At 46.9% G+C, this 288,358-nt stretch overlaps 1 protein-coding gene across 1 annotated transcript; it reads left to right on the forward strand.

The window, feature by feature from the left end:
- The first annotated feature begins 26,757 nt into the window (after positions 1 to 26,757).
- Positions 26,758 to 157,887, forward strand: GARS1 (glycyl-tRNA synthetase 1). The gene is made up of 17 exons (XM_063924322.1): positions 26,758 to 26,999; positions 38,313 to 38,414; positions 51,838 to 51,940; positions 55,067 to 55,208; positions 56,764 to 56,852; positions 58,421 to 58,497; positions 60,683 to 60,828; positions 60,910 to 61,059; positions 91,798 to 91,960; positions 92,458 to 92,622; positions 109,752 to 109,864; positions 111,326 to 111,466; positions 142,556 to 142,641; positions 146,375 to 146,484; positions 152,959 to 153,052; positions 155,625 to 155,815; positions 157,604 to 157,887. The coding sequence occupies exons 1-17, from the start codon at positions 26,814 to 26,816 to the stop codon at positions 157,727 to 157,729; spliced, it is 2,184 nt and encodes a 727-aa protein (XP_063780392.1). The 5' UTR covers positions 26,758 to 26,813; the 3' UTR covers positions 157,730 to 157,887.
- Positions 157,888 to 288,358: the final 130,471 nt, after the last annotated feature.

The raw sequence follows: 288,358 nt of genomic DNA on the forward strand, positions 1-288,358 counted from the left end.
GAGCCCGATGCTGGTGTAAAAAATATGGGGGACCCCTACTCTTTTTGTCCCCCGTATTTTTTGCACCAGCACCAGGCGCAGAGCCTGGTGCTGGTTTTAAAAATACGGGGGATCCCCTGTCCATTTTCCCCCCGGATTTTTAGAACCAGGACCGGCTCGAAGAGCCCGAGGCTGGTTATGCTTTGGAGGGGGGACCCCACGCCATTTTTTCCGGGATTTTAACATTCCATCTAAAAAAATAAAAAAAATATATATATTTTTAAAAATATATAAATAATACTTGTGCCTCCCAAAAAGACAAACCAAGTACCTAATCCCTTCTAATATAAATAGATATGCTATTACCAATAAAAAAAACACCAAAAAAAGCATGTTTTAATTTTTTTTAATTAGATTCACCCACCAAAGTGTGGCGGATTGAAAATGACGAATTTACTGTCTAAAAGCACTGTTGTCGAATTTCCAAACTTCAATTGAATACACTTTTGTCGAATTGCCGCATTTGTACCATTGCAGAAAAGTCGAATTTGACAAATGTCGAATTTCAAAAAGTCGAATTTTGAAAGTCCGTTTTTTTGACGTAAAGTACTGAATTGCATTGTCAATTTTTTTTGGGGGGGCGAAAAAGTCCAGTTTTTCGACAATTTTGGGAATTCGACCTCAATTGCATATACCCCATAGTCTCTTCCACAATCAGGTCCTCCTGAAAATCAGCCTCTTCCAGCAACAAATCTTGGGCATCTGGTGGGAGCATGCTGCTCACCTCCTCATCTTCTCCCAGCAGTTTAAACTGGGCCTTGTGATGCGAGGTCTCAGGAGCAGGCTCCACAACGATGTTAACAGGAAGGGGTACCTTTTCCTCGTGAGGCACCCCTGCAGGCTGGACCTTTGTTTCCAAAGCTGGTAACGGAAGCTGTTGTAGGCGATGCCTTTCAGCATCTACCCGGCGGCACTGATCTTTCCAAAATGGGGTAGCGAGCTTTCCCCAATCATAGGCCTCTTGCTGCGCTAATTGAAAACAGTCCGCCAGTTCTCTTAGCAATATCCCAGGACTTGCATTGGCTCCCCAGCTGCGAAACGCTGCACGATACTGGCTGAAGGCGTTGCTTTCATCGTCCTGTGCATAGGTGAGCTGCGTGATCATCTCCCTGCGGGAATTGTTGCAGCAGGAGAAACCTTGCAGCTGACATTCATTGGTTAGTTCCTCTGTACTCATCCTGGCAACCAGGTCATCTTCATCTGGGTCATTCTCCCATTGCTCTTCTGACACTGTCTCGGATGGGTGCCCGGCAGCCTCCCTGGCTGCCGCACTTTCTGCCGTCTCCCTGGAACTGGCAGAGGTGTCAGACCTCTGTCGGGCATCCGTTGTAAAGTCCAGGGTCAGCTGGTTCTGTGAAACACAGCTGGAATTCAGAAAGGGTGATAAGGGAACGCTGGTGAGTATTAACTATACCTGCAAAGTAAAAACAAATTATTTAAAAAACAATTGCTTAGCATTGAAAAATGCTGCTGCTGTATTGCAGAACGTTTACACTCTTTTTTGAATGTTTGGTTGGGATACCGGCTGGCCGGTATGGAGGTTGCTTGTATCAGAGTTTCCGTGTCTTTTGCGGGCGGGGAGGTGGATTCCCTGTCTATCTATCCCTATCCTACCTTCCTTCCCTGCGATGCTGGTTACTCGTCTTGGCAGTCGTCCTCCATTCCTGGCGTGTTTCACAAAACCGGAAGTGATCGCTACGTGACTTCCGGTTTGGCATATGTCCGGTTTCCCAGCATCCAACGCGTTTCGTGACTGGGCACTTCGTCAAGGATGATCAGCTGGAATTCACTTGGCCTCCGTCTGCTTCCAGCACGGGGATTGGTCACAACGCGATCGATGTAGGTTTGCGTTTCTGGCCAAAGGCTTCCAGTTGAGTTCAGCTAACTCCAACTGGAACTTGCGTTCAGACGCCTTTTCTGCAGCAGCAGCCGCCTCTCTTTCCAGAGCAGCTTCGCGTTCCGCAGTCGCCATATCCAAAGCAGCTTTCTCTCTCTCCATAGTAGCTTTCTCCCGTGCGTTAAACAGCTTTATCAGCTGCAGCACCAACGCAGTGTCCGGTACCTTCACATACTTAAGAACTGTTTGTGGATACAGATCCAAGGCAGAGCTGTCACTGGAAGCGTTGGAGGCGTCTGATCCGCGACGTGCTGTCCTCACAACCTTCGGTGTCTGCTGCTCCTTTTCCTCTGCTCTGGAACCCAATTGATTCCCAACCTCAGACCTGGAATCCAATTGATTCCCCCCAGCAATTTGCTTCTGGTCCGCATCTCTGAGCGTTTGATCATCTGTTCCTTGGTAAGCTCTATACGACTGATACCAGAGTCCACATCACGATCCAACTTTACACTATTAATTTCCGCAGAAAGTAAAAGTCCAGTACGAAATCCACCTCCTGCTACCTCAGTAGCCACAGCCGATGAATTCTCACGTACAAGTCCGCCATCATGATGCTTTGTATCATCCTGCACTGAGTCGCAGATCAATCTCCTCTCAATCCGTGCCTCTTTGTGCTGTTCTTCATAAGTAGCTGCCATTCCTCTACAGTTACTTCTCCAAAATAAAGCAACAGGGATGGGGAACAGAAATTGCTTTTACTGTGTGACTTTTACTACTATAAGCTTTGAGTTCTGGTATCTGGTGAATTGCATTCACTTCAGTGTTCCAAATAAAAACAAAAATCACTTTTTGAAATATCCCACCGCTGGCCACCAGTTTGTCACGATCCTAGGCACGGCAATTCCCTAGATACACCAATCTGCAAATCCCTGCCACGTGACACCTTTACTGGATACCTGAGCGCGTGTCAATTTCACACAAAATCACTGCCACCAGCCAAAGTACAAACATTTAGGGTATGACCCAAGGCAAACTTATGGCTTTTGCCTGCACCTAGAATTATTAATGTTTTGGTAACGCCTCTTTCAGAGAGTTGGGTTGGATACACAACAGAAGCCAGATCTAAAATTAGATTATTTAATTCAAGTAAAACACTTCAAAGCTTATGTTACAGAAAAAAGAAAGTTACAAGAATATAATGATAAAAAGTCAAAGTCACAACAGAAAGACAACTTCAAGAAAATAAAAATAGGAAGATAAACCCATCGATACTAGCACGCATGCACAGTAGAACGATGAGATGAAGTGAAGCCGCTTCGGATATATCGGAACATTACAGAGCCAGAATGTTCTCCTGACTCGCTTCTTTGATAATGGACAACTTACACTCTGAGGGTCTCCTATTTAAAAAACATGCTGCCCCTTCAACCCCCCACCCTCTGGAGTGTTACTGTTAACCCTTCCATAAGCCAGAGAATGTATTGAGTGTCAGCTCATACTGGGCTTCCCGGCTACTATCTCAGGGGCAAATGGCCTTATCTTCTTCTCCTTTGAAGCTCTGGCCATGGCTCTTGTGTAAACAAATGGCTAGTTCTGAGAGGACACAGAGCAGGAAGGGCTTAACACCTCTCTGGCCCTAGCTATGGTTCTGGGGTAATTAACCTAAACTAGATTTCACACCTAAGCAGTCAGTGTGTCTCTGTGATCTGTGGCTACAATGAAATGCCAGCAGATCAATCAAGCTTCAACCATTTAACATGCAAAGACAGTTATCACATACTGGTACCTTGATACATCAATTGGAATAATACAAATTTCAATCATGCCCATTTCGATGTAACCCAGATGCGTTGGCATCACATCCATTGATATGACACTCGGATATCCTGGTATCATCTATATTGATATCACACTACTTATTAACAGGCCTATTCCTACTTGAAATAGCCTGGATCATGACACCTCCCCCTTTAAGATCAGCATTGGAGCAGTGACACGTCAGGCCGAAGTCTCCTATGACCTTTTCACACAGGGTTTATACATAACCACACATAGGGCATTTGCAGACATTGATCAATACAATATTATTTGCAGTTATGCACGTTCTGGCATTATAATGGAGTCCAATCATGACAGTAGTGTCTCTCCACACTCCTGGTTCAGCACAAAACAAAATGGTTCTCAATATAAAAGGGCCCAGCCCTTTCTTCTCTATAAATGCCACAAACAAACATTCTGAGCATATGTCTTCTGTTGACATGTGTATATGCTTTTAACTATTTATTCATACAGGTGATGTATTAAACCTTATTCCCCTGAAACAGTTTGTCAAATTCTTAACAGTGTCAGTAAAACCTTGTTTATCAATTCAGTGTTTGGTGTTTGCTTCAAATCTCCCTCATTAGTAAACACTTACCTTCCTCTAGGAAGTTTGTCCCTTACACAAATTGTGCCTATTTTTCCTTCCCTAGTACTGACAGGGGCTTACTGTGCGGTCCCTTCGCTTGATTGATCAATTCACTTTGCAAAATCCTTCCTTGCACCTTTATTTGTACTGCACAGTATCAAAACAACAAGTCAGTATATACCTCAGCTTAAAAGATTTACCCTTTAAAGCATCACACTCATAGTAATAAGTGTTTTCTAGGGAACTCTCAGTTTAGAAAATTTAGAATTCTAAACATCACACTTACTTGAATTAAGGTGGTCATTCCGAGTTGATCGCTCGTTATTTTTTTTCTGCAACAGAGCGATTAGTCGCTAATGCGCATGCGCAATGTCCGCAGTGCGACTGCGCCAAGTAAATTTGCTATTAAGTTAGGTATTTTACTCATGGCATTACAAGGTTTTTTCTTCGTTCTGGTGATCGTAGTGTGATTGACAGGAAGTGGGTGTTTCTGGGCGGAAACTGGCCGTTTTATGGGTGTGTTTGAAAAAACGCTGCCGTTTCTGGGAAAAACGCGGGAGTGTCTGAAGAAACGGGGGAGTGTCTGGGCGAACGCTAGGTGTGTTTGTGACGTCAAACCAGGAACGAAACTGACTGAACTGATCGCAGTGGCAGAGTAAGTCTCGAGCTACTCAGAAACTGCTAAGAACTGTCTATTCGCAAATCTGCTAATCTTTCGTACGCAAATCTACTAGGCTAAGATTTACTCCCAGTAGGCGGCTGCTTAGCGTGTGCAAAGCTGCTAAAAGCAGCTTGCGAGCGAACAACTCGGAATGAGGGCCTAAGTGTTTTCTTATGAAAATACCTCAGTTTAAGAGACTTGCCTCTCTCAAACATCACACTTCTTATTTAAGTGTTTTCTATATTCATCAGCAATGCGGGACCAAAATGAAGCAAACCACTTGGATCTTTAATCCTCTGACACAACAAACCCAAAATTCTGTCATTACTGACTTGACTTTATCTAGTTTACAAAGACTTCTTAAATCACTGAGTCATATGCATAAGTTACCTTTGTCGATAATGGCTTTAACATCTACTTCTAATAATGTTAAACTCCTTGAATTAGCCAGGAATACATTTTAAGTGACAAAAAGACTAAGTATGCTTTATTATGAAAAACTGATACCACTATTACCACATCTTGTATGTTAAATCTTGACGGCAGATTCCTTACATTAAAAGAGACACACAGTCCCTGGCTATACTAGATTTAAAAGGCTGAGTATGCGAGTGTTCAGTGTCTTAACCGTACTGGTTAAACGTTATTTACAATCAGTAGAATTTTCTTCACTAACTATAACTGTGGAACCAAGGAGTATATAATTAACAGGTCAGTTATCAAGACAATACAGAAATTTATCACCAATACATTTTCATACCTCCCAACTTTTGTCCTCTGTGAAGAGGGACATATGCGCGGCGAAGCAGCGCGCGTTCCCGAAAAGGGGCGTGGCCTCCAAAAAGGGGGCGTGGCTCGCGTCACTGAAGGGGCATGCCCAGCGCTCTGTGAGCCGCTGGCATGCCCCCTCTCCCTCTGTCTCCAATGAATAGACGCTGTGCGCATGCGCACAGCGTCTATTCACCGCTGCTCTGCTAAGCAGGGCAGCGAGAGACAGAGACTCCCAACTGCCCCCCCCCCCCCCACCGCGAGACACTGCGGCCCGCGGGTGGGACAGCGGGACAGTCCCCAAAAAATGGGACTGTCCCGCGAAAATCGGGACAGTTGGGAGGTATGCATTTTTCTATCACCCCCTTATCAACATGACACCCCACAACTGTTGCAAAACCTGTCTTAGGTTCCTTACAAAACTGAAATCACTGTTTTGCAAATATACCTTTAAATTCACAATATTCTGATTCTGATTCAGGATTACACTACAAAAGTAATGAGCATTTGCAGGTCTGACGCATCATTTAAAAATAAAACCACAATTATTTTCCCTTGCAGAAGTGAAACTGAAACTGAAACTTAGAACTTTAAAATAAAACCACATTTTTTCCCTTGCAACAGTGAAGCTAAAACTTCCAATCTTTATCAGCGCACACAGACAAATACTAAGAATTTACTTACCGATAATTCTATTTCTCGTAGTCCGTAGTGGATGCTGGGGACTCCGTCAGGACCATGGGGAATAGCGGCTCCGCAGGAGACAGGGCACAAAATTAAAAGTTTGACCACTAGGTGGTGTGCACTGGCTCCTCCCCCTATGACCCTCCTCCAAGCCTCAGTTAGGATACTGTGCCCGGACGAGCGTACACAATAAGGAAGGATTTTGAATCCCGGGTAAGACTCATACCAGCCACACCAATCACACTGTACAACTTGAGATCTGAACCCAGTTAACAGCATGATAACAGAGGAGCCTCTGAAAAGATGGCTTCCAACAATAATAACCCGATTTTTGTAACAATAACTATGTACAAGTATTGCAGACAAATTCGCACTTGGGATGGGCGCCCAGCATCCACTACGGACTACGAGAAATAGAATTATCGGTAAGTAAATTCTTATTTTCTCTGACGTCCTAAGTGGATGCTGGGGACTCCGTCAGGACCATGGGGATTATACCAAAGCTCCCAAACGGGCGGGAGAGTGCGGATGACTCTGCAGCACCGAATGAGAGAACTCCAGGTCCTCCTTAGCCAGGGTATCAAATTTGTAGAATTTTACAAACGTGTTCTCCCCTGACCACTTAGCTGCTCGGCAGCGTTGTAATGCCGAGACCCCTCGGGCAGCCGCCCAAGGTGAGCCCACCTTCCTTGTGGAGTGGGCATTTACAGATTTTGGCTGTGGCAGGCCTGCCACAGAATGCGCAAGTTGAATTGTGCTACAAATCCAACGAGCAATCGTCTGCTTAGACGCAGGAACACCCAGCTTGTTGGGTGCATACAGTATAAACAGCGAGTCAGCCTTTCTGACTCCAGCCGTCCTTTATATATATATATATATATATATATTTTTAAGGCTCTGACAACGTCGAACAACTTGGAGTCCTCCAAGTCGCTAGAAGCCGCAGGCACCACAATAGGTTGGTTCAGGTGAAACGCTGATACCACCTTAGGGAGAAACTGAGGACGCGTCCGCAGTTCTGCCCTGTCCCAATGGAAAATCAGATATGGGCTTTTGTACGATAAAGCCGCCAATTCTTACACTCTCCTGGCCGAAGCCAGGGCCAGTAGCATGGTCACTTTCCATGTAAGATATTTCAAATCCACCGATTTGAGTGGCTCAAACCAATGGGATTTGAGAAATCCCAAAACTACATTGAGATCCCACGGTGCCACTGGAGGCTCAACCGGGCTGTATATGTAGTACTCCTTTGACAAAAGCTTGGACTTCAGGAACTGAAGCCAATTCTTTCTGGAAGAAAATCGACAGGGCCGAAATTTGAACCTTAATGGACCCCAATTTGAGGCCCATAGACAATCCTGTTTGCAGGAAATGTAGGAATCGACCCAGTTGAAATTCCTCCGTCGGAGCCCTCTCCTTCAGGATCCGGCGTTCGACCGCCATGCCGTCAAACGCAGCCGCGGTAAGTCTAGAGGTAGAGTGCACGGATCCTCCGTGCGCATCTCTTGAAGTTCCGGGTACCAAGTCCTTCTTGGCCAATCCGGAGCCACGAGTATCGTTCTTACTCCCCTTCGCCTTATAATTCTCAGTACTTTGGGTATGAGAGGCAGAGGGGGGAACACATACATTGACTGGTACACCCATGGTGTTACCAATGCGTCCCCAGCTATTGCCTGAGGGTCTCTTGACCCGGCGCAATACCTGTCCAGTTTTTTGTTGAGGCGGAACGCCATCATGTCCACCTTTGGTTTTTCCCAACGGTTCACAATCATGTGGAAGACTTCTGGGTGAAGTCCCCACTCTCCCGGGTGGTGATCGTGTCTGCTGAGGAAGTCTGCTTCCCAGTTGTCCACTCCCGGAATGAACACTGCTGACAGTGCTATCACATGATTTTCTGCCCAGTGAAAAATCCTTGCAGCTTCTGCCATTGCCCTCCTGCTTCTTGTGTCGCCCTGTCTGTTTACGTGGGCGACTGCCGTGGTGTTGTCCTACTGGATCAACACCGGCTGACCCTGAAGCAGAGGTCTTGCCAGGCTTAGAGCATTGTAAATTGCCCTTAGCTCCAGTATATTTATGTGAAGTGAAGTCTCCAGGCTTGACCACACTCCCTGGAAATTTCTTCCCTGTGTGACTGCTCCCCAGCCTCTCAGGCTGGCATTCGTGGTCACCAGCACCCAGTCCTGAATGCCGAATCTGCGGCCCTCCAAAAAGGTGAGCACTCTGCAACCACCACAGAAGAGACCCCCTTGTCCTTGGAGACGGGGCTATCCGCTGATGCATCTGAAGATGCGATCCGGACCATTTGTCCAGCAGATCCCACTGAAAGGTTCTTGCGTGGAATCTGCCGAATGGAATCGCTTCGTAAGAAGCCATCATTTACCCAGGACTCTTGTGCATTGATGCACTGACACTTTTCTTGGTTTTAGGAGGTTCCTGACTAGCTCGGATAACTCCCTGGCTTTCTCCTCCGGGAGAAAAACCTTTTTCTGAACTGTGTCCAGAATCATCCCTAGGAACAGTAGACGTGTTGTCGGGATCAGCTGGGATTTTGGAATATTTAGAATCCACCCGTGCTGTTGTAGCACTACTTGGTATAGTGCTACTGCGACCTCTAACTGTTCTCTGGATCTTGCCCTTATCATGAGAACGTTCAAGTAAGGGATAATTAATACGCCTTTTCTTTGAAGTAGAATCATCATTTCAGCCTTTACCTTGGTAAAGACCCGGGGTGCCGTGGACAATCCAAACGGCAACGTCTGAAACTGATAGTGACAGTTTTGTACCACGAACCTGAGGTACCCTTGGTGTGAAGGGCAAATTGGGACATGGAGGTAAGCATCCTTGATGTCCCAGGACCCCATAAAGTCCCCTTCTTCCAGATTCGCTATCACTGCTCTGAGTGATTTCATCTTGAACTTGAACCTTTGTATGTAAGTGTTCAAAAGATTTCAGACTTAGAATAGGTCTCACCGAGCCGTCCGGCTTCGGTACCACAAACAGCGTGGAATAATACCCCTTTCCTTGTTGTAGTAGGGGTACCTTGACTATTACTTGCTGGGAATACAGCTTGTGAATAGCTTCCAACACCGTCTCCCTGTCGGAGGGAGATGTTGGTAAAGCAGACTTCAGGAATCTGCGAGGAAGAGACGTCTCGAATTCCAATCTGTACCCCTGTGATACTACCTGCAGGATCCAGGGGTCGACTTGCGAGTGAGCCCACTGCGCGCTGAAATTCTTGAGACGACCCCCCCACCGGACCTGAGTCCGCTTGTAGGGCCCCAGCGACATGCTGAGGACTTTTCAGAAGCGGGGGAAGGCTTCTGCTCCTGGGAAGGAGCTGCTTGCTGCAGTCTCTTACCCTTTCCTTTGCCTCGGGCAGATATGAATGGCCTTTTGCCCGCTTGTTCTTATGAGAACGAAAGGACTGAGGCTGAAAAGACGGTGACCTGAGGTAGGAGGTGGGAGGTGACCTGAGGTAAAAAAGGTGGATTTTCCGGCTGTTGCCATGGCCACCAAGTCCGATAGACCGACCCCAAATAATTCCTCCCCTTTATACGGCAAACTTCCATATGCCGCTTGGAATCCGCATCACCTGACCACTGTCGCGTCCATAAACTTCTTCTGGCAGAAATGGACAGCGCACTTACCCTTGATGCCAGAGTGCCAATATCCCTCTGTGCATCTCGCATATAAAGAAAATGCATCCTTTAAATGCTCTATAGTCAATAAAATATTGTCGCTATTCAGGGTATCAATATTTCCAGTCAGAGATTCCGACCAAACCCCCCCAGCACTGCACATCCATGCTGGGGCGATTGCTGGTCGCAGTATAACATCAGTATGTGTGTATATACTTTTTAGAGTATTTTCCAGCCTCCTATCAGCTGGATCTTTGAGGGCGGCCGTATCAGGAGACGGTAACGCCACTTGTTTTGATAAGCGTGTGAGCGCCTTATCTACCCTAGGGGGTGTTTCCCAGCGCGCCCTAACCTCTGGCGGGAAAGGGTATAATGCCAATAACTTCTTTGAAATTAGCAACTTCCTATCGGGGGTAACCCACGCTTCATCACACACTTCAATCAATTTATCTGATTCAGGAAAAACTACAGGTAGTTTTTTTTTTTCCACACCCCACATAATACCCATTTTTGTGGTACTTGCAGTATCAGAAATATGTAACGCCTCCTTCATTGCCGTGATTATGTAACGTGTGGCCCTACTGGAAAATACGTTTGTTTCTTCACCGTCGACACTGGAGTCAGTGTCCGTGTCTGTGTCTATGTCGACCGACTGAGGTAATGGGCGTTTTAAAGCCCCTGACGGTGTTTGAGACGCCTGGACAGGTACTAATTGGTTTGCCGGCCGTCTCATATCGTCAACCGACCTTGTAGCGTGTTGACACTATCACGTAATTCCATAAATAAAGCCATCCATTCCGGTGTCGACTCCCTAGGGGGTGACATCCCATTACAGGCAATTGCTCCGCCTCCACTAACATCGTCCTCATACCTGTCGACACACACGTACCGACACACAGCACACACACAGGGAATGCTCTGATAGAGGACAGGACCCCACTAGCCCTTTGGGGAGACAGAGGGAGAGTTTGCCAGCACACACCAAGGCACTATAATTATACAGGGACAACCTTATAGTAAGTGTTTTCCCTTATAGCAGCTTAATATATATTAATATCGCCAAAATATGCCCCCCCTCTCTGTTTTAACCCTGTTTCTGTAGTGCAGTGCAGGGGAGAGCCTGGGAGCCTTCCCACCAGCGGATCTGTGTGGGAAAAATGGCGCTGTGTGCTGAGGAGATAGGCCCCGCCCCCTTCACGGCGGGCTCTTCTCCCGTTTTTTTCTGTAATCCTGGCAGGGGTTAAATACATCCATATAGCCCAGGGGCTATATGTGATGTATTTTTAGCCAGTAAAGGTAATTACATTGCTGCCCAGGGCGCCCCCCCCCCAGCGCCCTGCATCCTCAGTGACCGCGGTGTGAAGTGTGCTGAGAGCAATGGCGCACAGCTGCAGTGCTGTGCGCTACCTTAAGAAGACTGGGACGTCTTCAGCCGCCGATTTCTGGACCTCTTCTCTCTTCAGCATCTGTAAGGGGGCCGGCGGCGCGGCTCCGGTGACCCATCCAGGCTGTACCTGTGATCGTCCCTCTGGAGCTAGTGTCCAGTAGCCTAAGAAGCCAAGCCATCCTGCACGCAGGTGAGTTCGCTTCTTCTCCCCTTAGTCCCGCGTTGCAGTGAGCCTGTTGCCAGCAGGACTCACTGAAAATAAAAAACCTAACAAACTTTTATTCTGAGCAGCTCTTTAGGAGAGCCACCTAGATTGCACCCTTCTCGGCCGGGCACAAAAACCTAACTGAGGCTTGGAGGAGGGTCATAGGGGGAAGAGCCAGTGCACACCACCTAGTGGTCAAACTTTTAATTTTGTGCCCTGTCTCCTGCGGAGCCGCTATTCCCCATGGTCCTGACGGAGTCCCCAGCATCCACTTAGGACGTCAGAGAAAATAAATGTTTATCAAACAGACAATTGGGTCCAAATAATCGAGTATTGCTTACCTAATCAGATGAACAGACCAGATGAATGTATATACAAGTACTGACAAAGTAATCCGGTTGATATATAATGATCAAGCTTCAGACTACTTACCCGGGTATGTCAGCAGTTGCACACACATCCAGCAGTCGCGTCGTCATCTGATATTGATAAGCTCATCAGTATTAGTTAGCAGTGGGAGAAGCCTACAGAACAATGCACTGTATAGTAAGATGTATTAGTAACAGGAAGAAAGGGGCGTAACGATGTGAACAGAGATGTGTGCTGAGCGATATATCACAGAACGCTCAGCACACATCTCTGTCCCTCTCAGCACACAGCGTGATGTGTGCTGAGCGTGGGGGGGGGAAGGGGCTCACTTCACCCAGCGGTGAAGTGAGTATTCTAACTAGATTGTGCCTGCATGCATGCTAATCTAGAACTGCCAATAGCGACGTGCTGGTTCGCGCATCTCTATCGCCTATGGAGCATACACACGGAGAGATGTGTGTTTCTTTTCTAAGCAATCTAGTCAGATTGCTTAGAATTTAAGCACACATCGCTACGTGTGTACCCCCCTGAAGAGGAAGGTTATATGGTCACTTTATAGGTCACTGGTAAGGCCTCACTTCGGCTATGGTGCTAAGTACTGGATCTCTTACTGTATTTCCATAAATATATTAATAAAATAAAAAATCTGCTATAGTAGTGTATGGCAGTGATGCATGCAGGAAGGGTTTCCGAGTACCTGGAAACTCCACAGCTGCCGATGTATTGCCGCAGCAGCACCGCTGTTTTTTTTTTCTGTAAGCCACTGCTGGATCTCCGACCATGCAGTCAGTAAAGGGAATCTGGAGCTGCTCAGCTGGCATGCCTGTGACTGTGTGGGGCCGGAGCAGGAGGTTCAGCAGCCAATATCGTCACAGGGTTGGGACAGCAATGGACGCTGTTTGCAGGGAACTGGAAATCACTTCCACACCGCATGGGTGCTGATGAGAAGGGGTGAGGCACCTGTATGCTGTGTCCAGCAGGAGACCAAGCGGTGGGACACCTCTACTCACCACAGACACTGTAGGGGCCGCAGCTGCTGGATCAGGTAAGCAAAGCAGATTTAGCGGCTTTTAACAGGCCACGGGGAATCCAGGAGGGAGGGGGTGAGAGAAGACAGGTGGGGCTGTGCCTTATACAGTAACAGGGACAGGTCACGTGATTGGGGGGGGAGATTGTGACACTGTGACTGGAAAAGAACATTGGAGGGGAGGGTTGTGAAACGGTGACTGGAAAAGAACATTGGGGGAGGGTTGTGACACTGTGACTGGGAAAGAACATTGGGGGGAGGATTCTGACACTGTGACTGGAAAAGAACATTGGGGGAGGGTTGTGACACTGTGACTGGGAAAGAACATTGGGGGGAGGATTCTGACACTGTGACTGGAAAAGAACATTGGGGGAGGGTTGTGACACTGTGACTGGGAAAGAACATTGGGGGGAGGATTCTGACACTGTGACTGGAAAAGAACATTGGGGGAGGGTTGTGACACTGTGACTGGGAAAGAACATTGGGGGGAGGATTCTGACACTGTGACTGGAAAAGAACTTGGGGGTGGGGTTGTGACACTGTGACTGGGAAAGAACATTGGAGAGGGGAGGGTTGCGATACTGCGGCAGGGAAAGAACATGGGGGGCTGTGACACAGTGGCCGGCACACAAACAGTGGGCGGGGGGAGTGTACCATAGTGGCTGGGTCAGAAAACAGATGGGCAGGGGGGTGTAGCTTGGACAGGACATAGTTGGGGCTATGTGTGACACAGTGGCTGGGAGAGAACAGGGGCGGGGGTGCAGGATAACACAGTGGCTAGGAGAGAACACTGGGGGGTGCTGGCCTGGAGAGAACAGGGGGGTGACACGGGGACTGGGAGAGTAGACAGGGGTGAGTGACAGAGGCAGGGAAGGGGTGGGGGGCAGGGCTTTCAAGAAAAATCCTGGGCCCCCGGTACAACAACTTCCTGGGCCCCCCACCCTTCCTGGAGGGGTTGTGACCACATGAGAAGCACCCACTCACAGGAGCATGGCATGTCTCCAAGCCAGGGCAGTAGAGAGCCTGGCTGGCCCAGGTACTTTCAGGGTGCACGGCCTAATCACAGGAGGCATGGACCTAGGCCCCTCCATCAGACCTGGGTCCAGGTAATTTGCACCCTCTCCCCTCCTCTCTTGACACCACCATACCCTCCAACATTTGACCCATAAAGATCGGTACAAATTCGAAAAGGGGCGTGGTCACGGGTAAAGGGGGTGTGATCATGCCTCTTTTCCTGTACTTTCAATGGAAGTTTGGAGAGCCAAAAATCAGTACAGACCATAAAAAAAAGCTACTGTACTTGCCAAACAGGTACAGTTGGAGGGTATGCACCACTGGTGGGAGGGGGCGTGGGCGCAGATCACCAGACAAGTGATTTAACACTCTACCACAACGAAACCAGCTACATTCATTCCTGCTGCCATTATATGGACTGCTTTACAGCGATCCAGAGATGAAGCGGGTCCATGCAAATAATGGCCGGAGCATGTATCTCTTAATACATCCTCCTCCAAGTGTTTGAGACGTGTCCAACAGGAGGGTAAGAGAGTCACTGACTACCCTCCTGCTGCATACATTGGTGACTGTAAGTTGTAAGTTGTCCTGCGCTCCCCCCTATACACGGGTCCTGGGCATATTGCACACCTATGGCTATACAGACACATTGGGGTATATTTACTAAGGTGGGAGGTTTTTTTAGAACTGGTGATGTTGGTCATACCATCCAATCAGATTCTACTTAACATTCATCTAGTTGCTTCTTAGAAGATGATAGAATCTGATTGGTTGCTATGGGCAACAGCACCAGTTCTAAAAAACCCAAAACTCCACCTTAGTAAATTTACCCCTTTCATTGTCGGCAATTACTCCTTTGGAGCACCAGTCATTATTACTAAACTTTATTACCACTCAAGTGGATATCAGTCATCGCCTTATTAAACACAGTGTCGGAACAGAGCGACCCGTTGGATGAACTTTTTTATATATACCAAGAAAAAGTTTGGTATTCAGTATTGGTTTTTATTGTCAATTTATTGTATGTATGAGCACAATAATAGGATTTTAATTACCTACCGGTAAATCCTTTTCCCGTAGTCCGTAGAGGATGCTGCGATCCACATTAAAACCATGGGGTATAGATGGGTACATTGGGAGCCATGGGCACTTTAAGAGTTTATTAGTGTGGGCTGGCTCCTCCCTCTATGCCCCTCCTACCAGACTCAGTCTAGAAACTGTGCCCGAGAAGACGGACATACTTCGAGAGAAGGAAATACACAGATGGTGGTGAGATTCACACCAGCTCACACATAACAACAGAAAACCAAGCTAACCAGCTTAAAACAATTCAGCAACGGCTGAACAACAGTACTTAACCAAGTAACAATGCAGTACTTAACCAAGTAACAACACAGTACTTAACTAAGTAACAAATGCAGGAAAACGAAGCGCTTGGCGGGCGCCCAGCATCCTATACGGACTACGTGAAAAGGATTTACCGATAGGTAATTCAAATCCTATTTTCTCTTACGTCCTAGAGGATGCTGGGGTCCACATTAGTACCATGGGGATGTACCAAAGCTCCCAGTACGGGAGGGAGAGCACGGAGGCTCCTGCAGTACCGATTGACCAAACTTTAGGTCCTCAGAGGACAAAGTATCGAACTTGTAGAACTTAGCAAACGTGTTCGATCCTGACCAAGTAGCCGCTCTGCAAAACTGTAAAGCCGAGACACCCCGGGCAGCCACCCAGGAAGAACCCACTTTACAAGTAGAGTGGGCCTTAACAGATTTTGGGCACGGCAATCCTGCCCAAGAATAAGCATGCTGGATAGTACACCTGATCCAGCGAGAAATCGTCTGCTTAAAAGCAGGCCACCCAACCTTGTTGGGATTATAAAGGACAAACAGAGCGTCCGACTTTTTGTGACGAGAAGCTCTCTTCACATAAATCTTCAAAGCCCTTACAACATCCAAGAATTTTGAAGTAATTAAGGTGTCAGTAGCCACTGGCATCACAATAGGTTGGTTGATATGAAAAGCCGACACAACCTTCGGAAAATAGATTGCTGACACGTCCTGAGCTCAGCTCTATCTTCATGGAAAATCAAGTAGGGGCTCTTGCAGGACAATGCCCCCAATTCCGACACACGTCTAGCAGATGCTATTGCCAATAGTGTGACTGTCTTCCAAGTAAGGAACTTGACATCAACCTCCTGTAAAGGTTCGAACCAATCCGACTGCAGGAACTGCAGCACCACATTATTTCCCAAGGTGCCGTAGGAGGCACAAAGGGAGGCTGGATGTGCAGAACCCATTTCAAGAAAGTCTGAACCTCAGGGAGGGCAGCCAATTGTTTCTGGAAGAAAATGGACAAGGCCGAAATCTGGACTTTTATGGAGCCCAACCTCAGGCCCACATCCACACCTGCTTGCAAAAAGAGGAGAAACCGCCCTAGTAGAAACTCCACCGTAGGAACTTCTTGGATTCACACCAAGACACGTACTTTTTCCAAATTCAATGGTAATGTTTAGACGTTACTCCTTTCCTAGCCTGTATCAGGATAGGAATAACCTTGTTCGGAATGCCCTTCCGAGATAAGATCTGGCGTTCAACCTCCATGCCGTCAAAAGTAGCCGTGGTAAGTCTTGATAAGCAAATGGCCCCTGTTGCAGAAGGTCCTCTCGAAGAGGCCTCGGATCTTCCTGCAGTAACTCCAGAAGATCAGCGTACAAAGCCCTTCTTTGCCAGTCCGGAGCAATAAGGATTGCTTGAACTCTTGTTCTTTTTATTAGTTTGAGAATCCTTGGGATGAGTGGAGGTGGAGGGAACACATACACTGACTTGAACACCCACGGAGTTACCAGGGTGTCCACCGTCACTGCCTGTGGGTCCCTCAACCTGGAACAGTACCTCCGAAGCTTCTTGTTGAGGCGAAAGGCCATCATGTCTATTTGAGGTACGCCACAAAGACTTGTCACCTCTGCGAACACCTCTGGGTGGAGGCTCCACTCTCCTGGATGAAGATTGTGTCTGCTGAGGAAGTCCACTTCCCAGTTGTCCACTCCCAGAATGAAGATTGCTGACAGTGCCACCGCGTGCTTTTCTGCCCAGAGGATGATTCTGGTTACCTCTGACATTGCAGCTCTGCTCTTCGTTCCGCCTTGTTGGTTTATGTAGGCCACTGTCGTTACATTGTCCGACTGAACCTGAATGGCCTGATCTTTCAGAAGATGTGCTGCTTGCAGAAGACCGTTGTACACGGCCCTTATTTCCAGAATGTTTATCGGAAGGATGGATTCCAGACTTGACCACCTTCCTTGGAAGTTTTCCCCTTGGGTGACTGCTCCCCAACCTCTGAGACTTGCATCCGTGGTTAGGAGGATCCAATTCTGAATCCCGAACCTGCGGCCCTCTAGTAGGTGAAAAGTTTGCAGCCACCAGAGGAGCGATATTCTGGCTTTCGGTGACAGACGTATCCTCTGGTGCATGTGAAGATGAGATCCCGACCATTTGTCCAGGAGATCCAGTTGGAAAGACCGTGCAAGAAATCTTCCGTACTGTAGAGCCTCATAGGAGGCAACCATCTTTCCCAGAAGGCGAATGCACTGATGAACCAATACCCGGGCAGGCTTCAGGACATCCCGGACAATTGCTTGTATCACCAATGCTTTCTCCTCCGGCAGAAACACCCTCTGTACTTCCGTGATGATGATCATCCCCAGGAAGGACAGTCTCCTTGTCGGCTCCAAATATGACTTTGGAAGATTCAGGATCCATCCATGATCCTGGAGAAGTTGTGTTGACAGAGCATTGCTCTGTAACAGCATCGCCCTGGAAGACACTTTTATCAGCAGATCGTCCAGATATGGAATTATGTTCACATCCTGCTTGTGGAGGAGTAGCATCATCTCTGCCATGACCTTGGTGAACACCCTCGGTGCCGTGGAGAGGCCAAACGGCAGTGCCTGGAACTGATAGTGACAGTCCAGCAGCGCAAATCTGAGATAAGCCTGGTGAGGCGGCCAAATCGGAATGTGAAGGTACGCATCCTTGATATCCAGGGATACTAGAAATTCCCCCTCCTCCAGACCTGAGTTCACCGCTCTCAGAGACTCCATCTTGAATTTGAATACCCTCAAATAAGGGTTCAACGACTTTAGATTCAATATTGGCCTGACTGAACCAACCGGTTTCGGTACTACAAACAGGTTTGAGTAATAACCCTTGTTTATTAAGTGAGGTGGAACTGGAACAATAACATTTGACTTTAGCAATTTCTGAAGGGCTTCCTGTAGGACAGCACTTCCTGTCAGCAAAGCTGGTAAGACTGATTTGAAGAACCTGTGAGGTAGGCGTTCTTGAAACTCCAGTCTGTACCCCTGGGTAACAATATCTTGTATCCAGGGGTCTAGGCCTGATGACGCCCAGACATGACTGAAATTTCTTAATCTTGCTCCCACCTGCCCAATATCCAGGCTGGGAGATTTTGAGGAAGCAGAACCAGGTTTCTGTTCCTGTGAACCTGTTGGTGCTGGTTTTCTGGATTTCCCCCGACCGTATCTAAAGAAAGTGGAAGGGGGTTTGGACTTTTTAACTTTCGTGGTCCGAAAGGACTGCATTGTAGTCTCATTTTGAGCTATCCGAGATGAAATCTGGGATATCATTCCCCTAATAGAATCCACCCATGGGGGTTCGGATTCAGAAGGCTGAGACAGTATATTACAGTCCTGAGTACATGGAATAGACTCTTATGGAGAAGATACACACTCTTCAGCACAGGATACAGAGTTCTTAGACATGTTTATGTGAGCTGTACAAACACACACACACACACAGTGGCGTAAGTTTATCCCAGTTGCCCGGAGTCAAGAAAAATATTGGTGGACCCCCCCCTCCCTATATATCATCTGTGAGCCAATAAGATGCCGTTTTGAGATCCGAGTAACACCGAGTAAAACCGAACCCGCTCATCTCTAATTCTAAGTCTAACTATATGAAGCTACAACAAAACCGTTGCAACTAGGCAGATCTATGTAGGGGTCCAGCCACACACTACATAGATCTGCTCAGTCACTCACAATGCTGATTATTTCTCTGACAATTAATTTGCAAGTGTCATATCCAGGATTAGAACCCACAACCTATTACACTGGAAGCATGCACCTTACTGATGGAGATATTTGCTGTTGCATAGGAAGTATGAGAATTCTAACTATTTGAAGTTACGTGTAATTGTCAGAGAAATAATTTCATATAGTCAGAATTCTCATGCTTCCTTTATAGGAGCAAATAGCTTCATCAGTAAGGTGTCTGCTTCCAGTGTATCTATAATAAAGAGTGTGTGATTTGTAAGGTGAAGTGACTAGTGGGGAAGTCGGCTACGGAAGAGATACCGGCTGCTGTCAATTAACTTAATTGATTAATGTCGCTGAACACACGGAACAGGAGGAGAGGTGCCCCCCTTCAAAGCAGGAGCCCGGCGGCAGCTGACTCTGTTGCCTCCCAGAGTTCTGCCTCTGCAGACACACACACACACACACACACACACACACACACACACACACACACACACACACACAAATGCAGACACAGTTTCCCCCAGAGTACCTTCAGAGAGACAGAGTATAAGGAGCCAGCCACACAGCGTCCCATTAGGCAGTTTATACATTAAACAGCCAGCACTTCCTGAATAACCTTAATAGATTAAACAGTTAATATCTCACTCTCCCCCCCCGTCTATAACACCCTGGTACCGCAGAGGTATGCTGGAGTTATGTGGAGGGCAGCGCTCCCTGTCAGCGTCTCTTCAGTGTGATCTGCAGGGAGAAAATGGCACTGGTGAGTGCTGGATCCGCTCTGAGGAAGAAGCCACGCCCCTGTAATGGCGCTTTCAGTGTTTATACTGGCCTGAGGTGATTTGGCTGCTAACAGTGGGATTAGCCCCTGTTAGCATCTGTGACCAGCGTAGGGTATATGCGCTGGCCCAGGGCGCCCCTCACAGCGCCGCACTACAAGTACAGCTGAGCCCTCCGGAGTGCAGCCTGTCAGAGCTGCGCTCCTACCCTTGTGCCGCCATTTCCTGCCGATGTCCTGCTTACCGGGGCACCGGCGTCATACTCACCACTCCATCATCTGGCTCTGTTAGGGGGTGGCGGCCGTGCTGCGGGAGTGAGCGGTTGCCTCGTGGGCTTGCGATCAGCACCCTCAGGAGCTCAGTGTCCTGTCAGCGGAGATAGAGAACCATTAACCTCTAGGGTTGGTTCCTACTCCCCCTTTAAGTCCCACGAAGCGGGAGCAGTCTCCCTGTACCTAACTCTTTTAAAAAAACAATAAAACTAGAAAAACTCCTAGGATCTCCCCTAGCTGTGACCGGCTCCACCGGGCACATCTTCTAAACTGAGTCTGATAGGAGGGGCATAGAGGTAGGAGCCAGCCCACACTATTAAACTCTTAAAGTGCCCATGGCTCCCAAGGGACCCACCTATGGTTGGTTCTAAATCCGAGTGGGAGAAGGGACCTTCTGACGTCACTAGGGGAGGAGACATGTCACCAGGGGGAGGAGCTACGGCCGAACAGGGTACCCGAAAAGTACCATTGCGGGCTCGCTTAGCTCGCCACGCTTCGGGCTCAGTGGCTCGCTCACCACCGGGTTACTAAAGGTAATAGAGCTCCTCCCCCTAACGTAAAAGGTCCCTTAGGCCAATTGGATCTAGCATCTACCACCCATCTATACCCCATGGTACTAATGTGGACCCCAGCATCCTCTAGGATGTAAGAGAAAAAATAAGATTTTACTCACCGGTAAATCTATTTCTCGTAGTCCGTAGTGGATGCTGGGAACTCCGTAAGGACCATGGGGAATAGACGGGCTCCGCAGGAGACTGGGCACTCTAAAAGAAAGATTAGGTACTATCTGGTGTGCACTGGCTCCTCCCTCTATGCCCCTCCTCCAGACCTCAGTTAGGATACTGTGCCCGGAAGAGCTGACACAATAAGGAAGGATTTTGAATCCCGGGTAAGACTCATACCAGCCACACCAATCACACCGTATAACTCGTGATACTATACCCAGTTAACAGTATGAAATATAACTGAGCCTCTCAACAGATGGCTCAACAATAACCCTTTAGTTAGGCAATAACTATATACAAGTATTGCAGACAATCCGCACTTGGGATGGGCGCCCAGCATCCACTACGGACTACGAGAAATAGATTTACCGGTGAGTAAAATCTTATTTTCTCTGACGTCCTAGTGGATGCTGGGAACTCCGTAAGGACCATGGGGATTATACCAAAGCTCCCAAACGGGCGGGAGAGTGCGGATGACTCTGCAGCACCGAATGAGAGAACTCAAGGTCCTCCTCAGCCAGGGTATCAAATTTGTAGAATTTAGCAAACGTGTTTGCCCCTGACCAAGTTGCAGCTCGGCAAAGTTGTAAAGCCGAGACCCCTCGGGCAGCCGCCCAAGATGAGCCCACTTTCCTCGTGGAATGGGCTGTTACTGATTTAGGATGCGGCAATCCAGCCGCAGAATGCTCCAGCTGAATTGTGCTACAAATTCAGCGAGCAATAGTCTGCTTAGAAGCAGGAGCACCTATTTTGTTGGGTGCCTACAGGATAAAAAACGAGTCAGTTTTCCTGACTCCAGCCGTCCTGGAAATATAAATTTTTAAGGCCCTGACTACGTCCAGTAACTTGGAATCTTCCAAGTCCCTAGTAGCCGCAGGCACTACAATAGGTTGGTTCAAGTGAAAAGCTGATACCACCTTAGGGAGAAACTGGGGACGAGTCCTCAATTCTGCCCTATCCATATGGAAAATCAGATAAGGGCTTTTACATGACAAAGCCGCCAATTCTGACACACGCCTGGCCGAAGCCAAGGCCAATAACATGACCACTTTCCACGTGAGATATTTCAAATCCACAGTTTTAAGTGGCTCAAACCAATGTGATTTTAAGAAACTCAACACCACGTTGAGATCCCAAGGTGCCACAGAAGGCACAAAAAAGGGGCTGAATATGTAGCACTCCCTTTACAAATGTCTGAACTCCAGGCAGTGAAGCCAGTTCTTTCTGGAAGAAAATCGACAGAGCCGAAATCTGGACCTTAATGGAACCCAATTTTAGGCCCATAGTCACTCCTGACTGTAGGAAGTGCAGAAAACGACCCAGCTGAAATTCCTCTGTTGGGGCCTTCCTGGCCTCACACCACGCAACATATTTTCGCCAAATACGGTGATAATGGTTTGCGGTTACTTATTTCCTGGCTTTTATCAGCGTAGGAATGACTTCCTCCGGAATGCCCTTTTGCTTTAGGATCCGGAATTCAACCGCCATGCCGTCCAACGCAGCCGCGGTAAGTCTTGGAACAGACAGGGCCCCTGCTGTAGCAGATCCTGTCTGAGCGGTAGAGGCCATGGGTCCTCTGATATTATTTCTTGAAGTTCTGGGTACCAAGCTCTTCTTGGCCCATCCGGAACCACGAGTATCGTTCTTACTCCTCGTATTCTTATTATTCTCAGTACCTTTGGTATGAGAGGCAGAGGAGGGAATACATAAACCGACTGGTACACCCACAGTGTCACTAGAGCGTCCACAGCTATTGCCTGAGGGTCCCTTGACCTGGCGCAATATCTAGTTTTTTGTTTAGGCGGGACGCCATCATGTCCACCTGTGGCCTTTCCCAACGGTTTACCAACAGTTGGAAGACTTCTGGATGAAGTCCCCACTCTCCCGGGTGTCGGTCGTGTCTGCTGAGGAAGTCTGCTTCCCAGTTGTCCACTCCCGGAATGAACACTGCTGACAGTGCTAAGACGTGATTTTCCGCCCATCGGAGAATCCTTGTGGCTTCTGCCATCGCCATCCTGCTTCTTGTGCCGCCCTGTCGGTTTACATGGGCGACTGCCGTGATGTTGTCTGATTGGATCAGTACCGGCTGGTTTTGAAGCAGAGGCCTTGCCAGACTTAGGGCATTGTAAATGGCCCTCAGTTCCAGAATATTTATGTGTAGGGACGACTCCTGACTTGACCAAAGTCCTCGGAAATTTCTTCCCTGTGTGACTGCCCCCCAGCCTCGCAGGCTGGCATCCGTGGTTACCAGGACCCAGTCCTGTATGCCGAATCTGCGGCCCTCTTGAAGATGAGCACTCTGCAGCCACCACAGTACAGATACCCTGGTCCTTGGAGACAGGGTTATCAGCCGATGCATCTGAAGATGCGATTCCGACCACTTGTCCAAGAGGTCCCACTGAAAGGTTCTTGCATGGAACCTGCCGAATGGAATTTTGCTTCGTAAGAAGCTACCATTTTTCCCAGGACTCGTGTGCAGTGATGCACCGATACCTGTTTTGGTTTCAGGAGGTCTCTGACTAGAGATGACAGCTCCTTGGCTTTCTCCTGCGGGAGAAACACTTTTTTTTTCTGTTCTGTGTCCAGAACCATCCCCAGGAACAGCAGGCGTGTGGTAGGAACCAGCTGTGACTTTGGAATGTATAGAATCCATCCGTGCTGTTGTAGCACTTCCCGAGATAGTGCTACTCCGACCAACAACTGCTCCATGGACCTCGCCTTTATAAGGAGATCGTCCAAGTACGGGATAATTAAAAACTCCCTTTTTTCGAAGGAGTATCATCATTTCTGCCATTACCTTGGTAAAGACCCTCGGTGCCGTGGACAGTCCAAACGGCAGTGTTTGGAATTGGTAATGGCAATCCTGTACCACAAATCTGAGGTACTCCTGGTGAGGATGGTAAATTTGGACATGTAGGTAAGCATCCTTGATGTCCAGGGATACCATGTAATCCCCCTCCTCCAGGCTTGCAATAACCGCCCTGAGCGATTCCATCTTGAACTTGAATTTTTTTATGTATGTGTTCAAGGACTTCAAATTTAAAATGGGTCTCACCGAACCGTCCGGTTTCGGTACCACAAACAGTGTGGAATAGTAACCCCGTCCTTGTTGAAGTAGGGGCACCTTGACTATCACCTGCTGGGAATACAGCTTGTGAATTGCCTCTAGCACAGCCTCCCTGCCTGAGGGAGTTGTCGGCAAGGCAGATTTGAGGAAACGGCGGGGGGGAGACGACTCGAATTCCAGCCTGTACCCCTGAGATACTACTTGAAGGATCCAGGGATCCACCTGTGAGCAAGCCCACTGATCGCTGAAATTTTTGCGGCGGCCCCCCACCGTACCTGGCTACGCCTGTGGAGCCCCCGCGTCATGCGGTGGACTCAGAGGAAGCGGGGGAAGAATTTTGATTCTGGGAACTGGCTGACTGGTGCAGCTTTTTCCCTCTTCCCTCGTCTCTGTGCAGAAAGGAAGCGCCTTTGACCCGCTTGCTTTTCTGAAGCCGAAAGGACTGTACCTGATAATACAGTGCTTTCTTAGGCTGTGAGGAAACCTGAGGTAAAATTTTTTCTTCCCAGCTGTTGCTGTGGATATGAGGTCCCAGAGACCATCCCCAAACAATTCCTCACCCTTATAAGGCTCTATGTGCCTTTTAAAGTCAGCATCACCTGTCCAGTGTCGGGTCTCTAATACCCTCCAGACAGAATGGCCATTGCATTAATTCTGGATGCCAGCCGGCAAAATATCCCTCTGTGCATCCCTCATATATAAGACGACGACTTATGTTCGCAAAATAGTATCCCTGTTTGACAGGGTTACAGACCACGCTGCAGCAGCACTATCTGCAGGTCTCAGTCTAGTACCTGAGTGTGTAAATACAAACTTCAGGATAGCCTCCTGCTTTTTATCAGCAGGTACCTTCAAAGTGGCCGTATCCTAAGACGGCAGTGCCACCTTTTATGACAAACGTGTGAGCGCCTTATCCACCCTAGGGGATATCTCCCAGCGTAACTTATCCTCTGGCGGGAAAAGGTACGCCATCAGTAACTTTTTAGAAATTACCAGTTTCTTATCGGAGGAACCCACGCTTTTTCACACTTCATTCACTCATTTGATGGGGGAACAAAACACTGCCTGCTTTTTCTCCCCAAACATAAAACCCTTTTTTAGTGGTACTTGGGTTAATGTCAGAAATGTGTAACACATTTTTTATTGCCGGGATCATGTAACGGATGTTCCTAGTGGATTGTGTATATGTCTCAACCTCGTCGACACTGGAGTCAGACTCCGTGTCGACATCTGTGTCTGCCATCTGAGGGAGCGGGCGTTTTTGAGCCCCTGATGGCCTTTGAGACGCCTGGGCAGGCGCGGGCTGAGAAGCCGGCTGTCCCATAGCTGTTACGTCATCCAGCCTTTTATGTAAGGAGTTGACACTGTCGGTTAATACCTTCCACCTATCCATCCACTCTGGTGTCGGCCCCCAGGGGGGGACATCCCATTTATCGGCATCTGCTCCGCCTCCACATAAGCCTCCTCATCAAACATGTCGACACAGCCGTACCGACACACCGAACACACACAGGGAATGCTCTGACTGAGGACAGGACCCCACACAGCCCTTTGGGGAGACAGAGAGAGAGTATGCCAGCACACACCAGAGCGCTATATAATGTAGGGATAAACACTATCACTGAGTGAATTTTCCCCAATAGCTGCTTGTATAAACAATATTGCGCCTAAATTTAGTGCCCCCCCTCTCTTTTTAACCCTTTGAGCCTGAAAACTACAGGGGAGAGCCTGGGGAGCTGTCTTCCAGCTACACTGTGAAGAGAAAATGGCGCCAGTGTGCCGAGGGAGATAGCTCCGCCCCTTTTTCGCTGACTTTTCTCCCGCTTTTTTATGGATTCTGGCAGGGGTAATTATCACATATATAGCCTCTGGGGCTATATATTGTGATTATTTTGCCAGCCAAGGTGTTTTTATTGCTGCTCAGGGCGCCCCCCCCCAGCGCCCTGCACCCTCAGTGACCGGAGTGTGAAGTGTGTATGAGGAGCAATGGCGCACAGCTGCAGTGCTGTGCGCTACCTTGGTGAAGACTGAAGTCTTCTGCCGCCGATTTTCCAGACCATCTTCATGCTTCTGGCTCTGTAAGGGGGACGGCGGCGCGGCTCCGGGAACGAACACCAAGGACGGGTCCTGCGGTCGATCCCTTTGGAGCTAATGGTGTCCAGTAGCCTAAGAAGCCCAAGCTAGCTGCAAGCAGGTAGGTTCGCTTCTTCACCCCTTAGTCCCTCGTTGCAGTGAGCCTGTTGCCAGCAGGTCTCACTGTAAAATAAAAAACCTAACATATACTTTCTTTCTAGGAGCTCAGGAGAGCCCCTAGTGTGCATCCAGCTCGGCCGGGCACAGAAATCTAACTGAGGTCTGGAGGAGGGGCATAGAGGGAGGAGCCAGTGCACACCAGATAGTACCTAATCTTTCTTTTAGAGTGCCCAGTCTCCTGCGGAGCCCGTCTATTCCCCATGGTCCTTACGGAGTTCCCAGCATCCACTAGGACGTCAGAGAAATACATTTTGAGATTTATCTATGTCGTAGGTAACTGATTTTCGTGCCCCCTTGGTGATAGCTAGTCACCTTTGTAATTATTCTATAAACTCTGCCCATAGGCTTCAGCTCCTCTACACTGGTTGTGACTGCTGCTGGATGGAGCCCCAGCATGGGGCACAGCACTAGAGGTCACACCCCTGAATCCGCCACTTGCAGGACTGGCTGGCATATGATATGATTTTTATAAGGGAAATTAGGCAATATTAGCCGGAGGACTGCCATTGCCCACAGCAAAGATGGCGGCATCGGAGTTTCCCAGCCGTAAAGCGTTGTCCTGTATGTCGCGTTCCGGCAGCCGGTGCGGCAGAGATTTCATCATGCAGGGAAGGGGGGTGTGATGCTCGTGCTCAGGTCCCTCCCCGCCCGGCTGCTACCGCTGCGACATCTGCCCGGCTCTCTCACCCGGCACACCCGAGCCGCAGCACGGACGCCCGCAGCCCCACACCCGGCACCCGTGATACAGGCTGCCACACGCAGCATGGAGGAGCAGCTGGCGCCCCTGAGGCTGGCGGTCAGAGAACAGGTGAGGGCTGATGGCACATGTTACCTGAGGTGGTGCCGCCTGGGTCATCTGAGGGCGCAGCTGGTACTGGTGGCGGCTGATCCCGGGATAGGGGTATATGTGGGGTGCCCCTCATGCTGGGGTAGGGGTATATGTGGGGTGCCCCTCATGCTGGGGTAGGGTTATATGTGGGGTGCCCCTCATGCTGGGGTAGGGTTATATGTGGGGGGCCTTTATACTGGGGCTGGCACCTGGGTTATAGGTAGGGGGCCCTTTATATTGGTGCTGGCACCTGGGTTATCCATGGGGTACCCCTTATATTGGGGCTGGCACCTGGCTTTGTCAAACATTGTTTGTTAATCTGATGAGCAATACATGCTGATATTTGTAGTCTGTTCCTCTTGTCCTGTATTATAATCTGTATTTTGTATCAAATGATAATACAGTGCGTCGTGTTTATTGTATACATAGGCATAATATGTGATGAAGCATTGCAGTATCTGCATAGCTGATTAGTTATCCTTTATAGGCCTGTGATATTGTATTTCTGGGGGAAGGAGCAGGGTTTCGGGGAGACTGGGAATAAGGGGTATTAAGAATAGTGACTCGGATCAGTACCGGCTTCTGAAATGAGTCGCGTTTCCCTGAAATAGTGTGATCCGAGTCATAATCTGCCAAACTAATAATCCACCTGTTACTCTTCTTTGCAAACAGAAAACTTACTTATAGTTCTGACGCTTAAGACGTGACATACAGGAAGGCTCCATGATGTCACCACAGGCCAGCAAGTGACCTCATGTGTATGATAACATTCAGCAATAGATGCCCCTAATTTGGCTGATATTTGCCATATGAGGTACTGTAAAGTGCACTGAGAAGGGGAACCAAATTAAAACATTTACAATATATAATATGCACAGATGTATATTGCAGAAGATCGGTGGAGAACCTGCTGTTTGCTTTGTACCATTAAATAAATGTATTTAAAATTCTTTACTTTGTTCAGACAGATCATTGTGTTGCCGGAAGCTCTCTGACCTGAGCAAGTTTTAATGTGTCAGTCGCCTACACACAGCGGAGGAACCTAATTGTCTGCTAAATAACTATTTATCTTGTCAGTACAGTAGGACAAATTGGGTCTGTGCCTCATGCCTTAGTTTTAGCGGTACTTCCTAGCGATTGAGGAGTATTGGCTGCACAATGTGTATGAGCCGGATCCACGGGTGTAGTATGGCTGACTGACGCCGGGATCCCGGCAGCATACCGACGCCGGGATCCCTGCGGGGAGGGGCGAGTGCAGCTAGCCCCTTGCGGGCTCGCTGCACTCGCCACGCTGCGGGCTCGGTGGCGACCTGCGGTCGCCACAGGTTCTATTTCCACTCTATGGGTGTCGTGGATACCCACGAGTGGAAATAGTCCCTGTTGGTCGGCATGCCGACCATCGGGATACTGAGCCGGCGTGATGGTGGAGGAGGTCATGTGACTGTCGGTCAGCAGGCCGCCGGTCACATGAATACCACCCGGATCCACTATAGGTAATCTTTGTGTTGAGGGGTTAATACACTGAATGCTCGGCTCCCCTAAACCTAGAGGTAATATGTCCTATAGTTGGGTTCCTGCTGCTAAATCGTGGCTGCGTGGCACTTTGCGGAGAAGCAGCAGATCACGTGATGTAGGGGGTCATTTTGAGTTGCTTGCTAGCAACGTTTTTGCAGCTGTGCAAACGCATAGTCGGTGGCCACGGGGGAGTGTATTTTCGCTTTGCAAGTGCGCGAACGCCTGTGCAGCCGAGCGGGACAAACAAGTTTTTTGCAGTTTCTGAGTAGCTCTGGACTTACTCAGCCCTTGCGATCACTTCAGCCTGTCCGGTCCCGGAATTGACATCTGACACCTGCCCTGCAAACGCTTGGACACGCCTGTATTTTTCCAACCACTCCCAGACAACGGTCAGTTGCCACCCTCAAACGCCTTCTTCCTATCAATCTCCTTGCGATCGGCTATATCATGGGTCTTCAACCTGCGACCCTCCAGCTGCTGTGGAACTACACATCCCAGCATGCCCTGCCTCAGTTTTAGCATACCTTAATAGCAAAATTGTGGCAGGGCATGCTGGAATGTGTAGTTTCACAGCAGCTGGAGGGCCACAGGTTGAAGACCCATGGGCTATGTGAATGGATTCTTCGTTAAATTCATCGCCTAGCAACGATCTGCTTTGTACCCCTACGACGTGCCTGTGTTTTGCGGTGCATGCGCTGTAGTAACCTGTTCGCTGCGCTGCAAAAAACGTCAGCGAGCGATCAACTCGGAATGACCCCCGTAATTATTGTAGCAGTATTAGGTTTATCACGCAGCCTGATGAAAGGGTTATCTTATGGGTAGCTGGTCAAGTTGGTGGCAAGACCTCACCATCCAATCATACGCTATTATTATAGGTGGTAACAGGTACGCTTGTTACAAATTGCCCAGAAATCTGCCGTTTATGTGGGCGTTATCTTGGTGCCCGATTGGAATCCATGATCATCAGGATTGGCATTAAATAATTTGCAACATGGTCTGTGATCTGACATTGGGGTAAATGTACTAAATTGGGAGTTTTCTTTTTAAACTGGTGATGTTGCCCATAGCAACCAATTAAATTCTATCTATTATCTTCTAGAAGCAGCTAGATAAATGTTAAGTAGAATCTGATTGGTTGCTTTGAGCAACATCACCAGTTTACTGCGGTTGCTGCACGGCCGTATGTTCTGGCTGAGTTCATCTGTCTAGTGGGGTCGATCACTTGCGGCAGAAACGCCACATGGAATTGTACCAGTTATTCATCAGATATTTATGAGGCCGCAGTAACGTACGTCATTTAATTGGGGAGAGTTCTATTATTATGCTTGTAAATGACTAGGGTGTATCTCCCACACTACAAGTGATGAATTATACCACCTTTAACAGGATATTATTGTCATGGATGGACAATTTTATGAATTAAAATGTTTTCTCCAGTGCAGACAAAACAAATCAGCAATAATATACAATTTCCCAATAAATAGTAAATAATTTAAAAATAGTATCGCAGAATAAACATAGGAAAATAATTGACAAACCTAAAAATAAAGCATAGAACAAAAAATGAAAAGTCACTGAAGTCGTCTGGCGCGTTTCACAGCACCTGGCCGCTTCTTCAGGCAGCAGAGGCGCGTTTCATAGCACCTGGCCGCTTCTTCAGGCAGCAGAGAGTGAATTATGGTGCATATTCTACAGTAGTTCCAGTTTAGTTGTTCACAAATTGCCCGTTGTTTGTACATCAGAGTTTCCCAAAACCCTGCCCTCCACGCACCGCATATCCGTGCTTGTGCACAGATGATCAAACTGACTGGTGCATATGCAACTAAAATGGTGCATGGCCTACATCACAAAACTTACCCAGAAAGACTAAGAAATCTCAATACATATAGTTTGGAGCAGAGAAGGGAAAGGGGGGACATGATAGAAACTTTCAAATATATCAAGGGTCTTAACAGAGTCCAGGAGGGAAACCTTCTTCAAATGAAGAGAAGTATTAGAACAGGAGGACATGCGCTGAGACTGGAGAGGGGGGGGGGGGGTGAGTTCCAGGGGAAATCGGAGGAAAAATTACTTCACAGGAAGGGTAGTGGACAAGTGGAATAGCCTCCCATCAGAGGTGGTAGAGGCTAAGACAGTAGAGCAATTTAAACATGCATAGGATAGACATAAGGATATCCTTACACAGAAATAAGGATCAAATAAGGTTTAAGATAAAAATATGGTAAAAAAAAGAGGGGCAGACTAGATGGGCCAAGTGGTTCTTATGTGCCGTCATATATTCTATGTTTCTATGACTGAGACCAATTAAATCGCCTGTATTGTGTTATTTTATCATTAGGTCTTTACAGTAGTATACATACACAGATGTAAGCAGAAGTTGTCCAGAGTAGCTTCTATTACATTTGAGAAGATCCTGTTTACACAATCCCTGGTTGTCAGATATAAATCCAGAGTAAATTGCATTTCTTGGCCAGGAGAAGGGGATGCAATGAACAGAAGCCGCCTACCATTCTGGTACATTGACTTAGTATCTTGCTGCCTAATAGGATGGTGTTGTAGAACGCAAGTAACAATATACATAGCAAAGAGTTCGGTATGTATTACCGGTGGACGGGATGCCGGCTGTCCATATCCCGACAGCAGCAACCCGCCCGCCAGAACGCCAGCAGCGGGACGAGCGCTGAGAGCCTCTTGCAGGCTCTGTGGCTTACTGCGCTTGCCACAGGATCTATTCCCACTCTGTGTGTCGAATAGCCCTGGTGCGCCGGGATTCTGGCTGTCGGCATTTCGGCGTCTGTATCCTCAATGCCGGGATCCCGAGAGCTTGCAAACTGACTCCATCCCATAGCAAATAATGAAACCCTTTCAATGAGCTTTCTCAGACTACAGATTTTTGGTGGATAGTTCTGTAAAGTCACCAGGGTTACTTGCGTCTCCCTGGGTGTAAGATAGGTCAGACGGAGAAGGCTGGCAGAAGAATCCAGTCATTGTGTCTCTCTAGCGCATTATTCACCAATGACATGCTCGTTAGGTAATTTAATGAATCTCTAAGTTGATTTTCTCTCTTCCATCTGTATTTTTTTTTTTCCCCTCTGCGCAAATTATATTGGATCTTTTTTTTTCTTTTAAAACTCTTTTCTAAGCAATAGTTGCATCCTTGTGTATAGATGTATCTTTTTCTATTTATACAGCACATACAGTTTTAAGTTTTCAGTTCCCCGGGGGAACGGGATCCGGACTGAAAGTCGACAGTAACTAGATCGACAATGTATTGGTCGACAGTAACTAGGTCGGCAGGGTTTCTAGGTCGACAGGGTCTTTAGGTCGACATGTTCTAGGTCGACAGGTCAAAAGGTCGACATGAGTTTTACACAATTTTTTTCTTTTTTTGAACCTTTTCATACTTAACGATCCACGTGGACTACGATTGGAACGGTAATCTGTGCCGAGCGAAGCTGTAGCGGAGCGAAGGCACCATGCCCGAAGCATGTCGAGCGAAGGGGTGCACTAATTGGGTTTCCCGGTCACTCTACGAAGAAAACGACACCAAAATAACATTAAAAACTCATGTTGACCTGTCGACCTAGACCCTGTCGACCTAAAGACCCTGTCGACCTAGACACCCTGTCAACCTAGTTACTGTCGACCAACAGTGGTCGACCTAGACATTGTCGACCTAGTTACTGTCGACTTTCAATACCACACCCGGGGGAACTGGGTTAGTCGTTTTTCAGCTATAGGCACGTGTCGGCGTACAGTTATCGTTAATGTTCTCAGGGGTAATTAATTAAAGATGAGCAGGCCAGTTTTGTATGAAATACATAAATTGCCGCTATATAGACGTAACCCCTGTTCTTACTACCTTTTGCAGACACCACACTTGTCCCTATTGCAAGCCTACAGTATAACGTACATCCTAAGCGAATGTTTTCTACGGTGTGCGTTGCGAGCTCCTGAAAGTTATTGCGCTATAAATATGGTCTCCTATCACAGGGACACAAAAGGGCCGTTAAAATAAACAAGAACAAACTTTTGGTTTACAACAAAAAAGTTAATAATGAGACCTTACAAATGTGTCAGTGCCTGGAAATCATTGTTAAATAGTAAAATAAAATTGGATATAAAGTTTCGTCCTCTGATAAGGGCAAGTTGTATAAACATTCAATTGCTTTCCTCCTAAAATAGTTGAATGGGAACATAAAGACCTGCTCCTTGTGTACAGCAGTACTCTGTCCCCCTGTGGAGAATTTGGGATGATGTCTCCTCCCTCTGCCACGTTCTCCTAAACTTTCTCTGTAGAGCCGAGGAGAGATCACATTATAGAGAAAGGAGCCCGTGGTGTCTCAGACTGCTCCCTATACACTGCTACGTCTGCAGTGACTGATCTGTAACTGGAGCAAGCTGACTTATACAGCGCATATAGAATGACCGCACTCTCCGATACAAATCTGCACATATTTGTTATGTAAATCCAGATAAATTAGGTCAGACATTTAATATGACCCTTCAAGCAACAAGATGCATGTGGGACAAATAGACATTTTTTAAGGGAAAAACTGACTCTACAAGCCCTCCAATTCCCTAGTGGCAGACATGTGCACACCCTGGCATAATGAGTATTATATATATATATATATATATATATATATATATATATATATATATATATATATATATATATATATATATATATATATATATATATAATAAAGTTAGGATTTATAAAGTGCCTTTATCTCCCTCAGCATTGTGCAGTGCACATAGGCCCTCATTCCGAGTTGTTAGCTCGCTAGCTGCTTTTAGCAGCAGTGCACACGCTAGGCCGCCGCCCTCTGGGAGTGTATCTTAGCTTAGCAGAAGTGCGAACGAAAGGTTAGCAGAACTGCTCGTAAATCTTTTCATGCAGTTTCTGAGCAGCTCCAGACCTACTCCTATCTTGCGATCACCTCAGTCAGTTTAGTTCCTGCTTTTACGTCACAAACACGCCCTGGGTTCTGCCAGCCACTCCCCCGTTTCTCCAGGCACGCCTGCGTTTTTACCTCACACGCCTGCGTTTTTTTAGCACACTCCCGGAAAACGCTGTTACCCCTTTCCTGTCAATTACTCCCCGATCACTCGTGTGACAGAAAAGCGCAGCTAGACCTTGTGTAAAATAGCATAGTTTTTTGTGAAAGTACTTCGCGCATGCGTTCTGCGTCCCGTACGCATGCGCAGAAATGCAGTTTTTTACCTAATCGCCACGCTGCGACCGAAAGCAGCTAGCGAACAACTCTGAATGAGGGCCATAGTCTGCATCTTATAGGGCTTTATAGCAACAACAATTTCAGTGTTTGCACAACACTGTGACACAGTATGTTCCGAAGAGCTTACAGTCTAAAGAACCGGACAGTATAAGTTCGCATTCTATTATATTAATGGTTCACAAAACCGGTCCTCATGGAAGCCTAACAGTGCATGTTTCCCAGGTTATCCAGCTGGAGCACAGTTATGTTACGTGACAAATTTAATAGATCTACATTTATTCCTGAGGATATCTTGAAAACATGCACTGTTGGAGTTCCATGAGGACAGAGTTTAGAAAACACTATACTACACTAGCAGTTTGGACCTGTTATTCGCTGGTACTTGGTAGAGAAGTCTCTCTTGCCCCTCCCCCACACTTATCTTGTTTGCTGACTATGGCTAGTTAACCCCCAAGTTCCTGTAACTCCATTACAATATGGCCGTCAACTCCGCTGCGGCTCTCTCCATGGTTACGCCAATACCAGGCACCCAACCTCTCTGCTTCTTCTGCGATTATCTGTCTATCACAAATTGTACTTGAATTTAGCGCTGGCGTCAGAATCTTTTTGTGTTTGTCACCTATATACTTTGCAGGCAGCACATTAATCCACTTGGTGCCTCATGCCTCAGTGATGTCACCGATTCCATACTGCATCGATAGGCTGCATTCTCAGGAATATTACCTCAGCTGCACCAACATGGCTGCTTCTGTATATGATTTACACTGTAAAATGTTGTGTTCCAGCCAAACACCCCTCGCTGTGGAGAGCATCTTATAAACTGATATTAGTACATTCTATGGCAGCAATGCCGTATTATAATATGTCCTTTTCTCCTGGTGGGAGCCTTACCCTTAGAAACTGAATGTCCCAGCAGGAAACCGTTCTGCAGCTTTGCGCTCTTGTATGAACTCTAGGTAAAGTTTAGTTATCGCAGCTTTCAGAAAGTATGGCAACGCTACAACTACTGCTTCAGGTAGCGCTTCCGCCCTGCAGACCTGTCTGGCAGGATGCACCAGCTCGCCCTCTGATCTTGGGGTGGATCAGCCTTTTTATTGACATGTTTATTTTAACCCAGTTATTACAGTTGATCTGACTCGGAATCATCCAAAGCGTGAGGTCTCTGGCAAGAGAGCTATCTGTGTAATAACAAGCGATTAGGAAGTGAAAGTGTGGGATTTAGCCATTAGCTGCCGCACCAGCAGACCTACAGGGCTGAGTAACTCGGCTTCTCGGAAACGGACCTGTAACTGAAGCCTTTGCATGACACATTAACCACACTGCCTGGCACGACAGGATACTAAACCATGGTTATTTTGTATTTACTAAACTTCTCACTTATATCCCATTCACACTGCACAAATAACCCGGTATTTTGCCGGGTCGACACGGGTCGCTGTGCAGTGTGAACGGGTCACTGCCAAATTCCGGTTCACAGCATAGGGAGAGGCGGCGTGGAGGTGATCTCTTCTCCAGCGCTGCCTCCGCATCCGCCTCCTACGCTGGCTCCGTCCCGGCCCCTGATGACAACCCGAGGCCAGTCTGAAAGGGTCCAATGCCGGGTCGCACCTGGGAATTACCCGTTTCCAATTCCTGGGTGCGACCTGGCATTTGCAATCTGAACGGGGTAATATACTAACTACCTGGGCAGCTCTCCTGATGGGAGGAAGGAACAGGAGCTTATGCTGTGCAATAATGCGCTTGAAGTGGTTCTTGTCTGATCTGTAATATATCTCTATAGCAAAAACTATATATTTGTTTAAGACTTGCTGAATACAGTGAAAGTTCACATGAGTTAGTGACCTACAGATGTGTCCTCTACCATCCTTGCTGCAGTCATGCTTAACAGCCCTAGCAGTCGCGCCGTGCCATGACGGGACTCTAGCACCGAGCGCCTTTTAAAAAAATAAATGTTACTTTTCCTCGACATTGCGTCTTAGACACAAAGAAATATAACCGGACGCACAAGCAGCTTCTGCTGATTAAAATTACTGTATATGTGGCATGCCTATATTCTGTTTGTAATTGCGGCTGTATCTGCATCCGAGGGTTACGGTCGAAAGGTCGACGTGTACTAGGTCGACATGTACTAGGTCGACGGGTCAAAAGGTCGACATATGTTCATAATTATTTTTTTGTGTGATTTTTTTCATACTTGGGGGGATATTCAATTTGGCCCGAAGGGACATCGGGAGTAAAAACCCCCGATGTTTCTTCGGGTGCTGCGGTCGGGCTATTTAATTTGCTCGGCCGGTAACAAGTCCTCTTACAACCGAAAACACACAGGTTCAGTGAAACCTGTGCGTTTTCTGGTGAAACAGCCCCGTTTTCGGTTGAAAACGGGGCTGTTATAAAACCCCCGATAAGCCGCGGCACGCGCCGGCTTATCGGGGCCAATTAAATAGCCCCCGCCGGCCGATACTTATCACCTGGCACCCCGGCCCAAATTGAATATCCCTATAATTGATCTACGTGGACTACAATTGGAACGGTAATCTGTGCCGAGCGAAGCGAGACACCTTGGCCGAAGCATGGCGAGCGAACACGGTGCACTAATTTGGGTTCCCAGTCACTTTATGGAGAAAACGACACCAAAAACAGTCAAAACCTCATGTCGACCTTTTGACCTGTCGACCCAGTACATGTCGACCTTTTGACCTGTCGACCCAGTACATGTCGACCTTTTGACCTGTCGACCCAGTACATGTCGACCTTTTGCCATGTCGACCCAGTACATGTCGACCTTTTGACCTGTCGACCCAGCACATGTCGACCTTTTGACCTGTCGACCCAGTACATGTCGACCTTTTGAACTGTCGACCCAGTACATGTCGACCTTTTGACCTGTCGACCCAGTACATGTCGACCTTTTGACCTGTCGACCCAGTACATGTCGACCTTTTGACCTGTCGACCCAGTACATGTCGACCTTTTGACATGTCGACCCAGTACATGTCGACCTTTTGACCTGTCGACCCAGTACATGTCGACCTAGCACATGTCGACCTTTTGACCGGCCGACCTAGCGCATGTCGACCTTTTGACCGGTCGACCTAGCGCATGTCGACCTTTTGACCGGTTGACCTAGCGCATGTCGACCTTTTGACCTGTCGACCTAATGCATGTCGACCTTTTGACCTGTCGACCCAGTACATGTCGACCTTTTGACATGTCGACACAGTACATGTCGACCTTTTGACCTGTCGACCCAGTACATGTCGACCTAGCACATGTCGACCTTTTGACCGGCCGACCTAGCGCATGTCGACCTTTTGACCGGTCGACCTAGCGCATGTCGACCTTTTGACCGGTTGACCTAATGCATGTCGACCTTTTGACCTGTCGACCTAATGCATGTCGACCTTTTGACCTGTCGACCTAATGCATGTCGACCTTTTGACCGGTCGACCTAGTGCATGTCGACCTTTTGACCGGTCGACCTAGTGCATGTCGAACTATTGTCCCTGTCGACCTAATGCATGTTGACCTAAGTTGTGTCTATCCAACGACCCATACTTGCATCCGAAATGCCACGTTAGTGTTTGCACAGCATTTTGTATGCAGATACAGCCGCAGTCACACACAGAATATAGGCATGCTGCATATCATTTAATCAGCAGAAGCTGCTTGTGCGTCCTATTACTTTACTATGCGTCTAAGACTCATTTTCCCTGAAAAAAATCACATAAGACGCTTGGCACTACAGAGTAACGCGGCACTCACACTTTGTGTCACACGACTTGTAGCTTACAGAGCAAAGATGTAACGGGACACTCCTGTATTTATTATTGGTCTTGGTTTTCGCCGATGAAAAAATAACTTTTTATAGCCTCATTTAGCTCCCATTGCAGCTATTTAAGCTTGCTTGCAGGGACAGCACTTCCCAAAAGAGGGTTCCCCAGCAAAGCACAACCCCCCCTCCCATTGCGAGACCTTTAAGCAAAAGGCGTTGGCTAACCGGACCACACTCAGGAAAGGTAAGCCTTTTGGGGCTTGATAAAGTTTCCATTGGAAAACTAGTAGACTGCAGTCTGCAGCGTCATTCTGCCTATTACAAGACAGTTTTCTGATTTGTCATGTGTTCCGGCTTTGTTCCACAGGCAAGCTGCCCTAAATGACGCCGAGCTAAGGTTTCCGTGTCATATACGGGGGCAGGGAGGTTAATAAATCCACCTCATAGTATGTTTCAGAAAGCTTTTACATCCATGACCTCTAGAAGTTCAACTAAAGTCAGTGTAACCTCTGATTTATAGAGGGTGTCGTCTCTATATAATAACGTTACACTGCAGCTCTGGAATCCTGAGACGTAGGAACTGCTCTGAACAAGGGTTACTGAGATAGATAGTAGTGGATGGTGTCTTGCGGGAAGCGTGCAAGAAGTTTCACTTTTGGTTCTCAAATGTGTGATCACAAATTGTATGATCCGTTTTCTCAACTGTTTGTTTCCTTTATTTGCTGCTGGAAACTAAAGTGTTCTCCTTCTCTCCAATCTCAGGGTGACCTCATCCGCAAGTTAAAAGAAGAGAGAGCCCCGCAGGTGGTTGTGGACCGGGCAGTGGCTGAGCTGAAGGCCAGAAAACGAATTTTGGAAGCAAAGGTAATGATAGGATAATGTTACGTAGACTTTCCCAGAACCGTCTGCTGCTCTCAGCGACAACAAAACTGTCTAGCAGATCAGTCTGTTCATTATCAAATTACTAACAGGAAACGTGCTGGAGCGTCTTCTGTGTCGGGAAGAACTTATTTTCTCTAACATCCTAGTGGATACTGGGAAGTACTATAGTACCATGGGGTATAGATCAGGTCCATTGGAGCCAGGCACTTTAAGAAATAATTAGTGTGTGCTGGCTCCTCCCCTCTATGCCCCTCCTGCAAACTCTGTTTAGAAAAATATGCCCAGGGAGCTGGGTGCATTCTCTGGAGCTCCAGAGAGTTTTCTTCTGACTTTTTATGGTAATTTTTTCTCTTCAGACAGCACTGGTTGGCAACCAGTCTGCCTGCATCGTGAGACTAAGGGGGGGACCGAACCAACTTAATAAAGAGTTAATAGTTCGTATTCCCGCTGACAGGACATTGAGCTCCTGAGGCGCTGTTTCTCATGCCTCCATGGTGTGAGCCCATGCCGGCAGCATGCTGCCACCCCTAACAGATGCTGAAGCAGACGCGGTGCGGTGAGTAATATACCAGGGTCCCGGTTAGCGGGTCCCCGGTAACAATGGCGGAAAAGGGCACTGCGGTCACGGGCCTCGAGCTGCGGTGCCCACCGCGGACCCCACACTGGCACACTGTAACAGGGGGGTTACTCTCTGTTTTCCACTGTGTTTTTATACAAAATGCCAGTATAATCTTCTAGGGACCGCATGCCATGAAAGCGGCGGGGCTTCCCGGAGTGCGGGACCAGAAGCTGGAAGGCGCCATTTCCTGCTGCTAGCTAAAGGCTGCACGCTGACGCTGCTCCTCCACAGAGGCCACTGAACCAAGTATTGTACTGTACCAGGGGGTCTGATAGAAAGGGGGAAGCGCATATATAGCGGTTACACCGCTGTGCTAGTAGCAAGTTGTAAAGTATACCCAGCGGAGCCCTGCTCTGATCTGAGGTATTGTGTGCCGGTCCCATTCCTCTCTGTGTTCCTCCATTTGGGGTTGTCTGGGTTACTGTTCTGCTCACTAATGTGTGTCAGTGCACTGTGCTATATATCTGTATTTCTGCTGTAAGCATGTCTGGGAAAAAATCTGTGTGTCCTTCTTGCAACACCAAGTTTACCCCCTCCTCACAGGGGTCCCTGCTATGTACCCAGTGTTCTCTACCTTCACAAGGTAGTGTCTTGCAGGAACCTGCATGGTTAGAATCATTCAAAACAATGATTACTGATATAAATACAGAGTTAGCTGCTGCAAAGCAGGAGAGACAAACCCTGAAACAGTCAGTAGAAGAGTTTTTTTTAAATTAAGATAGCTGATCACAGACAGGCTACTCAGCCCCCTCTGGTGGTCTCTCATAAACGTACACTCCCACAGGTGCTCCAGTCTGACACTGAAATACCAGAGTCAGAGGACGTGGAGCTGGAGGGGTAAGATGACAACCATAGGCGTTTCTATAATGGGTGCAGTGAGTCCAGGGTGGGCACACACTGCACCCATTTCTCCTATACCTACCTTTCCGGAGTCCATCGCTGATCGCGTGGGCACCCTCTTCTCCCGTAGCTGTCGCGCCGCCACTAGCGCACTGACTACTAGAGACTCTGGCACAGGGCAGTTTACAATGCTCTTCTGCAGGCCTCCTTATCTCCTTTGGAATCAAGCCATCCAGGTGCAGTCGGACAACGCCACAGCGGTGGCGTACATCAACCAACAGGGAGGGACAAGAAGCAGGGCCGCAATGCGAGAGGTGTCAAGGATACTCCTCTGGGCGGAAGCCAATGCAAGGGCCATCTCAGCCATAATCATTCTAGGAGTGAACAATTGGGAAGCGGCCTTCCTCAGCAGACACAACCTCCATCTGGGGGAATGGGGCCTTCACCCTCAGGTGTTCCAACAACTGCTTCACCGATGGGGCTGTCCGCAGATAGACCTGATGGCTTCTTGCCTCAACAAGAAGCTCCGTCGTTACTGTTCCAGAACGAGGGATCCGCAGGCTGCAGCAGTGGACGCTCTGACTGCGCCATGGAACTACCAGTTCATGTTCCTGTTCCCTCCAATCCCTCTCATTCCAAGAGTTCTAAAAAGACTCAAAAGGAAAAGAGTTCAGGCAATTCTAATTGCTCCGGATTGGCCCAGACAGGCCTGGTACGCAGACCTCCTGACATGTCCCTGGAGGAACCCTGGCCTCTGCCGCCACTCATGGACCTTCTTCAACAAGGACTGTTTGTCTATCCAAACTTACTGTGGCTACGTTTAACGGCTTGGAAGTTGAAAGGGAGAACTTAACCAGAAAGGGTCTCCCGTCCAAGGTGGTTTTCACTATGGTCCAGGCCCGTAAGGTGGTCATGTCCAAACATTATCACGCTATCTGGAAGAAATATGTCTTGTGGTGCGATGGTAGAAAATATCCTTCTGCGGAATTTCGACTTGGCCGTTTTCTACTTTTCCTGCAAGCAGGTGTGGATAAGGGCCTAAGGTTAGGCTCACTCAAAGTTCAGATTTTGGCTCTCTATGGGGGTAATTCCAAGTTGATCGCAGCAGGAAATTTTTTAGCAGTTGGGCAAAACCATGTGCACTGCAGGGGAAGCAGATTTAACATGTGCAGAGAGAGTTAGATTTGGGTGGGTTATTTTGTTTCTGTGCAGTGTAAATACTGGCTGCTTTATTTTTACACTGCAGTTTAGATTGCAGATTGAACTCACCACACCCAAATCTAACTCTCTCTGCACATGTTATATCCGCCCCCCTGCAGTGCACATGGTTTTCCCCAACTGCTAAAAAATTTCCTGCTGCGATCAACTCAGAATTACCCGCTATATTCTTCCAGAAACAGCTTGCGGTACTCCAAGAGGTACAGACTTTCCTAAAGGGTGTTCTTCACATTCAGCCACCCTTTGTCCTTCCCATGGCTCTGTGGGACCTCAATGTGGACCTGACTTTCCTACAGTCTGACTGGTTTGAACCCTTACACAGGGTGGACTTGAAATTTCTAATGTGGAAGAATGTCATGTTGCTAGCTTTAGCTTCTGCATGACGTATGTCATAATTGGAGCCTTATCCTGTAAGAGCCCATATTTGATATTTCACGAGGATAGGGCGGAGCTCAGGACTAGCCCGCAGTTTTTGACAAAAGTGGTATCGGCTTTTCACATTAATCAACTGATAGTAGTTCCGGTACTGTCTGACACATCTGTTGCTCCTTGGATGTTGTGTGGGCTTTGAGGATTTACCGTATATACTCTAGTATAAGTCGACCCGAATATAAGCCGAGGCACCTAATTTTACCACAAAAACCTAGGAAAACTTATTGACTCGAGTATAAGCCTAGGGTGGGAAATGCAGCTCTAGCCGTACACAGACCTCATAATGCCAGATGTGCCCCACAGTGCCAGATACTTACCCTCCGTCGCTCCCGCGCTGTCTTCTGAAGGAGGGACACGGAGAGCGCAGCGCGCGGCTCTCCTGTGTCCCACCTGCGTCTCCGGCGGCAGCGGCGTGTGTTAAAGGAAGTGCCGGTTCGTGCACTTCCTTTAACACACACACGCCCCTGATGCAGGAGCCGCGCGCTGTGCTCTCCGTGTCCCTCCTAACGCTGACTCGAGTGTAAGCCGAGGTGACTTTTTCAGCACAAAAAAAAGTGCTGAAAAAGTCGGCTTATACTCGAGTATATACGGTACGTCAAGAGGACAGCTCGTCACAGGAAGTCTGACTCCCTTTTTGTCCTTTATGACGCTACCAAAATTGGTCATCCTGCTTCTAAGCAGTCCGTTGCTTGTTGGCTCAGGTTGACCATTTAACAAGCCTATTCTTCGGCAGCGTTGCCGCTGCAGAGTTCTATCCAGGCCCACTCGGTTTGTGGGTTCTTTCTGGGCGGCTGCCCTGGGTGTCTCGGCCTTACAGTTGCAGCTATTTGGTCTGGTTCAAACACGTTTGTAAAGTTCTACAGGTTCGATACCTTGGCCAGGCGTTTAGCAGGGGTCTCAGCACTCTCCCACCCATTCTGGGAGCTTTGGCTCTTCCCCGTGGTACTAAAGTACTTTCCGGTATCCACTAGGACGTTAGAGAAAATAGGAATTTAATACCTACCGGTAATTCCTTTTCTCGTAGACCGTAGTGGATACTGGGAGCCCGCCTCTGTGCTTCGAATTCCTGCTTACCTGGTTGTAAGTTTCTTGGTTGAGTTTGCTGTTGCCGTCCATGTTCCATGTTTAGTTAGCATTGCTGTCCTTATTATAATTAGCATTGCTTTCCTATGTTCTGGTCAGCTCTGCTATCTTGGTTATTGTTGTGTGTTGGTTTGTTACCTCACCGCTTTTTGTATTTATATCCTTCTCTCAAAGTATGTCTGTCTTCTCGGGCACAGTTTTCCTAGATTGAGTCTGGTAAGAGGGGCATAGAGGGGAGGAGCCAGCACACACTAATGATTTCTTAAAGTGCCAGGCTCCAATGGACCCGATCTATACACCATGGTACTAAAGTACTTCCCAGTATCCACTACGGACTACGAGAAAAGGAATTACTGGTAGGTATTAAATTCCTATTTCTCTGACGTCCTAAGTGGATGCTGGGGACTCCGTAAGGACCATGGGGATTAGCGGCTCCGCAGGAGACAGGGCACAAAAGTAAAAGCTTTAGGATCAGGTGGTGTGCACTGGCTCCTCCCCCTATGACCCTCCTCCAAGCCTCAGTTAGGTTTTTGTGCCCGGCCGAGAAGGGTGCAATCTAGGTGGCTCTCCTAAAGAGCTGCTTAGAGTAAAAGTTTTGTTAGGTTTTTTATTTTCAGTGAGTCCTGCTGGCAACAGGCTCACTGCAACGTGGGACTTAGGGGAGAAGAAGTGAACTCACCTGCGTGCAGGATGGATTGGCTTCTTAGGCTACTGGACACTAGCTCCAGAGGGACGATCACAGGTACAGCCTGGATGGGTCACCGGAGCCGCGCCGCCGACCCCCTTGCAGATGCTGAAGAGAGAAGAGGTCCAGAAATCGGCGGCTGAAGACTTCCCAGTCTTCTTAAGGTAGCGCACAGCACGGCAGCTGTGCGCCATTGCTCTCAGCACACTTCACACCAACGGTCACTGAGGGTGCAGGGCGCTGGGGGGGGGCGCCCTGGGCAGCAATGAAAGTACCTATGCTGGCTAAAAATACATCACATATAGCCCCTGAGGCTATATGGATGTATTTAACCCCTGCCAGGTTGTCAGAAAAACCGGGAGAAGAGCCCGCCGGAAAGTGGGCGGGGCCTATTCTCCTCAGCACACAGCGCCATTTTCCTACACAGCTCCGCTGCTAGGAAGGCTCCCAGGCTCTCCCCTGCACTGCACTACAGAAACAGGGTTAAAACAGAGAGGGGGGGCATTTTGTGTGGCAATATTATATTATATTAAGATGCTATAAGGGAAAACACTTATTATAAGGTTGTCCCTGTATAATTATAGCGTTTTGGTGTGTGCTGGCAAACTCTCCCTCTGTCTCCCCAAAGGGCTAGTGGGGTCCTGTCCTCTATCAGAGCATTCCCTGTGTGTGTGCTGTGTGTCGGTACGTGTGTGTCGACATGTATGAGGAAGATGTTGGTGAGGAGGCGGAGCAATTGCCTGTAATGGTGATGTCACTCTCTAGGGAGTCGACACCGGAATGGATGGCTTATTTATGGAATTACGTGATAATGTCAACACGCTGTAAGGTCGGTTGACGACATGAGACGGCCGGCAAACAAATTAGTACCTGTCCAGGCGTCTCAAACACCGTCAGGGGCTTTAAAACGGCCATTAGCTCAGTCGGTCGACACAGACACGGACACTGACTCCAGTGTCGACGGTGAAGAAACAGACGTATTTTCCAGTAGGGCCACACGTTACATGATAAGGGCAATGAAGGAGGTGTTACATATTTCTGATACTACAAGTACCACAAAAAAGGGTATTATGTGGGGTGTGAAAGAACTACCTGTAGTTTTTCCTGAATCAGATGAATTAAAAATTGCTAATATCTAAGAAAGTATTGGCGTTATACCCTTTCCCGCCAGAAGTTAGGGCGCGTTGGGAAACACCCCCTAGGGTGGATAAGGCATTCACACGCTTATCAAAACAAGTGGCGTTACCGTCTCCAGATACGGCCGCCCTCAAGGAACCAGCTGATAGAAAGCTGGAAAATATCCTAAAAAGTATATACACACATACTGGTGTTATACTGCGACCAGCGATCGCCTCAGCCTGGATGTGCAGTGCTGGGGTGGCTTGGTCGGTTTCCCTGACTGAAAATATTGATACCCTTGACAGGGACAGTATTTTATTGACTATAGAGCATTTAAAGGATGAATTTCTATATATGCGAGATGCACAGAGGGATATTTGCACTCTGGCATCAAGAGTAAGTGCGATGTCCATTTCTGCCAGAAGATGTTATGGACACGACAGTGGTCAGGTGATGCGGATTCCAAACGGCACATGGAAGTATTGCCGTATAAAGGGGAGGAGTTATTTGGGGTAGGTCTATCGGACCTGGTGGCCACGGCAACAGCTGGAAAAGCCACCTTTTTACCCCAAGTCACCTCTCAGCAGAAAAAGACACCGTCTTTTCAGCCTCAGTCCTTTCGTCCCCATAAGGGCAAGCGGGCAAAAGGCCAGTCATATCTGCCCAGGGGTAGAGGAAAGGGAAAAAGACTGCAGCAGGCAGCCCCTTCCCAGGAACAGAAGCCCTCCACCGCTTCTGCCAAGTCCTCAGCATGACGCTGGGGCCTTACAAGCGGACTCAGGTGCGGTGGGGGGGTCGTCTCAAGAGTTTCAGCGCGCAGTGGGCTCACTCGCAAGTGGACCCCTGGATCCTACAGGTAGAATCTCAGGGGTACAGATTGGATTTTGAGACGTCGCCTCCTCGCAGGTTCCTGAAGTCTGCTTTACCAACGTCTCCCTCCGACAGGGAGGCAGTATTGGAAGCAATTCACCAGCAGGTGATAATCAAAGTACCCCTCCTACAACAAGGAAAGGGGTATTATTCCACACTATTTGTGGTACCGAAGCCAGATGGCTCGGTGAGACCTATTCTAAATCTGAAATCTTTGAACACTTACATACAAAGGTTCAAATCAAGATGGAGTCACTCAGAGCAGTGATAGCGAACCTGGAAGAGGGGACTATATGGTGTCCTTGGACATCAAGGATGCTTACCTCCATGTCCCAATTTGCCCTTCTCACCAAGGGTACCTCAGGTTCGTGGTACTGAACTGTCACTATCAGTTCAGACGCTGCCGTTTGGATTGTCCACGGCACCCCGGGTCTTTACCAAGGTAAGGGCCGAAATGATGATTCTTCTTCGAAGAAAAGACGTCTTAATTATCCCTTACTTGGACGATCTCCTGATAAGGGCAAAGTCCAGGGAACAGTTGGAGGTCGGAGTAGCACTATCTCGGGTACTGCTACAACAACACGGGTGGATTCTAAATATTCCAAAATCGCAGCTGATCCCGACGACACGTCAGCTGTTCCTAGGGATGATTCTGGACACAGTCCAGAAAAAGGTGTTTCTCCCGGAGGAGAAAGCCAGGGAGTTATCCGAGCTAGTCAGGAACCTCCTAAAACCAGGAAAAGTGTCAGTGCATCATTGCACAAGGGTCCTGGGAAAAATGGTGGCTTCTTACGAAGCGATTCCATTCGGCAGATTTCACGCAAGAACTTTTCAGTGGGATCTGCTGGAAAAATGGTCCGGATCGCATCTTCAGATGCATCAGCGGATAACCCTGTCTCCAAGGACAAGGGTGTCTCTTCTGTGGTGGCTGCAGAGTGCTCATCTACTAGAGGGCCGCAGATTCGGCATTCAGGACTGGGTCCTGGTGACCACGGATGCCAGCCTGAGAGGCTGGGGAGCAGTCACACAGGGAAAAAATTTCCAGGGAGTGTGGTCAAGTCTGGAGACTTCTCTCCACATAAATATACTGGAGCTAAGGGCAATTTACAATGCTCTAAGCTTAGCAAGACCTCTGCTTCAAGGTCAGCCGGTATTGATCCAGTCGGACAACATCACGGCAGTCGCCCACGTAAACAGACAGGGCGGCACAAGAAGCAGGAGGGCAATGGCAGAAACTGCAAGGATTCTTCGCTGGGCGGAAAATCATGTGATAGCAGTGTTCATTCCGGGAGTGGACAACTGGGAAGCAGACTTCCTCAGCAGGCACGACCTCCACCCGGGAGAGTGGGGACTTCATCTGGAAGTCTTCCACATGAGTGTGAACCGTTGGGAAAGACCAAAGGTGGACATGATGGCGTCCCGCCTGAACAAAAAACTGGACAGGTATTGCGCCAGGTCAAGAGACCCTCAGGCAATAGCTGTGGACGTTCTGGTAACACCGTGGGTGTACCAGTCGGTGTATGTGTTCCCTCCTCTGCTTCTCATACCCAAGATACTGAGAATTATAAGACGTAGAGGAGTAAGAACTATACTCGTGGCTCCGGATTGGCCAAGAAGGACTTGGTACCCGGAACTTCAAGAGATGCTCACAGAGGACCCATGGCCTCTGCCGCTAAGAAGGGACTTGCTTCAGCAAGTACCATGTCTGTTCCAAGACTTACCGCGGCTGCGTTTGACGGCATGGCGGTTGAATGCCGGATCCTAAGGGAAAAAGGCATTCCGGAAGAGGTCATCCCTACCCTGGTCAAAGCCAGGAAGGAGGTGACCGCACAACATTATCACCACAGGTGGCGAAAATATGTTGCGTGGTGTGAGGCCAGGAAGGCCCCCACGAAGAAATTTCAACTCGGTCGATTCCTGCATTTCCTGCAAACAGGAGTGTCTATGGGCCTAAAATTGGGGTCTATTAAGGTTCAAATTTCGGCCCTGTCGATTTTCTTCCAGAAAGAATTGGCTTCAGTTCCTGAAGTCCAGACGTTTGTCAAGGGAGTACTGCATATACAACCCCCTTTTGTGCCTCCAGTGGCACCGTGGGATCTCAACGTAGTTCTGGGATTCCTCAAATCACATTGGTTTGAACCGCTCAAATCTGTGGATTTGAAATATCTCACATGGAAAGTGACCATGCGGTTGGCCCTGGCCTCGGCCAGGCGAGTGTCAAAATTGGCGGCTTTGTCTCACAAAAGCCCATATCTCTTTTTCCATTAGGACAGGGCAGAACTGCGGACTCGTCCCCAGTTTTTCCCTAAGGTGGTGTCAGCGTTTCACCTGAACCAGCCTATTGTGGTACCTGCGGCTAATAGGGACTTGGAGGACTCCAAGTTGCTAGATGTTGTCAGGGCCCTGAAAATATATTTCCAGGACGGCTGGAGTCAGGAAAACTGACTCGCTGTTTATCCTGTATGCACCCAACAAACTGGGTGTTCCTGCTTCTAAGCAGACGATTGCTCGTTGGATTTGTAGTACAATTCAGCTTGCACATTCTGTGGCAGGCCTGCCACAGCCAAAATCTGTAAATGCCCATTCCACAAGGAAGGTGGGCTCATCTTGGGCGACTGCCCAAGGGGTCTCGGCTTTACAACTTTGCCGAGCTGCTACTTGGTCAGGGGCAAACACGTTTGCAAAATTCTACAAATTTGATACCCTGGCTGAGGAGGACCTGGAGTTCTCTCATTCGGTGTTGCAGAGTCATCCGCACTCTCCCGCCCGTTTGGGAGCTTTGGTATAATCCCCATGGTCCTTACGGAGTCCCCAGCATCCACTTAGGACGTCAGAGAAAATAAGAATTTACTTACCGATAATTCTATTTCTCGTAGTCCGTAGTGGATGCTGGGCGCCCATCCCAAGTGCGGATTGTCTGCAATACTTGTACATAGTTATTGTTACAAAAATCGGGTTATTATTGTTGTGAGCCATCTTTTCAGAGGCTCCGCTGTTATCATGCTGTTAACTGGGTTCAGATCACAGGTTGTACAGTGTGATTGGTGTGGCTGGTATGAGTCTTACCCGGGATTCAAGATCCTTCCTTATTGTGTACGCTCGTCCGGGCACAGTATCCTAACTGAGGCTTGGAGGAGGGTCATAGGGGGAGGAGCCAGTGCACACCACCTGATCCTAAAGCTTTTACTTTTGTGCCCTGCGGAGCCGCTAATCCCCATGGTCCTTACGGAGTCCCCAGCATCCACTACGGACTACGAGAAATAGAATTATCGGTAAGTAAATTCTTATTTTTATTTGCATTGTTTTTTTCTTTGTAATATCTATACAGAACTAGCCTCCAACCTGCCTTATGTTTTGTGATGCAATTTGTTATAATGTATACATATTATCCTTGGGCTTAGCTGGGCTGGGATTGTTTACACTGGTATAAGTTTTTATTTTTAATAACCGAAATGAAAATGCAGAGATACCACAATATATTCTCTGCATATATTATTTTTCAGTATTCCTGTTATTGCCCAGTAATGGTAACGTGCTCTGTCATCAGTAACGCTGACCATACAATGAAGGGCTTTACTTACTGTTTTTAGCCCAGTTGCCCTATGTCACAGTCCTTCCATTGACGGAGACATAGCCAATGGCGTTGTATAGGAACTGATTCTCTGGTGTAAGTTTTTGCAGCCCCGCTCAGATTTGATCTAACCCGCGTTCCGCAGGAATCCACAGGTGAAATAGCTTATTTTCCAATTCAGCTGTTTGTTTTCTGAACTGTGTTGTTGTGGAGTGTATAGTAGGTGAAAGGAAACCGTATAGGTAAGTTCACACAGAGCCGGGCCTAGGCAAATGGCGAGGTCCGGCAGAGGTCCTGCTTTGTGTTGGCTACTGTGATCTGAGCTCTCAGCTGGGAGCAGTGGGAGCTGACGAGCCGGGAGCAGTAAGTGAGGACAGTGGGGAGTTCAACAATGTCCATGGGAGGAGGATTACTGCGCATACCCAGCAACAGCAGCTCCTCCTGCCATGGGCCTTTGTGGAGACAATGACACTGTCCCCGTCCAGCCTTCCACCCCCACCCCACAAAGCACAGTCATGGGTTCAGGGAGCTGCAGAGGTGGAAACATCTGACTGCCAGCAAGCAAAAGTAAGTAGCATTACTAATGTGGGGCATATGTGTAAGGGGCATTATTGTGTGGCATAAAATAAGGGCAGATGTACTAAACCTTGGAGAGATAAAGTACCAGCCAATCCGCTCCTAACTGCCATGTTACAGGCTGTCTTTGAAAAAAGACAGGAGCTGATGGGTTGGTAGTTTATCTCTCTCCACTATATAGCTCTCCAAGGCCTAGCCCTAGCGCATCTAGGCCCTCATTCCGAGTTGTTCGCTCGCAAGCTGCTTTTAGCAGCTTTGTAAACGCTAAGCCGCCGCCTACTGGGAGTGAATCTTAGCTTATCAAAATTGCGAACGAAAGATTAGCAGAATTTCGAATAGACACTTCTTAGCAGTTTCTGAGTAGCTCCAGACTTACTCGGCATCTGCGATCAGTTCAGTCAGTTTCGTTCCTGGTTTGACGTCACAAACACACCCAGCGTTCGCCCAGACACTCCCCCGTTTCTTCAGACACTCCCGCGTTTTCCCCAGAAACTGTAGCGTTTTTTCACACACACCCATAAAACGGCCAGTTTCCGCCCAGAAACACCCACTTCCTGTCAATCACATTACGATCACCAGAACGAAGAAAAAACCTCGTAATGCCGTGAGTAAAATACCAAACTGCATAGCAAATTTACTTGGCGCAGTCGCACTGCGGACATTGCGCATGCGCATTAGCGACTAATCGCTCCGTTGCGAAAAAAAAATAACGAGCGATCAACTCTGAATGACCACCCTACTGCAGACTTTATGGAAAGATGATTATATGGGAGGTGGCAATGAGGTGATGGATGTGAAGTGTAGCGACCTCAAGCCAAGGAGTGTAGTCAGGAGCTGGAAAAAGGACAGGTTGACAAGCCATAGACAACAGCGCCTCCTGCTGGGTGTTAGTGCAAGGCTAAAGGGGCCTACACACTAGAAGACATCTTGAAAGATATGAACGGTATTGTTCATAAATGAACGATAAATCGTTCATATCTTTCAGTGTGAATGCATCAACAATGAAGGATGCGCGTGCCCGCAATCGTTCATCGTTGATACATGCCAGTCAGTTTAGACAATATAGTTGTATGTACACTCTCATCGTCCAAATTGACCATCAATATCGTCCAGTGTGTAGGTAAAAATCAACCATCAATAATATTGTTGGTCGATAATATCGATGGTTGAAAACATCACCCAGTGTGTAGGCCCCATTGCAGTTCCAGGCCTCTTATCCAGAGCACTGACTGGTGTTTCGCTGCTTTGCTTCCCAGCTAAGGCAGCATCAGGCTCTGCTAGGGCACCGGAACTGTAGGCAACAACATCTTCTCATTTGGTAATTTTCAACTTTCATTGTGCAGCGTGATTCACATCCATTACAGTATTATGTTGAAAATGTGTGTTTTGAAAAATAAATTGCAATGTTAGTAATCGGACAATGAGATGCATCTCATCATAGTACACTAGCCCTTCTGATGAATTACCAGTACAAAAATATGTGAGTTAGTGTTTGGTTCTAATAGTAAATGAATGTATCCTTGGAATTAATTTTATTAGTAGTAATGGTAGTAGCCGTACTAATAATAGTAGTACTACACTTCGCTGAGTATACTGACCTTCTTTTACCCGCTGTACAAAGCATTGGTACGTCCGCACCTGGAATATTGTGTTCAATTTTGGGCACCACATTATAAAAAAGATATCTGTGAACTCAAAAGGGTTCAAAGGCGAGCTACTAAATTGATTAAAGCGTTAGAGACACTGGACTATAAGGAAAGACTTACTAAGTTGAATATGTATACACTGGAAAAGAGGCGTCTAAGAGGAGACATCATTTAATATCTTCAAATATGTAAAGGGACATTACAAAAAGTTTATCAGAGGAATTGTTTATCAAAAGAACTCTGTATAGGACACGTGGGCACTCGCTGAGGCTGGAGAAGAGAAAATTCTGTACGCAACATAGGAAAGGGTTCTTCACTGTTAGGGCAATAAGGATTTGGAATTCCCTGCCAGAGAAGGTGGTAATGGCGGACTCTGTAAATGCATTTAAGAACGGATTGGATACATTTCTGACTGAAAAAGATATCCAAGGTTATAGCATTTAAAATATTGACATTGATAATCTGAGAAGAACATGATTTATAATTGTTAACTAGACATAAACCATTACTTCATCAGGGACATTATAATGAACTCAGCTAATACAGAATACAGGTTGAACCCAATGGGCATTTTGCCTCTTTTCAACCTCACTAATTATGTTACTTTGTTATAAGACCTCCTGTGTCACCAGAGCTGTGGAGGCAGAACATCAAACCACCACAGGCCTGTACACCACCATACATCCTCTGTGTAGCCGTCACCATTCAGCATTCACATGTCTGAGTCCGTCTCTGATGTTTTGCAGGAATTGTCTCTGCAACCCAAGGATGACGTCGTTGACAGAGCGAAGATGGAAGACACACTGAAGAGACGCTTCTTTTATGACCAGGCTTTTGCCATATATGGAGGTATTACTCTGGCGCCATATGTCGGGACTTTAATAAATTGGGTAAAGCTTTCTTCAGAAGATGATCAATTAAATTTAGAAATGGTACCTTAGGGCATTGCTTCTCAAAGCCAGTCCTCGGGTCACATTCACAGTGCATGTTTTCCAGGTCTCCTCACAGAATTGCAAGTGAAATAATTTGCACCACCTGTGGATCTTTTTAAAATGGGTCAGTCAGCAACGAATACACCTGTGCTCCAGCAGGGAGATGTGGAAAACATGCGCACCCATGCTTGTAAAAGCTTGTGGAGAGTGATAAAGTACCAACCAATCAGCACCTAACAGTCATGTTACAGGCTGTACTTGAAAAATTACAGGTGCTGATTTGGTTGGTACTTAAAGCTTGGAGAGAAATAAACAAATATCCCCCCGTAGGGGCTTATTTAAAAGCCTGCGGGATGCAGGCTATGCAGGAATTCCGGCAAGTATCCCTGTATTTTTAAATCTGCAATCATTACACAAGGCAAAACCAGATTGTAAACGGTTGCCGCTTTAAAAGTACGGGTATGCTTGCCAGAAGTCCTGCACAGCCTGCATTCTGCAGCGCCGTTACATAAGCTCCCTAGTCTCATAACCTCTGTCACAAAAACATAGGTTACACATATAAATAATCAACACAGGCACATTTATCATAGTGTAAAGTCTCTTTAGAATAATATGTGTGACCACACTTTATTTGCAGGAACATTTGATAGTGGATGTAATAGTTCCTACAAAGTTAGATCATTGCACCCTGCAAATGAAACCTTCACCAGCAACAACCTACACAGTGCACCCCAGATGGCTGCCTCGGATGGTTCCTCCGTGGGCAGGGTGTGCTTCATTTGGATCTTTCCATGCAGGGTATATCATACTCCTACACATGTCAGTTTTCCCATACATGCATTTGGCCCTTGTATGGCTCATCTCCCACAGTGTAACCTTCGTAGTGCGCCCAACACGGCTGCCTCATCTGGCGCTGGTTGATGGGATGAAAAATACATGGACCTGATGGCTTTGTTGGAACCCTACTCTGAACTTTAGGACTCTGCAATCTCCCCATTTTGTGTTATCTCTTCTAGGGGTGGACTATTCTACCCTGGGTAATCATACACTGTGCACCCAAGATGGCTGCCGCACCTGGTACCTTGTGAGGGTGGAATACACAACCTGTGGAAGTTATTACCCAAAATGCCTACACCAATCCTGCATTATGCTTTCTGTGTGCTTAAGGTTTTCTTCTATGTCTGTGTGGTTTATCTATTGCTGTATTACTTACATCTTCTGTATTATGTGCATTGTTTTTGATGTCTGTAAAGCGCCTTGAGTCATGTTGGAGAAAGAGCGCTATATAAATAAAATTATTATTATTACAGGGGAATATTGCATTATCTTATATTAGGATGTTTCAACGATTTCTCTGGATATCACAGTGTAGACTCGCTGAACTATAACCGTGACAACACATCCGGGCAGGCAGAAACCTGTTACCCCAGGCAGGGAAGGGAAGAATATGAAATATGTAGGAGCCAGCAATTTCATTTAGTATTTTCTTGGGATTACTCCGAGAACCCTCAATCTTAAGCATTCCCGCTGAGGGAGACCGGCATTAATGTGTTACAATAGATGAGCAGGGTTTTAAATAGGTTTTGTACTTGTAGTACTCTTGTGGGCGGTATTCAAATGATATATCACGCCCAATCTCCTTTCTAAAGTGAACCCCGTTTTTGTGGCAATTGCGCCTGTAGTAATCAAGTTTAGCTGCGAAAGGGTTGGACGCCCTCGCTACCCCAGGGGTAGCGAGCTGAAATGAGTATACCACACCCGTCAGCAGAAACAGAATGTGTGTGGAAGGGGGTGAAAAGAATTGAATACCGCCCTTTGTGTTCTGTAGCATTGTTTAGCTTGTGTCCTATTACAGTAAAAGGTAAAAAAAAAAAAAAAAAAATAGAATTTAAATCACTAAAATCTGTTAAAGACTTTCCTAGAAGATCAGATGTTGTGCAGGATCTACCCGAAGTGTAATCTGGATGTAATGTGTCCCCTTGGTGTACCCACAGTTGTCTGGAATCTCTGTTTACAACATACCTTATACAGTGTATTTATTTTATTTATTTATTTATATTTCCCTCTCTTGTAGAACTTGGCACTGATCCCCCCCAGTGTGTGATCCCTCTATAATTAAAGTTTCTTTTTTCTTTAATCTGTGATTAGTAGGAGGTATGTGACACTTAATTTGAATTCAGCAGTTAGGATTAGGAGTATAGTAAATAGGATTTTTATTTTGATATCATATAGTTGCTGTAAACATTCTTTACAGAGTGGTGGTCTGTAAGGAAATAATACTTTATCTTGCTGGAAACGATTCCACGTGCACAGATAACCTGTATCCACTCAAATCTTGTCAGTGTTCTCCCCAGAAAATCTTTATACAAAGCAGCATTATGTGGTGGGGGGAGGGGGTGAGAGCATAAACCGAACCCTGTCACAGGAGGTAAGCAGCACCCTCCCACCCGGCATGTCACGGTTTGGCGGGTTGAGGTGAAGGAGTCGGCCAGGATCCTCCTGCGGAGCCGACACCAGCTCACTCAGTAAGTCGGGCCGTCCCTGGGTGCCGAGCTAAAATCCTTTAATTACAAAACAGAAACATTTTGTAAGTTATATCGTCCAGACAAGAAACATCCTCCATTCCTGGTGTATCTTCACTTCCCAGTGAGTTCTCCACTTCCAAATTCACGATGTGTAAATATCTTTATATTGGTATAGGGAAAAACTGCTGCCTGGCTTTATTCAATACCTCCCCCTTTTTACTCTTGTGCCACCACCCTCTTCCTGTTGCGCTTTCTCTCTCCCTCCCCCCCCACACACACACACTCCCTCTCCCCACACTTTCTTTGCTCCCACCCTGCACTTTTCATGTGGTCTCTCATGGTAAAAAGGTGTTTTTAATGGTGATAACTATATAAGTTTCTGTAAATATCTACTAACCAGCTGTTTTAGATGTAGTAACTATTTCTTACACTCTGTATTTTATATTAGAATAAGACATTAGTAAATATGAATGTGAGTGTGATGCTTTCTGATGTCTTCCCACCATTGTTGCTTGCAGGGGTCAGTGGCCTGTATGACTTTGGACCTGTCGGCTGTGCGTTGAAGAATAATATTATTCAGACATGGAGACAGCACTTTATACAGGAGGAGCAGATACTGGAGATTGACTGCACCATGCTCACTCCGGAACCCGTCCTCAAGTAATTCTCCCCTGACTATATAAAAATCTACAGTCTGTACCTCCACTAAGGGCTCAGTTCAATTAGACACAAGGGGATCGAGATGCTGTTGGAACTGCAGGGAAATGGCGTCCACAGCTCGACACCTTTGCCGTTTCCGGACTCGTGGACTTTTGTACACAACCCTATTGGTCTTTTATCAAAGTATATATCCACACTTACTCATTGTCTAATTGAATTGAGCCCTAAATGTGTTTGGCAAAGAGATCCGTAACCCGAAACTACATATATTTTCCCCAAATGTCTTTGGTTCCTTTACACCAGTGGTTCCCAAACTCGGTCCTCAAGGACCCCCAGCAGTTCATGTTTTCCTGCTCTCCTCACAGAATCACAAGTTTAATTATCTCCACTTGTGGATGCTTTAAAATGTCAGTGAGTAATGAATACACCTGTGCACCTGCTGGGTGACCCGGAAAACATGAACTGTTGGGGATCGAGTTTCTATCTAAACTTGTCCCTGTTGCTGTTCTGTTTATTTTCTATTAAACATAGTGGCCGTCTTATTCCCCTTGGATGCTGAACCTTGGACACGTGCACAATTATTTCTATAAACAGATTCCTCCTCATCCTAAGTCCTAATACGTAGAGCTATCGCTATCCTCTCCACATTTGCTGCACCACGCTGCAGATCCCAACACTGACTCCATATATCTTCCACAATCCAACTGCACTTACTCACCCTCATCTACAATGCCCTAAGCACCGCTCCTTCATACATATCACACCTCATCTTGAAAGACCTTCCTTCTCAGCTGTACCCCGTTTCTCAGCAGAATGTAAGCTCTCATTGCATGTCTCTTCGTACCCCCTATGTTCATTTCTGCCTTTATTTTATCTACCCTGTATTCCCCTGTTTTATGTATGTTCTGGTTTCCCCCCTTTGTCGGGTACTGTGCAGCACTGTGGTGCCTTCCATATCTACAGTAATAACACACACATTACTGTTCTACACTTATAGGAAACTGTCTTATGGAACATTTACTAAGCAGTGATCAGAGCGGAGAAGTGAGCCAGTGGAAAAGTTGCATGGCAACCAATCAGCAGCTCTGTATAATTTTATAGTATGCAAATTATAGATGTTACTTCAGTGCTGATTGGTTGCCATGGGCAACTTCTCCACTGGCTCACTTCTCCGCTCTTATCACTGCTTAGTAAATGACCCCCTTAGTTGGGTGTCAATGGTTAATCTGAACAAACTTTTAGTTTATGCTGGGAACGAACATCACGCTATCTTCTGTCATTACCTCATTGGTGTTGGAGTATCTTCACTATGTGTGATGAAGGAAATATTATAAAGAATAACCTACCTTACCGTTATGACCTATAATGTACTTAAATGATTCCATCCTTTTCCCTCTCCTCTACTGAGCTGTCTGGTCTCTTAGCGATTTCCTTCTCCAGTGACCAACCAATCTGGCAGGACACATTGTTCTAGGTATTACATATGGCTGCTGTCGCTTGTTATGCTCTTATTACCTTGTGGTGACCTCCGGTCCTCTTCACTCTCTTCCCTCAGGACCTCCGGCCACGTTGACAAGTTTGCCGATTTCATGGTAAAAGATGTGAAGAACGGAGAATGCTTCCGAGCCGACCATCTTCTGAAAGGTGAGGACCACTAGGGACTTTAGTGTTCAGTGCTGGCTGTAAAGACATGAATGTATCCTCATACACTGTAGCTTCAGTCACGCCAAATAGCCCCTCACGGCCTGCCAGGTCCCGGACCATTCAGTTGCACCGAGCGTCTTTCACTCAGTGTGTATCTTCCTTTAAATAAAACGTCTGGAAGTGACATAACTGCATTGCTAGCATACATGGTCTGACTCCTGTGTACCAAACCACATTGGCCCTGTTGGCGATAACCACTTTATGCATACGGTGGCATATTCAGGGTAGAGGGACATTACTGTCCCTGTCCAGCAGCCTCTGTCCGACTCCGGTAATTGATACTATGCACATTGTCAGAAACTTAGTGAAATATGAATGACTGCTCCGATGTGCCCAGGATGAAGCTCTGGTTATTGAAACAGCTGTCCCTGCGGCTTACAGTTAGAACATAGCCTGGGTTTGTATAGTTAAAAAGGAAAAGTTTGTTGCAATGTGGGCGTATAATAATTGCGGCACTAGTTTGCATGGGTTGTCTTCAGTATGCCGGCGGTCGGGCCCCCGGCGACCAGCATACCGGTGCCGGGAGCCCGACAGCCGGCATACCGACACTTATTCTCCCTCGTGGGGGTCCACGACCCCCCTGGAGGGAGAATAAAATAGTGCCCGTAGCGTGGCGAGCGCAGCGAGCCCGCAAGGGGCTCATTTGCGCTCACCACACTGTCGGTAAGCCGGCGGCCGGCCTCCCGGCGCCGGTATGCTGGTCACCGGGAGGTCGGCCGCCGGTAGATCGTAGTGAACCCGTTTGCATTGGTACATTTAGGCTGCAAGGAGTGGCGTTATCTCTTCTCATTGGCTGCTGCAATCCTCCGCTCCCTGGTAAATGCCGTCAGGTTGCTCCACAATGCACATTGGCAGGAATTATGCACAGGAAGCTGCGGGACATCCATATAATTTCTAGCGCCACCTTCTGCAGTTTTATTCTTCTGAGGCCCGAAGCATATAAATATCGTTCTAGATCTGTATCGACTTTCTCACTCAATTGGTAGACACTATAAGTAACAGCTACTGTAGCCCGTCATCAGCGCACACATGGCCTGTTTTACGAACATGTTTTGTTGATAAAGGTGTCTATATATCAAAGCTTGTAATCTGATGTTGCCCATAGCAACGAATTTGCTGCCAACTAGCATTTTTATAGAATGTACTTGATAAATGTTGTCTAGAAGCGGACTGGAAGCTTTGATACATCTCTCCCTTAATTTATTTGCACCCCCCTCATAAAATTCCATAGAGATTAAATAACTGGACATTACTATCGCTATTCTGGACAAAGAGGGTGGCGTGTGATTGGGTGAGCGTGCCAGGTGGTCTTCCCACATCTAATCACGTAATGCCCTTCAGCTAAGGATGCCTGCTGGCCGGCTGCGTTATGTGATGTGAGCGTCGGGAAGTAGTCTAAGCCCACTTTAAAAGATGTTAGAATAAACGATGTGTGGAGCAGCCTGTGAGGCCCCTTACACTCAGCGGTCTGCTGCCCGTCACTGACGTAAGTCTTGTTTCCCGGGCAGCTCACCTCCAGAAGCTCATGTCAGACAAGAAGTGTACGGCAGAGAGGAAGGCAGAAATGGAGAACGTCCTAACGCAGGTGAGTCTTCTGGGGGGGGATCCGGCACATACAAGGAATAGAAGGAATATTGATGGCATTATAGTTGTTTAACAGAGGGTTAATGATGAGCGCAGTCGGCTGTCGCGTGGGGCCTAATTCATATGTGGTTGCACTTGCGATTGCCGTTGCTGTCTTTTGCCGTTCACAATTGCGAGTATATGCTAACTTGGGCTGAAGCTAACCTGAGCATACGGACGCCCGCTGCTGTGGCATCATCCGTCTGACTGCTTGCAACTGCTGATACATTGGTACCATCGTCGAACATCGGAACATGACGCATAGTCGGAGTGCCTCTGTAGACATGCAGGCTAAGCTGCTCTCCTGGGACGCAGAGGGCTCTCCAGTAGCAAGTAGGATCGCAACTGCTAATTTACGCGTGCCAGGGCAGCACGGTCTGAACGGCCATGACATGAATGCTTTTACCTGAATGTGTGCGCGCTGTGACTCAGACGCATGCGCAGTAAGAAAACATCGACCGATCTACGTACAATAGCTGCTGTGCGACCACATATGAATTAGGCCCATGGTGCACTGGGAGTGACAATCTTGACGAACAGTCGGGATGCAGTAATAGATCACTAAACTTGAAAGACCAGTTTACTTGCATTAAGATGCTACTAATAACCTTGATATAGGCAGACTTTCCATACCTTGATAGAACTTGTGTATTTTCAAACTGTATATATATTTGCAAGCTACGACGGGGATGGGGAACCTTCGGCCCTTCAGCTGTTGTTGAACTACACATCCCAGGATGCCCTGCAACAGTTTTAGCATGGCCAAGTAGCAAAACTGTAGCAAGGCATGCTGGTATGTGTAGTTCAACAAAATCTGGAGGGCCGAAGGGTCCCCATCCCTGTGCTAGGGTGTGGGATGATAGATTGTGTCTAGTTAGACAGTCAATAGATAGACACCACATGTTAGACAGACATTAGGTCGACAGGGTCGAAACAAAAAAGGTAGACACCATTTTTTTGCGTTAGTTTAGTCATCTGGGACCACCAATTGTAGAAAGACATCCCCACATGGGGCTCGCCACAAGGTTTTTAACCAACTCTATACTGACATGGATAGAGAAGGTATGAAATAGTCCAAAAACATGTAAACATTTTTTTAAAAACTGCATCAACCATTTTCATGTCGACCTTTTGATCCTGTCGACCTAATGTCTGTCTAACGTTGTCTATCTATTGACTGTCTAACTAGCCACCGTCTATCTACCATCCTGATACCGTCCTGCTAACGGGATGTTTGCTGCTTGGTTTGTGATGACGCACAGGAAGTGTTACGTGCGCATGATAATATCTCCCTCCGTGATCAGAATAAAGATAAATTACTGGAACTTTTACACGTATATCTGTGAATAGTATTTGGAGCCCTTTTAAATAGCCCAACATTGATTTTTGGGACCAAATACCCCTTCTTCAAGCTGTCTTTTTTTTTTTTTTATTGCTCTAATGTTCAGACGAGATGCAACATAATCTCCTCACGAGACTGCTCTGAATGATTTGATATGCAACGCTTCTATGTCTGTGTGCGACCGAGTCTGAATCGGTATATGAAGTGTTACAATGTAGTGGCCACAGCTGTTTTTTTTGTTGCCAATTTCCATTGTTCTCTGGGATGCAATTAAAATGGACTCGCTGCCGGGATTCTGGCAGATGGGATGCCGCTGTCGCTTTTCTGACAGCCAGCATCCCTGTGTACGAACTCTGTCGCACACAGATATACAAGAATAACATATATCACATTAATCAGTGCAGTCCCATTAAGTTATGTTACATCACATTTCGATTTATACGCACATTTTAGTGAAAAAGACTGTGGCCACACTTGTATATGTGGCTACTTTGTGAACCTAATCCGTATAGTAAGAATGGTTCCAGAATGAAAGGGATAGGCCAGAGGTTCCCAAACGCGGTCCTCAAGGCACCCCAACAGTCCAGGATTTAGGTATATCCATGGCTCAGCACAGATGGTAAAATCAAATTGACTAAGGTGCTAATGAAGTCACCTGTGGTCAAGCATGAATACATTTAAAACCTGGACCATTGGGGTGCCTTGGGGACCCCACTTCGGAACCTCTGGGATAGGCGTTATTCAGTGTTCTGTTAGCATGAGCCATAACTAACCACTCTGTCGTCTAACTCTGCTCGTTACACAGATGGACAACTACGGCCAGCAAGACCTGGCCGACCTCTTTGTCAAGTACAATGTAAAATCTCCCATCACCCTAAATGACCTCTCTCCTCCGGTATCTTTCAATCTCATGTTCAAAACGTCCATCGGACCTGGGGGCAACATGACTGGGTGAGTCACCAATTCTCTAACTTTTTTAATTCCCATTTGAAACCAAAAAGTTTTCTAAGCTGTTTATTTCCCCACGGACAGCTATCTGAGACCGGAAACTGCACAAGGAATCTTCCTCAACTTCAAACGTCTCTTGGAATTTAATCAGGGAAAACTGCCGTTTGCTGCTGCTCAGATCGGAAACTCCTTTAGAAACGAGATCTCTCCCCGATCGGGACTCATCAGAGTACGGTAAGTAAATGGGAATTATTATCAGGAATTGATATCATGCAGAGTAACGCTACTTTTCCTAGAGCCTGTAGAGGTCTTCCGTGGTTGGATGTTGGTAGGGTCAGCAAGGGCTTTGAAGAAAATAATATTGCAAAATTAAGATGGAGCACTAGCGCAACCCTCTTATGCATCCCAAATCAAATTACTCTGGTCTCCCCAAGACCTCAAAATACTGTATGTAGAAATGTGGTGAGTAAATTGTACTGGGCGCTAGAGTATTGTACATAAAAACAATTTTATTGAAAAATAATAAAATAATATAAAAGTGAGAGCTTCCTTTGAGAGAGAGAAAATTATTGGGGCTGAAAAATCTCTCTTTGAATCTCTGTTACCACTGATTGTCCTTACAGTGTTGTATTAGAATCCATAAATAAAAGATAAATGAATAAAAACAGTCAAAGGTCCAGAATCCTTACCCGGTAGGTGGAGATGGAGCCACAGGTTGTGATGCAGTGTGTAGTCCGGAACAAACACACCACTGGGCTCCAGAGCTTATAACCTCGAAGTTACTGGTAAGCAGATAAGCAGTCTGTCGCCGACGCGTTTCGGACCTCCGTGGATCCTTCCTTAAGGCAGAGTGACTGCTATGCCTCCAAATGTCCCTTTTTTATATGCTTTTGAAAGCCGCGCCTCCGTTTTCCGGAAGTGCGCAGTACCCGAACTTCCGGTCATCGAGGGGGAAGGATGCCAACCAGACAACACTTCTGCCAACCGCGGGAAGTTGTCATGATGACCGGAAGTTCAAAGAAGGATTTTTCAGCCCCAATAATTTTCTTTCTCTCAAAAGAAGCGCTCACTTTTATATTATTTTGTTTTTCAATAAAATTGTTTATATACAATACTCTAGCGCCCAGTACAATTTACTCATCACATTTCTACATTCAGCATGGGCTTTGTGATGTATAATATAGTACAGGTTGAGTATCCCTTATCCAAAATGCTTGGGACCAGAAGTATTTTGGATATGGGATTTTTCCGTATTGTGGAATAATTGCATACCATAATGAGATATCTTGGTGATGGGACCTAAATATAAGCACAGAATGCATTTATGTTTCATATACACCATATACACACAGCCTAAGGGTAATTTACTACAATATTTTTAATAACTTTGTGTTTTAAACAAAGTTTGTGTACATTGAGCCGTCAAAAACCAAGGTTTCACTATCTCACTCAAAGTCCGTATTTTGGAATATTCCGTATTTCGGAATATTTGGATATGGGATACTCAACCTATATATGGGAAAGGAAGATGCTGGGAACATATAGCTTTTTTTTTTTTTTTTAAATGTCCTAATCCTTTCATTTCTCAGCTCGGTGTCCGCTGGGCTATGAAAGAGGATGTTTCCTGTTATCTACAGCGCTGCCTGAATCTTCTCAGCCCAGGCATAAAAACCTTCTCCTCTGTCACCATTCACTCCTTCACCAAGATAAAACAATCGCTTCCTCTAACGGGATGTAGTTATGTGACCTATACCGATGCCGGAATCCCGATCTCTGCAAAGCCCGACAGTCGTCATGCCAACTAACAGCGACTATTCCCACTCGTGGGTGTCCACGGCACTAACAGAGTGGAAATAGAACCTGTGGCGAGCCCGTAAAGAGACTTCCTTGAGATTTTATGCTAATTTTCCAGAATAAACCACAGCCTTCTGGAAAGGTATAAGGTTGAGGATGCTACTGCATATGGGGCACAAAATATAGAGATTCCCACAGGCTTATCTTGACTTATTGTAGGCAGTTCCATTTATAGTGAAGTTGGTGTCATTGCCTCGCGTGATAAACCCCCGAGTTTGTGTGATAAACTTAATACTGCGAAACTTATGCGCAGTTTAGTTGTAAAGCGCATATTGCAGGTTATACTGCGTCCCTGCGGAGGTTTAAAAAGATCCTGCCCACATATCTTCAGTCACTTGTACAGCGAGTTGTGTTAGGAACTTGATGTAGCCGCTCAGATCTGTGACTCAGCGTTCTCCCCATACAGATTGTACAGCTGGGTGGCATTGTGAAGATGGGCGGGGCTAGACTGAGCGCTCACATTATAAAGACTCAGGAAATTAGTCCCCACTTACTGAACACTCTTCTGTTCGTTATAAAGGCTCCCGTTTATTGATTCTAATGACCCGGGAGCCATTTGGAAGAGCACAATACATTGGTGCAGCTATAACGTGCAGTAGCGCAGATGAGGTGTTAAGGCGATCTATCAGTGACCGCTCAGCACACATCTCTCCCCCGCTTAGCACAGCGAGGCTGTGGGGGCCCTGATTTCACCCAGCGGGTGAAATGAGCGATGTGCTAGATTGTGCCTGCATGCAGGCCAATCTAGCACCGGCGATGGCGACGCGCGGGGCTGCGCAATGCTATCGCTATGGGGCATACACACGAAGAGATCCATGCTTAAAATCTAAGCAATCTGGTCAGATTGCTTAGATTTTAAGAACGGATCTCCCCGTGTGTGCCCCCTTTACCTTGTTCCCCCTGCTTCAAGTAAGTCAACCAAACTTCAGCTTAAATAATTGGAGTAGTGAGTCGCTGAGTATATAGCGGACCAATGTGCAGAGTCTGAGAGGCCTGAGTAGTAGATGGTTCTTGCCTATCAGAAACAAGTAGCTGGATAATGGTCCTGATTCAGGTTGGATCGCAATGTGCGATCCAACCGCAAAAACTACGAAAAGCATTCACCCGCATTTTCTGCGGCACCCTCTGCCTGTCAATCGTTTACAAAACGGAGCATTGCGGGGGGAGCGGCTTAGGAACAGGGGGCTTGGTGGCGTGAACAGGGGGAATGATCAGGGCGGCTGCGTGACTGTACACGCCGCTGCCGCGATCAAAAAGATTGCAGCAAGCCTCTTGCGGGAGCAGCCAGGCTGCGCTGGCAGAATGCTTCTTTGATATTAGCGATCACGCTGAAATTACATTGCGACCGCAGTTTCAGCGTGGTCAAGGGGTTAGTGGCTGTTAGCGTGCTGGGTGGACTTGTCCTGCGATGGGTGGCCCCCAGCAAGCGATCCAAAAGCAGAATTTGCAATCCTTACTGAATTAGGCCCTATGTTCCATACTTATATTGTGTGTGTGGTTTGTGAGCGCTGACCTCTCCATGGTGACCTCCGCTCATTGCACTGTGGAGCAGGCTTACTGTAGGCCAGGGGTTCTCAAATTCGTTCTCAGGACCCCTAACAGTTCATGTTTTCCAGGTCATCTGCGGATCTTTAAAATGTGACAGTTGGTGACACGCCTGTGTTCCGGCTTGATGACCTGGAAAATGTGAAGCATTTGGGGTCCTGAGTACCGGGTTTGAGAAGCACTGCTTTAGACACACAATTTAAACCAGAAAACATTACACCTTTGCCAGATCTCCCCCCTTGACCCCCCCTCTCCCCTCTTTCCCTCTTCCCCCATCTAAACACACAACCAGTTCACCTCTGAATTCCGGGGACAGTACTAAACACCAGACATCCATTGTGTACTGCACATACAAGTCGTGCTAGTTGTACTTACAATGTAAAAGTGTGTCTGTATAGCTATTTGATGACGCAAAAGTAACGCCATACAGTTATCCCTATTCCTTGCAGACCCACCAGTTTCACCCAGGCACCCTGGTAACTTGCCGAACCCACATTCATCACCTCTTCCTCTGTTATGTGACTGCGACTGAGCCATTTTTCCCCACAAATTGTAAAACTTTTGACCAAATTTTGGAGGTGGGAGTAAAAATAGTCGAGTGACGCATTTCTTTTCAATCGCGACATTTGTAGCATGTTCTGGAATAGTGGTTTTAACACACACACACACACATATACCGGAAAAGTTCAGACTAGATGACTAAGCAAAATCCGCTCCCAATAGAATTACCCCATAGTTTGTACGAGAGTCACCCACAAAGGTGTTATTTATTTATTTTATTTCAGAAAGTCGTGTTTTGATGCACTGCAGTGGCCAGACTCGGCGGCCCACTAATCTTTACAAGCGACTCCTTTTTATGATGCATACACACGGTGTGATATGTACTTAACTTTCCTTACTATTTTGACCATATACTGTAGTCAAAATCGTAAGGAAAGTTAGTGCATATCACACCGTGTGTACACAGCTTGTGATGCTGATGCGCAGTCCCGCAGGATCGGCGTCGCAAGATAAGACTGTGCAGGCAGCCCAACATTGACAATATCGGCCCGGCCCCGTCGAATAGTCAATGTCGGCCTGTACGGTGCATCGCGCCTTGTGTACACAGCATTAGTTTCATTAACAAGTTCTATTAATACATTTGATGAAAGAAAGAGACGCCTATCTGTAATAATATAGCAGGCATTACAAGCTGTCCTCCTGCGCTACCAGCAGGGCATGTGTTCTGGATTTGTCTTATCATGCACAGGTGAGTTACTCTATTTCTCTGACGTCCTAGTGGATGCTGGGAACTCCGTAAGGACCATGGGGAATAGCGGCTCCTCCCCCTATGACCCCCCTCCAAGCCTCAGTTAGATTTTTGTGCCCGACCGAGCTGGGTGCAATCTAGGAGGCTCTCCTGAGCTTCTTAGGAAAAGTTAGTTTTAGGTTTTTTATTTTCAGTGAGACCTGCTGGCAACAGGCTCACTGCATCGAGGGACTAAGGGGAGAAGAAGCGAACCTGCCTGCTTGCAGCCAGCTTGGGCTTCTTAGGCTACTGGACACCATTAGCTCCAGAGGGACCGAACACAGGCCCAGCCTCGGAGTCCGGTCCCAGAGCCGCGCCGCCGTCCCCCTTACAGAGCCAGAAGCAAGAAGAGGTCCGGAAAATCGGCGGCAGAAGACATCAGTCTTCACCAAGTTAGCGCACAGCACTGCAGCTGTGCGCCATTGCTCCTCATGCACCACATGCTCCGGTCACTGATGGGTGCAGGGCGCTGGGGGGGGGCGCCCTGAGCAGCAATATAAACACCTTGGCTGGCTAAATTACATCACATATAACCCCCAGGGCTATATGGATGTATATTAACCCCTGCCAGATTCCTGAAAAAAGCGGGAGAAAAGTCTGCCGAGAAGGGGGCGGAGCCTATCTCCTCGGCACACTGGCGCCATTTTCCCTCACAGCTCCGCTGGAAGGACGTCTCCCTGACTCTCCCCTGCAGTCCTGCACTACAGAAAAGGGTAAAACAAGAGGGAGGGGGGGGCACTAATTAGGCGCAGTATAATATACACAGCAGCTATAAAGGGAAAAACACTCTGGTGTTATCCCAACATTTATATAGCGCTCTGGTGTGTGCTGGCATACTCTCCCTCTGTCTCCCCAAAGGACTAGTGGGGTCCTGTCCTCTATCAGAGCATTCCCTGTGTGTGTGCTGTCTGTCGGTACGACTGTGTCGACATGTATGAAGAGGAAAATGATGTGGAGGCGGAGCAATTGCCTATAATGGTGATGTCACCCCCTAGGGAGTCGACACCTGAGTGGATGAGCTTATGGAAGGATTTACGTGAAAGTGTCAGCTCTTTACAAAAGACGGTTGATGACATGAGACAGCCGGCTACTCAGCTGGTGCCTGTCCAGGCGTCTCAAAGACCATCAGGGGCTCTAAAACGCCCGCTACCTCAGATGGCAGATACAGACGCCGACACGGATACTGACTCCAGTGTCGACGATGAAGAGACGAATGTGACTTCCAGTAGGGCCACACGTTACATGATTGAGGCAATGAAAAATGTTTTACACATTTCTGATAGTACAAGTACCACTAAAAAGGGTATTATGTTTGGTGAGAAAAAACTACCTGTAGTTTTTCTTGCATCTGAGGAATTAAATGAAGTGTGTGATGAAGCGTGGGTTTCTCCCGATAAAAAACTGATAATTCCTAAAAAGTTATTGGCATCATACCCCTTCCCGCCAGAGGATAGGGCACGTTGGGAAACACCTCCTAGGGTGGATAAAGCGCTCACACGCTTGTCAAAACAGGTGGCACTACCGTCTCCGGATACGGCCGCCCTTAAGGAACCTGCTGACAGAAAGCAGGAGAATATCCTAAAATGTATATACACTCACACGGGTGTTATACTGCGACCAGCAATCGCCTCAGCCTGGATGTGCAGTGCTGGGGTGGCTTGGTCGGATTCCCTGACTGAAAATATTGATACCCTGGATAGGGACAGTATATTACTGACTATAGAGCATTTAAAAGATGCATTTTTATATATGCGTGATGCACAGAGGGATATTTGCCGACTGGCATCAAGAGTAAGTGCGCTGTCCATATCTGCCAGAAGAGGGTTATGGACGCGGCAGTGGTCAGATGATGCTGATTCCAAAATACATATGGAAGTATTGCCTTAAAAAGGGGAGGAGTTATTTGGGGAAGGTCTATCGGACCTGGTATCCACGGCAACTGCTGGGAAATCCACATTTTTACCCCAGGTAGCCTCTCAACATAAAAAGACGCCGTATTATCAGGCGCAGTCCTTTCGGCCCCATAAGGGCAAGCGGGCGAAAGGCTCCTCATTTCTGCCCCGTGGCAGAGGGAGAGGAAAAAGGCTGCAGCAAACAGCCAGTTCCCAGGAACAGAAGCCCTCTTCCGCTTCTGCCAAGTCCTCGGCATGACGCTGGGGCTCTACAAGCGGACTCAGGCACGGTGGGGGCCCGTCTCAAGAATTTCAGCGCGCAGTGGGCTCACTCACAAGTGGACCCCTGGATCCTTCAGGTGGTATCTCAGGGGTACAAATTGGAATTCGAGACGTCTCCCCCTCGCCGTTTCCTAAAGTCTGCCTTACCGACGTCTCCCTCCGACAGGGAGGCGGTATTGGAAGCCATTCACAAGCTGTATTCACAGCAGGTGATAATCAAGGTACCCCTCCTGCAACAGGGAAAGGGGTATTATTCCACGCTGTTTGCGGTACCGAAGCCGGATGGCTCGGTGAGACCTATTTTAAATCTAAAATCTTTGAACACTTACATACAGAGGTTCAAATTCAAGATGGAGTCACTCAGAGCGGTGATCGCGAACCTGGAAGAAGGGGATTATATGGTGTCTCTGGACATCAAGGATGCTTACCTCCATGTCCCAATTTACCCTTCTCACCAAGGGTACCTCAGGTTTGTGGTACAGAACTGCCACTATCAGTTTCAGACGCTGCCGTTTGGATTGTCCACGGCGCCCCGGGTCTTTACCAAAGTAATGGCCGAAATGATGATACTCCTTCGAAGGAAGGGAGTTTTAATTATCCCTTACTTGGACGATCTCCTGATAAGGGCAAGATCCAAGGAACAGTTGGTAGTCGGAGTAGCACTATCTCAAGTAGTGCTGCGGCAGCACGGGTGGATTCTCAATATCCCAAAATCGCAGCTGATCCCGACGACACGTCTTCTGTTCCTAGGGATGATCCTGGACACAGTCCAGAAAAAGGTGTTTCTCCCGGAAGAGAAAGCCAGAGAGTTATCCGAGCTAGTCAGAAACCTCCTAAAACCAGGCCAAGTATCAGTGCACCAATGCACAAGGGTCCTGGGAAAAATGGTAGCTTCCTACGAAGCAATCTCATTCGGCAGATTCCACGCAAGAACATTCCAGTGGGACCTGCTGGACAAATGGTCCGGATCGCATCTTCAGATGCATCAGCGAATAACCCTGTCCCCAAGGACAAGGGTGTCTCTCCTGTGGTGGTTGCAGAGTGCTCATCTTCTAGAGGGCCGCAGATTCGGCATTCAGGACTGGGTTCTGGTGACCACGGATGCCAGCCTGCGAGGCTGGGGCGCAGTCACACAGGGAAGAAACTTCCAGGGCTTGTGGTCAAGCCTGGAGACATCACTTCACATAAATATCCTGGAGTTAAGAGCCATTTACAATGCTCTAAGCCAAGCAAGACCTCTGCTTCAAGGTCAGCCGGTGCTGATCCAGTCGGACAACATCACGGCAGTCGCCCACGTAAACAGACAGGGCGGCACAAGAAGCAGGAGGGCAATGGCAGAAGCTGCAAGGATTCTTCGCTGGGCGGAAAATCATGTGATAGCACTGTCGGCAGTGTTCATTCCGGGAGTGGACAACTGGGAAGCAGACTTCCTCAGCAGGCACGACCTCCACCCGGGAGAGTGGGGACTTCACCCAGAAGTCTTCCACATGATGATAAACCGTTGGGAAAAACCAAAGGTGGACATGATGGCGTCCCGCCTCAACAAAAAACTGGACAGGTATTGCGCCAGGTCAAGGGACCCTCAAGCAATAGCTGTGGACGCTCTGGTAACACCGTGGGTGTACCAGTCAGTGTATGTGTTCCCTCCTCTGCCTCTCATACCCAAGGTGCTGAGAATTATACGGCGGGGAGGAGTAAGATCTATTCTCGTGGCTCCGGATTGGCCAAGAAGGACTTGGTACCCGGAACTTCAAGAGATGCTCACAGAGGACCCGTGGCCTCTACCTCTGAGAAGGGACCTGCTCCAGCAGGGACCCTGTCTGTTCCAAGACTTACCGCGGCTGCGTTTGACGGCATGGCGGTTGAACGCCGGATCCTAAAGGAAAAAGGCATTCCAGACGAAGTCATCCCTACTTTGATAAAAGCCAGAAAGGATGTAACCGCAAAGCATTATCACCGCATCTGGCGGAAATATGTTGCGTGGTGCGAGGCCAAAAAGGCCCAGACGGAGGAATTTCAATTGGGTCGATTCCTGCATTTCCTGCAAGCAGGAGTGTCTATGGGCCTAAAATTAGGATCCATTAAGGTCCAGATTTCGGCCCTGTCGATTTTCTTTCAGAGAGAACTGGCTTCAGTGCCTGAAGTCCAGACGTTTGTTAAGGGAGTGCTACATATACAGCCTCCTTTTGTGCCTCCAGTGGCACCCTGGGATCTGAATGTTGTTTTGGATTTCCTAAAATCACATTGGTTTGAATCACTCAACACTGTGGAATTAAAATATCTCACATGGAAAGTGGTCATGTTGTTGGCCCTGGCTTCAGCCAGGCGTGTGTCCGAATTGGCGGCTTTATCCTGTAAAAGCCCTTACCTGATTTTTCATACGGACAGGGCAGAATTGAGGACTCGTCCTCAATTTCTCCCAAAGGTGGTTTCAGCGTTTCATCTGAACCAGCCTATTGTGGTACCTGCGGCTACTAAGGACTTGGAGGACTCCAAGTTGCTGGACGTTGTCAGGGCCCTGAAAATATATGTTTCCAGGACGGCTGGAGTCAGAAAATCTGACTCGCTATTTATCCTGTACGCACCCAACAAGCTGGGTGCTCCTGCTTCTAAGCAGACTATTGCTCGCTGGATTTGTAGTACAATTCAGCTTGCGCATTCTGTGGCAGGCCTGCCACAGCCAAAATCTGTAAAAGCCCACTCCACAAGGAAGGTGGGTTCATCTTGGGCGGCTGCCCGAGGGGTCTCGGCTTTACAACTCTGCCGAGCTGCTACTTGGTCAGGGTCAAATACTTTTGTAAAATTTTACAAATTTGACACTCTGGCTGAGGAGGACCTGGAGTTTTCTCACTCGGTGCTGCAGAGTCATCCGCACTCTCCCGCCCGTTTGGGAGCTTTAGTATAATCCCCATGGTCCTTACGGAGTTCCCAGCATCCACTAGGACGTCAGAGAAAATAAGAATTTACTTACCGATAATTCTATTTCTCGTAGTCCGTAGTGGATGCTGGGCGCCCATCCCAAGTGCGGATTATCTGCAATACTTGTACATAGTTATTGTTAACAAATCGGGTTATTGTTGTTGTGAGCCATCTATCCAGAGGCTCCTCTGTTATCATGCTGTTAACTGGGTTCATATCACAAGTTGTACGGTGTGATTGGTGTGGCTGGTATGAGTCTTACCCGGGATTCAAAATCCTTCCTTATTGTGTACGCTCGTCCGGGCACAGTATCCTAACTGAGGCTTGGAGGGGGGTCATAGGGGGAGGAGCCAGTGCACACCAGGTAGTCCTAAAGCTTTTCTTTTTGTGCCCAGTCTCCTGCGGAGCCGCTATTCCCCATGGTCCTTACGGAGTTCCCAGCATCCACTACGGACTACGAGAAATAGAATTATCGGTAAGTAAATTCTTATTTTTGCTGGCTCAGTAATTATCCCACCTGTTAACCACAGACAGACATCCCCAAAACATGACCTGTTGGGAAAACCTGAGGGCTGAGAACCCTTGATCTATAACAAATAAGATCACAAGACAGAAAGGAGCTGGGGGCTACATGGGAAGGTTTGGGGGGGGGGGGGGCTGCGTGTTGTCCGTCACTGCTAACAGTGTTCCTCGGGACACCCCAGGTCTCCTTACAGAATCTCAAGTGAAATAATTAGAAACACCTGTGGATCTTTTAAAGTGTCTCGGTGATTAATGAGTACACGTGTGCTCCAGCAAGGTGATCTGGAAAACAGGCTCTGTAAATCTTGGTACACATTGGTTTATGTTTCATCCGTTCAATTGAACTGCGATATATCGTGGATGGGTCGGCGGGTGTCTACCAGCAATAGGTCGTTCAGACATCGTGTCGGCTGTGCAGCACAGCCGATGGCTGATATAACGGCGCATCGTGCTGTTACGCCCGTACACTTGCTGCAGAGGCCGCCAGTGACTGACATCACAACTGGACGGGCACAGGTAAATGCCCGACCAGTTGTGACTTCAGCCACGGCACATCGGGCCGATGATTGATTGGCAAGTGTACATGCACTTACCAATCGTCAGATAGGTCTGGGGATCAGCCGGATAGCTGATCTGTCATCCTAGTGCAGGGGTGGGGAACCTTTTTTTTCTACCAAGGGCCATTTAGATATTTATAAAATCCTTTGGGGGCCATACAAAAATGATCAACTTAAAAATTACCCTCCCCCCCCCCCCCCCCCCCCCCCCCAGTAGTTCTGCCCCTCAGAGGTACTGAGTGCGTGCCAAAAAATGGGTGTGTCCAATTAAAATGGGACGTGATACACACATGCCCCCAATAGTGCAGTGCCAGATACACGTATGCCAGTGCAGTGCCAGATACACGTATGCCAGCGCAGTGCCAGATACACATATGCCAGTGCAGTGCCAGATATACAAATGCCCCCACAGTGCCAGATATACAAATGCCCCCACAGTACCAGATATACAAATGCCCGAGTGGCGGCGTGTCTCACCAACACAAGCAGGTGGGCCGGAACAAACTGCTTTGCGGGCCGGAGGTTCCCCACCCCTGTCCTAGTGTGTACCCAGCATTATTGTGTCCCTATGACTGAATTTGAGAAGCACCTTGCTAGAATGTTTAGTATAGAAATAGCTTTGGATTATGGGCACAAGTGCTATGTTTTTACCAATGTACTCCTGGATCCCAGATGATTGTTTATAATAGCCACTGTATAACCATTTCTCTAACGTCCTAAGTGGATGCTGGGAACTCCGTAAGGACCATGGGGAATAGCGGCTCCGCAGGAGACTGGGCACAACTAAAGAAAGCTTTAGGACTACCTGGTGTGCACTGGCTCCTCCCTCTATGACCCTCCTCCAGACCTCAGTTAGAATTGTGTGCCCGGCCGAGCTGGATGCACACTAGGGGCTCTCCTGAGCTCTTAGAAAGAAAGTAATATTTAGGTTTTTTATTTTCAGTGAGATCTGCTGGCAAGACTCACTGCTACGAGGGACCTAGGGGAGAGAAGCGAACCTACCTGCTTGCAGCTAGCTTGGGCTTCTAGGCTACTGGACACCATTAGCTCCAGAGGGATCGAACACAGGCCCAGCCTCGGTCGTCCGGTCCCGGAGACGCGCCGCCGTCCCCCTAGCAGAGCCAGAAGCAAGAAGACGTTCCTGGAAATCGGCGGCAGAAGACTTCGGTCTTCATTAAGGTAGCGCACAGCACTGCAGCTGTGCGCCATTGCTCCCCAGGCACACCACATACTCCGGTCACTGATGGGTGCAGGGCGCTGGGGGGGGGCGCCCTGGGCTGCAATATAAGTACCTTACTTGGCAAATTAACACATAATATAGCCTTTAAGACTATATATGTGTAAAATCCCCTGCCATAACTGTATAAAAAAAGCGGGAGAAGCCCGTCGGAAAAGGGGCGGGGCTATCTCCCTCAGCACACTGGCGCCATTTTCCCTCACAGCTCCGCTGGAAGGATCGCTCCCCAGGCTCTCCCCTGCAGTTCCAGACTACATAGGGTAAAAAAGAGAGGGGGGCACTAAATTTAGGCGCAATCTGTGATATATAAGCAGCTATAAGGGGTAAAATCACTGTGTAGTGTGTATCCCTGTTTTATATAGCGCTCTGGTGTGTGCTGGCATACTCTCTCTCTGTCTCCCCAAAGGGCTTTGTGGGGTCCTGTCCTCAGTCAGAGCATTCCCTGTGTGTGTGCGGTGTGTCGGTACGGCTGTGTCGACATGTTTGATGAGGCTTATGTGGAGGTGGAGCAGGTGCCGATAAATGTGATGTCACCCCCTGCGGGGTCGACACCTGAGTGGATGGATATGTGGAAGGAATTACGCGACAGTGTCAACTCCTTACATAAAAGGTTTGACGACATATCAGATGTGGGACAGCCCGCTTCTCAGCCCGTGCCTGCCCAGACGTCTCAAAAGCCATCAGGGGCTCTAAAACGCCCGCTACCTCAGATGGCAGACACAGATGTCGACATAGATACTGACTCCAGTGTCGACGATGATGAGACTAGTGTACATTCCAATAGAGCCACACGTTACATGATTACGGCAATGAAAAATGTGTTGCACATTTCTGATATTACCCCAGGTACCACAAAAAAGGGTATTATGTTTGGGGAGAAAAAACTACCAGTGGTTTTTCCCCCTTCTGATGAATGAAATTAAACCTAGGGTAGATAAAGCGCTCACACGCCTGTCAAAGAAGGACACGGCCGCCCTGAAGGAGCCTGCTGATAGGAAGCAGGAGGCTATCCTGAAGTCTGTTTATACACACTCGGGTATTATACTGAGACCAGCTATTGCTTCAGCATGGATGTGCAGTGCTGCAGCTGCGTGGTCAGATTCCCTGTCAGAAAATATTGATACCTTAGACAGGGACACTATATTGCTAACCATAGAGCATATTAAAGACGCAGACTTATACATGAGAGATGCACAGAGGGATATTTGCCGGCTGGCATCTAAAATAAGTGCAATGTCCATTTCTGCCAGGAGGGGTTTATGGACTCGGCAGTGGACAGGGGATGCAGATTCTAAAAGGCACATGGAAGTTTTGCCTTACAAGGGTGAGGAGTTGTTTGGGGATGGTCTCTCGGACCTCGTTTCCACAGCGACAGCTTGGAAGTCAGCATTTTTACCCCATGTTCCCTCACAGCCAAAGAAAGCACCGTATTATCAGGTACAGTCCTTTTGGCCCCAGAAAGGCAAGCGGGTTAAAGGAGCGTCCTTTCTGCCCAGAGGCAGAGGTAGAGGAAAAAAGCTGCAGCATACAGCCAGTTCCCAGGAACAAAAGCCCTCCCCCGCTTCCTCTAAGTCTACCGCATGACGCTGGGGCTCCACAGGCGGAGCCAGGTACGGTGGGGGCCCGTCTCAAGAACTTCAGCGACCAGTGGGCTCGCTCACGGGTGGATCCCTGGATTCTACAAGTAGTATCTCAGGGGTACAAGCTGGAATTCGAGACGTCTCCCCCTCGCCGTTTCCTCAAATCTGCCTTGCCAACAGCTCCCCCGGACAGGGAGGCAGTGCTGGAGGCAATTCACAGCTGTATTCGCAGCAGGTGATAGTCAAGGTACCCCTCCTTCAACAAGGAAGGGGTTACTATTCCACAATGTTTGTGGTACCGAAACCGGACGGTTCGGTGAGACCCATTTTAAATTTGAAATCCTTGAACACCTATATAAAAAGGTTCAAGTTCAAGATGGAATCGCTCAGGGCGGTTATTTCAAGCCTGGAGGAAGGGGATTACATGGTATCACTGGACATCAAGGATGCTTACCTACATGTCCCCATTTACCTTCCTCACCAGGAGTACCTCAGATTTGTGGTACAGGACTGTCATTACCAATTCCAGACGTTGCCGTTTGGTCTGTCCACGGCACCGAGGGTATTTACCAAGGTAATGGCCGAAATGATGATACTCCTTCGAAAAAAGGGAGTTTTAATTATCCCATACTTGGACGATCTCCTTATAAAGGCGAGGTCCAGGGAGCAGTTGTTGGTCGGGGTAGCACTATCTCGGGAGGTGCTACAACAGCACGGTTGGATTCTGAATATTCCAAAGTCACAGCTGGTTCCTACGACACGTCTACTGTTTCTGGGGATGGTTCTGGACACAGACCAGAAAAGGGTGTTTCTCCCGGAGGAGAAAGCCAAGGAGTTGTCGTCTCTAGTCAGAGATCTCCTGAAACCAAAACAGGTCTCGGTGCATCACTGCACGCGAGTCCTGGGAAAAATGGTAGCTTCCTACGAAGCAATTCCATTTGGCAGGTTCCATGCAAGAATCTTTCAGTGGGATCTGTTGGACAAGTGGTCCGGATCCCATCTTCAGATGCATCGGCTGATAACCCTGTCTCCAAGGACCAGGGTGTCTCTGCTGTGGTGGCTGCAGAGTGCTCATCTTCTAGAAGGCCGCAGATTCGGCATACAGGACTGGGTCCTGGTGACCACGGATGCCTGCCTTCGAGGCTGGGGGGCAGTCACACAGGGAAGAAACTTCCAAGGGCTATGGTCAAGCCAGGAGATTTCCCTACACATAAATATTCTGGAACTAAGGGCCATCTACAATGCACTAGGTCAGGCAAGACCTCGCTTCAAAACCAGCCGGTACTGATCGAGTCAGACAACATCACGGCGGTCGCCCATGTAAACCGACAGGGCGGCACGAGAAGCAGGACGGCGATGGCAGAAGCCACAAGGATTCTCCGATGGGCGGAAAATCACGTGTTAGCACTGTCAGCAGTGTTCATTCCGGGAGTGGACAACTGGGAAGCAGACTTCCTCAGCAGGCACGACCTCCACCCGGGAGAGTGGGGACTTCATCCAGAAGTCTTTCAGCTGATTGTAAATCGCTGGGAACGGCCACAGGTGGACATGATGGCGTCCCGCCTCAACAAAAAGCTAGAAAGATATTGCGCCAGGTCGAGAGACCCTCAGGCAATAGCTGTGGACGCTCTAGTGACACCGTGGGTGTACCAGTCGGTTTATGTGTTCCCTCCTCTTCCTCTCATACCCAAGGTACTGAGGATAATAAGACGAAGAGGAGTAAGAACTATACTCATTGTTCCGGATTGGCCAAGAAGAGCTTGGTACCCAGAACTTCAAGAGGTGATCTCAGAGGACCCATGGCCTCTGCCGCTCAGACAGGACCTGCTGCAGCAGGGGCCCTGTCTGTTCCAAGACTTACCGCGGCTGCGTTTGACGGCATGGCGGTTGAACGCCGGATCATGAAGGAAAAGGGCATTCCGGAGGAAGTCATCCCTACGCTGATTAAAGCTAGGAAAGAAGTGACCGCAAACCATTATCACCGCATATGGCGAAAATATGTTGCGTGGTGTGAGGCCAGGAAGGCCCCAACGGAGGAATTTCAGCTGGGCCGTTTTCTGCACTTCCTACAGTCAGGGGTGACTATGGGCCTAAAATTGGGTTCCATTAAGGTTCAGATTTCGGCTCTATCGATTTTCTTCCAGAAAGAACTGGCTTCACTACCTGAAGTTCAGACATTTGTTAAGGGAGTGCTGCATATTCAGCCCCCTTTTGTGCCCCCAGTGGCACCTTGGGATCTCAACGTGGTGTTGAATTTCCAAAAGTCACATTGGTTTGAACCACTTAAAACCGTGGATTTAAAATATCTCACGTGGAAAGTGGTCATGCTGTTGGCCTTGGCTTCGGCCAGGCGTGTGTCAGAATTGGCGGGGTTTATCATGTAAAAGCCCTTATCTGATTTTCCATATGGATAGGGCGGAATTGAGGACTCGTCCCCAATTTCTCCCAAAGGTGGTTTCAGCTTTTCATTTGAACCAGCCTATTGTGGTGCCTGCGGCTACTCATGACTTGGAGGATTCCAAGTTGCTGGACGTAGTCCGGGCCCTAAAAATCTATGTTTCCAGGACAGTTGGAGTCGGAAAGACTGACTCGCTATTTATCCTGCATGCACCCAACAAGTTGGGTGCGCCTGCTTCAAAGCAGACTATTGCTCGCTGGATCTGTAGCACGATTCAACTTGCACATTCTGCGACTGGACTGCCGCATCCTAAATCTGTAAAAGCCCATTCCACGAGGAAGGTGGGCTCTTCTTGGGCGGCTGCCCGAGGGGTCTCGGCTTTACAACTTTGCCGAGCTGCTACTTGGTCGGGGTCAAACACATTTGCTAAATTCTACAAGTTTGATGCCCTGGCTGAGGAGGACCTAGAGTTTGCTCATTCGGTGCTGCAGAGTCATCCGCACTCTCCCGCCCGTTTGGGAGCTTTGGTATAATCCCCATGGTCCTTACGGAGTTCCCAGCATCCACTTAGGACGTTAGAGAAAATAAGATTTTACTCACCGGTAAATCTATTTCTCGTAGTCTGTAGTGGATGCTGGGCGCCCGTCCCAAGTGCGGATTGTCTGCAATACTTGTATATAGTTATTGGTTAACTAAAGGGTTATTGTTGAGCCATCTGTTGAGAGGCTCAGTTATATTTCATACTGTTAACTGGGTATAGTATCACGAGTTATACGGTGTGATTGGTGTGGCTGGTATGAGTCTTACCCGGGATTCCGAATCCTTTCCTTATTGTGTCAGTTCTTCCGGGCACAGTATCCTAACTGAGGTCTGGAGGAGGGTCATAGAGGGAGGAGCCAGTGCACACCAGGTAGTCCTAAAGCTTTCTTTAGTTGTGCCCAGTCTCCTGCGGAGCCGCTATTCCCCATGGTCCTTACGGAGTTCCCAACATCCACTACGGACTACGAGAAATAGATTTACCGGTGAGTAAAATCTTATTTTTACTTCACGTGATTTACATTTTTATTTATTTTTTTTAACAAAAAAGTGGTGGAGTAGCAAGTGTTCCACCAACCAGACTGGAGGACCTCACCCCTGTAGAAGGGTGGTGCTCCGAATTAACAACCATATAGTAAATGAGAAAACAAGAAAAATTGCATACATTAGAAAATCTTGACGAGCATGGAGAAAGAAAATATAAAACCTCAGGGGCCTACAGCCTATATAAAGTAAGACCCAAACCATCAAGATTTACTATAAACTTTAATTAGTAGAGGATAATAATCGGGATCCTTCCACGGATTCAGCTACAGAGTTAGGAGAAGGTGAGTGACCTCTTTGAAAGTGATCTTTGGCCCTCTGAGGGTCGGTAAAGATCACGGGGCGACCATTTATGATCACTCTCAATTTTGCCGGCTAAAGAAGTGTAAAGTGCTGGTTCTGGTCTATCAACATCTTACAAACCTCGGAGAAGGCTTTTTTTTTTTTTCTGTTACCACCGTTAAAAAGTCTTGAAATATTAATATACGGTGACTATCCAAAAGTAGGTTTTGCTTGGCTCGATAAGCTGATAGCATCTGTTCTTTAGCCCGATAATCAAAGAATTTGGCTATGACTGAGCAGGATCTAGAACAGAGGTTCTCAATCTCGGTCCTCGGGAGCCCACACAGTGCATGTTTTGCAGGTAACCCAGCAGGTGCACAGGTGTATTAATTACTCACTGACACATTTTAAAAGGTCCACAGGTGGAGCTAATTATTTCACTTGCGATTCTGTGAGGAGACCTGCAAAACATGCACTGTGTAGGCCCCCGAGGACCGAGTTTGAGAACCTCTGATCTAGAATCACCATTTTGACGTATGGGGCCTATTCTATGTGCTCTCACAATTTGAGGAATATTGGCATCATCATGGTAAGCCAAAGCTAGAGGGATCTGGACGGTAATATATTTGCTTAATTGAGCGTCTTTAACAGTCTCTGTAATACCAATAAAACATAAATTGCTAAGCCTGTTTCTGTTTTTTAAATCAAGTTTCTAAAATAGAGATGAGCGCCTGAAATTTTTCGGGTTTTGGTTTTGGGTTCGGTTCCGCGTCCGTGTTTTGGGTTCGAACGCGTTTTGGCAAAACCTCACCGAATTTTTTTTGTCGGATTCGGGTGTGTTTTGGATTCGGGTGTTTTTTTCAAAAAACACTAAAAAACAGCTTAAATCATAGAATTTGGGGGTCATTTTGATCCCAAAGTATTATTAACCTCAAAAACCATAATTTACACTCATTTTCAGTCTATTCTGAATACCTCACACCTCACAATATTATTTTTAGTCCTAAAATTTGCACCGAGGTCGCTGTGTGAGTAAGATTAGCGACCCTAGTGGCCGACACAAACACCGGGCCCATCTAGGAGTGGCACTGCAGTGTCACGCAGGATGGCCCTTCCAAAAAACCCTCCCCAAACAGCACATGACGCAAAGAAAAAAAGAGGCGCAATGAGGTAGCTGTGTGAGTAAGATTAGCGACCCTAGTGGCCGACACAAACACCGGGCCCATCTAGGAGTGGCACTGCAGTGTCACGCAGGATGTCCCTTCCAAAAAACCCTCCCCAAACAGCACATGACGCAAAGAAAAAAAGAGGCGCAATGAAGTAGCTGACTGTGTGAGTAAGATTAGCGACCCTAGTGGCCGACACAAACACCGGGCCCATTTAGGAGTGGCACTGCAGTGTCACGCATGATGTCCCTTCCAAAAAACCCTCCCCAATCAGCACATGATGCAAAGAAAAAGAAAAGAAAAAAGAGGTGCAAGATGGAATTGTCCTTGGGCCCTCCCACCCACCCTTATGTTGTATAAACAAAACAGGACATGCACACTTTAACCAACCCATCATTTCAGTGACAGGGTCTGCCACACGACTGTGACTGATATGACGGGTTGGTTTGGACCCCCCCCAAAAAAGAAGCAATTAATCTCTCCTTGCACAAACTGGCTCTACAGAGGCAAGATGTCCACCTCATCATCACCCTCCGATATATCACCGTGTACATCCCCCTCCTCACAGATTATCAATTCGTCCCCACTGGAATCCACCATCTCAGCTCCCTGTGTACTTTGTGGAGGCAATTGCTGCTGGTCAATGTCTCCGCGGAGGAATTGATTATAATTCATTTTAATGAACATCATCTTCTCCACATTTTCTGGATGTAACCTCGTACGCCGATTGCTGACAAGGTGAGCGGCGGCACTAAACACTCTTTCGGAGTACACACTTGTGGGAGGGCAACTTAGGTAGAATAAAGCCAGTTTGTGCAAGGGCCTCCAAATTGCCTCTTTTTCCTGCCAGTATAAGTACGGACTGTGTGACGTGCCTACTTGGATGCGGTCACTCATATAATCCTCCACCATTCTATCAATGTTGAGAGAATCATATGCAGTGACAGTAGACGACATGTCCGTAATCGTTGTCAGGTCCTTCAGTCCGGACCAGATGTCAGCATCAGCAGTCGCTCCAGACTGCCCTGCATCACCGCCAGCGGGTGGGCTCGGAATTCTGAGCCTTTTCCTCGCACCCCCAGTTGCGGGAGAATGTGAAGGAGGAGATGTTGACAGGTCGCGTTCCGCTTGACTTGACAATTTTGTCACCAGCAGGTCTTTCAACCCCAGCAGACTTGTGTCTGCCGGAAAGAGAGATCCAAGGTAGGCTTTAAATCTAGGATCGAGCACGGTGGCCAAAATGTAGTGCTCTGATTTCAACAGATTGACCACCCGTGAATCCTTGTTAAGCGAATTAAGGGCTCCATCCACAAGTCCCACATGCCTAGCGGAATCGCTCCGTGTTAGCTCCTCCTTCAATGTCTCCAGCTTCTTCTGCAAAAGCCTGATGAGGGGAATGACCTGACTCAGGCTGGCAGTGTCTGAACTGACTTCACGTGTGGCAAGTTCAAAGGGCATCAGAACCTTGCACAACGTTGAAATCATTCTCCACTGCGCTTGAGACAGGTGCATTCCACCTACTATATCGTGCTCAATTGTATAGGCTTGAATGGCCTTTTGCTGCTCCTCCAACCTCTGAAGCATATAGAGGGTTTAATTCCACCTCGTTACCACTTCTTGCTTCAGATGATGGCAGGGCAGGTTCAGTAGTTTTTGGTGGTGCTCCAGTCTTCTGTACGTGGTGCCTGTACGCCGAAAGTGTCCCGCAATTCTTCTGGCCACCGACAGCATCTCTTGCACGCCCCTGTCGTTTTTTAAAAAATTCTGCACCACCAAATTCAAGGTATGTGCAAAACATGGGACCTGCTGGAATTTGCCCATATTTAATGCACACACAATATTGCTGGCGTTGTCCGATGCCACAAATCCACAGGAGAGTCCAATTGGGGTAAGCCATTCCGCGATGATCTTCCTCAGTTGCCGTAAGAGGTTTTCAGCTGTGTGCGTATTCTGGAAAGCGGTGATACAAAGCGTAGCCTGCCTAGGAAAGAGTTGGCGTTTGCGAGATGCTGCTACTGGTGCCGCCGCTGCTGTTCTTGCGGCGGGAGTCCATACATCTACCCAGTGGGCTGTCACAGTCATATAGTCCTGACCCTGCCCTGCTCCACTTGTCCACATGTCCGTGGTTAAGTGGACATTGGGTACAACTGCATTTTTTAGGACACTGGTGAGTCTTTTTCTGACGTCCGTGTACATTCTCGGTATCGCCTGCCTAGAGAAGTGGAACCTAGATGGTATTTGGTAACGGGGGCACACTGCCTCAATAAATTGTCTAGTTCCCTGTGAACTAACGGCGGATACCGGACGCACGTCTAACACCAACATAGTTGTCAAGGCCTCAGTTATCCGCTTTGCAGCAGGATGACTGCTGTGATATTTCATCTTCCTCGCAAAGGACTGTTGGACAGTCAATTGCTTACTGGAAGTAGTACAAGTGGGCTTACGACTTCCCCTCTGGGATGACCATCGACTCCCAGCAGCAACAACAGCAGCGCCAGCAGCAGTAGGCGTTACACGCAAGGATGCATCGGAGGAATCCCAGGCAGGAGAGGACTCGTCAGAATTGCCAGTGACATGGCCTGCAGGACTATTGGCATTCCTGGGGAAGGAGGAAATTGACACTGAGGGAGTTGGTGGGGTGGTTTGCGTGAGCTTGGTTACAAGAGGAAGGGATTTACTGGTCAGTGGACTGCTTCCGCTGTCGCCCAAAGTTTTTGAACTTGTCACTGACTTATTATGAATGCGCTGCAGGTGACGTATAAGGGAGGATGTTCCGAGGTGGTTAACGTCCTTACCCCTACTTATTACAGCTTGACAAAGGCAACACACGGCTTGACACCTGTTGTCCGCTTTTCTGTTGAAATACCTGCACACTGAAGAGCTGATTTTTTTGGTATTTTCACCAGGCATGTCAACGGCCATATTCCTCCCACGGACAACAGGTGTCTCCCCGGGTGCCTGACTTAAACAAACCACCTCACCATCAGAATCCTCCTGGTCAATTTCCTCCCCAGCGCCAGCAACACCCATATCCTCCTCATCCTGGTGTACTTCAACATCTTCATCTTCAATCTGACTATCAGGAACTGGACTGCGGGTGCTCCTTCCAGCACTTGCAGGGGGCGTGCAAATGGTGGAAGGCGCATGCTCTTCACGTCCAGTGTTGGGAAGGTCAGGCATCGCAACCGACACAATTGGACTCTCCTTGTGGATTTGGGATTTCGAAGAACGCACAGTTCTTTGCGGTGCTTTTGCCAGCTTGAGTCTTTTCAGTTTTCTAGCGAGAGGCTGAGTGCTTCCATCCTCATGTGAAGCTGAACCACTAGCCATGAACATAGGCCAGGGCCTCAGCCGTTCCTTGCCACTCCGTGTGGTAAATGGCATATTGGCAAGTTTACGCTTCTCCTCCGACAATTTTATTTTAGGTTTTGGAGTCCTTTTTTTACTGATATTTGGTGTTTTGGATTTGACATGCTCTGTACTATGACATTGGGCATCGGCCTTGGCAGACGACGTTGCTGGCATTTCATCGTCTCGGCCATGACTAGTGGCAGCAGCTTCAGCACGAGGTGGAAGTGGATCTTGATCTTTCCCTAATTTTGGAACCTCAACATTTTTGTTCTCCATATTTTAATAGGCACAACTAAAAGGCACCTCAGGTAAACAATGGAGATGGATACTAGTATACAATTATGGACTGCCTGCCGAGTGCAGACACAGAGGTAGCCACAGCCGTGAACTACCGTACTGTACTGTGTCTGCTGCTAATATAGACTGGTTGATAAAGAGATGTCTATGTAACTATGTATGTATAAAGAAGAAAGAAAAAAAAACCACGGTTAGGTGGTATACAATTATGGACGGACTGCCTGCCGAGTGCAGACACAGAGGTAGCCACAGCCGTGAACTACCGTACTGTACTGTGTCTGCTGCTAATATAGACTGGTTGATAAAGAGATGTCTATGTAACTATGTATGTATAAAGAAGAAAGAAAAAAAAACCACGGTTAGGTGGTATACAATTCTGGACGGACTGCCTGCCGAGTGCAGACACAGAGGTAGCCACAGCCGTGAACTACCGTACTGTGTCTGCTGCGACTGGATGATAAATGATATAAAAAAAATATATATATCACTACTGCAGCCGGACAGGTATATATTATATATTATATAATGACGGACCTGCTGGACACTGTCTGTCAGCAGAATGAGTTTTATTTTTATAGAATAAAAAAAACAACAACACACAAGTGAAGTCACACGACGAGTGTTTAACTTTTTCAGGCAATCACAATATAAGTATACTACTAACTATACTGGTGGTCAGTGTGGTCAGGTCACTGGTCAGTCACACTGGCAGTGGCACTCCTGCAGCAAAAGTGTGCACTGTTTAATTTTAATATAATATTATGTACTCCTGGCTCCTGCTATAACCTATAACTGGCACTGCAGTGCTCCCCAGTCTCCCCCACAATTATAAGCTGTGTGAGCTGAGCAGTCAGACAGATATATAATATATATAGATGATGCAGCACACTGGGCTGAGCCTGAGCAGTGCACACAGATATGGTATGTGACTGAGTCACTGTGTGTATCGCTTTTTTCAGGCAGAGAACGGATATATTAAATAAACTGCACTGTCTGGTGGTCACTCACTAGTAAACTCTCTGCACTCTCTACACTTCTACAGTACTCCTCCTAGTCCTAAGCTCCAGTAAATCTCTCTCTCTTATAATCTAAATGGAGAGGACGCCAGCCACGTCCTCTCCCTATCAATCTCAATGCACGTGTGAAAATGGCGGCGACGCGCGGCTCCTTATATAGAATCCGAGTCTCGCGAGAATCCGACAGCGTCATGATGACGTTCGGGCGCGCTCGGGTTAACCGAGCAAGGCGGGAGGATCCGAGTCTGCTCGGACCCGTGAAAAAAACCATGAAGTTCGGGCGGGTTCGGATTCAGAGAAACCGAACCCGCTCATCTCTAGTTTCTATGACATGGACTGAGTCTAGAATTGGGAAGCAACAGTCTCCTGCAAGGTGTGCATTGAGTCCTCCTTCACACTAGCACGTTGCTCTAATATCTTTATTTTTGTCACATTGGTGACTATTTTAGCTAGAGAGGCATCGATGCGGGCATGAAGATCTTCAAAATGTTTATCCATTAAGGGCATTACGTAACCTAGAAATGAACTCTTTGGCATTATACGCAGAGGACGGAATATTAATGCCAATGGGAACTGAATTGTGGGCTGAGACATTTCCATTTGAGTAAGGGGATAATGTTGAAGGGGGGGAGGGGGGGACTTTTCCCCATAATGGTATTTGCAGAGTGGTTAGGCACATAGACCTGCGAACGGGGGGTGCCTGTTGTGCACGGGCGCCCCCTAATATCCGGCCCTCGATCGATTTCATCACACCCCACATTCCACTGACGGGCCCACCTTACCTGGCCGCGGGACTCCTCTGTACAGACGGTGCTTCTCCTGGCTCTGGTCCCCGGTGCCTCCGGCTGTGTGTCTCCTCGGTCTCTCCTGTGGCCGCTGTGGTCCTCTGCTGCTGCTGACCGACATGTCTGGGCTGGTGGATCTCCTCCTGGGTTCCGCAGGGCTGCCTCTTTGCTCCAGGTGTGATCCTCAATGGCGGCCACCATCTTTGATTCAGTGCTTCAGCTCCGGTGTTTGGTGCAGCTGCTCCCTTCTTTTCCTGGGCCTGGTGATGTGCTGGTCTGCTGTCCTCCATTTCTGGATGTCCATGTGGGTCCTTTCCAGCAGTGGTGCTGTGGTCTGCTGAGGCTGTCCTCCTAGAGATTCTGCTTACTTCAGCTTCTCACGTGTCCCTGGGTCTTCCAAGGGTGCACTAGCACGTGAGGGGGAAATACATGAGGGAAGATATGGTGCATGGGTGGGAACATGAGGGTAGATTTGCTTCATGCGGGGCACTCTGCATATTTGTGTGGGGGCAACTCAGCATGTTTTTCAGTATGGGGGGGGGGAATTTATTATGTGTATAAGCGGCAACTTAATGCTGTGGGCATTGTGTATTAGTGGCACTGCTACCGTGGGCATTGTTTATAAGGGACACTGCTACCGTGGGCGTTGTGTCTAAGAGGCAGTACTGTGTAGCATAATGTCAATATGAGGCACTACTGTGTGTCGCAACGTTAGTAAGCGACATTACTCTGTGGTGTAATGTGAAATAGGGGCACTACGTGCAGTGTAATGACAAGATTGTGCTACTGTATTGCGTAATTTGAATTATAGGTACTAATGTTTAGCCACGCCACACCTTTCTTGTGATACCACACCCCTTTTTTGCACCGCGCGCCTTCTGTGTGCACTGTACCTTTAGACAGTATGGATGTTAGGGCACAAATTTGTAGTTAGCAGGGGGGCGCCGAACACCCTGCCATCAGCGCTAGCTTCTCCTAATGGGAGTGGAGAAGGTGGCAGGGGAAATGAGTTCCACCACTTCCCCAGGACCACTTTGAGCCCTGCCCATTCACTGAGGTGCTCTCCATCCCTCCCCTCCTTTCAAATAGGAGCAACAGTACTTTCTCTGACGTCCTAGTGGATGCTGGGAACTCCGTAAGGACCATGGGGAATAGCGGGCTCCGAAGGAGGCTGGGCACTCTAGAAAGATTTCAGACTACCTGGTGTGCACTGGCTCCTCCCACTATGACCCTCCTCCAAGCCTCAGTTAGAATTCGTGCCCGGCAGAGGTTGGATGCACACTAGGGGCTCTCCTGAGCTCTTAGAAAGAATAGACTTAGGTTTTTTATTTTCAGTGAGACCTGCTGGCAACAGGCTCACTGCGGCGAGGGACTAAGGGGAGAAGAAGCGAACTCGCCTGCTTGCAGCCGGATTGGGCTTCTTAGGCTACTGGACACCATTAGCTCCAGAGGGATCGACCGCAGGCCCAGTCCTTGGTGTTCGGTCCCGGAGCCGCGCCTCCGTCCCCCTTACAGAGCCAGAAGCAAGAAGATGGTCCGGAAAATCGGCGGCATGAAGACTCTGTCTTCACCAAGGTAGCGCACAGCACTGCAGCTGTGCGCCATTGCTCCTCTCACACTTCACACTCCGGTCACTGAGGGTGCAGGGCGCTGGGGGGGGGCGCCCTGAGGCAGCAATAATAACACCTTGGCTGGCTAAAATACCTCAATATATAGCCCCAGAGGCTATATATGAGGTAAATACCCCTGCCAGAATTCCATAAAAAGCGGGAGAATAGGCCGCGAAAAAGGGGCGGAGCCTATCTCCTCAGCACACTGGCGCCTTTTTTCCCTCACAGCTCGGCTGGAAGGAAGCTCCCTGGCTCTTCCCTGCAATATACAGTAAGAGGGAAAAGAGAGGGGGGGCATTAAATTTGGCAGTATATATACATATATTATATGAAAAGCAGCTATTAGGGACATAACTCAGTTAGTCCCTGTATATATATAGCGCTCTGGTGTGTGCTGGCATACTCTCACTCTGTCCCCCCAAAGGGCTTTTTGTGGGTCCTGTCCTCTGTTGAGCATTCCCTGTGTGTGTGGGGTGTGTCGGTACGGCTGTGTCGACATGTTTGATGAGGATAATGAGGTGGAGGCGGAGCAGATGCATTTTGAAGGGACGTCACCCCCTGCGGGGCAGACACCCGAGTGAATGAACTTATGGAAAGAAATGAGTGCACGTATAGATTCTTTACATAAGAAATTTGACCACATGCCAAATGTGGGACAGCCGGGATCTCAGCTCGTGCCTGTCCAGGTGCCTCAGGGGTCGTCAGGGGCTCTAAAACGCCCGCTACCTCAGTTTGCAGACCCGGATGTCGACACGGATACTGATAAGTGTCGACGACGATGAGTCAAACCTAATGCCAGTCAGGGCCATTCACTGCATGATTGAGGCAATGAAAGAGGTGTTAAACATTTCTGATTTACATCCAGGTACCACAGAAAAGGGTATTATGTTTGGGGAGAAAAAACTACCCGTAGTTTTTCCCCCATCAGATGAACTAAATTAAGTGTGTGAAGAAGCGTGGCTTTTCCCTGATAAAAAATTTGTAATTCCTAAGAAGGTACTAATGGCGTTCCCTTTCCCGCCAGAGGATAGGTCACGTTGGGAAACATCACCTAGGGTGGATAAAGCGCTCACACGTTTGTCAAAAAAGGTGGCACTACCCTCTCAGGATACGGCCGCCCTTAAGGAGCCTGCTGATAGAAAGCAGGAGGCAATCCTGAAGTCTGTATACACACACTCAGGCATTATACTTAGACCAGCTATTGCGTCAGCTTGGATGTGCAGTGCTGCCGCTGCATGGTCAGAAAAACTGTCAGAAAATATTGACACACTAGACAGAGACACTATTCTGCTAACGATTGACCATATAAAAGATTCAGTCTTATATATGAGAGATGCACAGGGGGAAATTTGCCGGCTGGCATCTAAAGTAAGTGCATTGTCTATCTCTGCTAGGAGATGCTTATGGACTCGTCAGTGGACGGGAGATGCAGATTCCAAGAGGCACATGGAAGTTTTGCCTTATAAAGGGGAGGAATTATTTGGGGATGGTCTCTCCGACCTAGTTTCCACAGCAACGTCTGGGAAGTCAGCATTTTTACCCCATGTTCCCTCACAGCCTAAGAAGGCGCCATTTTATCAGGTTCAGTCCTTTCGGACCCAGAAAAGCAAGCGTGGAAAAGGAGGGTCTTTTCTGTCTAGAGGCAGAGGTAGGGGAAAAAGGCTGCAACAGACAGCAGGTTCCCAGGAACAAAAGTCCTCCCCCGCTTCCTCTTCCAAGTCCGCCGCATGACGGTGGGGCTCCACAGGTGGAGCCAGGTACGGTGGGGGCCCGCCTCAGAAATTTCAGCGATCAGTGGGCTCGCTCACAGGTGGATCCCTGGATCCTTCAAGTAGTATCTCAGGGATACATGCTGGAATTCGAGGCGGCTCCACCCCACCGGTTCCTAAAATCTGCCTTGCCGATTGCTCCCTCAGACAGGGAGGCGGTGCTAGCGGCAATTCACAAGCTGTATTCCCAGCAGGTGATAATCAAGGTACCCCTACTTCAACAAGGCCGGGGTTACTATTCCACACTATTTGTGGTACCGAAGCCGGACGGTTCGGTGAGACCCATTTTAAATTTGAAGTCCTTGAACACGTACATAAAAAAATTCAAGTTCAAGATGGAATCGCTCAGGGCGGTTATTGCAAGCCTGGACGAGGGGGATTACATGGTTTCCCTGGACATCAAGGATGCTTACCTGCATGTCCCCATTTACCATCCTCACCAGGAGTACCTCAGATTTGTGGTACAGGATTGCCATTACCAATTCCAGACGTTGCCGTTTGGACTCTCCACGGCACCAAGGGTATTTACCAAGGTTATGGCGGAAATGATGATACTCCTTCGAAGAAAGGGAGTTTTAATTATCCCGTACTTGGACGATCTCCTTATAAAGGCACGGTCCAAAGAACAGTTGTTGGTGGGAGTAGCACTATTTCAGGAAGTGCTGAACCAGCACGGCTGGATTCTGAATATCCCAAAGTCACAGCTGGTCCCGACGACACGTCTACTGTTCCTGGGGATGATTCTGGACACAGTCCAGAAAAAAGTGTTTCTCCCGGAGGAGAAAGCCAGGGAGTTGTCTTCTCTAGTCAGAGACCTCCTGAAACCAAAACAGGTATCGGTGCATCACTGCACGCGGGTCATGGGAAAGATGGTAGCTTCTTACGAAGCAATTCCATTCGGCAGGTTCCATGCCAGAATCTTTCAGTGGGACCTGTTGGACAAGTGGTCCGGATCGCATCTTCAGATGCATCGCTTGATGACCCTGTCTGCAAGAACCAGGGTGTCTCTTCTGTGGTGGCTGCAGAGTGCTCATCTTCTGGAGGGTCGCAGATTCGGCATTCAGGACTGGGTCCTGGTGACCACGGATGCCAGCCTGCGAGGCTGGGGGTCAGTCACAAAGGGAAGAAACTTCCAAGGACTATGGACAAGTCAGGAGACTTCCCTTCACATAAATATTCTGGAACTAAGGGCCATCTACAATGCCCTAAGTCAAGCAAAATCCCTGCTCCTACACCAGCCGGTGCTGATCCAGTCAGACAACATCACGGCAGTCGCCCATGTGAATCGACAGGGCGGCACAAGAAGCAGGATGGCAATGACAGAAGCCACAAGAATTCTCCGATGGGCAGAAAATCATGTACTAGCACTGTCAGCAGTGTTCATTCCGGGAGTGGACAACTGGGAAGCAGACTTCCTCAGCAGACACGACCTCCACCCGGGAGAGTGGGGACTTCATCCAGAAGTCTTCCAAATGATTGTACATCAGTGGGGTCGTCCACAGGTGGACATGATGGCGTCCCGCCTAAACAAAAAACTAGAGAGGTATTGCGCCAGGTCAAGAGACCCTCAAGCGATAGCTGTGGACGCTCTGGTGACACCGTGGGTGTACCAGTCAGTTTATGTGTTCCCTCCGCTGCCTCTCATACCAAAGGTATTGAGAATAATAAGAAAGCGAGGAGTAAACACAATTCTCGTGGTTCCGGATTGGCCAAGAAGAACATGGTACCCGGAACTTCAAGAGATGATCTCAGAGGACCCGTGGCCTCTGCCGCTAAGACAAGACCTGCTACAGCAGGGGCCCTGTCTGTTCCAAGACTTACCGAGGCTGCGTTTGACGGCATGGCGGTTGAACGCCGGATCCTGAAAGAAAAGGGCATTTCGGAGGAAGTCATTCCTACGCTTATTAAAGCCAGGAAAGAGGTTGCAGCAAATCATTATCACCGCATATGGCGGAAATATGTTGCATGGTGTGAGGCCGAAAAGGCCCCAACTGAGGAATTTCAACTACGTCGATATCTGCATTTCCTGCAAGCAGGAGTGAATATGGGCCTAAAACTGGGTTCCATTAAGGTACAGATCTCGGCTCTATCGATTTTCTTTCAGAAAGAACTAGCTTCAGTACCTGAAGTTCAGACATTTGTAAAGGGAGTGCTGCATATTCAGCCCCCATATGTGCCTCCTGTGGCACCTTGGGATCTCAACGTGGTGTTGAGTTTCTTAAAATCACATTGGTTTGAACCACTAAAAACCGTGGATCTGAAATATCTCACGTGGAAGGTGGTCATGTTATTGGCCTTGGCTTCTGCCAGGCGAGTATCAGAATTGGCGGCCTTGTCTTATAAAAGCCCTTATCTGATTTTCCATATGGATAGGGCAGAATTGAGGACTCGTCCCCAGTTTCTCCCTAAGGTGGTGTCAGCGTTTCATTTGAACCAGCCTATTGTGGTGCCTGCGGCCACTAGGGACTTGGAGGACTCCCAAGTTGTTAGACGTGGTCAGGGCCCTGAAAATATGTTTCCAGGACGGCTGGAGTCAGAAAATCTGACTCGCTGTTTATCCTATATGCACCCAACAAGCTGGGTGCTCCTGCTTCTAAGCAGACTATTGCTCGTTGGATTTGTAGTACAATTCAACTTGCACATTCTGTGGCAGGCCTGCCACAACCAAAATCTGTCAATGCCCATTCCACAAGGAAGGTGGGCTCATCTTGGGCGGCTGCCCGAGGGGTCTCGGCTTTACAACTTTGCCGAGCTGCTACTTGGTCAGGGGCAAACACGTTTGCAAAATTCTATAAATTTGATACCCTGGCTAAAGAGGACCTGGAGTTCTCTCATTCGGTGTTGCAGAGTCATCCGCACTCTCCCGCCCGTTTGGGAGCTTTGGTATAATCCCCATGGTCCTTACGGAGTTCCCAGCATCCACTAGGACGTCAGAGAAAATAAGAATTTACTCACCGGTAATTCTATTTCTCGTAGTCCGTAGTGGATGCTGGGCGCCCATCCCAAGTGCGGTTTATCTGCAATACTTGTACATAGTTATTGTTAACTAAATCGGGTTATTGTTGAGCCATCTGTTGAGAGGCTCAGTTGTTTCATACTGTTAACTGGGTTTCATATCACGAGTTGTACGGTGCGATTGGTGTGGCTGGTATGAGTCTTACCCGGGATTCAAAATCCTTCCTTATTGTGTACGCTCGTCCGGGCACAGTATCCTAACTGAGGCTTGGAGGAGGGTCATAGTGGGAGGAGCCAGTGCACACCAGGTAGTCTGAAATCTTTCTAGAGTGCCCAGCCTCCTTCGGAGCCCGCTATTCCCCATGGTCCTTACGGAGTTCCCAGCATCCACTACGGACTACGAGAAATAGAATTACCGGTGAGTAAATTCTTATTTTTTTTGTCTTGTTTGATTTAACCAAGGGTGCCACATATGTGATAACCATATGTGCTATTCTGGGTCCCCTTCTGATTGGATTCGCTCTGCTGTGTGCCTTAGATTACATTGTAAACTCCTTTTCAATGTCCTCTGATTGCTTGTTCCACAGAGAATTCACAATGGCAGAAATAGAGCACTTTGTGGACCCCAACGAAAAGAATCACCCCAAATTTGAGAACGTTGCGGACCTCAGCATATTGTTGTATTCCTCCAAAGCCCAGCTGAGCGGGGAGTCTGCGCACAAGATGCGGCTCGGGGACGCTGTACAACAGGTAAGTCGTTTGGCAAATCAGAATCCGCGTATAAATGTTTAAAGGAGTTCTTCAATGACCCCGCTCCCCCAATGCATAGCGTATATAGATAATGATACTTTGAGAATTCTTTTTCTACAGTTTCATGTCTTTTTGAAGAGTGTCTTTGTTTCCAGTAAAAGAAGGTCCACATGATAGTCTGTAGATTATTAGTTATTATTTTGGGACTTCATACGTATTCCTGGGCATATATTCCAGTGTAACAGTGCCCCCCTCTGGTCAGATTAGAGGAATCTTCAATTTTGTAACTGTTGAGCAAGGAATCTGCTATCCATTAATGTTCTGTATAAGAAGGCCATGACTGATAATTCGCTATGCAGGGAAATAAGAGGAATTGAGAGTAATGACAGGGTTGTGCCAGGACTGGGGATCAGCAATGCAGTCGCATCACAACTTCCAAGGGATAGACTAGCACAATACTGTATTAAGAATATTAACGCTTCTCTCCCAACCCCCAGTGTGTGATCAACAACTCTGTCCTGGGATACTTCATCGGAAGAATCTACTTGTACCTCGTTAAAGTTGGCATCTCACCGGAGAAGCTGAGATTCCGGCAGCACATGGAGAACGAGATGGCTCATTACGCCTGCGACTGCTGGGACGCAGAGGCCAAAACCTCTTATGTGAGTATTGGGCAAAGCGCTTCTCACAGCCAAGCAGGGTAACATAGGTGTTGTGCCACACCGCTACATTCACTACATTGCTGCAAAACAAAGTTGTACCTTAGCAATAGAGGTTACACAAGATACTAATGGAAAGAGCTCCATCTTGTGGTTTGTTAACCAACTGCAGTGCTTGTGGCGCATTTGTGTTTATGCGAATAATCGTATTTCTCTTACGTCCTAAAGGATGCTCGGGACTCCAAAAGGACCATGGGGTATAGACTGGATCCGCAGGAGCTTGGGCACACTAAAAAGACTTAATCTGGGTGTGAACTGGCTCCTCCCTCTATGCCCCTCCTCCAGACCCCAGTTAGACTTTGTGCCCAGTAGTGACTGGATGTACACTAGGGGAGCTCTACTGAGTTTCTCTAGAAAAGACTTTTGTTAGATTTTTTATTTTCAGGGAGACCTGCTGGCTACAGGCTCCCTGCAGCGTGGGAGTGAGGGGAGAGAAGCAGACCTACTTCTGTGAGTTTCAAGGCTCTGCTTCTCAGCTACTGGACACCATTAGCTCCAGAGGGTTCGATCACTTGGTGGGCCTAGCTGCTTGTTCCCGGAGCCACGCCGTCACCCCCTCACAGAAGCCAGAAGTCAGAAGTCGGGTGAGTATGAGAAAATCAGAAGACTTCAGGACGGCAGAAGACTACAGTAACGGAAGGTAAAGCACAGCGGTAACGCTGTGCTCCATGCTCCCACACACATCACCAACAGTAGTCACTGGGTGCAGGGCGCTGGGGTGGGGGGCGCCCTGGGAGGCATGTTACTGGAGTTCAGGGCGGCATATTATGGTAGTGGGTGCCTAGGCACCCTTTACAGACCCCCGCCGGCATTTTTAGTTAGCTTGAATTTGGCGGGAAGGGGGCGGAGCTTAGGTCCGCTGCTCACACGCGCCATTTTCTCCCTACACGCGGCTGAGGGAGAGACGCTGCCTGTACCTCCACAATTCACAACAAGTAACGGGGGCATCTCCAGAGGGGAGCCGCAGTGGGGTGCTGTTTTTTTTTTATCAAACAGGCAGCGCTGGGTACATATATCGTTATACCGATATATGGGCGCTGGGGTGTGAGCTGGCATATTCCCTCTGTCTCCTCTTTCTGGGCTGCAGTGTGGGCCTGTCACCTTGCTGGGACGTTCTGTGTGTTGTGTGTGTCGGTACTAAGTGTCGACATGTCTGAGGCTGAATGTTATTCACCAGAGGAGGTTATGGGAGGTGTGGATGCGGGGCTAGAATTGGCACGGTCGACGCAGCCGACACCCGACTTACTAGCACTTCTTAATACGATCAATTCCAATGTAGCTTCTTTATCGAAGAGGTTAGATAAGTCTGAGTCACAGACGCAGGTGTGGAAAGTCCATGGAGGAGGCTTTGTCTCAGGTACAGACCCCATCCGGGTCCCATAAGAGGCCATTTACTCAGGTGGGGGATACTGATACCGACACGGACTCTGATTCCGAGGTCGATTTCACTGAGGCTGCTTTACATCCACAATTAGTTAAGAGTATTCAGTACATGATTGTGGCTATAAAAGATGTTTTACACATTTCTGATGAACCTGCGGTACAGGAAACAAGGATTTGCTTGTTCAAGGAAAAAAAAACCTGAGGTAAAGTTTCCCCCCTCTCATGAAATGAATACTCTTTGTGAAAAGGCTTGGGAGTCGCCGGATAAGAAATGGGAGATTCCCAAGAGGATTTATATGGCGTATCCTTTCCCCTCTGATAACAGGGAAAAATGGGAGACTGCTCCAACCGTTGATAAAGCTCTATCCCGTTTGTCTAAGAAGGTGGCGCTTCCGTCTCCTGACACGGCAGCTCTCAAGGATCCGGCAGATCGCAAGTTGGAGACGTGTCTGAAGTCCGTTTTCGCTAATTCGGGGTCTCTGCTCAGACCCACTGTGGCGTCGGTATGGGTGAGTAGTGCTATTGCTAAATGGGCTGAGAATTTAGCTAGTGACATGGATACTCTTGATAAAGATAATGTCCTTTTAACTCTCGGTTATATTAAGGACGCTGCAGATTACCTAAAGGACGCGGCGAGGGACGTCTGTCTCTTGGGTTCAAGGACCAATGCCATGTCGATATCTGCTAAGAGGGCCCTGTGGATCCATCAATGGAATGCTGATGCCGACTCCAAGAGGTCTATGGAAGCACTACCCTTCAAAGGTACGGTCTTGTTTGGGGACGGCTTGGCGGACCTAGTCTCGACCGCGACTGCGGGTAAGTCCTCTTTTCTTCCTTATGTTCCCACACAACAGAAAAAGGCACCACATCAACAAATGCAGTCCTTTCGTCACAACAAATACAGGCGTGGGAAAGGTTCATCTTTCCTCGCCTCAAAGGCTAGAGGACGGGGAAAGAAACTTCCTGCAGCCTCAGGCGCACAGGACCAAAAGTCCTCCCCTGCTGCTACCAAGTTCACCGCATGACGCTGGGGCTTCCCTGGGGGAGTCCGGACCGGTGGGGGGCCGTCTTCGGATATTCAGTCAGATCTGGATTCAATCAGACCTGGATCCTTGGGTGTTAGATATCGTGTCTCAAGGATACAAACTGGAGTTTCGCGAGATGACCCCTCACCGGTTCTTCATTTCGGCATTACCTGTAGTTCTTCCGGACAGGGAGGTGGTCCGGGCAGCGATTCAAAAATTGTGTCTGCAGAGGGTCATTGTTCCCGTCCCCCCGTCCCAGCGGGGGGAGGGGTTCTACTCGAGCCTCTTTGTGGTGCCGAAACCTGACGGTTCGGTCAGACCAATTCTAAATCTAAAATCCCTCAATCCATACTTGAAAGTGTTCAAGATGGAATCCCTTCGAGCGGTGATTGCCAGCCTGGAGAGGGGGGGGGGGGGGGGGTTTATGGCGTCAGTCGACATTAAAGATGCCTACTTACATGTGCTGATATATCCTCCGCATCGGGCTTTCCTCAGGTTTGCGATACAGGATTCTCATTACCAATTTCAGACGTTGCCGTTTGGGCTTTCCACGGCTCCGAGGATTTTCACCAAAGTCATGGCGGAAATGACGGTTCTTCTTCGCAAACAAGGAGTTTCAATTATCCCGTACTTGGACGATCTCCTGATAAAGGCGAGGTCCAGGGAACGGTTGCTGAGAAGTGTAGAGTTGTCACTCTCTGTTCTGCGACAGCACGGTTGGGTGCTCAATTTGCCGAAATCCCAGTTGATTCCGACCACTCGGCTTCCTTTTCTGGGCATGATTCTGGACACAGATTTACAAAAGGTTTCTCTGACGTCCTAGTGGATGCTGGGGACTCCGTAAGGACCATGGGGAATAGACGGGCTCCACAGGAGACTGGGCACTCTATAGAAAGATTTAGGACTATCTGGTGTGCACTGGCTCCTCCCCGTATGACCCTCCTCCAAGCCTCAGTTAGATTTCTGTGCCCGGCTGAGCTGGATGCACACTAGGGGCTCTCCTGAGCTCCTAGCAGAAAGTATAGTTTAGGTTTTTTATTTTCAGTGAGACCTGCTGGCAACAAGCTCACTGCAACGAGGGACTAAGGGGAGAAGAAGCGAACCTACCTAAGTGGTGGTAGCTTGGGCTTCTTAGGCTACTGGACACCATTAGCTCCAGAGGGATCGAACACAGGACCCGACCTCGTCGTCCGTTCCCGGAGCCGCGCCGCCGTCCCCCTTACAGAGCCAGAAACAAGAAGGTGGTCCGGAAAATCGGCGGCTGAAGACTTCTGTCTTCTCCAAGGTAGCGCAGAGCACTGCAGCTGTGCGCCATTGCTCCTCATGCACACCACACACTGCGGTCGCTGATGGGTGCAGGGCGCTGGGGGGGGGGGGAGGGGGGTTCCCTGAGCAGCAATAATAACACCTTGGCTGGCAAAACTAACACCATATATAGCCCCAGAGGCTATATAGGTGTATATTAACCCCTGCCAGAAACGATAAAATAGCGGGAGAAAGCCCGCAGAAAAAGGGGCGGAGCCAACTCCCTCAGCACACTGGCGCCATTATTCCCTCACAGTTCCGCTGGAAGGAAGCTCCCTGGCTCTCCCCTGCAGTCCTGCACCACAGAAAGGGTAAAAAAGAGAGGGGGGTACAATTAGGCGCAGTATATATATACATATATATATATATATATAGGCAGCTATATGGGAAAACACTCTGTATAGTGATATCCCTGTGTTATATAGCGCCCTGGTGTGTGCTGGCATACTCTCCCTCTGTCTCCCCAAAGGGCTTTGTGGGGTCCTGTCCTCTGTAAGAGCATTCCCTGTGTGTCTGCTGTGTGTCGGTACTGCTGTGTCGACATGTATGATGAGGATAATGATGTGGAGGCGGAGCAAATGCCTGTGAATGTGATGTCACCCCCTGCGGGCGGGGTCGACACCAGTGTGGATGGACTTATGGAAGGAATTACGTGACAGTGTCAGCTCCTTACATAAAAGGTTTGACGACATAGGACAGCCGGCTACTCAGCTTGTGCCTGTCCAAGCGTCTCAAATGTCATCAGGGGCTGTAAAACGCCCGCTACCTCAGATGACAGATACAGATGTCGACACGGATACCGACTCCAGTGTCGACGATGATGAGACGAGTGTACCCTCCAATGGATCCACCCGTTATATGATTGAGGCTATGAAAAATGTATTACACATTTCTGATGATACCCCAGGTACCACAAAAAAGGGTATTATGTTTGGTGAGAAAAAACTACCAGTAGTTTTTCCTGCATCTGACGAACTAAATGAGGTGTGTGAGGAAGCGTGGACTTCCCCAGAAAAGAAATTGATCATTTCTAAACGGTTAATGGCTGCGTACCCTTTCCCGCCAGAGGATAGGTCACGCTGGGAAACACCCCCTAGGGTAGATAAAGCGCTGACACGCTTATCAAAGAAGGTGGCACTACCGTCTCCGGATACGGCCGCCCTAAAAGAACCTGCTGATAGAAAGCAGGAAAGTACCCTAAAAGCTATATACACACACACTGGCATTATATTGAGACCCGCTATTGCATCAGCTTGGATGTGCAGTGCTGCTGCTGCGTGGTCAGACTCCCTGTCGGAAAACATTGATACCATGGATAGGGACAATATTTTGCTAACGATTGACAATATAAAAGACGCGGTCTTATACATGCGTGATGCACAGAGGGATATTTGCCGGCTGGCATCAAAAATAAGCGCTATGTCCATTGCCGCCAGACGGGGGTTATGGACTAGGCAATGGTCAGGTGATGCCGACTCCAAGCGGCACATGGAAATTTTACCCTATAAAGGGGTGGAACTTTTTGGGGAAGGTCTTTCAGACCTCGTTTCCACAGCTACTGCTGGGAAATCGACCTTTTTGCCACAGGCTTCCCCACAGCAAAAGAAGGCACCGTATTATCAAGTACAGTCCTTTCGGCCCCAGAAAAATAAGCGGGCTAGAGGCTCATCCTTTCTGCCGAGGGGCAGAGGAAGGGGGAAAAAGCTGCAGCACACAGCTAGTTCCCAGGAGCAGAAGTCCTCCCCTGCGTCCGGTAAGTCCACAGCATGACGCTGGGGCTGCTCAGGCGGAATCGGGAACGGTGGGGGCACGTCTCAGGTTTTTCAGCACACAGTGGGCTCTCTCACAAGTGGATCCCTGGGTTCTTCAAGTAGTATCTCAGGGGTACAGGCTGGAATTCGAGACGTCTCCCCCCCGCCGTTTCCTAAAATCTGCCTTGCCGGCAACTCCTTCTGCCAGGGAGGCAGTGTTGGTGGCTATTCAAAAACTGTATTCACAGAAAGTGATTGTCAAAGTACCCCTCCTTCAGCAAGGAAAGGGTTACTACTCCACAATGTTTGTGGTACCGAAACCGGACGGTTCGGTGAGACCCATCTTAAATTTAAAAGCCTTGAACACTTATATCAAAAGGTTCAAGTTCAAGATGGAATCGCTCAGGGCGGTTATTGCGAGCCTGGAGGAGGGGGATTACATGGTATCCCTGGACATCAAGGATGCGTACCTGCATGTCCCCATTTACCCTCCGCACCAGGAGTACCTCAGATTTGTGGTACAGGACTGTCACTATCAGTTCCAGACGCTGCCGTTTGGGTTATCCACGGCACCGAGGGTCTTTACAAGGTAATGGCCGAAATGATGATACTCATTCGCAAGAAGGGAGTTTTAATTATCCCATACTTGGACGATCTCCCGATAAAGGCGAGGTCCAAAGAACAGTTGATAGTGGGGGTGGCACTTTATCAGGAAGTGCTACAACAGCACGGCTGGATTCTAAACATTCCAAAGTCACAGCTGGTCCCGACGACACGTCTTCTGTTCCTGGGAATGATTCTGGACACAGACCAGAAAAGAGTGTTTCTTCCACTGGAAAAAGCCGAGGAATTGTTATCTCTGGTCAGAGACATCCTAAAACCAGGAAAAGTGTCGGTACATCAATGCACACGAGTCCTGGGAAAAATGGTAGCTTCATACGAAGCAATTCCATTCGGAAGGTTCCACGCAAGGACGTTCCAGTGGGACCTGTTGGACAAATGGTCCGGGTCCCATCTCCAGATGCAACAGCGGATAACCCTATCGGCCAGAACCAGGGTGTCGCTGCTGTGGTGGCTGCAGAGGGCTCATCTACTAGAGGGCCGCAGATTCGGAATACAGGACTGGGTCCTGGTGACCACGGATGCCAGCCTTCGGGGCTGGGGGGCAGTCACAAAGGGAAGAAATTTCCAAGGACTGTGGTCAAATCAGGAGATTTCTCTTCACATAAATATCCTGGAGCTAAGGGCCATTTACAATGCCCTAAGCCAGGCAAGACCCCTGCTTCAAAACCAGCCGGTACTGATCCAGTCAGACAACATCACGGCGGTCGCCCATGTAAACAGACAGGGCGGCACGAGAAGCAGGATGGCGATGGCAGAAGCCACAAGGATTCTCAGATGGGCAGAGAATCATGTGTTAGCACTGACGGCAGTGTTCATTCCGGGAGTGGACAACTGGGAAGCAGACTTCCTCAGCAGGCACGACCTCCACCCGGGAGAATGGGGACTTCATCCAGAAGTCTTCCAAATGCTGGTCAACCGGTGGGAAAAACCACAGGTAGACATGATGGCGTCCCGCCTCAAAAAGAAGTTGAAAAGATATTGCGCCCGGTCAAGAGACCCTCAGGCGATAGCGGTGGACGCTCTAGTGACACCATGGGTGTACCAGTCGGTTTATGTGTTTCCTCCTCTACCTCTCATACCCAAGGTACTGAGAATAATAAGAAGGCGAGGAGTGAAAACCATACTCGTGGTTCCGGATTGGCCAAGAAGAGCTTGGTACCCGGAACTTCAAGAGATGCTTAGAGGACCCTTGGCCTCTGCCGCTCAGACAGGACCTGCTGCAGCAGGGACCCTGTCTGTTCCAAGACTTACCGCGGCTGCGTTTGACGACATGGCGGTTGAACACCGGATCCTGAAGGAAAAGGGTATTCCGGAGGAAGTCATCCCTACCCTGATCAAAGCCAGGAAGGATGTCACCGCAAGACATTATCACCACATTTGGCGAAAATATGTTGCTTGGTGTGAGGCCATGAAGGCCCCGACGGAGGAATTTCAACTGGGTCGATTCCTGCACTTCCTGCAAGCAGGGGTGACGTTGGGCCTCAAATTGGGGTCCATAAAGGTCCAGATTTCGGCTCTGTCGATTTTCTTCCAAAAAGAACTGGCTTCACTGCCTGAAGTTCAGACTTTTGTCAAAGGAGTACTGCATATTCAGCCTCCTTTTGTGCCCCCAGTGGCACCTTGGGATCTCAATGTGGTTTTGGCATTCCTGAAATCACATTGGTTCGAACCACTTAAGACTGTGGATTTAAAATATCTCACGTGGAAAGTGGTCATGCTGTTGGCCCTGGCGTCGGCCAGGCGGGTTTCAGAATTGGCGGCTTTGTCTTGTAAAAGCCCTTATCTGATTTTCCATATGGATAGGGCAGAATTGAGGACTCGTCCTCAGTTTCTCCCAAAGGTGGTCTCAGCTTTTCACTTGAACCAACCTATTGTGGTGCCTGCGGCTACTAGGGACTTGGAGGATTCCAAGTTGCTGGACGTAGTCAGGGCCCTAAAAATTTATATTTCCAGGACGGCTGGAGTCAGAAAGACTGACTCGCTGTTTATCCTGTATGCACCCACAATCTGTAAAAGCACATTCCACGGCTGCCCGAGGGGTCTTGGCTTTACAACTTTGCCGAGCAGCTACTTGGTCGGGGGCAAACACGTTTGCAAAATTCTACAAATTTGATACCCTGGCTGAGGAGGACCTGGAATTCTGTCATTCGGTGCTGCAGAGTCATCCGCACTCTCCCGCCCGTTTGGGAGCTTTGGTATAATCCCCATGGTCCTTACGGAGTCCCCAGCATCCACTAGGACGTCAGAGAAAATAAGAATTTACTCACCAGTAATTCTATTTCTCGTAGTCCGTAGTGGATGCTGGGCGCCCATCCCAAGTGCGGATTGTCTGCAATACCTGTACATAGTTATTGTTACAAAAATCGGGTTTTGTTGTGAGCCATCTCTTTAGAGGCTCCATTTGTTATCATACTGTTAACCGGGGTTCCTATCACGTGTGTACATGGTGTGACTGGTATGAGTCTTACCCGGGATTCAAAAATCCTTCCTTATTGTGTCCGCTCTTCCGGGCACAGTTCCTAACTGAGGCTTGAGGAGGGTCATAGGGGGAGGAGCCAGTGCACACCAGATAGTCCTAAATCTTTCTATAGAGTGCCCAGTCTCCTGCGGAGCCCGTCTATTCCCCATGGTCCTTACGGAGTCCCCAGCATCCACTACGGACTACAAGAAATAGAATTACCGGTGAGTAAATTCTTATTATTTCTTCCAGAAGAAAAGGCTCGGGAACTGCAGACGATGGTCAGGGAACTTCTGAAGCCGACGAGTGTGTCGATCCATCATTGTACTCTGGTTCTGGGGAAGATAGTTGCGGCGTACGAAGCCATACCATTTGGCAGATTTCACGCCCGGGTATTTCAGTGGGACTTGCTGAGCAAATGGTCCGGGTCTCACCTACACATTCACCGGAAGATAAGTCTATCTCCCAGAGCCAGAATTTCTCTCCTGTGGTGGCTACAGGGTCATCACTTCCTAGGGGGACGTCGATTCGGTATCCAGGATTGGGTACTTCTGACAACAGATGCAAGTCTCCGGGGCTGGGGCGCAGTCACCCAAGGAAGAAACTTCCAGGGAAAATGGTCGCTCCAGGAAGCCTGTCTCCACATAAATATTCTCGAGTTAAGAGCCATTTACAACGGCCTGCTACAAGCAAGAAGCCTTCTTCAGGGTCGACCAGTTCTGGTACAGTCAGACAACATCACAGCGGTGGCGCATATAAACCGGCAAGGCGGAACAAGGAGCAGAGCGGCAATGGCGGAGGCCACAAAGATTCTTCGCTGAGCGGAACAACACGTGAGCGCACTGTCAGCAGTTTTCCTGCCGGGGGTGGACAACTGGGAAGCAGATTTCCTCAGCAGACACGATCTCCATCCGGGAGAGTGGGCTCTTCACCAAGAGGTTTTTGCAGAGGTGACAAGACGCTGGGGAATTCCGTTGATAGACATGATGGGGTCTCGGCTCAACAAGAAGCTCCCGAGGTATTGTTCCAGGTCAAGGGACCCACAAGCCACTGCAGTGGACGCCCTGGTGTCTCCGTGGGTGTTCCAGTCGGTGTATGTGTTCCCTCCACTTCCTCTCATTCCAAAGGTGCTGGGGATCATTCGACGAGCAAGGGTTCAGGCGATTCTCGTCGTTCCAGACTGGCCAAGAAGGGCCTGGTACCCGGATCTTCAGGACTTACTTGTGGAAGATCCATGGCCGCTTCCTCTAAGAGAGGATCTGTTGTTGCAGGGTCCATGCGTGTTTCCAGACTTACCGCGACTGCGTTTGACGGCATGGAGGTTGAGCGCCAGATCTTAGCTCGTAAGGGTATTCCCATGGAGGTCATTCCAACTCATTAAGGCTAGGAAGGAGGTTACGGCGAAACACTATCACCGTATTTGGAGGAAGTATGTTTCCTGGCGTGAGGCTAAAAGGGCTCCTGCGGAGGTTTTTCACTTGGGTTGTTTTCTCCACTTTTTACAGGCGGGCGTAGATGCAGGCCTGAAATTGGGTTCCATCAAAGTGCAGATTTCGGCGCTATCTATTTTCTTTCAAAAAGAATTAGCTGCCCTCCCGGAGGTTCAGACCTTTGTGAAAGGAGTATTGCATATCAATCCTCCGTTTGTACCTCCTGTAGATCCATGGGACCTTGATGTCGTCTTACGGTTTCTTATGTCTTCCTGGTTTGAACCTTTGCGTAAGGTTTAGTTGAAGTTTTTCACCTGGAAGGTGGTTATGCTTTTGGCGCTGGCGTCTGCCAGGCGGGTGTTGGAGTTGGCGGCTTTATCTCATAAGAGCCCGTACTTGATTTTTCATTCGGATAGGGCGGAATTGAGGACTCGTCAACAATTTCTACCGAAGGTGGTTTCTTCATTTCACATTAACCAACCTATTGTGGTTCCGGTGGCTACGGAAATGGTGGCGATTCCGAAATCTATAGATGTAAGAGCGTTGAAAATCTACGTCTCTAGGACAGCTGTTACTAGGAAGACTGAGGCGTTGTTTGTTTTGTATGCTGCCAACAGGATTGGTCATCCCGCTTCAAAACAGACTATTGCACGCTGGATTTGTAGTATGAGCCCATTCTACCAGGAAAGTATGCTCATCTTGGGCGGCTGCCCGGGGCATTTCGGCGTTACAACTTTACCGAGCGGCTACTTGGTCGGGTTGTAACACGTTTGCTAAGTTCTATAAGTTTGATACCCTGGCCGATGAGGACCTGGCGTTTGCTCAGTCGGTGCTGCAGAGTCGTCCGCACTCTCCCGCCCGTTCTGGAGCTTTGGTATAATCCCCATGGTCCTTTTGGAGTCCCCAGCATCCTCTAGGACGTAAGAGAAAATAGGATTTTGGTACTTACCGATAAATCCTTTTCTCCTAGTCCGTAGAGGATGCTGGGCGCCCGTCCCTGTGCGGACTATTACTTGCAGTGTTTCTCTAACGTCCTAGTGGATGCTGGGGACTCCGAAAGGACCATGGGGAATAGCGGCTCCGCAGGAGACTGGGCACAAAAGTAAAAGCTTTAGGACTACCTGGTGTGCACTGGCTCCTCCCCCTATGACCCTCCTCCAAGCCTCAGTTAGATTTTTGTGCCCGAACGAGAAGGGTGCATACTAAGGGGCTCTCCTGAGCTGCTTAGAGTAAAAGTTTAAAGTAGGTTTTTTATTTTCAGTGAGACCTGCTGGCAACAGGCTCACTGCACCGAGGGACTAAGGGGAGAAGAAGCGAACTCACCTGCGTGCAGAGTGGATTGGGCTTCTTAGGCTACTGGACATTAGCTCCAGAGGGACGATCACAGGCCCAGCCATGGATGGGTCCCAGAGCCGCGCCGCCGGCCCCCTTACAGAGCCAGAAGACTGAAGAGGTCCGGAAAATCGGCGGCAGAAGACGTCCTGTCTTCAATAAGGTAGCGCACAGCACCGCAGCTGTGCGCCATTGCTCTCAGCACACTTCACACTCCGGTCACTGAGGGTGCAGGGCGCTGGGGGGGGGCGCCCTGAGACGCAATAAAAATACCTTTTTTGGCAAAAAATACATCACATATAGCTCCTGGGCTATATGGATGCATTTAACCCCTGCCAATTTTTCCATAAAAAAGCGGGAGAAAGGCCGCCGAGAATGGGGCGGAGCCTATCTCCTCAGCACACTGGCGCCATTTTTTCCTCACAGCTCCGTTGGAGGAAGGCTCCCTGACTCTCCCCTGCAGTCCTGCACTACAGAAACAGGGTAAAACAAGAGAGGGGGGGCACTAATTTGGCAGATAAATATATACAGCAGCTATATCAGGGAAAAACACTTATATAAGGTTATCCCTATATATATATATAGCGCTCTGGTGTGTGCTGGCAAACTCTCCCTCTGTCTCCCCAAAGGGCTAGTGGGGTCCTGTCCTCTATCAGAGCATTCCCTGTGTGTGTGCTGTGTGTCGGTACGTTGTGTCGACATGTATGAGGAGGAAAATTGTGTGGAGGCGGAGCAATTGCCTGTGTTAGTGATGTCACCCCCTAGGGAGTCGACACCTGACTGGATGGTCTTATGGAAAGAATTACGTGATAGTGTCAGCACTTTACAAAAGACTGTTGACGACATGAGACAGCCGGCAAATCAGTTAATACCTGTACAGGCGTCTCAAACACCGTCAGGGGCTATAAAACGCCCGTTACCTCAGGTTGATACAGACACTGACACGGACACTGACTCCAGTGTCGACGGTGAGGAAACAAACGTATTTTCCAGTAGGGCCACACGTTACATGATCACGGCAATGAAGGAGGTTTTGAACATTTCTGATACTACAAGTACCACAAAAAAGGGTATTATGTGGGGTGTGAAAAAACTACCCGTAGTTTTTCCTGAATCAGATGAATTAAATGAGGTGTGTGATGAAGCGTGGGTTTCCCCCGATAAAAAACTGCTAATTTCTAAAAAATTATTGGCATTATACCCTTTCCCGCCAGAGGTTAGGGCACGTTGGGAAACACCCCCTAGGGTAGATAAGGCGCTCACACGCTTATCAAAACAAGTGGCGTTACCGTCTCCTGATACGGCCGCCCTCAAGGAACCAGCTGATAGGAAGCTGGAAAATATCCTAAAAAGTATATACACACATACTGGTATTATACTGCGACCAGCAATCGCCTCAGCCTGGATGTGCAGTGCTGGGGTGGCTTGGTCGGATTCCCTGACTGAAAATATTGATACCCTGGACAGGGACAATATATTATTGACTATAGAGCATTTAAAGGATGCATTTCTATATATGTGTGATGCACAGAGGGATATTTGCACTCTGACATCAAGAGTAAGTGCGATGTCCATTTCTGCCAGAAGAGGGTTATGAACGCGACAGTGGTCAGGTGAGGCGGATTCCAAACGGCATATGGAAGTATTGCCGTATAAAGGGGAGGAGTTATTTGGGGTCGGTCTATCGGACCTGGTGGCCACGGCAACGGCTGGGAAATCCACCTTTTTACCCCAGGTCACCTCTCAGCAGAAAAAGATGCCGTCTTTTCAGGCTCAGTCCTTTCGTCCCCATAAGGGCAAGCGGGCAAAAGGCCACTCATATCTGCCCCGGGGCAGAGGAAGGGGAAAAAGACTGCAGCAGACAGCCTCTTCCCACGAACAGAAGCCCTCCCCCGCTTCTGCCAAGTCCTCAGCATGACGCTGGGGCCTTACAAGCGGACTCAGGCACGGTGGGGGCCCGTCTCAAGAATTTCAGCGCGCAGTGGGCTCACTCGCAAGTGGACCCCTGGATCCTGCAGGTAGTATCTCAGGGGTACAAATTGGAATTCGAGACGTCTCCCCCTCGCCGGTTCCTGAAGTCTGCTTTACCAACGTCTCCCCCCGACAGGGAGGCGGTATTGGAAGCCATTCACAAGCTGTATTCCCAGCAGGTGATAATCAAGGTACCCCTCCTACAACAGGGAAAGGGGTATTATTCCACGCTGTTTGTGGTACCGAAGCCGGACGGCTCGGTGAGACCCATTTTAAATCTGAAATCCTTGAACACTTACATAAAAAGGTTCAAGTTCAAGATGGAGTCACTCAGAGCAGTGATAGCGAACCTGGAAGAAGGGGACTATATGGTGTCTCTGGACATCAAGGATGCTTACCTCCATGTCCCAATTTGCCCTTCTCACCAAGGGTACCTCAGGTTTGTGGTACAGAACTGTCACTATCAGTTTCAGACGCTGCCGTTTGGATTGTCCACGGCACCCCGGGTCTTTACCAAGGTAATGGCCGAAATGATGATTCTTCTTCGAAGAAAAGGCGTCTTAATTATCCCTTACTTGGACGATCTCCTGATAAGGGCAAGGTCCAGAGAACAGTTAGAGGTCGGAGTAGCACTATCTCAAGTAGTACTACGACAGCACGGATGGATTCTAAATATTCCAAAATCGCAGCTGATTCCGACGACACGTCTGCTGTTCCTAGGGATGATTCTGGACACAGTACAGAAAAAGGTGTTTCTCCCGGAGGAGTAAGCCAGGGAGTTATCCGACCTAGTCAGGAACCTCCTAAGACCAGGCCAAGTGTCAGTGCATCAATGCACAAGGGTCCTGGGAAAGATGGTGGCTTCTTACGAAGCGATTCCATTCGGCAGATTCCACGCAAGAACTTTTCAGTGGGATCTGCTGGACAAATGGTCCGGATCGCATCTTCAAATGCATCAGCGGATAACCCTGTCTCCAAGGATAAGGGTGTCTCTCCTGTGGTGGTTACAGAGTGCTCATCTCCTAGAGGGCCGCAGATTCGGCATTCAGGATTGGGTCCTGGTGACCACGGATGCCAGCCTGAGAGGCTGGGGAGCAGTCACACAGGGAAAAAATTTCCAGGGCTTGTGGTCAAGCATGGAAACGTCACTTCACATAAATATCCTGGAACTAAGGGCCATTTACAATGCCCTAAGTCAGGCAAGGCCTCTGCTTCAGGGTCAGCCTGTGTTGATCCAGTCGGACAACATCACGGCAGTCGCCCACGTAAACAGACAGGGCGGCACAAGAAGCAGGAGGGCAATGACGGAAGTTGCAAGGATTCTTCGCTGGGCGGAAAATCATGTGATAGCACTGTCAGCAGTGTTCATTCCGGGAGTGGACAACTGGGAAGCAGACTTCCTCAGCAGACACGATCTTCACCCGGGGGAGTGGGGACTTCATCCAGATGTCTTCCACATGATTGTGAACCGTTGGGAAAAACCAAAGGTGGACATGATGGCGTCCCGCCTCAACAAAAAACTGGACAGATATTGCGCCAGGTCAAGGGACCCTCAGGCAATAGCTGTGGACGCTCTGGTAACACCGTGGGTGTACCAGTCAGTATATGTGTTCCCTCCTCTGCCTCTCATACCCAAGGTACTGAGAATCATAAGAAGGAGAGGTGTAAAGACTATACTCGTGGCTCCGGATTGGCCAAGAAGGACTTGGTACCCGGAAATTCAAGAGATGCTCACGGAAGACCCGTGGCCTCTACCTCTAAGAAAGGACCTGCTCCAGCAGGGACCATGTCTGTTCCAAGACTTACCGCTGCTGCGTTTGACGGCATGGCGGTTGAACGCCGGATTCTGAAGGAAAAAGGCATTCCAGATGAAGTCATCCCTACCCTGATCAAAGCCAGGAAGGATGTAACTGTGCAACATTATCACCGTATTTGGCGTAAATATGTTGCGTGGTGTGAGGCCAGGAAGGCCCCTACAGAGGAATTTCAACTGGGTCGATTCCTGCATTTCCTGCAAACAGGACTGTCTATGGGCCTCAAATTAGGGTCCATTTAAGGTTCAAATTTCGGCCCTGTCAATATTCTTCCAAAAAGAACTAGCTTCAGTTCCTGAAGTTCAGACGTTTGTCAAGGGGGTACTGCATATACAGCCTCCTTTTGTGCCTCCAGTGGCACCTTGGGATCTCAATGTAGTTTTGGGATTCCTAAAATCACATTGGTTTGAACCACTCACCACTGTGGACTTAAAATATCTCACATGGAAAGTGGTAATGCTGTTAGCCCTGGCTTCAGCCAGGCGTGTATCAGAATTGGCGGCTTTATCCTATAAAAGCCCTTACCTAATTTTTCATACGGACAGGGCAGAATTGAGGACTCGTCCTCAATTTCTCCCGAAGGTGGTTTCAGCATTTCACTTAAACCAGCCTATTGTGGTGCCTGCGGCTACTAGGGACTTGGAGGATTCCAAGTTGCTGGACGTAGTCAGGGCCCTGAAAATATATGTTTCCAGGACGGCTGGAGTCAGAAAATCTGACTCGCTGTTTATCCTGTATGCACCCAACAAGCTGGGTGCTCCTGCTTCTAAGCAGACGATTGCTCGTTGGATTTGTAGTACAATTCAGCTTGCACATTCTGTGGCAGGCCTGCCACAGCCAAAATCTGTAAAAGCCCATTCCACACGGAAAGTGGGCTCATCTTGGGCGGCTGCCCGAGGGGTCTCGGCTTTACAACTTTGCCGAGCAGCTACTTGGTCAGGGGCAAATACGTTTGCAAAATTCTACAAATTTGATACCCTGGCTGAGGAGGACCTGGAGTTCTCTCATTCGGTGCTGCAGAGTTATCCGCACTCTCCCGCCCGTTTGGGAGCTTTGGTATAATCCCCATGGTCCTTTCGGAGTCCCCAGCATCCACTAGGACGTTAGAGAAAATAAGAATTTACTTACCGATAATTCTATTTCTCATAGTCCGTAGTGGATGCTGGGCGCCCATCCCAAGTGCGGATTGTCTGCAATACTTGTACATAGTTATTGTTACAAAAATCGGGTTATTATTGTTGTGAGCCATCTTTTCAGAGGCTCCTCTGTTATCATACTGTTAACTGGGTTCAAATCACAAGTTGTACGGTGTGATTGGTGTGGCTGGTATGAGTCTTACCCGGGATTCAAAATCCTTTCTTATTGTGTACGCTCGTCCGGGCACAGTATCCTAACTGAGGCTTGGAGGAGGGTCATAGGGGGAGGAGCCAGTGCACACCAGGTAGTCCTAAAGCTTTTACTTTTGTGCCCAGTCTCCTGCGGAGCCGCTATTCCCCATGGTCCTTTCGGAGTCCCCAGCATCCACTACGGACTATGAGAAATAGAATTATCGGTAAGTAAATTCTTATTTTTTTCTTGCTGGTTAATTTAGTTTATATACGGGTTGTGTATTGGTTTGTTGCAGCTTGTTGCTGGCATTAATGCATACTGTTATCTGGTTTGAGGTTATTCCGGTTGTACGGTATGTTTATGGTGTGGGCTGGTAGTTTGGTAGCCCTTAGTTAAAACAAAAATCTTTCCTTGAAATGTCCGTCTCTCCTGGGCACAGTTCCTATAACTGGGGTCTGGAGGAGGGGCATAGAGGGAGGAGCCAGTTCACACCCAGATTAAGTCTTTTTAGTGTGCCCAAGCTCCTGCGGATCCCGTCTATACCCCATGGTCCTTTTGGAGTCCCCAGCATCCTCTACGGACTAGGAGAAAAGGATTTATCGGTAAGTACCAAAATCCTATTTTCTTTTTGTCTTCTATTTGTTCCTCAGGGCTGGATAGAAATTGTTGGCTGTGCCGATCGCTCATGTTATGATCTTTCCTGCCACTCCAGAGCCACAAAAGTGCCACTTGTGGCTGAGAAGCCTCTTAAAGAACCTATATCCTTCTAATCTGTTAATTTCTGTATTTCATTTATAGCGAACCACTGTGATCGCTGAATCGTCTGTGTGCCACCCATTGTTTTTCATGCTGCTGATTTATGTTCTAGGCCTTCTGTGTCCGAACAGTGACTGTGACATCGAAGCCATTGCTGGAGCATGGTAACGCCTACTCCAACACATAGGGCGGTGAATGAAACGTCTGTCTGAGTTTTACTAGACGTACTGTCAAGCAAATTATGGTTGCAGATTTGGGGTTCTGAAACAAGGGGTTCTCCAGTGACTTGCACAGTGTGCTAGTGGGCAATTATCATGTGTGGGGGATGGGAAATACACCTGTAACTGCATAAGGCATAACGCGTCTGGGTGTAAGTTACAACCGGTTGTGTTTACAGTATAATTCACAGCTTTAGTGATCTGGATACTGATATGGTGAAGTCTTCACATGTGATGAGTGGAATAGTAATTCTACCTTTCACCTGTAGATGGTGCTATTGCACTATTATATATGGTGGTACTAGCACATGGCTTATAAACAGTACACCTATACACTGCAGACTGCATCCTATACTGTATAAACATGCTGCAGCAAGTACCAACAACCAACTACTAAGATTAAAGGTTCTAGTGCTGTGATGGGCAACCTGATATTACCACGTGTGCCCTCTGACCTTCAGAATTGCTGCACATTACCCTTTTGTTTGTTTCTGTAATAAGAAAACTGTCTTAAATTGATCTCCATACCCCCACATAGTGCTACCTGGAACCTTCCATAGACTCTTCACTTGTCCCACAAATCTTCCAATTTCCACAGAACTCCGTAATGCTCCACGTGTCCTCCAAATCTATGGGAGATATGTATCAAAGCTTGGAGAGAATAAAGTACCAACCAATCGGTTATTAACTGTCACCTTACAGGTTGCGTTTGAAAAATTACAGTAAAGAGCTGATTAGTACTTTATCTCTCCAAACTTTAATACATAATCCACTATGCAATCGGTCTTCAGACTCAGCTTAAATGCTCCAACGACTCCTCTACTGATTTTAATGATCTCTAATTGAATTGTTCATTTTTGGTCAATAGATTAGTAATGCCTAGCTGCTGGCAATGCCATTCTTCCAATAGTTTACCTTGTAAATTCATTTTTGGTCAATAGATTAGTAATGCCTAGCTACTGGCAATGCCATTCTTCCAATAGTTTACCTTGTAAATTTAAGTTCAGTGGTCTTGCTTGGAGGAAGTAAGAGTAAGAAGGCATGGTGTATAGACTGTGCTCCCTCCTCTGGTTACATGTTCTGCGTGACCTCACGTGGCTGCCGACTGCTCCAGTCTTATTACCTATCCGGTCATCTGCTTTGGGTCACAGCACATTAACCTCATCTGCATGTAATAACACGATAATGATGTATTTATATGTATCTGCTGCGCTCGCACCGTCCACTCCCTTAACTCCAGTGCACAAAACGGTGAATGTCGTCCAGTTTGAGGCTAATAAGGGAGCTGTGGGCAAGGCGTACAAGAAAGACGCCAAGCTGGTGATGGAGTATCTGGCCATCTGTGACGCCTGCTACGTGTCGGAGATGGAGCAGCTGCTAGAGGAAAAAGGGTGAGTGTATATATTTGTGTGTATATACTAGAGATGTGCACTTGAAATTTTTCGGGTTTTGGGTTCGGTTCCGCGGCCGTGTTTTGGGTTCGACCGCCTTTTGGCAAAACCTCACCGAATTTTTTTTGTCGGATTCGGGTGTGTTTTGGATTCGAGTGTTTTTTTAAAAAAACCCTAAAAAACAGCTTAAATCATAGAATTTGGGGGTCATTTTGATCCCAAAGTATTATTAACCTCAAAAACCATAATTTCCACTCATTTTCAGTCTATTCTGAACACCTCACACCTCACAATATTATTTTTAGTCCTAAAATTTGCACCGAGGTCGCTGGATGACTAAGCTAAGCGACCCAAGTGGCCGACACAAACACCTGGCCCATCTAGGAGTGGCACTGCAGTGTCACGCAGGATGGCCCTTCCAAAAAACACTCCCCAAACAGCACATGACGCAAAGAAAAAAAGAGGCGCAATGAGGTAGCTGTGTGAGTAAGCTAAGCGACCCTAGTGGCCGACACAAACACCTGGCCCATCTAGGAGTGGCACTGCAGTGTCACGCAGGATGGCCCTTCCAAAAAACACTCCCCAAACAGCACATGACGCAAAGAAAAAAAGAGGCGCAATGAGGTAGCTGTGTGAGTAAGCTAAGCGACCCTAGTGGCCGACACAAACACCTGGCCCATCTAGGAGTGGCACTGCAGTGTCACGCAGGATGGCCCTTCCAAAAAACACTCCCCAAACAGCACATGACGCAAAGAAAAAAAGAGGCGCAATGAGGTAGCTGTGTGAGTAAGCTAAGCGACCCTAGTGGCCGACACAAACACCTGGCCCATCTAGGAGTGGCACTGCAGTGTCACGCAGGATGGCCCTTCCAAAAAACACTCCCCAAACAGCACATGACGCAAAGAAAAATGAAAGAAAAAAGAGGTGCAAGATGGAATTGTCCTTGGGCCCTCCCACCCACCCTTATGTTGTATAAACAGGACATGCACACTTTAACCAACCCATCATTTCAGTGACAGGGTCTGCCACACGACTGTGACTGAAATGACGGGTTGGTTTGGACCCCCACCAAAAAAGAAGCAATTAATCTCTCCTTGCACAAACTGGCTCTACAGAGGCAAGATGTCCACCTCATCATCATCCTCCGATATATCACCGTGTACATCCCCCTCCTCACAGATTATCAATTCGTCCCCACTGGAATCCACCATCTCAGCTCCCTGTGTTCTTTGTGGAGGCAATTGCTGCTGGTGAAAGTCTCCACGGAGGAATTGATTATAATTCATTTTAATGAACATCATCTTCTCCACATTTTCTGGAAGTAACCTCGTACGCCGATTGCTGACAAGGTGAGCGGCGGCACTAAACACTCTCTTTCGGAGTACACACTTGTGGGAGGGCAACTTAGGTAGAATAAAGCCAGTTTGTGCAAGGGCCTCCAAATTGCCTCTTTTTCCTGCCAGTATAAGTACGGACTGTCTGACGTGCCTACTTGGATGCGGTCACTCATATAATCCTCCACCATTCTTTCAATGGGGAGAGAATCATATGCAGTGCCAGTAGACGACATGTCCGTAATCGTTGGCAGGTCCTTCATTCCGGACCAGATGTCAGCATCAGCAGTCGCTCCAGACTGCCCTGCATCACCGCCAGCGGGTGGGCTCGGAATTCTGAGCCTTTTCCTCGCACCCCCAGTTGCGGGAGAATGTGAAGGAGGAGATGTTGACAGGTCGCGTTCCGCTTGACTTGACAATTTTGTCACCAGCAGGTCTTTGAACCCCAGCAGACTTGTGTCTGCCGGAAAGAGAGATCCAAGGTAGGTTTTAAATCTAGGATCGAGCACGGTGGCCAAAATGTAGTGCTCTGATTTCAACAGATTGACCACCCGTGAATCCTTGTTAAGCGAATTAAGGGCTCCATCCACAAGTCCCACATGCCTAGCGGAATCGCTCTGTGTTAGCTCCTCCTTCAATGTCTCCAGCTTCTTCTGCAAAAGCCTGATGAGGGGAATGACCTGACTCAGGCTGGCAGTGTCTGAACTGACTTCACGTGTGGCAAGTTCAAAGGGCAGCAGAACCTTGCACAACGTTGAAATCATTCTCCACTGCGCTTGAGACAGGTGCATTCCACCTCCTATATCGTGCTCAATTGTATAGGCTTGAATGGCCTTTTGCTGCTCCTCCAACCTCTGAAGCATATATAGGGTTGAATTCCACCTCGTTACCACTTCTTGCTTCAGATGATGGCAGGGCAGGTTCAGGCGTTTTTGGTGGTGCTCCAGTCTTCTGTACGTGGTGCCTGTACGCCGAAAGTGTCCCGCAATTCTTCTGGCCACCGACAGCATCTCTTGCACGCCCCTCTCGTTTTTTAAATAATTCTGCACCACCAAATTCAAGGTATGTGCAAAACATGGGACGTGCTGGAATTTGCCCATATTTAATGCACACACAATATTGCTGGCGTTGTCCGATGCCACAAATCCACAGGAGAGTCCAATTGGGGTAAGCCATTCCGCGATGATCTTCCTCAGTTGCCGTAAGAGGTTTTCAGCTGTGTGCGTATTCTGGAAACCGGTGATACAAAGCGTAGCCTGCCTAGGAAAGAGTTGGCGTTTGCGAGATGCTGCTACTGGTGCCGCCGCTGCTGTTCTTGCGGCGGGAGTCCATACATCTACCCAGTGGGCTGTCAGTCATATAGTCCTGACCCTGCCCTGCTCCACTTGTCCACATGTCCGTGGTTAAGTGGACATTGGGTACAGCTGCATTTTTTAGGACACTGGTGACTCTTTTTCTGAGGTCTATGTATATTTTCGGTATCGCCTGCCTAGAGAAATGGAACCTAGATGGTATTTGGTACCGGGGACACAGTACCTCCAACAAGTCTCTAGTTGGCTCTGCAGTAATGATGGATACCGGAACCACGTTTCTCACCACCCAGGATGCCAAGGCCTCAGTTATCCGCTTTGCAGCAGGATGACTGCTGTGATATTTCATCTTCCTCGCAAAGGACTGTTGGACAGTCAATTGCTTGGTGGAAGTAGTAAAAGTGGTCTTACGACTTCCCCTCTGGGATGACCATCGACTCCCAGCAGCAACAACAGCAGCGCCAGCAGCAGTAGGCGTTACACGCAAGGATGCATCGGAGGAATCCCAGGCAGGAGAGGACTCGTCAGAATTGCCAGTGACATGGCCTGCAGGATTATTGGCATTCCTGGGGAAGGAGGAAATTGACACTGAGGGAGTTGGTGGGGTGGTTTGCGTGAGCTTGGTTACAAGAGGAAGGGATTTACTGGTCAGTGGACTGCTTCTGCTGTCGCCCAAAGTTTCTCCTTCATCCACTAGGGGCCACTGGAGCGTAGTTACAATGGGGAAATAGTAGGCAGTAATTGGGAGCTGGCACTTTAAAATTCTCACACTGTGGCTAGCTCCTCCCCTACTATCTCCCCTCCAAGCCAGTCTTAGTTTAGTGCCCGAGGTAGCTGGTTCACTTGGGTTTAGCTGAAGAATTTTTTCTTTTTTCTTTATTATTTTATTTTTCTTTCACACACTCACAGACTGGCAGCTCTGCCACTGCCAGTCTGCACCGCGGGAGCTGCCGGCGGGGTCCCATCGCAGCTGCGTGCGGCTCGGGATGGGCCCCGGCTGAGGGAGACACTGAGCTCTCCTGAGTTGGCCGGACACCGCTGCGTGCGGCGCGTGTCGGGGCCACTCCATCCAGCAGAAGATTCCGGCAGCATGGCAGCGGTGAGTATCAAAAATGGCCGGACACCGCTGCGTGCGGCGCGTGTCGGGGCCGCTGGGTCGAAACGCCTGACGGAAGGAAGCGGTGAGTACAATCTCCCCCCCTCCCCCTCCAGACTGATGTATGTTTTTACATTTTTCAGTTTCAGTGTTTTAATACATGGATGAACAGGCTCCCCTATACTCTCCAGTCAGACAGGCTGGAGTGCATAAAAGGCGCCATTATGTGGGGGGGCGGAGCTTCAGCCCGCTCTGTAAGCGGCCTCAGCGCTCTTCACTCCCCGGCTGCAGCATACAGGCAGCCGGGTGATACATTTACATATATCATATATCTGTGTAATAATTAGCATAGCTCTCATGGCAGAGTGGTAACACCTATGGTTACGATGCCCACGAGCTAGGGTTCGATTCCAGCAAAGGACACACTCTCCCCGGCCGCAGCATACACACTTACAGGCAGCCGGATGATAGTGCGGTTTTAATTTGAAAGTGACCGGAGCAGGGGGGCGGAGCTAACTCTCGCTCCGTTCGGCGGGCTCAGGCTTTCCGCTCCCCGGCCGCACGCCGGGGGATGCATGGGCGCTTTCCGCTTACTATACAGCGGATTTGAATTTGGCGCCGAAGCGGAGGGGGCGGAGCTAACTCCCGCTCTGTACGGCGGGCTTTCTCCGCTCCCCAGCCGCTGCAGCATGACGAGACGCCGCTCCACAGTCCCCCGCTCCCCGGGCCACTGAAAGCTCCTTTCCTCTCCTGGCTGTGCAGGGAGGATTCTTTACATGTGTAAGGTATGAGGGGGGTGAAGCTTATTCCCCCCCCCCCGGTGGAGGCTCCCAGCTCTCATGGTCTCTAGGCAACACACCTGTCTCTGGAGTTTGTAGCTTTTCTGTGCAGTGTGCTGCAGAAATATTGTTACATCTTGCTTTGGCTACATTCCTCCTGCAGGGGAGTCCTCTGCCCCATTTCAGACATTTAGATCAGGGAATCTGCTCTATTACAGGAGCTGGGACTCAGCTCATTGATAATTTAAAAATCTACTGTGCAGTATTTCTTTACCCTACAAATACACAGTATTTATCTACCCTATTAGGTGCACAGTATTTTTCTACCCTATTAGGTGCACAGTAATTATCTACCCTATTAGGTGCACAGTATTTATCTGCCCTATTAGGTGCATGGGTTCACTGTGGTGTGTGTATATAGATATATATAGATATGTTTGTATATATATATATTTAAGTGTGTGTGGGTATGTATATAGATATATCCATACAATACCATATATAGGGGATAAAACAAACACTTCCGCAATGTTTTCTAGAAACAGAATACCCCACCTTGCCACATAACATTTTCACCCATCTTTTCTCACAGGCTGGTTACCATTTTGAAAAGCCAGCGGAACCTCCGAGAAACATCGGGTGCACCTTAATTAGCGGTACACTACATGCTGGGCGGGGTGTTGCCTTCCCTTTATTATTCCTTGGTGTCACTAGTTACTAATGCTATTTGTAATTGGGGAATGTGTGTAAGGCATCAGACAAATAGCGCTGTGGCTCAGTACGCTAGTAGCGGGTATCTGAACAGGGGTTTGAATCCAAACAAAACTTTAAGGAGAGCTCCTATAGCCTAGGGCTAAGACTCCTGTCCCGCAGCGCTACTGGTTCAGGTCTCCGCTGCTCCAGAAAGTTTATTTGAATTGTGTCGGTCACTACACATTATAGCGCAGACCTTACATAGGGCTGTGTTTATTTAACCCACCTTTTCTCCTTTCGTTTGTCTCACCTGGGATAGTCAAAGAATTCCCTCTTAGATGTGAAGTATGCGGTGGAGCCATCTGCAGAGACCTCCACGCACCTGCAGGACACTCCTGTTTGAACAGCTCAGATTATACAGGTAATGTCACTGGTAACCAGAGACCTTGTACGTCATTTCACCTCTCCAGGTTTCTAAAGGAACCTTGCTAACCTTCCATGTTACAATACTGATGATGTCTGTTTTCTGTGGAGTCTGAACCAGTGTCTCAGAATATCCAGGTGCATTATACAGCAGTTTGTCTGAGACTGCAGGTAAAGGAGGCGGACACGTCAAGTCCATCAGGGTTCGACGCCGATGACGAAATGACAGCGACTGGTCCAGTTTCGGATGAGCTGGGCAGGCTCCGGTAGACGGCCGGCAGACACCCGAATACTCAATTTCAGGTATCAAACAATGTTTGTTTTCCTATCCTTTCCCCGCAGACGGCAGGAAAGGGTATCAGAACCTCTCCAGGGTATACCCCTCGATGTATCGCCGGTCCAACAAGCTGCCGTTTTCCTGAGGCAACCTTGCTCAGGGATCCATCGAAGACATATACGGCAGCAGGTTTCTACCTTGTCCGGAGCAGGTAGGTTGTGGAACAATTGTCCTCTAGATTACAGGATGATTCGCATCCGGATCAATTGATACTTTGGTACGGGTCAGAATCACGATTCTGCTTTATGTTCTTTGGAGGTCTCCACGTCTGCAGTCTCGGAACCTGCATTTTCGCTTTGGGTTGTCTTAACCCGACGACCTCTGGGGCTGCGACAGTGACAGGTGAACATGAAATCCTACGGGGCAGATGGTTCAGGGGAAGGAACTTTCTGCAGGATTTCTTGAACCATTGGAGGTAAGTCCACTTTGCTTTCTCCTACTTCTGCCCCAGCTCCAAGACAGACCTTTACCGGTCTTTCCTTTAGATTTTTACCGTGCCCTTTCAGGCTTCGATTCCACACAGGCGATATCTCTGTCGCCAGGGGATCTCAGAAGAAGGAAAATAAAAAAAAATAAAAAAAAGCTGAAGCAGAGGTTCAGCATCCTCGGTCCAGTCTGATTTTACATCATCCTATACACACACTAAAGGTCAGACTTTCCTACCACCTGGAGGGTCCCAGGGTAGGCGCAGGTCGGTGGAAGAAGGCTTGGGCGGTTACAGACTAGATTTGGGAGTACAACCGTCTCGGGAGTCCCTCGGCAGGGGTCGGCCGATTTACGATGACAAGAGAGTCATAATGCAGGCGGCGCTCCATATGCTTCTAACCGCAAAGGGTGTTGATCCCTGTTTTTTACATATCATTTGAATCGGGACAGTTATCAGGCCTTTGTTTTCTTTTCACGTTCCGAAGCCAGTTGGCTCGGCCTGGCCTATTCTGGCCTTAGAATCCTTTCAGTCTGTGATTGCTAGTTGAACAAGAAAGGGAGTTTTACGCGTCCCTTGTCTTCAGGGATGCCTGTTTACTGATTTCCGTTGGGTTTCCTCATCGGGCTTTACTCAGTCGCATTACAGGATTCTCATTTTCACTGTAAGTCCTTTTCTTTCGGTCTCTCTTCCGCTCCCACAGGGTTCAGGAAGATCACAGAACAACTCTTTTTCAAGGGGTTGACGTTGGTTCCCTAATGGGACAATCTACTGCTACTATCCCACTCTGTACATTACGTGGCTTCTGAAGATCCGATTTATGCTCCTCATAAACGTTTTCTCAACAGGGTCCGTCGGAGGATTTTTCCTTCCTCGGTACCAGGTACTCTATTTCTTCAGTCAAGCTGCGACGCAATGAGTAGTCGCCTACATTCCCCTCTGAGCGGGGGACAACAATCTTCTTTCCAGATCAGGCCACCAGGTCAGACTCCTGGGTGAGGGAACATTCCCCGGAGTTTTGTCAGCTGGTCTGCTGTGGGCGGAGATTTCGAATCGACCTCAGGGCGTTCTGACTGACTCTTTAACCCTTTACTACTCACCGACGTGAGCTCTGGTGGCAGTAGCCGAGGATGCCCTCAGGGCTCCTGGGAGTTTCTGGTTATTCTATCCTGCCTCCTTTTCTATTTCTACCTCACTTTCGGTAACACAGGAGGAGAATATGCGTGCTAGTCCTCTCGGTGGCTCTGGTTGGGCCACCCATGACTTGAAGATACGGCTACAACTGTTGTCGGTAGAGGAGCCTTGGCTCCTACCTCGACTGGACTGCCTACTTCAACAGGGTCCTTTTCTTTGTTCAATCTTACACTGGTTTCATTTAACCGTGTGACTGTTCACGAGCCCTCAGAAGGGAGGAGTTCCCTAGTTCGGTTAGGCCTACTAGGCCCCGATTTCAGAAGTCTGTTACCTCTTCTCGCTTTTGCCACTTTTGGAAAGCTGTATGGGACATAATAAGGATAAAAGGGGGTTTTCCCCTTCTTTCAGTTACCCTTCAGCCGTAATCTTTGGTTTCTCTGGGAGGTTTTGCTCCGCTGCGCTTCAAACCACATTGACCTGAATTTTCGGTCCCTGCCTTTTTCGGTTTTCTTCCAAAAGAAATTAGCCTGGCGCCCGTAAGTTCGGGCTCTCTTTCAGGGAGTACTCTATTAGCAACTCCCCCGGCTGAGCTTCGGCCTCAGCGGTCGTTTCTCCCAAAGGGCATGTCCGTTTTTCATATAAATCTGACACTATTGTTTTTCAGTCCTCTTTGACTGTTGTCAGGGCTCGCTGACTTTCTCTACAGAGGTCTTAGGCTATTCGACGAAGGGTTTTTTCTTCTTTATTCTGTACGATGCTCCCGTACTAAATAGCCAGGGTCCCAGCATATGCTGGGCTGTTGGATACATCTGACATCAGACAGTCTTCTTGGCGGTTGCTCTGGAGCCTCCGTTTTCCATTTCAGCGCACTTTACGTGCGTGGTGGGACCTTCGTGGGCAGCTGCCCGTGGGGTCTCCATGAATACTTTAGGTCGGGCGGCTACTTGGTCCGGCCGTCATACGTTTGTCAAATTCTACAAGTTTGACTCTTTTGCGGCCTCTGCATCACAGTTTGGCCGAGCGGTTTTACAGGACTCTCAGCGCTCTCCCACCCGTTCTGGGAGCTCTGGGACGTCCCCATTGTAACTACGCTCCAGTGGCCCCTAGTGGATGAAGGAGAAATCAGGATTTTGGTACTTACCGATAAATCCCTTTCTCCGATTCCACAGGGGCCACTGGACGCCCGCCCAGCGCTGTTCCTCCTTGTTTTTTGCTTAACGGTTTGCAGATCACCATATGACTGCTTGTTGAGTTCGGGCTAGCCGGTTGTTTGTTAGGTTCTGTTCCAGGTTGGGTTTGTGTTATCCTGGGTTACAGGGCGTCATTAACCTCCTCTACCTTACGGTTTGTTTATTACAGCTCTCCTCGGGCACAGTTTTACGTAGACTGGCTTGGAGGGGAGATAGTAAGGGAGGAGCTAGCCACAGTGTGAGAATTTTAAAGTGCCAGCTCCCAATTACTGCCTACTATTTCCCCATTGTAACTACGCTCCAGTGGCCCCTGTGGAATCGGAGAAAGGGATTTATCGGTAAGTACCAAAATCCTGATTTTTGAACTTGTCACTGACTTATTATGAATGCGCTGCAGGTGACGTATAAGGGAGGATGTTCCGAGGTGGTTAACGTCCTTACCCCTACTTATTACAGCTTGACAAAGGCAACACACGGCTTGACAAATGTTGTCTGCATTTCTGTTGAAATACTTCCACACCGAAGAGCTGATTTTTTTGGTATTTTCACCAGGCATGTCAATGGCCCTATTCCTCCCACGGACAACAGGTGTCTCCCCGGGTGCCTGACTTAAACAAACCACCTCACCATCAGAATCCTCCTTGTCAATTTCCTCCCCAGCGCCAGCAACACCCATATCCTCCTCATCCTGGTGTACTTCAACACTGACATCTTCAATCTGACTATCAGGAACTGGACTGCGGGTACTTGCAGGGGGCGTGCAAATGGTGGAAGGCGCATGCTCTTCACGTCCAGTGTTGGGAAGGTCAGGCATCGCAACCGACACAATTGGACTCTCCTTGTGGATTTGGGATTTAGAAGAACGCACAGTTCTTTGCTGTGCTTTTGCCAGCTTGAGTCTTTTCATTTTTCTAGCGAGAGGCTGAGTGCTTCCATCCTCATGTGAAGCTGAACCACTAGCCATGAACATAGGCCAGGGCCTCAGCCGTTCCTTGCCACTCCGTGTGGTAAATGGCATATTGGCAAGTTTACGCTTCTCCTCCGACAATTTTATTTTAGATTTTTGAGTCCTTTTTTTACTGATATTTGGTGTTTTGGATTTTACATGCTCTGTACTATGACATTGGGCATCGGCCTTGGCAGACGACGTTGATGGAATTTCATCGTCTCGGCCATGACTAGTGGCAGCAGCTTCAGCACGAGGTGGAAGTCGATCTTGATCTTTCCCTATTTTTGGAACCTCAACATTTTTGTTCTCCATATTTTAATAGGCACAACTAAAAGGCACCTCAGGTAAACAATGGAGATGGATGGATACTAGTATACTTATGGATGGACGAGCGACTGCCGACACAGAGGTAGCTACAGCCGTGGACTACCGTACTGTGTCTGCTGCTAATATAGACTGGATGATAATGAGATAAAATTAAAATATATATATATATATATATATATATATATATATATATGTACAATAGAGGTGTATAGTAAGCGCTTAAAACCTAAAACGTTTACAATAAATATATAAAAATTCGTGCATAACTTATTCACGTTAAATTCCAAACAGCACTCCCACGTGTAGGGGCTGCAGTATAGACTCTCTTATTGACTCATATTTCGTTGAGTCACAATAAAAATGTTCAAATAGGGATAAAGTCTCTGCGCCTTCAGTGCTTGGGTGTAGACACTTCCATCTGTGTATAACCAGAAAATGATATATATATATGCGTACCGGAAATATGATCAAATAGTGCCTGTAGTGGTATCTTTAATAGGTCATCTCCCCTTGTCTTCTTACTCCATGTATAAACGCCCTCAGCGGGGTGTTAGAACACAATTTACATAGGCAGAAGGAGAAGATGTGTCAGTAAGAATGCTCTTACTATTTATAAAGTGACTTGTGCCGTATTTGTGCAAAATAATGTATTTTATATATGAAGTGCTCTGTGCCTATAGTGTTTCTATAAACCACTATATTTCTTGTGATTTCTAATATAGATAATCAAAATCACACCTCAGTGGTTAAAAAGAATAATAAAATAATAAAAAGAAGATAATGACTCACTCCTTTTTGTAAATGCTGCTCATATGAGGCGATCAATGACCTAATCTGGTACCTCTATAGAGAAAGTTTTTTTCTCATGAAAAAAACACAGAAGGAAAAAAAAAGGGGAAGCTAATAGTGTGATATAGTTTTTTCAAAATTTTAATCACACACATACATAAAAAATGGAATCGTACAATTTAAAAATCAATAATAGGCTTATCTGTTATACAGGTAGTTGGAGAGGTAGCGGAAGCGGTACTGTGTCTGCTGCTAATATAGACTGGATGATAATGAGATAAAATTAAAATATATATATATATCACACTAGTACTGCAGCCGGACAGGTATATATATTATGTAATGACGGACCTGCTGGACACTGTCTGTCAGCACTGCAGACTCCTAAAGTAAGCTACTAGTATCAAGAAGATAGAAAAAAAAACCACAGGTAGGTGGTATACAATTATGGATGGACGAGCGACTGCCGACACAGAGGTAGCTACAGCCGTGGACTACCGTACTGTGTCTGCTGCTAATATAGACTGGATGATAATGAGATAAAATTAAAATATATATATATATCACACTAGTACTGCAGCCGGACAGGTATATATTATGTAATGACGGACCTGCTGGACACTGTCCGCAGAATGCGTTTATAAAAACACCACACGACGAGTGTTTAACTTTTTCAGGCAGACAATCACAATATACTGGTGGTCAGCAGACAATCACAATATACTGGTGGTCAGTGGTCACTGGTTAGTCACACTGGCAGTGGCACTCTGGCAGCAAAAGTGTGCACTGTACTTAAAATATGTACTCCTGCTATAACTGCTCCCCAGTCTCCCCCACAATTAAGCTGTGTGAGCAGTGAGCACTCAGCACAGTCAGATAATGATATACAGTATTACATATGATGCAGCACACTGGGCTGAGCACAGATATGGTATGTGACTGTGTCACACTGTGTATCGTTTTTTTTTCAGGCAGAGAACGGATTAATTAAACTGGTGGTGGTCACTGGTCACACTATCAGCAAGTAGTACTCCGTCCTAAGCAGACAATCACAATATACTGGTGGCCAGTGTGGTCACTGGTCAGTCACACTGGCAGTGTGGCACTCTGGCAGCAAAAGTGTGCACTGTACTTAAAATATATTTTCTCTATCGTCCTTGTGGATGCTGGGGTTCCTGAAAGGACCATGGGGAATAGCGGCTCCGCAGGAGACAGGGCACAAAAAGTAAAGCTTTCCGATCAGGTGGTGTGCACTGGCTCCTCCCCCTATGACCCTCCTCCAGACTCCAGTTAGATTTTTGTGCCCGGCCGAGAAGGGTGCAATCTAGGTGGCTCTCCTAAAGAGCTGCTTAGAGAAAGTTTAGCTTAGGTTTTTATTTTACAGTGAGTCCTGCTGGCAACAGGATCACTGCAACGAGGGACTTAGGGGAGAAGGAGTGAACTCACCTGCGTGCAGGATGGATTGGCTTCTTGGCTACTGGACATCAGCTCCAGAGGGACGATCACAGGTACAGCCTGGATGGTCACCGGAGCCGCGCCGCCGTCCCCTTGCAGATGCTGAAGTAAGAAGAGGTCCAGAATCGGCGGCTGAAGACTCCTGCAGTCTTCTAAAGGTAGCGCACAGCACTGCAGCTGTGCGCCATTTTCCTCTCAGCACACTTCACACGGCAGTCACTGAGGGTGCAGGGCGCTGGGAGGGGGGCGCCCTGGGAGGCAAAATGAAAACCTTTTTTGGCGAAAAATACCTCACATATAGCCCCCAGAGGCTATATGGAGATATTTAACCCCTGCCAAGATTCACTAAATAGCGGGAGACGAGCCCGCCGAAAAAGGGGCGGGGCCTATCTCCTCAGCACACAGCGCCATTTTCTCTCACAGAAAGCCTGGAGAGAAGGCTCCCAGGCTCTCCACTGCACTACAGAAACAGGGTTAAAACAGAGAGGGGGGGCACTGATTTTGGCGATATTGAGATATATATAAAGATGCTATAAGGGAAAACACTTATATAAGGTTGTCCCTATATAATTATAGCGTTTTGGTGTGTGCTGGCAAACTCTCCCTCTGTCTCCCCAAAGGGCTAGTGTGGGTCCTGTCCTCTGTCAGAGCATTCCCGGTGTGTGTGCTGTGTGTCGGTACGTGTGTGTCGACATGTATGAGGACGATGTTGGTGAGGAGGCGGAGAAATTGCCTGTAATGGTGATGTCACTCTCTAGGGAGTTGACACCGGAATGGATGGCTTATTTAGGGAATTACGTGAGAATGTCAACACGCTGCAAGGTCGGTTGACGACGTGAGACGGCCGACAAACTATTAGTACCGGTCCAGGCGTCTCAGAAACACCGTCAGGGGCGTTAAAAACGCCCATTTACCTCAGTCGGTCGACACAGACACAGACACGGACACTGAATCCAGTGTCGACGGTGAATAAACAAACGTATTTCTCATTAGGGCCACACGTTAAGGGCAATGAAGGAGGTGTTGCATATTTCTGATACTACAAGTACCACAAAAAAGGGTATTATGTGGGAGTGAAAAAACTACCTGTAGTTTTTCCTGAATCAGATAAAATAAAATGAAGTGTGTGATGATGCGTGGGGTTACCCCGATAGCAAATATTGGCGTTATACCCTTTCCCGCCAGAAATTAGGGCGCGTTGGGAAACACCCCTTAGGGTGATAAGGCGCTCACACGCTTATCAAGTGGCGTTACCGTCTCCAGATACGGCCGCCCTCAAGGAGCCAGCTGATAGGAAGCTGGAAAGATATCCTAAAAAGTATATACACACATACGGTGGTTATACTGCGACCAGCGATCGCCATCAGCCTGGAGATGCAGTGCTGGGTTGGCTTGGTCGGATTCCCTGACTGAAAATATTTTATTCATATAGAGCATTTAATAGGATGCATTCTATATATATGTACGTGAGATGCACAGAGGGATATTTGCTCTCTGGCATCAAGATAAGTACGTTGTCCATATCACCCAGAAGATGTCATGGACACGACAGTGGTCAGGTGATACAGATCCCATACGGCACATGGAAGTATTGCCGTATAAAGGGAAGGAGTTAGTTGGGGTCGGTCCATCGGACCTGGGGACCACGGCAACAGCTGGGAAATCCAACCTTTTTACCCCAAGTTACATCTCAGCTGAAAAAGACACCGTCTTTTCAGCCTCAATCCTTCCTTTCCCATGAGGGCATGCAGGCAAAAGGCCAGTCATATCTGCCCAGACATAGAGGTAAGGGAAGTAGACTGCAGCAGGCAGCCCCTTCCCAGGAAAAGAAGCCCTCCACCGCGTCTGCCAAGTCCTCAGCATGACGCTGGGGCCATGCAAGCGGACTCAAGGTGGGGGGGTAGTCTCAAGAGTCTCAGCGCGCAGTGGGATCACTCGCAGGTTGACCCCTAGATAGTACAAGTATTATCCCAGGGGTACAGATTGGAGAGTCGAGACATCTTCTCCTCGCAGGTTTCTGAAGTCTGCTTTACCAACGGCTCCCTCCGACAGGGAGGCAGCATTGGAAACAATTCACAAGCTGTATATCCAGCAGGTGATAATCAAAGTACCCCTCCTACAACAAGGAAAAGGGTATTATTTTTCCACACTATATTGTGGTACTGAAGCCAGACGGCTTGGTGAGACATAGTCTAAACTGAAATCTTTGAACACTTACATAAAAGGTTCAAATCGAGATGGAGTCACTCAGAGCAGTGATAGCGAACCGGAAAAAAGGGGACTATATGGTGTCCCTGGACATCAAGGATTACCTCCATGTCCAAATTTGCCCTTCTCAACAAGGGTACCTCTGGTTCGTGGTACAGAACTGTCAATATCAGTTTCAGACGATGCCGTTTGAATTATCCACGGCACCCCGGGCCTTTTACCAAGGTAATGGCCGAAAAGATGTTTCTTCAAAGAAAAAAGGCATCTAAATTATCCCTTACTTGGACGATATCCTGAAAAGGGCAAGTTCCAGAGAACAGTTGGAGGTCGGAAGAGCACTATCTAAAGTAGTTCTACGACAGCACGACTGGATTCTAAATATTCCAAGAATCGCAGCTGTTTTCCGACGATACGTCTGCTGTTCCTAGGAATGATTCTGGGCATAGTCCAGAAAAAGGTGTTCCTCCGGGAGGAAAAAGCCAAGGAGTTATTCGACCTAGTCAGAAACCTCCTAAAACCAGGCCAAGTATCAGTGCATCAATGCACAGGAGTCCTGGGAAAAATGGTGGCTTCTTACGAAGCGATTCCATTCGGCAGATCTCAGGGGATTTGCTGGACGAATGGTCCGGATCGCATTTTCAGATGCATCAGCGGATAATCCTGTCTCCAAGGACAAGGGTGTCTCTTCTGTGGGGGCTGCAGAGTGCTCATCTTTTAGAGGGCAGCACACTCCGCATTCAGGACTGTGTTCTGGGGACCACGGATACCAGCCTGAGAGGCTGGGGAGTAGTCACACAGGGAAAAAATTTCCAAGGAAGTGTGGTCAAGTCTGGAGACTTCTCTCCACATGAATATACTGGAGCTAAGGGCAATTTACAATGCTCTGAGCCTAGGAAGACTCCTGCTTCAAAGTCAACCGGTGCTGATCCAGTAGGACATCATCATGGCAGTCGCCCACGTTATCAGACGGGGCGACACAAGAAGCAGGAGGGCAATGACAGCAAGGATTCTTCGCTGGGCGGAAAATCATGTGATAACACTGTCAGCAGTGTTCATTCCGGGAGTGGGCAACTGGGAAGATTTCCTCAGCATAAATGAATTCCACCCGGAAAAGTGGAAACTTAATCTGGAAGTTTCCACATGATTGTAAACCGTTGGGAAAGACCAAAGGTGGTTATGATGGCGTCCCACCTGAAGCGCCAGGTCAAGAGACACTCAGGCAATAGCTGGGACGCTCTGGTAACACCGTCGGTGTACCAGTCGGTGTATGTGTTCCATCCTCTGCTTTTCATACCCAATGTATTGAAAATGATAGGAAGGAGAGGAGTAAGAACTATACTCGTGGCTCCGGTTTGGCCAAGAAGGACTTGGTTCCCGGAACTTCAAGAGATACTAAGAAGGGTCTTGATTCGGCAAGAACCGTGTCTGTTCCGGGACTTACCGCAGCTGCGTTGACGCCAAGGCGGGTGAACGCCGGATCCTAAGGGAAAGAGGCATTCCGGAAGAGGTCATCCCTACCCTGGTCAGAGCCAGGAAGGAGGTGACCGCACAACATTATCACCACTTAGGTGAAAATATGTGCCAGGGTGTGAGTCCAGGAAGGCTCCACGGAAGAATTTCAACTAGGTTAATTTCTACATTTCCTGCAAACAGGAGTGTCTATGGGTCTCAAATTGGGTCCATTAAGGTTCAAATTTCGGCCTGTTGATTTTCTTCCAGAAAGAAATTGGCTTCAGTTCCTGAAGTCCAGAAGTTGTTAAGGGAGTACTGCATATACAGCCCCTTTGATGTCTCCAGTGGCACTGGGCGATCTCAACGTAGTTTTGGGATTCCTAAAAAATCACATTGGTTTAAACAACTCAAATCTGTGGATTTGATATATCTCACATGGAAAATGACCATGCTGTTGGTCCTGGCCTCGGCCAGGCGAGTGTCAGAATTGGCGGCTTTATCTCACAAAGCCATATCTGATTGTCCATTCGGACAGAGCAAAGCTGCGGACTCGTCCCCAGTTTCTCCTTAAGGTGGTGTCAGCGTTTCACCTGAACCAGCTTATTGTGGTACCTGCGGCTACTAGGGACTTGGAGGACTCCAAGTTGCTGGATGTTATCAGGGCCCTGAAAATATAGTTTCCAGGTTGGCTGGAGTCAGGAAATCTGACTTGCTGTTTATCCTGTATGCACCCAACAATGCTGGGTGCTTCTGCTTCTAAGCAGTCGATTGCTCGTGGGATTGGTAGCACAATTCAACTTGCACATTCTGTGGCAGGCCTGCCACAGTCTAAATCTGTTAAGGCCCATTCCACAAGGAAGGTGGGCTCATCTTGGGCGGCTGCCCGAGGGGTCTCGGCATTACAACTTTGCCGAGCAGCTACGTGGTCGGGGGAGAACACGTTTGTAAAATTCTACAAATTTGATACCCTGGCAAAAGAGGACCTGGAGTTCTCTCATTCGGTGCTGCAGAGTCATCCGCACTCTCCCGCCCGTTTGGGAGCTTTGGTATAATCCCCATGGTCCTTTCAGGAACCCCAGCATCCACAAGGACGATAGAGAAAATAAGAATTTACTTACCGATAATTCTATTTCTCGGAGTCCGTAGTGGATGCTGGGCGCCCATCCCAAGTGCGGATTATCTGCAATACTTGTACATAGTTATTGCTAACTAAATCGGGTTATTGTTGTTGTGAGCCATCTTTTCAGAGGCTCCGCTGTTATCATACTGTTAACTGGGTTCAGATCACAGGTTGTACAGTGTGATTGGTGTGGCTGGTATGAGTCTTACCCGGGATTCAAAATTCCTCCCTTATTGTGTACGCTCGTCCGGGCACAGTACCTAACTGGAGTCTGGAGGAGGGTCATAGGGGGAGGAGCCAGTGCACACCACCTGATCGGAAAGCTTTACTTTTTGTGCCCTGTCTCCTGCGGAGCCGCTATTCCCCATGGTCCTTTCAGGAACCCCAGCATCCACTACGGACTCCGAGAAATAGAATTATCGGTAAGTAAATTCTTATTATTTATGTACTCCTGCTCTAACTGCTCCCCAGTCTCCCCCACAATTAAGCTGTGTGAGCAGTGAGCACTCAGCACAGTCAGATATACAGTATTACATATGATGATGCAGCACACTGAGGGCACACTGAGGCTGAGCACAGATATGGTATGTGACTGTGTCACACTGTGTATCGTTTTTTTTCAGGCAGAGAACGGATTAATTAAACTGGTGGTCAATGGTCACACTATCAGCAAGTAGTAGTACTCCAGTCCTAATATGCTCCCCAAAATTAGTAAATACTTAATAGTGTCTCTAACTCTCTCTCTTCTCTATAAACGGAGAGGACGCCAGCCACGTCCTCTCCCTATCAATCTCAATGCACGTGTGAAAATGGCGGCGACGCGCGGCTCCTTATATAGAATCCGAGTCTCGCGAGAATCCGACAGCGGGATGATGATGTTCGGGCGCGCTCGGGTTAGCCGAGCAAGGCGGGAAGGTTCGAACCTGCTTCGGACCCGTGTAAAAAGGCTGAAGTTCGGGGGGGTTCGGATTCCGAGGAACCGAACCCGCTCATCACTAGTATATACATGCGTCCAGACAAAACTTTTACAACCTGTCCATTTTTTCATTGACATGTAACCCAGTACGCACTCTGCATTATTACACCTCCCCCCTCTTCCCACACTCACCCCGCTGGAGCTGCGGCCGCTAGGGGGCGTGGCCTAATTTAAAGGGGGTTTGGCCTTGGAGGTCTCCTCATCTTCACTCCGGGGGGTGTATCCAGCTTCCTTGGAAATGCTGGCTGCCTCCGGAGACTAGGCAGCGTGCAGTGCTGGCTCCTTTTCTGTGACGGGAGCCGAGTGCTGCAGAGGATTATCACACTGCAGCACTCTGCTCCTGTCACTGCAGAAGAGCCAGCACTTGGTGTCACCCCTTCCGTTGGTGACACCTGGGTGCGGGACGCACCCACCTTCTGGCACCACTGCATGTACTTTAATGTAACGTTGAATGTCTTGATGTACTGTGAAAATAAGTCATTTGTTTAATAAAATTCTATCTAAACTTTTGGCTGCTTAGAGTAGCCGCCATATATAACCTCCCAGCTTTTTCACTACAATGGAGATCAAATATTGTTTGGGACGTACTTCCCAACACCGGAGTGTCGGCATTGGCAGAATGTCAGCACTGTGAATCTCGACAGTCAGCATGTTGACCCTGCAGTTTCCCATAGATCTCCTTACTAACCCTACCCGCAGGAAAACTAATCCTAAAATATGCTGTTGCTATTGCTGATAGTCATATGTCATTGATTGTCATGTTGATCATCTGTCATTGGCGACATGAATGTCAGCATTCTGAATGATGAACATACGTGTAGCACTTGCAGGTGGCTGTGCTTTCCCCCTTCTCTCCATTTCTTCACAGACCGGCTCAATTGGGTATAAGGGGGTTATTCAGAGTCAGTAGCAGTATTGCTATAATAGCACTGCTACTGATAGAATCGTGTGTGTAGGGCCGCCCAGCGTGTGTGTGCAGAAAGCGTGAAATAGAGCGGACACCCTGCATACACAGCCAGGCTGGGTGTGCGGGTGGCTCGGAGCCATGTTTCCCATCTCATGAAATGCAGGTGACGTCATCCGGCCGCTCCGAAAACGGTCATTACATGCCTGTTTCTCTGACGTCCTAGTGGATGCTGGGGACTCCGTAAGGACCATGGGGAATAGACGGCTCCGCAGGAGACTGGGCACATCTAAAGAAAGCTTTAGGACTATCTGGTGTTGCCTGGCTCCTCCCCCCCATGACCCTCCTCCAAGCCTCAGTTAGATTTCTGTGCCCGGCTGAGCTGGATGCACACTAGGGGCTCTCATGAGCTCCTAGAAGAAAGTATAGTTTAGGTTTTTTATTTTCAGTGAGACCTGCTGGCAACAGGCTCACTGCACCGAGGGACTAAGGGGAGAAGAAGCGAACCTACCTAACTGGTGGTAGCTTGGGCTTCTTAGGCTACTGGACACCATTAGCTCCAGAGGGATCGAACACAGGACCCGACCTCGTCGTCCGTTCCCGGAGCCGCGCCGCCGTCCCCCTTACAGAGCCAGAAACAAGAAGGTGGTCCGGAAAATCGGCGGCTGAAGACTTCGGTCTTCTCCAAGGTAGCGCACAGCACTGCAGCTGTGCGCCATTGCTCCTCATGCACACCACACTCTGCGGTCACTGATGGGTGCAGGGCGCTGGGGGGGGCGCCCTGAGCAGCAATAATAACACCTTGGCTGGCAAAACTAACACCATATATAGCCCCAGAGGCTATATAGGTGTATATTAACCCCTGCCAGAAACGATAAAATAGCGGGAGAAAGCCCGCCGAAAAAGGGGCGGTGCCATCTCCCTCAGCACACTGGCGCCATTTTCCCTCACAGCTCTGCTGGAGGGATTGCTCCCTGGCTCTCCCCTGCAGTCCTGCACTACAGAAAAGGGTTAAAAAGAGAGGGGGGGCACAAATTAGGCGCAATATATATGTATTATGCAGCTATAAGGGAAAACACTCTCTATAGGTGATATCCCTGTGATATATAGCGCTCTGGTGTGTGCTGGCATACTCTCCCTCTGTCTCCCCAAAGGGCTTTGTGGGGTCCTGTCCTCTGTCAGAGCATTCCCTGTGTGTGTGCTGTGTCGGTACTGCTGTGTCGACATGTATGATGAGGATAATGATGTGGAGGCGGAGCAAATGCCTGTGAATGGGATGTCACCCCCCTGCGGGGTCGACACCGGTGTGGATGGACTTATGGAAGGAATTACGTGACAGTGTCAACTCCTTACATAAAAGGTTTGACGACATAGGACAGCCGGCTGCTCAGCTTGTGCCTGTCCAAGCGTCTCACATGTCATCAGGGGCTCTAAAACGCCCGCTACCTCAGATGGCAGACACAGATGTTGACACGGATACCGACTCCAGTGTCGACGACGATGAGACTAGTGTACCTTCCAATAGGGCCACCCGTTACATGATTGAGGCAATGAAAAATGTATTACACATTAATACCCCAGATACCACAAAAAAGGGTATTATGTTGGTGACGGAAAACTACCAATAGTTTTCCTGCATCTGAGGAATTGATATGAGGTGTGTGAGGAAGCGTGGACTTCCCCCGATAAGAAATTGATAATTTCTAAAGCAGCGTACCCTTTTCCGCCAGAGGATAGGTCACGTTGGGAAATAACCCCTAGGGTAGAAAAAGCGGTTACACGCTTATTAAAAAAGGTGGCACTACCATCACGGATACGGCCGCCCTGAAGGACCTGCTGATAGAAAGCAGAAAACTACCCTTAAAGCTATATACACACACACGGGCATTATATTGAGACCTGCTATTGCCTCGGCATGGATGTGCAGTGCGGCAGCTGCGTGGTCAGATTCCCTGTCGGATAATATTATACTATAGATAGGGACAATATTTTGCTGAAAATAGAGCATATAAAAGAAGTTGTCTTATACATGCGTGATGCACAGAGGGATATTTGCCGACTGGCATCACTAATAAGCGCTATGTAAAACCATTGCCGCCAGACGGGGGTTATGGACTCGGCAATGGTCGGGCGATGCCGATTTAAAACGGCACATGGAAGTTTGCCCTAGAAGGGGGTGGAACTGTTTGGGGATGGTCTTTCAGACCTCGCTTCCACAGCTACGGCTGGGAAATCAAAACTTTTGCCACAAGCTACCCTACAGCAAAAGTAAGCACTGTATTATCAGGTACAGTCCCTTCGGCCCCAGAAAAGTAGAGAGCTAGAGGCTCATCTTTTCTACCAAGAGGAAAATGTAGAGGGAAAAAGCTGCAGCACACAGCTAGTTCCCGGGAGCAGAAGTCCTCCCCTGCGTCCGGTAAGTCCACAGCATGACGCTGGGGCTGCTCAGGTGGACCCGGGTACGGTGGGGGCCCGTCTCAGAAATTTCAGCGCACAGTGGGCTCTCTCACAGGTGGATCCCTGGGTTCTTCAAACAGTATCTCAGAGGTACAGGCTGGAATTCGAGACGTCTCCCCCCCCCTTCGCCGTTTCCTAAAATCTGCCTTACCGGCAACTCCCTCTACCAGGGAGGCAGTGTTGGTGGCAATCCAAAAAACTGTATTCACAGCAAGTGATTATCAAGGTACCCCTCCTTCAACAGGAAAAGGGTTACTTTTCCACAATGTTTGTGGTACCGAAACCGGACGGTTCGGTGAGACCCATCTTAAATATAAAAAATCCTTGAACACATATAACAAAAGATTCAAGTGCAAGATGGAATCGCTCAGGGCGATTATTGCGAACCTGGACAAGGGGGATTACAGGGTCTCTCTGGACATCAAGGATACTTACCTGCATGTCCCCATTTACCCTCCTCACCAAGAGTACCTCAAGGTTGTGGGACAGGACTGTCTCTATCAGTTCCAGACGCTGCCGTTTGGATTATCCACGGCACCGAGGGTCTTTACCAGGGTAATGACCGAAATGATGATATTCCTTCGCAAGAAGGGAGTTTTAATTATCCCGTACTTGGACGATCTCCTGATAAAGGCGAGGTCCAAGGAACAGTTGGTAAAGGGGGTAGCACTTTCTCGGTAAGTGCTGCAACAGCAGGACTGGATTCTCAATTCCAAAGTCACAGCTGGTCCCGACGACACGTCTTCTGTTCCTGGGAATGATTCTGGAAACAGACCAGAAAAAAGTGTTTCTTCCAATGGAAAAAGCCGAGGAGTTGTCATCTCTAGTCAGAAACCTCCTAAGACCGGGACAGGTGTCGGTACATCAATGCACACGAGTCCTGGGAAAAAATGGTAGCTTCGTACGAAGCAATTCCATTCGGAAAGTTCCACGCAAGGATTTTCCAGTGGGACCTGTTGGTCAAATGGTCCGGGTCCCATCTCCAGATACAGCAGCGGATAACCCGGTCGGCAAGAACCAGGGTGTCGCTGCGGTGGTGGCTGCAGAGGGCTCATCTACTAGAGGGCCGCAGATTCGGAACACAGGACTGGGTCCTGGTGACAACGGATGCCAGCCTTCGGGGCTGGGGTGCAGTCACACAGGGAATAAAATTCCAAGGACTATGGTCCAAACAGGAGTTTTTCACTTAACATAAATTTTCTGGAGATAAGAGCCATTTACAAGGCCCTAAGCAAAAGAAGGCCCCTGCTTCACCAGCCGTACGGTTCCAATCAGACAACATCACGGCGCTCGCCCATGTAAACAGGCAGGGCGGCACAAGAAGCAGGAGGGCAATGGCAGAAGCCACAAGGATTCCCCGTTGGGCGGAAAATCATGTGGTAGCACTGGCAGCAGTGTTCATTCCGGGAGTGGACAACTGGGAAGCAGACTTCCGCAGCAGACTCCACCCGGGAGAATAGGGACTTCATCCAGAAGTCTTCCAAATGCTAGTAAACCGTTGGGAAAGACCACAGGTGGACATGATGGCGTCCCGCCTCAATAAAAAAGATATTGCGCCAGGTCAAGGGAACCTCAGGCGATCGCTGTGGACGCTCTAGTGACACCGCGGGTGTACCAGTCGGTTTATGTGTTCCCTCCTCTCCCTCTCATACCCAAGGTACTGAGGATAATAAGAAAAAGAGTAAGAACTATACTCATTGTTTCGGATTGGCCAAGAAGGGCTTGGTACCCGGAACTTCAAGAGATGATCTCAGAGGACCCATGGCCTCTGCCACTCAGACAGGATCTGCTGCAGCAGGGGCCCTGTCTGTTCAAAGACTTACCGCGGCTGCGTTGACGGCATGGCGGTTGATCACCGGATCCTGAGTGAAAAAGGCATTCCGGAGGTAGTCATTCTTATCCTGATCAAAGCCAGGAAGGATGTCAGCCTGAAGTTCAGACGTTGTAAGGGAGTGCTGCATATTCAGCCCCTTCTTTGTGCCCCAGTGGCACCTTGGGATCTCAATGTGGTTTTGGAGTTCCTGGAATCACATTGGTTTGAGCCACTTAAAACCGTGGATTTGAAATATCTCACATGAAAAGTGGTCATGTGTTGGCTCTGGCTTCGGCCAGGCATGTGTCAGAATTGGCGGCTTTGTCATAAAAAAGCCCTTACCTGACTTTCCATAGGGATAGGGCAGAGTTGAGGACTCGTCCTCACTTTCTCCTGAAGATGGTTTCAGGTTTTCAATTGTACCAACCTATTATTGGTGCCTGCGGCTACTAGGGACCTGGAGGATTCCAAGTTACTGGACGTAGTCAGGGCCCTGAAAAATTATGTTTCCAGGACGGCTGGAGTCAGGAAAACTGACTCGCTGTTTATCCTAGATGCACCCAACAAGCTGGGTGCTCCTGCTTCTAAGCAGACTATAGCGCGCTGGATTTGTAGCACTATTCAGCTTGCGCATTCTGCGGTGGGATTACCGCAGCCTAAATCTCTAAAAGCCCATTCCACAAGGAAGGTGGGCTCATCTTGGGCGGCTGCCCGAGGGGTCTCGGCTTTACGACTTGGCCGAGCTGCTACTTGGTCAAGGGCAAACACGTTTGCAAAATTTTATAAATTTGATACCCTGGCTGAGGAGGACCTGGAGTTCTCTCATTCGGTGCTGCAGAGTCATCCGCCCTCTCCCGCCCGTTTGGGAGCTTTGGTATAATCCCCATGGTCCTTACGGAGTCCCCAGCATCCACTAGGACGTCAGAGAAAATAAGATTTTACTCACCGGTAAATCTATTTCTCGTAGTCCGTAGTGGATGCTGGGCGCCCATCCCAAGTGCGGATTGTCTGCAATACTTGTAAATAGTTATTGTTACACAAATCGGGTTGTTATTGCGAACCATCTATTCAGAGGTTCCATTGTTATCATACTGTTAACCGGGGTTCCTATCACGAGTTATATGGTGTGATTGGTGTGGCTGGTATGAGTCTTACCCGGGATTCAAAATCCTTCCTTATTGTGTCAGCTCTTCCGGGCACAGTGTCCTAACTGAGGCTTGGAGGAGGGTCATGGGGGGAGGAGCCAGTGCACACCAGATAGTCCTAAAGCTTTCTTTAGTTGTGCCCAGTCTCCTACGGAGCCGTCTATTCCCCATGGTCCTTACGGAGTCCCCAGCATCCATTACGGACTACGAGAAATAGATTTACCGGTGAGTAAAATCTTATTTTTTCCTGCACCACTCCCCATCAAAGCCAAGTTGCCGACCCCCGAACACCCGCCGCCTGTCAACCACAACACGATCACATTGTGAAGGGTCGCGCATCTGCAGATGGCTGAAAATTGCCCATTTGCAAAATTGGTAAATTCTGGAGGCTGTGCTGGCTATTCCAAGTTTTGAAGTCTATCGTCATGTTCTCTCCATCGGAGGGAGATTTGACATGGCCTGGAGGGATGTTTGGGGTCATTATCTTGCTGTAGGATGGAACCTTATCCAACTAGGAGTAGACCGGAGGGTACTGCAATATAAAGGGGTGGCGTGTTTGGTTCAGGGTGCCAGGCACATTGCTGACTCTGGGTCCAGTAAGAGCCCCAGGCTGCCATGCTTCCTCATCCATGTATGACTGTAAATGCCGCTGCTTCTCAGCATGCTGAGCCTGAAACTTGGAATGAAGAATACTGTAAAAATAAAACCCTGACGTTTACATTATTTTTCAGTTTTTGTTGAGCTCAACTTTTTTGTTGCCCTCTAGTAGCTTGCTGATTACTTGTGTACTATTTCAGGTTATTCACTAACTGGCCTTGACTCTCTCTTAAATTTCAATAAAGAGAAATGTGGGTGTTGTAAGACCTCTGGTTACCAGTGTATATACATGCAGCTTCATTGCAAACGTGCACTCCTGGCGGGACTAGGCAATCCGGCACCTAGCCCCGCTACGGGAGTGCACAGAGATGCTCCCATTGTAGTGAATGGAACGCGTGCGCGGGCCAGATGCTGCGGTGTGTGCGCCTAGGCGGGCCCCCATCTGTATGTGTGTATCTTTTATAAATATATTTTCTCTAACGTCCTAAGTGGATGCTGGGGACTCCGTAAGGACCATGGGGATTAGCGGCTCCGCAGGAGACTGGGAACAAAAGTAAAGCTTTAGAACTACCTGGTGTGCACTGGCTCTTCCCTCTATGACCCTCCTCCAAGCCTCAGTTAGATTTTTGTGCCCGAACGAGAAGGGTGCACACTAGGTGGCTCTCCTGAGCTGCTTAGTGAAAAGTTTAGTTTTAGGTTTTTTATTTTCAGTGAGACCTGCTGGCAACAGGCTCACTGCATCGAGGGACTAAGGGGAGAAGAAGCGAACTCACCTGCGTGCAGAGTGGATTGGGCTTCTTAGGCTACTGGACATTAGCTCCAGAGGGACGATCACAGGCCCAGCCATGGATGGGTCCCGGAGCCGCGCCGCCGGCCCCCTTACAGAGCCAGAAGGCAGAAGAGGTCCGGAAAATCGGCGGCAGAAGACGTCCTGTCTTCAACAAGGTAGCGCACAGCACTGCAGCTATGCGCCATTGCTCTCAGCACATTTCACACTCCGGTCACTGAGGGTGCAGGGCGCTGGGGGGGGGGCGCCCTGAGACGTAATAATAAACACCTTGGATGGCAAAAAATGCATCACATATAGCTCCTGGGCTATATGGATGAATTTTAACCCCTGCCAGAATACATAGAAAAACGGGAGATAAGGCCGCCGATAAGGGGGCGGAGCCTATCTCCTCGGCACACTGGCGCCATTTTCCCTCACAGCTCCGTTGGAGGGAAGCTCCCTGGCTCTCCCCTGCAGTCACTACACTACAGAAAGGGTTAAAAAAGAGAGGGGGGGCACTAATTACGCGCAGTATTAAAGATACAGCAGCTATAAGGGGAAAACCACTTATATAAGGTTATCCCTGTATATATATATATATATATATAGCGCTCTGGTGTGTGCTGGCAAACTCTCCCTCTGTCTCCCCAAAGGGCTAGTGGGGTCCTGTCCTCTATCAGAGCATTCCCTGTGTGTGTGTGCTGTATGTCGGTACGTTTGTGTCGACATGTATGAGGAGAAAAATGATGTGGAGACGGAGCAGATTGCCTGTAATAGTGATGTCACCCCCTAGGGGGTCGACACCTGAGTGGATGAACTGTTGGAAGGAATTACGTAACAGTGTCAGCTCTGTATAAAAGACAGTGGTTGACATGAGACAGCCGGCTACTCAGCTTGTGCCTGTCCAGACGTCTCATAGGCCGTCAGGGGCTCTAAAGCGCCCGTTACCTCAGATGGCAGATATAGACGCCGACACGGATACTGACTCCAGTGTCGACGGTGAAGAGACAAATGTGACTTCCAGTAGGGCCACACGTTACATGATTGAGGCAATGAAAAATGTTTTACACATTTCTGATAATACGAGTACCACCAAAAAGGGGTATTATGTTCGGTGAGGAAAAACTACCTGTAGTTTTCCTGAATCTGAGAAATTAAATGAGGTGTGTGATGATGCGTGGTTTTCCCCCGATAACAACTGATAATTTAAAAAATGTTATTGGCATTATATCCTTTCCCGCCAGAGGTTAGGGTGCGTTGGGAAACACCCCCTAGGGTGGATAAAGCGCTCACACGCTTGTAAGAACAAGGGCTCTACCCTCTCCTGAGATGGCCGCCCTTAAGGATCCTGCTGATAGAAAGCAGGAGGGCATCCTAAAAGGTATTTACACACATACTGGTGTTATACTGCGACCAGCAATCGCCTCAGCCTGGATGTGCAGTGCTGGGTTGGCGTGGTCGGATTCCCTGACTGAAAATATTGATACCCTAGATAGGGACAGTATATTATTGCCTATAGAGCATTTAAAAGATGCATTTCTATATATGCGTGATGCACAGCGGAATATTTGCCGACTGGCATCAAGTCTAAGTGAGTTGTCCATTTCTACCAGTAGAGGGTTATGGACACGACAGTGGTCAGGTGATGCGGATTCCAAACGGCATTTGGAAGTATTGCCTTATTAAGGGGAGGAGTTATTTGGGGTCTGTCTTTCAGACCTGGTGGCCACGGCAACAGCTGGGAAATCCACGTTTGTACCCCAGGTCGCCTCTCAACATGAGAAGACGCCGTATTATCAGGCGCAGTCTTTTCGTGGGCAAGCGGGCAAAAGATTCCTCATTTCTGCCCCGTGACAGAGGGAGAGGAAAAAGGCTGCAGAAATCAGCCAGTTCCCAGGAACAGAAACCCTCTCCCGCCTCTGCCAAGCCCTCAGTATGACGCTGGGGCTTTACAAGCAGAATCAGGCACGGTGGGGGCCCGTCTCAATGAATTTCAGCGCGCAGTGGGCTCACTCGCAAGTAGACCCCTGGATCCTTCAGGTGATATCTCAGGGGTACAAATTGGAATTCGAGACGTCTCCCCCTCGCCGTTTCCTAAAGTCGGCTTTACCGATGTCTCCTTCTGACAGGGAGACAGTTTTGGAAGCCATTCACAAGCTGTATTCCCAGCAGGTGATAATCAAGGTACCCCTCCTGCAACAGGGAACGGTGTATTATTCCACACTGTTGTGGTACCGAAGCCGGACGGCTCGGTGAGACCGATTCTAAATCTAAAATCTTTGAACACTTACATACAGAGGTTCAAATTCAAGATTGAGTCACTCAGAGCAGTGATTGCGAACCTGGAAGAAGGGGACTACATGATGTCTCGGGACATCAAGGATGCTTACCTTCATGTCCCAATTTACCCTTCTCACCAAGGGTACCTCAGGTTTATGGTACAGAACTGTCACTATCAGTTTCAGACGCTGCCGTATGGATGGTCCACGGCACCCCGGGTCTTTACCAAGGTAATGGCCGAAATGATGATACTCCTTCGAAGGAAGGGAATTTTAGTTATCCCCTACTTGGACGATTCCCTGATAAGGGTAAGATCCAGGGAACAGTTGGAGGTCGGTGTAGCACTATCTCAGGTAGTGTTGCGGCAGCACGATTGGATTCTCAATATTCCAAAATCGCAGCTGATTCCGACGACTCGTCTTCTGTTCTTAGGGATGATCCTGGACACAGTTCAGAAAAAGGTGTTTCTCCCGGAGGAGAAAGTCAGGGAGTTATCCGAGCTAGTCGGGAACCTCCTATAACCGAGCCAAGTCTCAGTACATCAATGAGATGGTTCTGGGAAAAATGGTGGCTTCCTATGAAGCAATCCCATGCGGCAGATTCCACGCAAGAACTTTCCAGTGGGACCTGCTGGACAAATGGTCTGGGTCGCATCTTCAGATGCATCAGCGGATAACCCTGTCACCAAGCACAAGGGTGTCTCTCCTGTGGTGGTTGCAGAGTGCTCATCTTCTAGAGGGCCGCACATTCAGGACTGGGTCCTGGTGACCACGGATGCCAGCCTGCGAGGCTGGGGAGCAGTCACACAGGGAAGGAATTTCCAGAGCTTATGGTCAAGCCTGGAGACATCACTTCACATAAATATCCTGAAGCTAAGGGCCATTTACAATGCTCTAAGCTCAGCAAGACCTCTGCTTCAAGGTCACCCGGAGTTGATCCATTCGGACAACATCACGGCAGTCACCCACGTAAACAGACAGGGTGACACAAGAAGCAGAAGGGCAATGGCAGAAGCTGCAAGGATTCTTCGCTGGGCGGAAAATCATGTGATAGCACTGTCAGCAGTATTCATTCCGGGAGTGGACAACTGGGAAGCAGACTTCCTCAGCAGACACGACCTCCACCCGGGAGAGTGGGGACTTCACCCAGAAGTCTTCCACATGTTTATAAAACTCGACAAGTATTGCGCCAGGTCAAGGGACCCTCAGGCAATAGCTGTAGACGCTCTGGTAACACAGTGGGTGTACCAGTCAGTGTATGTGTTCCCTCCTCTGCCTCTCATAACCAAGGTACTGAGAATTATAAGATGGAGAGGAGTAAGCACTATATTCGTGGCTCCGGATTGGCCAAGAAGGACTTGGTAACCGGAACTTCAAGAGATGCTCACGGAGGATCCGTGGCCTCTACCTCTAAGAAGGGACCTGCTCCAGCAAGGACCCTGTCTGTTCCAAGACTTACCGCGGCTGCGTTTAACGGCAGGGCGGTTGAACGCCGGATCCTGAAGGAAAAAGGCATTCCGGATGAAGTCATCCCTATCCTGATCAAAGCCAGGAAAGATATAACCGCAAAAAATGATCACCGCATTTGGCGAAAATATGTTGCGTGGTGCGAGGCCAGTAAGGCCCCGACGGAGGAATTTTCAACTAGGTCGATTCCTACATTTCCTGCAAACAGGAGTGTCTATGGGCCTGAAATGGGGGTCCATTAAGGTTCAAATTTCGGCCCTGTCAATTTTCTTCCAAAAAGAACTAGCTTCAGTCCCTGAAGTTCAGACGTTTGTGAAAGGGGTACTGTATATACAGCCTCCTTTTGTGCCTCCAGTGGCACCTTGGGATCTAAATGTAGTTTTTGGGTTCCAAAAGTCACATTGGTTTGAACCACTTAAATATGTGGAGTTAAAATATCTCACATGGAAAGTGGTCATGCTGTTGGCCCTGGCCTGGGCCAGGTGCGTGTCAGAATTGGCGGCTTTATCCTGTAAAAGCCCTCATCTGATTTTCCATTCGGACAGGGCGGAATTGAGGACTTGTCCTCAGTTTCTCCCTAAGGTGGTTTTCAGCGTTTCACCTGAATCAACCTATTGTGGTGCCTGCGGCTACTAGGGACTTGGAGGACTCCAAGTTGCTAGACGTTGTCAGAGCCCTGGAAATATAGGTTTCCAGGACGGCTGGAGTCAGAAAATCTGACTCGTTGTTTATTCTGTATGCACCCAACAAGCTGGGTGCTCCTGCTTCTAAGCAGACTATTGCTCGTTGGATTTGTAGTACAATTCAGCTTGCACATTCTGTGGCAGGCCTGCCACAGCCAAAATCTGTAAAAGCCCATTCCACAAGGAAGGTGGGCTCATCTTGGGCGGCTGCCCGAAGGGTCTCGGCTTTACAACTTTGCCGAGCAGCTACTTGGTCAGGAGCAAATACGTTTGTAAAATTCTACAAATTTGATACCCTGGCTGAGGAGGACCTGGAGTTCTCTCATTTGGTGCTGCAGAGTCATCCGCACTCTCCCGCCCGTTTGGGAGCTTTGGTATAATCCCCATGGTCCTTACGGAGTCCCCAGCATCCACTTAGGACGTTAGAGAAAATAAGAATTTACTTACCGATAATTCTATTTCTCGTAGTCCGTAGTGGATGCTGGGCGCCCATCCCAAGTGCGGATTGTCTGCAATACTGGTACATAGTTATTGTTACCAAAAAATCGGGTTATTGCTGTAGTGAGCCATCTTTTCTAGAGGCTCCTCTGTTATCATGCTGTTAACTGGGTTTAGATCACAAGTTATATGGTGTGATTGGTGTGGCTGGTATGAGTCTTACCCGGGATTCAAAATCCTTCCTTATTGTGTACGCTCGTCCGGGCACAGTATCCTAACTGAGGCTTGGAGGAGGGTCATAGGGGGAGGAGCCAGTGCACACCAGGTAGTTCTAAAGCTTTACTTTTGTGCCCAGTCTCCTGCGGAGCCGCTAATCCCCATGGTCCTTACGGAGTCCCCAGCATCCACTACGGACTACGAGAAATAGAATTATCGGTAAGTAAATTCTTATTTTACACTTTTTCCTTTCTGCAAAACCTTTCCCTGTTTTTTTTATTTTTTTTATTGACTACAGCAATATAATTTGCTAAATCTTTTTCAGGGAATTTGCTATTGAAACAGAAGGGAAGACTTTTAAATTGACGAAGGACATGGTCAGCGTCAAGAAGTTTCAGAAAACGTTACATGGTACAGAAATAACTTTCTGCTTCTCACTATTTTATGGTCTGTGGCTTCCTGCTGCCTCCATTCCCCTCCTCACATGTCACTGCCCCTGTCACATGCAGCCCTGTCCTCCCTGACACATCACTCATCTCCTGATATACTCTGTGCTGCTGGGGATCCTGCTACTTCCACTATATAACTCTCAGTCTGTGGCTTCCTGGTGTCTCCATTCCCCTCCTCACATCATGTCACTGCCCCTGTCACATGCAGCCCTGTCCTCACTGACACATCACTCATCTCCTGATATACTCTGTGCTGCTGGGGACCTGCTCCTCCCACTATATAACTCTCAGTCTGTGGCTTCCTGCTGCCTCCATTCCCCTCCTCACATCATGTCACTGCCCCTGTCACATGCAGCCTTGTCGTCATTGACACATCACTCATCTCCTGATATACTCTGTGCTGCTAGGGATCCTGCTACTTCCACTGTATAACTATCAGTCTGTGGATTCCTGCTGCCTCCTTCCCCTCCTCACATCATGTCACCGCTCCTGACACATCACTCATCTCCTGATATACTCTGTGCTGTTGGGGACCCTGCTCCTTCCACTATATAACTATCAGTCTGTGGCTTCCTGCCTTATGCCACTGCCCCTGACACATGTAGCCCTGTCCTCTCTGGATCTCTGCATTTGGGCTCCTATTACGGGTCTCTAGCTTTGTGTAGGGGGCACATTAGTCTTTTCCATGGGTATTAGTGTTTTGTTGTCTGTGAATGAAATCCTATGCTGCTCTGTCCCATAGAGGTGGATGTACCACAGTGTGGATCCCACACACCCGGCCCACGCTTATATAATCTTAAAACAATTCCCCGGAATGCTACACTGAGGAAGACCTCTGCCAGATCTGCTGCTCCGGGTTCGGTGGTCCCTGTAACACTTTGACCGCCTGATGCGAGTAAACGGCAGTAGAAGGGTTAAACCTTTCCGGTCGCTCTGTTTAGTGCATGTAGCAGGACATGTTATGTAAATACGACATGAAAGGTTCCATTTCTGTTCCCGGAGATGAGCTACTGTCGTCCCCAGTGCTTGCATTGTGCGCACGCAGTTCATTACTCAGCCCATTCAGTGCTCATTGAGTGTTCCTGCACTCCGCATTATTCCTATTCATGTTGTTGGTACAATGAGATGCCTTGCGTCCTTGTGTGGGGTTTCCAGGCTCCGGCGTGGTAGAACACAGGCAATAAGTGCTCGCTCCTGTGAGAAGAATAGTGAATTGCAATGACTCGCTGCCCACGCCTGTAGCTCTCAGTCACTGTGCCGCCAGTCAGACCGCATCATCCTTTCATCGCAGCTTCTAGCAGTAGTCATGGAAACTGCCGGGGATAGAGTCCAAGGTCTTCGTCGCCAAACAAAGTGCTCCTGTTAGAACAACTAGGAATAGAGAACTGCATGCAACGCTCTTGTGTGTGCACTCCCAGCAAATCACTAATACTCAGTAAATTGTCTTTATTTTGGCTCTTTTGTTCTAATTGGCAGAACATTCATTATTGGCATTTGACTTCTGTTGCCTATTCCGTCATACTCCCCCCCCCCCCCCCCCCCCCCCCCCCCCCCCCTACCTCTCTGCTCTAGCTCTGGATCTGATGTAGGCTAGGTCTTATACAGCGTCAGGGATTGTTACTCCGCCAGAGTGTAACTGATTCAGGGACATCACTGGGTCCTAGCGTTTGGTGGGCCGCATGCTAATGGATATAGTCCCCGCCGTAGAATGGGTGCGACCAGCTGCGTGTAGGCTACAGATAATGAAACTTCCAGGTGTCTTCCTGCAGAGTATCATCTAACCCTGCATGTTCCTCTAGTCTTATGCAGTATTGTCACCTAAACTCCGTACGGGGCCAATCAGACTGAGAGTGGGCGCCACACAGCGCTTCCCGTGTTACGTAGCTGAACCGTTCTGGAATGTTAGTGCACTGGGCTCATGGGCATTCATTTTAAGTATTTAATGCACTTTTACAGACTGGCGGAGGCAGAGTGACGCTGATACGCCAGAAAATGACGGAAGGGAGGCCAGCCGGTACACACAATCTGACACCTTTGCTTTGTGTCGATTTCAACATTGCTGCAGCACCCACCAGCGTGTCTTTAGATGGAAAGCTCTTAAACCAGGGATTACTGTACAAAGGCACTGCCTTAACTTTTAACTAGAAACCTAGAATGTGACGGAAGATGATAACCACTTGGCCCGTCTAGTCTGCCCCATTTTTTTAATCTTTATATAACCTTAACTTAATTTCATCCTCCGTTTTGTGTAAGGGTAATAATCATATGCTTATCCCAAGTGTGTTTTTCAAGGCCCGTGTGTATGATGCCTCTAGAACAGAGATTTTCAACCTTTTACAACTCGCGGCACACTGAACAAGATTTAAATATTGCCAAGGCACACTCCTATATAATGGTGATGCATGGTGCAGTTGCGTGTCCTAGGATGTCATGTCGCAGCTTCTCCATAGGCAACTCCTCAGCCACATCTGAGAGCCAGAAAAGCCCAACACTGCCCGGGCCCAAAATTAGAACTGGCTCTGCAACCACTAAACCCTCCAGTATTGATTGTTCCAGGGCCTCAGTAGCGGCAGCACTCTGACGGGCCTGGCTCTGCTTCTATGGCGGCACACCTGGAGACTGCTCAGGGCACACTAGTGTGCTACGGCACAGTGGTTGAAAAACACTGCTCTAGAGGACCTGCCAGGTGCCCCACCGCACAACCTGAGTCTCATGAATCACCTGGCACTCTGCCTTCAGACGTTCAGGTCTCTGTGCAATGTAAGAGAGGACCACCTGGGGCAGCAGCTCTGCACTCATTATACTACTGTCACACAGGGCTTTATATACACAAATTATTGCTGGCAGGATCACTCTAATGGGTATAATTACTAAGGTGTGAGTTTTTTTCTAGAAGTGGAGATGTTACCCATAGCAACCAATCAGATTATAGCTATTATCCTATAGAAGTAGCTAGATTAATGTTAAGTGGAGTCTGGTTGCTATGGGCAACATCTCAACTTCTAAAAAAAACTCACACCTTATTTAATATACCCATAAGGGCCCGAGTGTGAGTCAAACACATCTGGGCTGCTTCTCCCCTATGCATTGTACTTGCATATGCCAATGCAACAATCGGCCAAATGAAGTCACAAATCTCTGCATTTTAAAAGGTCAAGCCTAATCCCAAACGCTGTTCTAGCGTCCACCGACGCAACGTTCTTCATTAATATCAGCACTTGCACCAGCTCCATGCTAGGCGGGAGAGATCCGTCTGATACGGGTGTCCCTTACCCCGTATGCATGAGTTAAAATCGCACAGAGAGAGATGTACATACGCGGCCAGGACACTTCTATCAGAAATAGCCGCTCTCTGCAACTTTATACTCTCTGCCCTATCGCCGTCAAGTAATGCCTACTTTGTGCTAGTCTCTGTTTGTGCTAAATGTGGCACACGCACCTACTGGCGACATCGGCGGAGCATGCGCACACCATGTTTTACATGAGTAGTCTGTTTTCAAACTACAGATGCAGACTGGGAATCAGGCCACAAGTATGGGTAATGTTGTTCTAATGTGTGTTGGAGAGATGCAGTGGGAGAGATGAGGAAGAACATTGTGTGTTGGGGTTAGTGTGGGAGACAAATGCCTGGGCCTATGGATTCTTGTGGGTAAATCTTGTGCTTCCCTCATTATGTTTTATCCCTGTGCTTTCAGTGGAGGAAATAGTGCCAAATGTCATTGAGCCGTCATTTGGTCTTGGAAGAATCATGTACACCGTTTTAGAACACACATTCCAGGTCCGACAAGGGGACGAGCAGAGGACGGTAAGGCTCATCTCCGCAGACGCTGCACCAATCGCTGACAGAGATTCCCTATAAATCCCTACCGATCCAATTCATTTCCAACCCCCATATTGTAGTCAAATCCACCTGTGCTTTAATCCCACAAGGCTTGTGGAATTATCTGGTACACATCGCAGTGCTTTTCCCATTATAATTCCCCCCCCAACAGCCAGATAGTAGCAGAGACGTTGGAGCCAGAAGATCTTGGTAATATGCTGAAATGCTATACAGGTTTAGTATCCCTTATCCAAAATGCTTGGGACCAGAGGTATTTTGGATATGGGATTTTTCCGTATTTTGGAATAATTGCATACCATAATGAGATATTATGGTGATGGGACATAAATATAAGCACAGAATGCATTTATGTTTCATATACACAGCCTGAAGGTAATTTTAGCCAATATTTTTTATAACTTTGTGCATTAAACAAAGTGTGTGTACATTCACACAATTCATTTATGTTTCATATGCACCTTATAGACACAGCCTGAAGGTAATTTAATACAATATTTCTCTAACGTCCTAGTGGATGCTGGGACTCCGTCAGGACCATGGGGAATAGCGGGCTCCGCAGGAGACAGGGCACATCTAAATAAAGCTTTTAGGATCACATGGTGCGTACTGGCTCCTCCCCCTATGACCCTCCTCCAAGCCCCAGTTAGGTTTTTGTGCCCGTCCGAGAAGGGTGCAATCTAGGTGGCTCTCCTAAAGAGCTGCTTAGAAAAAGTTTTTTTTTTAGGTTTAAATCTCAGTGAATCCTGCTGGCAACAGGATCACTGCATCGAGGGACTTAGGGGAGAGATTTCCAACTCACCTGCGTGCAGGATGGATTGGAGTCTTAGGCTACTGGACACTTAGCTCCAGAGGGAGTCGGAACACAGGTCCTCCTGGGGTTCGTCCCGGAGCCGCGCCGCCGATCCCCCTTACAGACGCTGAAGACGGAGGTCCGGAAAGCAGGCGGCAGAAGACTCCTCAGTCTTCATGAAGGTAGCGCACAGCACTGCAGCTGTGCGCCATTGTTGCTACACGTCTCACTGATTCAGTCACGGAGGGTGCAGGGCGCTGCTGGGGGCGCCCTGGGCAGCAATATTAAATACCTTTAGTGGCAAAATAAATACATCACATATAGCCATTAAGGCTATATGTATGTATTTAACCCAGGCCAGTTTTCTTAAAACCCGGGAGAAAAGCCCGCCGAAAAAGGGGCGGAGCTTATTCTCCTCAGCACTCAGCGCCATTTTCCTGCTCAGCTCCGCTGGTGAGGAAGGCTCCCAGGACTCTCCCCTGCACTGCACTACAGAAACAGGGTAACAAAGAGAAGGGGGGCATAATTTGGCGATATTGATATATTAAAAGCGCTTATATCAAAAACAACACCTTCTAGGGTTGTTTATATACATTTATAGCGCTTTTGGTGTGTGCTGGCAAACTCTCCCTCTGTCTCCCCAAAGGGCTAAGAGGGTCCTGTCTTCGATTAGAGCATTCCCTGTGTGGCTGCTGTGTGTCGGTACGTGTGTGTCGACATGTATGAGGACGATGTTGGTGTGGAGGCAGAGCAATTGCCGGTAATGGTGATGTCACCCCCTAGGGAGTCGACACCGGAATGGATGGCTTTAGTTATGGAATTACGTGATAATGTTAGCACATTACAAAAGTCAGTTGACGAAATGAGACGGCCGGAAAACCAGTTAGTACCGGCTCAGGCGTCTCAGACACCGTCAGGGGCTGTAAAACGTCCCTTACCTCAGTCAGTCGACACGGGTACCGACACAGATGAATCTAGTGTCGACGGTGAAGAAACAAACGTATTTTCCAATAGGGCCACACGTTATATGATCACGGCAATGAAGGAGGCTTTGCAGATCTCTGATACTGCTGGTACCTCAAAAAGGGGTATTATGTGGGGGGTGAAAAAACTACCTGTAGCTTTTCCAGAATCAGAGGAATTGAATGACGTGTGTGACGAAGCGTGGGTTAACCCAGATAGAAAACTGCTAATTTCCAAGAAGTTATTGGCATTATACCCTTTCCCACCAGAGGTTAGGGCGCGCTGGGAAACACCCCCTAGGGTGGATAAGGCGCTCACACGTTTATCAAAGCAAGTGGCGTTGCCGTCTCCTGATACGGCCGCCCTCAAGGATCCAGCAGATAGGAGGCTGGAAACTACACTGAAGAGTATATACACACATACTGGTGTTATACTGCGACCGGCAGTAGCCTCAGCCTGGATGTGCAGTGCTGGGGTAGTGTGGTTGGATTCTCTGACTGAAAATATTGATACCCTGGATAGGGACAGTATTTTATTGACTCTAGAGCAATTAAAGGATGCTTTTCTTTATATGCGAGATGCTCAGAGGGATATTTGTACTCTAGCATCAAGAGTAAGCGCGATGTCCATATCTGCCAGAAGAAGTTTATGGACGCGACAGTGGTCAGGTGATGCGGATTCCAAAAGGCATATGGAAGTATTGCCATATAAAGGAGAGGAATTATTTGGGGTCGGTCTTTCGGACCTGGTGGCCACGGCAACTGCCGGCAAATCCACTTTTTTACCTCAGACCCCCTCCCAACAGAAAAAGACACCGTCTTTTCAGCCGCAGTCCTTTCGCTCCTATAAAAACAAGCGACCAAAAGGACAGTCTTATCTGCCGCGAGGCAGAGGAAAGGGTAAGAGAGGGCAGCAAGCAGCCCCTGCCCAGGACCAGAAGCCCGCCCCGGGTTCTACAAAGCCATCAGCATGACGCTGGGGCTTTACAAGCGGACTCAGGAGCGGTGGGGGGTCGACTCAAGATTTTCAGCAATCAGTGGGCTCGCTCACAAGTGGACCCGTGGATCCTGCAGATAATATCTCAGGGTTACATGTTGGAGTTCGAAAGGTCTCCCCCTCGCCGGTTCCTAAAGTCTGCTTTACCAACGTCTCCCTCATAAAGGACGTCGGTTTTGGAAGCCATTCACAAGCTGTATTCTCAGCAGGTGATAGTCAAGGTACCCCTCCTACAATAGGGAAAGGGGTATTATTCCACACTATTTGTGGTACCGAAGCCGGACGGTTCGGTAAGACCTATTCTAAACCTGAAATCCTTGAACCTGTACATACAGAAATTCAAGTTCAAGATGGAGTCACTCAGAGCAGTGATAGCGAATCTGGAAGAAGGGGACTTCATGGTGTCCCTGGACATAAAAGATGCTTATCTGCATGTCCCAATTTACCCTTCACACCAAGGGTATCTCAGGTTCGTGATACAAGACTGTCATTATCAGTTTCAAACGCTGCCGTTTGGTTTGTCCACGGCCCCTCGGGTCTTTACCAAGGTAATGACCGAAATGATGGTTCTTCTACGAAGAAAAGGCGTATTAATTATCCCTTACTTGGACGATCTCCTGATAAGGGCAAAGTCCAGAGAACAGCTGGAAGTCGGTGTAGCACTAACCCAGGTAGTGCTTCAGCAACACGGGTGGATTCTGAATCTTCCAAAATCTCAATTGACCCCGACAACTCGTCTGCTGTTCCTGGGAATGATTCTGGACACGGTTCAGAAAAAGGTGTTTCTCCCGGAGGAGAAAGCAAGGGAGTTATCCGAACTTGTCAGGAACCTCCTAAAACCAGGAACTGTGTCAGTACATCAATGCACAAGAGTCCTGGGAAAGATGGTGGCTTCTTACGAAGCGATTCCATTCGGCAGATTCCATGCACGGACATTTCAGTGGGATCTGCTGGACAAATGGTCCGGATCGCATCTGCACATGCATCAGCGGATAACACTGTCACCAAGAACAAGGTTGTCTCTCCTGTGGTGGTTGCAGAGTGCCCATCTGTTAGAGGGCCGCAGATTCGGCATACAGGACTGGCTCCTGGTGACTACGGATGCCAGCCTACGAGGCTGGGGAGCAGTCACACAGGGAAGAAACTTCCAGGGCGTGTGGTCAAACCTGGAGACGTCCCTTCACATAAATATACTGGAGCTAAGAGCGATCTACAATGCTCTAAGCCTGGCAAAATCGCTGCTTCAGGGTCAGCCGGTGTTGATCCAGTCGGACAACATCACGGCAGTCGCCCACGTAAACCGACAAGGCGGCACGAGAAGCAGAAGAGCAATGACAGAAGCTGCAAGGATTCTGCGCTGGGCGGAGAATCATGTCATAGCACTGTCAGCAGTGTTCATCCCGGGAGTGGACAACTGGGAAGCAGACTTCCTCAGCAGACACGACCTTCACCCGGGAGAGTGGGGACTTCATCCAGAAGTCTTCCACATGATTGTGAACCGTTGGGAAAGACCAAAGGTGGACATGATGGCGTCTCGCCTCAACAAAAAATTGGACAGATATTGCGCCAGGTCAAGAGACCCTCAGGCAATAGCTGTGGACGCTCTGGTAACACCGTGAGTGTACCAGTCAGTGTATGTGTTCCCTCCTCTGCCTCTCATACCAAAGGTACTGAGAATTATACGGAAAAGAGGAGTAAGAACAATACTGGTGGCTCCGGACTGGCCAAGAAGAACTTGGTATCCGGAACTTCAAGAGATGCTCACGGAGGATCCATGGCCTCTACCTCTAAGAAGGGATCTGCTTCAGCAGGGACCTTGTATGTTCCAAGACTTACCGCGTCTGCGTTTGACGGCATGGCGGTTGAACGCCGGATTCTAAAAGAAAAGGGCATTCCAGAGGAAGTTATTCCTACCTTGATTAAGGCTAGAAAGGAAGTGACTGTACAACATTATCACCGCATTTGGCAAAAATATGTTGCGTGGTGTGAGGCCAAGAAGGCTCCAACGGAAGAATTTCAATTGGGTCGATTCTTACATTTCCTGCAAGCAGGATTGTCTATGGGCCTAAAATTGGGGTCCATTAAAGTTCAAATTTCGGCCTTATCAATCTTCTTCCAGAAGGAATTGGCATCAGTGCCTGAAGTACAAACTTTTGTCAAAGGTGTACTACATATACAACCCCCAATAGTGCCTCCAGTGGCACCGTGGGATTTGAACGTAGTTTTGAATTTTCTCAAATCTCATTGGTTTGAGCCTCTAAAATCGGTAGATTTAAAATACCTTACATGGAAGGTAACCATGCTATTGGCCCTGGCTTCAGCCAGGAGAGTTTCAGAGTTGGCGGCTTTATCATACAAAGGCCCATATCTGATTTTCCATTCGGACAGGGCAGAACTGCGGACACGTCCTCATTTTCTCCCTAAGGTGGTTTCGGCTTTTCACTTGAACCAGCCTATTGTGGTGCCTGCGGCTACTAGCGACTTGGAGGACTCCAAGTTACTGGACGTTGTCAGAGCATTAAAAATATATATTTCAAGGACAGCTGGAGTCAGAAAATCTGACTCGTTGTTTATATTGTATGCACCCAACAAGATGGGTGCTCCTGCGTCTAAACAGACGATTGCACGTTGGATCTGTAGCACAATCCAACTTGCACATTCTGTGGCAGGCCTGCCACAGCCTAAATCTGTAAAGGCCCACTCCACAAGGAAAGTGGGCTCATCTTGGGCGGCTGCCCGAGGGGTCTCGGCATTACAACTTTGCCGAACAGCTACGTGGTCAGGGGAGAACACGTTTGTAAAATTTTACAAATTTGATACTCTGGCTAAGGAGGACCTGGAGTTCTCTCATTCGGTGCTGCAGAGTCATCCGCACTCTCCCGCCCGTTTGGGAGCTTTGGTATAATCCCCATGGTCCTGACGGAGTCCCAGCATCCACTAGGACGTTAGAGAAAATAAGAATTTACTTACCGATAATTCTATTTCTCATAGTCCGTAGTGGATGCTGGGCGCCCATCCCAAGTGCGGATTGTCTGCAATACTTGTACATAGTTATTGTTACAAAGATCGGGTTATTACTATTGTTGTGAGCCATCTTTTCAGAGGCTACTTCGTTTTTTGTTATCATACTGTTAACTGGGTTCAGATCACAAGTTGTACGGTGTGATTGGTGTGGCTGGTATGAGTCTTACCCGGGATTCAAGATCCTTCCTTATTGTGTACGCTCGTCCGGGCACAGTACCTAACTGAGGCTTGGAGGAGGGTCATAGGGGGAGGAGCCAGTACGCACCATGTGATCCTAAACTTTATTTAGATGTGCCCTGTCTCCTGCGGAGCCCGCTATTCCCCATGGTCCTGACGGAGTCCCAGCATCCACTACGGACTATGAGAAATAGAATTATCGGTAAGTAAATTCTTATTTTTTAATAACTGTGTGTATTAAACAAAGTTTGTGTACATTGAGCCATCAAAAAACAAAAGTTTCACTATCTCACTCTCGCTCAAAAAAGTCCGTATTTCGGAATATTCCGTATTTCGGATATTTGGATATGGGATACTCAACCTGTATTGATTGAGTTTTGGGGTTTGTTTTATTTACATATACTAAAAACACTTTGTAGTGACAATAGTTCCAGCGGTTGATGCTGACCGCACTAATCTCTGTTTCCTGTTTTTTTTTCTTCCTTCAGTACTTTAGTTTTCCAGCCATAGTAGCTCCATATAAGTGTTCGGTGCTCCCGCTAAGCCAAAATCAGGAATTCATGCCTTTCGTGAAGGAGCTGTGTAAGTGTCTGTCACTGGTATTATGTACAGGAGGAAAGCTTGGTACCTTTATAGATCACAGTGATTGTGTAATGAGTGGGGTAGATGTGATGGACAGGATAGGGGTGTCTTGTATAGCTACGGGATTGGGTGTATAGGTACGTGATAAGGACAGTATACTGGTGGGTATATAGAGCAGTACTACAGTATATTATGTATCATTGGTAAGGACAGAACACTGTATGGTGGACATACAGAAGAAGATAGCATGCTATATAGCTCTGGGATTGTGTTCAGGTTAACTGGAAAGGACGTGGGTGGGTGCGTGTGTGTGTGTCTCTCTCTCTCTCTCTATATATATATATATATATATATATATATATATATATATATATATTGCTCAAAAAAATAAAGGGAACACTAAAATAACACATCCTAGATCTGAATGAATGAAATATTCTTATTAAATACTTTGTTCTTTGCATAGTTGAATGTGCTGACAAAAAAATCACACAAAAATTATCAATGGAAATCAAATTTACTAACCCATGGAGGTCTGGATTTGGAGTCACCCTCAATATTAAAGTGGAAAAACACACTACAGGCTGATCCAACTTTGATGTAATGTCCTTAAAACAAGTCAAAATGAGGCTCAGTAGTGTGTGTGGCCTCCACGTGCCTGTATGACCTCCCTACAACCCACACAAGTGGCTCAGGAAGTGCAGCTCATCCAGGATGGCACATAAATGCGAGCTGTGGCAAGAAGGTTTGCTGTGTCTGTCAGCGTAGTGTCCAGAACATGGAGGCGCTACCAGGAGACAGGCCAGTACATCAGGAGATGTGGAGGAGGCCGTAGGAGGGCAACAACCCAGCAGCAGGACCGCTACCTCCGCCTTTGTGCAAGGAGGAACACTACCAGAGCCCTGCAAAATAACTTCCAGCAAGCCACAAATGTGCATGTGTCTACTCAAACGATCAGAAACAGACTCCATGAGGGTGGTATGAGGGCCCGACGTCCACAAGTGGGGGTTGTGCTTACAGCCCAACACCGTGCAGGACGTTTTGCATTTGCCAGAGAACACCAAGATTGGCAAATTCGCCACTGGCGCCCTGTGCTCTTCACAGATGAAACAGGTTCTCACTGAGCACATGTGACAGACGTGACAGAGTCTGGAGACGCCAAGGAGAACATTCTGCCTGCAACATCCTCCAGCATGACCGGTTTGGCAGTGGGTCAGTAATGGTGTGGGGTGGCATTTCTTTGAGGGGCTGCACAGCCCTCCATGTTCTCGCCAGAGGTAGCCTGACTACCATTAGGTACCGAGATGAGATCATCAGACCCCTTGTGAGACCATATGCTGGTGCGGTTGGCCCTGGGTTCCTCCTAATGCAAGACAATGCTAGACCTCATGTGGCTGGAGTGTGTCAGCAGTTCCTGCAAGACGAAGGCATTGATGCTATGGACTGGCCCGCCTGTTCCCCAGACCTGAATCCAATTGAGCACATCTGGCACATCATGTCTCGCTCCATCCACCAAAGCCACGTTGCACCACAGACTGTCCAGGAGTTGGTGGATGCTTTAGTCCAGGTCTGGGAGGAGATCCCTCAGGAGACCATCCGCCACCTCATCAGGAGCATGCCCAGGCGTTGTAGGGAGGTCATACAGGCACGTGGAGGCCACACACACTACTGAGCCTCATTTTGACTTGTTTTAAGGACATTACTTCAAAGTTGGATCAGCCTGTAGTGTGTTTTTCCACTTTAATATTGAGGGTGATTCCAAATCCAGACCTCCGTGCGTTAATAAATTTGATTTCCATTGATAATTTTTGTGTGATTTTGTTGTCAGCACATTGAACTATGTAAAGAACAAAGTATTTAATAAGAATATTTCATTCATTCAGATCTAGGATGTGTTATTTTAGTGTTCCCTTTATTTTTTTGAGCAGTGTATATATATTTTAGTGTATGATGGTATATATTTAATGTGACTATGATTGTAAGGGTTACATGGTTAGGACAGTGTATGGTGGTATATAGAGGAAGATGATGTTATATTATACAGTGTTGGTGTAAGGGTTACATGGTTAGGACAGTGTAAGGTGGTATATATAGGAAGATGATGGTATATTATACAGTGTTGGTGTAAGGGTTACACGGTTAGGACAGTGTAAGGTGATACATAGAGGAAGATGATGGTATATTATACAGTGTTGGTGTAAGGGTAACACAGTTTGGTCAGTGTAAAGTGGTATATAGAGGAAGAGGAAGGTATATTATACGGTGTTGGTGTAAGGGTTACATGGTTAGGACAGTGCAAGGGGATATATAGAGGAAGATGATTCTATGTTGCATTGTGTTGGGATTGCTGGTTACAGTAAGGGGTCAATTCAATTAGCTGCAAGGGTGGCAAGTTGCCATTGTAATGGTGTGGAAATGCCCTATGGTTTTGTGCACTTGGTCCTGCCAACAGTAATCCATTATTCAGTAGCTGTGCTTACTCGCACCTCGCAAGGGATCTCGTGAGTAATTGAATTGACCACTAAGTGTCTATGTCTGCAACTAACATCTATACATTTACCTTTCTCTGTAGCGGAGGCTTTAACTAAGAACGGCGTGTCTCACAAAGTAGATGATTCCTCTGGATCCATCGGGAGGCGCTACGCTCGGACAGATGAGATCGGTGTTGCCTTTGGTATCACAATAGACTTTGATACAGTGAATCGCACTCCACATACTGCAACACTCAGAGACCGTGACACAATGCGGCAAATAAGAGCCGAGGTAATAATACTGTTAATGCGTTATATAGCATGTATGATATCATTTCAAGTGGGTAGGTTCTGTATGCCATTCCCCAGCAGGTTTGTGTGTAACAAGGTTTTGTATTCTATAGAGCTGAGAAACAACCTGCATGTTAGAACGTTGAGCTCGTCATACCCAGGCCTAGCCTATGATATCGCAGCCAGTATTAGGAATGTAATATACAATGGTAGCTGCTCAATCAATCCAGTAATACTAGAATCCACCCTGCCCCCCAGGTGCTGAAAGTGAGGCGTTATTCTAGACAAGAACAGGTTGGGTTTCCCCAGCACGCCAATGAGCATCAGTAACTAGACTTGAACGCTATATGGTGATAGAAAATTCAGTGATCTACGTTACATATATCTGCAAACATATAGCTAAGCCTCCAGGCTACTCCACGGCGTCTCTGATACTGGAGGTACCTAATACAAAGTCTAAGTCCGGGGTACAGAACCCCACCAAGCCGGCGAAGGCTAGCCACCCCGGGGCAGCACGTTAGTGAATATTAATAAGAAAGAAGCAAAAGCTTTGTATTAAAAGGAATGTAACAGATGCACAGAATATTTCAGATGAAGACTGCTTAGCCACGTGTAGGCATATTCCCTATGGAAATGAAATAAGAAACTTGTAACCAATCGCAATGTCTCAGAGTAGTGATGTCAGGCTCGGGTCATCCACGCATGCAAGTGGAGCACAGTCCTTTTAGACTAAAGGTGACATCTTGACCACCGTCACCCACACAACACTGCCACGTTTTCGAAGACCATGCAAATGGCTGCTTTATCTACTAATAGAATTTATGAATTCAAACTAATTTTCTAAATTTACAATATACAGAAACCTAATTATATATGTTGTGTAATAAACGGATATAAAGTTTTAGAAGTAAAGTGTGCCACCAGCGTCCTTTTATTACATCCTATAGGAACTATGACATAATTGGTGTATGTTGTACATATTCTGCCATGTTTTCTCAACTGCAGAGTTCACAATGAACTGTCTGAGGATTTGCTCCGTGGTCTCTACAACTCTTGCCCTACTGCCATTAGATCAGCACCTTCATCCTCACTGTGGCTTGTACATGTCCTGCCCTACTGCAATGTTCATTGAATTACCTAGTACTTTACTTCTAGGATACTTTTTGTACTTTTCAGTCATGTCTTCCTATCATAAGTTCCAGGGTTTGTTTTCTGTAGCTCTGGGAACTGCCAGAGTTTTGCTTGTTCCCTGCCTCGTAAATTGTGCAATCCAGGGACCAGTATTGTTTCCTCTTTAAGGCCCCCCCAAATTAATTGCGCCACGCAGATATAAATGTGCCAAACAGATATATACACCTGCGTAGAAAGTGCTGATGCAAGGCAGGAAGTTTTCAAGAACAGTACAATAGTAGGGAGATAGGCTGGAGAATGGAAGGGAAGACCTTTTATAATAGATTTAAGTGTGTCTAGTTGTGGAATTTTCTTTGAAGCTTCTGCACAGAGTTGGTCTTCAAGAAGAGATTTGATATGAGGCCCACTTGCCTTTCTATTCATATCGCACACTGTTGTAGAATATATAGGGTGCTACGTTTGTGAACAGCGTGCTTGATGGCACATACGGGTTGTGTATGAGAAAGTTGTATGGGTGACCCATAGCAACAATATGGATGTTGCTCTAGTAGAGAAATGGAATATTGGCACTGCTGCCCACCAGTTTATGTTCTCTCCCAAGGTGTGAACAGAACAAATTGTAATTATGGCAAAGTATAATCTTCGTCTGTCGTTTTAGATCTCGGAGCTTCCTGGCATCATCCAAGGTCTGGCTAATGGTTTCCTGGCTTGGGCAGAGGTGGAGAAGAAATATCCTGTGTTCGAGGGGCAGGAGACCGGCAAGAAGGACACGACTGAGGAATAGAAGATGCAGATTGGGCCCATTTTACCAGTGACCCTGATGTTCGAAATTTTATCCAGTTGACAATTAAGGGAAACAGGCATTTTCTAATGCTTACAGGGATAATCCTTAATTATCACTTCCATGTAAAGCTCTCTGACATTAAACCACATGATCATTTATTTGCCTTTTGTCAGTCTCTTTAATTTCAAATATATTAAATAGTCAGCTGAAGAAGGTTTGCTAGGAAATGGGATCGCGTTAGAAGGCCGGTGATATCTGTGTTTTGTAATAAAAATAAAAAACTAATTATCTGAGATAGCTGCCAAAAAATGTGCTGCCATGTTTTATCTGCATGTCCAATTTTGCTTTTCAGGCACTTTTTAAACAATTTAATGAGGTTGAAATCAGATAACCTTGTTGAGAAAGGCTTTTATTAATGCATGTGCATTGTAGACATTCTGAGGATGCTTATTGTCTAGCTTAGGCTGCGGTGGGAATCTCTTGGGGGAGGGGTTAGGGATAGTGGGAAAACTTACAAAAACCACCGGGTCAGACACAAAAGTGACATAACTGCTGGGACCTGGGAGCCGCTAGGAGACTGTAAGACCACTAAACCACCAGGGGTGGTTTGTTGACAGTTGATCATGTCTACATATCCGGGTTTACATGAGGAATTTTGTCTTGGTCACTGTAGATTCATCTTACCACACTCTGCACCACTGCTGGCTGCTGGAATGGTTCTGACGAGTATTTCATGTTTCTTCCGCGCTATCTACTGGTTTGGTTTTATGTCTACACACACATTGATGACCAGTAACCAGTTGTAGACCAGGCCCGGCGACCTGTGGCTCTCCAGCTGTTGAGAAACTACAAATCCCAACATGCCCTGCCACATTATTACGGTTAGGTCATTCTAAAACTGTGGCACAGCATGCTGGGATGTGTAGTTTCACAACAGCTGGAGAGCTACAGGTTGGCCAGGCCTGTTGTAGGCCTTGAAAAAAATCAATTTAGGCTGTGATAACGGATGTGGTATATTTTGTAGACTTTCATTATGCCAGCATGAGAATGTTGACATGCCGACATTGACCACAATGACATTCGTCATGTTGACAAAACGTCCTTGGTGGTGGCTTTTCTGGCACAGCGTGTCTAGTGGCTCCAGTGGTGTCTAATGGAGGTCAGGATCACTTCCAGTAGATCTTGTATCGGTAGTCCTAACCCTAACCTCTCCTCTCTAACCCTCTGCTGCTGGTCCGTGCAGAATGTTGACATTTCATATGGCACACCCACAAATCAGGGTGGTTATGTGCCATTGCGTTATCACTGGAAAGCCTTTTTTTCCATAAAGACAGATCTGACCTTGCTTCGATGGACATGCGCAAAAATAAAAAAATTTCTGCCCATGCACCGAGTCCATGCACACACATAAACTTGAGTCCATGAAGTGAGATCCGTGTGAGTCAGAATAAGCCACAAGGCGCACTTACAATGATCTGCTGTGGCCAGTGTTGGACTGGAGCATAAAGGGCCCACCAGGGGAATGCAGTGGTAGGGGCCTTTGGTTAGAGGCTTGGCTAACCATTAGTGGGTGCATGGTCTGTGCCCCTTGATAAATATACTTAGTAAATACTGCTAGTGCATGCAATATAATGTTCCAGGTTAATAACAGCAATGCACTGTAGAAAGTACTGTACCTCATTGTCCTGTGCAGTATAATGTAACACACACCTACACATATACATTACTCAAGTGCCCCAACAGCCATGGAGAGACGCTCTTTCTAACTTGGCTTATATTAATGACTTACAATTAGTGTTCCTGTTCTATTTAGCACAATCCTGTCATTGGATAGGTTTTTGATTTTTTTCTTTATTTTGAATAAATATTAGCAATTTTCATATACAGTGTTACCAGAAGAGATTTGGGGTTTTTTTTTCCCAGAAAAGAAGAAAACCTAGAACATTTGTTTGGTAAAATTATTAGTAATTCCTGATCAGACAAACGCCAGAAATATGGCAAAAGGGCTTCCCCTTGTGCAACAAAACACCTCTGGCCATTAAATGGTTAACAATCCAGTATACATTGTGTTCTTTAAGGAGGCAGACCTAAATGAAACGCTTACTCCCAGAGCACATTATACGTAGATGGTAAAAAACCTATTTCTCTAACGTCCTAGTGGATGCTGGGGACTCCGTCAGGACCATGGGGAATAGCGGGCTCCGCAGGAGACAGGGCACATCTAAAAAGCTTTTTAGGTCACATGGTGTGTACTGGCTCCTCCCCCTATGACCCTCCTCCAAGCCTCAGTTAGGTTTTTGTACCCGTCCGAGAAGGGTGCAAACTGGATGGCTCTCTTAAGGAGCTGTTTAGTAAAGTTTTTTTTTAGGTTTCTAATCAGTGATTCCTGCTGGCGACAGGATCACTGCAACGAGGGACTTAGGGGAGAGACTTGCAACTCACCTGCGTGCAGGAGGATTGAAGTTTTAGGCTACTGGACACTGAGCTCCAGAGGGAGTCGGAACACAGGTCAGCCTGGGGTTCGTCCCGGAGCCGCGCCGCCGATCCCCCTTACAGACGCTGAAGAAAGACGGCGGAACGGAGGTCCGGAAACAGGCGGCAGAAGACTTCACAGTCTTCAGAGAGGTAGCGCACAGCACTGCAGCTGTGCGCCATTGTTGCTACACGGCTCACTGACACGGTCACGGAGGGTGCAGGGCGCTGCTGGGGGCGCCCTGGGCAGCAATATAAATACCTATTTGGCAAATAAATACATCACATATAGCCATTAAGGCTATATGTATGTATTTAACCCAGGCCAGTTTTCCTAATAACCGGGAGAAAAGCCCGCCGTGAAAGGGGCGGAGCTTATTCTCCTCAGCACTCAGCGCCATTTTCCTGACCAGCTCCGCTGGTGAGGAAGGCTCCCACTCTCCCCTGCACTACAGAAACAGGGTTAAAGAGAAGGGGGGCATAAATTGGCGATATAATTATATATTAAGAGCCCATATATAGAAACAACACCTTCTAGGGTTGTTATATACATTATGGCGCTTTTGGTGTGTGCTGGCAAACTCTCCCTCTGTCTCCCCAAAGGGCTAGTGGGTCCTGTCCTCTATCAGAGCATTCCCTGTATGTGTGTGCTGTAGGTCGGTACGTGTGTGTCGACATGTATGAGGAAAATGTTGGTGAGGAGACGGAGAAAATTGCCTGTAATGGTGATGTCACTCTCTAGGGAGTCGACACCAGAATGGATGGCTTACTTATGGAATTACGTGATAATGTCAACACGCTGCAAGCCGGTTGACGACATGAGACAGCAGGCGGACAAATTAGTATCGGTCCAGGCGTCTCAGACACCGTCAGGGGCTTGTAAAAACGCCCATTTACCTCAGTCGGTCGACAGACACTGACACGGACACTGACCCCAGTGTCGACGGTGAAGAAACAAACGTATTTTTCCTTTAGGGCCACAAGTTACATGTTAAGGGCAATGAAGGAGGTGTTACGTATTTCTGATACCACAAGTACCACAAATAAGGGTATTTTGTAGGGTGGGAATAAACTACTTGTAGTTTTGCCTGAATCAGATAAATTAAATGAAGTGTGTGATGATACGTGGGGTTCCTCCGACAGAAAGTTATGGGCGGTATACCCTTTTTCCCGCCAGTAGTAAGGGCGAGTTGGAAAACACACCTTAGGGTGGACAAGGCGCTCACACGCATATAAAAAACATGGCGTTACCGTTTCCAGATACGGCCGCCCTCAAGGAGCCAGCTGATAGGACGCTGAAAAATATCATAACAGTATATACACACATACTGGTGTTATACTACGACCAGCAATCGCCTCAGCCTGGATGTGCAGCGCTGAGGGGGCTTGGTCGGATTTCCTGACTGAAAATTTTGATACCCTTGACAGGGACAGGATTTTATTGTCTATAGAGCATTTTAGGGATGCATTTCTATATATGTGTGATGCGCAGAGGCATATTTGCATTCTGGCATCAAAGAGTAAATGTGATGTACATATCTGCCAGACGAAGACACGACAGTGGTCAGGTGAGGCAGATTCCAGACGGCATATGGAAGTATTGCCGTATAAAGGGGCGGTCCATTGGACCTGGTGGCCATGGCAACAGCTGAAAAATCCACCTTTTGTTACCCCGAGTCACATATTGGCAGAAAAGGACACAGTCTTTTCAGTCTCAGTCCTTTCGTCCCCATACGGGCAGGCGGGCGAAGGCCAGTCATATCTGCCCAGGGGGAGAGGAAAGGGAAGAAGACTGCAGCAAGCAGCTCATTCCCAGGAACAGAAGCTCCTCACGGCTTCTGCCAAGTCCGCAGCATAACGCTGGGGCCGTACAAGCGGACTCAGGTGCGGTAGGGGGTCATCTCAAGAGTTTCAGCAACACTCGCAAGGGAACTCCGGGATCCTACATGTAATATCCCAGGTGTACATTGGAAATTCGAGACGTCTCCCCCTCACACAATTCACAGGCTGTATTCCCAGCAGGTGATAATCAAAGTACCCTTCTTACAACAAGGAAGGGGGTAGTATTCCACACTATATTGTGGTACTGAAGCCAACCGGCTCGGTGAGATCTGAAATATTTGAACACTTACATACAAGCGTTCAAATCAAGATGGAGTCACTCGGAGCAGTGATAGCGAACCAGGAAGAAGGGGACGATATGATGTCACTGGATATCAGGGACGTTTACCTACAGGTCCAAATTTGCCCTTCTCACCAAGGGTACTTCAGGTTCCTGGTACAGAACTGTCACTATCAGTTCAGACGCTGCCGTTTGGATGGTCCACGGCGCCCCGGGTCTTTACCAAGGTAATGGCCGGAATGATGATTTTTCTTAAAAGAAACATGGACGCTTTCCTGATAAGGGCAAGGTCCAGAGAACAGTTGGAGGCCGGAGTAGCACTATCTTAAGTAGTTCTACGACAGCACGAGTGGATTCTAAATATTCCAAAATCGCAGCTTTTTCCGACGACACGTCTACTGTTCCTAGGGAAGATTCTGGACACAGTCCAGAAAAAAGTGTTCCTCCCAGTGGAGAAAACCAGGGAGTTATCCGAGCTAATCGGGATCCTCCTAAAACCAGGAAAAGTGTCAGTGCATCATTGCACAAGAGTCCTGGTAAAAATGGTTGCTTATTACGAAGCAATTCCATTCGGCAGATTTCCCGCAAGAACTCTTCAGTGGGATCTGCTGGACAAATGGTCCGGATCGCATCCTCAGATGCATCAGCGGATAACCCTATATCCAAGGAAAAGGGTGTCTCTCCTGTGGTGATTACAGAGTGCTCATCTTCTAGAGGGCCGCAGATTCGGCATTCAGGATTGGATGCCGGTGACCACGGAGGCCAGCCTGAGAGGCTGGGGAACAGTCACACAGGGAAAAAATTTCCAGGGAAGTGTGATTAAGTCTGGAGAATTCTCTCCGCATAAATAAGCTTAGAGCAAATTTATAATGCTCTAAACTTAGCTAGACCTCTGCTTCAAGGTCAGCCGGTATTGATCCAGTGGGATAACATCACGGCAGTCGCCCACGTAAACAGAAGGGCGGCACAAGAAGCAGGAGGGCAGTGAAAACTGCAAGGATTTTTCGCTAGGCGGAAAATCATGTGATAGCACTGTCAGCAGTGTTCTTTCCGGGAGTGGACGACTGGGAAGCAGACTTCCTCAGCAGGCATGACCTCCACCCGGGAGAGTGGAAACTTCATAGGGAAGTTTTTCAACATGATTGTGGACCGTTGGCAAAGACCAAAGGTGGACATGATGGCGTCCCGCCCGAACAAAAACGGGACAGGTATTCCGCCAGGTCATGAGACCTTCAAGCGATAGCTGTGGATGTTCTGGTAACACCGTGGGTGTACCAGTCTGTGTATGTGTTCCCTCCTCTGTTTCTCATAACCAGGGTATTGAGAATTATAAGACATAGAGGAGTATGAACTATACTAGTGGCTCCGGATTGGCCAAGAGGGACTTGGTACCCGGAACTTCAAGAAATGCTCACAGAGGACTAAGGGCCTGGGGAGCTAAGAAGGGACTTGATTCAGCAAGTACCATGTCTATTCCAAGACTTACCGCGGCTGCGTTTGACGGCATGGCGGTTGAATGCCGGATCCTGAGGGGAAAAGGCATTCCATAAGAGGTCATACCTACCCTGGTCAAAGCCAGGAAGGAGGTGACCGCACAACGTCATCACCACATGTGGTGAAAATATGTTGCGTGGGTGAGGCCAGGAAGGCTCCACGACGGAAATTCAACTAGGTCGATTTCTACACTTCCTGAAAACAGGAGTGTTTTGGACCTCAAATTGGGGTTCATTAACATTTAAATTTCGGCCCTGTAGATTTTCTTCCAGAAAGAATTGACTTCAGTTCCTGAAGTCCAGATTGTAAAGGATGTATTGCATATACAGCTTTTTTGTGCCCCTAGGGGCACCGTGAGATCTCAACATAGTGTTGGGATTTCTTAAAATCATATTGGTTTGAACCGCTCAAATCTGTGGATATGAAATATCTCACATGGAAAGTGACCATGCTGTTGACAAATATCTCACATGGGAAGTGACCATGTTGTTAGCCCTGGCCTCGGCCAGGCGATTGTCAGAATGGGCGGCTTTGTCTTACAAAAGCCCATATTAAAATTTTCCATTTGAACAGGACAGAACTGGGACTCGTCTCCAGTTTCTTCATGAAGGGGTGTCAGCGTTTTCACCTGAAACAACCTCTTGTGGTGCCTGCGGCTACTAGGGACTTGGAGGACTCCAAGTTACTAGACGTGGTCAGGGCCCTAAAAATATATATATATATATATATATATATATAGTTAGGACGGCTGGAGTCAGAAAGTCTGACTTGCTGTTTATACTGTATACACCCAACAAGCTGGGTGCTCATGCTTCTAAGCAGTCTATTGCACGCTGGATTTGTAGTACAATTCAGCTTGCACATTCTGTGGCAGGCCTGCCACAGACGAAATATGTAGATGCCCATTCCACAAGGAAGGTGGGCTCATCCTGGGCGGCTGCCCGAGGAGTCTCGGCATTACAACTTTGCCGAGCAGCTACGTGGTCAGGGGAGAACACGTTTGTAAAATTTTACAAATTTTGATACTCTGGCTAAGGAGGACCTGGAGTTCTCTCATTCGGTGCTGCAGAGTCATCCGCACTCTCCCGCCCGTTTGGGAGCTTTGGTATAATACCCATGGTCCTGACGGAGTCCCCAGCATCCACTAGGACGTTAGAGAAAATAAGAATTTACTTACCGATAATTCTATTTCTCGTAGTCCGTAGTGGATGCTGGGCGCCCATCCCAAGTGCGGATTGTCTGCAATGCTTGTACATAGTTATTGTTACAAAAATCGGGTTATTACTATTGTTGTGAGCCATCTTTTCGGAGGCTACTTCGTTTTGTTATCATACTGTTAACTGGGTTCAGATCACAAGTTGTACGGTGTGATTGGTGTGGCTGGTATGAGTCTTACCCGGGATTCAAGATCCTTCCTTATTGTGTACGCTCGTCCGGGCACAGTACCTAACTGAGGCTTGGAGGAGGGTCATAGGGGGAGGAGCCAGTACACACCATGTGACCTAAAAAGCTTTTTAGATGTGCCCTGTCTCCTGCGGAGCCCGCTATTCCCCATGGTCCTGACGGAGTCCCCAGCATCCACTACGGACTACGAGAAATAGAATTATCGGTAAGTAAATTCTTATTTTCGGGAACCCTGCAGTATGGGATCTCTCCCTACCACAAATCAGACTGGAACGGTCACTGTGATTACTGGCTGGTCTCTGCACAGACCTCCAGGTCATATGTTGGCGTTAGCGCTGAAGGCAGCCTGTTAGGTCTTGTGCAGTAGATTTCTTTGTAATTCTGAGAATAAATATATTGGATTGAGCACCTGTAGAGATTCGAAACAAAATATGAAAAAACCTAAATGAAAAATCATAAAGATGAATATTCTTTGGTTCTATATTAGGTGGTGCAAATGAACAAGCCCGTGCAGCGGGCAAAATGCGTATTCAGGATACCGCCAGCGGCCGATCTCTATTCACGGACCTCCACCTACTACACTCTCCCAGCATCCTATAGGTACTCCTCAACCAGCAACATTTTCCACACAGGTAGTACCCAGCCAGCACGTAAGGGGAATTAACTCCCTGTGTTTGGTGCAGCTGGGTATCTGTTATACTATATCTATATCAGTGTTTGACAGCATTTATATTTTATCATTATTATCTACTAATCCCAGATGGGGTCACTATCTGCATAAATTGTATGTTAATGTGAAAAACTGCTAATACGAAGATTGTAATTAGAACTAGGAGCTGGTGCATGATTTCACCACAAAGTAAGATCAGTTTTTTTCATCAGATAAAAAAAATCTCTGCATATATCTCTTGAGACACTTTCAGTGTCTGGTGGCTTGTAATTCAGGATATTCATTGTTTAGGGAGTCCTTCAGTACTGGATAATATTAACTCACTCTCTGGACTCCTCACTAAACGCTTATAGCCACTATTTTCTTATTTTTCCTATATCCCTAACGGACTCTCATCACTGGTTCAAGGGCTGAACATTGCGGTTCCCCTCATCTGACCCCTGTCTAATGGGCCCTACACACTGGCCGATAATCGTCAAAGATATGAACGATCTCGTTCATTAATGAACGAGATACCGTTCATATCTTTGAGTGTGGAGGCACCAGCGCTGAACGATGCGCGGCCCCGCGCTCGTTCATCGCTGGTGCCCCGTCGGCTGTGCATGCAGGCCAATATGGACGATCTCGTCCATATTTGCCTGCAGTTCTATGGAGCCGTGTAACGGGGGGAGTGAAGGAACTTCACTCCCCCCGTCACTGCCCACCCGCCGCCGGGTCGGCCGTATCCGCCGTCGGGTAGCTTGGCGGTGGATCTTTAAATGTGTAGGGCCCATAACTGTGACAGATCCGCTCTATGCTTCCTTCTGGTTACTTACCTTGTATACCTTAAACCTATTAATTATTTCCCGCACCTCTAAAAGTGCAAGGTGGAATCTCATTAGTGATGCCTGAGTCATCACAAGGTATATAGACTTTTACCACACCACACTGTTAATGCCCAATACCATCCGCTCTTGTAAGCTAAGCAGTGTCTGGCTTGGTCAGTACCTGGATGGGAGACCTCCTGGGAATGCCAAGTGTTGTAGGAATCAGGGCATCATTGGACTCTATTCCTAATACTAACAGCAGATCCACCTTCTATTACTTCTTTCCAAATTTTCACTCTGATCTTAGGAATTGATCCAATCCAGTATCATGCCATCCAGTCTGTAATGTGAGATTTATGTGGTAATCTAAAGGGCCCCATACACTAGAGCGATAGGGCCCAATATATCGGATGAAATTGGGCATTTTGGAGGTGTTTCCGATCCAATGCGCGTTCCCATGAGCATCGGATCGGATCCTCCAGATTGAATGTGCTGCACATTCAATCAGGTCCGACCTGGGGCCATGGCTGGGATCGCCCAAGATGCATCGTATGCAAAAGGACAGCATCCGATGTATCTTGGACGATCCTGCCCCCCGGGAGGCTGCCGGGGTGATCGCCTGCGACATGTAATTGCATAAGTGTATGGGGCTCTTAACAATCTATAGTGTCGCTGAGTAGGAGACAAACCTGGCCAGGGGATTGTTGTGATAGTTCTATCCGACGATAGTTTATACACTATATTTATTGCAAGTGACAATCAGAGGAAAGTAATAACTGTAATAACACTGACCCCCCCCCTTCTTATTAATCAATTGGTGGTAAATATTAATACCTCTTCATATAAAGAAATTTCATTTTCCAGGATATACCTACACAGTATCATTAATAAAAGTTAATAAGAGATCTTACCTTTTCTATATTATCTAATTCCCAAAGGGTGCGCCAAAAAAATAGTCGTCTTTGTAATTCTGTAACATTAAAAACAGCCTTGTATATAAAGTACTGTGCTTTAACGCAGTCACAGCAAGGTCTTCATACATGTCAGCAATTACCTTCACCCTCAATGTTCTGCTTCCATTCTGTCACACATGTCTGCGGCTCAGCAATTACGGGTATTAACAAATCACTCAGCTTGCAGAGGACACAATGTACATTTAGTGCTCAGGTAATGAAAGCAAAATAGTGTCATTCAGCAGCAAATGTGTCTGTAGGAGGAAAAGGCTGCTGATTAGTCTGGTTACACCAATGATAGAATCACTGGGAAATGCCCCCAGCTTCACATGTAGCCAGGGGGAAGCAACGATTTCTGATACCATGGTAGAAGATATATCACCATTAGTATTCGGGTGGTTCATCCGCTAACGAGGACTAAATACCTGGCTGGTGCTACACATAATGTACTGTTTAGATGTTATAATGAGCAGGAAATGAGTCTGCACTGAGGCATGTACTCTAATCATCTCTTTTTAAATTGACGTCTTCAAAAATTTGAGCAGTTTTTTTTGGGGAAACTTTCTCTTACAGAGCTATAGATCTGTCGCTATTCTTCTGTGTGGTTGAAACTGCTGTAAATATCTGTATAAACAGTCATTTGTGATGGTCTCTCCTCAGTGTTCATTAGGAAAGCCAATAAATGCACAATGCTATACTGTAAACGTTTTTAATATTACAGTATATTAAATGCCCGTCTCTAGCTCATGTCATAAATCTGTCTCCACTGGCACATTCCCATTCTCTGCTAAACACAATCTCATCTCAAGTAACCATCCCTTGACCCAGTCCCTCTTGCTCTTTCTACTACTTTATACCTCTCCTCCCTGTTGCCTAAATGATATGTAAAATCCGTTATATCTCGCTTTCGCTTCTTACTCCATGTCCTGGCACTGCAGCGAGGCTTCTGCTGCAATCAGATCAATGATCTACTTACAGCAAAGTGCTATAGTCTGTTCTCAGTAGTCATCGTCTAGGACATCAACTTTCATACAGCTCCACGTCTGTAGCAACATTCTGCAAATCTCTCCATTGGCTCTCCCATCTTCTCCATAATCCAATGCAAATTACTCGCCCTTACCTTCAAAGCCCTCAACAACACCCCACCCTCATACATGTCTAGCCTCATCTGAAAATACTTTCATTTACTCTTTGGTATGCCTTTGACCTGTTTTGCATCCTTTCTGATGACCACAAGACTACTGTGCCGCTGATCACATATGGAATTCTCTAGCATGCCCAATTGGCCTCTTTCCCAGCTTGTACATCTTTAAATGTTCTCTGAAAATACTCCACTTCCACTGATGGTACACACATTCGTGGGTCTTCACCACTACCCCTATAGCCACGCTAAGCCACACTTGCTCCTCTTCTGTCAGTCTGACCCTGGTTTGTAGCACACTTGTCTTCTCTCCTGAAATGTCCGGGGGACTCATGAATCTTAGGGTAGTTATTGAGCAGAAAGCCACCCTGTGTCTAGGGAAGTGGGCAGGTCTGGATGCTACGAGTTAATAGGGGATCATGTCAAGCTCTCCCCCGCTGCTCTCTCCTTGCACCTGCCCTTCTGGGCCTCCCCTCCAGGACAAAAATTTTGGCAAGTAAGGATTGTGCATCCGGAAAGTATTCACAGTGCTTCACTTTTTCCACATTTTGTTATGTTACAGCCTAATTCCAAAATGGAATAAATTCATTTTTTCCTCAAAATTCTACACACAATACCCCATATTGACAATTTGACAAAAGTTTTTGAGATTTTTGCTAATTTATTAAAAAATAAAAAACTAAGAAATCACATGCACAAAAGTATTCACAGCCTTAAAATAGAGCCCAGATGCATCCTATTTCCACTGATCATCCTTGAGATGTTCCTACAGCTTAATTGGAGTCCACCTGTGGTAAATTCAGTTGACTGGACATGATTTTAAAGGCACACACCTGTCTATATAAGGCCCCACATTTGACAGTGCATGTCTGAGCACAAACCAAGTATGAAGTGAAAGGAATTGTCTGTAGACCTCAGAGACAGGATTATCTCGAGGCACAAATCTGGGGAAGGGTACAGAACAATATCTGCTGCTTTGAAGGTCCCAATGAGCACAGTGTCCTCCATAATACGTAAATGGAAGTAGTTCGCAAACACCAGGACTCTTCATAGAGCTGGCCGGCCGTCTAAACTGAGTGATCGGGGGAGAAGGGCCCTAGTTAGGGATGTGACCAAGAACCAGATGATCACTCTGTCAGAGCTACAGCATTCCTCTGTGGAGAGAGGACAACCATCTGTGCTACAATCCACCAATCAGGCCTGTATGGTAGAGTAACAAAAAAAGAAGGTAAAGCTCCCAGCTCTCAATTAAATCATGTGCAGTGAGAAATACAAATGAGCTAAAATAGCTTAATAAAATGGTATGGAGTAAAAGGTTCAATGAAGATAGCGAAGTACTGTAGTAAGGAGGTAAATCTGAAACTGTCAAGTTCTCACCGTCTGTGGAAGTATCCAAAATCCCCTTCAGATCAGCACTTACTTTTTAGCCCCTTGTGTCGTTCCTCAAAAGGTATCTTTATAATCCCTCTTTATGTGTAAGTGTACTTTCAGCGAGGAGAGGAAAGCCCGTCAGTGTATCAGCAGCAGTCCAGACACCCAAACATTGGAAAGATTAAAATTATCCAGTGAGGATTTTAATGGTACCAAATAAAACTCATACACATGTAAAACAGGATAAAATCTCCATCTGGCAATGGATATGGAACGCGTTGATAGACATTGCAGAACTTGGACGGAGACGGACGGAGTGAGACCATCTTCGGCTTTCACGCTTGAGGCTGTTGCCGGGTCAGCGCGCTGAGACTTGCCGGACGTCTTCAGCTGGAGCGCACAGCCTCCACAGAGAGCGGGTACGATCCCATTCGATCACTGTCCATATCCAGGGTTGGCTATTCAGTGATTATAATAGGTCTTATTTAGACTATTTCCCTGAAAATCATGGTACTGTAAGTGAAGAGCAAGGGGGGAGATTTCATCCAGATATCAAGAAGATGGAACGCAGCTACCAGGGTAGGTGGAACATCAACATAATTCCGGACTACAGAGAAGGACCACGAGCTGTCTACAAGAGATGCCCCAGATTTATGAAGCCTTGGAGAGTGATAAATTGCACGGTGAGAAAGTACCAGCCAATCAGCTCCTAACTGCCATGTTACAGGCTGTGTTTGAAAAATGACAGGAGCTGATTAGTTGGTACTTTATCACAGTGCAATTGATCACTCTCCAAGGCTTCATAAATCTGGGCCAAAGTACCAAAAGGAGCTTTGAGGGGAACAGGAAAATGCAGTATAAAGACTTGTAAATGTGCATAAAACTGTTTTTTAATGTTTTTTGGCAACATCAGAATGGATTTCTAGCAATTTAGTACAGAAAATTATTTTAAATCTTTTTACAAAACTGTTTCAACCAGAACACATTATTATGCTTTTCCCCCTATTTTCGCTTTCACTTTGTGAAAAAACCTTGCGTGATAGAGAAATTTGCTCGTCATATTTGAAATCAGCATGTCAAAATCTACAAGAATCAGTCACCAAATTGCAATTTTTTAATGACCCCAATTTTGCAGCCCTGTGTAATTTATCAGGAAAAAACAACCATAAAGCCCAAACCGTGTAACAATAGCAGGAATGAAAGTAAGGGCGTTGCTGCACATGGGGGGGTCATTCCGAGTTGATCGTAGCTGTGCTAAATTTAGCACAGCTACAATCGTAAACTCAGACATGCGGGGGGACGCCCAGCACAGGGCTAGTCCGCCCCGCATGTCAGTTCCGGACACCCCGCACAAATACAAAAGCATTGCACAGTGGCGATGCCTTTGTATTTGAGGAATAACTCCCGGCCAGCGCAGTTCCTGCCGCTGGCCGGGAGTTGCTCATCGCTCCCGTTGGCCGCAGCGGCTGTGTGATACATCACGCAGCCGCCGCGGCCCGCCCCCCCCCCAACGGTCCGGCCACGCCTGTGTTGGCCGGACCGCTCCCGCTAAACCCCGCCGTTCAGCCCCCTCCCACTCAGCGACCGCCTCTGTCTCAGCGGCGATCGCTGGGCACCGACAACTGCCATGCGCTGGCGCACTGCGGAGCCGGTGCATGCGCAGTTCCGACCCGATCGCTGCGCTGTGACAAACTGCAGCGAGCGATCGGATCGGAATGACCCCCATAGACGTGACAGCCACGTTCCAAGATTCAGGGACATTTGCACAGGTTATAATGGTGAGACTGTTTTGCTTTCCTAGACATTGGGGGAAATGTACTAAGCAGTGATAAATGTGGAGAAGTGAGCCAGTGGAGAAGTGGCCCATGGCAACCAATCAGTATTGATGTAACATTTATCATTTGCATACTATAAAAGTATACAGAGCAGATGATTGGTTGCCATGGGCAACTTCTCCACTGGCTCACTTTTGCACATTTATCACTGCTTAGTACATCTCCCCCTTAGTGGGAAAGTGACAGTGTTAAGTTGGTTGTAAGAATTACGGCACATTTAGTTAACTAGGTGCCGTTTTCCATCATCAATGCCCCCCATTATGGTTTTAGTCAGTTCGAGCTATTGCAGTATGCAGCAATTTGCAAAAGCCTGGTGTAGACTGCTAACCTACGCATTACCACCAGGTGGAGCTCTTGCACCTTAGGCTAAACTGACAGCGCTTAGAAGCTTTTGATGCAAAATGTGAAATATTCTTATTTCTTTTCAAATCTAATATAATAAAAACAATGCATAATTTCAAAATGAGCACAGGAAGGAAAACTAATTCAGTGTGTGATTGGCAGGTCTGCTTCCCTAGGGAGTTTGCTAACTAATTCCCGTATAGATGTGATATTTATATAGAACTATGCATATTTTGTCTGTTTTGTATTGAATGTTATTTTTCTGCTATATAGATAATTGTTCAGTTCATTTATGTATCCCCATATAAGTCACACAAACCCAACCCTATAAGTCATTGAATAGAGCAGGGGTGGGGAACCTTTTTTCTACCAAGGGTCATTTGGATATTTATAAAATCCTTCGGGGGGCCATACAAAAATTATCAACTTATGCCCCAAGTACATATGCCCCCAGTCACTTGTTATGCCCCATTAGATATGCCCCCAGTCAGTTGTTATGCCCCATTAAATATGCCCCATTAGTTATGCCCCCTAGTAGCGCCGAATACACACACACATTAAAAGAAAAAACAAAACACAGTACTCACCAGCCCCGCTCCAGCTTCCGGACCGTTGCCCTCTGCCTGGTCGCCCGCTCCTCAGAACTATGGGAAAGACGTTATGACATTCCTACCATAGCACCGCACAGCTGCACGTACACACTGACAGAGCCGGAGCTCAGGAGTGAGCTCTTGCCTCCGGCTGCAGCTGAGGGGAAGAAGCCAGGCACCCATTAGTAATAAAATCTCAGCAGGCACCGGCATCTCCCTCGGTTAGGTGAGCCTGGCCGGGCCGAATCAAGTGGCTCTGCAGGCTTTATACGGCCCGCGGGCCTGAGGTTCCCCACCCCTGGAATAGAGGTTTGTATAGATAAAAAGCAGAGGATAGCTTTGTTATAATGCTTTTGCTCAGCTCCCCAAACTACAGCAGTTGCAGTCATCTTTATAAACCGCTGCTGAATCTGTGGCTCCGGCCCATGGTAACAGACCAACAGTTCTTATGGTTTGACCCACTCTCACTAAGTTACCTTTATGTTAATTTGGTGTACATGGGCTCTCTGATATCCGGACTGATTGCTGTGTCCCAATAAGGAGAAGAAGCAGTGTGTAAAGAGGACTTTCCTCCCGTGTGGTGAGAACCACACATCAGGCGGCACTATCCTAATGGTGAAAGAACTGAAGCCCACACATGACTCAGCCCCCAGGCAATGCTTTTCAGAAACTGTTTGAAGATGACGACACAAACCATCTGCAATTCTATCTGCAATCACTGTTGTGTGGTGTCTGACAGCACAAGCTGAGAATTGCAGGTCAGGAGAGGTGGTGAAAGTATTGCCAGTGTAAGGCGGTCACTAGAATACATTAATGACTGTATGGCGGTCACTGGGATGCTGTTAGTACAGTATGGCAGCCACTATGATACTGTTAGTACTGTATGGCAGTCACTAGGATGCTGTTAGTACTGAATAGCAGTCACTAGGATGTGCTAAATACTGTATGGCAATCACTAGGATGCTGTTAGTACTGTATAGCAATCACCGGGATGTTCCATTTACTTTATGGTGATCACTGAGTTCTAGCTGTGTTGCTTTATACTGTAATGACTGCATGGTGGTCACTAGGATGCTGTTAGTACTGTATGGCAGTCACTAGGATGCTGTTAGTACTGTATGGCAGTCACTAGGATGCGCTAAGTACTGTATGGCAGTCACTAGGATACCGTTAGTACTGTATGACAGTCACTAGGATGCGCTAAGTACTGTATGGTAGTCACTAGGATGCTGTTAGTACTGTATGGCAGTCACTAGGATGCTGTTAGTACTGTATGGCAGTCACTAGGATGCTGTTAGTACTGTATGGCAGTCACTAGGATGCTGTTAGTACTGTATGGCAGTCACTAGGATGCTGTTAGTACTGTATGACAGTCACTAGGATGCGCTAAGTACTGTATGGCAGTCACTAGGATGCTGTTAGTACTGTATGGCAGTCACTAGGATGCTGTTAGTACTGTATGGCAGTCACTAGGATGCGCTAAGTACTGTATGGCAGTCACTAGGATGCTGTTAGTACTGTATGGCAGTCACTAGGATGCTGTTAGTACTGTATGGCAGTCACTAGGATGCGCTAAGTACTGTATGGCAGTCACTAGGATGCTGTTAGTACTGTATGGCAGTCACTAGGATGCTGTTAGTACTGTATGGCAGTCACTAGGATGCGCTAAGTACTGTATGGCAGTCACTAGGATGCTGTTAGTACTGTATGGCAGTCACTAGGATGCTGTTAGTACTGTATGGCAGTCACTAGGATGCTGTTAGTACTGTATGGCAGTCACTAGGATGCTGTTAGTACTGTATGGCAGTCACTAGGATGCTGTTAGTACTGTATGGCAGTCACTAGGATGCTGTTAGTACTGTATGGCAGTCACTAGGATGCTGTTAGTACTGTATGACAGTCACTAGGATGCGCTAAGTACTGTATGGCAGTCACTAGGATGCTGTTAGTACTGTATGGCAGTCACTAGGATGCTGTTAGTACTGTATGGCAGTCACTAGGATGCGCTAAGTACTGTATGGCAGTCACTAGGATGCTGTTAGTACTGTATGGCAGTCACTAGGATGCTGTTAGTACTGTATGGCAGTCACTAGGATGCTGTTAGTACTGTATGACAGTCACTAGGATGCGCTAAGTACTGTATGGCAGTCACTAGGATGCTGTTAGTACTGTATGGCAGTCACTAGGATGCTGTTAGTACTGTATGGCAGTCACTAGGATGCGCTAAGTACTGTATGGCAGTCACTAGGATGCTGTTAGTACTGTAACAATCACTGGGATGTTCTGTTTACTTTATGGTGATCACTGAGTTCTAGCTGTGTTGCTTTATACTGTTTCTGTGGTGTTTGTGTGTGTGTGTGTGTGTGTGTGTGTGTGTGTGTGTGTGTGTGTGTGTGTGGGGTGGGGTGGGGGGTGGAGAAGTATGATTGTAATGACAGGGTAAGTATTATTTGATTGCAAATAATGTATTTTGGTTGTCTACAGTGTATGTGAATAGACTTGGGCAACTGTTTTGCAACTTTGCTCCCCCTCGGGTCAAAAGCTGGTTGTGCACTTCTCAGTATTACTACATCTCACCAGTGCCTTAACTAGACATTTTAACGGTATGCAAGAAACAGCATCGGTGCCCACCTTCCCCCCATATACAAATCAGGACCAGTGCGCGCCGTAGGAGTGCGCCAAAAATATAGGGGCGTGGCTTCACGGGGAAGAAGCATGACCACAGACCTCTCTTTTACACATTACAGCAGGCAGAGTCCCCTTTTTACACATTATGACAGGCAGAGTCCCCCTTTTTACACATTACTGCAGGCAGAGTCCCCCTTTTAACACATTAGGCAGGCTATGTCCCCTTTTTTACACATTATGGCAGCTTGAGCCTCCTTTTTACACATTACGGCAAAAAAGGCCCGGTTTTTTGTAGACATTACAGCAACAGAGCCCCCCTTTTTTTACACATTAGGCAGCAGAGTCCCCCCCTTTTTTTACACATTACAACAGCAGAGTCCCCCTTTTTACACATTAAGTAGGCAGAGTTTCCATTTTACACATTAGGCAGCAGAGTTCCCCTATTTTACACATTATGGCAGGCAGTCCCACTTTTTTACACATTATGGCAGGCAGCCCCCCCTTTTTTTCACATTATGGCAGACAATCCCCCTTTTTTTACACATTATTTCAGACAGTCCCACTTTTTTACACAGTATGGCAGGCAGTCCTCTCTTTTTTTTTTTACACATTATGACACAGTCCTCCTTATTTACACATTATAGCAGACAGTCCCCCTTTTTTACACATTATGGCAGGCAGTCCCCATTTTTCACACATTAAGGCAGGCAGGCCCCCTTTTTTACACATTAAGGCAGGTGGGGGGGGGGGGAGCGTGAGAGAGAGAGACTCACATGTGACAAGCCGACATGGTAGATGTGCCTCTCCTCTTCCTGCCCTACGCTGCGCTCTTCACAGCGCAGGGCATTGTGGGTGGGCTGGGGGTGACGCGGGTGGCAGCAGTGACTGCGACTGAGCGGCCAGGCGTTGCCAGTGGTCCTGCACCTCCAGCGCATCTGCGCTGTGTGCCAGGCACCACTGGCACACACCTAGTTACGGCTGTGCATTTCACACAGGATATGGCTCAGTATATTATATATTGAACCAGAGACTATATGGCTTGGCATATTATATTTGGCAGCAATATATAAGGGCAAACTGCTCTAATCAAGCTGGTAACATTCCTAAGCTGCTGCGAGAGGGGGTTACTCTAGACAAAAAAAAAAACAAGGATTTTTTCCATGCACTCTGCGGGCTGTTAGTAACAAGAAATGTACACTATATGATAATAGAAATTTTAGAGCTCTTAGTTACATATATTTAGCAAAAAATATGATAAGCCTCCAGGCCACTTCACGGCGGCTATATTGCTGGAGGTCTCTAATACCAAGTATAAGTTCAAGGCGTGGCCCCCACAAAGTCGTCTCAGGCCCAATCACCCCAGGGCAGCACATCATTGAAATACTATAGTGTTAATAAGAGATAAGCAGGATCTATGTGTTAGAAAGTGATACAAAAATAAGGGTGTTAGTAAAATACTCAAACGAGTAGTATTAGTGGAAAAATAAGATGTGTTAAACAAGTGCTAAATAAATATTATGGCGTGCTAGCCCAAGGTAGCCCTGTCACACCAGACCTAGGGGTACCACTCCCCAAACTCACACACAGCATAATAATAATAATAATAATAATAATAATAATAATTATATCCACTATGGGTCATATAATTGTTTAATGTACGGCCACATGATAATGGCACATACAAAATATATCCAGATTGAGAGCTAGCTTACCTGGAGTCACCCCTATATCCTCCAAATGGCACTACAAAACCCAGCATGCCCTCCTAATGCTGGTTCCATCTATGCCTCTCTAAACTGCAATATATAATGGCAAACTGCTCTAATCAAGCTGGTAACATTCCTAAGGTGCTATTACTCTAGACAAGAAAAACAGAAGGATTTTTCCCACGCACTCTGCGGGCTGTTAGTAACAAGAACTGTACACTATATGATAATAGAAACGTTAGAGCTCTTAGTTACATATCTTTTGCAAAAAATATGATAAGCCTGCAGGCCAGTTCACAGCGGCTTTATTTCAAGAGGTATCTTTAACAGGTAACGGAGATAGGAAAAATGGAAAAAGGTATCTCTAGATGAAGCGTACCCAACTCACGTTAAGGAATATTGAGTGATGCTCATAAAGGTATCTTTCAATCGTCTCTCCTACACGGATACTATTGGTCCCGGACTGACACTTGCTTTCCGGCAGGGTGTCTTCACACTGGTGGTCCCCTCCTTGTTGCTTTTTCATTCCCTGCAGCCCAATGACGAGAAGCCGCAGCTGAGAGTGGCACAGACAGAGCACAGATATAAATGATGCACAGTCTCGAGGTACAGAAGGAATGAGGCAGGATGCATCCTCTCAGCTGCGGCTCTATTTCAAGAGGTATCTTTAACAGGTAAGCTGTTAAAGATACCTTTATATAAGGATCCACACACGTGCCTACGTAAGTTAGGTACGTTGGGAATCCTCCAACTGCCTATATAGTCTCCAGTTTCCTTCACCACTTATTTTACATATACCGGTTAAGACCTACTACACTATTGGTGTCTTTACTGTTTATATTTACGGTTCTGCACGGGAGATTGTATACCAGTATGAAGAGGCACCATCCAATGGACACCCACTAAATGAAAACTTGACCGGAAAAAGAAACCTTTATGAGCATTGAATACTCAATGTCAACGTGAGTACGGTGTGTACTCCGTGGAACTTCTCCTTGCTTTTGAGAACACTCCTGCTGATTATGCATCCTACAGAACTATATAGACTTATATACATAATATTTGGAATATTGATCCTCCTCACTTTTTTGTCAACTGGTGATTTCAAACTGTTTGTATAACATTTTATTGCAAAATTCATGTATTGTGTTGGATAGCGCGTATAGGTGGTAGTACCCCTTTTTGTACATGTTCCTTTGGAGATTGTGTGACATCTCCCTCTACACACCCATTGCAGCAATCCAGAGTAAGTATAAGTCCAGGGCGTGGACCCCACAAAGTCGTCTCAGGCCCAACCACCCCAGGGCAGCCCAACATTGAGATACTATAGTGTTAATATGTGTTAATAAGAGAGAAGCAGGAGCTATGTGTTAGAAAGTGATACAAAAATAAGGGTGTTCGTAAAATACTCAACAGAATAGTTTTTGTGAAAAAATAAGAGTGTTACACTTAGGAGGGCATGCTGGGTCCTGTAGTGCCATTTTGGAGGATATAGGGGTGACTCCTGGTAAACTAGCTCTCAATCTGGATAGATTTTGTATGTGCCATTATCATGTGGCCGTACATTAAACAATTATATGACCCATAGTGGATGTAATTATTATTATTATGCTGTGTGTGAGTTTGGGGACCTTGGAGTAGCACGCCATAATATATATTTAGCACTTGTGTGACACTGTTATTTTTCCACTAATACTACTCTTTTGAGTATTGAGGCTTATCATATTTTTTGCAAAATATATGTAACTAAAAGCTCTAAAGTTTCTATTATCATATAGTGTACAGTTCTTGTTACTAACAGCCTGCAGAGTGCGTGGGAAAAATCCTTCTGTTTTTCTTATATTGTATTTGACACCAGATCTGGCTCATTATTGTATACTTGGCGCCAGTCATGGTCTAGTATATAGGCCGGGATGTATTAAAGTTCGAGTTCAGTGGTTGTGCGGGATGCAGGCCGATCTTGGACGTTCTTTTAAATGGGCAATCATTTACAAGACTAAACCATGCCTTGTACATCATTGACCCTTTAAAAAATGTCAGAGTTTGGCCGGCATCCCCCATGGCCGCAGAACTTGTACTTCATTACATCCGAGCCATAATATTGTGTGTCTCCTGAACAGAGACTGTGAGAGAGACTGTAAGTACACTATTGCTATCGCTGTGTACATTACATTCCCACACTGCCACTACTGTGTATATTTGTGCAGGTGTATGGTTCCCTATACCTCACACCACCTGCGTTATCTGCCACACGATCCTGGCTGGATTTGTAGAAACTGCTGCGCTGTGTGTCTACTGCATTAACCCCATGCTATCCTGCAGCTCATCCTACCTGCTTAATAAACTGGTTAGTCATCGCGTGGACTGACCTCCATTACACACTGCTGGCTGGCACCTACACCTAAAGGAGCTGCCAATAAGTATAGTATAGTTGACACCAGTATGGCTCAGTAAATTATATTTGACACTAGCTATGACTCCACAGAATATATTAATCACAAGATATGGTCAGTACAGTATTTTTTACACTAAATAGAGCTCATTATATTATATTGGACATATATAGCTAAGTATATTATATTTGGTGCCAAATTTAGCTAAGTATACTATTAAGTGACTCCATGGGACAAATGTAATAGAGTGAGAGTTTCTGAAAGTGAGAGATTTGGTAAGGTTTTTCAGTTTTTTTTAAAGTGGCAATCATTTACACTACAAAACCAGGTTGATCTTGCTGTGTAAATGATTTACACTTTAAAAAAAAACTGCAAAACCTTACCAAATCTCTCACTTTTTTTAACTCTCACTCTATTACATTTGGTCCCATATATGACTCAGTATATTGAATATAATACCATATATACTGCATGACTCAGTATATTATTATTTTCTCTTACGTTCTAGAGGATACTGGGGTCCACATTAGTACCATGGGGTATAGACGGGTCCACTAGGAGCCATGGGGACTTTAAGAAATTGATAGTGTGGGCTGGCTCCTCCCTCTATGCCCCTTCTACCAGACTCAGTTTAGAAAATGTGCCCGGAGGAGCCAGTAACGCTTGGGAAGCTCCTGAAGAGTTTTCTGCATTTATTTTCATTTTTATTGTTTTCAGGCAGGTATGGCTGGCACCAGACTGCCTGCTTCGTGGGACTTAGGAGGGGGGGAACGGCCCAACCTCCCTAGGGTTAATGGTCCCGTTCCCCGCTGACAGGACACTGAGCTCCTTAGGGTCCTATTTGCAAGCCCCACCACGGCGAGCGTACAGACCCGCAGCACGCCGCCTCCCCTAACAGAGCCAGAAGTAAGAATAGTGGTGAGTAAGTGGCCGGCGTCCCGGTTAGCGGGTCGCCGGCTGTAATGGCGGCACAATGGGTAGGAGCACAGCGCTGAGAAGCAGGCTGCGGCTCCAGGCTTCAGAGGCATACACGGTGCTGTGTATTCCGCTGTGAGGGGTGAGGTGAAACCACAACACACATATACCCACACTGGCAGCAATTTTACAGGGGTTTTAACCCACTGGGCCAAATGTAATAGAGTGCCCATGGCTCCTAGTGGACCTGTCTATACCCCATGGTACTAATGTGGACCCCAGTATCCTCTACGGACTACGAGAAAAGGATTTACCGGTAGGTAATTAAAATATTATTATTATTTATTTATGTATGTATGTGTGATTTTACTTAAATGGTTGTAGCTTATTCCATCGGACCGGCTGTGTGTGACATCATGCAGCCGTCCCAAAAACGGTCTGGCCACCTTTGAGGAGGACAAATGTTCAACGCTGCCCCCTGAGTGACTCCCAGCGCAGAGAAAGCTATTCTTCCGGAGAGGGGGTGTTTAGGAGGCGCTGCCATTCCTCCTGCCATTTTGTCATGCTCCCTTCACCCGTTTTCGGCTGCCCTGGTTACAATCTGTTACACAAACTCACAGCAATGGCAGGTTCTTCTGTCGCAAAAGAACCACATGCCAGTGAATTGTTGCACTAAAACATGCTCAATAGAGATTTTTTTTATTTTTTTTATTAAAGCAGGCAAACAGTAACAGAAGAAGCAGATGTTTCAGGCTAAAAGATCCCCTTGTTCAAGTGCAGAAAAATGTCTGTATTTATACATTGTACCTGGCAGTGCTTAGAGTGGTCTTGGAGTGGTGGTGGAACTCATTCCCCCCCACCCCCTCATTAAGCAGAGGCGGGACCAGTGCAAGGGATTAGGCACCCCCCTAGATGCAAAACAAAAAGGGGTGTGGTCTCAAAGGATGGGTGTGGCCACACAATAGTACCCCCAATTCAGATTACACCTCACAGTAGAACAATCTTAGGAGGCGGGTCTCTTCTCCCCGGCCAGTGCCATCATTCCAGTGATATTTGGGAAGATGATGCTGGCCACTAGAGAGCACAGTGCCAGAAAGTCTTTGCTTTCAATGTGCAGTGCCATCTTCCCAAAGAGATCACAGGGAAGATGGCGCCACTGCCTACAGCACAGGCATACTGGGGTGGGGTAGCAAACTGGGGCACCTGCCGGGCCCCTCCAGCAGCCCCTCCACCAAAGTATGTCTTTCGGCGGTTTGGGGGCGTTTTTATAACAACATGGTGCCGACACTGTAGCACAGAGATTTTCAACCTTTTACAACTCGCGGCACACTGAACAAGATTTAAATATTGCCAAGACACACTCATATATAATGGTGATGCATGGTGCAGTTGCGTGTCCTAGGATGTCATGTCGCAGCTTCTCCATAGGTAACGCCTGAGCCACATCTGAGAAAGCCATAACAGCCCAACACTACCCGGGCCCAAAATTAGAACTGGCTCTGCAACCACTAAACCCACCAGTATTGATCGTGCCAGGGCCTCAGTAACGGCAGAACACTGACGGGCCTGGCTCTGCTTCTATGGCCGCACACCTGGAGACTGCTCAGGGCACACTGGTGTACCACTGCACTGTGGTTGAAAAACACTGCACTAGTGCTTTTGGGTGCATTATACTCAATGGGATATTTTGCTTGCGCTCATTTAATGGGTTTTGATAACTATTTATGCTATTTTGATGACATCTTGATGTTTTTCTGTGATTGTATTGCCATATTAAATCAGGATGCAATTAATTTGCCAGCTGTCGAGATCTTGGTGGTAATTTTAGTGACGCCGGAATCCCGACAGCCAACATGGCGCACAGGGGCTACTCTCACTCCTGGGTGTCCACGACATCCAAAGAGTGGCAATAGATCCTGTGGCGAGCACGGTGAGCCACTGAGCCCGCAGCGCGGTGAGCACAGTGAGCCCGCAAGGGGACTCTTTGCGCTTGCCCCGCTGCCGGCATACTGTAGACCAGGATGCTGTTGCCGGTATACTGGCGGCTGGCATCCCAGCCGCCGGGAAAATCATACTGATCCCATTAAATCTGGTCATTTTAAATGCATTTTTGCACTATTGTTTGTCTTCTTTTATATATGATCATTGTATGGTGGGGGGGGGGATTATTTCTCTGGTGAAAAGAAGTAGAAACGGAATATACATGGGATGTAACCGCCTATATAATTGTAATTGAGAGATGATCAAGTTTTACAGTACTGTATAAGGACATATGCAATCTGGGGACGTGCCATTGTGGGCCAGTTACAGTATCTTCCTTTTGTTGACAGTACACATTTTTGAAGTAAGGTGAAACTTAGTTCATTGTCCTATAGGCTTCATCACCTGGTGTAGTGTGCACTAATTTATCACCTTTTTAGCACCTTAATATTTTATTACCTATGTAACACCTATTTACATTACTACTCACCCATGTAACACTCTTAATACATAGGCTTCTCATACCGCTTTTAGATTGCAATGCTGAGTCCCATCCGGGAATTGTAAATGGGTCCACCCGGCATCAGACCCTACTCATCGCAATCCCGACCCGGTAATATGCCGGGTCGTGTTACCATCTGGGGACGGTCTCTCCCTATGCAGTGAACAGGTACCGGGTCGCATCGACCCGGGTAACCCATTCACACTGCGCCTGACCTGGTAATTACCCAGGAATAACTCTTATAACCCGGGTTGAATTACCAGGTCAGACGACCCGGAAATTCGTCCATGGCCCCTTTCACACCGCACAGCAACCTGTATCGACCATGCAATATACTGGGTCGAAGCTTGTTTATACCCTTTTCAGACGGTGTATTGCCGAGTTTTACCCGTGTCAGCCCGGTTTGAGCGGCAGTGTGAAATCGTCATAATGAATTTACCGTGTCCAACAATCCGGTATTTCAACCCGTGTTAAAAGAAGGATCCTACACGGTTTCATTTGGCAGCGTGAAAGCCTCAGAACCGGTATATTCAACCTTGGAATCTTAATAAGGAGGTGATAGGCTGCCTGCATGCATGGTGTCACCAGCCTTAACCCGGAAATAACAGGCAGCACTCTGTAAACGGTGGATGGGCATTTATTATACTGCATTTACAGTGCTACAGTTCTTTTACAATATGGCAACCTGGAGTGATGAAGACGTTCGGGAGTTGTTGAGAATTAGAGGGGAGGCTGAATTCGCCAAGCAAATTACAGGCACTGTAAAGGATGCAATAACCTATAAAAAACATCACAAGGATGCTTGCAGCCTCTGGTTTCCAGTGTACCTCACAGCAGGTAACAAATAAATTAAAGGCCCTTAAAAGGAATTTCAATAAGGTCCACGACCACAACCGAAATAGAAGTGGTGCTGCCTGTATGGAGTGGCAATATTACGAGCTGTGTGCCACCATATTTGGCAAGACAGCACTTACAACACCTGTTAGCTTATAGCCTAGCAGCAGCAGCATAAACAAGCCAGGTATGTGCTGCTAAATCCACCTGCAGTGTACAGGACCCAGACACCCGATCACAACCCCCATCCCCACCACTCGTATATGGATGAGGATACGCAACCGATTCAAAGCACTATGCCTGACCCAATTGGACACGAACCCAGCAGAACTCCAACCACTAATGCACCGGTAGACACACAGGCTGGGACAAGTCAAATGGATCCAATTCCACAAACACAGCCTTTACGTGGAAAGTTTTTTAAATGCATAAACAGTAAAAGGTTAAAAAAGGAGAACATAGGTCCTATAATAGATGAATTTGGAGTATTGATAAATGATGATGAAATAAAAGCGGAAATACTGAATAATTTTTTTTCATCAGTGTTCACCAGAGAAGAACTGATGGTGGGAGGAGTGCATAACGACAGTAACAGTAATGATTGGTGGTTAGATACTTGTTTAAGTGAAGAAGTAGAGACTAAGCAAAATTAAGATTAATAAATCACCTATTCCTGATGCACTTCACTCGAGGGTTCTTATGGAGCTTAGATCAGAACTAGCAAGACCGCTATACTTGATTTTCAATAGTTCAATCAGATCAGGCATGGTACCGAAGGATTGGCGTATAGCTGAGGTAGTGCCATTATTTAAAAAGGGATCCAAAAATCATCCTGGTAACTACAGACTGGTAATTTGACATCTATTGTGGGCAAAATATTGGAAGGAATTCTAAGGGATAGCATACAGGAGTATCTACAGACCGCTATGATTATTAGCAAGAACCAGCATGGGTTTGTGAGGGACAGATCATGTCAAACTAACTTAATTAGCTTCTACGAGGAAGTGAGCAATAATCTTGACCAGGGAAAAGCAGTGGATGTGGTCTACTTAGATTTTGCAAAAAGCTTTCGATACAGTGCCTCAAAGGAGACTGATCGTCAAATTAAAGGAGCTTGGCCTAGGAAAACTGTTTGCACATGGATAAGTAACTGGCTGGATAACAGGGTACAGAGAGTAGTGGTCAATGGGAAGTTCTCAAGCTGGACCCCAGTAGTCAGCGGAATACCACAAGGGTCCGTACTCGGGCCAGTACTGTTCAACATATTTATTGATGACCTAGAAATAGGCCTGGAAAGCACAGTATCAATTTTTGTAGATGATACTAAACTGTGTAGGGTAATTCGGAAATAGATGTGGAGTCTCTGCAGAATGATTTATCTAAACTTGAAACCAGGGCGACTAAATGGAGAATGAGATTCAATATAGAAAAATGCAAGGTTATGCATCTCGGGACTAAAAACAAGCTTGCATCCTACATATTAAACGGGGAAAGTCTTGGGGTAACAGTACTGCAAAAAGATTTGGGAGTACTCATTGATAATGCTCTTAATAACCATACACAGGGCGGAATGTACTAAAGCAAAAATGCGGTAAAATCCCCGAAAACGGGGGTTTTACCGCATTTTCATATTTACTAACACCCTACCGCCGCGTTTTCGGCGTCCAGGGTATCGCCATCTCTGGATGGCGATACCCTATAGAAGCCTATGGGCTTCTTTTCGCCGACCGCCGCAACCCGCCGACACCATCGACACCGCCGCAGACGCTGACCCCCCTTTCCCCCAGCTTACCTTCCTACAGGATGCCCCGGACCCGGAAGGTAATCTCCTCCTCCCCCAAGCAACGCAGACGGACGTCCTTCCGGCTGCAGGGGGGATGAGGAGGCGCCGGGGGCAGCCTGCTGCTGCTACCCGGCATCAAGGCAGTGTGGGGACCCCATGGAGGTGACGGAGACCCCCCGCAGACCACCTCACAGGTATCGCGGGGGGCCTCCGTCACCGCATTGCGATATTGATCGCATATGTTAGTACATATGCGATCAACATCGCTGCGGTAAGCGGCGAGGGGCGGCGATGTATCTTAATACATCCCGCCCACAATGTCAAAGCGCAGTAAAGAAGGCAAGTAACGTGCTAGCGTGCATAAAATTGGGAATTGAGACAAGGGACTCGGATGTAATCCTGCAGCTGTATAAATCATTGGTACATCCGCACCTGGAATATTGTGTTCAGTTTTGGGCACCACTGTATATAAAAGATATCGGTGAACTTGAAAGGGTTCAAAGACGAGCTACTAAATTGATTAAAGGGCTAGAGGGCCTGGACTACGAGGAAAGGCTAACTAGGTTGAATATGTATACACTGAGTAGATAAAGACCACATTTCTGTCAAAGTGAAAGGTACCACGCCCCCTTTCTCCTGGGGCACGCCCCCTTTAATATTAAATTATAGTGTTTGATATCGCTTTTATATAAAAATGTAATATAAAATTTATAGAGTTTGATATTAAACTGTATTAAAATATAATGGCTTTGAAAAAAGTGTCACGTAACACCAGTCGCAGAATGTCACACAACGCAGCACGTCAAAACAAGCGGTTGAAAGATGCATATTACACAGTGTTATAGTTCTCACATTCCAGCAGCTAAAACTTCATGCCATGGCACATATGGTACTATTTAAAAATCATACTATGTCACACATGGTACTGATTTAAAAAGCATATTGATTTTAATGACCATGTCCATTTTCTTAGATGCACGAAAGCGTCACACATGGTACTGATTTAAAAAGCATATTGATTTTAATGACCATGGCCATGCATGATTAATGATGACAGCACAAATTTCAAAAGCCTTAGATGTACGGACTAGCCAAGCGTGTAACAAAAGCATCTAGTTATTATTAATATACACAATGTGTTAATCTCTGCAAAAGAACATTAGCACCACCTACAGGTCTATGTATTGACTCAAAATGACATCTTAATTTTAAACAGTGCTGTAACAAGCCAGTATGTGATATTATATATATATATATATATATATATATATATTTTTTTTTTTATTTATTTAAAAGCACAATGGTTTAAATAGAAACAGCAACATGAATGTTGGGAATACAGGGCATAAGAAGGGGGAAAAACGTAATAGACTCGACATATTAGACATATTATGCATGTATGCCTAAAAACGAAGGCTCAAATGGCACATAATACAGCAGGGTAAATTATAAGTATTTGGTATATTTTTGAAGTGCGGAGTACAACGTTTAAGAATCCGCTAACAGATTATATTTTCATTGTAACTGAAAAGAAATATCACACTTAATAAATTATACGTCCAAAGTGTATATGTTTAAAACCCCCGCCCCTGCATCTTGGAAATGTGGGACGGCATATCACAGGTTGGTGGGGGCCATTTGGCTCATAGCTGTGACTATAAGAATGGGACACAGCTCTGAAGTGGGACACAGCTCTGAGAAGGAATTTCAACTGAAGTTACATTGCTATACACATGCACAACATCATGGTAAGTGTTGTTATTATTATTATTACTCTAACTGGGGTGTGGTGTGTGCAATGCCTTGTAATTATTATTATTATTATTATTATTATTATTATTATTATCATTATGGCTCTAATGCTTGGATTGTGAGGAGGTAAAATTATTATTATTATTATTATTATTATTATCATTATGGCTCTAATGATTGTGTTACGAGGGAGGCGGTGCAGATGCTATATGCTGTCTCATATACAAACGTTATATTTTAAAGATATTTTAACGTATTTACATTTTAATCTAGTTTAAAAGAACATTATTATTATTATTATTATTATTATTATTATTATTATTATCATTATGTCTCACGCTGTATCATATTTTACAAATATGGCTATGAATTAGGTATAATTGTTTGTGGCTTACTGAAGGAGTTTTAAATATGTGGTAATAGTGCCACCTAGCGGCACATTTTGGAAATGCATTTAAATATATATATATACTCGCAGTCGGCGGCACTCGTAAATTATCAGACATACGCAGGGATGTGCTTCAACGTTTCGAGGACTTTATTTCCTCGTCATCAGGATAAATAAATAGACAAAAAACTCACGTTTAAATCCCCTCACCGCACCACGTGGATCTCGGCTGGATCCAGAAGACCGAGGACGGCGCCCAAAAATGACGTCATCATTCGTTCCCCGTCACCATAACAACCGATCAACAAAACTCTGTGACAGATAAAACGGCATCATGAGGGAACAAGTAACCATATGGAATATTTATACAAATGCAAAGAGCAATTCTATTAAAAAGAGCACAAAAATATTATAGATGTTATTGTTGTAATCCAATGTTGATCTATAAACGACCCCACAAAGATAGCACATTATATTATTTGCTAAACTCACATATATCCAGCAGCAGACCCCAATAATTAAATCTAACCACATGATAACACTCATCAAATTAGTAAAGATACATCCTTGTAATCTAATAGAGATCCCAAATAATGAGATCATTTAAAGAATTTCACTCTCATAGGAAACAATGGAGCCCAAGGGTTTCATTAAGACCCTTAGGGGACATGGTATTTAATCTATGGATCCACCTAGACTCACAGCGTAAAATGCAAGAGATCTATCTCCCCCTCTGTATCTGGGGGGCACATGGTCAATAATTATATATCTAAGGGCTGATAGATTATGGCCAGCTCTCACAAAGTGTCTTGCAATAGGTTGGTCACTATGTCCTTTCTCTAGAGCAGTCCTAATCGATAATCTATGTGTAGCCATACGTTCACGTAGGGTTCTGTCTGTTTTTCCCACGTAACTAAGGCCACATGGACAAGTGATCATGTAAACAACGAATTTCGTCGTACATGTCACCCGATGCCTAATAAAAAACTTTTTGCCGCTATATGGATGTCTAAAGCTGTCCCCAGCCACCATATAGCTACAGGTGGTGCAACTTAAACATTTATAGCAGCCATTCTTTCTTGACAAAAAATGGGGTTCAGGGGTTTCTATCTTGGTAATATCAGTCTTGACTACCCAGTCACGTATGTTTCTCCCCCTGGTATAGCATGGCATCACTGACTTACCCATTAGATTTACATTTTTGTCAGTACTGACTATAGGCCAAAGTTTTTTTGTAATAGTTCTAATGTGATTGCTTTTATCATTATAATGGTTTACCCAGGGAATATGGTTAATATTATTATTTCTTTGTCTAGTAGACAAGAGCTGCTCACGGGGAATGGATAATGCTCTAGCTTTTGCTTGCTGTAGCATCTGCTCATCATAACCCCGAGTTTTAAATTTAACTATCATTTGATTGATGTTATCAATAGCTATCTCAATATCACTACAAATCCGCCTGGCACGGAGAAATTGAGAGTATGGTAACTCATACTTCAAGGGCTTAGGGTGAAAACTTGCTGCATGTAACAGGGTGTTCCGGTCTGTTTGTTTACTTTATAAGTTCGTGGAGATTTTACCATCATTCAATTCTATCAATACATCAAGAAAATGCACTGACTTACAGTCAATAGAGTAAGTGAATTTAATGGGACTATCGGATATGTCATGACTAGACATAAGCGACACAAATGATTCTTCCGATCCCGTCCAAATTAGGAATATGTCGTCTATATATCTGGCATAAAATAGAACCTTATTCCCTACTAATGTTCTATTGAAGAAGATGTCACGCTCTGCACTAAACATAAACGCGTTGGCGTACGATGGGGCCACATTGGACCCCATCGCACACCCAGATGTCTGCAGGTAATATTTCCCATCATGAAGGAAATAATTTTTAGTCAATACTAATTCTAGCAATTCTGAGAATAAATCAATATTAGGACCAGCATATAATGGATTTGTATCAATTAACTCCCTTACTGCGCGGATACCCTCCATGTTGGGTATGATCGTGTACAGGTTTGAAACATCTATACTACACAGTAAGCTATTAGCTGGTATATTGTTTACAGAGTACAATTTTTTCAAAAATGCAGTAGTATCCTGTATATATAAGGGATGTCCCATAATACACGGCTGCAATAGACAATCAAGATATACCGAGATTGGTTGGAACAATGACCCCCTGGCAGAAATAATAGGTCTGCCAGGCGGGTCATCAAGTCCCTTGTGTATCTTAGGTAACGTATAGAGCAGTGGAACAGTAGGCTTCCTACATAGCAGCATAGTGCCAAGTTCTGCTGTAATGTAACCCTGGTCCACTGCTCTATCCAGACATCTAGCCAATGTCTGGCTAAAAATATCAGTAGGATCATGCGGTATCAATCTGTAGACATCACCATTAGCCAATTGGCGTTCTATCTCCTTTCTGTATGCATCCAGGTTTTGTACAACTATAGCCCCGCCCTTATCTGCGGGGCGTATAGTTATATCGGTATATGAAGATAAATCTCTCAACGCCTTAAATTCATCAGAAGATAAATTACTGTATGATTTATTATATGACATAGAATTAACCACACCATCAACCTCATGATTCAACATACGAGAAAATGTCTTAATGGAAGTATTGTTAGTGGGGGGGTCAAATGTAGATTTTTTCTGTAACCGCCGTAGGGCCAAAGGAATATCCATAGATGAAGAGCTCTCAGTAATCTGCACCTTATCACCATGGAAATGTTCATGTAATCTTAGCTGCCTGTTCAAGCGGTATTTTTCCACCTCCCACTTAAAGCTGTCAAACTTGCTACTCGGCACAAAAGATAGACCACGTCCCAGTACCTTAAGTTCAAGGTCAGTCAGGATACGTGAAGATAGGTTAATTACTGTTTCCTGCGGTGGGCAAGCGGTGGTCGACCCGGTCTTCGTCCTCTTGTTTTGCCCCCCTCTCCGCGTGTGCTTCCTCCTCCGGCCAGTTGATTGCGGGTACGCACCGCTAAAGGGATAAAGGGACGTCCAGCTTTAAAATCTGAATCACTGATGTTACCACGTCCCTGTGAGGAATCAGAGTCCGTATTCGCTTTATATTCGGACCTTCGTTGTCTTCTGTCACCTTCACGGGGACCACTGCCAACCCAATTATAAACTTGATTATGTTCATAATCCGCTGTTACTTTGGTCAATTTCATCTTTTTAAATTGTATCAAATTGCGTTTATACAGCATCAGATGTTTTTCAAGTTTCTCTATCCAATTATTATCAGTATCGGAGGCCAAAGTTGCCTTATTGGCTGTCTCGAATTTGCTGATGGACTCCCTAGTAGCAGTTAACTCACGCCCTGCCTCCTCTATAACGAGTTACCTTAGTAACTGGCCTTAGTTACGTGGGAAAAACAGACAGAACCCTACGTGAACGTATGGCTACACATAGATTATCGATTAGGACTGCTCTAGAGAAAGGACATAGCGACCAACCTATTGCAAGACACTTTGTGAGAGCTGGCCATAATCTATCAGCCCTTAGATATATAATTATTGACCATGTGCCCCCCAGATACAGAGGGGGAGATAGATCTCTTGCACTTTTACGCTGTGAGTCTAGGTGGATCCATAGATTAAATACCATGTCCCCTAAGGGTCTTAATGAAACCCTTGGGCTCCATTGTTTCCTATGAGAGTGAAATTCTTTAAATGATCTCATTATTTGGGATCTCTATTAGATTACAAGGATGTATCTTTACTAATTTGATGAGTGTTATCATGTGGTTAGATTTAATTATTGGGGTCTGCTGCTGGATATATGCGAGTTTAGCAAATAATATAATGTGCTATCTTTGTGGGGTCATTTATAGATCAGCATTGGATTACAACAATAACATCTAAAATATTTTTGTGCTCTTTTTAATAGAATTGCTCTTTGCATTTGTATAAATATTCCATATGGTTACTTGTTCCCTCATGATGCCGTTTTATCTGTCACAGAGTTTTGTTGATCGGTTGTTATGGTGACGGGGAACGAATGAAGACGTCATTTTTGGGCGCCGTCCTCGGTCTTCCGGATCCAGCCGAGATCCACGTGGTGCGGTGAGGGGATTTAAACGTGAGTTTTTTGTCTATTTATTTATCCTGATGACGAGGAAATAAAGTCCTCGAAACGTTGAAGCACATCCCTGCGTATGTCTGATAATTTACGAGTGCCGCCGACTGCGAGTATATGTTTGGAGTACCCTGCATGCGGGACCCCTACGGAAGGCAACGGACCATTGTTACATTTGATCGTGTGTGCTGCCTACCTGGACATTTATATATATATATATATATATATAATTTAACGTTGCTGTATTATTTCATGTAAATCATTTGAAGACAGTTGCTATAGGCTGTATCATATTATACAAACGTTATATTTTACCACATTTAATGTGTGCATAGTTTAAAAGAACACTGGTATTAATCGTATCTCATTTTCATTATTGGTTCAGCGACAGACAATGCAGAACATCACCAACAAAGATAACGACATGTGCACATCCGGTTCCGAAGATGATGTCAAATGCCGGTGTAATTAGAATTCCTGATGCACAGGATTGCTCTGAAACAGAAACAAGACACATAGGCGGTAGTGGTGTGTTATCAAATATTGACTCAAGAAGTAATGTTAAGCAATTGTCGCAATCCGATGTAATCACAATTCCTGATACACAGGATTGCTCTGAAACAGAAACAAGACACATAGCTGGTAATGATTTGTTATCAAATATTGATGATATAAATGCTCAAGAATTTATTTCTCCCTGTGTAGAGTCAACGACACAAGAACAGCAGAATAGTTCTGATGAAGTGTTATCAGCTGTTGCAGGAATTCCTGGTAATACTACAACGGTTGATTGGGTAACATCAACGCCCAATATTTTTACAACGGACGCCGGGGTACACGCATCAGCAGATGCGTGTGCAGCGGCGCACGGGATAGCGCCCGACATAGTTGATGGATGTCAAAATACAGAACAAGTAGGCCAAGACGCTGAAATACAATTTTACGCATTGTTGGATAAAATATGAGACGATGTTGAGAACATGGGTGTAAAAGCCGGGTATTTGTTAAAACACATTAGAGGTGTGAGCCACGGTGATTAAATGTAAACAAGACATTGTTAAAGAAGTTGTTGAGACGTATATGAATGTCTTGTCAAAATACAAAGATCGGTCATTTAAGACAACTGAATTTATTAAAGCAAACATACATAATTTTGCAGAAATAATTGAAACTGAATCGTGACTAGGCATGTTAGGCAATGGTTTAAAACATGTTTTAAATTTAAATGGCTGTAAATAAATCCACGAATGAAACCTTGTGTAACATACAAAATCTCACAGTTATTCCGATGTGCAAAGGTGAAACAGGCTGCAACAACATAAACCAGATTGAGAAAGCGCAAGATGCACAGGGAATAGGTGGTAGGCGGTGGGCGGAGAAGGCTCGGTTTGTAGAATTTGAACATTCACCACCCCGGGAACGTATGGTAGGCGGGGAGCAAAGCGCGAGGCATGTAGATTTAGAACAATCACCACCCCAAGCATTACCGATTGACGAATCACAGCCTGACAATATTGAGCGCATTGCAAGCCCCATATATAATGAGGCACGCGGGGTTGAGTCACCTGGTAATGACGAAGGTCAGCAACATGTATACTTAGAAGCGATTAACAGTTATGAACGACAACGACCAAATTTCAGAGCCGTTGAGTACCACAACCACTATCGGTTTGTTAATTTGGACAGGGTTACATAATTTGTAGAGGGAATTTGAGCCGTTCATACTGCTATACAGGCCATGCTCGATGGTGTCCTTGCGGGCGTGGGTCCTGCCGACCGCGTTCATCTTAGATTGGAGGGGGGTGGGTTACACAACGCCATCTATTCGCATTGTAAGCCGCAAGAAACATTAGACGCTGCCAATTTTTTTAACCAGATTACAAACGCTCTTCAAAGTAACACTGAATTTTTATTATCCACAGGTTTAAGGTTTGTGATCAGTATTTTTAGAAACAGTTTGGGCGGGAGTTTGACAGGTAGAAGTTTACACCAATACCATATAGTTTAATCATTGACAAACGTAAAAGATACTTGTATGATTTCAGAAATATCGGTAATAACCTGTGTTTGGCCGCTAGCGTCTGTAAACTTCTGGATAAAGGTAACAATGCCAATGACCATGTAATACAGGAGAGAGCGATCCAACTACATAAAGCTTTGAATCTGCCGATTGATAAAGCGGTCAGCTTTAGTGATGTTGCATTTTTTGAAAATTACGTAAATGTTACGATCAAGCTCCTCTATTACAGTAATGGCGATTGGATATATTACTGTACGGACAGCCGTTACAAAGACACGCTGTTTGTGCTATATCGCGATTGTCACTTTTATGGGATACTCGATATCAAAGCGTTTCTTGGTGCCCGATATTATTGCAGCCGTTGTCATAGCGCTTACCATCATAGAAATAATCCCGATTGTCTTTTATTTTGTAAGGCTTGTCACAGGCCGGATTGCATTGACGACGGTGTGACTGCATTGAGGTGTTTGGTGTGTAGGGTATTTTGTCGATCAAACAAATGTTTAGAGCTACACAAAGCTTTAGCTTTTGATCACAAAATATCCTGTCTTGAACATGTATATTGTGACAGGTGTTGTCTCTACCGGCGAATAGACCATAACTGCCGAGGCCTAAAGTGTCCCATCTGTAAGGTGTCCGTTGATGGCTTTTCGAACCATTTGTGTTATATACAAACCATCAATCCGGAAGAACCCACAAAGAAATACAACTTCCATGATTTTGAGTGTATGCAGGAGACGGGGGTGCACATACCAAACTACTGTTACGCTCTAACATTAACGGGTGAGAAAGACTGGGAGTTTAAGGGTGTTGCGTGTATCGAAGATTTTGTAAATACGTTCATGAAACCAAAAGTTGCGCATTACACATTCATAGCCCATAATGCAGGTCGTTATGATGCGTATTTTGTACTGCGCCAGCTGATTAAGGAGAAATTAAAGATGGAATTATTATCTAGAGGCGCCAACATAATGTGCATCATGGTAAAAGATTTGAAGATAAGATTTATCGACTCTTTAAATTTTTTACCCTTGCGGCTTAGCAAATTACCAAAGGCGATGGGGTTTGACGGTACCAAAGGTTATTTCCCACATTTTTTAACACAGCTGATAACCAAAATTACTGAGGGGCTATGCCGTCAATAGAGTATTTTGGTCCACAATACATGATGTCTGATGAAGTATCTGAGTTTACAGCTTGGTATAAACAGTGTGTACACAAGTCGTTTAACTTTCAAAAAGAGCTCATATGATATTGTAAAGACGATGTGAAAATATTACAAAAAGCTTGTGAGGCTTTCAGATCGGCTGTTATAGCCATGACAGAACAGGAGTTCTAATAACAATGGGGGAAAAAAAGGTTGTGGTTAAACGTCACATCAAGGCTTTTCAATTAGTCACGTTGGCATCCGTCTGCATGTCCATGTACTGTTGTAAATTTTTACAGGAAAAGACACTGGCCCTTGTACCGGGTGATAACTATCACAAGACTCAGAAGCATTACTCAACGCAATACAGTGGTTAATGTACATAGAGCATAAAGTAGGTGTGAGTATAAGACACGCTTTACAAGGGGGTGAGAAGAAAGTTGGTAAGCCTGGATGGTTATGCCGTTATTAACGGCGCACCCACAGCTTTTGAATTCCAAGGTTGTTTTTATCACGGCTGTTGTGCTTGTTACAACGCCGATGATAAAAACAAACTGACTAAAACGACCTACGGTCAATTGCACCACAAGACGCAGGTAAAGTTGCACTACCTTAAACGATGTGGATTTCAGATACGTGAAATCTGGGGTTGTGAATGGAAGTTTATGCTAGAGTCTGATGAGAATCTACAGGATTTTCTGAAGGGTAAAGAATTACCCGAACCCTTGGAGCCACGTGATGCTCTTTATGGCGGACGCACAAACGCCATAAAGCTGTATCACAAAACAGATTGTGATGAAAAAATTCACTATTTTGACTTTACCAGCCTGTACCCTTTTGTTAACAAAACCAAAACGTATCCTATACAACACCCGCGCATCATTTATAAGGATTTTGGTGATGTCACAAAGTATTTCTGTTTTGCCAGGGTTAAAGTTTACCCGCCTCGTGGGCTATTCTTTCCGGTTCTGCCGGTTAAAATGGGCGGTAAGTTAATGTTTCCATTATGTCGCACATGCGCCGAGTCTGGACAGACTGAGCCGTGCGTTCATGATTCAGAAAAACGGACGCTCATCGGTACATGGTGTACCCTGGAACTAAACTTGGCTGTAGAAATGGGGTACAGGGTGTGTAAAATCTATGAGGTGTGGCATTTTGATGAGAGATCTGACAAATTGTTTTCAGGTTACATTAAAATGCACCTCAGGGATAAACAAGAGGCCTCTGGTTATCCCGAATGGTGTACAGACTCCATGAAACGCCAAGAGTATATAGACGCCTATCAAAACAATGAAGGCGTGTCTTTACATCCCGATCACATAGAAATCAACCCCGCCAAAAGACAAATTTCAAAATTGTTTTTAAATTCCTTATGGGGTAAATTTGGCCAAAGTAGCAACATGCCCAATACGTGTCTAGTGACCAATCCCGACAAACTTTTTGAATACGTGTTCTTACCGTACTATGATGTGTCCGCTTTGGACTTTGTTGACGATGATACCGTTATGGTAAATTGGAGGTATGCCAAAGACCATTACACCAGGGGCGCAATTTCAAATGTACCTATAGCCATCTTTACAACTGCTTATGCTCGTGTTGAACTGTACAAACTACTGGAAAGATTACAAGATCGATGTCTTTATCACGACACAGATTCTGTAATTTTTGTCAGTAGACCCGGTGACTGGATCCCACCATTGGGTGTTTATTTAGGTGAGTTGAATAGCGAACTACCCACAGGCACCCATATAACAGAATTTGTCTCAGCCGGTCCCAAGTCATACGGCTATCGACTAAACAACGGAAAGACCTGTTTAAAAGTTAAAGGTATAACGCTCAATGTTGATAATGCGCAGCACGTTAACTTTGACAGCCTGAAAGAACTGGTCTTAGATTATCCTTTAAACCCTGAAGGCGACGACCAGAAAAAGGTTGTGATCCGTCAACCCGGTATAGTACGTGTGAAAAAGTGCTGGCAGATAGAGACGCGTACTTGGCAGAAGACGCAAAGGTGTGTTTATACTAAACGGTCTCTTACGGACAACTTCACAACACTGCAGTTCGGCTATTAAGATGGACACCAGATTTCAGCACCCTTTCTCCTGTATTTTAGCGGGACCGTACAATTCGGGTAAAAGTTATTTTGTGAAAACGCTGTTGCAGCACGCTGCAACACATATGACTCATGTACCTGATAATGTTGTTTGGTTTTACACCTGTTGGCAGCCTATATATGACCAACTTCTGCGTGATTACCCCGGTACGCGTTTTATAGAGGGTTTACCAGAGTCTTTTAGCGATGATCAACTTTTTCCCCCTGATAAGATTAATTTAACAGTGATTGATGATCTGATGGATGCAGCTAGTAATAATTCTGAGGTTGAGAAAGCTTTCACAAAGTATGTACACCATCATAATCTCAGTATCCTGTACCTTGTCCAAAACATATTTTGTCAAGGTAAAAAGAGCAGGACTATTCATTTAAACACAAAATATATGTTTCTGTTCAAAAACCCCACGTATAAAATGCAGGTGGGCATTCTGGCTAGACAAATGTACCCATCGAAACATTGTTTTTTTCTCGAATCCTATGAATCCGCAACGGAGGCCCCATATGGGTATTTACTGGTTGATTTAAGAAACAACGCTCTTGACGATTATCGTTTATGAAGCGGTTTATTCCCACCAGACACACCTGTCGCTTTTGTCATTAAGAAGCACGGTTCTATAAAGCTATAACCGTACAACCTTTAGTCATTCGTTGTCATTCTAACAACGGTGAACATGTCGGGACGGATAAGACGTAATTGGGCACTTTTAAAAACATTAATTAAAGCAACACCACCCTAAAGAAACGCTATTTTATCCAACGCGTCAAACGATTTAGTCACGGCGATTTGTGAGATAGCGCTCAACACGCTTAAAGGTAAAATACCGCTGTCTCAACGACAGTTGAACTACCTTAAAAAGAAGCGAGTGCTTATAAAATCACTTTATAATAAGAAATGTGCCATTGGAAAAAAGAAAAGGTTGGTTAAACAGTCATGTGGTTTTATCGGTTCGCTGCTTGGTATTGCTATACCGCTAATTACAGGACTATTGTCTAATCACTGATGGAGTACGCTGAGAAAATGTATCTGGTGCCTCAGAATCAGATAGACCGTTTACATAACAAGCCGAACAGCGACGACATACGTAAAACATCAACGCACGGTCTAGATGTAGAGATCGTGATAATACTACAGAATAACGATTTATCAGAATATGGGCCCTCATTCCGAGTTGCTCGCTCGGTAAATTTCATCGCATCGCAGCGATTTTCCGCTTAGTGCGCATGCGCAATGTTCGCACTGCGACTGCGCCAAGTAAATTTGCTATGAAGTTAGTATTTTTACTCACGGCTTTTTCATCGCTCAGGCGATCGTAGTGTGATTGACAGGAAATGGGTGTTTCTGGGCGGAAACAGGCCGTTTTATGGGCGTGTGGGAAAAAACGCTACCGTTTCCGGAAAAAACGCGGGAGTGGCTGGAGAAACGGAGGAGTGTCTGGACTAACGCTGGGTGTGTTTGTGACGTCAAACCAGGAACGACAAGCACTGAACTGATCACAGATGCCGAGTAAGTCTGAAGCTACTCTGAAACTGCTAAGAAGTTTGTATTCGCAATATTGCGAATCTTTTGTTCGCAATTTTAAGATGCTAAGATTCACTCCCAGTAGGCGGCGGCTTAGCGTGAGCAACTCTGCTAAAATCGCCTTGCGAGCGAACAACTCGTAATGACCTCCATGAAAAAGCAAAGTGATATACAACGTTGTTGCAGAGATATCTGGTGTTGAGTAAATAGGCTGATAGTGAAATGTCAACTTTAGCTCTTTTATCCCCCATTGCAAAATGTGTTGATGAATCAAATAACACGACACAACCTGTTGCGCCCGATGCTGTTTATCATGAGCTTTTGAGCTGTGTTAATGCCCGGTATTAAAAAAACTGTGAATTACTATTGAGTAAAATGACACGCTCTAAACACATCACAGACTGGAACAGTAAAGGGGAGTTTCTGTACAAAGGCAGCGCTGTACCAAGTTCCAACATGTTAGATTTAATAAGAAGCATCACGCAAAGCCCCGGTGTGTCGAGCCGTAATACACTGAACGGTTGGCCTGAATTTATGGGGGCTATGTCTGAATTAAATATTCCCTCAACTGTCATAGGCAATGCGGTAAATAGAATGTACCTAGATCGCTTAAAAGCCGAGAAGCAGGAGGACTCTGATGGCGCTGTGACATCGCCCATGTCGCTACAAACCCTTAACAAAAGTCGAATAAATGTTTTAAGTCCCCCAGGGTTAACAACGCCGCACGGGTACTTACTGCCTAGGAAAAGATCCGTAAATCTATTTCAGGATTCACAGTGGCTGAAACTATAACATATAACTAATTTATACTATTTTTATACACTGTATTTTGTGTTGGCATTTTGCGCCACAATGTTTAACTTATGGCAATAATATTTTATGTAATGTTTTAAATGTGTGTCTTTACCGTGTTATGTATATCAATAAAATATACTTATGATTTATAAAACAACGTTTTGTTCTTTGTTTCTATTGCTGTAAACGGAAGAAATTTCAATCACGCGATATAAAGTTTAATAAACAACGTTGTACATAAAACGCATCAAACAGAATTACAAGTTACACAAACAATACAGCATTGTACGTAATACGCTTCACACACAACGTTGTGTGTGAAACGTTTTATGTACAACGTGCCATAGTTATGTCGCGTTGTACATAAAACGCTTCACACACAACGTTGGTTACAAGTTACACAATTCTGTATATATCTATCTGCATAATGACTCAGACAATGACTTCTTTGGAGCCGTCTTACAAAATTTGAAACAAAACAATTATTACGTTTTGTGTCATCACTAAAACGGGCCAGTACATCCATATATTTGTAATTTTTACACATGTAAAATATAAAGTATACGCAATATTGACAGCAAACGGTGCTGTTAAAATTTAGCAGCTGTTTATTTTGGTGATAAATATTTTTTGAATTCAAGTTTAAAAAATGTATTATTGCTTTTGGGAATAGGGGGCTGTCAGGGGCTAACCTGTAAGAATCAAAAAAGTAACATTCACGCTGTTCGTTAAAATAAACGGCCAACCAGTGCTCACCCGGCTGCCCGCTGCTATGCGTATTGATTACAAACGCACAGGGGTATTGAGCCAGTTTACCGACCGGTAACATATCGCATGGATACGTGCCTTTAAAAATATGCCGTGTGCTTTGCACAGCGTACAGAATACAGTTTATCTGTAATGTGTTAATTTTTTCAGCAGCGTAGTGTTAGTTTATTTCATTTATAGATAATCGTACAGCACATCGCGCCTTTGATTTATCTCGATGATGTTGTCAAATAGAGCGTATATTATCACATTGCCTGTCCGGTCCAACGCTTCTGCAAAGCGGAATTCGGCACGTAGATTGCCTGTTCTTATCAGGGAAAGGTGTTCTCCACACTCCTGTTCAGGTGAAAGATCAAAAGCAAATAGCGTGTAGCCTCTGAGGTACTCTTCGCGGTCAATCAGTATACTATTGTCAGATTTCTGTTTATTTGTGATCTGTATGAGTGACATATACTCTCTTACAGAATTACCGCGTTCAAAGTCTGGTTGAAATGGTTTGGCGGGGTGCGGTGTTCCATCCAGATAAAGGGATGCAAAACTTACATTTTTATGTTCAAAGCAAAGGGGATTCCGGTTATGGATTCCTGAAAATGATTTGTTATCCACAAAGCTGGCTATAACGGTTTTCGGCACTTGACCTAAAAATAGATTTTCTAGATGAAATACTCTACTGCCTGCTGGTACGCTGTAGATTTTCATCCCAACGCGGTCAATCACGTATTTCGCGTTACCGTTTAACAGGGCCTGCGCGTGCCCAATCCGCACGGCCGGTGAGATCTGCACTCTTTTCACGAACAGGGACGCGGCTGTGATCTGTATTTTAAAGGCATCCGCTTCAGACGACATTAAGCAGAATGCGTCTTTGTTTCTGGTTAGTTTAATCTTCAGATCAACGGCGTTTAAAATTAGTTTATGTTGATGGAAAAGGTCGCAGTGAAGCGGTCCTAGCAATTCAACCGTGCGACTCTGCTCTGTTGCGCCTGCTCGTTTTTTGGATCCCATATTCGGGCCGTCCAGAGCCGTGTTGTTAAATTCTCCAGCCGAATCTTTGTAACATAATCCTGTTGTGTGCTTTGTTGACAAAGCATCCAAGCTGTAATTCAATATAGTCTCAATGTACGCACGGTACGCGTAAAGATTGTTGGATTGTGATATGAGCCTGTCGCCCAAAGTTACATCCACTTGGTTGAATAAAGTCGCTTTGGGGTAATTAATATGTGCGACCCGCGCACCTTGCGGTATCGGTGTGTTATCGGTTCGTACGATCTTGCACGTCACGTACAACAGCGTGTTGTTCAGATCGTAGTAGTGTTCACCGCTGACAGCTATATAAAATTCAAGCGGAGCTGTGTCGGATAACGCCGCTAAAGGTTGAACTTCGACGTATAGACTTTTTTCTATGCTAGTTTGTGTCGGGGGCACGTCAAAAAGACCCAGCTCTGTTTTTGCACATTCGACGGACTCGTGGTGTATGAAAGACATGTTTAAAAAATATCACCAACGGTGCGCTTCGGCTTTCTCTTCTTCTTTGAGTTGCGTCGTCTCTGGTTTTTATTTAAAAAGGGTATGTCCCAAGGCGGAAGCGCTATCATACGCTTCCGCTTTCTTTTAGATACATCTTTTCTTGTATATATTAGTCCTGAACCGTTTTGTTTTGCTTGGTTCGCATTGTGTATCTTATTCAACACGGCCGTTGTGGCTTGTCCGATAACATCTTTCGCTATATTATGTGCCGCGGTCTTCATATGCGGTTTAGCTAACTATAAACCTCTCCGGAAAAGAGGAACAGCTTTTCTGAAAAGACTTCGAAAAATACTGCCTAAACCGCAGCCGTACATGTACGCGCTGCCGTGAAAACCTGGTAATCCATTACCGGCTTAAGATTTATAATATTGCGCGTAGAGACCCGGATCGCCATCATTTTAACAGCGACCATTCTGCTTAGTTAATAAAATTCAGTTTTGCGGCGTCTGAAGTGTAGCTTCACGATCGCTTTCCCAAACTTAAATGCCATGTTCTCATTCTGGTCGTTCTTTATCTCTATGGCTATCGTGTCAAAATGTGTTTTGCACAATGGTACGTAATCGGGCTTCTCGTATCGTATTGTGACCACCTCATTGTTATAGCCCTTAATTTCAACAGTGCGAAGTAGCGGTACATAACTATCCCCGACCCGTTGGTGTTCGATAATGTCTGTGTACACGTACATCGTATATTGGCCGCCTTTGATGTCGGCGCATGGTTTAGAAATATTAGTTTTAGGTTGTAAACCCAGAATCCATGTCAGCTTAGAACCGGCGTGGATTTGATACAACAGCTTACTGTCGCATGTTACAACACGTGCAAACGGATCGTACGTTAGTCTTAATCCAACGTCCAGTTTCAGTTGTACAATTTCAGCGTTGATTACGTTCAGTAGCGCTTCGATTGTTTCATAAAAACCCGGTTTAATGCACAAAGTTGCGACTCTCGCCACCGGCTGATCCGCCGTTCCATCCCATGATAATTGCAGTCTACAATCTTGTAAATCCAATGTATTCCACGTGTGCGGATATTGTATTTCAGTAAGTGCTACTTCCCATTCGCCATTTAAGTCTATCTGTTTAGCCAATTTTGTCGTATAGTTAGAAATTTTATTTTGCGGGAAAGTAACCGCTGAGGCGTTGCTGGGTAAGGTTATGTAGAATGACTTGTCATCCATCGCTCGTCTTGTTTAGATAGTGATGAGCTTTATATGTATTTTATCACCGATGCCGCGACCCGACTGTTAAATTTTGCGGGGTACCTGCTCCACTTGACTAACGCATATTTTCGGCCTCTGACCATCTTATTTTTTAAAATCTTTTCCACTTTGTAAACCCTGTTTTAGTTTTTTGGTATGCTTTGAAGCTCCTCGGGGTAAAAACTACCTGTTATCACTTCACCGTACAGATCTGTCAACTTATAAAGCGGCTTAAGCCCATTAGTGTTCACACTATGTACAACAAATATCTCCTCAGAAAAACTCTGTTCGTAGCCTTTCTGAAATATGTCCTTATATTTAGAAATACGGACGTGGTCACCGATTCCTAAACAAACGGGGGCTTTCTTACTTCTAAAGTAATCACCGTAGGTCGTTTTGAAGACACTCAATGCATTAGAGTCATTCACATCGTTTGGTGCGCACTTAATCGCTCTATGGCATGGGTCTTCAACCTGCGGCCCTCCAGCTGCTGTGGAACTACACATCCCAGCATGCCCTGCCTCAGTTTTAGCATACCTTAATAGCAAAACTGTGGCAGGTCATGCTGGGATGTGTAGTTTCACAGCAGCTGGAGGGCCACAGGTTGAAGACCCATGCTCTATGGTATATGTTATTATAGCTGCGTATGAAGTCTTGTAAAACGTCTATATATCTGTAGGTATTCTTTGCCGTGAAATAGCGCCACATTCATGTTTTTAAAGTCCTATTGAAGTGCTCTATAACAGCCGCTTTCACATCGTTATTGGTCGTGAAATATTGGTTATTGGTCGTGAAATTATTTATAACGTATTTTTCTAACACCTTTTTTAGGTTTCTGTTTAGAAACTCTTTACCGTTATCGGTTTGTAGCTTCATCGGCACAGCACCCCGCTGGAATATTTTTTCAAAAGCATTAGCGACTGTTGCGGCGTTCTTAGCGGTCAGACTTTCAGCCCATGCCCTCTTACTGAATATATCGATGACTGTTAATATGTATTTAATACCATCGCTGTATTTTGACAGATCTATCAACGAAACCAAATCGCATTGCCACTGTTGATTTACACCCGATAAACAAATCATGTTCCTTTTATAGTTTTTCCTTGCCGGTTTGTGCAACGTGTATGCGTTTTGTTCTTGTAACCACTTTCTTACGTTGGATCTTTTAAATTTATTTTTAACCGACCCATAATATTTATCAATGCCGCTAAAACTACCTGGTTTTAACACTGTGTAATATGCATCTTTCAACCACTTGTTTTGACGCGCTGCATTGTGTGACATTCTGCTACTGGTGTTACATGACACTCTTTTCAAAGCCATTATCTTTTAATACAGTTTAATATCGAACTCTATAAATTTTATATTAAATTTTTATATAAAAGCGATATCAAACACTATAATTTAATATTAAAGGGGGGCGTGCCCCAGGAGATAGGGGGCGTGGTACCTGTCACTTTGACAGAAAGGTGGTCTTTATCTACTACACTGGAAAAAAGGTGTCTAAGAGGAGACATTATTAATATCTTCAAATATGTAAAGGGGCATTACAAAGAGTTATCAGAGGAATTATTTATTAAAAGAACACTGTTTAGGACACGTGGGCACTCGCTGAGGCAGGATGAGAGGAACTTTTGTACGCAACGGTGGAAAGGGTTCTTCACTGTTAGGGCAATAAGGATTTGGAATTCACTGCCAAGGAAGGTAGTAATGGCGGACTCTGTAAATGCATTTAAAAAAGGATTGGATACATTTCTGACTGAAAATGATATCCAAGGTTATAACATTTAAAATATTGACGTTGTTAATCTGGGTGTAACATGATTTATAGTTGTTGAATAGTCATAAAACATTACTTGAGCAGGTACGTTATAATCAACACAATTTGATACAGGTTGAACATGATGGGCATTTTCCCTCTTTTCAACCTCAATTACTATGTTACTATGAAATAGTAAGTACAACCATCAAAAAAACATAATAACTAACATTAACAACTAACGTAAACCAAACACAAACTAACAACTCCAAACATTAACGTCATTAAATATTAACAATAACATTAACTTAATAAATTGATTAAAAAAAATCACTCATATACTACTAAATAAATTCATATAATTAAAAATGATAAATGTTGCAGAGCATATGCAGTGTGTAGGTGGGAGGAGGCCACAAACACCTTTGCAAACAACACTGCTATTTTATATAAGCTCATTGCAAATTCCATTCACAAAATTATTTGACTTGTGTCCACAGTATATACTGTTCTGCCAAGGAAGCGCTGCCCAAACAAAACGGAGCAAGCTGCAGGAATTATGACCACTGAACTCTATGGAGGAAAACTATAATAGGGATACAAGAGAACGTCAGAGGGAAATGCAGGAATTTCAAATGTAAATTTTTGACAGAATGTTTCTATGTATAGAAGGGCTGCACACAGTGCTACCTCAGCACCCGCCTCCAAACTAGCCTCAACCCTATCCCCAGTATAACCCTGGCCCTGCCTACTATGAACATACCCCACCTCAACAAACGCAACTCGACATAAGCAACCTCAACGAACCCAAACTCACTATAACCATCCTTGAAACACCCAACCTCAACACACCCAACCTCAACAAACCCAAACTCACTATACCCAACCTCAACACACCCAATCACCTCCTGAATGGGAGACAACTACAGAGTCTCCTGTTTACCGGAATTTATCGTAAATGGTTATAGTTTTAAAAAAGTTGGTTTTAAATTAATGCTAGTGTATTTCATACACTATTACTGGCTTGACTTTTATTACTGAAAAGATTTGAATGCTCACTTCTATATACCAAAGTTTTATACAAATTAAAATTATAAGGTCTCTGACCTTTTGTTACTCTTTAGAATTGTCCTATTTTAACTTAAAACCAAAATGATTCATACATCTTTTAAAAATTGTGTATAGCTGTTGTACATTTGTAATCGGTACAACAAACAGGTTTATTTTTTTTGTAGAAACAACAATTAACTGAATATACAAACTTAGTAAACTTAACGGATTAATGAGTGAAGGTTGGTCATTATAGCTGACCTCATCTGTTCTGCACCTGCAGAATGGTCGCCCAAATAGGACTCAGAATCAAGTGCAGGGTACGCAACTGAGTCCTGCACTGTCCACTAGGAATTCCTCCCTCTGAAATTCACATAGGTTATGCAGAATACAACATGCTGCAACAATGTTAGGCATGATAGTAATGTCTACATCATTGCGCTTCATAAGACAGCGCCAACGTCCTTTTAGTCATCCAAAGGCATTTTCTTGCCGAGCTCAGGGTGTGCGTATATGTAATTTGATTGGGGCTCAGCTGGACATGTTGGGTGATTCCCTTCATGAGCCATCGTCGTAATGGGTAGGCTGCATCACCAATTATGTGTACCGGGATTTTCACTTCGTTCACAAATTTAGATTTCTAGTATGAATATAGAGAAAAAATGTTACATTAGCAACAAGAAATATGTACAGTATATGCATATGAGCAGACTCCTCGGTGATGGTCAGGCTGGTGGCCACATAGGTAGCATGTTTGAAAGTAAGGACAACTATTTGGTCTCAATGTAAATTAAATTGCATTAATCTATTCCCTGCTTGATTCATGAACATTGCGTCAGTTTAGAATTAAAAATGCATCTATACCAGGGCTTGTTTTAAAAAAAAAGGCAATTTAACATTTTTTTTTTATCTCTCTTGGAAAAAGGTAGCCCCCTTGCTTGTCCTCTGCTAGGCGGTACAGATCCGAGTTAGCAAGCACTCAAGCAGTGACGTCACAAGGTGGGTGCGTGGGGTGCGGCCCGCACCCGGGTGTGACACCTGGAGGGGGTGACACCAAATGTCAGCTCCTCCGCAGTGACTGGAGCCAGGTGCTGCAGTGTGAAATTCTGCTACAGCACCCGGCTCCTGTCATAGCAAAGGAGCCGACAGCGCACTGAGACCATTTCTGGGGTAAGCCCAGCATCTCCGGAGATGCTGGGCACGCCCCCAGAGTGACGATTCCAGGATCCCCATGAAGCCACGCCCCCTAACTCTAAGTCCACGCCCCTTTTTGCCACGATCACGACAGGAGATCAGGGGTGCGCACCGGGTGTCACTACACCCGGTGACGCCTCTGCACTCGAGCATCATGTGACCGTCCCGGCCAACCGATGAATACATCTGTGAAGTTAATATAAAAATATATATGTTAAGTTTTAAAAGGGGTTTTAAACAATAAGCATTAAAAAAACACACTGGGTAGAACATTTTTACCAATATTTATGATCCACCATAGCTTGCAAAACAATGGAATGCCTTCCCTTTCTGTTGTAATAGTCGGCAGGATTATCATGAGGTGCGATTATAGGGATGTGCGTACCATCGATTGCGCCTGCGCACTGTGGATATCCAGACTCCACAAATCCCTTAATTGTTTCAGCCAAACGCTGGCCATGCGGCCGATAAATAAATCTGTGGTATAGGTTGTCCACCAATGCTAGGGTCACCTCATGTACAATGGTGCAAATTGTAGATATCCCCACACCAAAGAGGCAAGAAATTGTGCGATATTCACCTGGAGTGGCATACCACCACAATGCTATAGCTAGCCTCCTGCTTGGCTCTATTGGTGACCTGAAGTTTGTGGTCTGTCTAGAGAGTGCTGGGGTCATTAAATCCAAAAGGTAGTGGAATGTCTGACGCGACATTCTGAAGTGACACTTCCACTGAACATCCTGAAAGTTCAGCACACTTTGCATTAAAACTTGCCCATGCTGCCGTTCTCTAGCCCACAATCTTTGTTGTGTAGAGAGGTTAAGGTTGAGTATGGTGGTCACAGAAGCTGATATAAACGATCTCCACCTGCACACAGTGGCGTAACTACTGCCCCCGCAGCCCTGCACCTCCAAGCCATTGCTGCTGTTTTGGGAAGGAGCCGGAGGGCACAGCGCTTTGTGTCCCTCCTGGGTCTCCGGTGGCAGCAACGTGTCTGTTTAATGAAGTGCCCGTTTGTGAGCTCTGATTGGCTCACGAACTGGCACTTAATTTGACAGACATGCCGCTGGAGACACAGGAGGGATACACAGGAGAGGTGCGCGCTGTGCCCTCCCGCTCCTTACCAAAACAGCAGCGGGGGAGCCTGGGGAGGGTGTATACCTAGCACTGGGGGGGCATATTTGCCACTAGGGGTATATGTGTACCTGGCACAGGGGAGGCATATTTGGCACTGGGGGTATAATATGTACCTGGCACTGGGGGGGGGGGCATATTTGGCACTGGGGGTATATGTGTACCTGGCACTGGGGGGGCATATTTGGCACTGTGGGTATATGTGTACCTGGCACTGGGGGGGCATATTTGGCACTGGGGGTATAAGTGTACCTGGCACTGGGGGGGAGGGCATATTTGGCATTGGGGTATATGTGTAGCTAGCACTAGGGGGGCATATTTAGCACTTGGGGGGCATATTTGGCACTGGGGTTATATGTGTACTTGGCACTGGGGGGAGGCATATTTGGCACTGGGGGTATATGTGTACCTGGCACTGGGAGGGCATATTTGGCACTGGGGGTATGTGTGTAGCTGGCACTGGGGGGACATATGGGGCACTGGGAGCATATGTGTATCTGGCACTGTGGGGGAATATCTGGCACTGGGGGCTCATGTGGCACTGGGAGCACAGCCCTAGCAACAAGCATTACCCCCTGGTTACAAGCACAACACTCAGCTCATGAAATCCCTGGCAACAAACATTAACCCCTAGCAATGACATGACACCCAGTGCATGAAACCCCTGGCAACGAATATTACCCCCAGGCAACAAGCTTGAAACCCAGCACTTGATACCTCTGGCAACAAGCATGACACCTACCACATGAAACCCCTGGCACCGTGCATGGAACCAAGAGCATGAAACCCCTGGCAATGAGCAGTTCATTTAAAAGTAATTAGAAGCCTTACTGTAGGGCTTAATGTGTAATGGGCATTGCGGTGTGTGGCATAATGTATCACGGACATTGCGGTGTGTGTCATAATGTGTCACAGGCATTACGGTGTGTGGCATACTATATCACGGGCATTATGGTATGTGGTATAATGTCTCAGGGTCATTGCAGTGTGTGATATAATGTATCACGGACATTGCGGTGTGTGTCATAATGTGTCACAGGCATTGAATGTGCTATAATGTTTCATGGGCATTGCAATGCGTGGCATAATGTGTCACAGGCATTGCAGTGTGTAGCATAATGTATAACGGGCATTGCGATTCCTGTCATAATGTGTCACAGGCATTACGGTGTGTGGCATAATGTGTCAGGGGCATTATGGTGTGTGCATATTGTGTCATGTGCATTATTGCGTGTGGCATAATGTCTAAGGGCCATTGCAGTATGTGGCATAATGTATACTGGGCATTACTATAAGGAGGAAAAATTACAAATAATGTAAGGGACATGAATCAGGATTATTTTCTTTCCTGTGGTGGCCAACGTCTGGGCGGGCAGGTTGCAAAACTGGGGTATAAGGTAGTCTTTTCCTGCAATGACACGCCCCTTTATGCAAAGACATGCCCATTCCAGCAAGGACACACCCCTTTTGTGGCATGCACCTTCGGCGCGCGCAGATTCAAAAAAATTGCTCCACAGGGGGTGCCATTCTAATGCAGCGAGGGCAAGAGGGAGCGCGGGGGAGGGCACCTGCTTCCTACCTAGCTTACAGGAAGGTCCCTACTTCATGACCAGCGTAATCTTCCCAGTGATATTTGGGAATATGGTGCGTGTACACTACATTGCCAGAATCTTTGCTTTCAATGTGCAGGTGCCATCATCCAGAAAATATCACTGGGAAAATGGCGCAGGCCTTAAGTATAGGTATACCTGGGAGGGGAGGGGCAGCAGACCCGGGCCAAGGTAATTAGAACCCGCACCCCTCCTCTCCCCCTTCGGCGCCACTGATGACTGGTATACGGCACACCCTTGGCTCAATCTTCTATAGTTTGGACCAGGTGTGACTTATTTTTTACTAATTGGCACCAGATACACAAACTTATATGAATCATGGCCAGAGGGGCATCTATATGTGAGAGAGTCCAACAGCCTTTTGTCACCTGCTGCAGAAAGTTACCAGCCTGGAATGAGGGCTCAGTACGAGATCCCGGCGGTCGTAATACCGACACCGGTACGCTCGGCACACTAGTTTATTCTACCTCTATGGGTGTCGTGGACACCCACAGAGGGAGAATATGTCGGGATTGTGCCGGTTGGGATCCCGGTGTCGGTATTACGACCGACGGAATCTCGTCCAGCGGGATCTTGACCGCATACCTGGTATGAAGGCTACTGGATTAGAGGAAATGATTATAAAAGGGAGAGTCCCTGTACATTGTGACTTCAGTCCGGTCTGACAGGAAGATAGTCCATGTGTAAGGAGAGAGATACCTGTACCCTATTGAAGGGATGACGCTGTATGCTAATGCAGGGATGCGGACAATATACTGGCCGTCGGGATCCCGACGTTCAGGATCCTGATGCTGGAATCCCGACAGACGTGTAAATGCCGACAGAAGCCAGGATTCCCCCACGGGTGGTGGTCCTCGCCCCCACCGGAGGGGGAATAGAATAGTGTGGTCAGAGCGTGGCGAGCGCAATGAGTCCGCGAAGGGACTCGGTGCGCTCGCTACCGGGTCGGGATTCTGTCATCGGTCTCCTGACCGCCAAGATCCCATACTGAATCCCCAGCGTGCAGTAGTTTCTACACGGTGAAGGATCTGGAGTTATCTGTATGCTTTGTGGGCTTGAGTGAAACCACTGCACCCAGCAGTACCGTGCATGTGATTACTCTCTGCTGGGATATCTCTGCTTCACACTGTGCTGGGGGTATGAGAGAATATTGTGATTTGCAGCCAGTAAGAGTATTGTGCAGGTGGAGTAAGGAGGCAGTGAGTGTACCATACTGCATATAGCATCCTCTGTAAGTAATGTGCAGGAGAAAGTAGACAATATTTTATAAAGCTTATTTTTGTTCTGTTCAATACAAGATGGTTTGGTAACTTACATTATTTATCATGCACTGTACCTACTGTCCACTTCTGGTACAGAATAATGAACCCAAGCTATAGCCAGTGTAGAGGACAGTCATCGCGAGAAGCTATGCTACACAACATCCGGATACATGAAGTCAGGGCATCCTAGTCCCATTATCTGCTAGATTTTCTCAGGCACAAGAAGAACAGGCCAATATTCACATAGACATCCCTGGTGTGTGGGACCCATAACACGTTGCCTTACTGCTATACAGTTGTTATACTCACACTCCGCCCCCCCCCCCCCCCCCCCTTCCCACTCCTCCTATCTGGAGAGATGAGTGATGTGTTAGTGAGGACAGGGCTGCATGTGACAGGTTCAGTACCATGATGGGAGGAGTGGAATGTAGGCGTCAGGAAGCCGCAGACTACGAGTTATATAGTGAAAAGAGCAGGGTCCACAGCAGCACAGAGTATATCAGGAGATGAGTTATGTGCCAGTAAGGACAGGGCTGCATGTGACAGGGGCAGTGACATGATGTGTGGAGGGGAATGGAGACAGCAAGAAGCCACAGACTATGAGTTATATAGTGAAAGGAGCAGGGTCTCCAGTAGCACAGAGTATATCAGGAGATGAGTGATGTGTCAGTGAGGACAGGGCTGCATGTGGCAGGAGCAGTGACATGATGGAAGCAGGGGAATGGAGACAGCAAGAAGCCACAGACTGAGAGTTATATACTGGAAGGAGCAGGATCCCCCAGCAGCACAGAGTATATCAGGAGATGAGTGATGAGTAAGGACGCAGGGGCAGTGACATGATGTGAGGGGATTGGAGGCACCAGGAAGCCACAGCCTAAGTGACATATTTATATAAACTATGAAGCATCTCCTGTACACTGTACCTGTATAGTGACGGCAGCAGACATTGGAGATACCTGCTGCGGTCCCCTGTTTTTGATAGGAATAACAGTTACATATAAGAATGTACACTTAAAGACAAAATATACCACTGCATTTATAACAATATTCATTTCATGGTCTTATTTGTCACAAATTGTCCCCTAATGAATTAGCGGAGATAATACCATACAATGATTACATGCCTTTTTAATTGGATCAGTGCTAATTTATTTCCAGTTCATGAGCTAATCTCTGGCCATGATCTTTAAATGGCAGAGGAGAAACGTATATTAATGACGTTAAGACATTTTGCCTCAGTCTTTCTCCCATCAGCTGTGATCTGAATTAACCCCAAGGATGAGGTTCTGCCGTGCGGGTATGTGGGCTTTTACACTCCGCAGTGTCAGTCTGTCAGCCGCTGTAATCATCACTAACGATGTGACAATTAGAAAATTGTGTGAGTCAAAATGATGACAGTGTTCTAGTGTTATTCACTGTAGATAATGTATGCTTACTAAAGACTAGCTCAAACTTAATAGCGGAATATAGAATATTAATATTCTGAGTCAGACAGAACTTGGCTGGATCTGTCTTCCTGTGGAATTGGGCGCATAGTGGTGGGAACTCGGCAGCGATAATGCAAGCATGCAAAACTGTCCTGACTTGTGGCGACGGCTGCTGTACCTCAATGGGCAGAGCGGGTTTCTGGTGGCAGAATGGAATCTAGATTTACCATAAGGTAGTAACTCTGACCACTTTGCATCCGTCTCAGAATGAGCCCCACAGTCTGTTAAAGGGAATGAATTAAATAATGAAAGAGTTTGCTTAGATAGTAAATACAGCCCTTGACGGCTCTAGGCTAGTACGTGCATGACACCACGAAGGCTCCCTGCCTGTGATATACAGTGCATCAGGAAAGTATTCACAGCGCTTCACTTTTTGTTATGTTACAGCCTTATTCCAAAATGGAATAAATTCATTTTCCCCCTCAAAATTCTACACACAATACCCCATAATGACAATGTGAAGAAAGTTTTTTTGAGATTTTAACAAATTTATTTTAAATAAAAAAACTAAGAAATCACATGTATATAAGTATTCACAGCCTTTGCTCAATACTTTGTTGATGCACCTTTGGCAGCAATTACAGCCTCGAGTATTTTTGAATATGATGCCACAAGCTTAGCACACCTATCTTTGGGCAGTTTCGGCCATTCCTCTTTGCAGCACCTCTCAAACTCCATCAGGTTGGATGGGAAGCGTCGGTGCACAGCCATTTTCAGATCTCTCCAGAGATGTTCAATTGGATTCAAGTCTGGCCTCTGGCTGGGCCACTCAAGGACATTCGCAGAGTTATCCTGAAGCCACTCCTTTGATATCTTGGCTGTGCTTAGGATCGTTGTCCTGCTGAAAGATGAACTGTCGCCCCAGTCTGAGGTCAAGAGCGCTCTGGAGGAGGTTTTCATCCAGGATGTCTCTGTACATTGCTGCATTCATCTTTCCCTTTATCCTGACTAGTCTTCCAGTTCCTGCCGCTAAAAATCATCCCCGCAGCATGATGATGCCACCACCTTGCTTCACTGTAGGGATGATATTGGCCTGGTGATGAGCGGTGCCTGGTTTCCTCCAAACATGAAACCTGGCATTCACACCAAAGAGTTAAATCTTTGTCATCAGACCAGAGAATTTTGTTTCTCATGCCCAGGTGCATTTTGGCAAACTCCAGGCGGGCTGCCATGTGCTTTTTTACTAAGGAGTGACTTCCGTCTGGCCACTCTACCATACCGGCCTGATTAGTGGATTGCTGCAAAGATGGTTGTCCTTCTGGAAGGTTCTCCTCTCTCCACAGAGGAATGCTGTAGCTCTGATAGAGTGACCATCGGGTTCTTGGTCACCTCCCTGACTAGGGCCCTTCTCCCTCGATCGCTCAGTTTAGATGACCGGCCAGCTCTAGGAAGAGTCCTGGTGGTTCCGAGCTTCTTCCATTTACGGATGATGGAGGCCACTGTGCTCATTGGGACCTTCAAAACAGCAGATATTTTTCTGTACCCTTCCCCAGATTTGTGCCTCGAAACAATCCTGTCTCTGAGGTTTACAGACAATTCCTTTGACTTCATTCTTGGTTTGTTCTCAGACATGTACTGCCAAGTATGGGACCTTGTATAGACAGTTGTGTGCCTTTCCAAGCGCAACAGAATATGCTGCGCTATATAAGAAACTGCTAATAATAAATAAATGTCCAATCAACTGAATTTACCACAGGTGGACCCCAATGAAGCTGTAGGAGCATCTCAAGGATGATCAGTGGAAACAGGATGCACCTGAGCTCAATTTTGAGCTTCATGGCAAAGGCTGTTAATAGTTATGTACATGTGATTTATTATTTTTTTATTTTTAATAAACATGCAAAAATCACAAAAACACTTTTTTCACGTTATTATGGGGTATTGTGTGTAGTATTTTGAGGGAAAAAATGAATTTATTCCATTTTGAAATAAGGTTGTAACATAACAAAATGTGGAAAAAGTGAAGTGCTGTGAATACTTTCCAGATACACTGTATATTATACATGCCAGCTGCACACAACTTGTTAACCACTCAAATGGTTGTTGTACAAAATGACATCTTCGAGAAGCGATCACTCCATAGCTGTTAAAATGAAATACGATGTGACAGGGCCTCATTTCACACTTTGCTTTTTATCTGCCGAACACAGGGAGATTGTCACAATCCACGTCACATGCCAGAATTTCTGTGCAATGATATTCTCCATTTTAATTTTACTCACCCAAAGTGGGGAGTGTTTATGATTTTTTTATTTTTTTTATGTAAACTGTTTTTATTGCGGCAGTAGACAAACATGTTGAACAACAAGTTTCTGACAATAGGAGACAAAATCATTGCAGGTCAAATATAGCAATAAATCATGACTTAGTCTCCTAAAATATGAAAAAGCGTTGTCTATTTTTTAGTCTTAAGCAAATATATAGAAATAACATTACGATAAGACAGCGGAAAAAGAAAAGCTAAGAAAAACGAGAAAAAAGAAAAAGAAGAGGAAAGAATAGAGGGGGGAGAGAGGGTAGAGACGCAAAAATTAGGAGTAGGTGAGCTTATCCTAGATGAGCCAATGGGCCTCACATTAGATTAAAGGAAGGGTATGTGGACTGAAATGTGCTGGGAAATTATCAGGATAAGTAGTGGGAAAAAGTCTAGATAGACACATAAGACCGATATACAGGTGACTCCTTGAAGTCATACCAGGGAAACCAAATGGCTGTAAAGTTAATGTATCTTCCCAATGAGAAGGAGATAAGGTCCTCCATGTCTAAGGAGAGAGAATTGACAGCATAGGAAAGGAATGAGTTAAACATCTTGTGAGGGGTGGACCTAGCTGGAAGGAAAGTACAGCCCTTTGGGAAAAGGGGAGGGTTAGTATATATAGGGAAGGATAGACATCTTGTCTCTCTCTTGTTGGTGAAATTGCCTTATTGGTGTGGGTGAGTGCTGCATAGCAGGCTTCCCAATAGGGATTGCGTTTCCCATTTAATTTAAACTGCGAGCTCTCCCCTGCATTTCAATGTGATTCTCCTATAGATCACCTCAGCCTTCTCTTGACCATGACAGCCCGCCCTCGTCGTTCCGCCGGGATCCCAGCCCGGCACCGCGCACCTGGCGGTGGGGCTGGGCCCGGGGAAGGGGTGGATGGCCTGGGGGACGGGTCCCCGTCCCCTGGGGCCTCCACAGGCTCGGGTGGTAGGCCGGAGGTTCGGGCAGGCCGCCCGGAGGTGGGAGGGCACAGCCCTCACCTCCGAGCGCAGCATATGAGGTGTGGGTGTCGGGCATTCGCTGGCGCGCGCACCCACGCTCGCTTCCGGCGGCACCGTTCGCGCACGAGTGCGCGCAGCGGCGCCGCCAGCCTCCCTGTCTCCCCAACTCGCTTCCCTGCAGCCGGAGTCCGGTGGGGGGCGGGGGAGGGAGGGGAGGCAGCCCCCCGCGTGTTGGCAGGGCAGCAGATATAAGTGGGGGGACGGAGTATTTCAAGGAGGATTTGGCGGGGCAAAGAGTCGGGGCGCGCGCATGATGTGCGCGCGAGCCCGTGCTCACGACGGTTGGCGCCGTTCGCGCTCGTGCACGCGCAGCGGCGCCGCACGTCTCTCTGTCTCCTCAGGTCACTCCCCTAGAGCAGGAATCCAGCGGCTTGTGGGGGAGGTGGGGGGACAGGGAATGGGTTAGTGGCCGCAGGGCTGCTGCGGCCGCTAACCGGTCTCGCCGCAGCTCCCTCCCAGCGGGCGGAGTGGCTCCGGTTTGCGGGGGGAGGGGGCGAGTGTAGCTTCAGGAAGCGAGGGCACCTACTGCCAGCCCTCCGATAGAGGCGAAGTTTGGGGGGGGGATGGGTTCGCCGTCGGTCAAGGGGCGCACCCTTTTCCCCGCCAAGGCAGACGGGACGGCAGGCGTCGGGGTCCCAGGTTCCGTTTGTCGGGCGTCCTGCGGGTATGCGCGCGCGGGCCCCGGCTGGGGTTCCCTCGGTATCCGGCGCCGGGTTTTTGGGGCGGTCAGGACCCTCCGGAACGCTGGCGTCGGCCTTGGTAGCTGCAAGCTCTAGCACGCCGGCAGTGGCAGGTGCGTCCGGTGTGCGGGCGGCGCAGCGAGTTGCCCGCGCCTGCAGGGAGCTCTGGGCGGGCGACGCGGACCTGGATCATTGTCCCGGACGGGTCGGGCAGGGATGCGCGGCAGAGACGCCCTCCTCACGAGTGGCTCGGCATACGCCGCGAGTGCCTTCTGGGTCCTTCGCTCCTTTCTCTGCTGCAGGGGATCGCGGTGAAGTGGAGATGGCGGAGTCCGAAGAAGACGACGTCGGTTTTGCCACGCCGAAGGATACCGTGTCGGGGCAGTCGGCGATATCAGGTGAGCTGGTACGGTCGGTATCGGACTCCTCCACGAGCTCTAGTCCTCGTAGTTCTGCCTCTTCCTCCTCTTCGGCTTCTCTGTCGTCGCCGGCGTCTGACGTTAGTAGTACGACTGGGGCGAAGGAGCGGGCGACGAAATTCGCCAAGAGGGCGGCGGGACGGCAGAAGAGGCGGAGGATGCGCAGGCGGCTGAGCGAGGAAGCTCGCAGGGCTAAGAAACGCCGTGATTTCCCCGGGGTTGTTCGCTGCGACTACACGGCAGTTATGCGTGGGCTGAGGGATAGCTGCCGTAGGAAGATTTGCAAGGGGGATTTTGTTGTTTGTGTTTGTTTTGGCAAAGGATGCGAAGAGGGAGTATAGGGCGGCGGCAGCAAAGAAGGGCAGCTGGGCCGAGGCCTTCCGTACCTTCGATAACTGGCTCGCCGGTTTTTTGGGTCTTCGCGGCTTGTTACCTAGAGGATAGACCGGACGAGTGCATGAACATAGTTCGGTACCTGCATCTCATACACGGCATGCAGCGCACATCTTCGGGCTCCGAGTGGCGTCGATATGTCCAGGAATTCAGGGAGAAGCAAGACGGGTTGCAAGTCATGGACTTTGGGTGTAAGGACGTGGAATTCTGGCTCAAGGTCACTCGGGCTTCGCAACAGGCTAAGGAGCCACGGAACGCGGAGGCGGACAGGCACCGCGCAGGGTCGCCTGCCCTGGGGTCCGGCGCAGACGGCGGATCGGCCAAGCCAGGTAGGTCGGCCGCCGTGCAGGGGAGCAAGCCGCCGCATCAGGGAAATGTTTCGCGTTTAACAACGCGGCCTATTCCTTCGGCAAGCAGCGTAGTTTTCGCCACTCGTGCTTGCAATGTGGCGGATCCCACCCAGCCTCCTCTTGTTTCAAGGGCAGTCGTCAGGGGGCCCGGGGTAAGCAAACTTACCCGAGACAGGCCTAGGGCGGGAGCGCTCCGCAGAGCTCCAACGCAAATTAATTTGGAGACGATGGGCCGGTGGTTGGATTGGTATCCAAATAGGGCGGATGCAAGATTTTTGTTTTCGGTGTTCGTTTTGGTTTCGCTTGCCTGTTGCGAGCGAGGTGCGGTGCGGGCCCAGTGGAACCTCCGTTTTATGGGTTGCCGGATTGGGGCGGAGTATTTCATTGACAAAGGTCTGCCGATGGGTTGTTTCGTTTCATGCTCAATTTTCGAGCGGTTTAGTACGTTTTTACATTGGTGCGTGGAGTCGTCGTCGGGGGGTCACAGGGTTGCCCATTACCTCGATGACTTACGGTGCGCGGGTCCGGCATATTCCTTACAGTGCGGGTACTTGCTCTTCAGCATCCGAGCGCGGTTTTTCAACTTCGGCGTTCCTGTGGCCGAGGATAAAACAGAGGGCCCGGCCTCCTGTTTGTCCTTTTTGGAGATGGAGATTGACACAGTGGCAGGATCGTGTCAGCGGCCTCGGAACAAGGGGTGAAGCTCCGCGACGCTAGTTGCCGGTTTGAGGGGTCGCGTAAGGTCACACTGCGGCAGGCGCAGTCCTTGCTGGGCATGGTGAACTTTGCTTGTCGCGTAATCCCGATGGGCGAGGGTTTTCTGCCGGAAGCTAGAAAAGGCTACTGCGGGGTGTGCCAGACCACACCGTTTCGTGCAATTGTCCTCAGAGATTAAGAGGGATTTGGCCGTATGGGCCTCGTTCCTGGAGGACTTCAACGGGGCGTGTATATGGCAGGCCCCTATAGTAGGCAGCGCTAGGTTGCAGCTGTTCACCAATGCAGCGGGTGCCTCTGGATTCGATTGCTATCTGGAGGGATCTTGGTGCGCGGCCTCCGTGGCCGGTGGAATGGCATCGAGAAGGTTTAACGAAGGACCTTTTGCTTCTGGAGCTTTTCCCCATTATGGTGGCGCTGGAGGTATGGGGCGATCGGCTGGCTCATCGCAGCATCTTGGTTAGATGTGACAATCCGGCAGTGGCGCATGCGATAAATAATCAGAGGCGAAGTCGCTGGTAGTTTCTGCGGGTGCTGGGGCATTTGCCGTTGGCATGCCTACATCGGAACGTGTGGTTCCGCGCGCAGCATGTGCCTGGGCTGGATAACGGAATTTCCGACGCTCTGTCACGAGGGCAGTGGGAAAGTGTTTGTTTGTTGGCACCGGAGGCCGACGAACATGGTGTTCAGTTTCCCGGTTATGTTGGGAGGTGATCGGAACGGATTGGAGGGTCTTGCGTTGCGGTCAGTCGCGCCAGCCACGCTTAAGCCGCAAGCTTGGAGCAAGTAGGAGGAGTTTGTTTAAGGACGAATTCAGCAAGGTAAGAGCGGGCATCGGAGGATGCTTTCTTTTATTTGGCAGCTGTATGTTTCGGGTAGGTCCAGAGCGGTGGTATCCCGGTACTTAGCCAGGATTTCGTTTTTCAGCAGAATAAAGGGCGTCCCCGACGTGGATAAGAGCGGGATTCTGTTGAAGGCGATGAAAGGATGGGCGCGAGTCGCGCAGACGCCGCCTGACAGGAGGAGGCCCATTGAGGCGGCCTTGTTGCTGGATGTCATCAGGGCGGTTACAGGTGTCGCGTCGTCCATGTTTTGAATTGCGGTTGTTCTTCATTTTGGCGTGCTCAATGGCTTACCACGGGGCTTTTAGGGTTCGGAACTGGTAGCGCCTTCTAAGCGAGCAGATTCGCACATGCTGGTCGGGGACGTGGTGGTGGGTGAGAAGTCCTTGCTTTGCTGATTGCGGCGCTCTAAGATGGACCAAGTGGGGAGAGGTCAATGGGTCACCTTGGTTCCGGCTCTTGAGGAGAGCATTTGCCCAGTGAGGTTGGCAGTGCAATATGAGGCAGTACGGCCCGACGGTCGGGGGTCATAGCCGCTGCACTATGACGTGCTGCCGGTGACGAAGTATCTATTTCATGGGATGCTGGGTCGCTGTCTTGCGAGCTTGGGCCTTCCACCCGCTGCGTTCGGGACGTATTCCTTCCGCATAGGGGCTGCGACGTCGGCTGCGGCGACGGGATTTTACATGGCTGAGATCCAGGCGGTGGGGCGATGGAAGTCGTCAAGTCACAGACAGTATATGCGCCCCGTTGCATGAGATGTTAGCTCGCGCGTACTTGTGTGTCAATTCCAGTCGTTTAATCATGTTATTACAGTTCAGTACGTTATGGTGTTGTGCGTTTGTTTGTCTTCCCCTTTTTATCCTACTCAGGGATTAGCTACTCGCCGTTGTTGGCATGAGCCGGCAGCGGGGGTCTGGAGTTATTTTGCAATTTTTTGCCTGACTTGACGGACTGAATTCTAATCCACAATTCGGCTAATCTGTTTTAATCAGAGTCCCTCAGCAGGTCTTTATGCTTTCACCTCCAGCTGAGGCTGAGTTATTACATGTTTTACCCCTTTCCCCCCCCCCCCCCCCTTTTGTTTGTTATTTTCATCTTTCCCATTTGTGTGTTCATGTTAGGCTTCAAATTGGCTGATTGCTCGTGCAGATCGGCTAGGCCGAGACTGCTGCAATATACGACAGCAAAATGTTTCTTTTTGGCAGATCCTTCAGGTTAATGCAGTAAATTAAACAATGGTATAGATGATTAGTAACCACTTTTACCCCCTTTTCCTCCTCTTCAGGTTGGTTGGAAGATGACTTGCCTATTTTGGTGGTTGGCCACTCTTATGTGTATTGGGCCGCCCAGTGTTGGCCTCGCAGGGGGCACAGATGTTTCCTAGGGCTCGAGAAGTTCGTTGGCTTGGTTGGCAAGGGATGATGTGGACGGAGTGGAGAAGTAGACTAGTGAGTCAGGCCAGCAAGCATGTTAGCCCTAGGGTGTTGGTTGTCCATTTAGGTGGCAACGACCTGGGGAAGAGGACTTATTTGGAGATGCGGTGGGCCATGATACAGGATCTGGCAAGTTTGGCCGCAGCAGTGGACCAATTGTATATTGGTGTTCTCCTTGATGGTGCCAAGGTTGAGTTGGCAAGGTGTGGCGGACGGTCGCGAAATTGAGGAGGCCACGCAGAAGGGGAATGGACCACTTGTATATTGGTGTTCTTCTTGATGGTGCCAAGGTTGAGTTGGCAAGGTGTGACGGACGGTCGCGAAATTGAGGAGGCCAGGCAGAAGGTGAATGGGGCGGTGGCGAAGTGGGTTGTCCCACGGAGGCCAAGTGGTTCGCCACCCTAGGATTCAGTCAGAGACAAAGTCACCTTCTTCGGCCTGATGGTGTGCATCTATCCAATGAGGGGATGATGTTTTTTCCTGGAGGATCTGTTCCTAGGGTTGCTGGAGTTAGGGTGAGGTTATGGTGGCGGTGCGAAGACTCTGGGAAGGAGTCTTTCGCTGTTGGCGGAAAAGAACGGCAGTTGGTGGTTGTATGGTAAGCTGTAGTGATTTACAGTTTGATTTGGTTTAGGTGCACTCACCTCCATCGACTTATTGGCCGCTTGACCACCCGTCCGGGAAGGCAGCGGCAGGGCACCCAGGAGCGGTGGGTAGTCACTGTGGGGGTGGAGTTGTCACCTATTACCGGTTTTTGATAGTTGTAGTAAAATTAGGATGGTTTCGAATTTTTAGTATTTTACGGTTAATTTAGGTTAGTAGAGCCGTTCTTTTTGCTGCCACCATATGCCGGCTGTATCGGCATCTTAACAAAGTTTTCATTTACAGGTTTGCTATGGTTAGGGTCAAATAAATAGCTAGCAATTTTTCTGCCAAATTCAAGTCTCCGTGTCTTTATTTATTGGGTTTAGAGGTAACGAATGCTTTACTTGGAATGAACGGGTCCACCAAATGTCACTAGGATGTTTAGGAGAGAGAATTGACAGCATAGGAAAGGAATGAGTTAAACATCTTGTGAGGGGTGGACCTAGCTGGAAGGAAAGTACAGCCCTTTGGGAAAAGGGGAGGGTTAGTATATATAGGGAAGGATAGACATCTTGTCTCTCTCTTGTTGGTGAAATTGCCTTCCCGCCCTGTTGGTAAAGGTTTCTGGCACGGAGTGCCTTGGCATTAAATTGTTGGCTGGTTTTATCGTTGGCTATTTATTGGCGGAAAAGAACGGCAGTTGGTGGTTGTATGGTAAGCTGTAGTGATTTACAGTTTGATTTGGTTTAGGTGCACTCACCTCCATCGACTTATTGGCCGCTTGACCACCCGTCCGAGAAGGCAGCGGCAGGGCACCCAGGAGCGGTGGGTAGTCACTGTGGGGGTGGAGTTGTCACCTATTACCGGTTTTTGATAGTTGTAGTAAAATTAGGATGGTTTCGAATTTTTAGTATTTTACGGTTAATTTAGGTTAGTAGAGCCGTTCTTTTTGCTGCCACCATATGCCGGCTGTATCGGCATCTTAACAAAGTTTTCATTTACAGGTTTGCTATGGTTAGGGTCAAATAAATAGCTAGCAATTTTTCTGCCAAATTCAAGTCTCCGTGTCTTTATTTATTGGGTTTAGAGGTAACGAATGCTTTACTTGGAATGAACGGGTCCACCAAATGTCACTAGGATGTTTAAAAGTAATCAATCCTGTTAAACCATTGTTTGATCAAAGGAGGTGAGTCAGACCTCCAAAGAGTCGGTATAACGGCCTTAGCTGCGTTGCTAAGATGTCTCAGTAGTGAGCTCTTGTGTACCTACCGAAGTGAGGTTGAGAAGCCAAAACTCCGGGTCTTTAGAAACTACATCTCCCAGTATCATTTCTGAACATTTAAAAACTTCCACCCAAAAGGGAATTATAAGAGGGCATTCTAACCATATGTGCAAAAAGCTCCCTGGGGCACCCCTACATCGCCAGCAAAGGTTCGAGAGAGCAGGAAACATCTTGTTAAGCACAAGAGGAGTCCTGTACCATCTATATATGAGTTTATAAAGAGTTTCCATAGTTGATAAACATAAAGAGCTTGCCTGGGTATTACGGAATATAGAGTCCCAATTAGATTGTATCGCTAATTTCGGTATTTCCTTCTCCCAAGATCTCATAAAAGTAGGGGGTTGTGGGAAAAGGTCTTCCATGATAAGCACATAGATTTGGGATATGGTGTATGTGGGAGATCGAGGGGAAACGCACATTTTTTCAAAAGCGGTAAGATCTCTAGTTATGTCAGAGAGATTCTTGGAAGATGTTAAGAAATTATGAACTTGGAGAAATTTCCAAAAATCGGGATTTCGTATATTCCAAAGAGATTGTATATCTGAAAATGATCGCACCCTGCCCGAACTCACCAGCTGACCGACTCTGAAAAGCCCAACCCCTGCCCATAGGGTGAAGGCCGTTCCATGGAGACCCGGAATAAATTCAGGATTAGAGAGAAAGAAAGTTAAGGGTGACCATTTGGAGGATATGTGGCCCCTCAGCCTAAGCGTGTTCCACAATTTAAGCATGTGGGAGACTGTGGGGTGGGAAACCTTCGGGAGGTTGGGAAGCCACGGTGTGATTTCTATATAGTATGGTAGGCATCCTTCTTCTAGAAGTACCCATTGTTTATAATCCTTTGCTCGTGTCCATTCTAGAATTCTATTTAACTGCACAGCATGGTAATAGCTGGGGATGTGCGGTAGCTGCTGTCCTCCCTGGTGTTTTCTCCGAAATAGTATGTCGTGTTTAAATCTAGGCCCCAAACAAATGCTCGGATAAGATTATGAATATCTCGAAACCATTGAGGAGGGATGTGAATGGGGAGGGTTTGAAGGAAAAACAATGGCCCTCATTCCGAGTTGTTCGCTCACTAGCTGCTTTTAGCAGCATTGCACACGCTAAGCCGCCGCCCTCTGGGAGTGTATCTTAGCTTAGCAGAATTGCGAACGAAAGATTCGCAAAATTGCGAATAGAAATTTCTTAGCAGTTTCTGAGTAGCTCGACACTTACTCTGCCACTGCAATCAGTTCAGTCAGTTTTGTTCCTGGTTTGACGTCACAAACACACCCAGCGTTCGCCCAGACACTCCCCCGTTTCTCCAGCCACTCCCGCGTTTTTCCCAGAAACGGCAGCGTTTTTTCACACACACCCATAAAACGGACAGTTTCCGCCCAGAAACACCCACTTCCTGTCAATCACACTCCGATCACCAGAACGAAGAAAAATCCTCGTAATGCCGTGAGTAAAATACCTAACTGTTGAGTAAAATAACTAAGCGCATGCGCTCTGCGAACTTTGCGCATGCGCAGTAAGCGACTAATCGCAATATAGAGAAAATCGGCAACGAGCGAACAACTCGGAATGAGGGCCAATATCCTAGGTAGGGCATTCATTTTGACTACATTAATTCTACCAAACCAAGATAATCGTAGTCTCCTCCACTCTTGGAAGTCCATGCGAAGCGTTTTCAATAAAGGGCTAAAGTTCAGGGAAAATAATTTAGACAGGTTGTTGGAAAGCATAACCCCCAAGTATTTTAATTTATGGTCGTGCCAAGTGAAAGGGAAGGAGCACTTCAAGCCCGCAACCACATTAGGAGAAGTAGTCAGGTTCAGTGCAATGGATTTGGAATAGTTTATCTTAAAATTAGAAAGGGCTCCGAACCTATCAAATTCCGACATCAGGTTGGGGAGTGAGGTGACCGGGTTTGGAATTAAAGCGAGTAAATCGTCAGCATATAGAGCCAATTTGCATTCATTCCCTCTCACTAGCAGACCAGAGATATTTTGATTAACCCTTATACTTCTAGCTAAAGCTTTCATACACAAAACAAAAAGTAACGGGGATAATGGGCATTCCTGTCTAGTGCCGTTTGAGATAGTAAAGGAATCTGATAAGGAGCCGTTAATTTTAATTTTGGCGGAAGGGGTAGCGTAGAGAGATAATATTCTATGGAGACAGGCATTGCCCAGCCCTAGATGTTTCAAAATACCAAACAAGATGTCCCAGTCCACTCTATTGAATGCTTTTTCAGCATCAGTCGATAGCATTAATGAGGGGGACGTGGATTGGTTGGCATAGTGGATCATACTAAGCACCTTAGAAGTGTTATCTCTGGCCTCGCGACCCAAGACAAAACCAGCCTGGTCCCCATGAATCAAATCTGGCAGCAATAGCTTAAGGCGATTTGCAACTAGTTTAGCAAAGAGTTTTATATCTATGTTCAGCAGCGAAATCGTCCGGTAGCTAGAACAGAGACTGGGATTTTTACCCTCTTTGGGTAAAACTGTGACATGAGCTTCAAGGGATTGGGAAGAGAAATGTGATGTTTCAGAGATGGTGTTGAAGGCTCTAGTAAGGAGAGGGGTCAATTTCTCTTTGAAAGCTTTATAGTAGGCAATAGTAAACCCGTCAGGGCCCGGGCTTTTGCCATTGGGTGAAGAGTCAATGGCTTTCATAACTTCCTCAGTAGAGAAAGGATTATCCAAGCCATCTGCATCTTCATTGGACAGTGCAGGGAAGTCTAGGGATCTCAAATAGTCAGATATAGCTGCTCGATGGGATAATTTATCTGCCCTCCCAGTCGGCCCAGAAAGATTATATAAAGTGGATTAATAATCCTGAAAGGCTTTAGCAATTTTAAGAGTCTCGTGTTGGGGCTGGCCAGGGCTGTTTCTAGCCAATTTGGCTCCCAGTGCGAGATTTCAAAATGCGCCCCCCATAGATATAAAAACAAAAAATGCGCACGCCGAAAGCGTGCGCGTTCCCGACAAGGGTGTGTGGTCTCATTAAAATGGGCTAGGTCTCATTAAAATGGGCGTGGCCTCATCTGATATCACGGCCACCACAGAAAAAAAAGGCCCCATTTTACACAATACGGCAGGCAAGAGTACCCATTTTACACATTACGCAGGCACATGTCCCCATTTTTCTTAGTGCGGCAGGCACGTGTCCCCATTTTACACAGTAGGCAGGCAAGAGTCCCCATTTTACACATTACGGCAGGCAAGAGTCCCCATTTTACACATTGCGGCATGCACGTGTCCCCATTTTACACAGTACGCAGGCAAGAGTCCCCATTTTACATATTGCGGCAGGCAAGAGTCCCCATTTTACATATTGCGGCAGGCAAGAGTCCCCATTTTACACATTACGTCAGGGAAGAGTCCCCAATTTACACAGTATGGCAGGCAAGTGTCCCCATTTTACACATTATGGCAGGCAAGTGTCCCCAATTACACAGTGCAGCAGGCAAGTGTCCCCAATTACACAGTGCAGCAGGCAAGTGTCCCCAATTACACAGTGCAGCAGGAAAGTGTCCCCAATTTACACAGTGCAGCAGGCAAGTGTCCCCAATTACACAGTGCAGCAGGCAAGTGTCCCCAATTACACAGTGCAGCAGGCAAGAGTCCAAATTTTACACTGTGGGGTATATTTACTAAGGTCCCGATTTTGACCGAGATGACGTTTTTTCTTCAAAGTGTCATCTCGGTAATTTACTAAGCAGAAATCACGGCAGTGATGAGGCCATTCGTATTTTTTTGCAAGTCCAAGAATAAAAATACGAATGAATACACCATCGGTCAAAACGCGGCTGTTTAGATATGAATCTCGGTCATTTACTAACAATTCGTATTTGTAATGTCTACCGTGAAAATGCATTTGCGGCCGTGAAAAAATACAAATCGTAAAAAAGTCCTAAAAAAAAACAGACCTGCTTTTGAGAAGCGTGTTTACATGTGTAGTCAATTATCCATTACTCACACCTGAATGTTTGGCCCTATAAAAGGGTCCCAGGCACAATTGGAAATTCTCTCACTCTGAAATGGCGGCTGTGGTGTGTGCTACAGATGTACTGGTTGCTGGGGGATACCTGAGACTGGTCCATGAGTCTGGAAGAAATCTGGGCCAGGTAAGTGAACATGGTCAGCAGGTTGTACAGGTGCCACGGAGGCTGCGCCAGCCACGTTTTTTTAGGGGTCGTTTAAACTTAAACGCATTGTCTGATGATAGGGTCATACAGATGTTTCGCCTAAATAGAAACAACATTTTTCGACTGTATGACCTTGTCAAACTGGGACTAGACTCTGAGACAGCACGCTCTCGCTCTGTCTCAGGCCTGCACAAACTCCTGGCTGTGTTACACTTTATGGCTACTGGGAGCTTCCAGGCTGTGACAGGCGACGTTATTGGTATCTCCAGGTCCACCTTTTCTAAATTTTTGAATCAGGTGAGTTGAAAAATACATACACGTCTATGTCTAAGTGTTGCTTCTGTAAGGTCTTATAACACAGTATTGTATTGAATACAGATCATGACACTCACCTTAGATTTATTAATGTCCACTCAGGTTTTGGATGTCTTGGAACCACATATAAATGCCTCTATCTGCTTCCCTACCCAGGAGTCGCAGTGGCATGCTGTCAGGGTAGCTTTCTATGAGCTTGCTCACATGCCCAATGTGCTGGGGGCCATAGATTGCACACACGTTGAGCTGAGACCACCTAGGGGCCGACAATATATATATACTAATCGGCATTCTAGCCAATCAACTAATGTCCAGGTGGTTTGTGATGCAAATCTCAAAATTATGAGTGTGGTTGCAGGTTACCCTGGTGGCTGCCATGACTCCTTCATCCTCAGTCAGTCATCTCTCTTTGATAAATTTGAGGACGGACAAATGCCTGATGGCTGGCTGCTGGGTATGTTCAAAGTGTGTTGTGTGTATGTGTGTTAACTACAAACACCATTTTTGTTTGGGGTAATTATTCATCAGACACATGTACTAATGTTGCCTATATCTGTATTTCAGGTGATGGGGGTTATGGCTGCTACTCTTGGCTACTGACTCCATTGTCCCAACCTGATTCTCCTGCTGAACACAGTTACAATCATGCACATAAGGCTACGCGGAATGTGATAGAAAGATGTTTTGGGGTGCTGAAATCTAGGTTTCGGTGTCTGAATAAATCTGCAGGCCTTTTGTTGTATAGTCCCTCCAAGGTGACTAGGATTGTGTTCTGTTGCTGTTTTCTACATAATCTGTGTTTGAATCAACATCTGGCACATGATGATGAAGAAAACAGTCAGCAAGCAGAGGAGTTAGAAACATCTGGTGACAGTGTGAGTACAGATGTAGGGAGGCAGGTAAGGCAAGAAGTGATTCTGCGGTATTTTACCGGTAAGTTTTTTTTGGATGTAATTAACCTTGACTAAACACTTTGCAATACATTTTTGTAAGTGTGAATGTGTGTTTTCTTACTTAGTGTTTGTTCTTTATAGTGGTCTGTACATTTTAGTTAGTGATTGTTCAAAATACATTGTCATTCATTACCCCAGTAAATAATACACACATAGCGTGTTCTACAATGTTTGACACAGACACCGGAAGTTGTGTGATTTGAATAATCAAAGTTTTATGGTGTTACTAAAATTATATTTTGATGTTATTTTTTTTCTTGTGTGTGCTGGGTGCCGTGCTTTGTGCTGGCTCGCTGGCACGTGCTCGGGAGGATCTACGAACAGGGGAGGTTACTGGGGTTTGGCTAGGGGTCGTGGTTCCTGAGCTGGAGCTCACTTGTTGTGCTGCCATCAAAGTGATGCTTTGGCTTAAATTGTGGATGCTGGCATTCAGTTGGTTGTTACTTGCAGTGTGGTTGGCCACAATCCTCGACAATGACTCATTTACCACCTGATTGTGTTGGACCAGTTGAATGAGTGCTTGCTGCTGGCGCTGTTGCTCGTCAATGATGCGCGTTAAATTAGCCAGCATTTGAGTGTTGTCGGTCCGGATTTGCTCCATAGAAGTGGCAATTCTGCCTACCTGGACAATCAGTCTGCCCGAGTTCCTACTAATGCGCGGCAGATGATGGGGCAGACTGGCAAGGTGTTGGGTGTGGGCGTTCAGGCAGGCAGTGTTTTGGCTCTGTTGGGTTGCCAAACTGGACCAAAAGTCCGCGGACATTTGTTGCTGGGGTGGAGCTTGGAGCAGTTGTGGACTAATGGAGGGTTGGGGGATATCCTGCGGCTGGGTTGCCTGGGTCGGAACAACGGGTGTTAGGTGCAGTGTATAGGTGGCCTGTTGGTCTGGTTCCTGCTGGTCAACGTCGGCCATGAAGGTTGGTTCTGTATGGGGTGGCCAACATGCACTGTTTAGTTTACATTTAATATATTTTGTAGTCCTAAACATTTCAAACTTAATAATACTCCGGACATTTTTATATTTGAGTTGTGTATTTCTAAACGAGTAATCTTTTGTTTATAAAAACATATGTCCCATCACAGGCGTGCACAAAGACTGACTGGCGGGTTCCACACCTAACTACCTCCCCTCCACAGCATTATAGTGTTCTCTCACCTCCCCTGTCCAGGATATAGACTGCTCACCTGGATGGTCCAGAGGAGCGGATCAAGTAAGCAGTCTACATCCAGGACAGGGGAGGTGTGTGAACACTATAATGCTGTGGAGGGGAGGTAGTTAGGTGAGTAAGTTGCTCTTCTTTTTCTGTGCACGTGTGTGGACTAAATTTAGTAAGATGGGTGGTCATTTTTAAATGTGATGTTGGCCATAGCAAACAATTAGACTTTGTTAATTTTTGCATTTGCACCTTCAAGAAGTTTATTCGTGAAATCAGATTGGTTGTTATGGCAAATATGTCATCTCAACTACAAATCTCATCATAGTAAATGTACTGTGTCTAAATTTTTGAATGTGTTTATTGTATGTTTTTACTCACCAGATAACTGAGGTGATCGGGGCTCATCACTTTGGGGACTACCCAATAGTGCCTGTGGTGGCTGGGACAAGACTGCAGAGATGCGCCGCCTGGGTGGGGAAGATGGATCCGCGGATTCCAAATCCACACGGCGCGTCTTACTTGGCCTCCTGGGTAAGTTTACATAGCCCTGTGATGGGCGCCTTAGAGGGCGGCTTGCAGAAGAAGAACCTATGTGAATAGATAAACATTAATATTTTGTACTTCTATGTGTTTGCAGAATATGTGACTACAGTGAATTCTTACCTGCAATCCCAGCACCCACATCAGTTGGCAGTGGCCTGTCTGGAGCGCTGGTCTGGCGTACTGTTGAAAAATTTAAAAAAACATTATGACCATACTTGGAAAACACATTGTTAACTGCAACCATTTTGTACGTAATGTAAAGTAAACTAATTTCTGCTTAAAATAATCTGGATTACTTAATTTGGTGTGTATTTAAAAATGAACATGGTGTTGCACTAAATAATCCAGAAACATTGATGAATTGTGTGCAATATATTGCAGAGATTGATTAATTGCTAATTGACCCAAACATCATAAAAAAAATTAGATATGCAAAAGAATTCAAAACACACGAACAAATACAAAAAACATGCAATTAGATACAACAGCGGGATCGGTATGAAATCCCGCCAATCATAATCCCGACGGTCTATATACCGACACCCATTGACCGATGGTCGAAATCCCGACAAGGTCTAAATACCGACACGGACTAAATACCGACATGTAAAATACCGACAAGGTCTAAATACCGACATGTAAAATGCCGACAGGTCGAAATACCGACATGCATTTTTTTATGTTTTTTTGTGTGTATGTCGACATAAATCAACATGGACACCATATAAAGTGTACCGTGTCCCCTCGCATGGCTCGCTGCGCTCGCCATGCTTCGGGCACGGTGCCTCGCTGCGCTCGGCACACTATTATATTCCCCCTCCAGGTCCACTGGGACGGTAAAGTATGAACAAGTCGGTTTTAATGAAAAAAATCATGAAAAACTTGTGTCGGTATTTCGACCTGTCGGCATTTTACATGTCGGTATTTAGACCTTGTCGGTATTTTACATTTCGGTATTTAGACCTTGTCGGGATTTCGACCATCGGTCAATGGGTGTCGGTATATAGTCCGTCGGGATTATGATTGGAGGTAAAGCGACTGCATCCCACAACAGCTATGGACAAGCAATATCTCAGATTAAGTATTGGAACTACACATACCAGCATGCACTGCACCTTATTTAACATTCACTAATCTAAAAACACAGCCAAGGCATGATGGGAAATGTAGTTTAAAAACACAATTACAGCTTAAGGGTGCACAGGCCTGCACAACATGACCAACACAATGTATGCATACTTAAAAAAACATTTAAATTTTGCAGCATGATCAGTTTGGAATGTTTAAAATTCAAATATAAATAACAAACTCACCATCCTGCCTTGGACGGTCCGAATCCCGGACATGAGTTGCAGACACCACTTCTGCAGGAATCAGTGCCCGCACAGGCTCCTCCCAATCACGATACGTGGCCCGGAAAGGGGGGCCACCCCCGGTTTGGCGGGCTGATTTTGCCTCCTTGGCCATCTTGGCCTTGACACGGCGCTTGATGTCGTAAAACCTTTTGCGACACGTGTCCTCAGTCCGCCTCACCACACCCTCACTATTAACTGCATGGATAACTTTCCCCCACAGGACAGACTTCCTGCGGGAGGACACCTTGGCAGCATCCTGCCCAAACAATTGGCGATGATGCCTCATCAGCTCCCGCACCAACGCCATGTTTTCAGCATAGCTGAACTTTACATTGCGCCCAGTCTTGGTAGTGGTGCGTGGCTGCGGAGCCACAGCACCATCGCTATCACTGGAGAACGCAGCAACAGGCACCCCCTCCTCCTCCTCACTAACCTCCTCCCTCTCACTACCCCCCTCCACCTCACTCACCTCCTCCACCTCACTCACCTCCTCCCTCTCACTAACCTCCTCCACCACACTGACCTCTGAGTCAGACATAACCAGGACAAACTACACAAAACACAGAAAAAAAAAACAGAAAACACACTCCTCCACTACCGCTACACACCACACACACACACACACACACACACACACACACACACACACACACACACACACACACACACACACACACACACACACACACTCACTCACAAACAATGACAATAGACTTGAAAAAAAAAACAAGGACAAAAAAATTAACAAACTTTGAAAAAACACCACAACAAGTATGACAAGACTACTTACACACACAGTACAGCACTCAACAATCGCTAAACTCCTCACAAAAACCACCAAACTCACCAACTCCAAATACACCTTCCTCTCTCCTCTCCACTAGCTAAACCCACGAGGTGCGGTGTGTTTGGGGCGTTTTTATAGTAATGTGCACAGACACTCCTCCATTACAAATGCAACCAATCACAAACGAGTGACAAAAACTAAACTTAGGAAAAAAACGCGGCCGTGCACGGACAAACACTGCCGTAACAAACATGTGACGCAGTCGTAAAAAAACACGAAAACACGGCCGCAAAACTACCAAATCGGCCGCATTACACACCAAAAAATCACGAATGACATCGACATCGGAAAACACGAAAATGCAAAATACGACAGCTTAGTAAATTAGTCGTAATAAATTCAAAAAGTTGCAGTTTTACACTTTCGATGTCATTCGTGATTATTCTCCCACCAAATCGGGAGAATTACGAATGTTAGTAAATATACAAAAGAAGAAATATCTCTATGGAGCGCTCTTATTCTATAATCTGATATAATTAGATGACTGTTGGTGGATGTTATATAAAGAGAGGATGACCTTACACATTTATACACCCATATTAGAATCACATATATCTCTTTATTAAAAGATTTTGATTTAAAACTTATCATAAAACTTTTCCTTTTCTTTTACATTGGAGATACAATTGTATATTTCAACATTATTTGTATAAGGAAAAAAACAACAATATAATGAGCTTTCACCCAACGCGTTTCGTCTATATCGACTTCTTCAGGGGTGTTTTCTAAATAACAGCTCTCTGTTTATATTGGAATAACTGTAGTATTCAAAAGGTATGAAGTTCTAATTGAACCAAAGTTGTACTGAAATTTTTTTATTACCAAGTTAAAAAAACTTGAAGAAAATTATTCCCAGAATATGATAACGTTTATTGGGATTCCTTATTATAGGCCACCTAATGAATTATATTCTTCTCCAGCATGTAGATATATATTTCATTCATTTTTTTTGGCTCATTGGGTTGGCATTTCCTCAGTTTTTCAAAGTATCAGTGAAGTCCAACAAAAGGGATCCACTTGTAAACTTAGGATAAAAATATCCCTTTAATTTTCCAGCAGTTGTCCTATAGGTCTGCCTGCATAGGTATCCAATATTGGAATATAGTAAATATACCCCTGTGTGTCAGGCAAGTGTCAAGTGGGGGGGGAAGGAAGGGAGAGAGAGGGGGGGGGGGAGAGAGAGACAACTTACATATGAAGGATCTTCCCGCTCTTCGGGTTGGCCGTCTCTCCTTCCTCGTGCCTCCTCCTTCCAGCTTCCTCGCACCTCCTTCTTCCAGCCCTCCTCCGTCTTCCCGAGTACTCCTGCTCGGGGGCGGAGTTTCGCCGAATGACATGATTGCGTTGTGACGTCACGCCGTAACCGCTTCATTCCGTGAAACTCCGCCCCCCGAGCAAGAGTACTCGGAAAGACGGAGGACAGGGAAACCGGGACCTGCAAAGTGCCGCGGCGGGAACCCCGTGCGGTTGCACGGCTCGCCCGCCACAAGAAACTGCACTGGGGCTGGCCTTGACTATCCTTAATGGAATGAATGAAGGTAAGTGCACGTTGCTTGCGAAGAGCTTTGGCCAACAATTTCCCGGGTTTGTTGCCCCATTGATAATATCTGCTTCGGCACTTCCGATAAGAAAACTTAATTCTGTCAGAGAGTAATTTATTCAAATCGGCCCGAGCGGCCTCGAGATCAGAATAATGTTTGGGATTTTTTATGTAGGAGTTCTAGGGATTTTATCCTAGATAATAAATCATCTCTAAGTTTTTCCCTCTGTTTTTTACGAACTGAGCCCAACTGAATACACACCCCTCTTAGGACGCATTTATGCGGCTCGCACACAGAGATTTTAGAAATATATCCGTGTCATTAGTGCTGATATAGGAGTCTATAGCAGAGTCAAATTGAGAGTGACATGTCGCGTCTTGCAATAAAGTGTCGTTAAAACGCCATGACCATCGACGTCGTGTACCAGACGTAGACGTATCATAAGATTAACAGGGGCATGGTCAAACCAAACAATTTGCCCTATTGAAGAGTCAGAAATTAAATGTAGGTGCCGATGACTTAGAAATAAGTAATCTATTCTGGAATATGTCTGATGGGGATGTGAATAAAAAGAAAAATCCACCTCAGAAGGGTGTGTCAGTCTCCATGAGTCAATCAGCTGGTGGTCAAGCAGGGCGCGTCTCACTCTCCTATACTCCTTCTCCGGTCTATGGGGGTAATTCTGAGTTGATCGCAGCAGGAATTTTGTTAGCAGTTGGGCAAAACCATGTGCACTGCAGGGGAGGCAGATATAACATGTGCAGAAAGAGTTAGATTTGGGTGGGTTATTTTGTTTCTGTGCAGGGTAAATACTGGCTGCTTTATTTTTACACTGCAATTTAGATTGCAGATTGAACACACCACACCCAAATCTAACTCTCTCTGCACATGTTAAATCTGCATCCCCTGCAGTGCACATGGTTTTGTCCAACTGCTAACAAAGTTCCTGCTGCGATCAACTTGGAATTAGGCCCTATAAGCTACCTTTTTAGAAGTATCGTGAAGGGGGTCGAGAGTTCAGTTTAAATCACCTCCCATCACCACCGAACCTTCGAGGAGAGGCTCAGCAGCTTCCAGAACTGATGACAGAAATGAAGGCTGCTTAGTGTTGGGAGCATAAACATTCAAAAAAGAAAAACGTTGGCCATGAATATCACACTTAACCAGCAACCCCCTACCCTCAATTAATCTGTGGGAGGAAACATTAAGGATAGGCGGGCCAACAGGACGGCCACACCCAACGTCTTCCCAGAAGGGTTGTTGGCCATGAAAACATGGGGGTAATAGTGACACTTAAGCAACGGGACTTTGTCAATCTTAAAATGTGTTTCTTGGATGAGGGCAACGTCAATTTTCTCGTCTCTAAGCCATTTGAGGAGTTTAGATCTCTTTTCAGGGATATTCAAGCCTTTTACATTAAGGGTAGTTACACGTAAATCATCCAGACCCATTATAACTTAAGCTTTAACAAGTTTGCAATAGACATCTCTACCACAGGAATATAGAGGGGAGAAAAAAGGACACCAAGAAAGAATGATAGCTTAGAAAGGAAATCAGAAAAAGCATAGAAAGAAATTGCAATGTGGAAAGTCACAACGCAAAATAAATCAATAGCAAACCTCGCTAACAGCAATATGAGAGAAAGAACTGCTGCAAAGGGGATAGGAGTGGAAACCTACCGTCTCCCAACCCAAGGAGACAGGGGATGCAGCATAGTGGGGGTCCTACGGCGGGCCAAGTACGGCGACCACCCACGGTACAAAAATGTACTCAATACGAAAAAATTCACCTGGGAATAAGAATGAGTACATTATGAAATATATAAAAAGAGATCTAAATACCATGTAGAAACATTGTCATAAACAGACGGGATTCAGCCTAAATATGTTTCAAACACATTGTAACAATTATAATAATTTACCACCTATCTTAAGGAACCATTACAAAACAGATCACATATTTTAGAAGCATGTAGTAGCACAAAAAGAAGAATCACATATGCGTCCGCAGAAACAGGAACTAACACACCAATACAAGGCAAAGGGTCCCAATCATGGAGGTTCAGAAGATTGTGAGCTTGTAGGAGTAGTCCCACGCACATGCGGGTATCGCACTTGTCGCCACATGTCATCTGGAGGGGTCACGGCTGGTATAATAGGCTGATGGTGATAAGAGTCCCAGTCAGGCAACAGTAGTGTATGAATTATTTATTGTGTTTCTCTGGGGAATACAGTAGATGTGCTCTAGGTCATTAATGCTGTGTACATTACATTTTAAACACACCAGTAAATGTGCTTCCCACTATCAGCACAGGTTTCAGACCACTTCAAAAGGAAATTTCCTTGATAATCTGTCTTCTGTCTGGTGGATAGGGGTTCTTCTTGTGGGGCGGGTATCCTTTAGCCCACCCCTTGAATATTTATTAGCAAAAAGTGCTTGCAATGCGAAGACCCTCGTCTTCTATTCAAACAGCCTTACATGGTTTCTAGGAACGGCAGCTGGTGCAGTCACTAGAAGTTTTTTAGTTTTTTGCTGTGCTAATGCACAAATCATGCATGAGACCACTTGCAGGGTCCCCCTAAAGTAGGATCCGCTGTTGGAAAGGACCCCACCTGACTTCAACCCAATCTTGCTTTGGGGATAAAATCCACTTTGGGCAGTGCCAGCTTAAGAGCTGAGGGGGCCCTTGTACAGCCTCCATGCGGCCCACCCCCTTTCTCAACAGCGTATGTGCTGAGTAGACTCTTGCACTGTGCCAGAGTCTCCCGATCATGCGCAGAGCTCTAGGAAAATGGCTTTAGTGTTATTTTTCCAGTGATTTTTGCACCCACTGGCAGTGAGGTAAGCATAGTCTATGGGTACTGGGTCCCCGGAGTACAGCACACCCTGCAACCACTGGCGTATTTATTAGAGATGAGCGGGTTCGGTTTCTCTGAATCCGAACCCGCCCGAACTTCAGCTTTTTTTACACGGATCCGAGCGACTCGGATCTTCCCGCCTTGCTCGGTTAACCCGAGCGCGCCCGAACGTCATCATGACGCTGTCGGATTCTTGCGAGGCTCGGATTCTATCGCGAGACTCGGATTCTATATAAGGAGCCGCGCGTCGCCGCCATTTTACACGTGCATTGAGATTGATAGTGAGAGGACGTGGCTGGCGTCCTCTCCGTTTAGAGAAGAAATAGATAGGAGAGTGAGAGTGAGACAGTGACACTTCATTTACTGGAGCTTAGGAGGAGTACTCAGACAGAGAGTGCAGAATTTTGCTGATAGTATTAGTTAGTTATACTAGTGACAGAGTGAGACAGTGACACTTCATTTACTGGAGCTTAGGAGGAGTACTCAGACAGAGAGTGCAGAATTTTGCTGATAGTATTAGTTAGTTATACTAGTGACTGACCAGTGACCACCAGTGCAGTTTTATATTATTTAATATAATCCGTTCTCTGCCTGAAAAAACGATACACAGTGACTCAGTCACATACCATATCTGTGCTCAGCCCAGTGTGCTGCTGCATCATCTATGTATAATATCTGACTGTGCTCACACAGCTTAATTGTGGGGGAGACTGGGGAGCAGTTAGGTTATAGCAGGAGCCAGGAGTACATATTAAAATTAAACAGTGCACACTTTTTTTCTGCAGGAGTGCCACTGCCAGTGTGACTGACCAGTGACCTGACCACCAGTATATAGTATACTATATTGTATTGTGAATGTCTGCCTGTAAAAGTTAAACACACGTCGTGTGACTTGTGTGGTGTTTTTTTATTCTATAAAATAAAAAACTCATTCTGCTGACAGACAGTGTCCAGCAGGTCCGTCATTATATAATATATACCTGTCCGGCTGCAGTAGTGATATATATATATTTTTTATATCATTATTTATCATCCAGTCGCAGCAGACACAGTACGGTAGTTCACGGCTGTAGCTACCTCTGTGTCGGCACTCGGCAGTCCATCCATAATTGTATACCACCTACCAGTGGTTTTTTTTTTCTTTCTTCTTTATACATACTACATCTCATTATCAACCAGTCTATATTAGCAGCAGACACAGTACAGTACGGTAGTCCACGGCTGTAGCTACCTCTGTGTCGGCACTCGGCAGTCCGTCCATAATTGTATACCACCTACCAGTGGTTTTTTTTTCTTTCTTCTTTATACATACTACATCTCATTATCAACCAGTCTATATTAGCAGCAGACACAGTACGGTAGTCCACGGCTGTAGCTACCTCTGTGTCGGCACTCGGCAGTCCATCCATAATTGTATACCACCTACCCGTGGTTTTTTTTTCTTTCTTCTTTATACATACTACATCTCATTATCATCCAGTCTATATTAGCAGCAGACACAGTACAGTACGGTAGTCCACGGCTGTAGCTACCTCTGTGTCGGCACTCGGCAGTCCATCCATAATTGTATACCACCTACCCGTGGTTTTTTTTTCTTTCTTCTTTATACATACATACTACAACTCATTATCAACCAGTCTATATTAGCAGCAGACACAGTACGGTAGTCCACGGCTGTAGCTACCTCTGTGTCGGCACTCGGCAGTCCGTCCATAATTGTATACCACCTACCCGTGGTTTTTTTTTCTTTCTTCTTTATACATACATACTACATCTCATTATCATCCAGTCTATATTAGCAGCAGACACAGTACAGTACGGTAGTCCACGGCTGTAGCTACCTCTGTGTCGGCACTCGGCAGTCCATCCATAATTGTATACCACCTACCCGTGGTTTTTTTTTCTTTCTTCTTTATACATACATACTACATCTCATTATCATCCAGTCTATATTAGCAGCAGACACAGTACAGTACGGTAGTCCACGGCTGTAGCTACCTCTGTGTCGGCACTCGGCAGTCCATCCATAATTGTATACCACCTACCCGTGGTTTTTTTTTCTTTCTTCTTTATACATACATACTACATCTCATTATCATCCAGTCTATATTAGCAGCAGACACAGTACAGTACGGTAGTCCACGGCTGTAGCTACCTCTGTGTCGGCACTCGGCAGTCCGTCCATAATTGTATACCACCTACCCGTGGTTTTTTTTTCTTTCTTCTTTATACATACATACTACATCTCTTTATCAACCAGTCTATATTAGCAGCAGACACAGTACGGTAGTTCACGGCTGTAGCTACCTCTGTGTCGGCACTCGGCAGTCCATCCATAATTGTATACCACCTACCCGTGGTTTTTTTTTCTTTCTTCTTTATACATACTACATCTCATTATCATCCAGTCTATATTAGCAGCAGACACAGTACAGTACGGTAGTCCACGGCTGTAGCTACCTCTGTGTCGGCACTCGGCAGTCCATCCATAATTGTATACCACCTACCCGTGGTTTTTTTTTCTTTCTTCTTTATACATACATACTACATCTCATTATCAACCAGTCTATATTAGCAGCAGACACAGTACGGTAGTCCACGGCTGTAGCTACCTCTGTGTCGGCACTCGGCAGTCCGTCCATAATTGTATACCACCTACCCGTGGTTTTTTTTTCTTTCTTCTTTATACATACATACTACATCTCATTATCATCCAGTCTATATTAGCAGCAGACACAGTACAGTACGGTAGTCCACGGCTGTAGCTACCTCTGTGTCGGCACTCGGCAGTCCATCCATAATTGTATACCACCTACCCGTGGTTTTTTTTTCTTTCTTCTTTATACATACATACTACATCTCTTTATCAACCAGTCTATATTAGCAGCAGACACAGTACGGTAGTTCACGGCTGTAGCTACCTCTGTGTCGGCACTCGGCAGTCCATCCATAATTGTATACCACCTACCCGTGGTTTTTCTTTTCTTTCTTCTTTATACATACTACATCTCATTATCATCCAGTCTATATTAGCAGCAGACACAGTACAGTACGGTAGTCCACGGCTGTAGCTACCTCTGTGTCGGCACTCGGCAGTCCATCCATAATTGTATACCACCTACCCGTGGTTTTTTTTTCTTTCTTCTTTATACATACAAACTACATCTCATTATCAACCAGTCTATATTAGCAGCAGACACAGTACGGTAGTCCACGGCTGTAGCTACCTCTGTGTCGGCACTCGGCAGTCCGTCCATAATTGTATACCACCTACCCGTGGTTTTTTTTTCTTTCTTCTTTATACATACATACTACATCTCATTATCATCCAGTCTATATTAGCAGCAGACACAGTACAGTACAATAGTCCACGGCTGTAGCTACCTCTGTGTCGGCACTCGGCAGTCCATCCATAATTGTATACTAGTATCCATCCATCTCCATTGTTTACCTGAGGTGCCTTTTAGTTGTGCCTATTAAAATATGGAGAACAAAAATGTTGAGGTTCCAAAATTAGGGAAAGATCAAGATCCACTTCCACCTCGTGCTGAAGCTGCTGCCACTAGTCATGGCCGAGACGATGAAATGCCAGCAACGTCATCTGCCAAGGCCGATGCCCAATGTCATAGTACAGAGCATGTCAAATCCAAAACACCAAATATCAGTAAAAAAAGGACTCCAAAACCTAAAATAAAATTGTCGGAGGAGAAGCATAAACTTGCCAATATGCCATTTACCACACGGAGTGGCAAGGAACGGCTGAGGCCCTGGCCTATGTTCATGGCTAGTGGTTCAGCTTCACATGAGGATGGAGGCACTCAGCCTCTCGCTAGAAAAATGAAAAGACTCAAGCTGGCAAAAGCAGTAGCACCGCAAAGAACTGTGCGTTCTTCGAAATCCCAAATCCACAAGGAGAGTCCAATTGTGTCGGTTGCGATGCCTGACCTTCCCAACACTGGACGTGAAGAGCATGCGCCTTCCACCATTTGCACGCCCCCTGCAAGTGCTGGAAGGAGCACCCGCAGTCCAGTTCCTGATAGTCAGATTGAAGATGTCAGTGTTGAAGTACACCAGGATGAGGAGGATATGGGTGTTGCTGGCGCTGGGGAGGAAATTGACCAGGAGGATTCTGATGGTGAGGTGGTTTGTTTAAGTCAGGCACCCGGGGAGACACCTGTTGTCCATGGGAGGAATATGGCCGTTGACATGCCTGGTGAAAATACCAAAAAAATCAGCTCTTCGGTGTGGAACTATTTCAACAGAAATGCGGACAACAGGTGTCAAGTAGAGATGAGCGCCGGAAATTTTTCGGGTTTTGTGTTTTGGTTTTGGGTTCGGTTCCGCGGCCGTGTTTTGGGTTCGACCGCGTTTTGGCAAAACCTCACCGAATTTTTTTTGTCGGATTCGGGTGTGTTTTGGATTCGGGTGTTTTTTTCAAAAAACCCTAAAAAACAGCTTAAATCATAGAATTTGGGGGTAATTTTGATCCCAAAGTATTATTAACCTCAAAAAACATAATTTACACTCATTTTCAGCCTATTCTGAACACATCACACCTCACAATATTATTTTTAGTCCTAAAATTTGCACCGAGGTCGCTGTGTGAGTAAGATAAGCGACCCTAGTGGCCGACACAAACACCGGGCCCATCTAGGAGTGGCACTGCAGTGTCACGCAGGATGGCCCTTCCAAAAAACCCTCCCCAAACAGCACATGACGCAAAGAAAAAAAGAGGCGCAATGAGGTAGCTGACTGTGTGAGTAAGATTAGCGACCCTAGTGGCCGACACAAACACCGGGCACATCTAGGAGTGGCACTGCAGTGTCACGCAGGATGTCCCTTCCAAAAAACCCTCCCCAAACAGCACATGACGCAAAGAAAAAAAGAGGCGCAATGAGGTAGCTGACTGTGTGAGTAAGATTAGCGACCCTAGTGGCCGACACAAACACCGGGCCCATCTAGGAGTGGCACTGCAGTGTCACGCAGGATGTCCCTTCCAAAAAACCCTCCCCAAACAGCACATGACGCAAAGAAAAAAAGAGGCGCAATGAGGTAGCTGACTGTGTGAGTAAGATTAGCGACCCTAGTGGCCGACACAAACACCGGGCCCATCTAGGAGTGGCACTGCAGTGTCACGCAGGATGTCCCTTCCAAAAAACCCTCCCCAATCAGCACATGATGCAAAGAAAAAGAAAAGAAAAAAGAGGTGCAAGATGGAATTATCCTTGGGCCCTCCCACCCACCCTTATGTTGTATAAACAAAACAGGACATGCACACTTTAACCAACCCATCATTTCAGTGACAGGGTCTGCCACACGACTGTGACTGATATGACGGGTTGGTTTGGACCCCCCCCAAAAAAGAAGCAATTAATCTCTCCTTGCACAAACTGGCTCTACAGAGGCAAGATGTCCACCTCATCTTCACCCTCCGATATATCACCGTGTACATCCCCCTCCTCACAGATTATCAATTCGTCCCCACTGGAATCCACCATCTCAGCTCCCTGTGTACTTTGTGGAGGCAATTGCTGCTGGTCAATGTCTCCGCGGAGGAATTGATTATAATTCATTTTAATGAACATCATCTTCTCCACATTTTCTGGATGTAACCTCGTACGCCGATTGCTGACAAGGTGAGCGGCGGCACTAAACACTCTTTCGGAGTACACACTTGTGGGAGGGCAACTTAGGTAGAATAAAGCCAGTTTGTGCAAGGGCCTCCAAATTGCCTCTTTTTCCTGCCAGTATAAGTACGGACTGTGTGACGTGCCTACTTGGATGCGGTCACTCATATAATCCTCCACCATTCTATCAATGTTGAGAGAATCATATGCAGTGACAGTAGACGACATGTCCGTAATCGTTGTCAGGTCCTTCAGTCCGGACCAGATGTCAGCATCAGCAGTCGCTCCAGACTGCCCTGCATCACCGCCAGCGGGTGGGCTCGGAATTCTGAGCCTTTTCCTCGCACCCCCAGTTGCGGGAGAATGTGAAGGAGGAGATGTTGACAGGTCGCGTTCCGCTTGACTTGACAATTTTGTCACCAGCAGGTCTTTCAACCCCAGCAGACCTGTGTCTGCCGGAAAGAGAGATCCAAGGTAGGCTTTAAATCTAGGATCGAGCACGGTGGCCAAAATGTAGTGCTCTGATTTCAACAGATTGACCACCCGTGAATCCTTGTTAAGCGAATTAAGGGCTGCATCCACAAGTCCCACATGCCTAGCGGAATCGCTCCGTGTTAGCTCCTTCTTCAATGCCTCCAGCTTCTTCTGCAAAAGCCTGATGAGGGGAATGACCTGACTCAGGCTGGCAGTGTCTGAACTGACTTCACGTGTGGCAAGTTCAAAGGGCATCAGAACCTTGCACAACGTTGAAATCATTCTCCACTGCACTTGAGACAGGTGCATTCCATCTCCTATATCGTGCTCAATTGTATAGGCTTGAATGGCCTTTTGCTGCTCCTCCAACCTCTGAAGCATATAGAGGGTTGAATTCCACCTCGTTACCACTTCTTGCTTCAGATGATGGCAGGGCAGGTTCAGTAGTTTTTGGTGGTGCTCCAGTCTTCTGTACGTGGTGCCTGTACGCCGAAAGTGTCCCGCAATTTTTCTGGCCACCGACAGCATCTCTTGCACGCCCCTGTCGTTTTTAAAAAAATTCTGCACCACCAAATTCAAGGTATGTGCAAAACATGGGACGTGCTGGAATTTGCCCATATTTAATGCACACACAATATTGCTGGCGTTGTCCGATGCCACAAATCCACAGGAGAGTCCAATTGGGGTAAGCCATTCCGCGATGATCTTCCTCAGTTGCCGTAAGAGGTTTTCAGCTGTGTGCGTATTCTGGAAAGCGGTGATACAAAGCGTAGCCTGCCTAGGAAAGAGTTGGCGTTTGCGAGATGCTGCTACTGGTGCCGCCGCTGCTGTTCTTGCGGCGGGAGTCCATACATCTACCCAGTGGGCTGTCACAGTCATATAGTCCTGACCCTGCCCTGCTCCACTTGTCCACATGTCCGTGGTTAAGTGGACATTGGGTACAACTGCATTTTTTAGGACACTGGTGAGTCTTTTTCTGACGTCCGTGTACATTCTCGGTATCGCCTGCCTAGAGAAGTGGAACCTAGATGGTATTTGGTAACGGGGGCACACTGCCTCAATAAATTGTCTAGTTCCCTGTGAACTAACGGCGGATACCGGACGCACGTCTAACACCAACATAGTTGTCAAGGACTCAGTTATCCGCTTTGCAGTAGGATGACTGCTGTGATATTTCATCTTCCTCGCAAAGGACTGTTGAACAGTCAATTGCTTACTGGAAGTAGTACAAGTGGGCTTACGACTTCCCCTCTGGGATGACCATCGACTCCCAGCGGCAACAACAGCAGCGCCAGCAGCAGTAGGCGTTACACGCAAGGATGCATCGGAGGAATCCCAGGCAGGAAAGGACTCGTCAGACTTGCCAGTGACATGGCCTGCAGGACTATTGGCATTCCTGGGGAAGGAGGAAATTGACACTGAGGGAGTTGGTGGGGTGGTTTGCGTGAGCTTGGTTACAAGAGGAAGGGATTTACTGGTCAGTGGACTGCTTCCGCTGTCACCCAAAGTTTTTGAACTTGTCACTGACTTATTATGAATGCGCTGCAGGTGACGTATAAGGGAGGATGTTCCGAGGTGGTTAACGTCCTTACCCCTACTTATTACAGCTTGACAAAGGGAACACACGGCTTGACACCTGTTGTCCGCATTTCTGGTGAAATACCTCCACACCGAAGAGCTGATTTTTTTGGTATTTTCACCTGGCATGTCAACGGCCATATTCCTCCCACGGACAACAGGTGTCTCCCCGGGTGCCTGACTTAAACAAACCACCTCACCATCAGAATCCTCCTGGTCAATTTCCTCCCCAGCGCCAGCAACACCCATATCCTCCTCATCCTGGTGTACTTCAACACTGACATCTTCAATCTGACTATCAGGAACTGGACTGCGGGTGCTCCTTCCAGCACTTGCAGGGGGCATGCAAATAGTGGAAGGCGCATGCTCTTCACGTCCAGTGTTGGGAAGGTCAGGCATCGCAAACGACACAATTGGACTCTCCTTGTGGATTTGGGATTTCAAAGAACGCACAGTTCTTTGCGGTGCTTTTGCCAGCTTGAGTCTTTTCAGTTTTCTAGCGAGAGGCTGAGTGCTTCCATCCTCATGTGAAGCTGAACCACTAGCCATGAACATAGGCCAGGGCCTCAGCCGTTCCTTGCCACTCCGTGTGGTAAATGGCATATTGGCAAGTTTACGCTTCTCCTCCGACAATTTTATTTTAGGTTTTGGAGTCCTTTTTTTTCTGATATTTGGTGTTTTGGATTTGACATGCTCTGTACTATGACATTGGGCATCGGCCTTGGCAGACGACGTTGCTGGCATTTCATCGTCTCGGCCATGACTAGTGGCAGCAGCTTCAGCACGAGGTGGAAGTGGATCTTGATCTTTCCCTAATTTTGGAACCTCAACTTTTTTGTTCTCCATATTTTATAGGCAGAACTAAAAGGCACCTCAGGTAAACAATGGAGATGGATGGATTGGATACTAGTATACAATTATGGACGGACTGCCACGGTTAGGTGGTATAAAAAAACCACGGTTAGGTGGTATATATTATAATAATAATACAATTATGGATGGACGGACTGCCTGCCGACTGCCGACACAGAGGTAGCCACAGCCGTGAACTACCGCACTGTACACTGGTTGATAAAGAGATAGTAGTATACTCGTAACAACTAGTATGACACTATGACGACGGTATAAAGAATGGAAAAAAAACCACGGTTAGGTGGTATATATTATAATAATAATACAATTATGGATGGACGGACTGCCTGCCGACTGCCGACACAGAGGTAGCCACAGCCGTGAACTACCGCACTGTACACTGGTTGATAAAGAGATAGTAGTATACTCGTAACAACTAGTATGACACTATGACGACGGTATAAAGAATGAAAAAAAAACCACGGTTAGGTGGTATATATTATAATAATAATACAATTATGGATGGACGGACTGCCTGCCGACTGCCGACACAGAGGTAGCCACAGCCGTGAACTACCGCACTGTACACTGGTTGATAAAGAGATAGTAGTATACTCGTAACAACTAGTATGACACTATGACGACGGTATAAAGAATGAAAAAAAAACCACGGTTAGGTGGTATATATTATAATAATAATACAATTATGGATGGACGGACTGCCTGCCGACTGCCGACACAGAGGTAGCCACAGCCGTGAACTACCGCACTGTACACTGGTTGATAAAGAGATAGTAGTATACTCGTAACAATTAGGATGACACTATGACGGTATAAAGAATGAAAAAAAAAAACCACGGTTAGGTGGTAGGTATATAATAATAAATAATACAATTCTGGTCGGACGGACTGCCTGCCATGTGCCGACACAGAGGTAGCCACAGCCGTGAACTACCGCACTGTACACTGGTTGATAAAGAGATAGTAGTATACTCGTAACAATTAGGATGACACTATGACGGTATAAAGAATGAAAAAAAAAACCACGGTTAGGTGGTAGGTATATAATAATAAATAATACAATTCTGGTCGGACGGACTGCCTGCCGTGTGCCGACACAGAGGTAGCCACAGCCGTGAACTACCGCACTGTACACTGGTTGATAAAGAGATAGTAGTATACTCGTAACAATTAGGATGACACTATGACGGTATAAAGAATGAAAAAAAAAAACCACGGTTAGGTGGTAGGTATATAATAATAAATAATACAATTCTGGTCGGACGGACTGCCTGCCGTGTGCCGACACAGAGGTAGCCACAGCCGTGAACTACCGCACTGTACACTGGTTGATAAAGAGATAGTAGTATACTCGTAACAATTAGGATGACACTATGACGGTATAAAGAATGAAAAAAAAAACCACGGTTAGGTGGTAGGTATATAATAATAAATAATACAATTCTGGTCGGACGGACTGCCTGCCGTGTGCCGACACAGAGGTAGCCACAGCCGTGAACTACCGCACTGTACACTGGTTGATAAAGAGATAGTAGTATACTCGTAACAATTAGGATGACACTATGACGGTATAAAGAATGAAAAAAAAACCACGGTTAGGTGGTAGGTATATAATAATAAATAATACAATTCTGGTCGGACGGACTGCCTGCCGTGTGCCGACACAGAGGTAGCCACAGCCGTGAACTACCGCACTGTACACTGGTTGATAAAGAGATAGTAGTATACTCGTAACAATTAGGATGACACTATGACGGTATAAAGAATGAAAAAAAAACCACGGTTAGGTGGTAGGTATATAATAATAAATAATACAATTCTGGTCGGACGGACTGCCTGCCGTGTGCCGACACAGAGGTAGCCACAGCCGTGAACTACCGCACTGTACACTGGTTGATAAAGAGATAGTAGTATACTCGTAACAATTAGGATGACACTATGACGGTATAAAGAATGAAAAAAAAAACCACGGTTAGGTGGTAGGTATATAATAATAAATAATACAATTCTGGTCGGACGGACTGCCTGCCGTGTGCCGACACAGAGGTAGCCACAGCCGTGAACTACCGCACTGTACACTGGTTGATAAAGAGATAGTAGTATACTCGTAACAATTAGGATGACACTATGACGGTATAAAGAATGAAAAAAAAAACCACGGTTAGGTGGTAGGTATATAATAATAAATAATACAATTCTGGTCGGACGGACTGCCTGCCGTGTGCCGACACAGAGGTAGCCACAGCCGTGAACTACCGCACTGTACACTGGTTGATAAAGAGATAGTAGTATACTCGTAACAATTAGGATGACACTATGACGGTATAAAGAATGAAAAAAAAACCACGGTTAGGTGGTAGGTATATAATAATAAATAATACAATTCTGGTCGGACGGACTGCCTGCCGTGTGCCGACACAGAGGTAGCCACAGCCGTGAACTACCGCACTGTACTGTGTCTGCTGCTAATATAGACTGGTTGATATTTAAAGAGATATTAGTAGTATACAACAATACTATACTGGTGGTCAGGCACTGGTCACCACTCCTGCAGCAAAAGTGTGCACTGTTAATTAATATAATTGTACTCCTGGCTCCTGCTAACAACCTGCAGTGCTCCCCAGTCTCCCCCACAATTAATTATAAGCTTTTAATTTATACATTGATGACTGTGCAGCACACTGGGCTGAGCTGAGTGCACACAGACTGAGTCACACTGTGTGACTGACTGTGCTGTGTATCGTTTTTTTTTTCAGGCAGAGAACGGATATAGCAGAGAGAAGTGAACGGATATATTATATTAAATAAAAGTTAACTAGCAACTGCACTGGTCACTGACTGTGGTAAACTAACTCTGTCTGCGACTCTGCACAATCTCTCTCTCTCTATCTAATCTATCTCTATTCTAATGGAGAGGACGCCAGACACGTCCTCTCCCTATCAATCTCAATGCACGAGTGAAAATGGCGGCGACGCGCGGCTCCTTATATAGAATCCGAGTCTCGCGATAGAATCCGAGCCTCGCGAGAATCCGACAGCGTCATGATGACGTTCGGGCGCGCTCGGGTTAACCGAGCAAGGCGGGAAGATCCGAGTCGCTCGGACCCGTGAAAAAAAACATGAAGTTCGGGCGGGTTCGGATTCCGAGGAACCGAACCCGCTCATCTCTAGTGTCAAGCCGTGTGTTCCCTTTGTCAAGCTGTAATAAGTAGGGGTAAGGACGTTAACCACCTCGGAACATCCTCCCTTATACGTCACCTGCAGCGCATTCATAATAAGTCAGTGACAAGTTCAAAAACTTTGGGTGACAGCGGAAGCAGTCCACTGACCAGTAAATCCCTTCCTCTTGTAACCAAGCTCATGCAAACCACCCCACCAATTCCCTCAGTGTCAATTTCCTCCTTCCCCAGGAATGCCAATAGTCCTGCAGGCCATGTCACTGGCAATTCTGACGAGTCCTCTCCTGCCTGGGATTCCTCCGATGCATCCTTGCGTGTAACGCCTACTGCTGCTGGCGCTGCTGTTGTTGCTGCTGGGAGTCGATGGTCATCCCAGAGGGGAAGTCGTAAGACCACTTTTACTACTTCCACCAAGCAATTGACTGTCCAACAGTCCTTTGCGAGGAAGATGAAATATCACAGCAGTCATCCTACAGCAAAGCGGATAACTGAGGCCTTGGCATCCTGGGTGGTGAGAAACGTGGTTCCGGTATCCATCATTACTGCAGAGCCAACTAGAGACTTGTTGGAGGTACTGTGTCCCCGGTACCAAATACCATCTAGTTTCCATTTCTCTAGGCAGGCGATACCGAAAATGTACACAGACCTCAGAAAAAGAGTCACCAGTGTCCTAAAAAATGCAGCTGTACCCAATGTCCACTTAACCACGGACATGTGGACAAGTGGAGCAGGGCAGGGTCAGGACTATATGACTGTGACAGCCCACTGGGTAGATGTATGGACTCCCGCCGCAAGAACAGCAGCGGCGGCACCAGTAACAGCATCTCGCAAACGCCAACTCTTTCCTAGGCAGGCTACGCTTTGTATCACCGGTTTCCAGAATACGCACACAGCTGAAAACCTCTTACGGCAACTGAGGAAGATCATCGCGGAATGGCTTACCCCAATTGGACTCTCCTGTGGATTTGTGGCATCGGACAACGCCAGCAATATTGTGTGTGCATTAAATATGGGCAAATTCCAGCACGTCCCATGTTTTGCACATACCTTGAATTTGGTGGTGCAGAATTTTTTAAAAAACGACAGGGGCGTGCAAGAGATGCTGTCGGTGGCCAGAAGAATTGCGGGACACTTTCGGCGTACAGGCACCACGTACAGAAGACTGGAGCACCACCAAAAACTACTGAACCTGCCCTGCCATCATCTGAAGCAAGAAGTGGTAACGAGGTGGAATTCAACCCTCTATATGCTTCAGAGGTTGGAGGAGCAGCAAAAGGCCATTCAAGCCTATACAATTGAGCACGATATAGGAGGTGGAATGCACCTGTCTCAAGCGCAGTGGAGAATGATTTCAACGTTGTGCAAGGTTCTGATGCCCTTTGAACTTGCCACACGTGAAGTCAGTTCAGACACTGCCAGCCTGAGTCAGGTCATTCCCCTCATCAGGCTTTTGCAGAAGAAGCTGGAGACATTGAAGGAGGAGCTAACACGGAGCGATTCCGCTAGGCATGTGGGACTTGTGGATGGAGCCCTTAATTCGCTTAACAAGGATTCACGGGTGGTCAATCTGTTGAAATCAGAGCACTACATTTTGGCCACCATGCTCGATCCTAGATTTAAAGCCTACCTTGGATCTCTCTTTCCGGCAGACACAAGTCTGCTGGGGTTGAAAGACCTGCTGGTGAGAAAATTGTCAAGTCAAGCGGAACGCGACCTGTCAACATCTCCTCCTTCACATTCTCCCGCAACTGGGGGTGCGAGGAAAAGGCTCAGAATTCCGAGCCCACCCGCTGGCGGTGATGCAGGGCAGTCTGGAGCGACTGCTGATGCTGACATCTGGTCCGGACTGAAGGACCTGACAACGATTACGGACATGTCGTCTACTGTCACTGCATATGATTCTCTCAACATTGAAAGAATGGTGGAGGATTATATGAGTGACCGCATCCAAGTAGGCACGTCACACAGTCCGTACTTATACTCGCAGGAAAAAGAGGCAATTTGGAGGCCCTTGCACAAACTGGCTTTATTCTACCTAAGTTGCCCTCCCACAAGTGTGTACTCCGAAAGAGTGTTTAGTGCCGCCGCTCACCTTGTCAGCAATCGGCGTACGAGGTTACATCCAGAAAATGTGGAGAAGATGATGTTCATTAAAATGAATTATAATCAATTCCTCCGCGGAGACATTGACCAGCAGCAATTGCCTCCACAAAGTACACAGGGAGCTGAGATGGTGGATTCCAGTGGGGACGAATTGATAATCTGTGAGGAGGGGGATGTACACGGTGATATATCGGAGGATGATGATGAGGTGGACATCTTGCCTCTGTAGAGCCAGTTTGTGCAAGGAGAGATTAATTGCTTCTTTTTTGGGGGGGGTCCAAACCAACCCGTCATATCAGTCACAGTCGTGTGGCAGACCCTGTCACTGAAATGATGGGTTGGTTAAAGTGTGCATGTCCTGTTTATACAACATAAGGGTGGGTGGGAGGGCCCAAGGACAATTCCATCTTGCACCTCTTTTTTCTTTTATTTTTCTTTGCGTCATGTGCTGTTTGGGGAGGGTTTTTTGGAAGGGCCATCCTGCGTGACACTGCAGTGCCACTCCTAGATGGGCCCGGTGTTTGTGTCGGCCACTAGGGTCGCTTATCTTACTCACACAGTCAGCTACCTCATTGCGCCTCTTTTTTTCTTTGCGTCATGTGCTGTTTGGGGAGGGTTTTTTGGAAGGGACATCCTGCGTGACACTGCAGTGCCACTCCTAGATAGGCCCGGTGTTTGTGTCGGCCACTAGGGTCGCTTATCTTACTCACACAGTCAGCTACCTCATTGCGCCTCTTTTTTTCTTTGCGTCATGTGCTGTTTGGGGAGGGTTTTTTGGAAGGGACATCCTGCGTGACACTGCAGTGCCACTCCTAGATGGGCCCGGTGTTTGTGTCGGCCACTAGGGTCGCTTATCTTATTCACACAGTCAGCTACCTCATTGCGCCTCTTTTTTTCTTTGCGTCATGTGCTGTTTGGGGAGGGTTTTTTGGAAGGGACATCCTGCGTGACACTGCAGTGCCACTCCTAGATGGGCCCGGTGTTTGTGTCGGCCACTAGGGTCGCTTATCTTACTCACACAGTCAGCTACCTCATTGCGCCTCTTTTTTTCTTTGCGTCATGTGCTGTTTGGGGAGGGTTTTTTGGAAGGGACATCCTGCGTGACACTGCAGTGCCACTCCTAGATGGGCCCGGTGTTTGTGTCGGCCACTAGGGTCGCTTATCTTACTCACACAGTCAGCTACCTCATTGCGCCTCTTTTTTTCTTTGCGTCATGTGCTGTTTGGGGAGGGTTTTTTGGAAGGGACATCCTGCGTGACACTGCAGTGCCACTCCTAGATGGGCCCGGTGTTTGTGTTGGCCACTAGGTTCGCTTATCTTACTCACACAGTCAGCTACCTCATTGCGCCTCTTTTTTTCTTTGCGTCATGTGCTGTTTGGGGAGGGTTTTTTGGAAGGGACATCCTGCGTGACACTGCAGTGCCACTCCTAGATGGGCCCGGTGTTTGTGTCGGCCACTAGGGTCGCTTATCTTACTCACACAGTCAGCTACCTCATTGCGCCTCTTTTTTTCTTTGCGTCATGTGCTGTTTGGGGAGGGTTTTTTGGAAGGGACATCCTGCGTGACACTGCAGTGCCACTCCTAGATGGGCCCGGTGTTTGTGTCGGCCACTACGGTCGCTTATCTTACTCACACAGTCAGCTACCTCATTGCGCCTCTTTTTTTCTTTGCGTCATGTGCTGTTTGGGGAGGGTTTTTTGGAAGGGACATCCTGCGTGACACTGCAGTGCCACTCCTAGATGGGCATGGTGTTTGTGTCGGCCACTAGGGTCGCTTATCTTACTCACACAGCGACCTCGGTGCAAATTTTAGGAATAAAAATAATATTGTGAGGTGTGAGGTATTCAGAATAGACTGAAAATGAGTGTAAATTATGGTTTTTGAGGTTAATAATACTTTGGGATCAAAATGACCCCCAAATTCTATGATTTAAGCTGTTTTTTAGGGTTTTTTGAAAAAAACACCCGAATCCAAAACACACCCGAATCCGACAAAAAAAATTCGGTGAGGTTTTGCCAAAACGCGGTCGAACCCAAAACACGGCCGCGGAACCGAACCCAAAACCAAAACACAAAACCCGAAAAATTTCCGGTGCTCATCTCTAGATTTATAATGGGTGCAGTGAGTGCAATGTACACGGGCCCCCAGGGTCCAGGGGGGCCCACATCGCACACCCTGCACCCATTATTTGTAATACTTACCCTCCGGAGTCCCATGGCGAAGCAGAAGCACTGCAGAAATCAGTGGGAAAATGGTGAGGTACCATTTTCCCGGTGTTTAGCGATCGTGCAGTAGGAAAATCACTGGGAAAATGGCCACCACGCTATTTTCTCGAAGATCTGCGCATGCACTCCAGACTCTGGGCGCCGCTAGGGACCCTAGTGCCCAGAATCACGGTGCTGCCGCCAGCTAGAGAGGAAGGGGCCCTGACAGAGCTTGCACACGGGCCTCCTCCTCTCTAGATACGCCCCTGCCTGCAATCATTATACATATGCCTATGGATGGGTCAGGTGCTTCTTTAAGATGTACACTCCCTGAAAGTCTCCAAATAAAAATAAAACCAATATTCTAAAAGAGTCATCTATCAAAAAGTTCACCACTCACTCTCTGTCCAGTGAGGACTGTTTGTCGAATTGGCATTAGAAGCTGCCAGGCTATTATGCGGCATTTTTTTCACCTTCTTGTATCACATGTGATATGAATTAGACTGTGTACTCTCTTGTGGTACCTCCAAACCAGGAACATGCATTGTAAGTAACATGGCAGAAAATTACTTCATTACCTCATTGCCAGTCCCGGATGCAAGAAAGACTGAGGTAAAAAATAACAGTATGACCCTCTCCCAATGATTGCCAGTGTAAAATGGCCGCTGAGACCAGGAGGGAGCAGTTTATAAGTGATACAAAACATGCCAAATCCAATATTTTTGGGAAAATAATGTTTTGCATCGGTTTGATATCCACTGTCAATGGGAAGACGCGAGTCACGGCTCACTTTGACCCTAAAATTCTGTCGTATTCAGAGCCGGCCCTAACCAATATGATGCCCTAGGCAAAATTTTGGCTGTTGCCCCCTAGCACCACCGCTGGTTCTGCCTCTGACCTTGCACTTCTTTCCCAGCACCATTACCTCTCACCCATAGCAGTCCTTGTACCCCCTATATTTTAAATAGGAACAGTTCGCACATTTGACGCACAGCCCAAAAAGGGGCATCTTCTTGCTGGGAAGGGACATGGCCACACAATAGTAACCGCAATTCCAATTACGCCACACAGTACTGCAACTTTATTCACATTTTATCTTGCGATAGTGTCCATAATTCATATTACATCCCACAGTAGTATCACTTTACCTTATAAACGTTACTCCTCACAGTAGAGCCCCTTATTCACATTACATCACACTGAATTGCTCCTTATTCACATTACACCACACCTTATTGCTCTTTATTCACATTAGACGACACAGTAGTGCCCTTTCTATTTGCAACGCCACATAGTAGAGCACCTTATACACATAATGCCACACATTAGTAATGCATTTATACACAATTCCCCTTACACATATGAGACACCTTATTAATGTCCTTATAAACATAATGCACCTTACACATTATGACAACCTTTATTAATGCCCTTTTACACATAATGTCCCTTACACATATGTCACACATTATTAATGCCCTTATACACATAATGACACACATAGTGCCCCCTACACATTTGCTGCACATTATTAGTGCCCCTATACACATAATGACACACATACAGTAGTACCCTGTTACACATATGCCACACATTATTAATGCCCTTATACACATAATGACACACATAGTGCCCCTTTACACATATGTTGCACATTATTAATGCATTTTTACATGAGACACATAATGCTCCTTACACATATTCTGAACACTACTGCACAACCAACCCACTCACATGCACACAGCACTCACACTGCCACTAACACTGTGACCTCTGCTGCTGCTTGGATACAGATGTGTGCTCACAAATCTTGCATCAATGCTAACGTCTGGCACTTTTTTTTTTAATGAAAATGCATCTTATTTGCATTGCTATGTGGCTAGGATGCACAAGCAGCTTCTGCTGATTAAACTGATATGCAGCATGCCAATATACTGTGTGAGACTGTGGCTGTATCTGCATATGAAATGCTACATATAGAATATAGGCATGTCACATATCATTTTACTCAGCAGAAGCTGATGATGCCCCTAGGCATATTAAATGCCCTAGGCAATTGCCTAGTTTGCCTATGCCTATGGCCGGCTCTGGTCGTATTGGATTCATTTGAACCAGAACCACTAAACCCTATTTAGATGTTACGGGCCAAATTCTGATTCGCACGCAAAAGCACATGCAGCTGTATCAACTGGCGACCGCCTGTCTGTGACTTTATGCAAATGTAGCTGCAAACTCCTCCCCTTGTGTACACCCGTGTGCAGAGCCGGCCCTAACCAATATGATGCCCTAGGCAAGATTTTGGCTGGTGCCCCCTAGCACCACCGCTGGTTCCGCCTCTGACCTTGTACCCCCTATATTTTAAATAGGATCAGTTTGCACATTTGGCGCACAGCCCAAAAAGGGGTGTGTTTTTGCTGGCAAGGGGCATGGCCACGCAATAACCCCAATTCCAATTACGTCACACAGTACTGCAACTTTATTCACATATGATCATGCAAAAGTGTCCATAATTCATATTACATCCCACAGTAGTATCACTTTACCTTATAAACGTTACTCCTCACAGTAGAGCCCCTTATTCACATTACATCACACTGAATTGCTCCTTATTCACATTACACCACACCCTATTGCTCTTTATTCACATTAGACGACACAGTAGTGCCCTTTCTATACGCAACACCACATAGTAGAGCACCTTATACGCATAATGCCACACATTAGTAATGCATTTACACACATTCCACACAGTAATGCTCGTTACACATGAGACACCTTATTAATGTCCTTATAAACATAATGCACCTTACACATTATGACAACTTTTATTAATGCCCTTTTACACATAATGTCCCTTACACATATGCTGCACATTATTAATGCCCTTATACACATGACACACATAGTGCCCCCTACACATTTTCTGCACATTATTAGTGCCCCTATACACATAATGACACACATACAGTAGTACCCTGTTACACATATGCCGCACATTATTAATGCCCTTATACACATAATGACACACAGTGCCCCTTACACATATGTTGCATATTATTAATGCATTTTTACATGACACACATAATGCTCCTTACACATATTCCGAACACTACTGCACAACCAACCCACTCACATGCACACAGCACTCACACTGCCACTAACACTGTGACCTCTGCCTCTGCTTGGATACAGATGTGTCCTCATAAATATTGCCTCAATGCTAACGTCGGGCACCTTTTTTTATGAAAATGCATCTTATTTGCATTGCTGTGTGGCTAGGATGCACAAGCAGCGTCTGCTGATTAAAATGATATGCAGCATGCCTATATACTGTGTGCGACTGCGGCTGTATCTGCATATGAAATGCTACACAGAATATAGGCATGCCGCATATCATTTTAATCAGCAGAAGCTGCGGATGCCCCTGGGCATATCAAATGCCCTAGGCAATTGCCTAGTTTGCCTATACCTATGGCCGGCTCTGCCCGTGTGGCTAAACGTGCAAGGACTGTGAAGACCACTGTCAGCACCCGTGCACGCCATAATACTGATCAGTGTGTGCGGCAGCACCATCACAATTTACACCAGCCTTATGGCAGGGGCAGTTCTTCCGTTTGACCATGGTCTCCGCTGCTTATGGCTGTACGTCTGGGAATGCAGCCGCTTGCAATTACCCACATGCAACACTCCAATAACTACATTTCTGATATCATCTGAGTCAATTGCAACAGCGCATTTGTGCATACACCATGCATAATTCCTGCACCGTAGGGTTTTCAGAATTTGTTGTGTATACGTAGCTGCAAAAAATCGTGCAACCTCATGAACATCGGTCTTGTGTGCATACCTCAAAAATCTGGTATGCTTTTAGTGGGAAGTCACTCAAAGGACACAGGGGAAGAGGACTTATTATACTAAGGGGTCTATTTACTAAGCCTTGGATAGAGATAAAGTGGACAGAGATAAAGGGGGTCATTCCGAGTTGTTCGCTTGTTGCCGATTTTCGCAACGGAGCGATTAAGGCAAAAATGCGCATGCGCATGGTTCGCAGTGCGCATGCGGTAAGTATTTTAGCACAAAACTTAGTAGATTTACTCACGTCCGAACAAAGAATTTTCATCGTTGAAGTGATCGGAGTGTGATTGACAGGAAGTGGGTGTTTCTGGGCGGAAACTGGCCGTTTTCTGGGAGTGTGCGGAAAAAAACGCAGGGCGTGTCAGGGAAAAAAGCGGGAGTGTCTGCAGAAACGGGGGAGTGGCTGGCCGAACACTGGGCGTGTGTGTGACGTCAAACCAGGAACGAAACGGCCTGAGCTGATCGTAATCTGTGAGTAGGTCTGGAGCTACTCAGAAACTGCTAAGAAATTTCTATTCACAATTCTAATCTTTCGTTCGCAATTCTGCTAAGCTATAATACAATTCCAGAGGGCGGCGGCCTAGCGTGTGCAATGCTGCTAAAAGCAGCTAGCGAGATAACAACTCAGAATCACCCCCAAAGTACCAGCCAGTCAGCCCATGTCATTTTTCAAACCAGCCTGTAACCTGGCAGTTAGGAGCTGATTGGCTGGTACTTTATCTCCACCCACTTTACCTCCATCTAAGGTTTAGTAAATATGCTATCTGATGGAGGGTTAGCCAGTGGAAGAGCTGCTAAACAGTATTTAGAAAAAAAAAGGATTCAGATACATAATTTGATGTAAAAGAAAATGGGGGAGGTTTCAGTGAAGAATCAATAATATGTAAAAATGAATCATGACAGGATGAGGTATCATTAATCTTTGGCCCATTCTTTAACTGCAAAATCTGCGGACGTGCCATTATTGCTTACCCGCCATCTTATCCTCCAAGCACAGTTTATCGCACACACCCAACTAGCGGTGAACAATCAATCTGCCACTAGTTTTGCACGATTAGGAATGAGCATTGTGACAACCCACTAACACTTCAGGTCAGCCATCTTTGTGCATTGAGACTCTACTGCTTTGCTTCCTGAATAAGTCTCATCTGAGGCCCAAATGAATCAGGACACAAGCTCAAACCTCACGGCACGCTAGTTTTCATTTACATATTAGGTCAGTTCATTCTCCAGCAAAGTTTCATGATAAACTCTACAAATATTCTGATGAAGATGGCAGTTAGCCTTTGAAACATATTAAGCTCTATTGATCTTATATGCATCATTATTTTATATCAATAAAATGTAATACTGAAACAGTTTATTGCTGGATCTAAATACATCAGTGGGAGTAATAATAATAAGGGAGAAGTACTATGCTGAATTCTGAAATACCACTTACCTCACTTTAATACCTCACCTTAATGATATTAAGTTTGAAATTACTGCAATAATACTAAAATATCTAAATACGATATACACTGTGCAGTCTTGTCCCATACATGTGTGTCCAAGGGAACCCTCCACTCCATACCATTATTACCAATACCAGACGCTTGGCCCGCAAATCCATGAAAAGGCCCAAAGAACTAGGCGCAGGTACAAAAAAGTAGCAACGTAACTTTATGATTCATGCCCGAAATTTGCTAAATGGTTGAAAATTCTATCCAAGTTCATCATTACAGGGGACTGAAACAGGTGGTATTCAGTATACCGGTTGTTGGGAACCCGGCGCACAGTACCCAACAATCGGCATACTGACACCTTTTCTCCCTCTTGGGGGTCCACGGCCCCCTGGAGGGAGAATAGATAGCGTGGCGCGCGCAGCAAGCCACCGTGCCTGCAGCATGGAGAGCGCAGCGAGCCCACAAGGGGCTCATTTGCGCTTTCCCCGCTGTCGGCAAGCCGGCGGTCGGGATCCCGGCGCCGGTATGCTGGCCGCCGGGGACCCGGCCGCTGGCAACTCATACCACACCCACTGAAACATGCTTGTGATACAATCTATGATCTACGTGGATTCGATTTTGCAGCTCTACATTTGCGGCTCATGGGTCCGATTCAGACCTGACCGCTGCTGTGCGTTTTCGCACAGCGGGTGATTATCGATAGACTGAGCATGCGTATGCATCACAATGCGCATGTGTGTCGCCAAACATCAACAGGAATCGCCAAACAGTGACAAGCTGGTGTGAAAATTTTAATCGAGCAGCCATTTGCATGCTGATCGACAGGAAGTGGGTGATTGTGGGTGGTAACTGCCCGTTTTCTGGGAGTGTCAGGGAAAATGCAGGCATTCCCAAGCGTTTTCAGGGAGGGTGTCTGACGTCAGCTCCGGCCCCGATCAGCCTGTTTGTATCGCACTGTAGGAGTAAGTCCTGGGCTGCGCACACACTGCACACAGTGGAAAAAGCATTCGATGGTGAGTGAGGTGCGAACAGATTTGCAGCTGTCCGCTGACTGAAGGTAATTTGCAGCTCGGCGTACACATGCGATCGCACACTTGCACGGGTGAATGAATATACACTCCCCTTCGGCAGCGACTATCTGATCGCAAGACAGAATTAGCAGCTCAGCAATGTTCAATGTTCTCCACATGCGAGGTTCTTTATACAGTATATACTGGTCGTCCATGGTTCACATTTAAGTTTACTGTTCACTGTTTGCAGGGCTGTTTCTAGCCAATTTGGCTCCCAGTGCGAGATTTAAAAATGCCCCCCCCCCCCAACCACCACAGAAAAAAAAAATTCTACCATATTAAGCCCCTGTTAAAGCAGATTATTTATCTTATATAATACCCTTTATGAGGTCTAAGAACACTGTACGCTAACTACGTATGAAGTACCGTAAGGGTACGCACATTGCGTAACAATCGCTTAGCCGTGGTCGAGACGCTCAAGCGTTACGTTCGCTCACGGCCAAGAGATCACTGGCAGGCACGCTATTGGCTGCCGACTACCGTAGTGATTCGCTATAGCGATGCGACCGCTCGAGACCACGAGGAGATCACCAGCGGCGCATACGCTCACAATGTAAAACCTCTATATCTAAACCATAAACAGTGTATTATGCAGTAAACCCTTTGTGTAGTGATATGGTGTAAATGCAACACAGTATAACCTTACTAGCTTAAAAGCAGTTTGAGCGTCACCGACGCTCTGAGAATACTTAACTCTATAAGAAATACACAGATACCTGGGCTTAGGGTCCAACGCCTAATATATATATATTTTGAATGATATACTTGCAAAAGAATTAATACAAATACAAATCATACACTACAATATAACATAGACTAACTAACCAGGTAACTACACAGTAAATACAATACAATTAAGTTTAAGAGAAAAATGAGAGAAAGAGAAGAGAGAGAAAGATATGGCCCATAATAACAAGAGAGAAACAGTATGATTACGGAGAAAAACTTACGCACAAAGGAAACGATCGCATGCGCCTCTGGACATCCAGCTCCCGATTTTCAGCAATGATAACCGTTGAAGAGTGAGAGCTGGATGTGATCGGCCTTTCTATTTATGCCCCACACACAATGCAATTCAATGGTCCCTACAATCTCATTGTTCATTGGACACAGGAATTCCTCCTCGCATTATAACAAAAGGTCATAGGTTGATTCATACAGGTGGGCTGTGACTATTTCCAACAGCTCAGGTGGGAGGGAAACTGGGTTTCCCGCCGCATGGGTAATAAAGTGCAAATAAAGTAAATGTTCATAAACTTCTTATGTCCATAACTATTCGCACGAGCGATTGATCTGCTTCAAACCAACACCGGAATATTTCTAATTAAATATTCTTCCGATGGATACTAAACACCACTGTATTACTCCTGTCTGACCCTTCGTATCAAACAAAGAGGGATTTCTCGGTTCATGAACATTCTATATTAACCAAACTTTCAGAATCTATCAAAGGGACCGTGATCTACAAAATACATTATATAGTGAAAATATGTAACGATTGAGTCGCACGCTACGATCACATAAACTCTACCGTAAATACGCATACCGTGCGCCTGCGGGTGCCCGCGACTGTGAGTATGCGCACGTACGGGAGAGCGTACGCATGCGCAGCACGGACCTGTGTGAGGTGCAAATATGGTAGTGTGCATAGAGATATTTTTCTAACTTTGACAGTCCACCCTTTGGCAGTCAATAATAACTGCCACCTTCTAAAACATTTCAAAAGGAGAAAAATATATGTCAGGGGTTAATACATTTACATGGTTGGGTAGGGGAGGAGAGGATAAGGTAGGAAAAGGGTATGACCTAGTGAGATAGCAGAAGCATGTGTGTATGAATCCGTGCTTGGGGGTCATGTATCATCGTGCCGTACGTGTTTTAAATCAAGCTTCGAGGTATTGCGAAGTATACATTTGAATTCCTTCTTATCCCGTGGTACGGGTCTGTGGATGGGCTGTCAAACTTTACCGAGCTCTTTTCGGCTTTGGTTGTAACAAAATGGGGGAGCACATTTTAGTTGATGATACATGAATGGGGGAGATATGTGATTGCTGATATCTGTGCCTGTATTCCCTATCGACTATGTGTGTCATTACCTGAGGGTTGTAGAAATTAAGAAAAGACATAATTACGGTAAATGCGGTGGTATTCTATGTCAGGTAAATGTACATTCGTCGATTGAGGTCTTGTTTGGTGTCTGTTGAATGCCGTCTTCTTTGTGCTTTTGCCCATAAGGTGCGAGCAAAAGCTGTCAATGTCCATAGATTTACAAAAGTGTTGGGCTAGCGTAATTTTAAAATTTCTAGGGAAACTGGGGATCCATGGCATAGTTCATCAAAAATCTGTGTATCAGGTTGTCAAAACTTCTTCTTTAATCTCTCTGTTGTCTGTATATCGGCTCATCAAATTCCTCGTCCAAGTGGGTCTTTTTACCTTGGAGGAAACGGAAAAACAGGTGAAAGAAACGGACCGTAGAAATCGCATTTTCATCACATCATTGTTTCTACATTTGGGTCATAAATCAAGTCCATTGGAATTACAGTTTCCTCACTCCTTAAACTCATTACCCTAGTACGATGGTTGCACCTCATTAAAGCCTGACCGCATCTAAATATCAAACCAATCGTTATGATAACACCTAAGATACATAGGAGAAACTTCCCAACATCCATTATAACTCCTTGGGCCCATTCTCCTAAACCGGAGAACCAATTTCGCGGGTTCAACCATGACACCCAACCAGTCAGCTCATTACTCACAGCAGCAAGGGTGAGATTGTGTCTTCTGCGAAATTCCCACTTTAGTTGGAGAATATCGTCCATCTTTTGGTCTATGACCTCGACCGGGTCCTCGGTGCTATTCGTAATATATGTGCAACATTTCACGCCGTATTGTGTTGCCAGTGTGACACAATATCCGCCTGTTACTGCTGTGAGGTAATTAAGAACCATTCTATGCTGGACTAGTTCTGTTTTGTAAGCCTGAAGTTCCCTTCCAGTATACCTAAACGTGTCATCATACATTTCAGTGATATTATCTAACAAATTGGCGAGCGCAGAAATGTATTTATAATTCAACACTCCTCTAGCGGTGTAAGTGATATCTAACGCGATTAAGAATTGAATCCCGGTGGATTCACTGATCATGTCAGAGGCCGGGTGCTCTGTTCTTTCTATCAGGTGCCGTTTAACGATGTGCTCGTAATGAGTATGAGTATAAGGAGTTTGGGCAACACGGTGTATGTCTTTCATTTTTTCATGTGATACAGTCATTACTTCAGGCAGTACTTTTCCAATATAACACAATCCTTCAGAGTTTGGGGCAAGCCACTTATACGCCTTTCTCCCGCATATGAAATATGCATCATCGGGGAGAACATATGGGACGGAGTAGGACATAACCATATTACACACCTTCCATGTGAAATCTCCTAACCCTAATTCTTCCATCTGCTTAGTACACGTATCAGGTTGTACGATATGTGCACAGTATCCTGGTGATACCTCTCCAACTCTCGTAATCCTATTTCCTAAGGTATACCTATACCGGAAAGATTTTCCTCTACTGGCTATGTGGCGTATAAGCTCTGTATCTGTAGGCATTCTATCTGCTCTGTGTGAAAAGGTCATGGTTTGATTACTCCATGACACTTCCCAATTTCCCGGCTTTCGGGGATTGGAGATGTTAAAACATAATAGGGACCTATCCACATGGTATTGGTGGAGCTTCAAACTAGGAGGGCTGGAGATATTAAACCTCCTGTCCACCGGTCTCCCACCACTTAACTCAAGTACCTCCCCTAACGTTAAAGGAAATGGTACTAGCCCTGATTTGCTATGACCTTGAGGTACTTGAGAGCATACCCAACAAATTGTTTTATTTAACACACTACCCACTAAAGAGTGATAGTCACTCAAGGGATGCCGGTCCATATGGATATTAAAACTGGATTGGCATTTCTTTATGCACCCATCCTCAATGACATTGTTACAAAGCCGACAGATACAGTTTTCTTCAGCTAACAATCCTTCACAATTCCTTCTATGGTCAATGCTATCGGATCGTTTTCTGATACTCGCCTTTACTTGTTGGTTAAGTTGTTCTTGGAAAACTACGCCTCCATTTCTGTCATCAGAACCCATTCCAGAACCTCTCTCGAACTCCATGGTACTCTCGCCGGAACAGACTGCTCTGGTCAACATCATGGTCAACAGGAAAATCCGGATCACAGTCTCTTGGGGCAAGTCCATCTTGTAGGAGGAAACGGAGAAGAATGAGAAGGGGGAAAAAAATAATTTGAGGGAGAGGGGATGGGAAGTTGGAGAAAAACAATAAAAGGGAACAGGGGATCGACAACTGCTTTTGATCTTGTGGTTCTCGATGCTCAGGTGCCGCCTTAGTCCTCCTGGAACAGACACTCTAGTGATACAACCTCTACCGTCTGTTCCTTATCACAGAACTTCTCTTGATCAACGACCTTCTTACAGTGGGACGAATGAACCCAAGTCTCTCTCTCAGCAACCTTCAATGCTGTAGTGCTAGTCAATAAGACCTGGTATGGTCCTTCCCATCTGTCAATAAGGCAACCTGAGCGTAGAAAATTCCGTATCATTACATAATCCCCAGGTTCAATGTCATGACAATTACTATCTGGTAAGTCAGGAATCACTAACTTCAGATTATCATTTTGATTTCTTAACTGTTTACTCATGTTAATCAAGTATTTTACAGTCACTTCATTGTTACACTTCAAATCATCCTGAGGGTTAATCATAACATGCGGTTGTCGACCAAACAAGATTTCAAAGGGAGACAGATTAAGAGGGGACCTGGGAGTGGTTCTGATGCTGTACAGTACAATGGGTAAAGCTTCTGGCCATGTCAATCCTGTCTCTGCCATCACTTTACTCAGTTTATTTTTAATAGTGCTGTTCACTCTTTCCACTTTCGCACTCGCCTGTGGACGGTATGGAGTGTGCAGCTTGCTATCAATTCCCATCAATTTACACATTCCTTGAAAGACATCACCTGTAAAATGGGTACCCCTATCACTTTCGATAATTCTAGGGATACCATATCTACATACAAATTCCTGCACAATTTTCTTAGCAGTAAACATAGCGGTATTTGTGGCCGCCGGAAATGCTTCGACCCAATTTGAGAAAACATCTATACAAACAAGTACATATTTCAAATTTCGACAAGGGGGTAATTGAATAAAGTCAATCTGTATTACCTGGAAAGGGCCGCCGGCAGGTGGGATATGGGATGGTTCTGTTGGTATTGTTTTTCCGATGTTCTTTCTCAGACAGGTAAGGCATGACATTGCTCTTTTACTCGCATGAGATGAAAATCCTGGGGCACACCAATATGCTCTTACCAACTTGCACATCCCTTCCCTGCCCAGATGAGTCAGCCCGTGAGCTGCCTCAGCTAAACATGGAAGATATGCTCTGGGGGCCACCGGTTTACCTTGTCCATCCGTCCAGAGTCCTGAGGACTCCTGGCCATATCCCTTTGCCTTCCAGACTGCCTTTTCCTGTGTGGAACACAAATTTTGCATCTCACACAACTTCTGTGTATTGATGGTATTAAATACCATCAGTTGTGTGGTGTCTGTCTGTCTGGGGGTACCAGCTGCTAATTTAGCCGCTTCGTCTGCTCGGCTGTTACCAAGTGATACTGGGTCTTGGCTATATGTATGTGCTTTACATTTGATAACAGCCACTCTGTCGGGTTCCTGTATCGCTGTTAGAAGTCTTTTTATGTGAGCTGCATGCGCTACCGGTGTACCAGCTGCCGTCATGAAATTTCTGAGGCGCCATAGGGCTCCGAAATCATGGACTACCCCGAATGCGTATCTGGAATCGGTGTAGATATTGGCTGATTTGCCCTTAGCCAATTCACATGCTCTGGTTAGGGCGACCAGTTCAGCAACCTGGGCTGAGTGAGGTGGGCCTAGCGGTTCCGCTTCTATGGTGCCTTGGTCATCTACTGCGTATCCAGTACACAAGTCTCCCGAGTCTGACTGTCTATGACAACTACCGTCCGTGTAGAACGTAAGTTCTACATCTTCCAGTGGGTTGTCACTGATGTCAGGCCTTGCGGTAAAATTTTGGGTCAAATATTCCATACAATCATGAGTGTCTTCCTTTGTGTTAAATTCTCCTTCCCCACCACTCTCATCCTCCACCCTTTGTGCCTGTCCAGGCACACCTGGGAGATATGTTGCAGGATTTAATGCACTGCATCTCCTTATGGTGATGTTTATGGGGGCCATTAGTGCCAATTCCCATCTTGTAAACCGCGCTGATGAGACGTGTCTGGTTTGGGCAGAATTCAACAAGGCTGACACTGCATGTGGTGTATGAATTGTGAGGTTGTGACCTAGCACGACGTCTTCGCTTTTCGTTACTAGCAATGCTATCGCAGCAACGCTTCGCAAGCATGTGGGGAGGGATCGCGCTACCGTATCTAGCTGAGCGCTGTAATATGCTACCGGCCTGCTGGCATCACCGTGCTTTTGGGTTAGTACGCCTGCCGCGCAACCAGCACTTTCTGTTCCGTATAGTTCAAAGGGTTTCCCATAGTCTGGCATACCCAATGCTGGTGCCTGCGTTAGGCACTGTTTAAGTCTCTCAAATGCTGTCTCAGACTCGTCTGTATGCGAAATCCGATCAGGTTTGTTTGAGGAGACCATTTCCTGCAAGGGTAACGCTAGGATGGAAAACCCTGGGATCCAGTTACGGCAATACCCACACATTCCTAAAAATGTTCTGATCTGTTGCTGGGTTTGTGGCAGAGTCATGTCTCTAATTGCTTGAATTCTATCAGCGGTCAGGTGTCTCAGTCCTTGTGTTAGACAGTGTCCCAAATATTTTACCTTAGTTTGGCATAATTGCAACTTGTCTTTGGAAACCTTGTGTCCTGTGTCTGAAAGATGAAACAGGAGCTGTTTCGTATCCTTCAGGGATGCTTCCAATGAATCAGAACACAATAGTAGATCATCCACGTACTGTATTAATACTGATCCACTCACTGGTTGGAAAGACTGTAAACAATCATGCAAAGCCTGAGAAAATATACTTGGACTATCTATGAATCCTTGTGGTAATCGAGTCCATGTGTATTGGACTCCTCTGTATGTGAATGCAAACAAATATTGACTGTCAGGGTGCAGAGGTACCGAAAAGAAAGCGGAGCAGAGGTCAATAACAGTGAAAAATTTCGCAGTGGGAGGGATTTGCATTAGGATGACAGCTGGATTTGGCACTACGGGGAACTGACTCTCAACTATTTTGTTAATCCCCCTTAGATCCTGCACTAGCCGGTAACCCCTCCCCCCACTCTTTTTAACAGGGAAGATGGGACTATTGGCAGTGCTGGACGTTCTTACCAGAATGCCCTGTTGTAGCAAGCGCTCTATTACGGGATAAACTCCTAACTCCACCTCTGGCTTCAGAGGGTACTGTGGGATTTTTGGAGCTATCCTACCATCTTTTACTTGTACAACTACCGGAGCTACGTTTGCCATTAATCCAGTGTCCTGTCCATCTTTTGTCCAAAGTGACTCTGGTATCTGAGATGTCATTTCTTCTACTTGGGAGGGAGTCCTATTTGTCATAATGGTATGTGACATTAATTTTGACGGGGAGTCTAACATGTCTCGTACTTCCTGAGCATGATTCTCAGGTATGTCCAAGAATACACCTTCAGGAGTACAATAAATGACGCACCCCATTTTACACAATAAGTCTCTACCCAGGAGATTGGTCGGTGCCGATGCAGCCAGCAAAAAGGAATGCTTGGTATGTAACGGCCCTACTGTAATCTCGGCTGGTTTGCTAACAGGGTAGTGCTGGACTACTCCCGTTACCCCTATGGCTGGAATTGTCTTACCAGTGGTTCTCATGCCCACTGTCGAATTTATCACTGATTTGGCCGCCCCTGTGTCTACAAGAAAGTTTAATGATTTACCAGCTACATTGATTGCAATTTCTGGTTCACTTCCAAGGCTTGCAATCAATTTTACTGGCTGCAGATTACAGGTATGGCCACACCCCTATTGGGTATGGTGACCTCCCTGAATCCCGCTGGCAGCAACTACTTGTGAGGGAGTTAGCTGGGAACTACCAGAGGTTTGCCAATCTCTGTTTGGGGGGTATCTTTTTGTTTCCCCTGCATGTGGCTCATAACTCCGTTTCTGCGGACCCTGCTCCCAATGTCGTGTGTCGTGTCGTTGTCTAGGGGGTTGATAAGATTTTTGTACATTTCTCGATCTACAGTCTCGTGCAAAGTGTCCCTGTTTGTGACAAAAATAACATGTTACCACATTTGACTTACCCACAGGGTTTGGTGATGTTAACACAGGCTGTTTTGTGGTCAGGGCCTGTATACTTACTGCCATTAACTTATCACTTTGTTGTTCCCTGTGTCTGGTGATGTTCCTATCGTGATCAATAGCAGCCTCTCTCAAAGTAGCCACAGACAGACCTCGCCAACATGGTTGTGTGGTCTGTACCCTAGTCTTTAATGATTCTTTTAAACCATCCATCAGTACCGATACTGCTACTTCTCGATGGTTTATGTTTGTTTTAATGTCCTCTATGCCTGTGTATTTTGCCATTTCTGATAATGCTCTGTGAAAATACTCTGCAGCTGTTTCTGACTCCTTCTGTTTAATGGAGAATATTTTGTTCCATTTAACTACGGCTGGGAAATACTCCTTTAACTGTAAGCTTATTCTTTTTACATTGTCTTTGTTGTACACATCTGTAAGAGGTACATCCTGATCTAATCCACAGTCAGCTAAAAATTGAGTTGCGTCAACATTGGAGGGTAAACATGCTCTCAGCAATATCTGCCAGTCTTTGTTGTTGGGCTCTACAGTGTTACCTAGGTCTCTGATGTATTTTTGGCTGGCAACTAAGTCTTTTCTAGGGTCAGGGAATTCAGACACTATGGTCCTTAATTCCATTCTGGAAAATGGGCTATACATGGCAATGTTCCTCACAGGGGTGACTCCTGATGTGTCAGTTTTCCCATTTGGAACAGCTATTACCCTAACAGGATTAACTCTAACAATATCACTCTGTGTGGGTTCTACAGCCTGTGGTGAAATGGCTTCAGCATAGTGTATGGTGCCGTACTTACCTGTAGATACGACCTCACCTATCCCTCCGCTAGGGGCCCTTGTTACTAATCTCGTGGGTGGAGCTGTGCCTACTGTGGTCTCTGCTATGGTGGCTGCTAGAGAGAGCGCTGAAATTGTTGCCGATTCGTCTTCTTGATCACACTCCTGAGGAAAGTTCAAAACAGGGTACAACTTGCACGGGTTAATACTTGCATTGGTTAATTGGTTAACATTATCTTTAACATTTACACAGTTGCTAAGTGTTTGTGTGTTACACCTTAGTGCGTCATTCTCCGCAACCAATTTCTCTCCCGATATACATGGTGGCGGTGGGGCCGTGGCTATCAGTTTTCTGATTGAGCCAGATCCCGCCGCCTGAGCCAATCCTCTCTGTATGTCACCCTCCTGTTGCCACAACTGCAAATAATCATAATGCTTGATTCGTCTCTTTGCTGATTTAATGAGACATATCCTTCTCCTTAAATTCGTTAACACTTCTGTGCTGAAGCTACCTACTCTTGGGAATTTCTCCCCGTCATGTACCGTCATTCTCTCCCATTCATCACATAAAACCTCTGTGTGTGAACCGTATTTTTCACACATCACGTACCTTGCCGACCCAACTGGTCGGTTCACTGAATCAACCCGAACCGAGGTTGATCGCCCCCTACCTGAACAAGTGGCCCCCATAGTTCGAAGGTGTTGCTTTATTCAGCCAACCCTTACGCAAACCAAAATGTTCAAAATAGGCTGACGGTGGCGGTTTACCGAGTACCCCACTCACTCGCCCACGCCGACCAATACGACCTGATCACACCGATATGGTGCTGGCGTACTCGACCCAGGGCCCCTGCGACCTGAACCTCTATTTACTGGAACCTGTGAGGGTGATCCGAAGAACACTTACTCTTTCCAGTAACTATTGGTTGTTGGATAGTTCCTGAGTGAGCAGCGAACTTCCCTTAAAATAAAAAAAAATTACACAAATCACGTTAGAATGTACAAATAGCGTTTATGACCTTCGTACACAAATAGTACCGGTCAGGTTTACTAATGTACACAATTACGTGCGGTACAATCGTTCAGCACATAAGCAACTAATCTTATGTACGGAGCGACCAGTGGAATCGAAAATTGCGGCTGCGAATTCCTTCAGCCAGAGCTTGTATGGCCTATATGGGTGTTGCACCAACCCTTTCTTGGTGTTGTGCCTGTGGACTGTATAGCGGACTTCCTTGTCTGCTGTACCTGAACCTGTTGGTCTGCTATGACCTCCTGGTCTGTTACAGTATGACCTCCTGGTCTGCTACACTCTAATGCTCAAATTGTATGTTTTAACCAGGGATGCCTCCCTAGCCACCATGTACGTCACTTACACACATGTACCTCACGAGAACTCGACTTTTCTTGTGGTTCAACCTGTAAAATTGTATACAACACACTCACTCACCACATGTACACTTTTGTTTCTATTTCTATTTCTGCGCAGAAATTTCTCTTTAGACCAGATGTGTTACAAATTAGGAGAAGGATCTATTAATTTAAATTTCGAATTTAAAATAAATTTGTGCGATTTATCGCCTTGCGTTATTTACCGCGTTGCGCTATTTATCGCGTTGAGAAGCGAAAAAAAACTTGTGATTTGAGTTACGTGGGCGTACCCGGACGCTCCGCTGCGTGTTATACGCTGCGTGCGTTGGCCTTTGGTTTGCGTACGCAAGTCTCAGTCCTTTGTTAGAGACACGTGTACGCAAAATAAAGATCCACCGTAACACAATTTATACGTTTATCAATGTAGATGATCCCTGATCATCTACCGCGCACCACACTGACTTCGCCTTGTCTCTCAGGCAGAGCTGTGTGTTTGTCTATACTTTAACTATATTACCTTTACTTTTACACTTTGAAATAGCGGCAAATCTCTCTTAGCACGTTTATCAACTATATAATAGCAAACAGGAGAGTGATATACGAAAATACACGAATGAAAAGAAATGCAGATATGCGTGCGTGTGTACGCAAGACAGAAAAATAAACAGTTTTAAAAGAGACTAGCGTGTTGTTCTTACCTCCGGTTCCCGGATTCCTTCAGCACCCTTTACTAAGAGAAGCAGACGCTTATCCAAACAGCACTACGAGGAATATGATCTCCCGCCCTTTGCTGCTGGATAATGTCTGCTGTAATTACCTAGTGCAGATATGTGAAGGACAGGACGAGCCCGCAATTGTTAAAGCAGATTATTTATCTTATATAATACCCTTTATGAGGTCTAAGAACACTGTACGCTAACTACGTATGAAGTACCGTAAGGGTACGCACGTTGCGTAACAATCGCTTAGCCGTGGTCGAGACGCTCAAGCGTTACGTTCGCTCACGGCCAAGAGATCACTGGCAGGCACGCTATTGGCTGCCGACTACCGTAGTGATTCGCTATAGCGATGCGACCGCTCGAGACCACGAGGAGATCACCAGCGGCGCATACGCTCACAATGTAAAACCTCTATATCTAAACCATAAACAGTGTATTATGCAGTAAACCCTTTGTGTAGTGATATGGTGTAAATGCAACACAGTATAACCTTACTAGCTTAAAAGCAGTTTGAGCGTCACCGACGCTCTGAGAATACTTAACTCTATAAGAAATACACAGATACCTGGGCTTAGGGTCCAACGCCTAATATATATATATTTTGAATGATATACTTGCAAAAGAATTAATACAAATACAAATCATACACTACAATATAACATAGACTAACTAACCAGGTAACTACACAGTAAATACAATACAATTAAGTTTAAGAGAAAAATGAGAGAAAGAGAAGAGAGAGAAAGATATGGCCCATAATAACAAGAGAGAAACAGTATGATTACGGAGAAAAACTTACGCACAAAGGAAACGATCGCATGCGCCTCTGGACATCCAGCTCCCGATTTTCAGCAATGATAACCGTTGAAGAGTGAGAGCTGGATGTGATCGGCCTTTCTATTTATGCCCCACACACAATGCAATTCAATGGTCCCTACAATCTCATTGTTCATTGGACACAGGAATTCCTCCTCGCATTATAACAAAAGGTCATAGGTTGATTCATACAGGTGGGCTGTGACTATTTCCAACAGCTCAGGTGGGAGGGAAACTGGGTTTCCCGCCGCATGGGTAATAAAGTGCAAATAAAGTAAATGTTCATAAACTTCTTATGTCCATAACTATTCGCACGAGCGATTGATCTGCTTCAAACCAACACCGGAATATTTCTAATTAAATATTCTTCCGATGGATACTAAACACCACTGTATTACTCCTGTCTGACCCTTCGTATCAAACAAAGAGGGATTTCTCTGTTCATGAACATTCTATATTAACCAAACTTTCAGAATCTATCAAAGGGACCATGATCTACAAAATACATTATATAGTGAAAATATGTAACGATTGAGTCGCACGCTACGATCACATAAACTCTACCGTAAATACGCATACCGTGCGCCTGCGGGTGCCCGCGACTGTGAGTATGCGCACGTACGGGAGAGCGTACGCATGCGCAGCACGGACCTGTGTGAGGTGCAAATATGGTAGTGTGCATAGAGATATTTTTCTAACTTTGACACCCCACACAGTAATGCCCCCTGCACCATATTATGCCACACACCGCAATGCCCTTGATACATTAAATCCCACACTACGGCAGGCAAGAGTCCCCATTTCACACATTACGGCAGGTGTCCCCATTTTACACATTGAGAGAGAGAGAATACTCACAGAGGCGATTACCGCTCTTCGGCCCGCCTCACCAGTCGCTCCTCGCGCCGGCCTTTCCCTCTTCCTAACTTGGATCCCCCTCTGTACTCCGCTCGGAGGGGGGGGAGTTTCGCGGAGTGACGGGGTTGCGTCGTGATGTAACGACGCAACCGCGTCATTCCGTGAAACTCCGCCCCCCGAGCGGGTTACTAGGGGAGAAATAGGAGGGGGAAGCAGGGAGCCACAGTTAGTGCCGCGGCGTGCGCCCAGTGCGGTTGCACTGCTCGCCTGCCCCAAGAAACGGCCCTGACTGTTTGCATTCAAATAATTGAAATACATATACAATACATTTTATTCTATTTTGATTTAAACAAAATGACAACAGCAAACATCACCGTGTTCAAAGTTCGTTGCGTGCCTTTGACATTTGTCACTTGCAAGAGGCAGGTTTTAAAATGTATTTACCAGTTTGACCTTGAGCAAATACACCCAACGGTACGCAGGGGATTAGAGAGCCACATTGGGTCCTGGTATTGATTGCAGGGTGGGGATTATGGCCTAATACTTGCTCTCCACAGGGGGCACAATTCTAATGCAGGTGGGGCAGGAGGGGCAAGAGGGGGCACGGGGGAGGGCGCTCACTTCCTACCTAGCTTGCAGGAAGCGGGTTCCCCCTCCTCGGCGGGCGACATCTTCCCAGAGATATATCTGAAGATGTCGCATGTGCACTAGAGAGCAAAGACTTGTATAGGTACATTCGGGGGGGGAGAAAACAGACCCGGTCCCCCACCGGGCCCCTCCAGCAGCCCAGGTAATTAATTACCTGCCCTCGGCCCCAGGGCCGGATTAACAATGGGGCGGATGGAGCTGCAGCTCCAGGCCTCCCCATGAAAATAGGCCCAAGGAGACTGACAGTGGTGACAGGAAAAAACTTTTTCCTGTCACAACTCACAAGCTGTCAGCGGCCGTCTTACTCCCCTCTGCCACAGTGGCGGACTCATGGTTGGGGGGGGGGGGGGGGGCACCCAGGCATGTGTCCCCTCCGTGTCATTTAGGAGATTTTTTTTTTGCAGCCAGCTGCACGGCCTGCACCAGCATGAGGCTCCTCCCCCATGCATCTAGGGTTCATTCTAGCCAAGCTCCTCCTCCAGCTTTCAGCTCCAGGCTGGAGCCGGGCTAGGAATCACAGGGGCTGGTTGGTCCGGGGGCACGTCGGGTAGCCATCTGACAATCAGACTGCTATATGTCACATATTGATGGCCATCCGCAGCCACATGCGCATGGCTGGCTGCGGACGGGAGGCACTCGTACCCGGCCGTTGTGTTTGTGTTGTGGCCGAGCAGCTCCGCCTCCCTTATCTCCACTCTTCCAGTGTCCTCAGTGTCACGTCAGTCCAGGCTGCCAGGGTAGATGCTAGAATCAAGTGGGCTAAGGGACCTTTTCCATAAGGGGGAGGAGTTACGACACAAGGGGGAGGAGCTAGGCCAGCGGGATAGTTCCTCTACTATCCACGCCACCAACTATTACCTTTAGTAATCAGGTGGCGAGCGAAGCAAACCACCGAGCCCGAAGCGTGGCGAGCGGAGCGAGCCCGCGAGGGTACTTTTCGGGTACCCTGTTCGCCCGTAGCTCCTCCCCCTGGTGACGTGTCTCCTCCCCTAGATACGTCAGAAGGTCCCTTCTCCCACTCCGAAATAGAATCAACCAGGCTGCCAGGGGAGCTGGTGAAGGCGCAGGGGTGTTTATTACAATGTAATTTTATTGTTTGCTGGCGTTGCCTGTGATGAGGACACTGGATAAGTACTGTGATGTGGTAGAAAATATTGAAGGGAGGTTTCCAATGTAAGGTTTATATTGTGGGGTGGGGGTTGCTGTGAAAGGACAAAATGGGGGGGGGGGGGGGGGGGGGCTGTACCTGTGCCCATACCTGCCTGCACAGACTCTCACACCATGTCCCCTACCTGACCTGTCCCCTCACCCTGTCCCCTACCAGACCTGTCCCTGCACCCTCACCCTGTCCCCTACCAGACCTGTCCCTGCACCCTCACCCTGTCCCCTACCAGACCTGTCCCCGCACCCTCACCCTGTCTCCTACCAGACCTGTCCCCGCACCCTCACCCTGTCCCCTACCAGACCTGTCCCCGCACTCTCACCCTGTCCCCTACCAGACCTGTCCCCGCACCCTCACCCTGTCCCCTACCAGACCTGTCCCTGCACCATCACCCTGTCCCCTACCAGACCTGTCTCCTCACCCTGTTCCCTACCAGACCTTTCCCCACACCTTCCCCCTGTCCCCTACCAGACTTGTCCCTGCACCCTGTCCCCTACCAGACATGTCCCTGCACCCTCACCCTGTTCCCTACCAGACCTATCCCCGCACCCTCACCCTGTCCCCTACCAGACCTGTCCCCTCACCCTATCCCCTACCAGACCTGTCCCCTACCAGACCTGTCCCTGCACCCTGTCCCCTACCAGACCTATCCCCGCACCCTCACCCTGTCCCCTACCAGACCTATCCCCGCACTCTCACCCTGTCCCCTACCAGACCTGTCCCTGCACCCTCACCCTGTCCCCTACCAGACCTGTCCCCGCACCCTCACCCTGTCCCCTACCAGACCTATCCCCGCACCCTCACCCTGTCCCCTACCAGACCTGTCCCCGTACTCTCACCCTGTCCCCTACCAGACCTGTCCCCGCACCCTCACCCTGTCTCCTACCAGACCTGTCCCCGCACCCTCACCCTGTCCCCTACCAGACCTGTCCCCGCACTCTCACCCTGTCCCCTACCAGACCTGTCCCCGCACCCTCACCCTGTCCCCTACCAGACCTGTCCCTGCACCATCACCCTGTCCCCTACCAGACCTGTCCCCTCACCCTGTCCCCTACCAGACCTGTCCCTGCACCCTCACCCTGTCCCCTACCAGACCTGTCCCTGCACCCTCACCCTGTCCCCTACCAGACCTGTCCCCGCACCCTCACCCTGTCTCCTACCAGACCTGTCCCCGCACCCTCACCCTGTCCCCTACCAGACCTGTCCCCGCACTCTCACCCTGTCCCCTACCAGACCTGTCCCCGCACCCTCACCCTGTCCCCTACCAGACCTGTCCCTGCACCATCACCCTGTCCCCTACCAGACCTGTCTCCTCACCCTGTTCCCTACCAGACCTTTCCCCACACCTTCCCCCTGTCCCCTACCAGACTTGTCCCTGCACCCTGTCCCCTACCAGACATGTCCCTGCACCCTCACCCTGTTCCCTACCAGACCTATCCCCGCACCCTCACCCTGTCCCCTACCAGACCTGTCCCCTCACCCTATCCCCTACCAGACCTGTCCCCTACCAGACCTGTCCCTGCACCCTGTCCCCTACCAGACCTATCCCCGCACCCTCACCCTGTCCCCTACCAGACCTATCCCCGCACTCTCACCCTGTCCCCTACCAGACCTGTCCCTGCACCCTCACTCTGTCCCCTACCAGACCTGTCCCCGCACCCTCACCCTGTCCCCTACCAGACCTATCCCCGCACCCTCACCCTGTCCCCTACCAGACCTGTCCCCGTACTCTCACCCTGTCCCCTACCAGACCTGTCCCCGCACCCTCACCCTGTCCCCTACCAGACCTGTCCCCTCACCCTGTCCCCTACCAGACCTGTCCCTGCACCCTCTCCCCTACCAGACCTGTCCCTGCACCATCACCCTGTCCCCTACCAGACCTGTCCCCTCACCCTGTTCCCTACCAGACCTGTCTCCACACCTTCCCCCTGTCCCCTACCAGACTTGTCCCTGCACCCTGTCCCCTACCAGACATGTCCATGCACCCTCACCCTGTCCCCTACCAGACATGTCCCTGCACCCTCACCCTGTCCCCTACCAGACGTGTCCCCGCACCCTGTCCCCTCACCCTGTCCCCTACCAGACCTGTCCCTGCACCCTGTCCCCTACCAGACCTGTCCCCGCACCCTCACCCTGTCCCCTACCAGACCTGTCCCCGCACCCTGTCCCCTCACCCTGTCCCCTACCAGACCTGTCCCTGCACCCTGTCCCCTACCAGACATGTCCCCGCACCCTCACCATGTCGCCTACCAGACCTATCCCTGCACCCTCACCCTGTCCCCTACCAGACCTGTCCCTGCACCATCACCCTGTCCCCTACCAGACCTGTCCCTGCACCCTGTCCCCTACCAGACATGTCCCTGCACCCTCACCCTGTCCCCTACCAGACCTGTCCTTGCACCATCACCCTGTCCCCTACCAGACCTGTCCCCGCAACCTCACTCTGTCCCCTACTAGACCTGTCCCCGCACCCTGTCCCCTACCAGACCTGTCCCCGCACCCTCACCCTGTCCCCTACCAGACCTGTCCCCGCACCCTCACCCTGTCCCCTACTAGACCTGTCCTCTCACCCTATCCCCTACCAGACCTGTCCCCGCACCCTCACCCTGTCCCCTACTAGACCTGTCCCCGCACCCTGTCCCCTACCAGACCTGTCCCCGCATCCTCACCCTGTCCCCTACCAGACCTGACCCCTCACCCTATCCCCTACCAGACCTGTCCCCTACCAGACCTGTCCCCGCACCCTCACCCTGTCCCCTACTAGACCTGTCCCTGCACCCTGTCCCCTACCAGACCTATCCCTGCACCCTCACCCTGTCTCCTACCAGACCTATCCCCGCACCCTCACCCTGTCCCCTACCAGACCTATCCCCGCACCCTCACCCTGTCCCCTACTAGACCTATCCCCACACCCTCACCCTGTCCCCTACCAGACCTGTCCCCTCACCCTATCCCCTACCAGACCTGTCCCCTACCAGACCTGTCCCTGCACCCTGTCCCCTACCAGACCTATCCCTGCTCTCTCACCCTGTCCCCTACCAGACCTATCCCCACATCCTCACCCTGTCCCCTACTAGACCTATCCCCACACCCTCACCCTGTCCCCTACCAGACCTATCCCAGCACCCTCACCCTGTTCCCTACCAGACATGATCCTGCACCCTCACCCTGTCCCCTACCAGACATGTCCCTGCACCATCACCCTGTCCCCTACCAGACCTGTCCCTGCACCCTGTCCCCTACCAGACCTGTCCCTGCACCCTCACCCTGTCCCCTACCAGTCCTATCCCCGCACCCTCACCATGTCCCCTACCAGACCTATCCCCGCACCCTCACCCTGTCCCCTACCAGACCTATCCCCACACCCTCACCCTGTCACCCACCAGACCTGTCCCCGCACACTAATCCTTTGAGCTCAGAAAAGGCAGCCCCGGGACTTAGCAGCAAGGAGAAGTTCCAGCAGGCAAAGCAGAGCAGCTGGCAAGAGTTCTGCCAAGGAACCAGTGGGCTGTGCTTAAACTACACTGGCAAAGGAACCACCTGCCAGGACATTTTAGTTTGCCCTGCCCGCCACTGTGATTGATGCTCATCCTCTTTTCTTTACCTGTTCAGTCCCCATCACCACCACCACACTCTTTTTCACAAATCGACCCCCCCCCCGGCCAATCCTGCAAGTTCTTGACTCCTCTCTTTGTTCTGTCTGTAAGAGCCATTTTGGCACATGCCCTCCCTCCAATTTTGCATGCATTCAGGAGGACAGGCTCTACGAAATTACTATTATATATATATATATATATATATATATGGGATGAAGTTATGTGACCGCCGGTCACAGCACCTCCCTCTTCATTCTGCCCCCTGAAAATCCTGACGGTTGGCATGCCAGCCAACATGGACTATTCCCACTTGTGGGTGTCCATGACACCCATAGAGTGAGAATAGAACCTGTGGTGACCACAGCAAGCCTGCAAGGGGCGACTTGCGCCAGCTGGCATACCGCTGCCGGGATGCGGGTCATGCATACCCAACCCATATATATATATATATATAAAAATACATTTTTTTTCTTCTGTACCATCTCAGAGTAATGACACGAGATGTTCCCACCATACACTATCACCCCAGTCTGCCCTCCCCTCCTTTCCCTACCACCGACTGGTGTGCCATCCTTTTTTCCCTCCCCTCACACTATCTTTTAAGGCCAGGCTCCTCTCCTATGTCTGTCCCATCTCCCTAGCTAGCTATATTTATATATATATATATATATATATATATATATATTGTTATCTATATATATATATATATATATATATATATATAATATCAGTAATATTATGAGATGACCCCACCATAGACCATCACCAATCCAGCATGCTCTTCATAGTGCTGTCTGCACTAGGGATGAGCGGGTTCGGTTCCTCGGAATCCGAACCCGCCCGAACTTCAGTTTTTTTCACACGGGGCCGAGCGACTCGGATCTTCCCGCCTTGCTCGGTTAACCCGAGCGCGCCCGAACGTCATCATCCCGCTGTCGGATTCTCGCGAGGCTCGGATTCAATCGCGAGACTCGGATTCTATATAAGGAGCCGCGCGTCGCCGCCATTTTCACACGTGCATTGAGATTCATAGGGAGAGGACGTGGCTGGCGTCCTCTCCGTTTATAGAGAAGAGAGTGAGACAGTAGAGAGAGACACAGTAGTAATTTTGGGGTGCATTAGGAGGAGTACTAGTAGTTACTTGCTGAAGTGATAGATAGTGTGACTGTATTATCTGACTTGTGGGGGAGACACTGACAGTGGGGAGCAGTTAGAGTCTGAGAGCAGGACTCAGGAGTACATATAACGTACAGTGCACACTTTTGCTGCCAGAGTGCCACACTGCCATTGTGACCACACTGACCACCAGTATAATATATATTGTGATTGTCTGCTTAGGAGTACTACTTGCAAGTTGCTGATAGTGTGACCACTGACCAGTGACCTGACCACCAGTTTAATAATCACCACCAGTGAGTTTAATATATATATATATATATATATATATATATATAATTGTATATAATATATATATAGAATATTGTATACCACCTACCCGTGGTTTTTTTTTTCTTTCTTCTTTATACATACTACTATAGTAGCTTACTGTAGCAGTCTGCGGTGCTGCTGAGCTGACAGTGTCCAGCAGGTCCGTCATCAGTCATTACATAATAAATATATATACCTGTCCGGCTGCAGTACTAGTGATATTATATATATATATATTGATTTCATCTCATTATCATCCAGTCTATATTAGCAGCAGACACAGTACGGTAGTCCACGGCTGTAGCTACCTCTGTGTCGGCAGTCGCTCGTCCATCCATAATTGTATACCACCTAACCGTGGTTTTTTTTTTCTTTCTTCTTTATACATACTACTATAGTAGCTTACTGTAGCAGTCTGTGGTGCTGCTGAGCTGACAGTGTCCAGCAGGTCCGTCATCAGTCATTACATAATAAATATATATACCTGTCCGGCTGCAGTACTAGTGATATTATATATATATATATATAGATTTCATCTCATTATCATCCAGTCTATATTAGCAGCAGACACAGTACGGTAGTCCACGGCTGTAGCTACCTCTGTGTCGGCAGTCGCTCGTCCATCCATAATTGTATACCACCTACCCGTGGTTTTTTTTTTCTTTCTTCTTTATACATACTACTATAGTAGCTTACTGTAGCAGTCTGCGGTGCTGCTGAGCTGACAGTGTCCAGCAGGTCCGTCATCAGTCATTACATAATAAATATATATACCTGTCCGGCTGCAGTACTAGTGATATTATATATATATATATAGATTTCATCTCATTATCATCCAGTCTATATTAGCAGCAGACACAGTACGGTAGTCCACGGCTGTAGCTACCTCTGTGTCGGCAGTCGCTCGTCCATCCATAATTGTATACCACCTAACCGTGGTTTTTTTTTTTTCTTTCTTCTTTATACATACCACTATAGTAGCTTACTGTAGCAGTCTGCGGTGCTGCTGAGCTGACAGTGTCCAGCAGGTCCGTCATCAGTCATTACATAATAAATATATCTACCTGTCCGGCTGCAGTACTAGTGTGATATTATATATATATATATTGATTTCATCTCATTATCATCCAGTCTATATTAGCAGCAGACACGGTACGGTAGTCCACGGCTGTAGCTACCTCTGTGTCGGCAGTCGCTCGTCCATCCATAATTGTATACCACCTACCCGTGTTTTTTTTTTTCTTTCTTCTTTATACATACTACTATAGTAGCTTACTGTAGCAGTCTGCGGTGCTGCTGAGCTGACAGTGTCCAGCAGGTCCGTCATCAGTCATTACATAATAAATATATATACCTGTCCGGCTGCAGTACTAGTGATATTATATATATATATATATATTGATTTCATCTCATTATCATCCAGTCTATATTAGCAGCAGACACAGTACGGTAGTCCACGGCTGTAGCTACCTCTGTGTCGGCAGTCGCTCGTCCATCCATAATTGTATACCACCTACCCGTGGTTTTTTTTTTTCTTTCTTCTTTATACATACTGATAAAGCTAAATATTTATCGTATATATATAACCCTTTATGAGGTCTAAGAACAATGTACGCTATCTACGTAAGAAGTACCGTAAGGGTACGCAAGTTGCGTATCGATCGCTTAGCCGTGATCGAGACGCTCAGGCGTCACGTTCACTCACGGCCAAGTGATCGCAGGCAGGCAGACTATCGGCTGTGGACTTATCGTAATGATTCGCTATAGCGTAGCAGCGCTCGGGACCACGAGGAGATCACCAGCGATGCAGACGCTCACAACGTTAAACCTTTATATCTATACCTTTGGCAATGAAATACACAGCAAACCTTAGTGTAGAGACAAAGTGTAAGTGCAACCTTGTGTAACCTAATTAACTACAAAGCTGCTTGAGCGTCACCGACGCTCAGGGAATACTTAACACTAAAAAGAATACACAGATACCTGGGCTTAGGGTCCGAAACCTATTATATGTATTATGACTATTATACTTGCAAAAAGAATCACAGTACAAAGCATACACTACAATATAACATAAACCAACTAACCAGATAACTACACAGGAAATACAATACAATGCAATTAAGTCTAATCAAGGGAAAAATACGAGAGAAAGAGAAGAGAGGGAGAGAGAGAAATGGCTCACAGTAAGACAATATGATTACGGAGAGAACTTACGCACAAGGGGAACGATCGCATGCGCCTCGATATCCAGCTCCCGATTATCAGCAATGAGAACCGTTGAAGAGAGTGAAGTTGGATATGGTCGGCCTGCTATTTATGCCCCACACACAATACAATTCAATGGTCCCTACAATCTCATTGTTCATTGGACACAGGAATTCGGCTTCGCATTATAACAAAAGGTCATAGGTTGATTCATACAGGTGGGCTGTGACTATTTCCAACTGCTCAGGTGGGAGGGAAACTGGGTTTCCCGCCGCATGGGTAATAAAGTGCAAATAAAGTAAATGTTCATAAACTTCTTATGTCCATAACTATTCGCACGAGCGATTGATCTGCTTCAAACCAACACCGGAATATTTCTAATTAAATATTCTTCCGATGGATACTAAACACCACTGTATTACTCCTATCTGACCCTTCGTATCAAACAAAGAGGGATCCCTCTGTTCATAAACATTCTATATTAACCAAACTTTCAGAATCTATCAAAGGGACCATGATCTACAAAATACATTATTAGTGAAAATATGTAATGATTGAGTCGCACGCTATGATCGCATAAACTCTACCGTAAATACGCATACCATGCGCCTGCGGGTGCCCGCGACTGTGAGTATGCACACGTACGGGAGAGCGTACGCACGCGCAGCACGGACCTGTGTGAGGTGCAAATATGGTAGTGTGCATAGAGATATTTTTCTGACTTTGACAGTCCACCCTTTGGCAGTCAATAATAACTGCCACTTCCTGAAAACATTTCAAAAGGAGAAAAATATATGTCAGGGGTTAATTCATTTCCATGGTTGGGTAAGGGAGGAGAGAGGAGTAGGTGGGAAGAGGGTATGACCTAGTGAGATAGCAGAAGCATGTGTGTATGAGTCCATGTTTGGGGGGTCATGTATCATCGTGCCATACGTGTTGTAAATCAAGCTTCGAGGTATTGCGAAGTATACATTTGAATTCCTTCTTATCCCGTGGTACAGGTCTGTGGATGGGCTGTCAAACTTTACCGAGCTCTTTTCGGATTTTGAACAAAATGGGGAGCACATTTTAGTTGATGATACATGAATGGGGGAATATGTGATTGCTGATATCTGTGCCTGTATTCCCTATACTATGTGTGTCATTACCTGAGGGTTGTAGAAATGAAGAAAAGACATAATTACGGTAAATGCGGTGGTATTCTATGTCAGGTTAATGTACATCTGTCGGTTGAAGTTTTGTTCGGTATCAGTTGAAAGTCGTCTTCTTTGCGCTGTTTTGCTCATTAAGCGTGAGCAATAAGCTTTGTCAATGCCATTAGATTTACAAAAAATGTTGGGCTAGCGTAATTTTAAGAATTTTAGGGAAACTGGGGATCCATGGCAAAGTTCATCAAATGTCCATATCTCAAGTGGTCAAAACTCCTTCTTTGGTCCATCCGTTGTCTGTATAGCGTCTCATCAACTTCCTCGTCCAAGGGGGTCTTGTTATCTTGGAGAAAAACCAGAAAAACAGGTGAAAGAAACGGACCGTAGAAATCGCATTTTCATCACATCATTGTTTCTATCGTTGGGTCGTAAATCAAATCCAGGTTAATTACAGTTTCCTCACTCCTCAAACTCATCACTCTGGTACTTTATTTGCACCTCATTAAAGCCTGCCCGCATCTAAATATCAATCCAATCGATATAACGACACCTAAGATACATAGTAGAAACTTCCCAACATCCATTATGACTCCTTGAGCCCAGTCTCCTAAACCAGAGAACCAATTTCGCGGGTTCAACCATGACACCCAACCAGTCAGCTCATTACCTACAGCAGCAAGAGTGAGATTGTGTTTTCGGCGAAATTCCCACTTTAATTGGAGAATATCGTCCATCTTTTGGTCTATGACCTCTACCGGATCCTCGGTGCTATTTGTGATATACGTGCAACACTTCACGCCGTACTGTGTTGCCAATGTAACACAATATCCGCCTGTCACTGCTGTGAGGTAATTAAGAACCATTCTATGCTGTACCAGTTCTGTTTTATAAGCTTGAAGTTCTCTTCCAGTGTATCTAAACGTGTCATCATACATTTCAGTGATATTATCTAACAAATTGGCGAGTGCGGAAATGTATCTATAATTCATCACTCCTCGAGCGGTGCGAGTGAAATCTAACGCCACCAGAACCTGAATCCCGGTGGATTCATGGATCAGGTCAGAGGCCGGATGCTCTAACCTTTCTGACAGTTGTCTTTTAACGAGGTGCTCGTAATGAGTGTGAGTATAAGGAGCTTGGGCACCACGGTGTATGTCTTTCATTTTATCATGAGTTACAGTCATTACTTCAGGCAATACTCTTCCAATATAACACAATCCTTCAGAGTTTGGGGCAAGCCACTTGTACGCCTTTCTCCCGCATATGAAATATGCATCATCGGGGAGAACATATGGGACGGAGAAAGACATTACCATATTACACACCTTCCAGGTGAAATCTCCTAGCCCTAATTCTTCCATCTGCTTAATGCACGTATCAGGTTGTACGATATGTGCACAGTATCCTGGTGATACTTCTCCAACTCTAGTAATCCTATTTCCTAAGGTGTATCTATACCGGAAAGATTTTCCTCTACTGGCTATGTGGCGTACAAGCTCTGTATCTGTAGGCATTCTATCTGCTCTATGTGAAAAGGTCATGGTGTGGTTACTCCATGATACTTCCCAATTTCCCGGCTTTCTGGGATTGGAGATGTTAAAACATAATAGGGACCTATCCACGTGGTATTGGTGGAGCTTCAAACTAGGAGGGCTGGAGATATTAAACCTCCGGTCCACCGGTCTCCCACCATTTAACTCAAGTACCTCCCCTATCGTTAAAGGAAATGGTACTAGCCCTGATTTGCTATGACCCTGAGGTACTTGAGAGCATACCCAACAATCTGTTTTGTTTAATACATTACCCACTAAGGAGTGATAATCACTCAATGGATGTCGGTCCATATGGATATTAAAACTGGATTGGCATTTCTTAATGCACCCATCTTCAATGACATTGTTACAGAGCCTACAGATACAGTTTTCTTCAGCTAACAATCCGTCACAATTTCTTCTATGGTCAATGCTATCGGATCGTTTTCTGATACTCGCCTTTGCTTGTTGGTTAGGTTGATCTTGGAAAACTACGCCTCCATCTTTATCATCAGAACCCATTCCAGAACCTCTATCGACCTCCATGGTACTCTCGCCGGAACAGACTGCTCTGGTCAACATCATGGTCAACAGGAAAATCCGGATCACAGTCTCTTGGGGCAAGTCCATCTTTGAGGAGGAGACGAAGAAGAATGAGAAGGAGGAAAAATATATTTGAGGGAGAGGGGATGGGAAGTGGAAAAAAAACAATAAAAGGGAGTGGGGAGTCGACAACAGCTCTCGGTCTTCAAGGCTCAGGTGCCGCCTCAGTCCCTCTGGAACAGACACTCCAGTGATACAACCTCTACCGTCTGTTCCTTATCACGGGACTTCTCTGGATCAGCAACCTTCTTGCAGTGGGATGAATGGACCCAAGTCTCTCTCTCAGCAACCTTCAATGCTGTAGTGCTAGTCAATAAGACCTGGTATGGTCCTTCCCATCTGTCAATAAGGCAACCTGAGCGTAGAAAATTTCGTATCATTACATAATCCCCAGGTTCAATGTCATGACAACTACTATCAGGTAGATCAGGAATCACCAACTTTAGATTATCATTTTGATTCCTTAACTGTTTACTCATGTTAATCAAGTACTTTACAGTTACTTCATTGTTACATTTCAAATCATCCTGAGGGTTAATCATGACATGCGGTTGTCGACCAAATAAGATTTCAAAGGGGGACAGATTAAGAGGGGACCTGGGAGTGGTTCTGATACTGTACAATACAATGGGTAAAGCTTCTGGCCATGTCAATCCTGTCTCTGCCATCACTTTACTCAATTTATTTTTAATAGTGCTGTTCACTCTTTCGACCTTCGCACTCGCCTGTGGACGGTACGGAGTGTGCAGCTTGCTATCAATTCCCATCAACTTACACATTCCTTGAAAGACATCACCTGTAAAATGGGTACCCCTATCACTTTCGATTATTCTAGGGATACCATATCTACATACAAATTCCTGCACAATTTTCTTAGCTGTAAACATAGCGGTATTTGTAGCTGCAGGAAATGCTTCGACCCAATTTGAGAAAACATCTATACAGACAAGTACATATTTCAAATTCCGACAAGGGGGTAATTGAATGAAGTCAATTTGTATTACCTGGAAAGGGCCGCCGGCAGGTGGGATATGGGATGGTTCTGTAGGTATTGCCTTTCCAATATTCTTTCTCAGACAGGCAAGGCATGACATTGCTCTTTTACTCGCATGAGAGGAGAATCCTGGGGCGCACCAATAGGCTCTTACCAATTTGCACATTCCCTCCTTGCCTAGATGAGTCAGCCCGTGAGCTGCTTCAGCCAGACATGGAAGATATGCTCTGGGGGCCACTGGTTTACCATGTCCATCCGTCCAGAGTCCTGTGGACTCTTGGCCACATCCCTTTGCCTTCCAGACTGCCTTTTCCTGTGTGGAACACAAATTTTGCATTTTACACAACTTCTGTGTGTTGATGGTATTGAATACCATCAGTTGTGTGGTGTCTGTCTGTATGGGGGTAGCAGCTGCTAACTTAGCAGCTTCGTCTGCTCGGCTGTTACCAAGTGATACCGGGTCTTGGCTATATGTGTGTGCTTTACATTTGATAACAGCCACTCTGTCGGGTTCCTGTATCGCTGTTAGAAGCCTTTTTATGTGAGCTGCATGCGCTACCGGTGTACCAGCTGCCGTCATGAAATTTCTGAGGCGCCATAGGGCTCCGAAATCATGGACTACCCCGAATGCGTATCTAGAATCGGTGTAGATATTGGCTGACTTACCCTTAGCCAATTCACATGCTCTGGTTAGGGCGACCAGTTCAGCAACCTGGGCTGAGTGAGGTGGGCCTAGCGGTTCCGCTTCTATGGTGTCTTGGTCATCTACGACTGCGTATCCAGTACACAAGTCTCCCGAGTCTGACTGTCTGTGACAACTACCGTCCGTGTAGAACGTGAGTTCTGCATCTTCCAGTGGGTTGTCACTGATGTCAGGCCTTGCGGTAAAATTTTGGGTCAAATATTCCATACAATCATGTGTATCTTCCTTTGTATTAAATCCTCCTTCCCCAGCACTCTCACCTTCCACCCTTTGTGCCTGACCAGGCACACCTGGGAGATATGTTGCAGGATTTAATGCACTGCATCTCCTTATGGTGATGTTTACGGGGGCCATTAGTGCTAATTCCCATCTTGTAAACCTCGCTGATGAGACGTGTCTGGTTTGGGCAGAATTCAATAAGGCTGATACCGCATGTGGCGTATGGATTGTGAGGTTGTGGCCTAGCACGACATCTTCGCTTTTTGTCACTAGCAATGCTATCGCAGCAACGCTTCGCAAGCATGTGGGGAGGGATCGCGCTACCGTATCTAACTGAGCGCTGTAGTATGCAACTGGCCTGCTGGCATCACCGTGTTTTTGGGTTAGTACGCCTGCCGCGCAACCAGCACTTTCTGTTCCGTATAGTTCAAAGGGTTTCCCATAGTCTGGCATACCTAGTGCTGGTGCCTGCGTTAGGCACTGTTTGAGTCTCTCAAATGCTGTTTCGGACTCGTCTGTATGCGAAATCCTATCAGGTTTGTTCGAGGAGACCATTTCCTGCAAAGGTAACGCTAAAATGGAAAACCCTGGGATCCAATTACGGCAATACCCACACATTCCTAAAAACGTTCTGATCTGTTGCTGGGTTTGTGGCAGGGTCATGTCTCTAATTGCTTGGATTCTATCAGCGGTCAGGTGTCTCAGTCCTTGTGTTAGACAGTGTCCCAAATATTTTACCTTAGTTTGGCATAATTGCAACTTGTCTTTGGACACCTTGTGTCCGGTGTCTGAAAGATGAAACAGGAGCTGTTTCGTATCCTTCAGAGATGCTTCCAGTGAATCTGAACACAGTAATAAATCGTCCACATACTGTATCAATACTGATCCACTGTCTGGTTGGAAAGACTGTAAACAATCACGCAAAGCCTGAGAAAATATACTTGGACTATCTATGAAACCTTGGGGCAATCGAGTCCACGTGTATTGGACTCCTCTGTATGTGAATGCAAACAAATATTGGCTGTCAGGGTGCAGAGGTACCGAAAAGAAAGCGGAGCAGAGGTCAATAACAGTGAAAAATTTGGCAGTGGGAGGGATTTGCATTAGGATGACAGCTGGATTTGGCACTACGGGGAACTGACTCTCAACTATTTTGTTAATCCCCCTTAGATCCTGCACTAGCCTGTAACCCCTCCCCCCACTCTTCTTAACAGGGAAGATGGGACTATTGGCAGTGCTGGACGTTCTTACCAGAATGCCCTGTTGTAGCAAGCGCTCTATTACTGGGTAAACTCCTAACTCCACCTCTGGCTTCAGAGGATACTGTGGGATTTTTGGAGCTATCCTACCATCTTTTACTTGTACAACTACTGGAGCTACGTTTGCCATTAATCCAGTGTCCTGTCCGTCTTTTGTCCAAAGTGACTCTGGTATCTGAGATGTCATCTCTTCTACTTGGGATGGATTCCTATTTGTCATAATGGTATGTGACATTAATTTTGATGGGGAGTCTAACATGTCTCGCACTTCCTGAGCGTGATTCTCAGGTATGTCCAAGAATACACCTTCAGGAGTACAATAAATGACGCACCCCATTTTACACAGTAAGTCTCTTCCCAGGAGATTGGTTGGTGCCGATGCAGCCAGCAAAAAGGAATGCTTGGTATGCAAAGGCCCTATTGTAATCTCGGCTGGTTTGCTAACAGGGTAGTGCTGGACTACTCCTGTTACTCCCATGGCTGGAATTGTCCTACCAGTGGTTCTCATGCCCACTGTCGAATTTATCACTGACTTGGCCGCCCCTGTGTCTACAAGAAAGTTTAAAGTTTTACCAGCTACATTAATTGCGACCTCGGGTTCACTTTCAAGGTTGGCAATCAATTTCACTGGCTGCAGATTACAGGTATGGCCACACCCCTATTGGGTATGGTGACCTCCCTGAATCCCGCTGGCAGCAACTATTTGTGAGGGAGATAGTTGGGAACTACCAGAGGCATGCCAGTCTCTGTTTGGGGGATATCTTTTTGTTTCCACTGTATGTGGCTCATAACTTCGTTTCTGCGGACCTTGCTCCCAATGTCGTGTGTCGTGTCGTTGTCTAGGGGGTTGGTATGATCTTTGCGAATTTTTTGCTCTACAGTCTCGTGCATAGTGTCCCTGTCTTTGACAAGAATAACATGTTATCATAGTTGACTTACCCACAGGGTTGGATGGTACATACGCAGGCTGCTTTGTGGTCAGAGCCTGTATACTTACTGACATTAGCTTATCACTCTGCGACTCCCTGTGTCTGGTGATGTTTCGGTCGTGATCAATAGCAGCCTCTCTCAAAGTGGACACTGACAGACCTCGCCAACATGGTTGCGTGGTCTGTACCCTTGCCTTTAATGTTTCCTTCAAACCATCCATTAGTACAGATACTGCTACTTCTCGATGGTTTGGATTTGTCCTAATGTCCTCTATACCAGTGTACTTTGCCATTTCTAATAGTGCCCGGTGAAAATATTCTGCAGCTGTTTCTGACTCTTTTTGTTTAATGGAAAATATTTTGTTCCATTTAACAACTGCTGGGAAATGCTCCTTTAACTGTAAGTTTATCCTTCTTACGTTATCTTTGTTGTACACATCTGTAAGAGGTACATCCAGAT

This window comes from Pseudophryne corroboree, chromosome 5 (genome assembly GCF_028390025.1).
Source record: "Pseudophryne corroboree isolate aPseCor3 chromosome 5, aPseCor3.hap2, whole genome shotgun sequence".
Lineage (NCBI taxonomy): Eukaryota > Metazoa > Chordata > Amphibia > Anura > Myobatrachidae > Pseudophryne > Pseudophryne corroboree.

Bases quoted from the DNA above. Each gene is read 5' to 3' on its own strand.
- GARS1 (XM_063924322.1), top strand. From the start codon at position 26,814: ATGCTCGTGCTCAGGTCCCTCCCCGCCCGGCTGCTACCGCTGCGACAT. The intron at 60,829-60,909 runs GTGAGTCACCAA...CCCCACGGACAG, and splicing joins CCTGGGGGCAACATGACTGG to CTATCTGAGACCGGAAACTG. The intron at 146,485-152,958 runs GTAAGGCTCATC...TTCTTCCTTCAG, and splicing joins AAGGGGACGAGCAGAGGACG to TACTTTAGTTTTCCAGCCAT.